The sequence below is a fragment of the Pezoporus wallicus genome, unplaced genomic scaffold, assembly GCF_028554395.1.
Source record: "Pezoporus wallicus isolate ANWC-B61680 ecotype Strahan unplaced genomic scaffold, APGP_CSIRO_Pwel_v1 contig_3952, whole genome shotgun sequence".
Classification (NCBI taxonomy): Eukaryota; Metazoa; Chordata; class Aves; order Psittaciformes; family Psittacidae; genus Pezoporus; species Pezoporus wallicus.
In genome coordinates, this window is record NW_026635034.1 from 180,220 (window position 1) to 467,842 (window position 287,623).

Genomic DNA, 287,623 nt, shown 5'->3' on the forward strand with positions numbered 1-287,623 from the left:
GAAGTCTGATCCCTTCACCAGTTAGGTTGGTGGAATTCTTGCAGGCAGTATTACATATTAAAGGTCAACTACATGTTGATTCAAAAGAGTTAATAATACAAGATTAATAGCTGCTATAAGCATGTTGCAGACATCAGGAGTTTGTGTTATAAAATGTAATAAGCACATCAACAGATGGTCTGGTAGATGCTTATAAGCTATGCTTACAAGCAGGTGATTGACCTGTTGGACTCTGCAACAATCTCCACAACTGACTAGCCATGTATTCAAACACCTCTCAGTCATTCATTAACTCTTTGTAAACTATTTACGCACACGCCATTAATATACAGAGCGACCATGTTGCCACCGCCTGCAATGGGAGCAGGATAGAGCCCTAATTACTTGCCACACTTTATTAATCCAATACATTAAGAGTAGGCACATTTTAACATCTGTGGTGCTGGCACGGGAAAGGCAAAAGACATTGGAAGCGAATGGGAGCTGCTCCCCTACACCCATCACTTGCTTGCACCACTGCTCTCACCTTCAAGGTGTCTTTTTGGACTCATTTATCACATTCAGAAGCACAAAAGGGGAGGCAAGCCTGAGGTTTGGTAGGGGAGCGAAGCTGCCCTCGCTGTGCTGCGCCGCGAAGGCTCAGCGCAACTGCAGAGCGCATCGGCAGCCTCTTAGAACGCTGTCAGAAAGGCACAAACATCAGCATAATTTATCGGCGGCTATTTTAGGCAGGTGCACGGGAACTCTAAATATATGGCATTCACCGCTTGCTGCAGTTGCTATGGATATGATATCTCAGGCCTGTAACTAGGGTTATAAACGCTGTTGTGTGCTTATTATTGTTGTTGTTATTAAAACATGAATTTTATAGTTATTCCTGCTCTGCTGCTGCCCCTAAATCGTCCATGTAACTGCATATTTCTTTGATTGAAGGAGGGACGTGTACAGGAAAGAAGTAATAAACAATGCCCTTTCTTCCCTGTTGCTTTTTCTTTGCTCCAGAAAGGACCAATCTTGAGCCACTGTTTGCAGTACTATTAGGGCCAGGAGAATTGGAAATCACCCAGAGCCAAGGAAGCGTACCTTGTTTGGGTCTGTCTGGTCAGTATTCTGGTACGGAGAGGGACTTTTTACAAGGGCATGTAGTGACAGGACAAGGGGGAATGGTTTTAAACTGAAAAAGGGGAGAGTTAGATTAGACATCAGGAAGAAGTTCTTTACTGTGAAGGGTGGTGAAGCACTGGCACAGGGTGCCCAGAGAAGCCGTGGCAGCTCCATCCCCGGCAGTGTTCAAGGCCAGGTTGAATGGGGCTTGGAGCAAGCTGCTCTAGTGGAAGGTGTCCCTGCCTGTGGCAGGGGGCTGGAACTGGATGAGCTTTGAGATCCCTTCCAACTCAAAGCATTCCATGATTCTATTGAAGTCTTGCACATATCAGCATCCCTTTTCTTTCTTCCATTTATCTTAAGATGCTGGCCTCCTACAGCTGCAGGGGTTCTGCTGTTATGGAGAGATGGCTGCTCTCTGCCCAGCATTGCAGATCTGGGAGAGAAGGCTAGTGATGGAGAGGCTCTACAGGCACCTTGACCACTGCAGAGGAGTTAATGGCAATCTGCACACCCAGGGTCCATCAGAGTGAGTGCTGTGTGTCTGTCCCCTTGCCAAGAGGAGACTGAGCATTTTCCTGCAGTCGGGAGCCCGTGAAGGTCATTGCTATGTGATGCAAGTCACAGCAGAGCAAAAAGGGGCAAACGTGGTAAAAATGGGCCATCCACATTTTGCCTAACATTGAAGGGCTTATTATGAGCTTATAAAATGCAGTTTATAAGCAGAGATTTTTTGGGGAAAAGGCATTAAGTTCAAGGATTTGTATGTGTCCTTCAGGTGTACAAATCACACTCACCCAAGCTGGGTAAAATACGTAATTCCTATCCAGCACACTTACCTACCCAGATCTGCCTACAACAGCTTGAAACAGAGCCTGAACAAGGCGATCAAGCAACATCAGGAGCCCCTGGAGAAGAGGAGGTGGCTTCAATGGGTTCTTTCTGCAAGACGATGCAAGGAGCTGCAGGGACCTTCAAAGAGGCAGACGGAGGCAATGCTCCGTGACGGCTGACCTTCGTCCTGGGGAGCTGACACGGTTGGAGGAGGCAGGAGAATAAATTTCAACAGCTCCCTTACTCCAGTAATACAGAATGTTCAGATGCTTAAAGGTTATGACAAGCCAGCGTCTGGTAAAGAGGTCAGTCTGCCCTGAAAGTGGTGCAGAAGCCAAAATAAAGTCTAGTCAAGCCTATGTGGAGTACGAGCACTGAGGCAGGGAAAATAGTGAGGCCCCTTTCTCCCCAGTGGTGGCCCCCAGAAAGCAGCGGTAAGGCTGCTGTTAAAGTTGAAATATGGCTGAGTATTAGGATATTTGCCTTGGGCAGATACATGTTTTGAGAGACCGGGGTCAGTGGCTGTTTTAACCGCGTTGTTTCATCCCCACTGCCACACTTCCTGAGCTTTCCACTTAAGCGGCATTTTAAACAGGACGCAGGTATGCTGGTGGCATTCGGCATCACACTCTGGAGGGTAAAATGTGTGTGTGTATTCATGTGTTTCTTTCTGTCCATCTGTCTACCTCAAGGACCATAAACCAGCAGTGGACAAAGGGGAGAGATGAAGCCCAGTGCAAATGGAGATGAAGAATGATTGTAGAGCCAACAGGACAGAGGAAAAAGTAATTTTCTACCACCAGGCAAGATAGAGTCATGACAAAATGATTTCTTACAGTAATGAAAATCATAGCTTAGACTTTATGTGCAAAAATAAAGAAGGGGAAAGCTTTGCACAAATCTGGACACGCAATATACACTGAACAGTGCATACTTTGTTTTTGAAATGTCTTCTTTATTATTGGTGGCCTCACGCAGGATATGTTGCCAAGGATGGGGACCCCAGTGAATTGCAGGCAATAACAAAAGAATGGTGACTTCTGCAGTTTATAGCTGAGGTGCTATGCAGGAGGCAGAAAAAGTGGGAATGAGGTGGAAGTTGGTGGGAGAATGACCTGCCAAAATAATCAAGTAAGAAAAAACTGGAGGGGTGGTTTCCCCAAATCTCAGCAAAGATTGCAAATGGCCACAACTTGGGAAACCTTCTCCTCACACATCCTTGATGTATTCAGACGGACTTGGGGGGACTATGACCCATAGGAATTCTGCATTTTGGCCACCTCATTTAATCCCCTTTTGGGCTGGGTATTTTTATACCCAGTCAGTTTTACTTTCTTGTGATGAAGTTCCAGCAAAACATGTTTAATCACTTCTCAATCCAAAGAAAGGTTTAAGCTATTTGAGCTGCTTTTAGCATCTGAGTGGTGTTCAGCCATAGGATGCTGGATCCGGGTTCCCAGTAAATAAAAACTTCTCGTATCAATATGATATGATTCATATCAACCATTTTATCACCATTCATATCAACCTCCTTTGCGCAGGTCTATAGATAAAAGCAGAGGCAAACAGTGTGGACAAGAATATAGATTTCAACATGAAGCACCTTTGCACATTACCATGAAAACTAACTTTAATTTGACCAGATTGTAACTGTTTAATTTTGCACATGGTGCATGTAGTGCAGTTTGCCCGAGGTTTCCACCATCAAAGACATGACCACGCTGTGGTTGTACATGTCAAAAAACCCTGTCTCAAATACTTCCACTGAAAATAACAGGACCACTCTTGGATAAAGATATCAAAATACGGGATCTGAATCTGATTTAAAGTGTGCACTGAAGCTAAGAATGTGTATGTGCATGGCTGGCACTGAGACCTGCTGAAGATGTGAAAGGATAAGGACAAGGCACAGCTCTCCTGTTAACCTTTAAGAGTACAGAGCTATGGGAACCTCAGCATTCACAGACAAAGGGCTTCTTCCCATGTATGTCCACAGCACAAAAAGGTAAAGACATCCTGGCAGAACCCAGCCAAATCATTCCAAATGTGAATTTCACATTGGCAGCTTGGGAGATGGCTGAGCATCCATGGGGATGGAGAGCACTGTGAATGCCACCAGTTCAACACTGTGCTGCTTCCTTTTGAAATAAACTGACAGATTCCAGAAACAAACTATTTTATGATGCTTATAGGACTGTGTTTATAAGAAACTGTAATCTCTTTGGGGCACAGGACATCTTCTTGTTCTCTGCTCATAGGGCACCCAGCACATAGCGCTTGTATCCAGTGCAATGTGCTTGTCCATGACTTGCCCTATTCGTCAAAGCAATGAAAGAAAGGCTATTTTACAATAATAAAAGTTCTTTATGACAGCAGAATGATAAATCATAGGCACCCAGTTCCCACTTCAGCTCTGAGTGTACACAACAATACATTAATTTGTAAATAACCCATTACAATTTATTCTGCATCAATGCCATAGTAGGCAGAGAAAGGACAGTTGTTCTGCTCAGTATCTGGCACTAATAGCAGGCATAGCAATAATAAAAATGTACTGGACATGAAGATTTTTCTAGTACGATTTAACTGAAGCCTTTAAAGCCCATGTGCAGTTGATAAAGTCTATGGTAGACACGTGCATGGCATTCCAGGACAGTTTTATATGTAAATGCCTGATTTTCTTGCACTGAATCTCAAGAGGGTTGTGCTACCAACCTAACAGACATTCACCTATGCTTTGACTTGCTGAATTATTGACACAGTCCTGGATACATGTGTACGTGTGACAATTCTGCCCCTATTGTACTCAGTGAGGATCTCCCCCCCCGACTTCTGGTATCCAGAATAAAACCTTTTCATCTTTCCTAAGGGGCATGAGAGCTAATGTGTAACTAAGACAATAATACTGGACCTGGTAGTTCAGTAATAATAATTCTGACATGGTAAATAGCGTAAAAATGGATGGAAAAACAAGAAGAAAACCATGTAAAAGATTGGAAAATGATATAGTAACATAACTAAAGGCCATTTTAATACAAGATGTTCATGAAGAATTTCGGCTTAAATGTAAAAACTTTTGACGTTTACGTTAATAATGTGATATTTGTGTGTTTCTATGTAGCTTTTTTTCAAACGAGAAGATAGCTAATAATCACAGATGTCTGCTTTCTTATACTCCATCATCATTTTGATATCTCCCCATGCCAAAGTATTGCAACAAATCTGTTATTACTCAGGCCATCCATATGCCATGCAGCATGGCCACTATGAGCTTTGTGAAACAGTGGGAACATGGCCCAAGTTTTCCATTCCCTACAACTCATCCCATCTTTCCACATGTGCAGCCTGCGTGTACAACGTCATTGTAGGACATTACTGAATGGTGGGGGAATGTGCATGAACAGTGTTGGAGGGGTTCCTGAAGACTGCGGGTATGGAAGGGGTTTGGTCCCACAGGTGAGCCAAGCTTTGGCATTCCCTTGCTCCTGCCTCAATTGCATCCCTCGGCCCTTTGGCTGTGCACAACCCAGAGGAGCAACTGGAATTAAATGCAGTAATTTCTGTGTCCAGCTCCGGAGTCCTCAGTACAGGAAAGACACGGACCTGTTGGAGAGGGTCCAGAGGAAGGCCACAGAAATGATCAGAGGGTTGAAGAACCTCTGCTTGTGAGGAATGGCTGAGAGAGCTGGGCTTGTTCAGCCTGGAGAAGACTCCAGGGGGATTTTATTGTTGCCTTTCGGTTCTTAAAAGAGGCCTACACGATAGACGGGGAGAGACTTCTTATCAGGGCCTGCTACGGTAGGGCAAGGTGTGATGGTTTTCAACTAAAAGAGGGGAGATTCAAGCTGGATGTGAGGGCAAAGTTTTCCACACTGAGAGCAGTAAAACACTGGCACGGGTTGCCCAGAGAGGTGCTGGATGCATCATCCCTGGAGACATCCAGGTCCAGGCTGGATGTGGTTCTGAGCAACCTGGTCTAGTTGAAGATGTCCCTGCTCATCGCAGGGGGGTTGGATGGGATGTCCTTTGAAGGTCCCTTCTAACCCGAACCATGACCGAGCAGACCACGTGGAAACCAAAGCTGCGCGTTTCTCTTCCCTCCTACCTCCCCGTTCCCGTTTAAACGGTTTTCCCCCATTTCAGCACAAACACGGAGCTGTTTCCACCACCGGCACGGTCACTCCCCGGGCTCTCCCGTCCCGCAGGACGCTCGCTGCAGCCACCAGGCCTCCACCTCCCCCTCCGCCCGCACGCCAGGCCCGCAGCAGCCCTGGCTTAGAGCCGCTCCGCTCCGCTCCGGTTCCACCGCTCCGCCTTTTGCTTCGCGCCCGCTCGCGCCCCGCCGCCGCCACCGCCTCCGCGCGCGCCGCCGCCGCCGCCGCCGCCTGGGCCTGGATTCCTTTTATTTCTTATTATTTTTCATTTTTTGGAGAGGAAAGGGGGGAGAAAGAAGGAGCCTGTGGCAGCGGCGCTGAGGAGAGGAAGAGGAGGAGTGAGGTGTGTGTGTGGTGGTGGTGGTGGGGGAAGCCTTTTTAATTCATTTTCGATCCAAACCCTGCGTTTGGAGCCTCTGCAGGCAGCCGGACTTGCGGCGGTGGTGCTGTGGGTGGTGGTTGTGCGTGCGGGGTGTTCCCCCCCCTTCCCTCCCCTCGCTGAGCGGGGAGAGCAGCCGCGGGGATCCCGCCCGGGCAGCCCCGTCCCCGCGCTGAGGGACGGCCGGGGAAGCTGCTGTTGTTTTGTAATAAGATTGCCTTGGGTCGCACCCCCTCCTCCTCCTCCTCCTTTTCCCTTTCCCTCCGCGGCCCTCCCAGTTTTTTTGTGTCTCTCCGTGTGTGTGTTTGAAAATGGAGGTGGAAGATGCAGACTGCCAGCCCCGATGTGCCTCATGTTCGCGGCTCCCGTGCACCACGTACCGCTGCCGCCAGCGCTGAGGGAAGACGGCGGCGCCCCCCGCCCGCCGACACGGAGCCCGCCCCGGAGACAGCGTCGCCCCGGGGCTTTTCATGCCTTGTTGTTGTTGTTGTTGTTGCCGTTAATACATCTTGAATATCGGGTGTATTTTTGGTGTGGTTGCTCCGGAAGATCAACACCCAGGGACCTCAAAAACCCCTCCGGTTTTGCCAGTCCGAAGGGGCTTGTGTTTTTTTCTTCGATTCTTGGAGGCAACGTGGATTTATTTATCCAGCCCCGTTTACTCGTCCGCCTTTTTGCCTCCTTCGGTATTTTTAGAGGACGGGGAGAGACAGAGGAAAACGAACAATTTTGGACTCTTTTTGTCGTTGTTTTTGTTTTCGGAAAGGGGGATTTTGTCCAATTAAAGAAAGAGGAATGAAGTCTGGCGCTGGAGGAGGGTCCCTCGCCGTCGTCTGGGGGTTTCTGCTCGTCTTCGCCGCACTTTGTCTGTGGCCAACAAATGGGGAAAGTGAGTACGGTGCTTGTCGGACGGGAGGGGGGCATAGGGGTGTTGGTGGGGGGCCCCCTGAACGTGTGAGGGGCTGCTGGGGGGGGGGGGAAGCAGCGAGAGGGTCCCTGTGTGTGGAGGGGATCGGTGGAGAAGGGGTTCCTCTGTGTCTGAAGGGGTCGGGGGGGGGGGTGTCCCTCAGTGTCTCTGTGAGGGGGTCCCTGTATGGATGTGTGTGAGGGGAGCTACCGAGGGGGGGGTCCCTGTGTGTGTGTGTGTGCAGGGGCGTGTGTGAGGGGCTGCGGGGCCCGCGCCGTTTCCCGCCGCCGAGCCGGTTTCGCCGCTGCCCGCGGGGATGTGCGTGTTTTGGTCCGGTTACGCTGCTGCTCCCCGGCACGTTGAATAACCCGGGGCTGCTCCCCCCATCCCTTCCTTCTCCTGAGGGGGGGGCGGCTGGTTTTACACCCGGGGCTCGCAGAGCCGCAGCCCCCAGCCCGGCTGCCGGGTCGTGGTGCCCGCCCGAGCCCTCCTTTGTGTTCCCCGCACCTGACCCGCACTGCTGCTCTCCCCTCCACAGCACGGTGCGGTGCTCAGCCCTCCGCAGCCAGCGCTGCGATCTGCGTAGTAAACACTCGCAGGCTGGGAAAGACCTTTCCCCGCATGGAAAGAGCTTGATCTTTGTCAATATTTATAGGCCGTATGCAATAACCTGCCATAGCGAGTGAAGAATTCCTGGAAATAAGCGCCTTGCCTGCCTTTTATTGCCGCTTTACTGCCGAGGGTTTCACCCTCGCCGCTCGGGGTGCGGGCTGACGGTGGCATCCCGCAATCTAAAGGTCACAGTCTGGTAGTGTTTATTTTCTTAGAAGTTAATTTACAGGTCGGTACTTTACGTTTGTGCATTGATAGAAAGGTTTGATGGTGGGGCTGCGTTCTCAAAGGTGATTCTATCTTTTTAAGGCAGCCGTGTTGCATCGAGCATTAAGGTTTGTGCCGCTGACTTGCAGAGTGCGACCTGCTTCCTCCGTGTGTGCGGGTTCTGCACCGAGAAGGCGGCTGCTTGTGCGGGACGGGGGTGCCCGCATCCCTCCTGCCCTTCATCGCGTCCGACTGCCTCGCTTGGCAGTTGCAAAAGCCCTGACTTTTGTTTTTGTGCGTTTCAAACCTGTGGTTCTGTTGCAGTGCCCGCCCCTTTCGGGCGCAGGGGGAAATAAAGGGGGCAGGGATGGCTGGCGCTGCGATGGATCAGCCTGCGATCATCACCACATCCATCCCGGTGCTGGGCGGTGTGTCGGGCTCACGATGGGTTGAGGATCTCCCGCATGAAATGAGCTTTCCCGTGTTTTCTGGAGTGTCTCTATAGGCAGGGAGATGGTAGCTTTGGAGCCCAACCATTTTAAAACCGGCTTCCTCTGTCCTTCGGCGTCTGCCGGAGCAGGGTTGATTCTTTATCTTGATGCTTTAATTTCTTATGCTGTGTGTTTTCAACATACTCCTTGAGCTGTTGTTGTGTGGCTCTCGCTTTCAAAAGGGAAAGGGAGGGAGAGATCAATTTTGCACATTTTATATATAAAGGGAAAGAAATCAGCAACTAGAAAGGCTTCTCTAAAAGCAGTTTAAGGTTGAGAAGAAAGGGAAGTTCTTTGGATGCACTGACGGTGAGGCAGACTACAGAAAAAAGTGAGCAAGGAGCTCATACATGGAGCCTGTAATGCGTGTTGAGTAATATTGTGTTTCATTAGCCAGTGAATGCCAATTACCTCCTTGCAAATTAAGGCCCAACTTAGGCTTTGCGTTGTAGTGGCAGGGCCAGCTAGGGCTGGAGAATCACAGCCTTGCTTCCACGAGCTGAACTTTATATCTAGAGCTGTTTTCAAGAGAGAAGATTAATCTCTTAAGTTGAAAAGGAAGACCTTGGTGCCCTTATTCAGGGAAGGGCTTGCAAAGCATTATATTGAATGCTTTGCATAGGGAAACAGCGCAGGAGGAGAAGATCCTGTATATCCTTCAAATGCTGGGATACACGCTTACAGTTTTTTTCTTGCCTTACCTGGTATAGAATACCTTGAAATAGAAGTGCTTGCCCAGCTCTGGGAATGAAACAGTGCAGAAACAATATGTTAGGGTTTTAGGCTGTAGTTCTCCGAAGTGTTTGTGGTTGCCACTTAGCTAAAATGACCCAATTAAGAACCTTCCAAATGAAATATCTTCTTTTTCAGATCTAGGCATTTAAATATGGGAAGATATGCTGAAAAACTTGTCTTAGCTGAATGCTGTCTCTAATTGATCGCCTTTGTAGTTTACAGTTTAATAGCCTTTGTTTTCGCGAGTTATTGCTGAAAGAATTTTGCTGTTAGGGGGAAAAATGATCTCCAGAGCAGATGTTTTGCATCTCTTCATATTCTTCCCTCTCCCCACAATAGTGGAAGGAAGATTAATCTTAATTTTTATTTGTTTTTCATATATACTGTGTCATAGCTAAAAGGCACTTCCATTTTCGGTCAAACAAGCAAGGCATTCCTAAATAGGAATACAAAGGAGTTACAACTGGAGGGGAGAGACCCATCCCTTTAATGCTAAATGATATAAAATCTTTTCGTGGTTATGGGACAGAAACCTCTTTAAAATGCAGGTAACTTCAGTGGAAAGTGTCCGATTCAAAAACTGGCATTAAAAAATCCTGAGAATTTCCTGAGATTTTGTTAGGACGGCACAGCAATGAAAAGAAAAAGACCCTTTGTTAAGATAAAGTATGTGCTGGTGCAACAGTGCATTTGATTTGTAAAGCTACAACTGTTGGAGGCTGTTTCATCCTAGGGGTGGGTTTAAGATGCAGTGTAAACACTGTTTTCTTCCTTTCCTGCCTTGAGCATGATGGGGTTTTGATTTTCACCCATGTGTATATTTACGAAGGGAATGTCTAGAAGGGAATGGGTTAAACATTTAGGGTAATAATGGTTTTAAGTCTGGTAATACTTCAGAGTGATAGGTATCTTGATGGATCTGTTCATGTTAACTCTGAGCTTTTGTTTGTCAGTCCAGGCTATATTTTATGTTCCTGATGTTAATAAGCAGTAGCTCATGCTGTACGTTTAATCCCTCTCCCAGGTTGCTTAGTAAAAGCCCTCATGACCTCCTGAATGTCAGCGTTACATACACCTTAGCTTTCACATCAGCGTTTCCCTGTACGCCTCGTGGTTAGTGAATGTTGTTAAATGGGAGTTCAAGAATTGCTTCTGTAATTGAGGTGGTGAATAGAAAATGCCAGAATGTTTAAGGAATTGGTGTCAGTTGGGTTCACCAGAGAGAGGAGAGGAGGAAAGTGTTGAGGGCATGCTGGTGACTGGCGTCCATGGGAAGGAGCGCTGAGCCAGGCAGTACTTTGGCTTTTTTGATTGTGTTAGATTGTACTTTCAAAGCGTTTCCCTACCAGAACTGGAGCAAAGGCTTGCATGACTCAGAAACTGAAAGGGTTAGGAAATGGTAGTGACTTAGCTAATATCAGGCAAAATGCATTGAGAATGTGAGAAAGCAGTGGAATGGGTGTGGAAGGAAGATGATGTGTGTTAGAAGATTCTGTGCTGAACCAACGTTTGAGAGAGAGAAATACTGTTCTTTGTGTAAAGGGAAGGAAATTTAACCTATTTCTGAAGTATGTTGTGAGAAGTGAGGAAAGGAAGGGGCTGCAGAGAGCAAGGGGACAGATGAATCAAATAGTTTCAGTTCAGGACAACAGGAGGCATGATTTGTTGGGTTTAAGAGGGAAATTGCTGAGATTTGATGAATGCCTGTGTTTAATTTTTATGTCAGTTTTTCCCTGACCGGTTGTGCTTTCAAGCTAATCCTAGAGTGTAATTACAGCGCAACTCCAGTGACACTGAAATAGTTGTCATCTTGAAATGTAACATGTGAAATCCGGTGTTGAGGAATTTCCATGTGATGATTTTTGAATTTATCTTCATTGGCAAATAATTCGTTTCTACCAGTATGTGTTACCTTGGGAAAAGTTGTTTCAAATCCTGTTTGATTTTCTGCTAAACTGGCATTTACTAAGAAAATCTTGGAGGAGGAGGTCTTCAGTGAGGAGATTTATGTTCTTTAAGCATCTACCACTTAGAATTAAAATGTATTTCAGGGCTGAAACTGTTAACCTGAAAGGACAATTTTAGTTCATGTTTAACTGAAGCTTTTTTTCTCTTCCCCAATGTATTTTTTCCCCCTCTTTACTCTGAGGTAGATTTTACCGGCGATCACTGAAACTATGAACTTGGTGAGACCAGAAGAGGCAGTTTTGTTAAATGATTAATTATATTGTGTGTGTATTTCATCTGTGTGAATTGTGAGCTACCGCAGACTTCATTGTAGAGAAGTTTGTTTATGTTCCTGAACTTTGAGAGAGGGAGGAAATAATATATGCAGGAAACCTGTTTTTCTCACACTGGATGTTAACTTTATGATCCCACACAGAAAACAACTTATCTAGCTCATCATCTGTAATGGCTCCAAAGTTCATAACTTACAAAATGCACTGAATTAAATTATTTAAATCAATGTAGGGTGTTTATCTGGATTATCTGTAGTTAAATTAATAAACTGCTTGAGCATTATTTTACTCCCTTGAAAAGGCGATGACTGAGAAGTGATGGCTACTTTCTGAATAAGTTCTTCAAACTTTTGCTTATGAAATAGAATAAATTCTTCCTTGGATTTTGGTGTAAAGCATTTCCCATTTGGAAGTGCTTTGTGATGTTATCAATTAGCAGCTGGTTTTTATTCCTATGTGTGAGCGCACACACAGGAATGGGTAAACTGCATTTGTTATTGAAAACTATTGTGTATGCTGGGTTTTACAAAAGCTGCAGTTTGAGTAATTGTCTCGAGAGTCTCATAATTAAAGTTGCTGCAGGTTTGTAGGTTCAGTTTATTTCAGATCTTTCTGACTGAATTGAGCTTTTAAGGTTTTAAGAGTTCTGTGTTCAGAAAGACTTTAGGAATGCCGTGATGTTTGAAAGGGAGAAATACTGTTTCACTATTTTGATATATTTGATGTGTATAATTTTTCTATCACTAAATTGTATAGACAGCTTCTTTGTGTAGGTTACTTGGTTTAGTTTATGTGATTTAGGAAAGCCACTTTAAAAAGAATAGTTTAATATGGTTTTTTCTCTTATTGTACAAAAGCTAAATTCGACAAACAACACTGATGAAGACGCATTTGTGATTGTTAGCCAGCCTGTCTTGTGTGTGTTTTTTTTTTTTTGGTCTGGGTTTTTTCCCTCTTAGCCAAGTCATGACAGGTACAATCTGGACGGATTTCTGTAGTACTATATTTGTCTTTTTTTGTGTCCAGAGCTGTCTGAGACAAACTCTGAGGACCGACAAATGATTAGCAACATGCAGTGTTCATTCATGTATTTCTGTGCTCTGCAAACAGAGCTTTACCAATTCCTTAAACTCAGAAATAGGCTCTAGTTCCTTTACACAGGACTTGTTTTTGCTTAAGAAGTTTGATAATAGTTTGGCTTACTCATTGCTTAAGGAAATACATTCTGTTAAACCATGGAAACACATTCTGTTAAACCATGGTGTCAGTATGGTGGTGTTCTGGGAAGGTTTAACTTGCCTTCATCACTGAGAGTTTTTCTTTGCAAATGCCAAATATGAGCAGTTCCCTAAGGGTACCTTTCAAGACACCAATTAACTTCTTCAGTGTTGATATCCCCAAGAAGTTGCTGTTGTGGCACAATATTATTAAAAACATGCTGAAAAGCAAAATCTGTTATTTATTTACAGATTGATTTGCATACAATTTGTAAGCATCAGTAGAATATAATTTTATTCATTGATTTTTGGAATATCCAGATGTGAACATTTCCTGCTACTCTGTTCCTTTCTTCATAAACCTGATGGTATGAGCACAAATAAGCATCTACATGTTTCAGTGACTCCCCGGGTAGTTTTCCAAGGATACTTGTCTTTGACCTACCCAGTGGGAAGGGACCTTGCACTCAATAAAGTACCAAGATTATTCCTCTAGAGGAACAAATCCACTAGTAAATATTTCAGTAGAACAGCAAATGTGTGCTTTTGTAGCAGCACAAACTAATGTTAATAACAACTTAGAGGAATAATTCATGTTAAGATGGTCGTTGAAGAGAAGTGCTAACCAGGTTGTTCCTCAAGAGCTTTATGCTGTGCTGTTGAGTAAAAAAAAGTGTGTATTATACAAATAAGAAACTTCTAAAGCAGGAGCTGAACTGCACATGTTATATGTTTTACTGTAATAGTTTATAAAACAAGTGTGTGTCCTGCTTTTGTGAATACTTAGTTTGTGAAGATGTATGTGTTGGGCAAGTCCAGTCCACTGACCTAATGAGTTTGTTTACTGTGTGTTGCTAGTGAAGCAGATTATTACTGAAACAGCTCTGTGACCAGGCAGAGTGAACGTTATCTGCAGACCTCTTATTGGTGCCATTACATGCTGTAAAGATAGCTCTGTTTGCTTGGAAGCTGAGCATCAACCGATGAAAACACTTTCTCTTAGCATGTGGGCTTTTTTGGGAGTTCTTTGCTGAGCATCCCTTCTCCCTGCAGCGGGGAGCAGTGTCAGAATGTGACATCAGGCAAATGTAGATAATGTTCAGAATTCTTAGTGCCAGAGGCAGGCACTTCATGTGTGTGTGTGTTCCTCTGATGTTGGGTGGGTGGTGTGGGTCATTTCTACTGGTTGTTTCTAGAAGCTTTGTACTTTTTTCCTTCAATAAGAACAGTTCACATATTAGTATACTTAAGCCAGCTGCTTCCACAGTTGTGTTCAAATAGCAGAGGGTTTGATTGGAGGCAGGAAAGAGGAATTTTTTGAAGTTGAGAATGCATGAAATGAATACATGCTGAAGTACTTGGAGATCCCTTGCACTTTACCAGAGAGCAGCTTGCTTGAATGAAAGGTACTGTACCTGCTGTTAAGTTTATAAACTTGGTTTATACAGATTACTTTTTAAATTATTCATGATGCTACATTACAAGTATATCTGACAGGTTTAAAATAAATGGCTTGATGGTAAGAGGGAGCATGCATAAATTAGAGCTGGGATAATGTGTTCTTTGAAGTATCTCTTCCATTTGTTACTACTGGAATACAGTAGGTAGCTGCAGCTGAATGTGTGATTCTCAAGTACGGAGTACATCATTATCTTCAAACTGTGTTATAGTGGCAGTTCTTATATAAGATAGATGAGATGAAGTGGCAGGAGGACTGAGGTGCTCGCTTTGTATTTAGTTATAGACGTGTTGCTGCTCAGAGTATTTATGAGCTGAAACTTCTGTAGGCACAGCAGCTGAACGGGTCTGCTGGTAGCTATGTTTGGTGGGATTGGGATAGCATCACATTGTTTTATTTACTCTTTTATTGTTAACATTGCTGGGGGTTTGTAAGAAGTGCTGCAGCAAGGTGCTAGGAGGTTTTCCCTTATATTTAGTGGGGTGTGATATCTGGTTTGCTTATGGATCATGGTATTTGGCTTGAGAAAGCTTCCTGATAGGTATGCACAGGAAAACTTCACAGGAGCTGAACTGTTGTATTTGGAAAAGGTTATTGGTGGGGAGGGAGGTGCAAAGGTAGCTTCCCCAAGCATGAATTGACACAGTGTTGCTTTTCCTCATTGTGAAACTTGTTATATTGGAGGAGCGAGCTTCCAAAGTAGTTTGTGGTGTAGAAGAAACCCCGAAATGGTGTGGGATAGAGCATCCCTCAGAAATAATCAGAAATTTCTCTGGAAGTGGAAGGTGGTCTTAAAGAGATGGATAGTTCAAGTCTGAAGTCTTAATCAAACGGGAGCAGTGTTTCGGAGAGAGGTCTGGTAACAGCTGCTCCTGGAAACAGTCTATAACCAAACTTTTAACAGAGGATTGGCTTGGACTTCGGAAGAGCTTTATCCCTGGATCTCACTGAGGTGGTTTCTTCATTATTTGCATTGGCTTCGGTTGAGAGTCATCTCCACGTGTTGTCTTTCTAAAGATAGTACTCTTTGCTTCCTTGCCACTCATCACATCCCCTTGGGTCCTTCTGTGTGAGAGTAGTATGTACCTTGAAAGGCTTAAAAGCACATGGCAGACACCTCGCATGAGGAGAAAAGGCACTGGCACTGCGCTGTAGGAACAAACACGCATTTGCACAGTTCAGCTGATCCTAGAGTAACATTTGGCTGTAGTGTTAGAGTTGAAATCATGATGGAAATACCACGTTTGTTCTGTCACTTGTGCTCTTTGCCAGTGCAGAAATTACTTTTATTGTAGTGTTTTTGTTGCTTTCTCATGGGGCTTTTCATGTGTAGTTAAATAAACTGTTATTTTCTCTAGTCAAATTTTGTGTATCCCACTGGGCGTTTGGTTTGCTTCCCAAAATACTGATGGGGTTAAATAGTGTGGATTGTTCTTGTTAAGCTTTCAGGTGGCTCTACCTTTCTTTTCATTGAGGACTAGTGTCAAGAGTTAAGATGATGGCACAAACTGTTAAGAGTTCAGAGACCCACTGGGATGGAGCAAGAAGCCCAGTGGAATTGCGATGGTGCCTGGCCGCCACGATGGGAATTTTAGCTGCTGCTTCTCTCTGGTTGTTCTGTATCCCCAGCAGGTGGAAGCAGCTTGTGGTTCTGTATTGATTGCAGTCAGCATCTTTCAGTTTGTTGTGGCTGAAGCTTCTTCTATTCCTTTTTTCTTCTTTCCACTCCCAAGATGGATGCACATCTTATTGGTCCTTTGCAAATGTCGTGTTTCCTGGTAACTATGGGGGGAAAGAACACCCAGCTGTGTTGACATGCATATAGGTTGCTGTTACTGTTTGTACTTTGCTCTTCTTCCCCAGACCTGAGAAGTGTTGAGGCTGAGAGAAGGAAAGATGCACAATTCAAGATCCTTCGTGTGTGAAGGATGCCAGAAGTTGGAGGGCCTGTTAGTTTTGTTGCTTGTGCGCCTTGGATATGGAGATTTTGGTTTGAAAAGTTACATTGGTGTTTGCTTGCAGCTCTTCAGTGGCTACACTCATGAAGGAGGTTTGGTCTGGGCAGTTGTCACTGTATGAAAGAGCAAAAATGGGGTTAAAGAAAAGCGTATTTGTTGTTCCAGACTTGAGACTTGGCTTGGTGTGAGACCGACTTGAGCCTGCCTGGGTCCTGTCTGAGTGACTGAAGGTTTTGATTGTTTGTTTGTCTGTTTTCTTTTTTGCTTATGTGCTAATAAAATGTTTGTGTTTTTGTCACATTTGAGTGGGCTGACTATGTGGACAAATGTTTTCATTGATATGGTTTCTCCACAAGAGGCATATAATAATGTATTTAATAATTAATTTAGGTTGTGAGAGTCCCTTTTAAAACTCAAGCTTGCATGTGCTTCCATGGGTTGTGATTCTAAGCTGTGACCAGTGTTACTGGTGAAGGAACAAAGGTCCTTTCAAGTTGGTTGTTGCTATCCTACAGAAATAAGGCACAGACAGAGAAATGCATTTGAGTGTGCTGTATATGTGATGGTGGCCTGTGCTTCAGCAGAAACACATGTGAAATGGACATCTGTTTTTAGATGGTTTGTGTTTTGAGTATCTCTTTTGGTAGTTCATTGTTTAAACAAACATGTTGCATTAGCTGTAAGGCCTTAGTGCCAAATGCCCACTGATGAGATGTATTAGGGTTTTGTTGTTCCCAAGCCTCTCTGAGAAGCAACAGCTTTACAATTCAACACATTTGAGGAAGATTACAGAAAGAATTTGGGGTGGATCACAATCAGCACTTCAAAAGCAATAGCTTTGGAGTAACTGCGCTATAACACAGCACAGCCCATGGAAAAACACCGTCATCTTAACAGATGCAGTGTTATTTTGGAGATTCCACTGTATAAATACATGGACTGTGGTTAAATTGTGATGGCAACAGATGCAATCTCAGTTCTCGATTCTTTCATCTCTTTAATATTTAAAGATACTCCACGAAGTAAAAGAAGAAAACAACATCAAAGCTGAGAATTTGCCTTCTGTAAATTGTTGGGGTTGCACCTTTTGGGCCTTGTTTCATTTCAGATATGTCACTGCAGATTAGATTTGGGCTGAGTGAATGCTCATCTCTGTGAGGGAGTCTGTGCAAGTGCTGCTACTCACGGCTTATTGTACAATTTGCATATGAATGGAAGTATTCAGCTCTACTTAAGAAATGTCAGCAAGATTGAAGTCAGAGTTGGTTAACCTGGTAAAAAGATATTTCCAGTATTTTTCATGAAAGAAAGTGATACTATGAAGACAAGAATTACACATTCCACTGGCTAAGCCAACATTGTCTGAGGATTTTCGTGGTGATTTTGTAGTTGCTATCGGTGGCTTTATGTTTAAATTTGTCCTGCAATATGTTGCAGTGTTTGAGAGGAGGAGAATCATAATGCAGGAATCAGATGTTGTATTGTAATGCCACGCAGTTGTGTTCACATGTGTTTTTCTTTCCAGATTTGGTTTTGTTTAAATACTGATTTGACAAGTATAAATTGAGAGCAAGGGTCTATGTTTTTGTGAACAGCAAATAAAGCATAGCAAGATATTGTTGTCACTGCTTTCACCTCTGTCCACCCACTAGCTGGGGAGAGAAGCCTGAAGTTACATGCTGTAACTGGATTTTAAAAAGGGACCAGATAATTTTTGTGAGCAACAACACTGGTAGTCATGCATGCTAAAATAGGGAGTGATCACATCTCGTGCTTCAGAAGCTGACAGTGTGCAAGGGTTGGGGAGAAATTGTATTCCTCCTCCGGGTGTTTGTATTTCCCTCCCTGTTTGTAAAACACAAAGAAGTGCTGTTCTGGAGGGATTGTAAAGTGCTCTGTGTATGGAACACTTGACGGGACTTCAGATGCTGGTGTGACACTGTCCAGGTGAAGGCACATTCACTGGGAAGCTGTGTGTTGTCAGGCAAAGTATGCAGAAGTATGAGGATGGGGGTGTTGGAATTGGCTGGCTGATAAGGAGATAGTGTATTACACTAAAAATAAACCCCAGATCTTCACAAGTGACTGTTATGATTACCTGGTGTCACATACAGATAGAATGAAGCAGAAGTTGAGGTGGTTTGAGCATGGTTTGGCCTCCCTGCGCGGCTGTCCTGTGATGCTGTCCATTTGTTCCATAGGGTTTTCCTTTAGGAGCAGCACTCACGGAAGTGTGCAGATATTCAGTGTTTTCATGCTCGCAGCCACAGGCCTTGTTTACTGTGGTATCAAACTACTGTTCTGACCTCAGGATGACTGTCACTGCTCACAGTGTCTCATGCCTCAAGCTCATCTGCAGACACCCTTGCAGCTTCCCCCAGACCTGGTGAGATGAGACGGTGTCAATCCTGTTTAATAGGGGGAAGTGGGTGGGGGAGAAGGGTAGAGGGGCTCAGGCATGAGCAGCATGAAATGCTGCATTTAGATATCTGCGTACCTTGATTGGGTCTGTCCCCCTCTGTTCTCCTCTTCCGTCAATACTCAACCTTTTGATGGTGTCACATACCTCAATGTCTTCTTTGAAGAAGAGCAGAACTGCAAAGCTGGCTTTGTTTGTGTCGAGCCTGGTACCCAGCAAGTGATGAACCTAGTTTTAGGCTATGGGTCTGTGGAGTGCTGTGCACAGTCATGACTACTGAGGTGTTCAGAGAGGGGAAAAGTTCATTTTCTCTCAGTTGATTTAACTGGTGAGTTGCACTGGCTTACGGAAGGACAGCGAGAGCCTGAGGGGTGGGACTCTGGTTGAGAGTGGAGGGATGGAGCAGCAAAACAAATGAGGATGAGTATGTTGTCATCTGCCATCTTTTCAAAGCAGCTGAATTATTTATATTGAAATATGGGGCATTTGGTTTAAAATACAGTTTTAATCTCATTTTGCATATTTTTAGCTGGATTTTTTTTTTTATTGGCTGACAGCTCTTACAACACCTTGTTTCACAAATACACCCTTTTGGAAAGTACAGGGTTTATTTGCCTTTGCCATTTCTACACATGCACGTAAATAGTTAGATGCCTTGGATACGTTTACTCAGATCCTTAATTTTTATGTGTAAGCAACAAAATGGCAAATGAGGTATTTTCTGGTAGATGACTTTTCATTTGTGTTGGTTTGTTTTATATGGATGGAAAATGGAACTTTAATTGAAATGCAGAAGAACTCCACTTTGAGACTTATGGACAGGCAGGACTTGAGAAAATCAACAGAAAGAAATAGTTTGTCATTGTTTCTCAAAAGTTTAGAGCAATAGATCTCACCTGCTGACTGTTGCACAGGTTTCTTTGCAGGAGTCCTTTTAATATGGGATGAAGTGCTTCTTGAACGGAACCATTTGAGTAAACTGCGGTGAGGCACTTGCAGAAGTAGCTGTTGAATGTAAAAGCTGTCTTAGCCTTTCAACAAAGGGTGGCTCCAAGAGCCAGAAAATTCGCCAGGCCGAACTTTTTTTGTGTAAATTATATGCTTTCTATTTTTATTTTATGGAAATCGCAGTAGGCACATACGCTGTTATAATTCCATGTTAGATTTGTAATTAAGTTTATTTTTGGAAGAATGCATTTAAGTAGTTTATAGAAAATGATTTTCTATTTTTGTAAATGAAATAATTGGGTTTTATTGACTTCCAATTTCATGCAAATGTGTTTTTTCTTTTGGCTTGGAGGTTACGCAGGCGGAAAGAAATGACTGATTTGAGAGTTCTCATAAAGAACAGAAGATTTGTTATCACTAGCCAGGGGCACTGGTAGGCAGAGTTAACTCTTGGGCATGTTCAAATTGCATGATGGATGTTACAGAATGTGGTATGATGGGTTTTTATAATAAACATTATTTATTGATTTCCTGGTTAAGCTAAGGAAACCAGATTGTAACCGTGTTTGGAATCAGTCAGGGAGATGTAAGGAAGATGGTCGTAATGTTGTGATATCTCCAGATGCCTGGGTGTGTTGCAGTCCATGACAAATCCGAGTGTTAATTGTGTGCAAGCCAGATCTGCTATTTTTAATTTGGCCTTGCTATCATGTCTCTTTGCAGCTGAATTTGAAGGCTACAGGGAGCTGGATGATGAGTCATTATTGAGTTAGTAAAATCACAATTGATCTCCATTTCCTGTTGATTCCAGAATTCCTCAAGTGTGAAAGCTGAGAGTGACTGATGGCTTCTCGGAGAGGAGCTTGAGGGTGGAATGTGGAAGTGACTTTAGATAAAGTAATTCAATGCTGCCCTGGGTGTTAGCATAAAAATGTCTATAGTGAGAACAGGTGTGTGTCTGAGATGGGAGGCTTTAAGAAGGCGAGATGGTCTGGCTTGATGGGTGACCCAGATGTGATGGAAGCCTGGGCACTGAAATACACCCTTAAACAAGGTGGAGGGGAAAAGATTTAAGTAGCTCCTAATAGAAGCTTAATATTAAACTTTCAGTCTCCTCAGGACTGGAGATGTCTTCTGCTTGACCTGTGTTTTTGTCACATACATAGCTCAGAAGGTTCTGTCTTCAAAGCCTTTTGCTCCCGGGTACTATTTACTGCTCAGTGTGACTGCAGAGTGACAGACAGTGGGGTGTAGGGACAGCAGTGTTGCATGATGGAGAACACACTGCATGTCTCAGTTATTGTGTGTCATTATCTTTTGATGGCTCTTTGATCTTGTCAGTCTGCAACCTTGTTCTGTTCTTGTGATGAAATGGGATTAATGCTCTTTTGGCAGGTACTAATTGGAGACATTGTGGTAACATGTGTGAGTAAGAGTTAAAATTTCTTTTTTCCCCCCCCTTCCTTACTGTTGGCAGAACTTTGGTTTTTTGTTAGGAACTATTAAGTTACATTACTAGACTCTGCCCACATTGCATATGTGAGAGTAAATTCTGCTGAAAGGGGATTTGTTGGAGGAAATCAAAGGGAGGATATATACTGTTCTGAGTTATATTTGGAAGAGAGCTATAAAGAAGCCTTGAAGTATCGCTTTAGGAAGGGAAAACTTGGTCTAGTTCCCTGGAGAAATAAGAGGAGGTGGGAGGTAAAGCTGTCCCTTCTCTGTTTATTGCATCCCTCCAAATCCTGACTGCAAAGAGTTTTTCTGAAGGGGTATTGGGGAAGGCAAAATAACAGTCTGTGTTCTGTGACTAATCTAATGGTCTTTGAACAGTTGAAACTTGTCATGGACGCACACACTGATACACTGGGTTAAAATAGAAATGAAGAACGAGGAGAAAGAGAAATAGACTTTTTTCCTTGCAAAGTGTGTACAAGCTTTTCCCACTCTTGCCATATTTAGGATTGTGGAAAACTGAGAAAGGGGAAAAGGAGGTGGTTGATCTTGCTGTCTGAGAACATCTTCCAGTCTTGACAGGTTAGGTGTGTGGTTTTCACATTCAGAAAAGCTGATTCAGTCACTCTGGCTTTTGCAAGAGATTAACTAGAGAAATAAATTGCTCTGAGAGGGTGTGAAGAACTTTCCTCTAGAAGAAGTTGAGCAAACATGGAACGCGGAGTTGCATGGTTGAGCTTCGGTGAAGCATGGGAAGGACACTGCTTTTTAGAGAGGGATGATATTTCTTCAGGGTGTTGTGAATTCAGAAGAGCAGCCACGCTTAAAAGACATGTCTCAGTCTTACTGAAGGTTGCAGGAGCTGCGAGAGAGCTTTATTACAAGTGACCATGGCAGTTCTCAAGGCTGCTGCTCACAGAGAATCTTCAGTTACTTAAAGCCACACCTTGATACCGTACACCTTGTTTGCAGGGTCTGTGTTGATGTATCCCAGGACAAAAGCACTTTGTTAAACCAATTAAATGCGTAATATTTTTATAATACTCGTGTTTTGGAAAAATCAATATGACCAGGTTCCCTTTGAAACGACAAGAAGCCTGTCGTGCTGACAAAGGAGAATGCATTAGGAAGTGCTTTGTATCCTCTCAAGAGTAATGTGCTCTTGTTTTTTCTTAATCAGCAGGATGTTCTCCTGTATGTCAGATGTTGCGGTTGTTTTTGTGATCTCTATTGGAGAAGAGCAAGGGGAGAAAAATAAATGTCAGAGAAACAGAGTAGGTTTAAATGTTTCAGAGCAGCAGAAAGCTGCAGCCCTGTTTTCCTCCGGTTTAGTAAAATGGGTAATCACTACATTGGACACTTTGTGTTTGTTTATGTTTTAAACAATAAATAAAAGAACAGCTTGCCCTTCAGAAGAACAGAATGCGTAGCCTGCTGAAATGCTCAGGAGCATAAGGGATATAATTAACCCTTTTCCCTTTGGCTTGGTTACGTTTCAGAAGGTAATGCAAGATGTTTAAAACATCCGAAATTGCTTATTTACCAGTTGGCTGAAGTAAGGGGTTTTCAGGCTCCTCTTCCTCTCTTCATCGCCTTCTCCTCCTCCCCTGTTTTCTGACCTGCACTTTTGAGATTTGTTATAGATCTAGTACTGTTGGCCTTTGTTCAAAACCCCCCAAACTTAAAAACAGCCATTGAGGAGAAAAGTTTATTTCCTGTCACTCTTGCTCCAGGCTATAGAGAATAGATCTTGGAAGTTTAGGCACTTGTTCAGGCCTTTCAGAGGAATTTTTAAAGGATGATTTGCTTTTGATGCATTGAAGGGCAGTGACTTGAAAGGACTGACAGCAGAGGCAGGGTTTGGCCTATAGCATGAACAAAACCTCTTGCTGTGATCCTGAAGGATTTTGCTTTGCTGACCAAGTGCTCAACCAGCACAAATAGGTTCTGAACTGTTCTCTCAAGGTAGTTTTGGTGTGATTCAGTGCAGTGGGCTGAGAGGAGACAGAACCTGAAAGGCTTCCAACTTTTTGTTTTCCCTATCTTGACTCTCCTTGAAGAATGTGAATTAGTGTGAGAAAGTGTCTGTAGCTCCCACTGGGTCAAACAGAGGTTGAGATAAAAATACCTGTCTCTGTGTGGATTGTAATATTGATCGTCATGTGGTAAATAATTACTTGGCAGCAGGATCACCAAGTCGGATGTTTTACACGGTATTTGTAAGTTTTGGGGCAGTCTCGCTGCTGGCTCTGTGCTCAGATCTGGTTTTTGTTTTTTGATGGGTATCTTCTTCATTAGTTCCTTTTAACCAGCATTTCCGTTCTCATAGAATGTCACGCTTTGGGTTGGTTGATGTGACTGGAGCTCGCTTGATCTGTTAGTACACTGGCTATTTAGCACTTAGGAGTTGTGTTATTTGTGCTGCCTTTTATTTTCCTCTTTGGTTTAACTCAACTTTGGCTTTCTGAATTACAATTAAAGCACGATTCTTCAGTGTTGTTTACAGAATACTGTCTTCCTGTGTCCTCTATATCAAATGTAGCTTGAGATTAGTCTGTAGGTTGAGTTTTTAGTTTGCAGCTTTGTCAGTGGAGGTAGCTGATAGGTACAGGCTTTTGCAAAGATGCTTAGTGAAACCAGAGCAGGTCGGACACTGCCATGTGTGACTTGAGCCCTAGTGCAGGGATGCATGAAAGCATTTTACATTGTGGCAGCTTTTGGCTGTATCAGTTTGAGCCAGTGTCTTGTGTGAGTAGAGAGGAAAAGGGGAGAGAAAGGAGGGCAGGTAGAGCTCTTGCGGCCCTCTTGAGTCTGGGAGGGGAAGGTGGTGATGGGGACAAGTCTGCTTCTGTTGTCCACAGAGGACACCAGAGGTTACTGTGGCTGTGATACTACCTGACACAGTCATTCCTGTCATCAGGAACTCTCTTTTTGGGTGGTCGCCTTTTCCAAAGCAGGCTGGAAAACTTTGTTACAGACCCTGTGTGACCTCTCTCAGCTCTGGGGCAGTTCATGAGTTCAGCACTTCGCTGTGTCCTAAATTGCTGGATAACTGTGGAGGAAATAAGGAGACTCAGTCCTAGTTTCTGCATCTGAAGTTGAATGAAGCTGGCATGTGGTAAAGCAAAGCACAGCCTGCTAAGATATGTTTTCTTAACACGAAACCAACCAGCCTTGCACAAATACCGTGGTTTTCTTTCACAACAGCACTGAGAGGCCAATGGAGCTGTCAGACAAGTGAGGCGAGGCCAGGGACTGTCCATCAGCTGTGCTTTCCAGATGATTTTGCCTTCAAGCGAGCAGTTGGAAAGGAGTGTATTTGTGTTTTGTGTCTTCCTTTGCGTTTAGATGCTTTTAACCTGTGCTCTTTTTTTTTCCCTCCTATTCTGTTAGTTTGCGTTTTTCTTCCTCAGATCAGAGCTAGTATAAAGCTTTGCACTATAGCTGTGTTTAAATGTGTATGTGGTGCAGTTGTCCAATGTAGTTGTGCCATCAAACACCTGCCCTGTCGATGCAGTTTATTTTGGCAGGAGCTGTTTGGCTGGTGTGACCTCATGTTGCTTGGGCAGGCACATCAGAACTACAGGCAGAACACTGTTGTTCTGGGATGGCTGTAGTGGCACCTTACAGCATTGACAGCTGGTTTTACCATACATTGATGAGGAGTGGAGGATTGGGGTGCTGCAAGCAGTTCTGGCATTTCAGAGCTTGGTGAAACGCTCTTGTGTCCAAAGGAAGCGGTCATGCCAAAGCTTTGAATGTCAGGTAGTCTGGATCCATAAAGAGATTTTCTTTGACACAATCCTATAGTGTGTTCTGAAATCTTGTGAGCAGCTTCTTGCCTGTACGACAGTTTCCCTTTGAAGAGCTGTGCAGAATTATTTCTGCTAATGGTCCCTCTGTTTGAGAGATGGTTATTGAACATCAGGTAATGTTTTCTTGTTGGTCTTGCACAATACACAGTGGTTGTGTTGTTACTCGTGGTGAGAGTTTCAGAATGCAGTGAAACTAAAGAATGTCATTCAGGTTTATGTATTTAAGAGCGTATTACAGGCTTCATGTGGTTTCTGTCGCTTCCCTTGTTCTGTCTAGCTCCTCCTCTTGTTTGTTGCAGTGGATAAAGTTCATTGTTTAAAGTAATCCCTAATTTCTCTAAGGAAAGACTTTTTTTACCATAGCTTAATTATAAATATACTTACTATAATAATTTAAATATTAAGTAGTACACACTTGTTAACAGAGAGAGCACTTTGCTGCAGAAACACTTACTCAGCGGGCTGTGGTTCCAGGTGCTCTAGTGCTAAACCAGCTTTTGACAGCAGCAGCCACTCCACAAGTCTGCAGGGAGGGTGTTTGAATTGTAATTCAGTCAACCAGGTCATGGTGGTTGAGAAGTTTCATTGCAGCTATGAAAATATGGGTCTGAAAAGATGCTTCTGCCCCTGATGAAAACTGCCTTTGGAGAGGATGAGATCTTTCAGGGTAATGAGCTTTCCAGTAATGGTGCTTTTCAGCAATCAGTTTGGGTTACGCCTACCAAAGCATGTTTAGATCCACTCTCTCCTAGTGAATCCCTCATCTCCTGTAACTTCTTGCATCCCTTTCTTCCTGCACTTCCCCTAGTTTTGGCTCAGAAGGGGAGCAGAAAAGGCAATCCCTGATGATGAGCTGCTGAGTGAGATGTGCTATGGCTGTTTCTCTCACTCACTTACATGCACTGCTCTCCCATGGGTGGATTTGTTAGGCATGCGTTAGGGCAACCTTTTGCATCCCAGGCTCTCCAGGCGTACCTGCCAGAGGATGAACAGTAATTCTTCTGCTTGCTTTGCCATTTCAGTCCTCATCTAGTAAAAGTGGATGTTGTAACAATAACTGCAGTTGCCGAGCAATGGAGCTCAGTACAGGTAGGCTGATTAAATACCTAAACCATTTTGTTAACCAGAATTACAACAGTGCATAGGCAGTGTCTAAAACTGTATATAGGATTGGAAATCCAGTGTCTTGGGCACTCTGTAAGTGTAAAATGGAGAGTGTAGGCTGAAATGTCACCTTGAACTTAAAAGCCTCATGAGTAAACCACTGATGGCACTTCTTGTAACAAGGTGCATATTTGGTTTTCATATATGCTTTTTCATTATTTTATGGTCAAGATCAATTAATTGCTGAGCAGAAGATCTGCATATATATGTTGAAGATCCTGTACTTGAGTTTGGAAGCTTTTCTTTATCTTCAGAGAAATGAAAGCCTTTTAGCTCTGGTAGCTCAGTGTGCCTAAAAGGGCTCTAGTTTTCCATGCTTAACCTATTTTATCTGGTTGCTTCTCACGTGTGTGCGTTAAGGGTGCTTTGTTTGTGGTGAGACTCACCTTGACTGACAGATGTTTTTGCCCCCAGTTGCTGTGCTGTGGTGCCTGAGACAATAAATACCCTGTGTGAATGCTGCTGTTCTGGTATAAAGGGCACTTCCTTGGTTGGGCTGTGTTTATGATAGTAAAAGGAAGTCAGAAACATCCAATTGGCCAGAAAAGTGAGTTCACATAAGAATTCCTACTGATATAGCTCCTCTGGTTTATATTTGCCTTAAATTGTGTGCTGGTGCAACTGTTTTAGGTTGATAAGACCTGAACTACCAGTCACCTTGTCTCTGGTGCCAACCCACGTGTTTTACCTTGTATCGGAGAGGAAGGTTCTTTATTTCAATCCAGTTAGCTCATGACTGGAAAGCCCCACAGCACCTGCATATATGTAATTTAATACCTTTAAAGCTGTTTTTGGGGATTGCAAGTTGGTCATATTTTAACTGCCTTGAGAAAGCAGGTTACAGCACGACTGATGTGATTTTAAGCTGCGTGGCTGCCATGTGAAGGGAGGGGTGTAAGGGCTCCCTGTTCTGTGAAGTGAACTTTGATAGTGCTTTTTCTTCTGTGGAGTTGTATTCATTTGCTTTTACACTGTTTTAAATCTCCATTCAGGTGGAAATACGGGATTAATGGAAGTTTCAGTTCAGTTTGTTAAAACAGAAGCATTCTTACGGAAGGATGTAGGATTTCAGTGTGTGACTGCATAAGGTGGTTAGCACACGGGGGTTTGGCCATGTGCTGCATGTTGCTAAGAGTAATTGCATCAGACGTGTTTTTTTCTGTGGATCAAAGTATAGCTTTGTGATGACTCTGTTAAATCCTTCTGCTGGGCATTAGGGATGCAATTATGATACTGTTTTATCAGTTTGCTTCTAATGCAGCCTCAATGATCTGGTCTGCTTGGCCAGTCATTGTTCAAAAATTAGGAAAAAACCAAGGAAAAACTTCCCAAAACTTGCCAGAAGTATTTCCTGGATTACTGCAGGGTGGCAACTCATCAGGCAGCTAAAAGCATAGTAAAGTCTCCCTAAATGTGAGTTGCCAAGGCCAGCCACATGATGGATTTTCATTCTGGAAGAATTGGCTGCTTATCCCGGCTACCTAAGTGTATATCCCATAGGTTCCTGTCAGCCAGTTGCTGAGTCACTTGGATGTGCAGACAACTGTGTGAAAAATAAATAAATAAAAACATGCACACAACTGTTGTTTTTAAAGGTGGAGAAGAACAGTCCCCAGGAGAGACAATTTCTGTTAAGCTCTATTGTCATCACAGATTGTGAAACATAAATTCAGTGTTATAAACAGCTTGTAATTTCAGTCTTCCATTTTTGCTTTAGCAGGCATTAGACTGAAGCTACTGGCATAGGCTTTAAACATTATTATTACAGTTAAAAACCTGTTTTACTCTTGTACTTATTGATCATAACACGCCACCTACTCTCTTCCATGTCATGTATTCTGTATGGAATGGCATGCTCTTTATTTTGTGGTGCTGTCAGACAAGTGATAATGCAAGGTAAGAAAAAGTCTGCCTTCCTGTGAGGTTGGAGCTTGTCTTCAGTGGGTTAGGCATTACCTGCTTTCTTCTGCAGGAGTTTTTTGTGTTTGACTTGGACAGTTTTCTCAAGCTGGCAAACCTAACCCCAGTGTGACTCCGAAGTGTTGCACTGTAGCTAATGGAATTCTGCTGGTGTTGCCTTCAGCTGCTGCATCCGACAGATTCACTTTCCTTGCAAATACACAAGAGCATCTTGCCAGAGGTCTGCGTGTTCAGCTGTAATGTTCCAACAATGGCTTTCCATGTTTGATTTATCTATTAATGGGCATTAATGGGTGAGGAATTTGCTGTAGATTTATCCTTTCTGTTAGCTCTTTGTCGTCTTCGTTTGAGAGGCAGAGAATCTTGCAGGCGTTGTCCATAACCTGGGCGCTGCAGATCACTCTAGTGCGGCTTTTGCTTGGTTTGGCAGTCTTGGTTTTGGGGTGATCATGCAAGCTCAGCCACTTGGATGTTATCTCTACAATACTTTCCTCCATTTCTGCCCTGTGTACCCATGAGGATGAACAGAATCTGTGCCAACTGAGCCACTCGCTCATGCTTTGCTATTTCAGTAGTAGGAGGTATCAGATGTGGCTTCAGAAGAGCCCCTGAGGGATGTGCTGGGTCAGTGCAGTCTTGGTGAGAGAGGATTCATTTGGGGATGACTTTGTCATGAGGATGTTTTCACGTGAGCTAGGCTAAATGTAGACCCGGTTGCTCTGGTGAGCTGTGTTAGAGAAGGCATCAATCAATATTATTAAAGGGATTCGGTTCATTTTGTTGGCTCCATTTTTTGCTAAGCTGCTGTTCCTGTTGACATTCAAAGTAAAATGTTGGCAGAGAGAAAGCAAATGAGATGAGGGACAGAAACGTGATTTATTCTGTAACTTTTTTTCTGTGTAAACTTATGGGGAAGTTGGAGGAAGTTTGTGGAAAGCAGCAGTGCCAGGGATATCTTTAGCCAATGACAGCTGAAATTGCAAGAGCAGAAAGGCAGAGGCAGTTTGGAGTTTGTGATGTGGATTGTAGCCCTTCTGTGTGTTATTTTTGTGAATGTTTTGTTCTGGTCAGCTTGGTAACACACTGGCCCTTGGACTTGGAATATATAGTTAGAGTGGTTAAAAGAGAAAATTGAAGTAGGATGTGTGTATTTTCCTAAGGGCAGTGGGAGACGACGAGAACATGTGTGCGGAAGGGGAAACCAGTTGGTTTTTAAGGGATTTATGCCAAATTTGATTGGTCTCTTGTGGCACTGCTTTTTCCTTCCAAATCTGGGAGAGGAGGGTTCTGTGAAAGGTTGTTAGGAAGGATGAGTGACACCAGGTAAATTAATGATAATAGACTATATTTCTCAGCAATGACAAGCTGTACTGAAATATAATCTCCAGTCCCTGAAGTGTTTAGAGGCTCACAGTGGTCTGGCTTTGTCCTCCAAAGCTTAGCTTTTAATTAAATGAAGAAAAAACCCCAAGCCCTCTTCCTGGGCCTTAGATGTATAAACAAGAATGTTCTCAAGACTTGCATTCAAATGGAAACAGTTGTTTTTTGTTTGGGTTTGAGTATTCCCTTTCATGTTTTGCAAGCCAAAGATGGCAGTTGTGCTAGTGCTAGAAATACAGAAGTTGAAATGCAATTATGGACTTGCTTAGGAAAAGCTAAAATGGTGGTTGTTTTCGGGATTCTGGGGTGGGTGCCTTTTTTCTGTGTATCCCCATGTAGAGAGATGTATCTGCATGGAATCGTGGTAAATGTAAAGCATTTCATGCAGCATATTTGATGAAAAGGAATAGTTCAGTGGTTAGGGAGACAGCTCGCGTAGATTTAGTTCCCTCCTTGTTACTGGTTCTGACATCCCAAGAGGTAACACAGAAGCCTGCTTCCCTGGGAAGAGATCTAGTGATTGATGTGACACATGCAGGATAGGTGAGCTTAGAGAGTACAGAAATTTTGTGGGAGGTTGTGTAAGTACATTAAAGACACTAAAATATATATTTCATTCATAGTGTCACTACGAAGGCAAAACCAAGAGCTCAGTGGGTGGTGGAATCCTGTGTTAATGTAAAGTGTCATAAGCAATCTCTCCAACCACTGATTTCTGTGAACTCCACATTTAATTTCTTCTTTGCATAGTATGCAATTAAAGAATCCTTAGACTTCTGTAGTAATTCTTTCCCCTGTGTCTGCAGATGGTGCAGCTACGCTGAAACTTCATGGGCTCGCAGGGAAATCGTGGTTGCTGATCGGTTCCTTCTCAGTCTTTCTGCAGGAACAAACTAGGCTGAAGACCAGGCCATGGACTGCAGTCTGTGTCCAGTGAAGACTGAGTAACAGCACTCCCTTATTTTTCTTCTTCAGGGCTATATGGCAGCCCTGATGTTTTTCTGAAAACTAGCATAATGCTTATCAGTGAGAATGAAGAGAGAGGTTAAGGTCAAGTTTTACTCTTCCCTGTTTGAAAACACTACACCCATAGAGATTATAGTCTGTTCCCTCTCTTACCAGTGGTGTGTCCTGCTCTTCTGAGCAGTTATATACAAAAGAGGCACCTTTTAAATCAGCTGATAGGCTTTATCATACTTTCAGTTCCTTTTTGCTAACCTGATTCTAACTGGTTTCTCAGATAACATAGTGATCAGGATGCTGTCATCAGGCACAGTTGGTCTTTAACTTTCAAGTGTCTGCAAGGGATTTTTCTGAGCAGTTGGTTTTTTTCCAACATGCCATACAACTCTTCTATTGAGTTGATCCTGTATATAGTAAACATGTCCATATGCAGGCCGTTGTATTTAAATCCACCCAGTGCAATAAACGTGTTCCTTGTTGGTGCGAGAGAGGGGTGGTAACTCTGGAGATGCTTGCCTTAAAGAGGATGCAGCATGCTGGGATCTGGGATGATGGCTGCTGGACCACAGCCACATTCAGTAGCTGCTTTGGACCCTTTTTTTATAAGGACCTGCCATAGATTAAAAAACACATGATGGAAAGGAAGTGGCTCTGTTGGGAATAAATAACAACACTGTTCAGAAGATGTGCTGATCTCCCAAAAAGGCCCACAGCACTGAGCTGATATTACTGAAGGATGACGTGGTCAAGCCTCCTTCATTAGAGAGAGAGCGAGGTTACTGTTTCAGTAACATCAGCTCTTTGCTGACCAGAGAGCAGCAGTAGCTGTCTGGAAAGCGACGTGCTCGTTGAAGGAGCGTGCTCAGAAAAAGCCATTATTGGCAAAGTGAGGTATTTCTTGCGGTGGTGGTGGTGTGAGCAAGCTGCTCTCTAAAAGTAGAGCTAGCCACAGTTGTTTTGTGTATTAAGCTTTGTAGTTCCTTCTTTGTGTAGGAAATCATCCAGTGCTGCTGGTAGCACACTGTACTTGTTACCACTGTACGGAGTTTCAGGGTAGAGGAGAAGTTGAGCAACCTCATGCCCTCCCTTAAAGAAGCCTTTCGAACCTTGTGGATCACAGGCTGTCCTCAGGATGGGTGTTGTAACCCCTGGGCAGCAAAGCAGCACAGGATTAGAACAATTGCTGTGCTCTGTGTCTCAGTGACTGAGAGTTGCCTTGGTGCTGCTTTGTCTGAGATGTGTTAGTGTTGAGAAAGGTGGGGAGTGATGGTTGCTCCATCTTTAACTCCTGGCTAGTTAAGAAGAGAGAGGCCAGGCTGTTCAGTGTAGTACAACCGTTCAACATTACCCAAAGAAATAAAGGACGCTAGGCAGGGCTTAAGCTGTGAGGGTGTGTATTTTCTTCAAGAAAACCCTAAACAGTTGTATTTCGATAGAGCTTCTAAATGGAGTAACTGGGAGGAACGCAACATTGGAAAGCAAGAACTACAGCAAGATGAAATGGTTTCCTGTAGGAAATGGATTCTTCTCTTCACAGTGGATGTGTGAACTGTCAGTCCTGCCCTGTAACACCTCAGTATTGATAATGCATTAACTGCTATGACTATATGTACAGTTGTGACATACTGTAGCAGGCAGATGTATGGTAAAGTGAATGTTGAGCAGCAGGCTTTCTGTAGCATCCCATTTTGCAAAAAGAATGGTTCTCTTGAAATAACTGAAGGGCAACAGGCAAGTCCTTTTAGGAGCAGCTAGTGACCTGAAATAACTAATAAGTATATAAAAAGAATAAAGACCTGCTGCATGGAGTAAATGATTATATGATGATAGGTGAGGATCAAACAGCAGGTATTTATCAAGGTAGCAAAGTTCTTTTCTATGTCAGAATGGTTTTTAGGATCAAAATGAGCATTAGCAAATCATAGTTAAGGTTGAGATGAAACTGCTGGATCACTGTACTCTGAGCTCTGTCACACAGCACGTGGCTTTGGTCTGCCCAGTCTGTGTGTACTCAATAGTGTCAACTTGCTACCCGTGTGCTGTGCAGCGTGTGTGTTTGTTCACAGCCTCTGCTCTGCTCCTTGGTGCCCCAGCCTGGAGCAGCTTTCAAGAAGGAGATTTGCCAGGAGATGCTGCCAGATCAAGGAGCAGGCTGCAGGTCGCATGAGTTACTCTCCAGCGTGTGAACCTGTTACATGCAATCATTTTTCCTCGTAGTTCATTGACCCCGTCTTAGTTACACGATCAGGCTTGGATCTGTTCTCTGAGTAGGAATGAGCTGCAGCTCCTCAGGCTGTGTGTGGAGTGGGCTTTTATGTTATCTTTGGAAATTTGCTTGCCCCCGGGATGATCCCAGAAAATAAAGAGCACAGGTAGGTTACTACTTAAGGCAGTAGGTGAAGCTCAGTACTTTTGGACTAAAGCTCTGCTTCCAGGAAGGCGTTCGTGGTCATCTGGGTAAAGAATGCATTGCTTCTCTTTGGTATTTTGCTGTATTGGAGAGTTAAGTTTTAAACAAATAGTGTATTTCTTTAAAGAGCTGATTTCTGACGCAGAACTAGGTGCTTAGTGTAGGGTAAGTCTGAGAAATGATAGGCAGTTTAAGGAAAAGCTTGGAAGTCTGTAAGTAGCTGAATGAACACAGCATCAATCTGACTATTGGTAATTATCGTGTATATTTATAATCTATTCTAGACTATTGGGGCAGGGTAGCAAACAGATGTTGCATTTTTTTTCCGGTTAGTGAGCAGAATAAATACGTAATTTGGAATTGGGAATTGAAACAGAGGTATGTTATACTGGTCATGGTAAAAAAGCGCTGTCGGCTGGAATATCAAAACTGTTAAATGGAATAGAAATGCTCCAAAGAGCATTTTATGTGCACATTGTTGTGTCTGACAGACCAGTTTATAGAGTACTCTTTCTCTAAAATGGGATCCAAAGAAAACACGGCACAGCCAAACAGCCAAATGGAAAGTGTAGTTGACTTTGAGCACTGATTAATTTGTTTTTCTCATAATCCTCTTCAAGGCAGTGAGAAAAACGTGAGAAAAAGCTGAGGCATTGTGTGGTGTGATTAACTTCTGTGAACAATGTCAACTTTACAGAAATCCCTTCAAATAAATACAGCAAACCAGAGCATGTGCCTTAACTGGACCTTTTTTCCCCAGTATGGACCAACATGACCCATTTCACGTTTGGGTCTCTGCACTTCTCATTATATGCATGAAGTTCTGCAAAATGTAACTCAGTAAATGAACTAGGAAGTTCTTAAATCACCAGTGTCAACAGCACGTTCATCTGTAATCCATTTCTAACTTAGAGCCCACTGGACTTTATCCTTTTCCATATTAAGGGGATGATGTTTCATAACTGAGGGAAGCGAGTGCATACTTTTGCCATAAAGTTCCAAAAATCTCATAGATTTATAAAAGCATTAAATATCTAAAATTAAGTAACTTTCAAGCTGAAAGAAACATGCAGCTAAAAGCAGGATGACTTTTAAAGCCCAGCCTCAGAATAGATGCATGAACAGATATATAATGCTTTAGTTAACGGTTGCTGCCATTTCTCTTACAAATTGTTCTTTAGGGTATTGTAACTCAGCTGTTTTTAAACCCATCACTCTGGATCTTTGCCTACAAAATGTCAGCACAAGTGCAAATTTTATTTCTTTAACAAAATAAAGGGCTTGGAGCAGTTGGGCTTCCTAAAATTTCATGGCAGGAAAATAAATTGTGTTACTTTGCTTTGCCATCCCAGTAACCACGGTACTGTTCACCGAGTCATGCCAGCAGGTAGAGAGAGAAACCAGAACAGTTCAGTTGGAAGAACATTGTGTGTTCTGACTTGTGCTTTTTAAACAAGAGAAGCCCAGTGTTGGAGTATAAATATACTCATGTGATTGTTGGGCTGTGCTTTGAGCAGAAGGCACTGGAGGGTGGATGCAGGGATGGTTGCTTTAGAAGAAAATCTTGGAAGTCAGAAGCAAGGCGTGGATACCAGCTCATTGAAGGAATTTAGTCTGGGTTGAGGTTGTCTTTCCCATAGGTTCAGGAGGGAAGCCCACATGTCTGCTGCTCACGACTCAGTACGTATCATATCTGCTATCCTGGAGTACTTTAACATTCCCGGTCTACCCTCTGGCTTCTAAAGCTGGGTAGTGCCAACCCAGTCACCCTTTTTTTAATGTTTTCCTGAATTTAAAGCCTTGGCACATATTCCAGGCTGTTGCATGCAATTGTTCTGTAGTCAGTGTACACTGAAACGGGGATTTCCTGTCTTGCTGGTGGTGATGGCCAAGTGTTCCTGTTGGTACATTAGTTCTGGTGTTTTATTTCGTTTGAAAGGTATAGGGAATGAATGTTCATGCATGTAGCTGGTTCTGGTGCAGCAGCTCACCTTTTAATAGCCTCTGCTTTAAGCTTGGCTCTTTATAGAAGGAAGATTAGGTAATAGTTTGTGTAGAAAACATCTGCTTCTTAACAAAGATCTCACCCTGTTGGGTTTTTTTTTTATAAGTTGTCCCTCTAACAAGAAAGTCTTTGGTCTTTAAAAGACTTTAAAGTCTTTAAATCCTTGTTGGGTATTAGAGTTGCTGTGGTTTTAGCATGCGAATGTTCTGGATCCTTTGTTTGCTTAAGTTATTAGTTGTAGATAAGTGTTGTGGGATAGAAAGACTGCTTTCTATTGTCAGTGCAATTGCTGTATCTCTGGACAATTTGTCTGGGTTAGAATTTGTAGTTTTTTGGCTCCAGTGTTTGTTTAGACCTTCTCCTTGTCTGAGGAGAAGATGTTGTTAAAATAATTAAGCCTAGCATGCATAAAAAGAGAACCTTTCCACAAAATTGAATGCTTGGGGCTTATTCAAGTTCTGTGTTGCTTAAATAAACTGGCATTTTACTCTCTTTGCTTACAAGCAACTTATCTATTCTAGGCAATCTTTTTCCATATTTTCCACAAAAGACCAACTCGGAGGGTTTCCAAAAACAGCAGCTCTCTATACTCTGTAGTTCTTTGTTTTACATCAAAGTGCATTTTATGTGTCTAATTATTACATTATTAGTACACTTCCAGCCTCTAACATTTTCATTGTTAAATTTATGTGTCTGATAGGGAAAGACCGAATATGTAGAATTACTCGGGAATAATCCTTTTGGTCATTGATTTCAAGAGAGTGCATTGAGTTCAGCTTGCTGTTTCCAAGGGGAATTCCTCACTGGGATGCTCTGTTCTTGTAAATAAGTTTATCCTATGTTTCTTAGAAACTCTTTTCATGTCTTGGTGCCAAAATTAGTGCAACTTGGTTTGCTGGAACATGTAAACAGGAATTTGGTGCATTAGCTACAAGTCCAAGTGCTTTCTTTTCTTCCCAGTCACAGTGCAGGCAGTGCTGACCACCTTTCCATGGATTTCATGTTATTGCTGACCTGTTGAGAGACTGGTGTTCAAGAATTAGGGCCAGTTTGGCTTGTGACCATGGGGAGAAAGAGTCACTTGAGAGAAATAGTTCTCTGGAAGGTCTCTTTGATTTGCATGTATCTGAAGAGGGTTGGGTAATAAATTACAATGTAATGACCAGTGGATCACTATAATACCTGATTTATTTGAAGTCATGTGGCTCAACCCCTGGTCTGGTCACATGTCATGATGTGATTTGAAGCAGAGTGTGCAAATGCATTTGGTTTGTTTGTATGTGCTTCAGTCTAGTGCAGCTGGTTTTCAGCATCAGTAATAAACCCACATTTTTCTGTGCTACATCCTATAGACAACTTGTGTCTTTGTGCTGGTCGTGGCAGTGTTCATGGTGATGGGTTAAATGAGATATATGTTCAGTGTAGGTGTAAATCAAGTCATCCTTTCCCATTTTAACATTGCAACCTAATTAAGAAGTTAAAGATCTTATGGCCATCAGAATATTCTACTTTCGTCCTGATTTAAAAAGGCTAAAAATGCCTTTATTTACTAACTTGCCTTTCTCTTTTTCCTTTTTCAGTTTGTGGGCCAAATGTTGACATTCGCAATGACATCCATGAGCTGAAACGCCTGGAGAACTGTACGGTGATCGAGGGTTTCCTTCAGATTCTGCTCATCTCGAAAGCAGAGGATTACCGCAACTTCCGCTTCCCAAAGCTCACTGTCATAACTGACTACTTGCTGCTGTTCCGTGTGGCAGGCTTGGAAAGCCTCAGTGATCTCTTCCCCAACCTCACAGTCATTCGTGGGAGGAACCTCTTCTACAACTATGCCTTGGTTATCTTTGAAATGACCAATCTTAAAGAGATTGGGCTTTACAACTTGAGGAACATAACCCGTGGGGCCATACGGATTGAGAAGAACTCTGACCTGTGTTACCTCTCCACGGTGGACTGGTCTCTCATCCTAGATGCAGTGTCCAATAACTACATCGTTGGGAATAAACCTCCAAAGGAATGTGGGGACTTGTGTCCAGGAACAATGGAAGAGAAGCCATTGTGCGAGAAGACATCTATTAACAATGAGTACAACTACCGCTGCTGGACCACCAACCACTGCCAGAAAAGTAAGATTTGAGTAGATAGTGTGTTTTTATTGCCTCTTTCTGAAGGCAGGGTTTAATTTTATGGTTTTATTCTAATTCTTTAGCAACTTAAACTTTTATTCTGGTCACGTGCAGTTCACGTGACAAGTTGTCCACTTACTGCACGTAGATTCCTTCCCAGCCAGTAAGGGATCATCTCACTTGATTTAAAGAAATCCAACAAACCAAAACCAACAACAAAAAAACCCAAGACCTCACAAACTTCGTGGGTTAGTTCCCCATGGAAAAGATGCAAAACGAGCATAGAACTAAAGCCATTGTAGCAAAGCTGGAACCAGTTTTACCTCCCTGGAGGACTTCGGCTGGAGGTGGCTGTTGAGCACCATCTCCTCCTCCTTGCTGAAGTCATGTGACATGTGTGCCCAAGTCATTCCCTTGTCAAAGCTGTTAACTGGACTTAGTTTGTCTTGGTTCTTTGATTCCTTTGGCAGGCACCTTCAGAAATTGCTGTAATGGTAAACTCTGTTCATGAGAACTTGGTTTCTGAAATCAGATTTTACAGATAGTCTGTAGTGTCAACCAGTCAGTGGGTATCTTGCCTCTTGGGGAAATTATCCTTGCCTTTTTTATTCCTATGAGGCATGACAGGGGTTATGCCTTTCTGATAACAAGTATTAGCAAAACCAAAACCTGATCTCACTTTTTAAAAATAGAGTAAACAAATTCAGAGTTTACTCAGATAGCATGATTACATGACAGGCTTTGTGAGTTCATCCTGAAGCTTCATGAAAGCTGAGCCTCGCAGTATCAGTAAGGCTTAATTACAAGCAGAGCTCACTGGGAGGAACGGTTCCTAAATTCCACATGCAGTCCTGACCAGAGCTGCTGTACTGAGAGTAAACACCAGTGTGAGAGGCACCAGGGACAGGGCTGTAGTCAGATTACCTTCATTTGGGGTCATCACTTTCTAGTAAAGTGGCTCATCAGTAGCTTGTGAAGCCCTCATGTTCAGTTAGAACTGAAGTTAAAGTACCTTGTAAGGCAGAGTCAGTCAACACATGCCAAAAATATCTCTGGAAAAAAGGCATTTGTAGGGCTGTGCTTTTATTAAGACTTCTTAAGGGAAATTCTGTTCTGTGATTCTATTCTGTGAAATGCAGTTTGGTTTTAAAGAAAGAAAACCCCTCAGCCTGTTACTGGGGAGCTCCGTAACATGTCCAAGGTAAGGGACATGAGCAGTGTCTCTTTCTTACCATGTGCTGCTCTGAGTTGTTAGGTTTCTGCAGGCCGAAGTTATGTCATGAAGAGAGTGTAACTGTTGTCTACAGAGAGTGATCTGGGTGATTCCTGTACAACCTCATGGCCTTCAGTGGTTTGAATGTAACTAGAGTGTATTTAGTGAGATACAACAGCTTGCTTGCTTCCTGTTGCTTGCTCTGGCTATTTGGAATAGACAAAAGTAACGTCCAAACTTGTTGACTTTTAGGGGAATGTTAAAATAATTTGGATCCCAAATGCACATGATGAGCTGTGTTTGAATAAAATGAGGTTATAGTTATACTGTGATGGCAGCCCTTTATGGCAAAGGTGAGCTGTGTTTGAATAAAATGAGGTTATAGTTATACTGTGATGGCAGCCCTTTATGGCAAAGGGGTAGACAATGGTTTTCTTCTCCTGTATGCTTTCATCTGACTTTTGTGGGAGATTGTGAAGAAAACAAGTATTGGAGAAAAGCCTTGAAAGGCTTGTTAAGAGCATTAGAGTGTGCATCAACAGCGTAGGTTTAGAGTATCTTGAGATGCAGAGCATATAAAGAAATGAGCAAGCTCTAATCAATAGAAAGTGTGAGAGAGTTCAACCTGCTTAATCTGTTTGTCGTGATAAGCCACTTTCAGGAAGAAGGCTTTAAATTTGCCAGCCATTCATCTAGAAAGAAAACAACCCCAAAGTACTCCCATTCTGAAGAAAACAAGGGAGGTATAAATGTGCAGTTGTTGAAAAGGAAGCTTTTTGTCTGTCCTGCGAGATTGCTTGGCCGCTTTGGCAATGAACTCTTGATCTGGAGAGGATTCTTGCAGTACAGAATTACACAAGACATGAAAAAGAATAGAAGCAAAGACACTGAAGTTACCGAGTGTTTCAATCTGCGTTTGCCTGCCCGTAGAGAGATGACACCTATGTTATTTTCCAGGGAATATTTTTCTAGTGTAGTATCTAATTTAACCCTGACATTCTCCCTGTGCGTCACAGTCATGTTAAGCTGAAAACGCTGTCTGTCACTCAGGGCTCCTTTATGCCTTTTTATTTTTCTTCTCTCTGGATCTGTGGAGGAGTGTATATTAAGTCTCTTTTGTCCTTGTTTAGGTTTTACGCTGAGAGATCTGAAATTGGTGGGTAAATGTTGTGTGGGAACACTCAGTACTTTAAAGTAGCCTGGCTTCTGTTTAGTTCTGCTGTTGAGTGGAAGTTGTTTTTTTCCTTCATTCTTCTGCTCACAAACAAAGGAAGAACCCTGTGCTTCCTTCAGTATAACTTGTGCAGGAACAATGTTGAGGGTGGAGGGAGGAGAGAGGGAAGTATACGCTTAGAATAAGCCATTGACATTTCTATAGTAGAACAAACTACAAAGAAGGTGCAATTTTTACTTTTTTACTTATTTTTTAAGGCTCAGCCTAAAGTGTTATCAGCTGCTCTGCCAGTTTGGTTGCCCTGGTTTCTGTGTAGCATACATGCATTCCTTTACCTTGGGAGTGCCCCAGGCAGCAGCCTCACAAGCATGCTTCCTTTGGAGCTGCGGGGTGCTGTGTTGGGGTTGGTGTGCTATCATCTCTTTGGCTTGCACCTGCCTTCCTTTTGGCATATCAGATGCCAGCTGTACTTCACTTGGGATGCAGGTCCACACAGAAGGATCCCTCAAGATAAAAGGAGAGTACTGAAGTTGTTTACATCAGTGCTTCTGCTTTGGGGCACAGCTAGAGATGGGAAAGATAAAAACTGAGAGTCCAGACATACAAATAAGATCATGGCTTGCTTTTTCCTCCCCCTTTTTGTGGCAGTTGTGACTGCTGGAGATGTTTATGGAAGCTGCCTGCATCTTGCTAGTGATTGAAGTGAGAACCAGAAAAACTATTCCTGCTGCGCTCCTGAAGGACTTGTCTCTGACACTCCTGCTTTGCCTGTCCATTGGTCTACTGGAAAGAAAACTTTGGTTGTTTTCTTTATTCCTTTTGCTGATGACTAAGTTCTGAGGTCTGCTTCTTTAGTCACTAGGCCTTTGTAAGTCTGCAGAAACCAAATGTAAATTACAGCCTTGAAAGCCTGCCTGGAAGTTCAGGATCCCTTGTCTGCCATAACCTTTGTGTTGTTTTGCGAACAAGTCCTACTAATGCTTCCTGAGATGCTTTTGCATTTGCTGGGGCCACAAGAAATGAATTAGTTTATGTGGCAAAGCAATAGCCAAACTAGCAGTGGTCCATATATAACATACATGGTACAAGGGTGTTTTTTCCTTCATCTCAATTATTTGTCTGCTCTCCAACCACCCCCACTTACTTTGGAGATGCTCTGTCAAGTGTTAGCTGAAGCCCTTCCTTTCATACTTGGATAAGAGAGAGATTAGGGGTCTGGTTATGGGGAGGACAGACTGTCAATAACTGCTTTGAAGGGGTAATGGCTTTAACTGCAGCTTCTGTACAAGAACACAGTCTGGAAGTCTGGGTCTTCCCTTTGTGAGAGCAAATTCTGATGCTGCATGGAGGGGATGAAACAGGCTTCCCATAAAAACAGTGAACGTGTATCTGACTTGCGTGAGGGGCCTTTAAGGTTAGATTTGTCACTGGCATAAAAACCAAGTAGGTTTAAATTGGCATTGTAGAGGGAACGTGGATTAGGGCCATAAGCACTAAGCACCTCTTTCAAAAGAGGCAAATTTGACGTGAAAAACAATAGCTCACATGGACCACGCTCCACAATACAACAGAAGATGACTTTCAGCTTCCGAATGTGTCAAACTGAAGACCACAGAAAAGGCATGTGAGGATTTGGAGGCTGATAAAGAAGCAGATGGCAGCTAAGCACAAAATGTATTTAATGAAAATGTATCCTTATTCCTTTTTGAATTGGTTTGACAGTGGCCTGAAAAGATATGGTGCATGTGTGGAATGAGGAACAGGAGGGAGAAAATGACAGTGAGTGGGAAGAATGGTCCATATGTACCTTCTACTAAAATGTTTAAACATATGGAGACAGTAACATGATGTATTCTCACAAATATTCGGAACTTGCTCCTGTTTGTTTACACAGAGCTCAAAAGATAATGCAGTTGAGTGGTATCGTTTGACATCACTTCATTGACTTGTGCAGTACTTCCCAGGGTAGCCATCTGGGAATGTGCTCCCTGTTGATTCAGCAGAGTAGTGGTGAAAACCATGTGCTGGGTACTTTTTTTTCCCCTTCTCTCCTCCTTTTTCTCCCCTTTCTGAGGAGTATTCACTCTATTCCCTTGTCCTTTAGAGATACTGAGCAGACAAGAAAAGAGCGAGAAAGAAGTAGGGAGCCAGAGGTGCCAAATCAAATTGCCCTTATTATGTCTGCATGCTTTTTTTCTGATTGCTTCTTCTTTTAAGGTTTTTTATGTATTTTTTTAAACTCCAACATACAGTAAAAAACGCATACATCAGAGGACACAGTGTTTTAAAAGTTACTGTCCTTTTAGCAAGCAGTTTTAATGTAGTACAAGGTTAAATGAAGCCTGTACGTGTAATGCCAACCCTACCTTTGTTGGGCTGAAAATACCAATACTGTATAAACCATTGAAAGGGACGGGCTGTTTGTCCGTTTGGTTGCTGTACAAACTCACCAGCAAATAAACACCAGCTGAAAGGAGTACACAGAAGGGGGGGACAATAAAACAAGGCACAGTTGGTGTCACCGAGTTAGGAAAACCTGGAGCATGTTAAGAACTGTTGTTGGCGTTTTCATTCTGAATGAAGTTTTTGCTTGAGCTTCGCTCCCCTCCTGAGTCTGCTCTTGAGCCAGAGGTTTCCCAGAATTTTTATTATGGCTGTGAGAGCATATTTAATGAGGAGGCTGGAATGGCCACAGAGCGGTTCAGGCCAATGTGCAGTTAATTACTGCAGCAGTGGTTGGTGTTCTGAGAAAAGGGCTAAAATTAAGCAAATGTATACTTGGCGTTTTGCTTTGTTGGCTTGCAGAATGCCATAACCTGGGAAGAATATCTTGAACCTTGCAGCTTGCACTAGTCACCGAGCACTGAGTGCTCATGCTGAATACTCAGCCTGTCTTCCTAGTTTTTCTTGGCACTGAGATGTGTAGTGTTTTTGAGAGGACTTTAGGTTTTGTGTTTTCCGGTACTGACAGACTTGATGCAGTTAACCAGGCCCGTCAGTGACACTTTGCCATGGGTTAAAAACAAACATTGTAAAAATCCCTTTAAAAGTTTAGACCGTTCCCCCACATTTTGGAATAAAGGGTTTTTTGTCTTCTACTCATGTGTACACAGTTTTCTCCTATCCTTACATAGCATCATGTTTTATTTGCTGTATCTTTTCCAGTCCAGAGGTGTGTTTATGTTCACCAGGTCATATGTAGCCATATTCCAGTGGCCATCCATGCTATTGGATAAGTTTATTACATTTGGTATTGTTATGATAATGGTGAGGGGTAATTAATGTGTACCATTCACTGTGGAATGACAGATTAATGTTGCCATGGTTGCATTGGAAATTCAGTGCTTGTGAAGTGATAATCGGGAGGTTAAATGTATGTGCTCATGGATTCTGAGTAACACAAACTCTGTTTTGCATAGTGACCCTTCTGATTTAAGAAAAATGAGGCTTAGCAGTTCTAAACCTCACACCAAACTTGCCCAAAGGAGGAAGTGGAGGCAGAGTTTTTTGTGCTTTATGTAAATGCATCTTATAGTCACAGTTGAACAAGAGCATGATTGAAACCTGGCTGGACAGAAAGTCTTTTCTGGATCCACACCGTGCCTGTCTTTCATGGCTTCAGACGTTTGCCTTGTGAAACTTTGAAATCATGAGTAATGCTTTTTTGCTACTTCAGTATGGATTTACTTGAATTGTCTCATGCCAAGCAACTGCTTCACTGTCAGAAAAAGAACTATAAAAATATAATTGGAGAGCACTTGTAGGAAATAGCCATTCCCTGGTTTTATGGGTTGCATGTATGTTAATCCCTCAGTTCGATTTCTCTTATGCTCTGTGTTAAAGGGTGGAGAAGAAAACCAGCGCCAGTTCTTCTTACAAGATACAAAAGCATCACCAGATTGTCACGCATGGTGTGCTGTCTTTATACGTGTAGTGCTTGAGGAGTCCTGGTCTTACCCCTCATTACAGGGAGGCTCATGGGAGAAGGGAATGGACTTGGTAGCCCAGGGGGCCTGAGGATGTGGAGCAGAGGGGGATAGGAAAACAATCGTATTCAGTGAGGGTTTCTAAGATGTTGCTTATTTATTTCAGACTTAAAATCAAACCCTTTACAACCTCAGTGACAGCCTAAAGGTGCTTCCAGAGGCACTGCTGCACGTTAGGGATGTTTCAGGAATTTGATAATCTGGTGCTTGCTGGGGTTGGAAACAGAATGCTTTGGGTTGGTTTACAACACTTGTGCTGTTCTTAGTGAGTTACTTTCATTCTCAAGGAGACTGAGGATGATGCGTTGTTTAGAGAATCATTTTCTGGTTTACCTTCCTGTGCAGAAGTACCATGTTGAGTCTATAAACTTAAATATGCATCTAAATGTGAACCCAGTCTTTGATTAACCTACTTAACGTAGACTTCCAGGCCCCATTCATACGTATTAGCCAAATGTTTGTTAATAAATAGTTGTGTTGGCCAGTTAATTACATGTAATATAATGTAATTTTATGATGAATTTGCAAAACAACTGGGAGCTGGGAATAGCTGGGAGTGTTATAGGGAAAATGTCAGGGAAATGTCAAGTGCAAAACCAGAAGGAAGCTGTGTTTTTGCTGGGTTCTTGCAAATGTCGCAGGGACAAGGCAGACTCAGCCTAGCTGGGTTCTCTGTGGCTCTTATCCATGCAAGGAGTCTGGCTTGGCTGGTTGTTGGCTTTCCTGGGCATTTCTGGTTTGATAGTTAATGCGCGCATGGATGTCCAGTGAGGGGCGAATTCAGCAGCGTTGCTTTTCGCTTGGTGGGGCCCTAAAAAGGTCTGGCCTCCACCCAGCTGTCCCTTTCCATGGAATTTGTGGAAATACATCTTTGGTGGTACCTAACCTGCAGTTGAATTGGGCTGAAGGAGGCTTGGAGGTGGATGTGTGGGCAAGCTTACTGAACTTGCGAGCCTACTCGTCATAAGACGTAAAGGTAAAACTTGGGTTCATCCCTGGTGGGAATCACATCCTCTAAAACATCTGAATGGCAGGCACCATTTTCCTTGTTTTCCTTTCCCAAATGCACATGAATGTAGGAGTGAATGGTACTTCAGCATTTTCATAAACTGTTTCCATGTGGCAAACAAGTTTTTCAGTGTTCAGCACTGATGAAGAGCCTTTGTTTAGCCTTCCTTCCCACCAATAGTGCCATTTCCTTCTCTTGTTTATGGCTCTGGGAATTAACTTGTAATAAAAAGGTGCTCAGATAATAGTATGTTCATACAGATTGAATTGCCTTTTTCTTCTGAGGTGAGCTCAGCCTGGTTCAGTTGTCCACTGTCTCTTCCTCCCCCTCCCTCACCCTCTTCAGTGTTCGCAATGGAATGTGCATGTGCTATCAGTAGAGTGCTAAAAATGATATAGCAAGTAGCTTGCCCACCATAAGATGGGAAGGGGCGGAGGTGCCCAGAACCTGGGTTTCTAAAGCTAGAAACCATATGCCAGTCTCTCAGTTATTTTGTTGTGTACTATTTCTTGCTGGGCAAAGTCAACTTGTAGTTACCTGCCCAAAACCTAGTTCCGTATGCCCTGGCTAATTATTAAATGCATTTGTATGGCCCTTGACAAGGTAGGCGAGAGTGAATGCAGCTCGTGATGTGAGGATCCCTCCTGGAAAGGCTGGTGGTGTTTGGAATTTGGTTGCTGATTTGCATGTCGAGAGAGATTTGAGAGTCAACTCCAAGTTCTCATTGCTTGTTACAGCTCAGCGTATGCTCTTCAGTGGATCAGACTTGTAGTTTATACACCAGTGCGACCTCCCCGATGTGTTTTTTCCTTGTTGCAACATATTGGGTTTATAGGCGCTTAACTGTTCCCTTCTTAATAAACAGTCCTCTATAGCTGTTGAGACTCATCCCTTCCCAGCACACTCGTCCTCCCTCCATGAATGCCTTCTCTAACTTTTTACTAGCGTAACTCAGCTGAGGGGTCTGTTTCTCCTACTTTGTTTTTCCCCCGGTTAACGTGTGAGGAATACATATGGATGATGAAAGTTTATAGTTTTGGGAAATGATGCCATTTAGGAAGCATGTTTGAAGTGTTGAGCGCGCGGAGAAAGTCTTTTATATCAATGCAGGCCTTGGGAGGAGGAGATGTTTTTCTATGTATAGAAACTTCCCGTATAGGATGGCAAGAGAAGGTTGCAGGGGGATTGCCTGTCTCTTTAAGTGGGTTTATAATTGGCTAGGAATTTTTGTCAGCTTAGTCACTGCAGCATTCAGCGGATGAGGGAAAAAAACCACAGGCCCCAACCGTTACGGGCCGTGGATAGGCTCTGTCATCCCAAAGGAATGCATGTGAACAAAACACTTTGTGCGGTGCAACCGTTGGCCTAAACAGTATTGCATTCTTAAAGCAGGCTCTGAGTCACATGGAGCAGATGGATTGTTTCACTAAAATGGAAGTTATGTATCACTGAGCACCCGGATCAAGCTTTTGAGTGTGGTTTGAATAGGTCACGATATGTGAGCGTGATGAAGGGGTGTAAAGGTAGGGGAAAAAAAAGCAAGCTCCTTGTTCTGTGGTTGGAACAGTTTCTGTAACATTAAAAGAGGAGGAAAGGCTTTTGCTGTGTTAATTACTAGGCTGGCACACCGGCCTGAAGGTTTCTTTCTAGACTTCAGACAAACATGGTCGCAGTTGTGCGGCGCTTTGTGTTCATGCTGCCCAAGCTAAACCAAAGAAACCCCCATTGGGAAGGGAGTGGGTGTGTAAGAAAAACACCAAACCAAGCCCCAAACCCATTTGCTTCTCTCACAATGAAACCAGCTGCTTGGCTCTTTTTGCCCTCATCCTGCCCAGCCTTTTGCCCTGAAATCTATCTGTTCTGTTCAGTACATTGATCAGTGAGAGAGTAGCTCTGTCACTGTGGGTGCCTTTCCCTGTGTTTTTGGCTTTATCTCTCCCTTTAAGGGATGTGAGATGATCCGATAGGAGCATTGCCAGTCTCCAGCCTTCAAAGTGTGCAGAGGAGGAGCTGTGACTTCTGGCTACACAAACTCAGAGCTGTCAAGTGATTTTTTTAGTTAATTTCTGCCCCCCCCCCGTTTTGTGGGGAATCCTCTTTAAAGAGTGGTCTCAGATTCCAGGATTTAACAGGAAACCCAGCCTCCAGTTGGTGGATATTGACAACTGCTGTCACTTGGCAGGCTGTTGCTGTTCGGAGTAGAGCAAGTTTGGAGGTCTTAATCTGGTTATCACCAGGGCAGGTGTTTCAGAATCAGTGCCTCCCCATGTAGTATTAACTGAATCTTAAATCATTGCAACACAAAGGGGAAACATTGACTGAATTCCTTTCCATCTCTGAGCCTTCCTTGTGAAGGCAGCACATGAATAGGAGCTCTGCTAGAGAAGATGGTTTACTTTCTAAGCTCTTGATGAAGGCTGTTTGGCAGAATGAGAATTGACTGGTCCACGTGAAGCACTACACGCAGCACCGAAATTGCAGTGAGTCACTGTCTGCTCTTGTCTTTTGTGATCTGAGAGTCTGGGATAAAACACTGCAGTGGGTGTTACAGATAAAACCCAGTATGCAAATCCTTAATTCAGAGATGAAACGTTCTTCCTCTTGTACTCGCAGCAGTTGTTTGTGTGCATCCATTTCTCTTCTGTAGAAGGGAAATTAAAATAATCAGTAATACCTTGTTCCAGAAAATGGACAGCGTGGTGGCAGGGAAAACAAAGACCTCTTCCACCAAACCAGCTGTAGGGAGGTTTCAAATTCAAGGGCTGGTTTAGGATCAAGTGGTTTACAGGAGAATGTAAGTACTTGGAGAATATCTTACAGATGGAAAAAATCATTCTTGCTAGGCATGAATTTATTTTCTTCCCATAGGAAGCTTCGTCATACAGTTCGACTTGTCTGCATGTGGCAGATGATGTATTTAGGGGAAAAATGAAATACAGGTGAGAGAGAGTGAGAGGATGTTTTGGGGAATGCAGTGGATCGGTATGGCAGTGCCTGGTGAAAGGGGAAGGACACTGAGATATGTGGTGATTGCAGGTCCCTGCTGCTGGTGTCTTGTGACTTGAGAGCTGGGCTGCCTGGTTAAAAGGAACGTTGTGAACTGGTATCGCTGTAGCATGGGACTGTTTCAGTCATACTAGGATCATTGTGCAGTACCTGTGGTGTGCTGTTAAGTCTCTGGATGCAGTGCCCATATGCTTCCAGATTAGATAAACTTAACATCATGCATGTAGTACCTGAACACTTAAAGCTGTGAAGCTTTCTTGCTTTTCTTGTCTACTCATTAAATATTTAGTGAGATGGTGGCTGGCCTGTGATGAGGGAGGAGGAAGAAATGTTACTGAACAACACAGGGCTTCCAGTCACCATAAATGGAGCAAAGCTCTGTGCAGATCCTCCAAGAGATGTACTGTGTTTACATTGAGCGTGCTTAATAAACACGATCAGCAGTAGGGTTCCTTCAATGAAACTGCAAAGCAAGAAGTAAAAACATTTGCTTTCCTGTATGAGCTGAGTGGGCTGCGTGATCTGACCTGCATGCGAGGGTGCTGTCTGGACAAAGAATGCCATGAGCAAGTGGACAGCTATTTTGCAATGTTACCCTACTCATTCTCCTAGTATCCCAGGAGACATCGGTATTGGTGCGACTAGCTCTGTGCCATGTCTGCTTAAACACAATACGTTAAAGCAGGAGTTGGAAAAAAACCCTCTAAAATGACAACATTCCTATCTCCAAATCGTGCTAATCAAAGCTGAAGGAAGAGTTTCCTTCTAGCTCGCGTTCCCAGCAATAGCAGCAAGTGCGGTAGTGACTTGCCTGCGTTCTCGCAAGCCCTGCTCCTGTCCTCCTTGTAAGACCTCTGCCTTTTCTGTCCTCCCCTTCCAATAAGCTCTTGAGAGACTGGAGCCTTCCCTTTGCCTGCATGGTCCTTATCACTGTTCCCACAGCAGCACAGAAATGATGTGCCTGTCTATTCCATTCTGCTGCTGCTCGGTGAACTAATGAGCAGAGGCACTGCAGCTGCCAGGAGGAATTCCTTTCCAGCAGTTTTGCGAGGGAAGTCAGCAGGATTAGGGCCTGGTTAAAACTTGATGTTTCAGCAGATCTGCTATGCAAACCATTTGGGTGAGGGAGAGAGCAACCAGAGTGGCAACCAACTTTGCTTGAGGCAGAAACAAACTGTGGGAACAAGGAAGAGACTGTCTTGTTCTTTAGAAACCAGAGTAGCGCTCAGAGCGCTTTGCTGTGCTACATACATACATACACATACTTTTTCTTCTCTGCGACAACACCCCAAGTTACTGTCTACCCTGGCTTAGAGGAAACAATTATTACAAATGCCTTTCTTAACAGCCTTTTGAGCTGCTCTGATGTTTTGCTGTTTTGGATGTGCCTGCTCGTGCCAGATCGTGCACTGATCTCGCCGTTCTGGAGCACCTAGTTAGTTATCTCTGCAGGCAGGGAGCATCGGGCACCTCCCAGGTATTTAAAAATAGAAATAAACATTTCAGACCGGCTCTTCCTTCCTTGATTAAATTTATAGGGTTTGTGTTGGGCTTGGTTTGGTTTGTGTGGGTGAGTGGGTGTGTCTTGTGGATGAAAAAGTAATTGCAGGAGAGCTGGAGTCAAAGGAATATGTTTCTGCAGTAGTTTGGAAGCTGTTTGGTCATTTTACTTTCGGGAGGCACTTTACATGAAGGTTCTGCTTTCTGTGCTTTTAAGATGTTGTTTTTGTTCCCAGTGCCTGTCTAGTGAAGTGCAGCTGCTGTGGGAGGCTGCAGTCATTGGGCCATCACTATGAAGCCTTTCAAGGTCTCTCTCCAGAGACTTCAGCTGTATTACCTGGAGGAGTGGGTGCTACAGGTAGATGTTGTTATGGTACTGTTGGAAGGACAGCCTGCAAACAGTAGCTTTCTAGGATATAACTGAAGTGTAGTGTCGCAGTAACCAGTAGAGGAAGAAACTACAGATGCGATTGTACAATGTGTTCTTGAGGCCAATTAGGTGAAGCGGGTGCTAAACTCGTTTGATTTTCTCGTTAAGTGCTTTGTTGTGCTCCTGAATTTTTCCCATTCTTGTGAAGCAGGTCAGGTTTTACCTACCTACCTGCTGCAGCAGTGAACACTTTAGACTTCTATGTAATATGTGTAAAATAAGATTAGCAGAAATAACAAAAACAGTGTTTGTGCTGCTGCAGATGTGAGAGCTAATGGGGCACCCAGAGGCGAGTGATGAACCAGTTCGACAGGGACCAGGCACTCTGGTTTAGCAAGCCGCTCTATTCCCAGTGCAAGTGATGGATGCAAGTTAGACAGTGATTGCAAACTTGCTTGGTTGACTTTGCCTCAGTGCTTCCTGAGCCAAGCTGCTTTAATTATATGAGGGAATTGCTTCTCAAAATGTCTTCCAGGTAAATCATTATCTGTACTTGAATGACTTACATCTGAAGCAGTCCTGTCTCCAGGTGAGGAAAGTATTCCTGAGGGTCTGTTCTACATGCATTTCCTTTGGAAGACCTTTATTGACATGTTCTCTTATGTTTTCTCACTTATTGTGACACTATGCAAGAGCCTGCATATGTCCTATGCATAGGACTGTGTAAGAAAATAGTAATTGTAGAGAAAAATACTCTGGGCCAGATGGTCTGCTTTGAAGTACACATTGTAGAGGGCTGTTTGATTTGTCTTCAGCACTCTAATTTGTAAGTTTGAGCTACAGAAAGCCTCCGGAGTAGAGTGATGGTTCAAACCCTTTGCATTCTGTAATGTTTTGAATGATGTATTGCTTTGACAAACTTGTTACTTTCAGTCAAAACAGAGGAAATGGTGATCTCCAGTTAGCTGAGGAAAGGCCTTTGAAGATATTGATAAAGCATGAAGAGCGCAAGTGGTCTTCAGAAAGGTTGCCTATGTGGACAGCTGCCTAAGTGAAACAGCAGCGTTAAGTCTTTCATGTTACTACACACAAGCCTTTTCTTACATCTTAGTGCTGTAATTTTGGGCTGTGCTTTGGGTGGATAAACTACTTAATAGCTTGAGTCATAGTGGTGCACGTATCCACAGCTTCAGGTAAAGCATAGGCTGGGGTGAGTTTGTGCAGGTCAGTCCTCATCAAGTGAACTTCCAGTATTGAAACTTCTCTTGCTCCTGTCATGTTCTTACTCTCTGGACATTCTGCCAAAACCAGTTTGCAAACCAAAGTATCTAAATTAGTACTGAGTATTTCTCTGTGGATGCATCATGTTGCATCTTGCTCCATCCTGGGACAACACAGATAAACTAAAAGGCATCCTCCAGTCTGTAGGGAAGATTTTTGTCTGTATCAACTTCCTGTCATTGACAGAACTATGCTGCAACCTTGCCACTGATTTCCTATCTAGTTTCTTACTCCCTGTATCATCAGTGTGGGCTTTTTACATGAAGCAGTGGGGTTATACTGCAACATAAGATTTGGATTCTCATTTTAATGCCTCACATGTTAGGAATGTTTCCTGGGGAGAGGCTCAGCTCTTTAAGGATATAATAATAATAAAAAAGTGGTAAAATTTGGCTTTGTAAGTGAGAGACCCTGATTGACTGATTTTATTCATCTTAAGGAGCATTCCGGTCCACAGCTCTCTGATGGGCAGTGTGACAGCTCACATGTAAGGTGCTTGAAACCAGGAGTCCTCTTGGAAAATCTAGGCCAGAGGACTTTGCCAAGTGTAAACATTATCTCATGGTGTGAAAACAACCAAACAATTTTAGTTCATTAATGTAATTTACTTGAAGACAGACAATGAACTTGACGTGGCTGTGTGTACCCAGGCTTTTATGCCATTCATTTATCTGATTGATTTTTAAATTGGTTGGTTTAGAGCGGACCAACCCAAAGTGGCTTAATCTATAGTAGTAATTCCTGGATTGCCCAATTACACTGGATTTATTTATTTAAGCAGGCACCTTAAAACTAAATCTTCTGTTGGACTTCAGCAGGACTTTCATTGGGCTTTTCCATTGCTTCTTTTACTTAAACCTGGAAGGCAGAAAGCCTTGTATTGCTGTAGCTATTCCTGCAGCTAACTGGAGAGAAACCCCAGCATAACTGTGGAATTGGGTCCCGTTCAACTCCCATTGGAGCCAGCTGGTGGGTATACACTGTGATTTCACTGTATTTCACGGTGGAAGCTCCAAAACCAGCATCTCAATCTTGGTGATCTGTCCTGGGAGCAGAGAGGGATGGGAAAGATGCTGCACTCTGTCTTGGTTTGGAGCAGTCTTACCAGGAATGCTGCTGCTCTGTTGAGAGACAGAGCTTTGTGAGTTGCTACCCCTCTAGCAACCACAGTAACTCACTTTTGGGGGAAAGCATTGCACTGTAGTTACTACAGCCCTTTTGTAGTCTCTTGTCAGTGGAAGTGGCTCGAGAGCTTTTCCTCTCTCCCCTTGGTTCTTTCCACCTCCCATATCTTCTGGTTATAGTCAGAACTGCACCTGAGCAGAGTCTGTCTCCTGCTGCCTTTCACAAGTAGCTGATGAAGATGGACAGCTGTTGCAGCTAAACTTCTACAGGCTTCAGAGCAGCTTCACCCTGTGCGTGGCTCGCGTGGTTGTAATTGGGATTATGGAAATCTCCCCAGTCCTGTGTGTTCCCCAGGGTTTGTTGTTGTCAGACCTCATTTTACCCCCCCACACCCTTCTTCCTCTTTTTTGTTAATCCATGAGTTTTGGAAATGTCTGAATAGTGTTTATTGCTTCTTATTGTTTGGGTGGGAAAATGGCCATGGAGCTTGGATTGTTTTATGGCAGGAGAAAGGCCTTGTGGAACCCCAGGCACTTCTTTTTTTAACCCCAACAAGGAGTGCAGAAAAGAAACTAGTAATTTAATTCCAAGTGAAGAATTTCTTGCTGGTTCTAGCCTAGGGACGTGATTTATTTGAGTCCAAAAAATCAACCAGAAAATAAATGTAATTACTTTCTAATGTCTTGTTAAAGCATGGATCAGTCTGTAGTGCAAGTGAGCTTTGGAGCTGCTGGTGAGGAAGAGCATAGGCTTGAGCTTTGATGGTAGATTAAATGTTGGATGTCAGCGCTTTCTCTGATAACAGTGTTGTTGAGAACTGCCCTGGCACACCAGGTTCCCCTGCATGCCTGTAGCTTGCTGTGTAAGTTAACTTGGGACTTCAGCTTGTTTTGTCATGCCTCATTTGGAAGGTTTTGATTTGGAAATGGGGAAATAATGCTGCCCGCTCCAAAACATCTAAACCAAAAGTACAGGAAGCTGCAGTGGCTGATTCTGGAGCTTGTGAAAGAAGACTTCCATTTTCCTTCAAAGAATGTAACTTAGTTTTATCTTGGTATATCTTTGAAAAGCTTGATTATTAGTATCATTAAAATATCAACAGGCTGATAAATCATGACTGTCTAGTCTTGCCTTGCCATTTGGTTGCTTTCTTCGTTGGAAACATTCCTTTGTGCAAGAGGAAGCTGTTTCTCCCAGCACTTCTGATCTGTATTAAATTTATTAGTTTCAGAAAGATGCTGAGCAATGCTCCTCATGCTCTAGAGTCTTGCATATTTCCTGTGGGTGAAGAGAAAAAGTGCTTATTTACTGTATTCCCAACAGTTTAAAAGGAATGTTTGTAGACACTCTGTGTCTGCCTTAATTTATATGCTAAACACTGCTGATAGGGATTTGAAACATGTCAGGTTGCTGGGTATTTAATGTTTTCAGTATACAGAAATTTGCATGCTTTGGGTTTAAAGTTGTAGTGACTATCCCCTGGTGAGAGAAGTCAGGTGATTTATTACTATTCTCTACACAAAATACTTTGAATAATCCTTAAACTGATCTTTTTGTTCCCTTTTCCAGTGTTTGAAATCTTTAATCATACCACAGTATTTAGATTAATCTGAACTTGTTCAGAGTTGTGAAGGTGTTGCCTCTTCTCTGGTTGATGAGTTGTCTGCTCTGTTATGGTCCTTCACTTGAAGGTGTTAAACTGGGCAGTTTATGCCTGTCCTATGCTTGCCTAATGGGCACGACACTGAAGTTGCAGTGCCCCATCTGTCTGATAAGGACAATAATCTTATTTAACATGAATACTGTGGTGCACCAATTAATGCTTGTGAGTGGTTCCAAGTACCTTTCAGATACAACATACAGAAGTGATGAGCATCTTGCTTGGAAATGTTGTTGTTAAATGCATTTTTGTTACTCTATAACCCTATTTTGTTCTATTGCACTGGACCAGTGATGTGCAGGACTGTAATGGCGGTGATGCAGCTTGCTGCTTCTGGAAAATAGGTCTGTTTGGGTGGGAATGCTAGAGCTTTTTTGGAAGCACATGTAAAGTATATTAAGCAAGAGACTTACATTCATCGCTTGAGTATAAATATACAACAGGACAGCTTAGAGATTTCTCTTCTAGCATGCTGCTTAAAGACTTGAGGTGTTGCAGAGGAAGGAAACACAAGAAGGAATACCTGCTTCTCTGTTGTTTTAACTTCCCATTTTCTTTCCCGTGTCTACTCATATATCACACAAGAACAGCATACATTGTCCGTTTGGAGAAAGGGAGCAAAAGTATATTTTTCAGGTAATATTCTGATTATCTTGATCTTTATCATATTAGTTCCTGTCAGTCTGCCGCTACTGGTGCAGAAGTAGCTAATGTGAATTAACCTCATTTGCTCTGGAAAGCCTGATTATTTATTATTATTATTATTGTTTTAAATGCATCTCAGCAAGAGAGGGTGATGGTACCTGTGAGCAGCTTGAATGAAATGCTGTACAGCTAAAACTCCAGCTCTTCTAAAAGGCTGAAAATGTGCAGCATCCTGTTTGATAATTCATTCATGATCCAGCTCTATTAGGAAATGATCTGGTTTAATTGCTGCATTTAAAATGGGACAATTATCAGACCCTTTTCACATCTCCAACCAGTCTACTTAGGCATAAAAAGTATGTGAGCAGTGTGAATCCAGAATTGAATAGTCAAGGAGAATGGGGAGGTGAAATCAATTACCTGCTAAAATGCTGGTGCAGGTCTGTCTTTGGGAACACGAACTGCTATTCTCATACTTGCTAAGAAGCCTGCAGTGTGTATGCATCCTGACAGAGTTGTTTCTCACTGTGGGGGCAGTAGATGTTTAAAAAATACCACCTGCCATGACTGCCAAAAGCCCCTACAAATGAACCCTCTTCTTTCTTAAATCTCTAATTGAAAAGTCTCTGCTTTGAGTTTGTAACAGTGGTACAAAAGCTGTTTGTCTCCTTTTAGTATCTTTATCCAACTGAGCTCAGGTACGTAGGAATAATGTATTTTTGGCCTAGGAAAATAGGTCAGTTCTGTATTTAGTGTGTCTTTAAGTGGTAGTTAGTGAGTAGCCTGCAGAAAGGGAGAGTGACTTACTTCAGTTGCTTCATGAAGGTGTCAGCCATGCCACAGTCCTGCAGTGCCTGACGTGCTGTTGGGCAGCAAAAGAGAGAGCATCATTTAACACAAAATGACAAATCCTGTCAGATTCATTTGGTCCAGGTATCACTTGGGAATATATCATTAATAAGGTTTTCATGCATATTTTTTTTCATTTTCAAGATGCAAAACAATGTCGAGATATAGATCTCTATATGTAGGAATACATATATGTTGATACATGTATTTTATAGTCCTCTTGTCACTTGGTATCTAGGAGTATCCCTTAGTAGCCTTCTAGGAGCATGACTGTCCTTTGGGTATAGAAGAATTGGGAAAGGTTTTCTGGTAATAAAATAACCTTTAGCAAGCAAAAATTTTATGGAGGGGAGATTTTGTTTGTTTTAAATGGAACAATATCCCTCGGGAATAACTGGTTTGTGGGTAGCAAATAGAGGAATTTGCATGTTGTGGTGGGAGGATGTTGGAAAGACAGAGGTCTGTGTACACGTGAGAGGGAGCATTAGTTCTTCCTGTAGGATCCTTTCTCAGAAAATACAGTATGGCTTGAAAAGGTAAAGTCCACTGGAATGAGTGAGGCTTAGATTAATGCATTTGGGAAATCATCTTGATTGTGAGAAGCATTTGGCTGTGGGATAATGCCATTGGAGAGGCAGGAGGACATTTGTGCTCATGTATGGGGAAAATGAGATAGAGAATACTTACGTGAGGTGATCAGATTCACATGCCTAAGACGGTACCAGTGGAAGGACAGTCCCATGCTGCCTATCGGGTAATCCAGCTAGAAGGTTGTGCTCTGCCAGCTTAGCAGCAGTGACAACATCGTGGCCTTCTTCCTTCCATGGATTTGCTTTACCTGTGGATTTTTGAACTACAGAAACTTTGCTGTGCATCTGTCATGTGTAACTACAGACTAACATCAGAAGGAAGAAAGTGTTTGTTTTTCATGCTCCTTCGTTCACCTGCTAGAATTGGGGATTTACTGAAGTGGGAGCAGATCGTGGGCATTTCAGTTTCGGAAACTGGAAGAAAGACGCAGCAAACTTCAATATTAAAGAAGCTGAAGTCTTTAAATAATTCCTCTGGGGAGTCATCCCTGTGTACTGCATTGACTGAGAAAGATTGACTTGGTGAGGTTATGTTTGTAGAAACAAACATGTTTTCAAAGACCCTGGCTATAATTCATAGGGCTTTTGTTTATAAAGGCTCGTTCTCCTGTGCGTTGGCTGGAGCGCTCTAAGTGGTCTCTTTGCTATTCGGATTCCCTGTAGTCGGGTTTGCATGGCTGGAAAGCACATTGCTTTTGTGTGGCTCGTAATCCACTGTCTGAGCATCATCCTCTAGTTTACTCACAAAGCAAACCTACGTTAGTGATGCACTGGATGAGTTCAGCCAGGAAAACTGTTATCAATGCAATGAAATGAATCCAAATAAGTAGGGAAACAATGAGCTGCTTTTTTTTTCAGCTCATAGGTGGCAAACGGGTCTCTCTTTTGCTGTGGTTTGCAGATGGGGCATCAGGATTGCTGTTCTTTTGTTGCAGAGGAGTGTTTTCTTGTCTGACACACATGGACTAAGCTCTTTGGTCCAGCACGGCTGCTCTGCCAGAGTCTAGGGCTGGATGCTATTGAACTATGACCTGCAGAAGTTTACTAAGTAATCTTCCTTGTCCCCATTCCACATGGAAGACTCCCCTGGAAATGCCTAAGGGAGCAAAAGAGGGTTTGGAGGTGGTTGGTTGTTGAAAGCAGTTAAGTTTTACTATAAAACAGGGCCAGTTTAAGAATTACTGGCACCGTTCTGTGAATTTATTCATTTTGCTTGGCTTGTTTTGCTTTCTGGATGAGACTTATAAGAAAGGAGAGCTCTGGATAGTAAGGAAAAAACTATTTCACTATTTTGGTTGCTCTTGCTTCTCGGTCGGGTAGGGCAGTGTTAACATCTCCGTGCACCGGCAACACTTGCAGAACTGGACGCAAGGCAACTAAATTTCCTGCATCTTCCTGCCCAGAATAGTAAGCCTTTAAATATACGTGAAGCGTACCAAAGTTTGTGAGTACACTAAGTTGTCACGTTTTAAGAGTACTGTTTTAGGTGTGCTGTGGGCACATTTAGGGTACTTTGAGCTGCCTTGTTGAATCTTGGAAGCAAAGGAATGTCAGGCCTGCTCAGTACTGGGAGGGGGAGCTTCAAAGAAAGCTAAAATGTTGGAATAACTTGACTGATGGAAATTGAGACCTGATTTTGCATTACTGATGCTGCAGATTAATACTGGAGGCATTGTGTTCCAAATGGTACCCTTTTGGCTGAGTGTTCAGTGGAGACCTTCACTGCTTGAACCGGCACTTAACCACTGAAGGTATCTGTTCTCGGGAGAAGATAAGTGTGTGTAGTTCAGACTATGCAACTATGTGATGTCTTCCTTGCTTTCTCAGTTGAATAGTGTCATTGTGGCTTTGGAGACATAACGGTGATGTGCTATTAATCACTTCCAGAGCAGCTGCTCTGTTGCTCCCAAGGAGTGAGTGAAAACACTGATACTGTCTGCAAAGCACGTTGGGGTGGTTTAGAAATGGAAAGCATTAATAAACGTTATTTAGATCAGACTATCTTTTTGTTAAGTATTTGAGCCCTGTGCTACAGGATGACGTTCGGAGACAAGAATTTAGGCTTAGAATAGTAGTTTTGCATTAAGAAGAAGAGAAGTATTATCCATGTCACATAAACCCTAACAACTTAATGTCGGAGAGTACTTATGTGTGAGGATCATGTTAAAATTCTGCAAGAGATCACCTGTGCATATTGCCTGAGCTGAAACCCTGCAGTGCTTGAAGTTCCATCTCTGAAGCTTTATTTCTTTTCAAGTCATTACAAATTAAGCAAATAAAGAAAAAGGGCTAGTCATGCTTCTGTACATTTAAAAAGGGGATGTGTGAAATATCTGGATTTCAGATTTGCACAAAAACAATACATTTTTTCAAACAATTAAATATTTTCCCAATTAGTCATACTTAGAGTGGCAATTCTTTGAAGCAACCATATGAGCATTTACTGAGCTAAAAGAGCCTTTTGTTGCTTCAACTGTGATCGACGTTGGTTTCTCTGATTCATCCACCCATCGTTGCCTTGAAAATCCCTTGAGCTTTGAGGTGCCCAAATAAGTTTCATCCTCTTCCTGGGGAGCAGTTTTACTTGTTAAAAACCCCAATCCAACACCATCGTATGTTCAACTTTGGCACACCCACCCGGGATGAATTCCTGAACTGTGTGCTGGGCCTGCAGCGGGATCGCAGGGAAACGCGCTCCAGCAGCTTGTGTGACCACACCTACGTAAGTCAGCATCAAATGGGAATTTTTGGGATTCTCTTGGAATCCCAAACTTCATCTGGGCATTATCTTTATTTATAACAAATGCTGGAATAGCAAGAGCTGCAAACCTCTCTTGCTACAAGCAGATCTACTTCTTAGGCACCGGTGCGGTGAGGTATGAGATTAGAAAGAGTAAAGAAGCCAGGCAAAGCACTTGGAGTTTGTAAGAGTAAAGACACGTGTAGTGTTATGTCTGTATTTGAAGAACCATGACCTAATCATACTTGGAAGTATCAAATGAAGAAGGAAAATGTGCTTCCCTTGTGTGCGCCACATCAGCACCTGCAAAACACTGACACTTAGTTCCTTTAAAACCAGTCTTCACCAGTAAGGCTCATTGGTGGCTCTCAGTGTTGATTTAGGGTGTTGATGACATATTTCTCTACCAATATAAATTTGAAACAATAGTGAAAATATCTTAGGCCTGGAACTACTTAAATTTGCTGTGAAAATGAAGGTCACTCTTGCATCATTACTTCTTCATTGAAGCTGTTGGTCCTCCTCATAGCCGGGTTAGGAGGACATGACCCAGTGGTTCCAAGGTGGGGCTGGGCTGGGTTGGGTTTCTCATCTGCAGTGCAGAGTGGGGCTGATGTAACAGCTAAAGGATTTATGGTTCACTGTGAGGAAAACCTTCCAAAGAAAAGAGGCAGTGAGGAAACGAAAACCTATGGAATCGGAAATAAGTCTTGGTGTGCAGGTGGGGTTTATAGCTTGTGTTTGGTTTTTTGGGTGTTCTTGTTTGTGTGTTTTCATTCTTGGGTCCCAGTTTGAATTCCAGGGGCCTTGTCTTAAATGGAGCCACAGTTGTTAATGATCACAGGAGAAGAGTGGATGTTCGGGGGGGGTCTAGGGTTGGTAGAACATCTGATGACTCTAGTAGGATCTGGGGATACAAGTATTGCGTGAGGGTTACTGCAGTGGCAATGAAAGCGATATTTCATAGGTATTAAAGGAGGACACCTTGACGATGCCAGTCATCAATCCAGGCACAGCTGCACAGAGAAAACTCTGCTTCTTTCATTCCTTTGTTTTCCCTCTTGGCAGCATGGCTGCCTGAAATACTTCTTTGCCCTGTACCAACCTCTGTGCTGATATAAAATTGTTTATGGGCTCGAGTAGTGACTGGGAGCAGAGAAGTCCATCTGGGTTAAAAATAACTTGGTCCCAGAAAATAAACTGTATTTTTAACCTGGATCAAGTTTCCTGATCCAGAACACTGCGCAGCTCTGTGAACACTTGGAGTGACGTAAGTGCAAAGGTGCTGCAGGGGTCCTTGGGTGCAACTGAGTCAATTTAAGCCAGGTTTTATGTTAGACCCCAAGTGCAGTAGGCTCAGCAAGGAGATAGGGAAACCAGTTCCTGCTGTTTCCCAAACTTGCAGTGGAGGGATGTGGTTTGTGGGTGTTTGGGACTTTTTTGAGTGCTGAGTGTTCTGTTAACAAAGTGGCATGTTTTATATTGTCATTTAACCAATAATGCTTACTTTTCAGCAATAATAATTGTAAGAAATCCCATCTCTTTTAATACTGAGTATTTTAGTGGCCTGGGGAGCATCCAGCGTGCAACAGGAGAGGCAGAAATGGTAGAATTTGGAGGCTCACGAAGTGTAATTCTACACGTTGCGTTCTCCTCGGCACTTGGTAGGTCTCTGCTGAAAAGGTGGGATAGTTTTCAAGGCCTTTTAAGTGGGGATGGAATACCATACCTTTTAGAGACGTCGAAGGGCTGCCAGTGATCTGTGTGTCACTCAGTGGAGACCTTTGGTGTAAGCGCGTGTTATCCACTTGATCGGATGTGCCAGTCCGTAAGTTGTCTGTCTATTGTCTCCTGTCACCCACCCTAGGTGGCCTCTTTTTCACATCTCTTCCACTAAGGGGGTGGGGAACATACATATTGAGACATATTGAGCCATCATGTAGCCCCAGTGGTGTTACAGAAACAAGCCAGGTCTGTTGGACCTGCTTTTAGCAGGTAAAAATCAGAATAATTGTAAAGCAAAAATGTCTTATTTTCAATTCTAGCAAAAAGAAGAGCCCTGCTTATCTTGCACTTGGGGAAAAAAACAACCCCGTGAACATGTAGTTGCTAAGGAGTGAGCCGCATCCTGCTTTTCACATGTAAATTCTACCGGAAGGCTCAGTCTCCTGAATGTGGATGTGCCAGATTTCAGGCTTCTCTGGTACAGCTTAAATTGGTGTTCTGTTTCATAGAATCATGGAATGGTTTGGGTTGGAAGGGACCTTAAAGGCCAAGTGTGCCTTGGGTCACTGCTCTGCGCTCTTAAGGCTTTGCTTCTGCCTGAACGTAGGGTCGAGGGCTGGATGTTGTGATGTTAGTGTCATCTCCCAACTTAGCCACCAGCATTTTAGAAACAAGGGGTCCATTTATGACAGGGTTGGGGGGACGTTGGGCTGGTTTTTGAGTGTTGGTTATTTAAAAGTGTTAGAAAGTGGAATGAAACCATTTTCCCTTGCAGTTCACAAAACTCTTCCAGTATGATAAACTTACCATAAAGATGTGGCAGTGGCACTCCTTGGGTCCTGATAGGGCACATACTACATCTGCTTCCTGTATGTTATCAGATGTGTTTTTAGGCCTGGGCTGTAATCTGCAAAGCTCTTGCAGAACTGGCCATGGTTATTTAGAGGCTGTTTCAGTCTGTGGTCTGGAGTAACACAGTAATGGGGGACTCCAAGTGGACAGGGCTTAAGGTGATACTATCTGGGGGTGATGAGGAGCTTTCTTGGCAGCACTTAGCCTGGAACTGTGTTTTGCAAGATAGGAGCCGGAGTCTGGATTTTACTGTTTTTAGGGTGAAACATGAGAAGGTTGGTTTTACAGGTTTTTCTGTGGTGATAGCCAGTAGAGTGCTCCGAGTGAGGGGACTTCACAGAGAGTTTCTCTGTGCTAATACCTGAATAGAATCTGATTCTTCAGGGCTTTAATTTCTTATACAAAATTACTGTGGTTTTCTGTGTTAAGAAATAGCTCTGTCCTATGTTGCTCTAGTCAAAAAGCATCTGTTTGGCTGTGTCATGAGCATAAGTTTAAGTAATCACTTGTATTAAGTTCTGATTAAATTTTAGCTTGGGAGATGTGAATGATTTTTCAGAGGTATCCCAATTTCACATCCCTTTTATTCTTTAGATAAGAGCAAACATTCCAGTTCCTGAAAATTCTTACGTATAATAACCCAAACTGTTTGTGGATGTTTGCTACTGTAAGAAAATGTGTGTTGAGCATCAGACACTTCATGTTTGACAAAAAGCCTCAGAGTGGCAGCAGTGGAGGAGGTGGGGAGCGTAATGTTTGTTTGAAGATCAGTGCACCCTGGAGAAGAAATTTATTATGATAGTATCAGAGTAAATAAAGTCCTCCTTTGGTGTAGTTTTGTTTGTGTCTTTCTAATTAGCATGGTTCCTTGGGGGTTAGTTTCTGCTGGAGACTGACTTGTATGGGTTTATAATAAGAAGATAATAAGAAATTTATTGTTTTTATTCTAAGCAGAGGTTTTTTGCTTGCTTTACAACAGATGTATGCAGCGCTTTGGTTTCCAGTAACAAAGGAGAGCGATTGTTACTAATCGTTCTGTTCCTGCATCTCTGAGATCAGCACCTTGATGAATGCTTATTTTTACTTACGAGATGAACAAAGCCAGCATCTATAAACTTTCGGGTTTAAGGGTATAGCTTGTTCAGGAATGTGTGTCACTTGGTCCTGTGCAGTGGAGTTGCTTCCACTTGGTTGGCTGTGACCGCTGATCACGGCTTTTCCTGCTTGCACATGAACCTTGTCATCTCCCCTGGACTGAGAAGCTCCGTTGGGTCTTGCCAAGGCAGGTAACTGCCGCCCAAGTCTGTGAGCAGATCTCTTGCACCCTTACTACCTCTTCCAGGCACAGGGATTGTGGAACATCATTGGTGTGAGTAGACTGAGCTCCCTGCATCGCAAACCGGGAAGGTGGGAGGCCACTGGGAAGGCTTTGTCCTCCATGCTGCTGTGCTCAGTGCTGCCTGTTGCCTCCAAAGCCAGGAAGTAATCTGTGCTGCTTGTCCTGCCTGCTGCAGGGCTGCCCTGCCCTCCCCAGCCTGGATTTATAGGGGTAGACTGTGCACCAGATAGTCTACTGATGTATTTTTACGAAGAATCAAACCAAACTGCTTTCCCGCTCACACATTTACAGATTGAGGAGTAGTTTTTCACAGAACTCCGTGAATTATTGATTACTCTGGGCTTCCTTTCTGTTTCAGATCCTGCTGCTTTCATTGAATGCACTTAGAGATGTCCCTGCTCTGCAGCATCACCAGATCTGTATGGCAGGGAGGGAGGAGACTCCATTAAGTTCAGTGTTATGGTGAGCTAACAGCATAGCTATCAGAAGCCTTGTTGGACACAGTGATAACTTAACACTGATAATCACCGTTTATTTAATATGCTTCCGTGGTTAACAGCAGATAGGCAGTAACTCGGGTCACTGTGACATTGTTTTTACCTTGAAGAAAGCAGCAGTTGGAGAGCTGTCTGATATGTATGTGTGTGTTCTCATGTCCCATCCCTGTCGTGTTAGGCTACAAAAACCAGGTTGCAATAGGAGAAGTTTTCTAAAGCTTCCAGTATTTTTCTTGCATTTTTGCTGATAATGAAAGGATGGTGGGAAAAAAACTCATATGGCATTGGCATTATGTATTTTGCTTAGAAAATAGCTTGTTGCAGTCTACCTGTGCGGCAGGATTCAGAGCAGAGACGTGGAATCTTCTGTCTTGTGTAGATGATGAGCTTGTTCTGTGTGCTGCTCTCGACCTGAAACAACCATTTTGTCTGTAACCTAAGTGTGTATTTTTTCTCATTTATAAGAACTGAACACTGCTTTTCTGCATTACTCCCATGCCTGTAGCCAACATTGCAGTGGTTCATTTCGTGGTAATGTTCTCTCCTGTACAGAAACCCACTCCTGCAGCATAGCATGTGGCATGCTCCTGCAGTGGCTGCGTTTCAGTTCCTGTGCAAAAACAGTGCCTCTCTTGAGGGAGAGGCTGTAGAAATACCCATAATGTTGCTGCTTGAATCCTGCCCTTGAAAGGAAGAATGTTTATGGAATCTTGGTCTTATTCTTTAGGTTTTGCATTCCTCAGTAAATAACAGCATTTGAATGTAAAATACCATTTGGGGTTTGAGTAAGGAAATGCATGAGAGGCCCAAATGCATGAATCCAGGATGCTTTCCTTCTGTGGCCTGTGAAGAGATTGAGTCTGCCTCTGAGCAGGGAGGAGAGGAGGCAGGGAAGGTTTGTGAGGTTGTACTTTAGCTCTTTGTTGCATATCAAGTGCTTGAGATTTACATTGTATTCCCTCTTCCCCCTCTGGAGAAGAAACACTCCTCTGTCCTTACTCTTTTCGTGGGAATGAAATGAAGTAAATCTGGGATTTTTATCAGCTGGGGTAGATGCTCAGTGTTCTGTGGCATAATGCTCTTGGTAACAAAATACACTGAAGTTGATCCTCTGCTCTCTGACAATAATGAGAGGAGCTGACTTGAGGCAGGAAGCATCTTCCCATCCTTTTCTGATAATCTAGTCAGCTTGGAAGAGCTTAATCACTGTGGCCTGGTTAGCAGCATGCAGGCAGGGAAGAACTGCAGCACTTATCACCCCTCCTGTTTTTCCTGTCTTTGGAAGCTTAAAACTGTCACTCCTCAGGAATTCCCCATGCTGCAAATCCCTATTTCTCTTGTGTGCTTGTGTTTCCTAACTGACCTTTATCTGCACTGACAGGGCTTTAGTGACCAGTTGATCTAGATCTGGGTGGTCACTCTGTCTTATCTTGCCACATTGACTTTGAGAGTGGTCATAAATGGAAATTACTGCAGTTCTTGCTGACTGACTGAGTCCTGCTTTAGAAGGTGGATAAGAGGTTTTAGATAAGAACCCTTAAAGAAAAAAAAAAACCCAGGAATTGGGTTTTTCGGACTGTATGCCCTTCTACTGGTTGAATATGGGAGCAGCAAACATCTCTGCCGTTACCGGTAATGTGAATTCCAGCAGATCCAGTATCCTGTGATGATTGTGCTGGCATAACTTGTGTTACTCAGTGCAGAGGACACAGTTAACTGATGCGATTTCACACAGTTGTCTCTGATAGCTCTGTTCACCACCTCTCCTTTGGTCACATAACATTCCAAAGGCAGCGCATGTGTAAATCTTGTTTTAGAAGCTATGGTTGTTTTTTTCCCTTTTTTTATTGATAGGCTTAATAAAGCAGGTGGAGCCCATGTGGAGGATGTCCAGCCTTGTGAGGTCAGGCACCAAGGTCTTGGTGTTCTGTGGCTTGGTTTAGTGACCGTCCTTGTCACTTAGTGAGGAATGAAGAAGACCCAGAGTTAAGCAGCTTTGCAAATGCACCAGTAAGGAGCTGAACCTGCTCCCTGACACACACCAGAACCTTCTGAGGAGGCAGAGGGAAGCGGAAAATGTCACTGGATTTGAAGGCTCCAGTTGCACAGACTCAAAAGGGAGAGTGAGGCTTTGCCGGCAATTCTTTGTCCCTGTGGATCTAAAGCGTTGAACAATTAGTACTGTGTCAGTGTCAAACGTGTTTGAAATCTCTCCAAGGCTTCTAGCTTACGTCGAAGTCCACGTCAGTAGTTTTCCATGTTAGAAGGGATCCTTCTGATTCAAACTAGATGCATGTGTCAGGACAGTTTAGTTTACAATGGTTGCCTGTGCCTGCCAGCCTGTTAGGTCAGATAGAGAGCAGGAAGCTGTGGCTTTCCATGCCCACTGCTCTAATTTTTAACCCACTGGAGACCAGAGCTGCTGTCTCTTCCCAGTGCATGTGGATGTACAGCACGTGTTCAGAGCATGGAGACTTCCCTTGCTTCTCAGGTGACCTTAAAAGGCATCTGTCAAGGGTTTCTGTTTTCCAAAGGCATGTGGCTATGGATTGGGGTCTTTTATAAGAGCAGGACACCACCCAGGCTTAAAACTGTATACTGTGGTGTTCAGGAGAGTCCAGTATGTGCAGTTACTCCATAAATACCTTTGCAGGTCATACATGGACCATCTCAAGGATGTGTTGCTGTATTGCCTTACCAGAATAACACCTTTGTGAGCAGTCCAGGAGATGGAGTAAGTAGTTGCAGACACAAAACCTACATATAACCAAGGAGAACATTGCTGGCTTTTGCAGGGACCTCAGTGGTAACCATTTTTCTCTATCTTAATGAAGCATTACAGTTAGTTTACGTAGTGATAAATATAATAATTATTGTAGTTGTGGCTGTGTGCCCAAGATGCCTGGAAAGCTGAACGTGAAATCTTTTTAATGGCATCATAATGGCCTTTGTAAGTGTTACAGATTTCCTTGTGTTATGTATAATAAATAATGCACATTATTTTCCAGTGGACTTGTACAACTCGACAGTGGGTACACACAGAAAAGACCTTATCTTGAGAAACTAGATTTTTCCTGTGGCAGCTGTCTCTGGTTGGAAGTGTTCTGCAGTGGAAACCAGATAAGCAAACTCACTATACAGGGCTTGCGGGGGAGCAATGTGCTTTTGTGGAAGCTGGGGGGAGATGAGATGGCAAACACATACTGGGCTTTGGAGAGTAAGTTGGGTGCCTTCCACTCTTTGCCAGTGTATTTTTGTGCATTAATTTCTGGTTTGTAAATAATACATGTTACGAGAACACACAGACTTCCCACAGTATGGCTTCCTTCCCTTCTCCCTCTTAAATCTCTCAAAGGAAACAATCTGTAGCCAGTGTGAGATGCTTGTTTGTGGATTCTGCTTCACTTGGCAAACCATGACTCTTTTCACTTTGGGTCTCATTCCTGGCAAGGGTCAAACATTTAACTACAAATATCAGCAGGAAGCTGTTGGACCAGGATGCGTCAAGCAAGAGAAAAGCTGTTTGTGTTTCTTCTCTTGGCTTCTTCCGGCAGATTTGAATTAAAAGTATGTGGAGAAGTGTTAGGCCCTTGAATTTCTAATATTAAAGTGTCCTCCTTCCTCGTGTTTAAGATTCTACACTGCAAGTGTCTGCACCACAATAATTTGTTGAAGATGACCCATGAATTGTCAGAGGTAGTGCTGAAGGCTGTATGGTCCTGTATGCCTTCCCTTACACTTAAGGACAAGGGTTTCCAGCAGCTCTGCAGTTTTAGGATATGTGAGCCAAGTAAGAGTTAACAGTCAAACTGTTAGCATCTGAGTAGAACCAAATACTGCATCCATAGCAACTACAAATGAGACAATACTGAAATCAGTGATTTTAAAGAGCTCTTTCTTGTGCCATATTTGTAGTGCTCTGTGGAAAGTAAAGGGAGAGCAAATAATGAGAAAATATTTATATCTCTGGTGACTTTTAGATTTCTTTGACCAATCTCAATGATTTAGATCATTGCTTGTAAAGAGCACAGCATCTCAAAAGCAGCTGGTGTGGTGATCCTGTTACTTGATGAAACTCGGGCTGATTTTTGCCTGTGATTTTTTTGATGTTTTGGCAGGGAAGGGACTGAAAAGGAGATACGAGAAAAAGGGTGGCTGGTGAATAAAATAAACAGCCTTGTCCTTCAGGAACCCAGCACACACGGTCTGCCTCTCAAGGAGAGTTTTTAAAGCTTCATTCCTGTGAGTTAAAGGAGAAAGAAGAAGGGTTTTTCATTATGAATATTGTCCAGCAGAAGCTTTCCAGCGTATCAGAGTGCTTTATGGTGTCTCTCCAATTGCACCTGTAGCTGAGGAACATGGTACTCCTCCAGCAGCCTTACAGGGGAGAGCAGCGTTGTCAGGCAAGAAGGAAAAGCTGGCATCTGTGTTAGGCACAGCATTTTCTGTTTGTAAGCCCAAAGCAACCCTTGAAGGATGAAGAGTTTTAATGTGCTTTGTGGAGCTCACCAAAGACTGTCATGATCCTGTTCTTGGATGTACCATGCGTGGTGTAGGGGAGGTTCGTGTGATATGGGCAGGCACCTTCGCTTTGCATAGTTGAAAATAAATACACACATAATGCACACACAAATGCAGATGTTTTCTGTATCATGTGCAAGGTGATTAATCTAGAGAATCTTCTGTATTTTATGCTCTTGCCACCCTGGAGACTACCAATATCCAGGGCTGAGTAATTCCGGTTACTAATCATTGATTGTGTCTGATGTTGCTCTGTTTAAATTGTTGCTTCTACTTCATTTCTAGTCTTAACCAAAGATGACTTTGGTCTAGCCACAGTGTCCAGATGCCTCTTAATTGCAGAGGTCAGTATGTTGAAATAGTGTGGTGGATGTGGAGGTCTCTTGTCCTTTACAAAGTTACTGGAAATGCTGGTTGTGTCTTCAGTCATGTTGAACATGATGAAATACATCTGTTCAGTGGGGAAGGAGATGGCCAGATGCTCCAGCAGCTTGCAGAAGGCCAGAGTTCTCTGTTGGTTCAAGCCCATGGCTGAAGGTTATCCCATCCAAAGCTCAAATTCGGGATAGACAATATACTTCCTATGACCTCAAGTCAATCACTTAATCTGAGTAATCTTACTTTGTGGTTTGCTTGCCTGTTTAAGGTAGGAGTGATGGTGTTAGCTGCTGCTCTCTCAGGTGTGCTAAGATTAGTGGGTTAAATTTAGTTAAGACATGTCAGGAAGAAGTAGAAGATCAGTGTAGTAAAAACGCTGCTGTTACAGAAATACCATCCAGGAGTAATCTTACTGCTAACACCGCCCAACCACAGTTGTGCTATAGAGAGGGAGTTTGAACAGTTTAATGTAGAACAAGTACTCTACTACTGGAAGGTTCAAAGTCATGCTGAGGTATGATGATTATGGTCATGTTGTCTCTTTTAATCATCCAACAGGCTTGTTTGCAGACAAATCAGTTCCATCTATCAAATGAAGCTGTCACCTGAAGGCTGCCTGCAGCATTTAAAAGTAATGGTTATATTGCAGGGGTCAAGTACAGGTGTATTGGTAAGAAGGATGACAGGTTGTAGCTGAGCTGGAGGAAATTCAAGTTGTCCCAGCTTCTGCACAGAGTCCTCACTAAGATACGCTGTACACCCGGCTTGGATTACCTCTCGCAACTCCTGCTGTCTGGCACAGATAGTGTTTCCCTCCAAACGCTCTGGAAGTGAGGGATAACTATCAATGGAAATTTGGACTGCCTAAATCAGCTACTGCTGACTTGGCGAAGCAAGGTAATGAGTTACCTCTCCCTGATGTAAGTGCTTAAGGATTTTTAAAGGCTTTTAAGTAAGTACTACTTAGGAAGTGGTAAGGAGGGAATGGCCAACTCTGTTTTTTTCTTCTTTTTTTTTTCCTTTTCCTTCTTTTCCTTTATTCCTTGGAGAAACCCTAAACCTACCGTGAGTCTGTGAGAGGGGGATGTTTGGGGGCTGGAGCTGCAGAAGTTGGATGCAGGGTATTGGATGTTTTGCTTCTCTCTTGCCTGGAATGCTGGAGATTGAGTAACCAGGGTATCGTCTGGCGTATCTGAGGCCAGCGCTGAAGCTTACAGAAGAGCTTAAGTCATTTCAGTAAATGAATTTAGCTGTTGTCCATCTACATCCTGTGCTTGTTGAGACTTTGCTGATTCCCAGCTGTTTTCTGCTGCTCCTGTGCCAGCAGTTGCTCCGCCTCCTCTCAAGAGCTAGTGGAATAATATGAGTGCTGACTTCTTCCAGACCAAGGCAGGTTTGCCTAAACTTGTGAGTGATGGGAAGAGCAGGGCTGGCTCAGGCTTCTGCAGTGGACTGGGGGAGGTCCTGCATTCCCTGCCCTCATCTTTGCACTTGGGTGGCAGTGGCCTCTGTCGTTGCCATTAACTGCATTTGGAGAAGTGATTTTGATATCTTTGGAAGCCTTTATCTTTTGTATATACTTAAGTGCACCAGTTGTAGAGCAGTAGCAGTTTGCTGTAGTAGAGGAGGAGGAGGGAAACAGAAGGAATGCTTTCTACAAATTGCTCAGATTTCCTGGAGGCAGTATGGGACAAGAATGTCATGATAATGTTTAAATCTCTCTGAAATGGGGCCTTTGCCATGTAGGAAGACTGTCGGTAGTAAAAGAGTAGGAGATGAAACAGGTACTTATCCCAGAGGGTGTGAATTTCCAGAAAAGGGGAAAGAGTAGTTGAGTTTTTTGTTTTTCTTTCCAATATGCTGACGGTGCCATCCAGGTTATGGTTCTCCACCCCGTCGTATCTGTTGAGGAAGATGATTTGAGCTTTGTAGAGATCAGTCTATAATCTCAGTGTATTCAAATCGATGCTCCAAGTGTGTGGGGTGCTTCAGGATGTATTTAGATTTCTTTTTGCAGGAACAGTGACAACCATGATGTGCATTTCCCACAAATTGTCATGGACCGAAAAGCAATTTTTTTCTTGTTATTTTGTCCCTCTGATTCAGTAAAAAGCTTCAAATGGAATCTTTCTGAAGACAGAATGTTTGTCTTAATTTAGAGGTAGTCAAAGTACAGAGACAAAGTCCCTAGAAAGTTCTTTTAGTGCTCTGGTTTGTAACAGACAGCCTTGGGAAACTGAAGTATTTAGGGGATTATGTTACGATTTGCTTTGAAACACAAGGAATTGAGAGGCAGGGCTGAGACCTGCTCTGTGGGGCCTTAAGCTGTTTGTATGTGACCTTTTTGCTTGGAGTGGAGGGAAACCTTTAAGCCTGCATTCAGTTAGAATTGGGTGGTGGGGATACAGAGAGTAGACTTCTGATTGTAACCTGGGAGCCTGGAAATGGTTTTAAATGGACAAAGTGAACCAAATTTGTGCTCTTGTTGCTAAAATGCAGCTGTCCTCACAGCATCTTTCTATCCATCTATAGATGGCATCCATATAGAGCATCTATAGGATCAGTGATAGTCATACGTCAGGTTCTGCTGGAATGAGAGTAGCATAAATGTAGAAGTATTAGTCTGAAATCTCTCTGAATACAGGAATCTCTCTGAAACCTGGAGGTTTGAATCCTGGAGGAAAACTAGAGAAGAATTTAGCTTTTTTTAATACTCTTTCCCTTTCTAAAGAACCCCTCCTCCCCAGTCAGCTATAATTTTAGTAGCACAGGTTAAGACTGGTGGCATTGATTTCAGTGTAGCTTCTGCCACTCTGTGGACAGAGGAGCTTGTTGTGTGTGGTCTGTCTTCACATTCTCTTCTCTCCCCTTCTTCTCCCCCCCCCCCCCCCCCCCCCGAGCTTGTGCTGTAATACTGAGACTCTGCAGTTTTTCAGTTGTAGTAGCTGCTCAGTGGGAGTGTGAGAACTTGTGATGTAAAGCTCAGTTCTCACTTTGGAATTCCTTAGTAATCGGTACAGGAAAATAGAGCTTTGCTTAACCGCACTAGCAGTGAACTGCTGGTGAACTGGTACTCGCTGGGTACTCAGCGATGCAGAGCTCATCAAAATAAGGAAAGAAATGATCTGTAAGAGGAATCACTTTCTTCATTATGGGTATCTTGTTCTCAGGGCACCTCCTAACTCTGCAAATGCTCTTAGTAAATGCAAAAATTGTAATACTCTTTGTTAAGTTAAGGTTTGACTAAACAGAGGAAAACTTCAACAAAACTTAACTAGGACTCGCTGCAAATAAACCCTTTTAAAGTGAAGTGGCTGAAATACTCTTTTACGGATTAATAGTCTTGATTTGTTTGATATGAACTGAGTATCTACAATTAGAGGCTGCTTTTTTGCATTGGTCTGTGTTCTTGCGTACGTTTTGTTCTCCATTCTGAAGGTTATGTTTTCTGAGCAGCGCTTTGGAATGTGGAACAAGTTGTGGATACTTAACTTGGCAAATAAATCTGTCCACACCTTATTTTCCTTTTGGGAAACTTGCTGGGAGTGAGGTGGTGTGACAGCGAGGGAGGAAGAAGATGCGGTGCTTGTGGGGAAGTCACAGACACCAGCACAGCAGCTTCTTGTGATGGAGCTGCTATTGACGCTGTACCATATAAATAATGTACTCTAAACGGTATGAAGAGGCTGACAGGGGTTCTGTTGGTTTCAGGTGAACAGGAGGAGTTGTTCTTACAAAGACTAGCTTTTAAGATTTGCATCATTGGATCAGATGTATTTATGTAAAGCTGTTGAGTTCTGGGGCTCAGTGATGCAAGCTTTTCAGATGCAAACCAAGGTATTGCTTTTGGAGGTGGGCCCTTTCTAACAGCAATAGCGAGAGCGCAAGCAGAGACTATGACAAAGCCTACATGGTGAATGTTTTAGTGCAGGGAATAACCTAGTGGGTTTTATCCAAAGACTGTTTCATCCAAGTTTCTCAGTCAGAGATGCTTTTTCTGAAAGCTGTTGGTGTCAGTTTGGGGATAATGAAGGGGGAAGAGGATTTGGGATTAAAATTACTTGCTGCCTGGTATGTGCTATAGATAGCTGTGAAACAGCACAGTTTGCTCGGGGACAGCTTTGCTACCTGGAAATAGAAAATAATCCCCAAGTGAAGCTGTGTCCTGCCACGCAAATTTTGTAAAGAAAGGAGCCTTGTCTGCAGTGACAGATGAATCCGCCCAAGTACGGGGTAACCTCTTCCTTCTGTGTGTTGTCAGAGGGTTGCAATCACAGCCCTGTTCTCGAGACGAGCGTTTTCTGCACTTTTGTGGTTCAAAAGAAATTAAAATTGTAGATTGGAGGGCTTAAAATTAAATTGTGTTTGATAAACGGCCTTGAAACTTGTTTCTAATAATGTGGCAGCCCCAGTCTACATAGTGTAAAGCAGCTGAAACAAATCCCTCTAGGAATGAAATACTGCTCTGCTGGTGTGCTGAGAGCAGAGCAGCAGAGACATTCTGTGGTTATCTGGGATGCTGAATAGTATTTTTCCATAACTGAAACCCCCTGTTTGCTTTTGAACTGAGGGATGTTGTGTTTCTGGGAAAGGTTTGTGTTCTTCATCTCGTGTTCCTGATAAAGATGTGTGCAAACCAGGATAGTTTGTTTAAATCCATTTTTGTATTGAAATACTGATTTATTTCTCCAGTGGTCTGGTGGCCAGTATCTAAATTGTGAACTGGCAGTGGACTGTAAAGCACTTGAAGTATTGTTGTTATAACAGGGTCACTGTCAATTTAGTTTTAGCTCTAAATGTTAGTTATAAATATCTGTTTACTTAAAAAGTAAGAAAAGAAACAAGGCAGTGGAATTGCCTGATAGGAATAAGAGAGTTTTCTATTTTAACCAAACTTTGTTGGTTTATATCCTCATCTGGGAAGAGATCAGCCCAGCCCAGCAGCACTGATCTGCAGTGCTTCTGCAACTGAAAAGTGAAACTGAGAAGTGTGACTTTTTGGAGTGGGGGTAGGGACTGTTTAATTCAGTGAAAAGCAGGAGAAAGGAGTAGTGGAGAAGGAAAGACATGGAATGTATTTGCAGTTGATTTCAGTTGTGATAACTGGTTAAAGATAGGTGAATGATTACCAACGGCTGTTCTTCGCATTCAAGATTTCAATATTTTATAGTAATGCCCCATGCATATTCCCATTTTCCTAGGATAATGTATCAATTTGAGCAACAAGAAAGATGTACAGTATGATTAATGCAGGACTTGAACGCCCCTTTGCTTCAGAATAACCCCTGGATTTTGAAAGGCAACCCTAAAAGGCTGAAAAGTCACAACTCCGCCTCGCACGCTGCAGTCTGCTCCATAACATCTGGTGAAGTGACTTGCTCAAGGTCACAGTCCTTGGCATCGCTTGAAATAGAAGTCCAGTGCCAGACTTGCTGTCCTCTGACATAACCACCAGACACGCTTTCCCCAAGCGCATTCTGGAGCTGTGATGACTGCTCCTAACTTGAGAACATGAGAAAGCTGCGTGGAGGAGTCACGGTGCAGGGTTTGAGTTGCTGCATACCCAGAGTATGCTTTGGGTATGAACAGGCACTGCGCAGTCAGGTGAAGGTATAGGAATTACCTGGGTGACATGGTCCATGTGAAAAGAATTAAGGTGAGGAATTGCAGTTCTCAAACTGAGTCAGTTTGCTTCATGCAGTATAGCAGTTCTAAAAGAAAAAGGCTGAAAACAAAGCGAATGTGAGCAGTTGGATGTTTCTATTATCTTTTTACTTGGATTTTGATCTGTCAAGCAGATATTCCTCAAATTCTTTCTGCCCTTGATGAATTACTTGAACAAACATAGACTTTATCAAGGATTTATTTCAGTCTCTGGTTGTCTGCAGTCTGCCTGCTGGCTTTTCTCACTGAGGAGCTGCAAACCTTTGCTTGGGTAAAACTAGAATCATCAACTCCAGAATTACTTCGCAGAGTTTAAATAGAAGAAATGAAGAAGTATTGACTTGCAGTGCATGGATGTTTTGTACTGACTCCTAAAGTCAGCACAGTCTTTAAAACAGCAAAGATGCTGCTACCGGAATTTTGATACGTTGCTAGGAGTTGAAGTTAAAGGGTGAATATTCGTTGCTATATGGACAGCTTGTAACAGGGCTCGTGAAGAGCTAATGCATGAGATGAATATAAACCTTTGTTCTTGATGTAATTTCTTTTCCCTCCTCCCTGGGTGTACAGAAGACTTGCAGCTTGTTCTGGGAGAAGGATGTGAGAGGAAAGGAGTAGGAGGGATTCAGCTATGATTTCAGAGGTCCACAGAAATACTTGTACTTATCTTGGTCACCCAGTGCAGGGATGGGAAGTGGCACAGGTTCAGAGGCCGGGTTGTGCGGATGGCACAGCTTCCCATGTAGCTTTTGCATCTGGAGTTTTCCCCAGGAATTGCAGATTGCATTGTACTATGTTAGAAGCAGGGTCAGTGCCACGTTTATTCAGCTAGCTAATAATCTCAGTACTTGTCTTCCAGGCTTGTGTGCTGCTGATCTGTACTGATTTGGATATGCTGTCCTTTAAATTCCTTCAAATCCCAGCACACCAGGCAGCAATTTAATGTACTATGATGCTACTTCAGTGCCAGGGTAGACCAAAAATGTTGTCATTTGTTTATTCACAAATCCATTGCAAAACCCCTGCTTGGGGGGTGTGTGGTGGGTGTTTTGTGTGGCTCTTATCTGGTGTGGGCATTTTGTTTTATTATGACTAATCAACTGTCTCGTAAGCATGCTCTTGACTCGAGTGGGTTTTGTTCCTCCGATGATTTCACTTTAAGCTCTTGCAGGGAGCAGTGAAAGGAGGATATGGTTTATGAGTGTTAGAGTTGGGAGGAGCTTGTCCTGAGCTGCGCAAACATCCATACTCACTTTCCTTTATATCTTGAAGAGCCTCCTGGAACACCCCAACGGAGCGTGAACCAAAAAGTCTTCATTTTTTTAACATGTACGATGTATTTTGGTCTTTCCAAACTGAAGAGTCAGTGATGCATATACACACATCAATAGGAAATAACTTTGTTTTAATGCTTTAAAAATCCAGGTGTTCTTGCAGTTACTTGGTGTTTTCCACGTTTCAAGAGCTGTGTTGCAAGGACTTCCCGTCTGTCTACGAAAGGCTGCTGAGACAGTCCACTTGCCTTTTGTGCCTTGGTCGTGGGTGTCCTCATTCCACTTGAAACACGGGTTTCTGAAATCCATTGCTCTGCATTTAGAGTAGCAGGATTGGTTTGTTGTATTTCCAGAGCCTGGTAAATGTCTCTAAGTGTGTCAGATGCCATTTCAGTGGTTTACTGGAGGAATAGTTGGCAGTGATTGTAAGCATAGCTGATGTCTTCAGTTACCTGAGCGTTGCATGTTTGTCAGTGGGGCTAGAGGGGTGAGCAGAGGGTTTGGAGGGCTCACAAGGAGTACCTGAACAGTGGGTTTGAATTCCCCTAAGGCAATGGCAGACTTCTGAAACCCATACAACAGAAAAGACTTGTTTCATGTGCTCTGTTGAAAGCCTTTGCAGTGTCTCATGTTACTAAGAGAGATGGAAATAGACTGTAAATGCGTTGTTTTCTTTCCCTCAAGTTTAATTCCTTTATACGCTGGCTCAGATTCTTGTCTGCAGTCAGTGTCAGGTTTTTGTATGTGGTCAGATCAGCCTGTTGAGAGGGGATGGAGCACATCCCACTTGGTCAAGTCTCTTTATCTGTCCTTGGAGGGAAGGAGCCTTCAGATCTACCACCTGGACCTCTGCTCCTCCCTTCTCAACCTCACTTGGCTGCTGGATCTGTCCTGGCAGCCATGGCTGGCTTGGGAAGCCTTTCATTGCTTCCTGGAGTACTTCCTGACAAGTCTTTAGGGGCTCAGTGAGATAAACCTGCTCATTTCCTCTACGGTTTCCTGATTACTGGTCTGCAGTACAACTTTTCCTGTTTCTAAGAGGGGGGGAAGCTTTTCTTCTGCACCCGTTTGACTAGCAGGTCCCAGTTACGGGGTGTTGGTTCATCCATCCTTTAGTGTAGCTCTGTTTTACCTTCCTTGTGTCAGTTTTATTGCTTTTCCCTCATCCAGACAGTTTAAAATGAAGTGTTTATGTTTTGCCAAACCCCTGATGGCCCTAGGACTTCTGGCACATGCTTCAAAGTGGGGTCAAACACGCAAAGCAATACTGCAGGTGGTAACTTTTTGCTGACCTTGAACCTGTAAGCTGTTTTGTAGAAACCTTTTCAATCTCTGCTGTCCAGGGGGAGAGTATATTGTACCTGTTTTGGGTAGTGGAATAGCTAAAGCTGGAGCAGAAGTTAACTTGCAGTGGTGGCTCAGGTTATTACTAGGTCTAGGAAACTGGAAGTATTATTAACTAGCACTTTAGATAGTTAACTGCATCTTCAGCCCAATTGGCAGCAGGAAGTAGTCTTAAGATTTTAACTTTTTCCTTTGAATTAAAGTCCCGCAAGAAGCAATTTAACGTGAGCAGTGACTTCTTACTGGAAACCCTTGATGGTTCTTGTATTCCAGGTAATTGTTTTATGGAGGGTTTTGGTTTCATTGTGCAATTAGAAGTAACAAAATACATTGTAAAGATTGCCATTTTCAGTATTTACGTTCTTATCAGCACTGCAAACACCTGACCTCCCTGACTTCAACAGTCTGCCCTTCAGTTAGTAGTAATGGTGTGGCATGTTTTATGTATGTAACATGTAGTGTGTATCTGCTGCTTAGTTGTTCAGTATGTATAAGTCAGTTCAGGGTTGGAAAACTGGTGAAATAGGACTTGTGTTTTGGTTGTGTTACACTTACCCCTGCTGTAAAGGAAGTGCAGACTTGATGTTGCATCCTAATGTGTCTGAAAGAGCTTGTCTGATTCTGTGGGGACATTCTGACTTGAGTTTGGCCTCACCTAGGCTTCGATGGTGAAGCTCCTTTGTTTCTAGTGACTGAGGGCAGTTTCATTTCACATGCCCACCCAAGCGTGGTCCTGCGTTAGGAATGCCATCTTTCCAGAGCAGCCAGTGGTCTAAAGGTATCCTTATAATTTAACTTGGGGATGGTTGATGCTACAGAAGCAACCTGTATTTTACTACATATAAACCCACAGGCAGGCAGTGACTGATCAGATAGCAGTGTTGGTGGGTTGGGTATAGGATCAGTGTCTTTCTGACCTGTTAGGCAAGTTACTGATTCCTGTCTCATGTCATACACAGAAGTGCCTTTGAAAGGCTGAGACCTGAGCTCTGTAGTCTTTGGCTTTTGGAAAGCTTGAGCCTGCACACGTGGTTGTGCATCCTGGAGTTGCTCAAACCGTGTGTTGCGCTGTATGAGTTCCCTTTTACATGAAGAAACTCTTTCTGTAGCTGAAATAAGCAGGTAGTCTGATATTTCATATTACCTGGTGATGACACCATTTCCTTTAGCTTTTAGTAGTCCACACAAGTCCTTACTGGTAGGAACTTGCGGCAGGAGAGGAGGGCAGGGGGAGTGCAGTCGATGGCAGCTTGTCTGCTAAATGAGTGTTTCTGTTTCTAGTAGTATTGTATTCACTTGGGGGAGGAACTGAAACTGCTTTTCATAATCTCAGCATTGCTGAGTAGCAGCAAACCCAACAGCTGCAAGCGTCTGCTCAGTGGGGACCTGCTGCTGCCAGAAGTGGAGCTGATAATGATGAGCAGCTCACTAGTGTAATTAAGGTCATATTAACTCCAGCAGCTCCTCCTACCTTAAGCAGAAGAAAGCAGGAAACCCATTGTGTGGGGATGGGTCCTGTTAGGTAGAGAGCTCTGAATCCTGGTGTTGAAAAACCACGGGAAGTTCAGAGAAACCCAAGTTGATCACAGAGGAATGTTTGACACAAACATCCTATGCGTTCAGGACATCTTTCACGTCACATTGCTGGAGATGGTTCTTCAGCAGCCCGTCCGCAGCACACACAGCTCTGTGCTGCTCTGGAGGATACCTAAGAATAGCTGGAAAGGTTTTGGTGCTTCTGAAACTGGAGGGAGGTGGCGTATAAGCTATCATTTAGTGCTTGCTGTGGTGGGGAGAGTGGGTGAGCAAGGCTGAGACATCCAGGAGGTTCCTTCCAGCGCTGGTGCTTTTTCCTGAGGTTCTGAGGCGTGATTTTACTCTGCTCTTGTGAGACCTCACTTGGAGCATTGTGTGCAGTTCTGGTGTCCTCAACATAAAAAGGACATGGAACTGTTGGAACAAGTCCAGAGGAGGCCACGAGGATGATCAGGGGACTGGAGCACCTCCTGTATGAAGACAGGCTGAGAAAGTTGGGGCTGTTCAGCCTGGAGAAGAGAAGGCTGCATGGAGACCTCATAGCAGCCTTCCAGTATCTGAAGGGGGCCTGTAGGGATGCTGGGGAGGGACTCTTCATCAGGGACTGTAGTGACAGGACAAGGGGTAACGGGTTAAAACTTAAACAGGGGAAGTTTAGATTGGCTATGAGGAGGAAATTCTTTCCTGTTAGGGTGGTGAGGCACTGGAATGGGTTGCCCAGGGAGGCTGTGAATGCTCCATTCCTGGCAGTGTTTGAGGCCAGGTTGGACGAAGCCTTGGGTGGCTTGGTTTAGTGTGAGGTGTCCCTGCCTATGGCAGGGGGTTGGAACTGGATGATCTTAAGGTCCTTTCCAAACCTAACTATTCTATGATTCTGTGATTTATGAAACAGAACTGAAAAACAGTGTCAGTAAATGCTGACAACGTTGACTGTGTCACTGGAAGGGAAGTCATGCTCCGTTCAAAATCAGGGAGGTGTTCAAGAAGTGCAGAACTAAGTGCTTGAAGTAAAACCACATGTGATATAGGTGTACGGTAAGGGTGCTCATTTGTGTCATTTTCTATTCAAATGACTTGTTCTAGCTGGTAAGACATCCTTGGAGGAGCTGTTGTCTTACAGTATACCTCTCCTAATGTCAGATATGGTTACTCTTCTGTATTGAGTTTATGACCTGGAAAAGGATAACATCACAATTTCAAGCTGTTCCAAAAGCTTCTCTGTGCTTGACGTAACTTATGCAACAGATCTTTAAACCAGAGGTTCTTCATTGAAATGCTTCTGGGCTGAGACTTGGGAGTAACTCACAGCCCAAAGGAAGTCCTGTGAAGCCGAGCAATAAACTTCTTAAAATAGGGTTCATGTTGCAAATCTTCACTGTAGCAGCATTAGTGGTGGTTAAACTGAAATGCAGTTTGGGAAAACGTGCCTGTTGGTAATAGGCAAATTGGTTAAGTTGGACTTCTTTTGGGTCTGGAATCGGCTGCTTTCCTTGGTTCTGGGCTTTGGCTGAAACAGCCACATGTAGGAGTTTGGAAGAGAATCCTTAAGGTAGTGCATTGGTGAGAACATGCAACCTCATGCTGCTGAGATAAGTCATTTATTGTAGCTTGGGAGCTAACTATCTGACCAAACAGCTGGTTCATCACAGCCTGACACAGGGTCTCATTGTCTTGCAAGGGCAAAATGACAAGTTCCTCTATGCAAATACTCCTCGTGTGGCCCCTGTGCAGAGCTGTGCTGCCTTCCTTCTCTCTACAGTGACCTAAGTGTAGCTGTAAGTAGTAGCAGTACGTTTTTCAGTGGTTATTAGAATCCAGGAATCCTTTAGAAGGATGGCCAAGTGGGGTTGAACTGGATTTGCACCACATACAGGAATAGCGTGCTTCTGTGGCGTGGATTTTAAAGCACTGCAAAGTCAAGCCTGCTTGGAACAGTAAGTTTCTAGTGACTTGCGAAGTACAGAACTATTGACTGTGTGAGTCAGTTTTCATCCCTCTGTTTTGTACATCGGTCCTGGCATGAGGTGGTCAGTTCAAAAGCTCGTGTGTCTGGTAGGAAGTGAATGAGGAATGAGTCTGGTGTGACCGGCCATTAAAGCTTTCCAAGGTGCTTTTCCTGAGTCCACTACATAGTTACGGAAACGCCTGGAAATCTGGTCCTTTCACTTCGGGTTTAATGCTTGGGGTTAGCATGAGGGAGCTGCTCCTCGCTCCAGCTTGTTTTGATGGCTTGAAATGACATGGTACGGTGTTGTATCTGTGTTTCCCTTATCCCCTTCTGAAATGAAAAGTGGCCATCTGAGGAGTGTTGTACATAGAAAGCACTTGCATATCCTCAGAAACAGCTCTGTTCAGGGCTTCATTTGCAGTCCTGATTCCTTGGGAAGGAAAGCAATTACGTTGTTGACTTGAAAGCCTGTTCGATGCTTTGGAGAACAGGTTTCTGTGATTGTATTTCCTGCATGGGTATTTTTCCCCCCTTGCACCTTTTTGAGGCATGAGTTTGTTTTGCATAAAGATCAACAAGTGTTGCCTCCAAAAGACTTCTGATGTCTCTCATCATGCAGACCTGGGGAAGATTCCTGCTCCATGTTACTGGGAAGCTGGACGTGCTATTCCTGCTCCAGGTGGCTGATGAGAAGTGAGGCTCTCAGTGCTGCAGCGCTCCGAGTAGAGGTGTTTTCCTGCACCAGAGGCTTCTCGTGTGCCAAAGATGTGCTTTTCAAAGCAACACATGCAAATCAGTGTGTTTGTGAATCTCTCTCAGGGTGTGGCTGGAGCAGGCTGGGGCTTTCTCTACTTGAAGCCATGAAAACAAGCAGCACCAACAGCAGGGGCGAAGCAAACTGAGTGCTGAGGAGACTGGAGCGTGTGCTTTTAAACATGGGGATGAGGGAGGGTAACTCGGTGCCTCCTTCTCCTGCCTTTGCGAGGCCCTGTGTCTGCTTAAGCTGCTCCAGGCACTGCAACCTAGCCTCAGCAAGTGTGTCAGCGTGAGGCACCTCGAAAGGGGGAGAGGGTGGCCTGTTTCTGCCCTGTGTGTGTGTGGGAAGAGCAATGACATGGAGTTTGGCTTTCCACACAGCTTTATAAACCCGGAGCCTCCCCAGGCTTCAAACTGAGGATGCTTGTTTGCCGTGAGACCTGAGGTTTTATTGTTGCTTGTGTCCCAGAACGAGGTTTCTCCTGGCTGTGTTTCTGAGGCTGTGCTGTTTGAGCTGGCTGTGATTGGGAGGAAGGAGGGAGGCAGCGAGTGTTGTGCCCTCTTGTTATTTTTCTCTCATACAGGAAGAAAAAAGCCGAGGAGCCTGTCCTCCTCCTCTGAGTCAGCTGTGGTTACCGTTTGCTGAGTAGGCGAGCATGTTTTGAAGGGTAAAACAGCTTCACATTAAGTCAGCTCAACACTGTGCACAAGTAAGTTTGGGAGAAGTTCCCCCACTTCGGACATACTCTTGCTAGAGCTGACAGTTCGGGATAAAACTGGTTGATGATAATCACCAGAACAGTTGTATGCGTTGGGTGATGATAGAGCTAAACAGGAAAACAGGTTCTGTGCCCTGGTGAGTTTTGCGCTTAGGTAGCTGGTGTTACTGCAGCAGGGTGGGGTACTGAGCTGCAGTGAGGAAGTATGAATCAGTATCGCACCCGTAGCATGATCTCCCTCCTGTAGGTACATCCAGACCTGCTAGTACAGCAAGGTGAGCTGTCCACATGTGTTGTGTGCGTGTTAGGGTGGATGACTTGTGGTCAACATGAAAAAGAGGGCTTGGAAGAGGACTTTGTAAAATGGGGGGGGGGGGGGGGGGGGGAGAAGTGAGCGTCTTGCACATGGTGGAATCGAAGGAAAAGGATGCCCAAGGAGTTCTTGTAGGAATCTGACAGCACAAAAACTTCATCTGAGGGCTGATAGGTAAATGTGATTGTTTTATCAAGATCTCTGTCAGTATTAAAAAATGACAGAGGAACCCAGTTCTCCCACTGCTGTGTTTGGCCACAGCAAAATCATTTAGTTGAGAAGTTCAGTTAAAACTCAAACTGATATGTGAATATTTGTCTTCAACACATGCTTTAAGAGTGTACTAGGTGCCAAATTTGTGATTAGTCCTGTTTGTATGGGTTGAGTACTGCAGGGAAGTGAGAACAGACTTCAGTTGGTACCAGTTCTTTCCATGGGACAGCAAGTGTGTGCATCCTCCTTCTCTTTTCCACTATCAACTGTGGGAAGTACTGGGACACTTGAATGAATTTTAACAGAGCCACATGCAGATGCTTTTAGATGAAGTGGTGACACCTGCAGTCTCAATTGTCAGTACAGGGTTGAAGTGTTAGCTATAGGTGATGCGTGGACTGACAGGGGAGTGAAAAGATGGGAAATACAAGAATATCCCAATGTCCTGACAGGCAATAAAATTGGTGACCTGTTGCTGAAGTAAAGTGGAGGTAAGCGAAGTTCAGCTGTGACTCAAGGGCTGTGCTCAGGGGCTCAGTCTGGACTCAGGAATCAGCTCATACAGGCTTGATTTGGGATATAATCTCCCCGGTGTTTTGCAGGAAAGCCTGGCTCCAAACCGTACACCTTGTGATACTCTTGTTGCCAGTGTGACAGGAAGTGTTAATTCCGTACTTTGTCTTTAGTTGCCATATCTTTGCTAACAGAAATAATCTGTTCTTGCTTTGTGATGGAGATGGAAAGTCATTTGCTCTGCTGTTTTGTGTATCTTATCTTTTTTTTCAGCTGAAGTCAACATAATTTGATTTTCGTGGTTACTTTTTGGACCAGCTGAGCTGAAATGAAATGTAAATGACAGTGTGTATTTTACCAGCACAACTGGAGTTCTAAGGGTACATCCTGTTTGTCATTTTGTTTTGGTGTTTTGTGAGGACTTTGATCATGGTGAAGTTGCAAGAAAGCACGTAATGATGTTTAGGTGGAAGAGGAATGTATAAAAGCTGTTTTACCAGTTGTAAGACAGTGCTCAGCCTATGTAAAACTTGAGCTGTCACCCCCAGGAAAGAAACACAGAAAAACGTGGGCTTTCTGGCTGGATGCAAAATTCATACTTTTAGATGAGTGCTAAATACTGAGCTGTCCCCTCTAGAGTTTCTGGTTCAAGCTGAACAAGTTATTTCTCTCACTCTGTGTTGTCTTGGGTCTTGGTAAATGGCTGAGATTTGAGACCAAGTTCCCTCTTGTGAGATACGATCGCAGCACTTGCAGTTTGTGGCTTCTGGTTTTTCCACTTGAAGTTAGCTGTAGGGTGTTGGAGTTCTGTGTGGCTTCTGATGTTAGAGCACATGTGATGTGGATGTTCTGTGGACCCTCCAGGACAAAAAGTGTATCTCTTTGCTGCTTGTGGAGGATGGAGGTTAAGACAGAGAATGACTCAGATTGTCGTATTTTCTGTACTGAAAGTACCTGATTCATGAGCTAGAGGAAGAGCTGTGATTTATAGGCTAGAAAAACAACCAAATGTGTTATCTGAAAAGTCTGATCTGCTTTTGTTAGTAAGGAGCAGAGTATGGAAGAACTCCAAAGGATACCATGCTCTGGAGTTCTGTGGGCTGTTGTTTGGGGTGTTTTTAACTTAATAGGCTACTTCACTTATTTCTGAGGCTATCCAGAGACTTTATTTCATCACGATACCTCTGCTAGAGGGCTTATTTTTGGGGGCAGATGCATGAAATATAAGGAAAATCAAGCGACTTCCTTCTCACTAGGTTGTTTCCTAAAACATTGTGCTGTGCAGCAATGAGCAGGGGCTTATGGGCTGTAAAAAGTGCCAGTGCTGTGAGAAAGGTTGATTGTTGTGTTCTCCTCATAAAAGTAGTTCTTTGATGTAAGTTGTGACATTGCTTTGTTCACTGAAGCAGTGCTGGGATACATACATGTGTGTTTATGTATTATATGTATATATATATGCATATACATAAATAAAAACATTAGTACTGACTTTAGCTGATACTTTTAGAGCATGGTCTGTGCACCGCACCTTAGCTCAAGGCGTGTGGCCTTGAGCACTGAGAAAGTGGAACTGTTTGCTGGGTGTCTTGGCCAAGCAAACAATGCAGTCTAGACAGATAAGGCCAAACAAGCATCTGAATGGGCACTACCCCCAATTTCTCTCTTACTGTTTCAAGCACTGATGCAGGAGTGTGCTCTGCTTAGCACAGGGTGCGTGTGTTCATTCCTTCTTACTGTAGGAGCGCGCAGATGATGTAAGCAGGAGATGGCGTTACACTTATCCTCTAAGAATTTTCTGTCTCAGCTAATGCTGTTTTAATTAAAACAGTTCCACAAATGGAAATGGAAACCATGCCCATAGAAAAACAGTGCTGGAGCATTCATTAGGAAACGTTCCCCTGCAGAGCTTGTGGGTTCTCAAACCATTTCTTCTGGAGTATGGAATCCTTTGGTGATCACACCTGTGGGATACAGCAGTTGCAAATGATTTTTCATCAGATGCCAGTGGGAATTTCTCCCCAGAAGTATGCTTTAGACTGAAACAGGCAACTCTCAAAATACTTTACAAATGGCTCATTTGGGGAGAGATGCCAGCTGTGGTTGATGCCTGTGGATCTGATAACGCTGTGTGAGCACTTCAGGGGCTGTGACTACGGGTGAAAAAGTCCTCTGGGTTTCATGGGTGTGTGACAAGAGGGAATGGGACCTGAGAGGTGATGTGGAGGGAATGGGGGACGCCTCCTGCATTTTTTGAGTGCCTTTTGTGTGAATGTGAGCTGATTGATGCACTCCTGGAGTAAACAGTCATCTCTCAGGAGTTCTAGTGCCTCTTTTTGGTAACTGAATACATCCAGGTGGGTCAGATGTGGTAACGTTATCTGGTTGAGAGTTTGGAAACCCTGTTTTCTTTTGAAATGCCTGCAAGATGATGGATCACTGCTGAGGATCTTGCATCATCTCACAGTGTTCTGTGGGCACTTTGATGAAACGTTGACGTTGAAATATCTGCGCCTGTAATCCATTTGATTCAGGTTTGAACTTGCGTTAATTCGAGGCCTTTTAAATTTATTTCCTGGTTTAGGGAGAAGACTGTTGCAGCGATAAAGATGTATCTGGGCTCTTGGGTTAGTTGTGTGATACCTATTTTTCCATTAGTGTAAATGTGATCCATCCTTGCTTCCTACATAGTGCAAAAGGAACAAATGAGCAGGGCATGCCGCCTTCTCCTGCTCTCAGTTGGTGAGATGCCTGCTCTCACTTGCATGCTGTTTGGGCTGCGGGCCCCCCTGGAGGTTCAGTGAAGCAGAAGAGAGATGTTATTTGTCATCTTTTACATTGTCAAATGAATCTAATTTTGGAATAAGGAACTGCTTTCTTAAGGGGATTACTTATCTTCTTGGGAAGTTGGCTGTAAAAGTAAGTCAGTTATTAAATAGCTTTGTGAGAAGTGGGTTCAAACTGCTGATTTATTGTTTAGCAGGAGAATTGTTCATTGTTCAGCAGGAGTTTGTTTAGCAGGAGAATCAGAAGTGAGTAACTCATACTGATGGTGACAATTTCATTAACTACATTTATTTTGTAATAATGAAATGAGGTCCTTGGTCAGGCCTTGGCTTCCTTTTAGCATCTATCATTAGCTTTGGGGCAATGCTTAGGAATGTTTTTCTTGCCATTCATACATCTGTGTGAGTCCTGAGCACACAGGTGGGTTCTTTACCCTCCTTCACGCATCTGCCTCCTCTCCACGTTTTCCGTTTCATTTTTCTTTTCCCTTTCTTTTTTTACCATTTTGGGAATTCCCCTCTCCAGCTACAAACACTACACTGTATTGCCGGTGATTTATTAGTACTGATATTGTTATGGCACGTTGGAGTCTTGTTCTACCTAATTAAAATGTTCTGAAGGGATTCTGAGCTGCACATAACAGGAAGACAAACTTGAGGAGTAGTACCTACTGTGAGCTGGGATGCATAGGAAAGCTTTTCCGTTGCTTTAAAGCCAACAAAGTTTAAGGTGATAATTTCTTCATGAAATCTTGTTTTGTTTCTCTTTCTGTACATGCATCTACAGATCCTTTTCTTAGGAAGCCCTGTTATAGAGTGAGGACAAAGGTAGCTTTGAGAAGTGGGGCTGGCAGGAGAGGTGCTGCCTGCACCCCGGCTGAGGTGCTGGAACTCCTTTTGCTCGATGGACGCACATCTCCATCACTGTACAGCCATAAAGCCCCTGCTTGCAAAGCCTTCAACCGTCCGGAATTTCAGGTTGAGGAAGAGGTTTGGGAGAGGAGAGAGTGGATGGCTATGGGAAAAGTGATTAAATACTTGCTAAGGAAGTTGTGTCTGCGCATGGGTGCCGGGCTCTGCAGCTGGAGCTCCCAGCAGCCTTTTATGAATGAGGCACCAGAAGGGGAGGAGGGATTCCAGCTACAGGAGTGAGCAGCCTGCTGCTGGGTTTCATTCACTTCTTGCAATCCCACTGTAATCAGCGCTGTGTTTTGATAATAGTGTGTCCTACTCTCTTTAAACAAAATACATTCCTCCTTTTCCTAGCTGTGATTTCCGTCCGTGCTGTTTCCTTCCTGCATCTCTTCCCCTCCCCCCCCCTTGAAACCAGCCTCTGTGCTAAAAGTTGTGGCTCCTGGTTTTGCCTTTCCTTGAAAACAAATGACAAAACTGCTCCGTTTCTCTCCTAGCCCAAGTGGGAAGCACAGGCAGAGCTGGGCTCCTCATGCACAGCTCCCCTCATGCGTCTGTCCTGCATCAGGACCCCCTGACATCCTCTTGTCAGAGGAAGCATCACCCTGGTTCGAGGCACGGGGAGGGCTGGGTGAAGGGCACTGTGGCTAGTGCAGAGCTTCCCCTCCTTCCTCCTTCCAGCTACTTTAGGTAGCCCATTATTTTCAGCACTTCAGACCCCTTTGTTGTGACTGAATCGAAGTGGGTGACAATGGCACCCTTGCTTCCTATTCACAGCAAAATGAAGAGACAAGCCATTGTCCTGAGCATAATTGAGCCTCTATCAAAACAAAAACACAAAGAGATGGGCAACTCAGTTAAAGCTGCTTGTTTGAGCTCTGACAGTGGAGGCTGCTTAGGACTAGAAACCTAATTACCAACAGTAAGCTTTTTAAGCCAGTGCAGCATCCCTTTTTAATTTAAGGCCTGCAAGCTCAAAACAAAGTGAGATAATGGATGTTATGTACAAGTAGTGATATCCCTGCTGACGGCTCACAACCCATCTACTTCCCAATCTTGAGGGGTTTTGTTTTAAACACGAGCCAGGCCCACAGGAGAGCAGAATAGTAAAAGAATATCCCCTCAGCCTGGACAGCTGAGACAGTATCAAATGCTGAAGAAGCTGTTGTTTGGTCGAGTTTATGTTGTCTTGCAGTTGGTGTTTGCCCCAGTAAAGCCATGGTGTTAGCTGTTGCTCTTCTGTCTTTTCAAGGCTTAAAACATAATTGGTCATCTCCCTGAGATGTCATGTCTGAAGTGTTAAGGGATGAGTGAGCTGACGTGACCTGAGAGGCTGTGGGCTGTGGGAAGGCTCTACCACAAAGTGCAGCGTTTTTGTGTAACCAGTTTCAAAAGAAGTGCCTTAAAGTGGACAAAAATACCTCTGTGTCAGCTCATTTTCCTAGCTTGGGTGGGAAGCTTTGCAAGTCATTTCCAACCTGGTGATCGCTTGGCAGTAGGAGAATGAAAATGCTTGTGCTGGTTGGTGGCAGGTTGATGCTGCTGCTCATCATCTTCCTCACTAACAGCCCAGTCTCCTTCTGATCATCCTCGTGTGATGGACGATGCATGCAGGGTTAAAACAGTAAAAACCTTGTATTGCTATTTCCAGGCAAGTTGGTGTTTTGATCAGCTGAGGATGTGCTGGGGTTTATTCTACTCAACCTTGTGCTTGTAAATGGCAGTTTCCTGGGAGATACTGGAAAGTGTGCATCTGGAGAGGCAGGTTTTCCAAGAAGGACAATCCCAGTGAAGAGCAGGGATCTCCAGCCTGGCCTGAGACCTCAGAAGGACTTTGAAAGGCTTATTTGGTCGGATATGGGAAACTGATGAAGAGGTTGGGAAGTGTGGTGAGGGAGACCAATTTCCTGTTTTTCTAATGTGTTCCTTTGGGAATTGTGCTGTCCCCAGGATGGGTGGGAAGGGTCATCTCGCTTTTTTCCTGTTAATATTACAATTCCAAAATAATTTTAGAGCTGGTTAGGTACTTCACATTTTGGAGCCAAATGCCGAGCTGTTGGCTGGTTCAGTGGGATGTTGAGCAGCTCCAATAGCTGATGGCTGTGGTCATGAAGTGAGGGGAAGGCAAAAACATCACCATGTGTTTGGGCAGACGGAGTTGAGCAGAACTCCTCAGAGCAGAATCTGGCCAGACCACTCTTCATTGTGGTGGTACCAGAGTAAGAAGTGATAAACTTCTGATGGTATCAAACTAAGGAATCTGGTTCCCTAAGATCCGTACCCTTCTCATGTTGGAGTGAAGGGCCTCTTTGTGACTTGTATCCATTAATGTAGACGCAAGTCTCTGTCTGAAGTGTTAAGGGATGAGTAAGCTGAGGGCTTATGTGGGCTATGAGAAGCTAGCTAATAGAGACTGGAATGAGACTTCAAGTTGCTACAAAAGATGTCTGCAGATTAAGTGAGTCTCTCAATGATGAGCAATGCACAGAATGGACTATAGTGCAGAAATCGCATTTCATGTGAAGAATGAAGTACTCGGGGCATAGTATGGAGATGGGAGTTGCACCTTCAAGATCCAGCAGATGGGAAGCTTCTGAGCAGTAGAACAGGCAGACACGGCTGTTCTGCCATGCCAGCCTGCATACAGTCTTACTTGCCTTTTTTTTCCCCCTTGAAAGTCAACCAAAGCAACACTTTGTTCCCATGTGAGTGTAGGCTGTAGACATGTTTAATCTGACCCCACCGAGGTGGTGCACAGGCATCTGCAAAATCCTGCTCTAAATGTTGCAGCGAGTTTGTTGAGGCCAGTTTTTATGGAAGCTTTCTATAAACAAGGAAGATACTGGAATGTTTGGGGTTTCTTTTCTGGAAGGACCTTCTCGGTGTCTCTCCCTGCAGTTCTGTATCACTTGCATTGGCAGGATGCTTAACCGAGCACTGAAGTATTTTGTGGGGTTGTTGGTTTAGCTCAGGAGATACCCTTGATTCTGGAAGCTGTGATCTCTCATGGACCTGGCTCAGGAGGCAAGCGCAGTTCAGGATGTGGATGGTTTGTGAGTTGTCATCAGCGATATCACTGCTTGTAAGTTCTTGCCTGGCTATTTTTAATGCTTGGAAAAGTGCAAAGCCTGTCAGCGTGCCAGTTGTATAAAACTGGGGGAGAAAGTGTAGGAAAGAGCTCATCTCGCACCACATAAGTGAGCTCTTCCTGTGGAGCTTAAGTAAGCGGACTCTGAACTCTGCTGATCAAAGGCAGGCACACTTAGCCAGCGAGGAACTTGAGAGGTTTAGCTCCAGGCAGTGTGCAGTGGTTGCCCTCCAATTCTGAGCCCTCTGCTAATAAAACTCCTTTCTCCTTCTCTGGGATTTACCTAGTTGCACATGAGGGACTAGGATTCGGGAGGGGAAGTGGGGAGGGATGTGTTTGTGGCTTTGCAGTTTCAGGCTTGTTCTTTGGGGGTTTTAGAATCATTTAAGTGAAACTGAGCTGAAACAAAGAAGGAAAATACCTCTTCGTTTCCTCATATTAATACATTATTAAACAAACAAACCCATAACAATTGTCAGTTATGTGGAAAATACATACTGTTTTATTTTGTGGTTGTCTTTCCTTGAAATTACATTCATTTGTTGCCAATGGAAGCCTAAAATGAAGGCTGAAAGGAGATAGGGGAAATCCCAGTTTTTCTGATCTTTATGTCAAGCATGAGCTAAGCCTCTGTTCTGTGCTTGCTAGGTGATTTCCATTTGAGCAGCCTGAACATAACAAAATTAAGGATTCAGAACGAGCCCGTGGGGTAAACTGATGGACTATTCCCATTCTTCAGAGGGAAACCACGTGGAGGCATCCAAGGCTGGCTGCAAGCAGAGCTCGGTGTAGGTACGCAGAGCTGTGACCTTGCTGCAGGTTAAAACTGCGCACAAACTACTGGCTTGGATACAGCCTCCACTTCACAGACTTCAGAAGAAGCCCTGTCCTTGTGCATCTTGACTGCATCTGGCTTTAAAATCCCCTTGTGATCTCCACATGAATTTTTTCCTGTAGCACACACACTTAGTGCCGTGCTTCCAGCCCAGTTTGGTGTTGGAACATAAAGAACACGTTATCTGCGTCTCTGCCTGTCTCACTGATTTCTTTCATTGCAGAGTTTTTTTTGCCTGACGTATGTTTGTCCTCCTTTATGTCTGGGGCAGAAATTTATCTGTGGTTCAGCAGTGGTGGGCTGATAAATAGGGTGATACCGTGTGATGCTGTTACAGGTTGTTCTGGGCTTCAGCTGATTCTGTGCTGCTGCAAGAATGTTTTAATTGCCACTGACTTGAGCACTTCTCTGAAATACTCTAAAAGACCCCCAAACCCCACCACCAAAGCACAACATGGAACATGCCCCTTCTGTGTTCCTGTACACTGGAATCTTTGCCTTGGAGGTAATTAAAAATGTAACTGTTCTCTTTAATGGGATTATTCACAGCTGTGTTTTTCACCAGGCATGGCTGGGTGCAACTGGTTGAACAGAAACATCATAAACATGACAAGTGGCTGGTGTTCTACCCAAAGGTTCTTCCATATATGTGTGTGTATTTAAGAGCAGATCCAGTACAGCAGCTTGAGTTATACCAGGTAGCACAGAGAGCTTTCTGAAGTGACCTTGGGAAGGACAAGTGTGGTTAGGGAGGTGCTGGCTTGGCTTCTCATGGCAAGAGCATCTCTGTTTCCTGGCTATATGCTGCGCAGACCATGTTGTAGCTGCTGGGGCAGTGGGTTGGGTGTTATTGTTGTGTAAGTTCTGTGGTTTTCTGTTTCTGTTTGTTTTAGTTTTGTTTTTTAGACTACTGTAACTTGTCTCCATGCCCCATGTTCTCCACAGATAAAAAGGTGAGCTTGGATATGGGTCAGAACTGTAATTGCTTACCACTGGGGGTGACGTGCTTTGGTTAAACCTGGTCCCAACTAAGATAACCTTTAAGTTTGTCCTTCTCAGATCATCGTAATTGTGTACTAGGGACTTGACATCTCATGGCCAGGGATGAGAGTCTTTTATCATCATTTGAGCACCCTGACTTCACTGAAAGACTAAATAAACTGTGAGACAGGCTCATAGGAAGGGCTGTACAGAATGCCTTGGCAGCCTTGGATTGCATGTTTACATAGTTTTTCAGTACTGTTTAGGTACTGGCTCCTGTAAAGTGCTCTTGAAGGAGTCCTGTTTAGAAAGAAATGAATTTTGTTTTCAGCTAAAGTTCATGGCAGCTTTGTCTCTCTTATATCTGTCCCTCCTCAGCAATCCAGACACACACAGCACGCAGCTAGCAGCTTTGCCACTCTGTGTGTCCCTGCCATGGGGATGCAAAATACTTTCCCATTTCAGCTCTTAGGATACAGGTTCAGACCTATTCCATTTGTCCTCTGTAGCCCTGTAATACTGACGTGTGGATCAAGATGTGCTCTTTTTGTTCTTGCCTTTGCTCACTGCTGTTTTTCAGGGTAGCTACTAATGTGCCTCTAGCTCTGGAATAATAACCATGGGAGCCCAGGAGCAGAGGCAGTGGGTGCCTGCTGTGACTGACGTCTTCCTTTGGGTTGACTGGGACTAATGGGTCAGGCAGAAGTAATTCTTCTTCTCAGTAGCCCTTTTGCCGGGGTGGTGAGGGTGGTAATGAAAAACTCAGCATCACCCACCTTTACCCTAATGGCAGTGTGTTGTTTGTGAGAGCCTTGGCTTATAGCCTGGTAATTTAAGCAAAACAAGCGGTGATGGTGATGATAGCAGAGAAGGTTGTTGACCAGTGATGTTTTGGCTGCTTGGCAGGACTCGGAGACTGTCTGCTGCTTCTGAGCGAGCACAGAGCTTTGAAGTGCAGCCTTGGTGAAAACAAATCCAAAACAACAAGAACCCCAGCAAAATCCCCAAACAGCCAACCAACCCCAGCACAGAAACACAGTGTTCTCCACTGGATGTTTGCAAGCACTGTATTACTACCTTAGGTGCCTGTTGCTGAAGGCTTAGCTTTGTTTGCATGGATTCTGTGTGGGATGAGGAACCCGGGCTGGAGGGAAGGTGGTGGAGAGGCAGAGCTGCTCAAGGTCTCTCCTTACAGAACATGGCCCTGTAGAAGGCTCTGTTTGATGGATGGGTGATGGCCTGAGAAAATACAATACACAGCGTTTCCTTCATGCTGGTTGTCTCCGTCTCTGCCACTTAGTGTATGTCTTCCTGTAGGCCCTGGGATGCTGCCTCTTTAAGAATCAAGGTCCGGATGGTGGGATCTGAATAATACACTTCCCAGTGCTAAACTAGACACTGGAAGCTACAAACCTACATGTTACGTGATGAGCCCTTGATGCTACTGTTCATAAATAGGGAACCAAGCAATGTGCACGTGGAAGTTGTCTCTGGATTTCTTCTAACGTGCTGGAGTACTGAATGTACCGTATCAAGTTATTACATGCTGTTTTCCTTCCTTTGCCATCTGTTATCTCTCTTCTGGTCCTTATCTTTAACTCTGCAAGTCCTCTTAGAAACTTATTGAAAATACTAAAGGGAAGCTGGCTCTTAGGTAATGCTTTTATTCACAGAGCATTTGTTTTTATTTGCACCACCCTCTGCTTCATCCTGGTATCTTTCTATGTGTTTTGGGTGCAAGACTAGTGTGATCTAACTTGACGACTCTGGTAATATCATGTAATGTAAGAATGAAGTACTTGAAATCCTGAGTTCTGTAGGCTTGTCTCTTCCTCAGGGTAAGTACTGAATTAGATGCACCAGCCTTTTCCGTCTAACATCTCATGCATAAGCAACCTATTGTCTTGCTCATAGAAACTTTTCCAATCTCAAATTCTGCAAGCCTCAAGAGTGAGCCCCTGCTGTATGTGATACGCGAGGACATCCAGGTAGTGGTCACCACCTTACTCTGTATAATGTGCCAGTTGGTGAGATATTGCCGTATGTTTATTATTCTTAAGGGATTTAGTAACTCAAAAGGCAGCCTGAGTTTCCTTGATGCTCTCCATGTATGATACTAGTGCTTCTCTATTAGTGTTTCAGTGTTGTCACAGTGGAGTCTTCTGACTTAACAAATAAGGGGGAATAAGATGTTACAGGCAATAAGATGCTAATGAAGTTTGTGGCGTTTGGGGTGTGAAAGTGAGTTGAATTCATGTTAAGAGCATTCAGTTACATGCTTCAGTTTCCTTCTAGGATAAGAAACTCCTGTCTTGAAACGCTGCAAGTCCTTACGGCTGCAGAGCTGCTTTTGAGTACTGAGAAGTTTCAAAAGGGGTAACAGAAGGATTGTTCTGTTTGTGAGGGTGGAAAGGACGTTCCCCCAGTCTTTTGGTAATTCAAAATCCCTTCGTTTACTTGTTCTCAAAATGAAGGCAGTCATAAGTGATAGCTGAATATGATACTGTTTGTTCCGTTTATATAAATTGTGCTTTGAGTTGAGTTCTGGCAGCTTTGCTGAGTGGGAAGCTGATATGTTTGGCCTCTGTCATGGCTGTGTGGGCTGTCATTAGGAGGTGTTTTTCAGAAGTTGCTGTATCTTACCTTCTCACTTGGTTATAAAGCTTAAACATGCGATCTGCCCTCTCCCAGCTGGCACTGTATTTGTGGGCCTGAAGTGGTTTTTAAAAGCCTTGGGTTGCCAGGCTTGCACAGAACATAGAACATAGCTGGTATTGCAGATCGGGTAGGAGCTGCTGCGCTGCCTTGCTGCTTTAGTACCCCAAGTATTTTTTATTAGGCAGGTACCTGCCTTTGAAGGATGGATATAGTTATGAAATACTACCTTGCACTGCAAAACAGGGCTTCCACATTGAAATAAGCCCCAACACATAATCCTAGCATAGGCTAAGTACTGTATCTTGTTATTGGAAATACAGCTTTGTGCTATTAAAGCAAAATGTGATGAGGTGGAAAAACATCAGGACCATGAGGGAAGGATGAAGTTGTCAGGTCAAATGCTACGTGAGGGGCTGTGTTTGGGAATGGTTCCTTGCTATGGTAGGTAGCTCATCCTGTAAGATCACAGAAATAAAGTGTGCCAACAAATTAGCTTTTAAATAGTTGTAATTTTCCTTTAAATAATTGTAATTTTCCTTTGTAATTTCATCATCATTTCAATTTTCATGTAATTTCATTCATTTATTTAATCATCTTTTCTGGCTATTTGCGCATGTGAGTTGAGGGCAAACTTCATGGAGGCCATGGCACTGGTCATGCAGGTAACATGGGAGGTGCTGGTCAGTGTTGCCAAACAGCTCTACCACATATAAAGAGGGGAAATGTAACTTGTGCATTCTCCAGAAAAACAATGGAGGTTTCCCCCCAAATTATGTCTGTGTGAGGAGGAATTTTAACTCGCATAACCATGAAATTCTCTTTAGAGTTTAGGCAAACATTCATTGCAGAGACCTACAGAACATCAAGGCAGAACTGAGCAGAAGAGCAGCTAGCAGATAAGCATTGCAAATGCTCAGATACTTATCTGAATCTTTTTGGTTTAGAAATTGGGTTTGGGAATCTTGCGAGAGCCTGTTCTCACGATAAGATGCCTTGTAAAGCCCAGACTCCTGCTAGTCAAACCCAGCACACTTTTAGCCTTTTATTTAAGGGCTTGGATCCCTTTGCTGAACGGAGGTGGTGTGAGATGTGCCTTGCATCTAAATACTGCAGTTAGGGTCTTTGGATAATTTGTTCTCAAGTTTCATGTCAGAAATAAGAATTCTGTAATGTACTTACTCTTTTCTGACATAAGACGTAAAATTTTTTGGCTATAACAAAAAGCAACAAAAATCGCTCTTCCTGCTTAGCATGATGTTAATAGGAAAAGTGAGTGCTTCTCCCAGGCTTACTCCAAGTTTGTAGAAAGGCTGATACTGGTCCAAGATGCTGCTTTGGAGATGGCAGGGGAGGGTGCTTCTGTCTGCTTCAGACCATGTTGGCAGGAGGTGTGACTGACATCTGTTCCCTGCCTTACCCTGACCCTCAGGAGCCATGAGCCAGGAAGATGGGCTGTTGTGATTCTAATGATGCTCAGTGTTTGGGGTGATGCCCAGGTAACCTCTAGAACTTGGGCAGCGCGAGTATGGAAAGTCCCATGTGAAGGTGCTCTTTGTTCTTCTCTCACTCGTGTGTTGCAGCACTTGCATGCTTTGTGATGATATAATGCTTTGTAATCCAGGCTATTGTATATTGTCAAGTCACTTGTGTTTATGATATAGCAAAGGAAGGCAGCCTTGCTAAATTAATGAGGGTGTCTTACATTTTAACAACTTGCTCTTTACTAGTCCTGAAGACAGGGACAGAGGAAGCTTTCTTGTATCTTCAGGGGGCTGACAGATTTTGCCCTTGTCCTTAGTGATCCACACAAGGTCCCCATCTCCTAAGCCCTCGGAATATCGGGATGTGGCTGTACCAAGATCGTGTGATCACTGCACTCCCCAGACCAGCTGAGGGGTTTGCTGGCCCCAGGCTGGAGCTTGTCACAACAGAGGTTGTTCAGCGTAGTTTGTGAAATGAACTTCTAAAGCAGTTTTGGACTAATTTGATTGCCAACAGAGTCCATTTAGAAATAACTGTGTTTATCCAACCTTTCACTCAGAGCAACATCTGTCAAATATATCTATAGAAGCTCCAACTTCTGTTACCTGAGAAAAGGAAAACACAGAATTTCGGTAACTCCCAACTAAGCTCTTACGGGTATGGATTGTAGAAACATGTTAGTACTCAGTTGATGGGTGGTGGTTTAAATCTCCCTGCAAATTACAAGTAATGGGTCTGAAGTTAAAAATAGACATTTATGTGTAGAGAGCCAGGGGAAATACTTCTGATGGAAAAAAGAAAGGTGCTTTCATTGAGAACTTCATTAAGCTTATTTGTTTTAAGTGCCTTGGTGAACTTTGGTTGAGTCTCTATTAGTGTACGTGCTGTGGGTATCCAAATGCTCAAGACATCATAAGGGTTAATGTTGAGAAGTGGGCAGGTATTGGAGCTGGAGATGAGGGGTGCAGAGGAGCTGGTGGTGCTGTGCTGGGGCTGGTGGAGGTGAAGCCAGACAGCTCTGCTGCAGGGCAGGGAGGGACACCTCCACCTCGGGATGCTCAGTGTGCTCTGTGGCTATTGAATGACTTACAGGAATGCTCCTTTCATAGCAAAGGAGGATGTTTTTCAAACACTGCTGTGTCTCAAAGCCTGTTTTTCCAAACATGACCACATAAGGTCAGTGATAAGATGGGTTTGCTCCATTAGCTCTTTCCCATTTTCTGCATGTCTCTTTATGCTTTTAGTCTGTAAAAAACCAGGCACTGTCTCCATCTGTAGATGCACTTTGGAAAGTTTTTGACTGTACATTTCTATTCTGTTTTCTGTTTTTCCTGCAAGTTATGCAGGCACTTTGCATAAATCTGTCTTAAATCCGGTTTAATTGCTGTGGCTAGCACCTGTCTCTTGCTTTATGCCTAGTGTGGCGGGTGCTTTGAAGTGTGGTTTGGATCAGTTTACCTGCACTTGATGCAGTTATTGCAGTCTTTTTGATGCCCTTAAAAAAAATAACCAAGGAAAACAACCTGATTTATTGCTAACTGGTGTGATTCTCTGTGCTCTTGCAACTGGCCATGCATGCTCTGCTTTCTGCTGTTGCAAAGACCAGTCTGTTCTCACAGCATCATAGAATGGTTTGGGTTGGAAGGGACCCTAAAGCTCATCCAGTTCCAACCCCCTGCCACTGGCAGGGACACCTTCCACTAGAGCAGCTTGCTCCAAGCCCCTGTGTCCAACCTGGCCTTGAACACTGCCAGGGATGGGGCAGCCACAGCTTCGCTGGGCACCCTGTGCCAGGGCCTCAGCACCCTCACAGGGAAGAGCTTCTGCCCAAGAGCTCACCTCAGTCTCCCCTCTGGCAGGTTAAAGCCATTCCCATCTTGTCCTATCACTGCATGCTCTTGTAGAAATTCCCTCTTCTCTCATAGCTGATTTAGTGCTATTCAGTTTACAAAGAATAGCATGTTATATAAATAGTAAACTATGGTAAACATTTGGTTTTGGGGAGATTACAGTGTCAAGATGGTACTAATACAGGCTGCTGGTATCAAGTGGAATTAATGCGTATTTCAAGCAGGGTTGGGCTCTCCTGCTCCTCTGGCTCCGTCTTTCCCACCCTCCGTACTTCCGGATGCTGCTGACATGTATATATACACTGTTTGAATGTGCTTATCTAGGAGGTGGGGTAACCAGCTGAACAATCTGTTTGGAGCTGTGTTTTGCCCAGAGCTTTGGGACCTGCAGCTGGGGTTTGGGCTCATCACTGGCTGTGTGCTGTGGGGCTGTCTGGGACATGAAAGGCGGCAGGAGTGCCTGGCTGGGAGATGGGCAGCGCTGGGGCTCTTTGATCTTGCTGGGGCGGGTTGTTTTCTAACTCCTAACGTGAAGGAGGAAAGTGAATCAGTCCGGGAATTGCAGCTCCTAGGGTTTCCCAATGGGTGACTCCTTCAAAACACTTCATAGGCACAAAATAGGGCTTTTCATTGTTTTCTTTTCATATCCACAGAGCAGCCCTGCCTGGCCTGTAGTGCCTGCCCTGGGACAGCATTTATCTTGAAGCCATGGAGAGGCTCATTGAAGGGGCTGGAAGAGCAGCGTGATGAGGCAGAGTTGCAAAAGTGGCTGCAGGTCGATGGCTGCACCATCGAATCGCCCCCATATCAGTCCCACAGCACTCACATAGGATCCCCTTCTGTGGAAATCAGTGTTGCTCCATGTGAGGTCTGTGTGGGCCTGAGGGGCTTTATAATAAGCTGTTGTTTGCTTGGTTTTGCTGCCTTTTGGGGTGGTTTTTTTTTTGTGTGTGTGTGTGTGTGTATCAGGAGCCTCCAGTGGCTGCCACTTCAAAGTCCCAGCGAAGGGACAGCATGGGAAGTAGGTAGGAAGGGAGCAATGCTGCAGAGCAGGAGCGAGAGGCCCTGAGCCCTGAAAGCCGCCCTTTGTGTCCCCCTCCCCCTGGGCCCTGCCTAGGGCACAACATGACACAATCTGGCTATTGTTTGCTTGGAGAAGTCCATGGCATCCTATTGCAATTATTTATGAAAGAAAACGTTTGATGTTTTTGTGGAAGGTGGGTGGGGGAAGCTGAATTCACCTCTTTGGGTTTGGAAGTTCATATTTCTTCCTTCTGCTCTTCCTGTCCAGTCATTCCAGGGTTTTTCTAAACAGCAGAGGGTCCATGCCTGTTGTCTGTGCTACAGTGGAAGTCTTGCTATTAAAACAAACACACACCCCCCAGTTCTGCAGAGCTTCATGCGGTGTCATAAATAAAGATACCCACAAGATCCTTCTAGGGATTTGGTTCATGTCCCTCACACTTCTGTCTAGTACGTTTTGCAGTGGTAGCATTTGGAAATGTTACATCTTCCACAGATTTCCCTGGAAATGTAGGCGTAGTGAGAGAAGGAAGGAGCTAGGGAGGATCCAGAAGATGATCCTGATGGAAGGCTCAAAATAAATGACATGATTTGAACCCATTTTTCTCAGCTTGGGGGCCTCCCTGCAGGTGATGTGGAAGGCATCAGGAGTGTGGATTAAAAGTAACACTAATCATTAGGAGTCTTTACACACTTGCAGAAGGGAGCTGAACTAGAAAATACTAAAAGGAATGAGTAAGTGCCCAACACTTGTAATACGTTTCACTTTGTAGCAGTACTGTGCAAAGTAGATCATGAAATCACAGCATGGTTTGTGTTGGAAGGGACCTTAAGGCTCATCCAGTTCCATCCCCCTGCCATGGGCAGGGACACCTTCCACTAGAGCAGGTTGCTTCAAGCCCCTGTGTCCAACCTGGCCTTGAACACTGCCAGGGATGGGTCATCTTGGATCCACTTTCTTAAAAGGCAAGTGGTCCTTCTAAATTTGTTGATGCTGAACTTCAGACACTATTCTAGATGATGGATGGGCTGGTATAATATGATTTCCAAACAAAATCTGCCCGAGACTGATGCTCGCCAGAATTACTTCACGTAAATTGTGGGAGCTTGCTTCATGTGTATTTTGGGGAGATGCTTAATTTTAGCTGGTGGATTTGGGAACTTCTGTGCTTGTTGTATTTGATCTATTTATAGGACCTGTCTTGTGATGCCTTGTCTTGTGTGTTCTTGCCTCTGGCATGTGATGGAAGAGTCCTCTTGCAGCAGCAACTCCCCCAGTCCTCCCCTGTGAATCATTTTAGGCTGATACTTCTATTAGGTTGGTTGAGGGAATGTTATGAAGGCTCATGGTTAACTGTGGTGCTTAGTAGGAAACTTCCACAGTCTCAGAGCCAAAATCACAATCAGAGCAATTCAACTTCATAATTGTTTGATAAACTCATGTCAGATTAGGGAGTTAATATCTCCCCGTTGCCAAAGGGGCTTTAGAAGTGCCATCTTGCTGGAAACTGTAGGACAGTTCTCCAGAGCCCTTCCTGCTGCAAGGCATGCTCAGATGTTGAATGTTGCTGGCGTGGTTGTTGGTGGCGAGAAGCATGGAGGGGAAAAATGTGTGTTCTTGTGAGCGATGAAAACGCATTGCTTTGTGCAAAATGAGCCGGAAAGTGTGTGATAAATGAAGAGATTGTGGTGTTTCAGGTCCCGCTTAACGCTTGCAGCCTGTTCTGCTGAAGTCAGGAAAAGCTTGCAGAGCCAGAAGGCTCACTGTGGTGCTCCAAGCATGACCTGCTCCCTTGTGGTAGTCGCAAAGAGCATATCTATCTTCCAGCAGCTGCCTGGGGTCTGCTGCAGAGGCTCAGACAGACTAAACTGTACCTGCATCGTCCCTGTTAACCCCCATCGACATGCACTGATGAGAACAGAAGCTGTGTTTTCAAGTCAGTTCTCACGTGGCAGCAAGGAAGCTGGTCGCTGAGATCACGGTTGCTGGAAAATACCCCTATGAAATACCATATTCTAAACCACACAAGGTGAACAAAAGGAAATCTCACTCCTGTGTTTGCTTAATTTCACCAGTGTTTTCCACCCACCTTGTTACTGTCTACAGGGTGAACCTGGAACTGTTTTATAGCATTTCTGTTTCATTTCCACATAAAAGCATTCTGTTTCCTTGTGTCTAAGGAGGGCTGAATTACTGTCTTGGTAACGTGCTGTGGTAGGAAGCAGTATATATTAGTACTTAAGCTAGTAAGACACAGTCTTAACAGGAGTTCTGGGGTTTTGGAGATACTTTTTAAAGTAGAACTTCACATCTTGGTTGAGTGTCTTTGAAATACACTCTCAATATAGAAGAAATAGTGGCATCATGATGAGGCTAGTGATGCTGTATGTGAATTTAGGTACAACTAAAGCTATGTTGGCTTGAATTTAAATAGTAGCTTATGGTGCATGAGAAGCTTTTCTCTGAAAGGTTTTCTTTATAGGATGTGTTAGGACAGCAGCACATCCTGTCTGAAAGCTGCATTGCGCATGGTTTGCTGCTAGCCTGTTTCTATGCATAGGAGTGGGTCAGAGGCTTGGGATTTGTAGAAGAGCCATCCTGAAGGATGTATTTCCCGTACCACAAACCATCGATGTGGGAAGAATGCACTTCAAATCCCTGAGGCTGGAAGTGTGCAGAAAATGTGTTTTATAAATAGAGGAACAGGTTTTGGGAGCACAGTTGTATTTGCTTGCTTACTTAGCATAAATTGTTCATAAAACACTTTCAAATTGCAGGCACTGTAGATAGGGGTTTGATACATCAGTAGGTGAGTACAGTACACGTGGCTGAGGTGAGTTACTCCCTGTGCTGTGTTATGAACTCAGGCTCAGCATTAACTAACATTTCTGTACTTACTTGAATCTGATCTTCTGCTTGATTGATCTGTGTTCATGAGCACATGAATAATTCATGCATATATGCATTTGTAGATATGCAGGCACACACATCCCAGTGCTTATGTGTGTGCTAAATAGAAAACACTTGGTTCGGTAGGTACACAGAGGCAGAGCAGTCCGTTTTCAGTTTGTTTTCCCAAAGCTTTGTTATAGACCAGATACGTTTTCCTACAGATGTAGGTGCTATAAAATAGTATTTTTCAAGATGGGGAAAATACCAAGTTCCTTTCATTCTGTGCTGTTATAAAAATCACTTGAGAAATTAACATTCTTTTGTATCAGGTTACAGGGGGCCGAGTTCAGGAGGGGCGATAAGGGGAAGCAGGATGTTGAGTCGGAACAAAGGCGGCCTCGCACTGTGGAGGGGTAAACAGGAGATGACAGTGCCTCGTGTTAGCTCCCTTATAGATGCTAACAAAAGAACGGATCCTCAGGAGCAGTCTTGGGAGGAATTTGCCCTGCTCATACACTCCTCATACATGTTGTGTATCCCATGTATATTTGCATGTGTGTGCATGGGTGTGTTCCTGCGTTGCACATGGTTTCCATTCTCCAGTCTTCAGGTCTTTCTGCAGCAAATCTCTTAGGACTTTCGCTTCAACTCTTGGTGCCTTGCTGTAAGCCCATGACCCCTGGTTAACCTCATCACACAGCCACCTTTCCCCAGCTCAGAAAACCAACTTGAACTACAGAAGCATCAGGCCCCTGCATTTCGCTGCTGCTTTTGTGAAGAGAAGCCCTAAGGTGGGGAGGGTGGGTGGGGGATCTGATGTGCTGCCTGGGGCGAGCTGCCTCCCTCCTCTCGGCTGTGCGGAGCTGTGTGAGGTCTGGAGGTCCCTGAAAGGGGGAAGCTGAAATGCAAACACAAAGCTGAATAATAAACTGATGTCACTGGCAGCCAATCCGGAGGGTGAAATGTGCCTGGCAGCCCCTGTGCCCATGGAGCAGCAGCCCCTCCTCACCGGTTGTCCCTTTCTCACCACCCGCAACCACTGAGGATCAGACCTTTGGAAGTTCATCTTTGGTAAGTGCGCATAGGACACAGTTCACCACTCCTGAGGTTCATGAGATTCCCAGGTGTCCCAAGACCATAGGGCTTCGCCAGAGCTCTTACACCTCTTTCATGAAGCACACAATGAGCAGCAAACCGATGTTCATCTTTTTTTGCAACCCTTACACCTAGGATATGTGGTGTGACGTGTTTCCTGCTTTTGATGTATGTGGTACCCCGTTATTTCCTTAATTTTGTGCTATACATTTGAGCCTTATTTTTCATTAGCAAATCCCATAGATAAGCTTTACATTACTCCTGTTACTTCTGTTCCCTCCTATGCGGTTACCAGAGGCTGAATTGTGCATCTTGGTAGATGAAGCTGTTGGAGGCTGGAAGAGCTGTTTATTATTTCTCAGTGAAATTTAATAGGTTTTCACACCAGAGAGCTGAGACACCCTTCCTGATACTCCAATCAGTGACTGTATGTACTGTTTGAGGTAGATACAAAAAAAGGATAAAGAATAACACATTGTGTGAGGACATTGGCACCAGACAGAGAAGACGTGAGCAAACAGATCTAGAACAAAAACTTAGTCTTAGAGGATAGATAGGGTCTGGTGTTATTATTTCTAGTACTGTTTTGGTTTGGGTTTTTGTTTGTTCTCCCCTGCACAAACAAATGGTGAGGAGGAGGGAATGAAGAATATTTTGTCATGTAGGTTTTGTCTGCATTTGGGATAAGAAGGAATGTCAAGGGGCAATGACGGTTTTAGATTTTCAGTGCTCAGTAATCTTCTCCAGTCCAGGTAGTGAAATGTCTTCCCTCTTTCACTCTACATTAGCTTTCATGTAGCATGCACAAAAGATGCTTGATCAACCTTAAGGGTAGCCCTGTGACCCAGTTTGGGATGCCTAAAACTGGCATCGGAATGAAGAGTGAAGTGTGAAGCCTGGGAAACACAAAGATGGTGTTAAGATTGTGCTTTGGATCGCTTTTGTGAAGGGTGAGAAGGTAGAAAGAGCATTTATAAACTGAGGAATCACAAGGTGAAAGGCTGTGAGCAGTTGATTGCTCCTGACCCGTGCTGTAGCTCGGAGCTGCTGCAGGCAGAAGCGAAGCAGTGGAGCAGCCTGTGTGTGCTCTGGTGGCTGTGGAAACCGTTCCTATCATGACCCAAATGAAAGGGTTTTGTTTTCATAGCGCAATGTAAAAGTGATTTAGTGTTTTGTAATTGTTTTCTTGGAGGAGAAAAGGTATTTATGTGAGCTTCGGTTAAAGATGCAGCCACTGTAATTCATCTCTGAAGGAGCTGGAATATTTTGTAAATGTATGCAGCAGCTTAGGGTAGCTGTATTATTAGGAAACCACACCGGAGCTATAAATCAAAAGGCATCTTTGAATTTATGTTTTTCTTCACTGCCAGGTGTATGGAGAGCTCCCATATCATTAGGCCAACGGGAGAGAAGATTTAAGATTTCATTCCTTTTCATAGTTTTCTCTTTTCTTGTCAAGAATCCTGCTGTAATGACGAGTATTGACATCAGGATAAATGCTTAAAAAATGTAACTAAAATAACATGACTCATTTAAGTTCCTCTTGGGTGGTTTAGCAGCATTGATGCTCAGGGTAGGAGGATGTTTACTGTATTTCACCACTATCATTGTGTTCCAAAACTGCTTAAAACACCTAAAGAGGTCGTAAAATACTCCAGCTGCTGGATGGCTGTTGGTGTGGATGTGTGGATGTAGATGTGTGTATGTATACAGACATGGAGCATGGATTTCCCATTCGTATGAAAATGAAATGAGCCAAAGGCACGTAAAGTGTTTTACATGAAGCACGTGGGGAAAGATGCTCAAGAGCGAACATTCACAATGTGCTGTTTACGGTTTCCTGTGCTTGTGGCATGCTCAGATAGGTGCTTTAGGGCTTCTGTGAAGAGAAAAGTGAAGTCCGGATAGGTCTGAGTCCCCTTTAAATGGAGGAGTTGCAGTTTCTGTACTGGACACTCAGTCTGTATAGGGTGTCGTTGAAAAACAGCACCTTAAACATGGTTTCTTAGAGGTACTGTTCCGCTTTCAACTAACAAGTGTTCAAGTTAGGTGTTTCTGGTTTTAGCCTAATTCTGGGAATGTCTTGTATAGCTGAGCTGAAAACTGAAGACTAGACACAATGATCTTCATACCTTCGAGTGTGGCTCGGAGTTGTTCTGCATGTGTAAAAATGATAACGTTTGTATTGAAACAGAAACTGGAGATTTGTGGGGCTGACACAAAGACTAGATATGGTTAGCTGAAAAAGTGCCCAGCTCTATGAAAGCTGGTGTGGCCCAGCCACACTAAGTGGATGTGTATGCTGCTCCTTCATTGTGTTTTGTAGCTGTAAACAGTCAACAGCTCTTCTCATTGTTTGTGGTAATAGAAATTGTAATCTGACATAAGAAATGGCTTATCTGTGAGGGAAAACTGTTGAGCTGTTAGTATGCTGAACTTGTACAAAACCTCTGAGGTCCTTTAATACAGTTTCATGTTCCTCTCTTGGACTTGTGAGCAGCATGAGCTGGAAAGCGAGTCAGCAGTGCTCTAAGTCCCCATTCAGATGCTAGACTGGCTTTTTGGGTCACACACTGGGAATTTCTCAATGTGTTTTACTTTTCTTGACTTGCTTGATGGCTTGGTTCTCTTTTAGTAGTCAACTGTGGTGATTTGTGGAGGGAAGATCTCCCACTTGCAGCATCAAGGTTGGGGGTACAGTGGTTATCCAACTGGTTGGTGGAGACAGCTCTGTTGACATCCTTCCCGCTTAAGCTTGTGTGCTACACCTTGAGCAATCCCTTCTTTGCCAGCAGGGACACTTGGGTAGATGAATGGGGTGGTGGTGAGATTTGTCTCCTTTAAAAACACAGGCTGGCGTTGTTTATAGGAGGCCAGATTAAGGAGCTGGGGATATAATAGTAGGCAGTTGGTTAGAAAGCGTTGGCTGATGCTTTTGTAGGCATTGAAATCGTACAGCTTCTCTTTCCAGCAGAGTCTTCTAGCATGCTGCATGAGCTTTAATTTTATGTGTCAGTAATTTGACCAAAGCTGCATTCTGAGGTTGGACTTCGCTTTTGAGTAAGCTGATATTAAGTTTAAATTGATAGGCAGAGTTAACCAAAAGGGCTTGGCCATATTTGTGCTTTTTGTTCTCTCCTTCGTCTTTCCCACTTCTCTGCTGTTGGCAGCTGAAGTGACATCTCTGCAGACATCCCCACGAGGGGCACAGCTGACCACTCATTCGTCAAGCACTCTGTGTCTTAGCCCAGTGCTGTAAGGCAGCTCGGCTGTCCCCTCTACTAACCTTTGCCTTTCCCTGGGGTACCAATGCTCTGTAGGGAGCCTTGCGGTCTCAGGTTAAGTTCTGATGATGGAAGGAGCGGGGAGCAAGGTGAGATGCAGAACATGCAGCTTATGTGGTCCAGGGTTCACATCTGTAGTTGATGTTAATTTGAAAGCACCCTGAACATGCTCCCTGTTGCTGCCTGACGCCACTGTGTGATGGGAGCTGGTTTCCAAATGGCTTTCTGTGAGATGCTGGTTGCTGGTTCTCTCTCTCCCTTTCCTCCCCCCCTAAATACTTGCAGTTCTTTCAGTGTTGTGCAAATAGATAATGAAAGTGAATCCTTCCACATAGATGACAAACAGGCAGTTTCTGTTGAGTGTGTACTACTTTTTAGCCTGCGTTTCATTCTGGTGGTGTACTTTGAGCTGCTTGCCTGTAGAGGGACGATCACTGCTTTAGTTCAGTTTGTTTCTCTAGGAAGCAGCCTCTGAAGAATATTGGAGGGTTTTTGTCCTGGGAGAGCATCCTTCTCGTGACTCCAGGCTGTTTTGGAACATTTTGTGGCTTCTAAATCTTGTAACGTGTACCAATTCTGACCCTAAAAGTGGGTGGCTGTATTGGCACTCAGTCTATTGGAAGCTTCTTGCCGATTATTATCATGCCGGCGACCAAAACCGTTTCAAATGGACAAGAAACTACATTAGGAGACTTAAGCTCTTTGCCTGGCTTAAGAGGCTCACTGCTGACACTCTCTTTCCACCTTTTTTTTTTGTAGAGAAAATGGTGTTTCTTGTTTTATTAAAAGCTTTGGGTAATTTTACAGTGTTGAGACTTGCAGTCACCGCATTTCTGACTGTACCTTCAGAATAGTCTGAAGGTATATTCCTTTCCTCTGCATCAAATGAATCTTGGACGTACTGAGACTAAACAGTAGAAAACTGTTAAAATTAGGTTAAAAGAAAAAAAAAACCAACATTTTTTTAATGAAGTAAAAAAGCGACTGACCTGGACTCAGGATTCCCTAATGCACTTACAATCATGCCTGCGTCAGGAGCGGGATGTGTCCTTTAACCATGGGTTCTCACTCTGGGATGTGGTTTCTGGACATGCTTTTTTTTCTGGCACTGGAGGCTGTTGAGTGTGGAGTGAAACCTGCTTTTAGAAACTCAAATGTGAGTGTGGGCTCTTGTGGCCAGTTTTGGACTGGTGTGATCCTTGTTAAGCAGAACTGTCTTGTGCAGTGTTTGGTGGCAGTGGGGCATCAGGAGGGCTTCTTTGCATTAAAGGTCAATTGTAAAGGCTGACCTCCACTTAGACTTGCTCACAGTGTACAAGTCCACCTTATTTATGCAGCTCTACCATAAAAATCTGAAATCCCCAAATGGTCACATGGGGGTTTTCTATTTTTCTTCGGAAGTAATAACTTTAAACCCCTCTGAAACATCACATTTTGTGTCTCATTGTAGAATCTTGTAGATCAAGTTGTGATCTGTTGAGGAAAGTTGGTTATTAAGGGAAACACACAAAGCCAACCCCAGTACGGTGAGAAGTGGAGGTGAAACATGTCTTTGAAGGGAAAATGCAGCCTCGAAAGGTAGAAAACCACTTTTTTCCAAGCAGGCACTGTTTTAAAGGCTGAGGTTTTTTGAAAACAATTTGGTGCCAGGAGCTTAACCTGTTTTTCATAAACATGGCAGCCAGTTGGAGCCAAAACAAACAGTCAAGGGCCTTACATGAACCGAAGAGAGGAATCATAGCTACCCCAGCTACAAATTGTAAGTGCAGCTAAGTGTGAATCAGAAAGGCAGCTCAGGAGCGGGGCTGGGTGCTGTGCAGGGCATCCTGCTCACTTCTTCCTCAGTGCTCCTCTTCTGGGGGGTGTACAGGAAAGATGCTTTAGCAGTGGGAATTAGGGGTGATCCACGCTCCAGCCTAGAAGCCAAGGTGGCTGTAACATGGCAGAAGTGGTAGGAAGGCCAGTATAGACACTGTTACCTGTGAGCCAGAAGTATTACTGTGATGGTTACATTTAATCACTCTTTGCTATCCCTCTTTTTTGCCTTCTGCAGCACTCCCTGCCAAAGATGTCATTTCTCTGTGCAGTACATGTCTCAGGTCAGTGTCCTGGCCTCTGTCTGGCTGGATCGAGACCCATTAAGCTTTGTTGGAACATGTCCCTGCTTTCAATGATCTTTGTAGTCCAACAGTGTTATGTTGAGGGAAGCCACTAATGCTGAGGGCTACTTGGAAGCTTGTGCGTGTAAGGAGTTACCAGTAAAGGCAGGGCAGAGCAGGCTGTGTCTTTACTCTGAGTACTTAAGGGCTACAAGATAGAATGAGAATCTCTTGTTTTCAGCGGCTTTAAAAGCAACCTTCCCATACCAGCTTCCAGAATATTAATGGTCTTCTACAGAAGATGTGGTTGGTGACCCAAAGGAGAGATTCTGTGGAATGGATGTAGTGCATTGGGAAGGCCTCTGGGATTTGTGGAGATCTTGGGCAAGTCCCTCTGTGCTTGTGCTTCAGTTTCCTTGTCTAAAACACCTTTATAAAGTTCTACAGGCAAAGCCCATGGGTTTTGCTTGACTACAGAATTGCAGGCGCTAGTTCAGAAATCCAGTGGATGGTCTTAAAATGGCCTCAGCTGTCTGAAAGATTGAACAGCTTCTTGAGAGGTACCACAGCTAACCACCACAGCAACTGAATTTCATCTGCTTTGTGTACACTTGTTTGGGAAACAGTTCCAGTCTGTTCCTGAAAGAGAGCGCAGTTACAAGCAAAATCCCTTTCTCGTGGGTATAAACTCTGAATTTCCTTGTGTTCCTTTATACTCATGTGCATGGAAAGGACAGACATTACAGCCATAGAAAGAGCTGGAGTTTGAAGTTAAGTCTAAGTTTACCTACGTAACAAACCACGGGTGGTAGGGTTTTTTGTTCCTTCTTTTTACCCTGTGAGACGAGTGTCAAAGTGCACATTATTTATGAGCTGTTGCCGATACTGGACTTCTGCATGACATCTTCACCTCATAAATGCCGTGTTGGAAAGAGAGGAATAGCTGGCACGTTTCATTTTCCATCCTCCAACTCCCACAGGCGTACCCTGGTTATCTGTTTGACTGTGTGGCAGCCTTTGACAGGAGCTGTTTGCCGAGTGGACTTGCAGGAAGTACTCAGAGGCGCATCAGCTGGATGTGTGCTCCCGTTCACTGTAAACAAACTGTTTGTCTTCAAACATAAACCAGAAAGGAAATGAAGCAAGGAAATGTTAGTAATGGCTCCTTAAGGAGTGTAAGTAACAATGCTGGTGTTGATGCTTTCCAAAACAACATTGCCTGTTAAAATGCTTTTCTGGTGGATGCGGAGTTTTCAGGAGCACGGCAGAATTCCCGTACAGGATTCCTGCTGGTCGTTGTGTTGGTACAGCATGGCTTTGGCATTTCCCAAATGGGCCCTTTCCTCAAAACTTAGGACCTGAATCACAGCTCCAGGATCTCTGTATTGCTGGAGAAATTGCTTGAAGGGAGCAGATAAAGCACGCTTGGAGAGTAAGAAAGGACATGCTGCGGGGAATGGGGGCTTCAGCTAACATGGAGCCCTGATGGTGAGGCAGCTCCTGTGCACATTTGTAGTACTGGGGTTTTCTGTCTGTCTTCTTCCTGAAAATCAACAAGACATTTCTGGCTGAAATCAAAGCGGCTTTTGATAATGTTCTCAGTTGAAATAGCCAAGTGAGGGAATCCCTTTTAGTAGTTTTAGTCAGGAGAAATCGGAGGGCAGGACTGCTGAGAGCAGTGATTTAGTAAGGGCTTAAACCAAAAGGAGAATAAACCTTGATTACTGGTAACAAATCTCAACTACTTAAAGGCACTTGGGAAGCGCTTTTAACTACCTGTTGCATGAGTAAATACTATGCAGGCAGGCGCTGAAATTGGTAACAGTGTGGATTCCATGTTGGGCATCTACTGCAGTATCACAGAATATCCCGTTTCCTTCTCTTGTCACCCTGCAACCCATGCATGTTGCCCTGTGAGGAAGCAGTTGATGTTTGGCAGAGCACAAGGGAATTCCTGACATACTTGGGAACTTCTTGGAAAGCAGCTTTGACTGTTTCTGCTTTGTTCCTGAAATCAGTGCTGGGCTCCTTTGCACGCAGAAAGCAGTGATGAGCCCACTGCTGGACTTCTTGCAGCCATGGCTATAGGCAGTGGGGACTTGTTTCCTTTCTGGAAAGGAAGAGCTGCTCGCCTCATTTTTGGCTTTTGGCACATGTTACCAAAATATTTGCAGTGCAGTAACATGTATTCTTTCATCTTGGAAGTGGGAAATAAAGTGTATTTGTTCCTATATGGAAATACTCTTTTCCCACCAAAAAAATGATAATGTTTGCTTTGTAAATCCAGTCTGGTTTTCTCCTCACGGTGGGAATTCCTGGCAGCTCTGTTCCAGCAGGCAGGCACATGCACTGTCAGGTTATCGGGTGCCGAAGTAAAAGGGAGCTCACAGCACTTCCCCTTATAGTTGCATGAATAGGTGAGACTTCTTGAAGAAAGGCCCCCAGTGTAGTGGTTAAAGTGACCTTCTTAGGAAATGCCATTCATACCGGAGCACATAACCTTCCTCCCCATCTCTTCTGCGGCATAGGAGGGGCTGTGGGCTACAAAGGAGCCTGGGAGAGGGAATGCACATTTTTCTGTACAAAGGAAGCTCAGAATGCCATGGTGCATACATGGGTCTCTGTCTTCCCTCTTAAAAATGTTTTCCTTTACCCTGTAATCAGAGAATTTTTTCCTTACTAATTTTACTTTGAGTGGAGGGAAGAAGGAAAGATCTATTGTTTGGATGGGAGTTGCTGCTGGGGGCAACAACTGGGCTATTGTTGGGCTGTAATTCCAGTCTGGGGCTCCAACAGGACGTGGAAAGGAGAAGAGGGAAATGAACAAAACCAAGTATTAACTCTGTAATAATCTCCTGTTGTTTACCTGAACAAGAATAGCCAGAGGTTTAGGGTTTGTTTTTCCCCCTGCTCCTGAAGGCTAATGAAACACAGTGTTATTACAAATGGTGATGCCGCTCTCCTGGGAGCATCTGGGAGAGGGGGAAGAAGGGAACTTTATTTTTCCCCCTCCAGCTGAGGACACGCAGTTATTTTTCTGAAGCCAAAATCAAAACTGTTAGTTGAAGGCAGAAGCAGGCTTCAGGAAATGCTGTTTCTTCTGGCAGCAGGAGACAAAGATCCTTGTTCTTCAGACCAGCCTTTGTAGAATTCAGAACAATAATAATTCTTTTAAAGTCTGATAAAGAACAAGTACTCATTATCATAATGTGTTAACAGAGCTATAATTAAGATTGTTCTTGTCACTTTTTTAATGTACCCTCTTCCTTTGGGAGATTTTAGTTGTGGAAAAGAATTGCTGTGTATTTACAGTTGGCAGAAAGAGGTTTGGGGACCAAAGGTTTTAAAGCAGCGCTGTTTGCTTTACTGGACTCTTATGTGAATATGAGAGAAACTGAGAAGGCAGAGGAGAGATCTTTTGGATTAACTCAGGTGTTGCTCAGGCTCTGTCCCAAGGAGGAAGCAGCCACTTCACTGCCAGCTTCTTGTGAACATTCTGCCTAGCTGGTGTTCCTGGATTGCCCAAATGTCCCAGGATTGCTTTGGAATCACCTCTGCATCCCTCCCCAGGGTGTGCTGACAAGACAAACCACTAAGCTGGTATATATGCTTCTGCTTTGCAGGAGAACCACCTTTTGAGGGTTTGTTACTTGATTACTATCAGAAATGTTCATTTTTGTGTGTTTGGTTTGGTTTTTTTATTGCTCAGTATTGATCTTGAATGCTGACTGCTTCTAAATGCTGATGCTCCCCTGGTCCTTTGAGCCTCTTGATGGAGAAGTCACGTGTACTCTAGTGAAGACTTTGCATATTCCCTTTTCATTTAAACTGGGACTTTATCCTCAGACATTGGATTTTAATGCTGTTTTCACATGTGGCCCTGTGAGGTGACAGTGCTGGGGAGGGAGCAAGCTGGACATAACTGAGATTTGTTCACCTTGAGCTTGATGGCTGCCAGAAATAGGGAATGTTTCAATTGATGCTTTTAATGTCTGTGAGCATTTGAGATATAAAATGTTTACTCCTTGCTGTCAGATGTAGAGGCTTTGTATTTGAAACAAATAATCTTGTTTTAAGTTAGCATTTCCTGGAGGAAACTATTTGGCTGTTGTGAAGTGCTCTGTCAACAGTGCTGCATCCTCGCACCAGCAGAAGAGGAAGGATCTAGTGTCATTACCCAGAGCTAGGGAGAGCTGACACAGAAGAAATTCCCATGAACAGGGCTTTCTGCTCCCTACTCTTCTTTTGCACAGATGGGTCTCTTTGTTCTTGATTAAACATTAATCAAAAATCAATTTATGACTCCGTGTAAATGGTGTTAGATAAGTCTGTTTTTATCTATGGTAAATAAATACTTTGTTCGAACATGAACAAACAGCAGTCTTGGCTCGGTTCGAGTTTAAAAGTAGATTGGGAGAGAAAATGATAATTAAAAGTGCGGATTTCATAATTGAGTGTGTTCTTATTTCATGAGCATATTTAGTTTAACTGTAGCAGGATAAAAAACATACTGGAACTAAACATCTAAATGTCTTGCGGAAGAGCACAAAAACAGGATTTGAGATACATTCCAAGAGGAAGAAATGATTTTATGAGTAGGATGAGATTCTTGAGTAGGTAAAATGTAAGCTTATGGGGTAATGACAGTTGGGGTCTGAATACCCTGATCTGCTTCAAAGTGGAACTGAACATCCACCTTGAGAACTACAGCAAAGAAGTAATTTTGAAGAGCTGAGCCCATCTTCCTGTTAGACTGAATTGGCAACCCAGTTTTGCCAATGGATGCTGGTTATGGAAGCACTGAGTCTGGAATCACTATACCACCAAACACCCTTCATTTTTATTTTGGGTTTTGTAGAGGGACAAGGTTTGAGCTATGTGAGTTGCCATTTAATTGGCAACTAGATGTCCATTAGATCCATAGCTGTGCATCTGGGTGCCTGTTAGACTCCAAGGATAATGGTCCCGAATTTTACAGCAGGAAAGCTGATGTAGATTTAAAACAAACTGCTGGGGAGGGCAGTTGAGTTCTGCTGTCCCAATTCCAGAGTACCTGAAAGTTGTATGACAATGCTGAAGTGAAATGCTGCTCTCTGAATTAATCAAACACAGTGTTTCAGTGGTAATAAAGACAGTTGGCTTGTGAGAAAACTGATTAATATAAATCTATTACTTTTATTTGCAATGAGCCATGCAACAGTTTTAAGGCCTTCCATGCTGTCAGTGCTGCTGTACAGCCATTGCCTCTGGTGTAGTTGTGTGAATTAACTTTTATCCCTTGGTCTGCAAAATAAGTTTCGGAAAGGCTGATAAAAAGCAAAATTCATTTCTTTACACTAACGGTATCTCTGGGTGGTAGAAAGAATGCGGAGCTACAATCCAGTTACTCCCAAGAATTAAATGTGGGTTAAGCATTTTACTTGCAATTTGTCAGACAGTAGCTGTGATTTTTAATTCTCTTTGTTTTCTTCTTTCTTCAGTCTGAAGCACTGAAGCAAGGTCTTTGTTTTCATGCATATGTGAATAGTTCTGGGTCTTTGTCACATCTCTTTGTACCTTTTCTAGTTTTATTCCATCCTTTTTGAGCTGAAGGGATCTCAGTTGCAGTCTGTACTGGAGATGTGGGCACTAACATTTACAGTGTTATAATGGAGCTTTTCCTCCTTTTCTCACTATTTCATCTGAGTTTTCAGTGTTGTGCAGTATCTGCAGTGCAGAGTCCTCAGTCCTCGTTGGTGGTGTGGATGTTAGTGAGCTCACCCCTCTGGGTCCCACAGGGAGGATGCAACTGTGTCAAGAATAAGCAGAGGTCTTCCTTACTCCAAGCGGGCTTGGGCACTGTGGCATTTTGTTCCATGATGAGAAATGCTGGACCATTTGTTGTGCACAAATGATGCAGTAGTAGTTGGAAAAACTTCTTGGCCAGCTTTGACTTGTTTGTTAGTTTTGTTTTCACCCAGAGTGCAGGGAAGAGGATTGAATTAAGCTTTAGCATCCTCTGTTATTGGGCCAAATGCCACTGCTTTTGCTGCCAATAAATCCTACGGAAGATGTGTGGGCATGAGGAGTGTGGGAGTTTCAGAATACACAGCATCTCTTAATTGACACGGGATTTGTAAAGTGCAGCTTGTATAACTGCTGATACCTAATCTCTCTTGTCCTTTCCAAGAGGCACGTTGATGATCCATATGCTTGTTGGAGGTGTGTTTGTTTAAGGGAGATAAGAATCGCGGAGTTGATCAGAGATGTGTTGGATTTGCCTGCAGGCGGCCAAATTTGTCAGAAATTCAAAATATTCTCTTGTTAGATTAAAGTTTTTGATCTTTTAAATTAGACAAACAAACAACAAAACTGCAGCCTTGGTGAGATGCCCCATCCCTGGCAGTGTTCAAGGCCAGGTTGGACAGGGCTTGGAGCAACCTGGTCTAGTGGAAGGTGTCCCTGCCCATGGCAGGGGGGTTGGAATTAGATGGTCTTCATGGTCCCTTCCAACCCAAACCATTCTAGGATTCTGCGATAATGGAAGATTACACCATGAAGTCAGTTGCTGTACGTTGCTACTCTCCTCACAACTAAGTGGATGGATGAAATACAACTTTGCAGGTATTTGTTTACTTGATAGGATGTCATTCCTCCTGAGTGACTCGGCATGTCGAACCTTGCCTGATGACCAGAAACTATCCTACCACTTTCCCAAGCTTCCTTGGGGAAGAACCTGTTAGGACAGCAGTTACGGTAGCTTTGGCCTTTGTGGCTGGAGGGAAATAGCTCATGCAGTCAGTGCTGCATGGAGGCTCAGGAGAGTGTCTCTAGGAAGCAGGTGATACCTGGATCATAGAATCCTTTAGGTTAGAAAAGAACAAATCCAACCATAAACCTAACACTGCTGTGTCCACCAAAAGTCAGACTTAAGTAGCTGAAAGTCTTCAGACACTACATATGTCGGGGGGAGCAAAGGGAATTGGAGAGAGCGGAAAGGGTTTATAAATATTTCATTGCTAGGTATAGGAACAAGGTATGCTGACATTTGTTTTGCTTTCCCAGTGCAGTTGTTGCTGTGTACTGCATGTGGAATAGCTTCAGCCGCCTTTGTGGCACTGTCCTCCTTACAAAACAAAGCACACACAAAATCCCCCTAAAACAGTGGAAGCACAAGCCCCACTAAGCCTACAGACCATGAGCTTGCTTTTGTTAACTGTTAAATTCTGGAGTTTGGTTTTCTTTGGAGCCTGTGCATCCCAGGTTGAGATTGCCTGCTCTGGGGCGTTGAGGCAGCCTCCTGGTGGCATGGGCTCTTGTTTGGCAAGATCCCGAAGTTACTTCCTAATTTTAAGCACAAGTAATGCCATGAGATTTAATGTAGGTTCTTCATAGCCTTAAAGTCAGTCAGGGGTTTTCTTGTCTTCACTATATCAGGGATTTAATGGGCAAGACTTTAAAGTGAGTACCGGTGTGATTTCAGTTCCTGCTTACATTGCAGATGGTTTACAGCAGGGTGTTTTGGTCTTCCTTGTAAGCCCTTCTGGTTTCAACCTCAGCACCCTGACAGTCCCCGTGTCTCCCCATCTCCTCCTGTGTATTTGAACAAAAGAATCAGTAATGTGGAGGTGGGCACCAATCTGAGAACACCTTTTTCTCTCTCCCTGCATTCCCCCCCCCATGTATTTAGTTCAACACCCAGATTTGGAACGTGATGAAAGGCCTCAGCCTGGTTGTCCTCTGTTTCGAGAGGAGCGAAACAAAACACCAGTGAAGTTTCATTGAAATTTGTGTTTAATTTGGGGTCCCTTGATGTGTGACACGTTGGCAGTGGTGGTCGTGATGTTTCATGGAGCTGCGTAAAACCATTAGGAAATGCTGTGCTATTTTGGAGCACTTGAGGAAGAAATTGAGACCAAATTTGTGTTCCCTTATGGTACTCTGTGTGTTGCCATTGACTTCAGAGCAGCTAGGCTTATTTTCTTTGTGTAGTTGTGCAGTGATATGAAGGAGGAGAACTTCTTTCCTGGTGATCTCATGTTTAGATTATTTCTTCTTAATGCTGGGGGGACTGGGAGGTTTAGATTAGTCTTTGTTCATGCCATTTGTGGACTTTCTTTTATTTCTCTTTTAACATTTCCTACAATGCAAATCGCTTTTAACACACGATGCAGGAGCCCATCGTGTCAAAGATACTCCGAATGTTTTCAAAGCTTAGCTCGTTCCAGCACCAACTCTGTGCCTCCCAAAAATAGTCACCTGAAGTGAAACCCAGAGGGTGAAATGGAGCTGGGTTTCGGTCTGCCCTGCGTGCTGTCTCCCCACACGCCTGCATTCCTCCAGCCGGGGGCCCGGGCCTCTTTTGAAAGCAACCTTTCAGGCTCATGAAGCTGCATTGTGTAAACATCTTCAGCAATAATTTATTCTCTTGAAAGAGGCCAAGCTTAATCCTCCCATCCTGGTTTAGAGCTGCCCGAGATGCTCGTCTGAGCAGCACGGTTTCTGTCTCGCAACAGGCGTGACATCACGTGAATATAGCAGCAGAATGTGGTCAAATACCATTTTAAACAAATTTGAAAAGCCTCCCCGGGGGCTGGATTTATTGGGAATGTTCTTCCCTCATGTGTCTGTTATCAAGCTAAATACCAAGGCTTGGTTTTGCTGGAGTGTTTCTATATGTGTAGAACCCCCCCTGCTGATTTCAGTGTGTTGAGAGTTTCCATCCCCTCTTTGTTTTCTGTCTTGGAAAATGCAGTTTGTAAAAGGGAGGAAAAGATCTTTAGGAAAATCTACCTGCCTAGGAAATATCCGGAATTCTTTCCGGAATTTCGGAGTGGCTTGAACACGGTTTGTCATAAACAAATCCAAGAATTCCTCTGGAGAAACATATAACTGTGATTGTTATTTATTCCCTTATAGGAGCAGCATCCTGAACTTTTGCCTTCTGCTTTTCCAGCTCAGCCTCAGCAGCTCTGTGTTGTTTTTGTCCTGTAGTAACACCCGCCAGAGCAAGGACATGGCATCTTTGGGGTTTACCTCTGTCTCCAGCCCCTGGGAGGTTGTTTACTACTTTCTGCCTGGAATAACAGGCCGGTCCCAAGGATCCTCCGTTGGGAGCAGCATTACTGGCTTCTGCCAGAATACCACCTCTGTGCCCGGCCTGGCTGCAGGGCTGGCGGTGGAGGGATGCTGCCCTTGGGGACGTTGTCTGTGGAGGTGGTGAGATGCTGGCTATGCCCATGGGGCAGCGGGATGCTGCTGGTGGGATGCGGGATGCTGCAAGCAGAGCCCCTGGCAGTGGGAGTTCAGCCCATGTCTCGTTTTGGGGCGGGAGGGGAAGGAAAACAGTGAGACCCTTTTCAGGAGTGAGGTGTGTTTAAGCCTATATTTGGATGCTGCGCCTCTTCTAAATTTGGTTTCTCCTCATTAATAAAGGACCTGTTTTAATCGCCCTGTAGGGAAAACCATGGGGTTGCTGTAGGGTGGGTGACTCCTGTTTTTCCACCTTTTATAAAAGGGCAAGGTCTGTTTTGGAGGACTGGAGGGGAGGGAAGGTGGAGGAAGGGATGGAGGGCGGGAGGGAGGGTCTGCTCCTCTGAGCTCCTTTGTGTGGGGAGCCTCATGCTTCCCTCCTCACGAGGGGCACCTGAATGGGGGCAGCTCCTTTGCTTACTAATAAAGGCGTTGGGGCTGAGGTGGCTGCGGGGACACGCAGCTTGGCTGTGTTGTGGGAGTGGGAGCCGCGTGTTGTTGTTGACATCTCCCCTTCCCGAGGCAGCCTTTGGGTCTCCCGCAGGGAGGTGGATGTCCCCGCATCGGGGGAGTGTGGAGAAGGAAGCGTGGCAGCGTCGTGTTTAAAGCAGTGTTTTTGTGCCTTTTGCCGTGACCTGAATCAGGTTTCCCCCTTTGCAGCAGCACGATGTGCTCGCTTGCAGTGGGTGTGATGGAGGAGTAGTGGATGGAGTTATTTGTGTCGGGGATGTTGGGAATGTGTGGAGTGGAGCTGTGCGTGGGAACGGGGCCGCTCGCCTCCCAGGCTCCTTGCCCAGCCACCGGCCTCTGTGGCACTGTACTGGTACGCTGGCTTTAGCCGAGCTAAGTGTATGGTTAGAGATCAGTCCCCAAGTGCCAGATGTGTTTCTGTTTGCCTACCCGAAATCTGGAGAGGGACTTCTTACAAGGGCATGTAGTGATAGGACAAGGGGGGAATGGCTTTAAAATGACAGAGGGGACATTGAGATGAGGCCTTAGAATTTCTTCCCTGTGAGGGTGCTGAGGCGCTGGCACAGGGTGCCCAGAGAAGCTGTGGCTGCCCCATCCCTGGCAGTGTTCAAGGCCAGGTTGGACACAGGGGCTTGGAGCAACCTAGTGGAAGGTGTCCCTGCCCATGGCAGGGGTTGGAACTGAATGAGCTTTAAGGTCCCTTCCAACCCAAACCATTCTATGATTTATAAACTCTCTCTCCTGACAGGGTTACGGTTAGGATGAATGGCAGTGGATCACATTTGAATGTTGCTGTATCCATCAGGGTGGCTGAGGGGCCTGGTGATTTTGTCTGCTGGCGGCGTCTAGTGATCTGCGCTGCTGCCCGCATCTGACTTTCATGTAATGGCCAGCAGAGACCTTTGCATCTGTGCAATTGATGATTTGCAGTAATGACTTCCAGTTGCAGCAGCAGATGGAGCGTGGCTGGATCCTCCTTGCTTAGGGACATGATTTAGTGGTGGCATTGGCGGTGCTGGGTTAATAGTTGGACTCCATGATCCTAAAGGTATTTTCCAACCTAAACAATTCTGTTCTGTTCTTCAGGTACCTCTGTGCAGGTCCTCTTGGAACTAAACTTCCTGAGAAGATGCTGAAAAAATATGAACTATACAAAAGAGATGTAGGCCAAAAAAACCAGCATAAAATTAAAGTCCATCAGGGTATAGCAGTAAAATCTTAAAGGACTTTGGGTACTTAGCTTAGAAGTCCAGACACCCTAAGGAAATACAACAAAACTGGGTTAGTTGCAGGAATTAATTCATTTTGGTAACTCCTGCTATTAATCATTTACATTATCTGAGATGGAATTTATGATTGCGATAGGTACTTTTTGCTGTATTTCAGGGTACTCTCCCCTCCAGTAATTTGACCTAGTTTACTGGTATTTTAATTCCACTCTCATCTTCTTGTTACCAGCTTTTGTCAAAATCTTCTAAATATTTTACTGTGTGCTCCATTCCAGGGTCAAATGGGACAAGCATTATCTTCTGGCTAAAGAGAAGCTGTGCTGAAAACCAGTGCTAGTGAAGTCCCTTAATAGTTCAGATACATCAGATGCATCTGACCTGAAAAGTTACTTACATGTTCCAAAATTTGCACACACCTCCCTATAGCATCTCAGAAAAGGTTGTTCTACTGTAAAAATCCAGTGCTTACATCCTTAGACCATTCAGGTTTAGGGCTGCCCACCTTTCTGTCCATGTATGCTGAAATACGGTGGGGTTGTTTCTGTTCTGCTCTTGTAGTAGTCCTCTGTAGTGAAGATGAACTTCATTATTAGGATTTGCTTCTCAAAACCCTTGTTTTTTATGAATCTTCTGTGGTGTTCCTGCTGGAATCATTTGTTCGAGATGACTTTCATTGTGTTGCATAAATGCTGCACGTGCTCCAGGGGGAAGCAGCAGATTCTGGAGGCAATATGTGTACAGAGGGATCTTGCTGTGTTGTGATAGCACTCGGCTCCAGGCCAGATGTACATCGCTAATTTTTTTTGTTTGATTAAATGCAAATGTTCCCTGCCTTGTGTTACTGAATTTCCACCAGTTTCATGAGATACTCTTCATTTGGACTTATTTATATGAATGAAACACCTAGCAACATACTTGTTATTAATCTATCTCCTACCTTGTGGGCCAGCACTGTTTCCATGGTGTTTCAAAAATGCAATAGGTAGATCCCTAAAAAGCTTTCAAATGTGTGTGCTGTTAACTGGCCTTTCTGTAATGGTTTCCCCCTCAAATTGTACCACTCAAGGCTTCACGATGTAAGGTGGGCAGAGCTCTCTGTGTGGGGTTTGCTCCATTGCCCGTAGTCGGTACCCACATCACCTCTTTGGCCATGTCCAACACTTCACTGAGTGCACCTGGTGCAGCTTTCCTGTTGGTGTTGATGTACTTCAGACAGTGTTGCCTTCCTGGTACATTGAGAGTTCAGCAGACTGGGGGGGTTTGTGAGCAGGAGTTACTAGGCTTTCATTTGGAAGCGAACCCCTGCTCATGTGAAGGCTCCAGGCTGTGACCTGCATCCTCAAGGTTGTCTCCTCGCTGCGTCAGAACAGGATAAAGTCACATTGCTCTTCCAGCTAATGTTTACATTTGTAGCTGATGAGACAGCCCAAGTGAAACAAGTGCAGGCTGTGGAAGTGCTCCCATAGCTTCTGTCTGGGTCTCTTCTGGTTTCCTAGCCCAGAGCAGGAGGCCATGGTGCCTGGTGCTCCGGCATCGCTCACCTGGTTTGTAATACAGGGACCTGTTCACATGATTCCCTTCAGGTCCATCACAGCCTTGGCTCTGAAAGCCATGGGTGTAAGTTATGGTTCAGTGCATCTAAAGCCACTGGATTTGCTACCTGGGTCTTCAGAGTCATTGGATGTCTTTTCACTGAAGAGAAATAGCTGCTGAGTGCTGATGGATGGCAGCTGGCCTCTGCAGCAAATCAAAACAGGGTGGGAAATGAGGGGTGGGTAGTGCTTGGCTGATCAGTAGCACTGACCGTAAGGAGCTTAAAGAAAAAGGAATCATCTTAGAGTGGCTGTAACTTGCGGGAATTCAGGATGTCTCACTTGTGGCTGTAGTGAAATCTCTCTTGCAGCTCTTGTTTTTATATCCTTTGTCCTTTGCCTTGCTGTTAGGGTTGGGCCCTTATTTATTTATTTCCTCCTCTCGGCAGCTGCAGTGCTCAGACTGGAGGGCTTCGATGCTAACAATGCACTGCCTGCTGCCAAGAAAGGAGGTATTTGCATTCATTTTCACTTTCTTACTCTGAATACAAAAAACAAATGACCCCCCTGCGGTCCCACTGAGTCCTGCCTCCCCTCAGATGTAAATACATGTGTCAGTACGTGATTTAGAGGGCTTACTGGTGGTGGGATACAGACATCAGCTTCCCAGGCAGGTAGTAGAAGTGTCCTTATTCTGTTAAATGAAGCAATTTTACAGTAATCCAGAATAGCCATGTTAAATATGATAATTGGAAAAATTACTAGTAATAGGTTTCATAGCAATTATTTAACAGATTACATCTTACTCTTTACTCATATTTTTCCTGAATGATTTCCTTTTTCCTCAAAATTGCAAACTGTTCATAGTGATCACATCTGGAGCAGCCTGTGTACAGAAGAAACAAATTGTTTGTGTTTATCACTCTTCAGCAATGCAAGAATAAGGAATGAGAGACTTGTTTGAAGCCCCTACAAGTGCAGCCGTCAAGGTGTGGAGCTGGGTGGTGGGTGATTCCTGTGTAGATGTAAGTTAGGGGTGGGCAGTAGAAGAAGGAAATCGGAGAAGCCCAGAGACTGAAACTGCAGGGGTTTCATGTTGTAATATATTGATTAAATCAGGTATCAAAAATAATCCTATTGCTGTGACAATGGGCTTTAAGCTGAAAGAGAGGAGGTGTAGATTAGATACTGGGCAGAAGCTCTTCCCTGTGAGGGTGCTGAGGCACTGGCACAGGGTGCCCAGAGAAGCTGTGGCTGCCCCATCCCTGGCAGTGTTCAAGGCCAGGTTGGACACAGGGGCTTGGAGCAAGCTGCTCTAGTGGAAGGTGTCCCTGCCCTGGGACAGGATGATCTTTAAGGTCCCTTCCAGCCCAAACCATTCTGTGACACTTGTTTTTGTGTGTCTGCTCAGTTTTTAGTAAGCCTCTTGTCCTGATTCAGAGCACCACGTAGAAATCCACAATGCCATGTTTTTTTAATGCATTAAATGATCTACAGTGTGTTCCTTTTGTGGTGAAACCCCACTGCCTCAGCATGAAGAGTGCACAAGGATACATGTGTCTTTGTTTAATTCAACATGTTTTCCTCTTTCAGTCTGGAAATAGGACATTTTAGCTCTTCAGTCACCACCGCAGCAAGTGGTTCAGGGTGTTAGAAAGGACAGAGAGGGTGAAGGCAGATGGTGCATCACTCACAGGTACACGCTTCAGATGTAGACACATAAAGCCCGTTTGCTGTTCACCAACAGCTCTCACAGATATGTGTGTCTTGAAGAAATCACACCCAAGGAAGCAGATCCCTTTAGTTGTGAACTGTCCCTCTTGTGTGCAGCTTGGGACTGGTTTTGTCTCCTGAAACATCAGTGTAAAGAATCAGAGGGCTAAAGAAGATGATAAATCTGCTGGTATTGGTTTGGAAATAGCAGATAACCTCCAGTGTGGGGTTTTTATCTGACTGTGGTGAGAGAGGCAGGGAAAAGACACTTGAAAGCCCACAACAGCGTAGCCTGTAGGAGCTTTACAAATTGATTCAGATGTTCCATTCAGAGCCGAGATTTGATACAGGGTGACGGAATCAAATGGCTCAAGATAAGCTTTCATTGATTTTTATGGTGGGAAATCTATACCTGCAGAATCAAACGGAGGTTATGGTGTAAGATCTGCCTTTAAATCTGGCTTTGTTTTGTGCATCTGTGCTTTTAAAAGCACCTCTTTTTCTCTGTGCCTTGAATGGCTGCTTCTGCTTCCCTTGTCGTCTGAAATCCAGGAACGCGTGCTGAAATGTTGACAGCTTAAGAACGCTTTTACCCGTGTAATATACATGGTACACACGCAGGGCTTCGGCGAGCTGTTCCTTGTGGGGATGTGCTGTGGTTTGGGGGGCATGGTGGCTGTGTCCCCTGCCCGTGGAGCTGGTCCCCGTGGGGCGCAGTGGGGGACGCGCCTCGTGATGCTGCTCCAGAGTCATAAACAAACCATCACGTGGCTGCACAGCCCTGCAGAGCAGCGTGCCGGCAGCGAGGGACAGCCACAGCACTGTCCTCACCGGATTTCCCCTCCGATGCTGGTGCCCATTGGAGTGTTTGGGCATGAGTGCTGAATGAAACAGCACAGGGCGCCTTTCTTCTTCAGCTTTTCCGTATTTATCTTTTCACTTGCGGGGTTTAGGATGCACAAAGAGTCTCTGAACCTGTGAGAGGCTTCTCTAAACACAGGTGCTTGCAGTGCAGCCTGCTTTTATTTCTTGACAGAAATGTTAGCAAGCACTGTGCACTTGCTTCCACATGAGGGAATGCAGAGGTGCAGATAAAATAACCATTACACTTCAGATTTTCAAGTGGTTTATTCAGTGCATCTTCCCTCCCCCCCGTTTAACCAATAGAGGTTTTGTTAACATTTGATTTCTCTGCTTGCTGGCATGTTGTTGGTTGCCCAGCGAAGCTGTGGCTGCCCCATCCCTGGCAGTGTTCAAGGCCACGTTGGACACAGGGCTTGGAGCAACCTGCTCTAGTGGAAGGTGTCACTGGCCGTGGCAGGGGTTGGAACTGGATGAGCTTTAAGGTCCCTTCCAACCCAAACCAGTCTGGGATTCAGTACAGTTCCTTAGACCCACTGTGAGCCCAGTGGAAACCACAGCAGGGATTTGGGATGATTCTTCGGACCAGTCTGCTAACCCTGGATTGTGAATGATTAGACTTCAAAAGCATTTAGCTCTAAATGTAATTATGGCTCAATTTCTTTGTGTCGAGTCTTTTGATTTACAGTGTGCATGTTATAAATGGGTAATATACTGCCCATAAAACAATATACGTTGCAGTACTTCATTAAGAACATAACTTGGATCATGAGATCAGACTTACAGCTGAATATGTCTTAGCTGTAATCTTCGTCTTTAGACACTGGAGCTCAGCAATCCTTCGGTTTGTTGGATGCGTGTCAGCGTTGCTGATTTATGAAGCTCAACCTGATCTAAACCAGCAGAAATTAGATGTGGGCTTGCATGAACTTTGTAGCTTCTTATTGATAGGGCTGCTATTAGACTGTATTGATGTTTGGAAAGTACCAAATTCATGATGATACCTTAGTAATGGATTGTAGGGAACAACTCATGGGGTTGTATTTTTAGGAATCTGGTGTATGGAGGAGGCTTGGAGTGATTTAAGAGACTGCAGAGCATGCAAGGATACATCCTGAAGGATAATGTAGGCCAAGAGGAGGAGCAAGGGAAGAGCTAACATTCAGCAGGAGGTGGTAGATTGAGCAGGATGCTGTCCTCATCTGCCCAGAGATGGGACAGACGTGAGCAAAGCTACATGCTGCCATGCAAGTGAGATGAAATCTGAAGGAATGAGAAACCAGCCAAGGGCCTTGTGGATTTGGAGAGTTTCTTTTAAGTTTAGCTTGGCAGATTTCAAACTACTCTTAAAAAGATGTTGGTTTCCAGAGACATTGCTATTAAGTTGTTTGTGCTGAGCCTATTCTTTTTTTTTCTTACCCATTGCACCAAGAACCACAAAATGCTTTTGAAACCCTCTTTTCTCAGAGGTACTTTGTGCTCAGGAACACATTAACCTGGTAATGTCATTCTCTAAATGATAGTTTTTAAGCCAGATACACTTGTTCATTTTAAAGGCAGTTTGGAAAAATCTCCCTAGTTACGATGAGATGGTTTGGATTGTGTCCCAAGCTGTGCAGCTGTGGGCAGGTCATGCAGACCCCAAGTTCCTTATCGGTGTCATTGGTGAAATCCTGTTGCTTCCTCACTAGTGCATAGAGCAAGGCAGGTAAGTCCACCACTTACCATGGGGTACTTGAACATTCATGGCTGAGCGAATCCAGTCATGACTGACAGTGGTTGTGTAGTAGAGGTTGTATCAGAGATTGAACAGTGGGGACCAGAGGTAAAAAGATGGGGATTGTGTTTCTGAAGGTGGCTGAACTCTGTGCGTGTGCCTGTCTCACAGTAGAAGAGGCACCCATCTCTCTTCAGTAAGCATGACAAGCAGAATTGGATTAACCTTTCCTTCAAGTGCCAAATTCGGCAGTGATATCTCATTAAAAGCAATTATTGGCATGATGTTAATTCACAGACATTCAGTGGTGGAAGCCTGTAAACTTGCCCAGGTGGCACCATCTGCATCTCTGATTAAGAAAACAGGAGGATGAAACAAAACAACATAGTTTAAATGAGTGAAATTAATTTGTAAACCCATTTGGCTTATTAGTTAAAAAACTTCCAACCCCCCCCCCCCCAGCCCTTGAGTTGTCAAAGACAGAAACTGTTGGGAAAGATAACTTTGTGTACATTTTCCTTTAAGAATCCCAAGATTCTGTTTTCCATCTTCTTCACTACTGCAATTTAGAATACTTCTTCCAGCTCAATATTCCAGTTAAGAGGTGTGCTGATTTGCATGGGTCTGCCGTGTATCACCGTAAAGCTGTTGGCTCAGTGCTGTTCCATCCCACAAGTCTCCCTTCTTCCCGTGATGAAGATGGTGATATTTGTTGTCATCCGTTAAGGTCTGCAGAATCCCCACCAGCATATCTTTGTGTTTGATATTACAAAGGTAGTTTGCATTTCAGACTAAGCTGTGATCTACTCTTAGAGCTGAAATGTCTCTTTCTTTGTGGTTACTGACATATCCACTTGTAGAACCTTTTGCAGATAGCCCCTAAACAAGCTGATTTCTAAAATGTTTCTAAAAGGTAATTTTGCTTCTGCTTTGTCTTTTTTTCTAATGGTCTGGCAAGAAAATACTTGAGCCTCAGGTCCCCTGAAGAGCGTTCTGTAATCCCGTGCTGAAGTCTGTAATTCAGGGCTTGTTACATTTTAAAAGAAAATGAGTATGTTCATGTAATGTAGTGTCAGGGGCTTCTGCATATCAAGACAAACAGCTTCTATTCCTCAGTCTTTTGCTGCAGCCTTGAGTAACTCATTATTTCTTACCACATCTCTTCCTCCCCCTGCTTTAAAATGGGCATTGAAAACAACCACTCGATCAGCTTTCATGCTTTGTAAAGCATTTTGAGAACTGCTGATTAAAAAGCACTGTATAAATGTGAAGTATATATTTTTCTGTTACTAAGCAGCCATGAAGTTTAATTTGGAGGAGCCAGGGCCAAGAAGCTGATGTTGGTAGGAGCAAGCTCTTTAAAACCTGGGAAAGGGAAGGTTTATCAAATGAACTATTAGTTGAAAAGCACTTCCCAGGAAAGGTATAAGTGGATTAAAGCTTCCCTTATGGGGAAGGACATGATGTGGGGAGGAGGAGGGAGTAATTAGTCACTTTGGAGATCCTTCTGTAGCAGTTAATCTCCAGCGCCAGCATGGCCACCAGTGGATACTACATCCTTAGGGATGATCTCCGAGAAGCTGCTTTACTTTGTCATCACTTTAACAAGCCACGGTGCCTAGATAAAGTGCACCAAATGAATCTGGGAAATACTTAAGCTGAAATATGTATTAAGGGTAGTAGTTAGCCCAACCCCCTTACTTTTTCTTTGTGTCATTTCTAATTCATAAAAACAAACCATAGAAAACCCTTGAACTTTGTGCAAGAATCTGTTGCTCTGTAATTTGCAATTTAAATGATACTTCTATATTTGACTGCAGGCAAAATCAGCCATTCTATTCTCATCCAATTTAATGCTTTTAGTTTTGGGTGCGTGTGTGGGACATCCTGGAATACTAATTATTTTTCCCCCTCCTTGTTTCTTGTTTCATAACCATCATAAAGCCTGGTTATTTTTAATTCCCTTTTGTTGTTTTTTAAGTGAAAGTTCTGTCTGCAAACTTGGGTTTATATTGTATGTATGTTTCTCTGGACATCTGTGATTTGTATTTATAGACTCAGTATGATTTTGAAATGGTGTGTTCAGGGTAGCATTTGCATTGTTACAGAAAACTTTATTCGATGCATATGGAAGAGTAGGTTCCTATAACTGCAGAGAAGGCAGGGCATTCCTGCTTGAAATAGAGGTAGTTCCATTCATTGCTTCACTTTGCAGTCATTCGGAGAGAAATGCCATTTCTAATGATGGAATTGGAAGGCCTTTCTGGAGTTGAGTGTGGTCTTGATGGCAGTACTGCTTTGTCCCTCTGTGGCTGGCCAACACCAGCCACTGGGCTGCTTTTGTAGTCACGAGTATCTGGACCAGGGGTGATAGAAAAACTTAGTCACATTTCTCAACATCAGCATTAAATGTTTCTGGGGATGATATGATACCGAATAACCCTAGCGTAGCCAGAAATACTTCTGTTCTTGGTCTGCTTTGTGTGTTGTAAATGTGCACCTAAAAGACTTATGAACGGCGTGGCTGGCATGTTCAAATAGTAGAAGGAGGAGGATGCACTTCTGAATAGTAAAAGAATGGTGGATCATCATGAGGAGGTTGAAAATGGGAAGCATGATGATGCTTTCACCCATTTGACCTCTATAACCAGAGATATTTGCAGTTATTGGCTCAAGGAGACCCGTAACTGGTAGAAAAGGTAATTTTAATCTTGTTTACTGCAGTATTATTGAGAAGTAAAGCTTAGAATTCATTGGATTTTCCATTTGTGTTTGTAGGTGTCCCATAAATCTAATAGTTCCTAAGGTAAACATGGTTGTGAGAAGTCTTCACAGTCTGTCTGCAGTCTGCACAGAGAAGCTATAAATACTTTTATTACTGAATTGTATAGTGCTTGTTTGTTTTGGGAGCCTGCGTCTTCTCCTATAGCTAATGCTACCCCTCTGCAGAATAAATGAAGTGCTTTGTGGAATTTTGACATTAAAAGAGAATTTAGAAGAAGCCTAGAAAAGGGTCAGTCCAAGCAGGATGCTTTAGTGGAAGAATATCTGTGCTTTAATTACTGCAACATAAACGTTTTTAATGGTGTAAATACAAGGGGGTTTTATAGTTTCAAAAGATAATGCTAAGCTTTGCTGTATTCAGTTCTTCAAAGACCTTTTTATAGTTTTCCTCCCTGATTTTGATGGATGAAAACAAATATTCCATACTTAAATCCTTCCCTCAGAGTGAACTTGAGGTGCTTGGCATAAATTTAGAGCATTTTTCTTCTTGTTAAGTAGGAGGAGTTTTTAATAGCTTTTAAAAGTTTGTCTTCTCTACGGGTACGCAGAATGATGGAAAACAGTTAGACCCATAGCACTGCTGCTGAGATGGGGAGAAGCACAGGTTCTGTTTATTCCTTGAACATCTGACTCATCGGCGTTGTCTGTTCATCTTGACAGCTTTATTTCAAAGCAATGAAAGGTTGAATAAACCGGGAGAAAAAATACTAGCAGCACTCTCTGCAGCGAAGACTGACCCTGGGCTGAAAGGGGAGGCCAGTGCTTCCCTTCAGTGCCTCAAATGGGAACTGAGCTTGCCACTGGTGCCGCTCAGCCTTTGCTGGGATGACTTCAGCCGTGGCACGTTGGTTCAGGTTATTGTAATTGCTTGCAAAACACGTTCAGGGCTCTCCCCGTGCTGGTACTTGTCCTGAGCAGATGTAATGTGTAACATGCACACAAAGCAGACACCGAGTACCATGAGGGTTTAAGGTAATGTTGCTTTGTTGCAAGTACCTGTGTCTTCAGGTGCTTGTGTTCAGGTTACTCTGCTTGGCTTTCAGTTATACTGAATGAACCAAAATACATCTTTGTTGACCTCTGCCCTTTTTTCCTTCTGAAATCTATTTTGCTTTATTAGGGTGATGGTGGTGATTTTTCCTTCTCACATAGAATATTCTAAGGGAAAAGTTATTTTGCTAGAGGAGAAGTTCCTCAGTTTAGCTAAACAGATCTGGCTCTGTTGGTCACTTACTTTTCTGGTAATGTTTTTTGTATAGTAGGTATGGAGGCCTAATCTTTTTAAGCACCCTCCAGATCCTGCCACATTTTCCTATGTGAAGCATGTAGATCCTCAGATAAATTCTGACCTTGAACATAGTCTGAGTCCTCAGCAAGTACGAGCTCAAGTACCGCAATGGATCACACTCCGTGAGAGTCAGACCCCGATCCCAGGGACCACAACATGTTCTGAATTTGGAAAATCTGCCTGTGTTGTTTTCTCCTGCTTTTTATATAAATATTTCTATTGAATGTACACAGGAACTGCAAATTAGAAACAGTTTCTGTGCCCCGCAGGTGCCTGCAACGTGTTAGAACCCCATCGATTACGAGGCACCTCTGTCGTGGCAAAGACAAGACTTCCCGCAGGGATGTATGAACTGGTGCAGTGGGTGTTTTCTGTGGCTTGTTTTGTAGTGGGGTTTTTTGTGTTTCTTTTTGTTCTCTTAAAGATGAGAGATGGTTGGGGAAATGTTGGGACATTGACACGGATTGCGAGTGTCACCTGGTCCTCATTCATATGAAATCCATCTTTTCCCTCATTTCGCTGCATTTAGATACTTGATACAGACTCTCTCTGCCACCCACCTGACGTCTGCAGTGTGCCAGCATCACTGGACACAGTGTGGTCCCGGAGGGATTTGGGGTTAAGTTTGAGGGTTTTGTCTCCTATTGATTCCAAGGGGCTGATGAACAGCCTGTTAGGCTTTGTTGTAATGACTTGGATGTCCCTGGTGCTTCTGGTGTGTCTGTAATATAGGTGGCTGACGGAACTGCTTGCAGGCGCTGCTAAAATAAATAGGGTAAGTGTGTAGCAATAGCAATATTTGGGCTGTAAATGGGCTGGGGCTGTAGACGGTGTATCAGTAGCATCGATACACAATCCAGTGCCAGTTAGGCATGTAATTGCACAGAAATGGCCTCTAATACCAGTTTGAAGAAGAGCTGCCAAAACCACAGCGCTCAAGGCCTCTCCCTCCCGAGTTCGGCCAGTGCTCGAACGAAACAGCCCCCAGTTTGTTCCTCCGGGACACAGGCCTGCCTTGTTAGGAAATCGGTGAAGTTTGGGAACCCACAATACCTCACATAGCTCTGTGTACAGTAACGGAGGGTGGAAATAGGGCCATAGGCATGAGCAACCAGACGAGTTATAAATATAGAATACTCTCTCAATTCCAGTTTCGTTAGTCATGGGAGGACAGTGAGAGTTTTATAAACTTATAAGGAATATACAAACAGTTCTGAATTTAAAATAACTCTGTATAATTTTTTTAGTGTGTGAAAAGAATATTCTTTTTCGAGACCATCCATGTAAGTATCTGCTATACACAGAGCGTAAGGAGCTGCGTATTTATATGTTCATGTGAATGTGACTTGTAATGACAAAAAAAGGTACCGGAGAAGAAAAGTGTAGCTCTAACGTGCCAAACTCTAGCAGAAACAGAGTGGGAAGCAGCATGCTTCCCGCTTTGTGCCTCTATCAAAAACATGAATCCCCCTTTTTTCTCTTTAATAAATGCCATCTGATGCAGTCTCCAGCTTCAGAGCAGCCGGGCAGTACCGCTGAGCTGGCTTTGCTACAGCCTGGAGCCCTTTGTCAGATCCAGTGATAGAGCTCACCTTGACTGTCCTTCCTATAAATAAATAAATAAACCTGGCTGGTACTCCCTGATCTGGGCACAAATCCTTACTACAGGAAAGGATTTAGAAAGACTGAAGCAATGCCATTATTTTTTTCCACTCATAGGAATTCCTCAAAAGCATGTTCATGTGTGTAAGCAGAGACAACTCGCGCATCCAAGTATTAACTGAGTATTTGACTACATGGCCAGGAGTGGTGTGCGTGCCATTTGTCCCGTGGGTACATCTGGGTGATGGTGTAGTCAGGCATGGTTTTCCTCATTCAGTTTATTTTATCAGTGTGTTGGAAGAACTGAAAAAGTTCTGTCTTGTACCAGAGGATGGTTTTAAAGGCAGTGGATTAGGTGCAGGCTGGATGACATAATGTCATCCCCCACTTGGGTTAGAAGAAAACTCTGAGCAAATCCAGATGATGTTCCCATCGGTGCCCCTCACTGACCCAAGTCACCTTTTTCCAGTGTCTTCTGATTCCAGAGTTTCAGTCCTTTGGCTCGAGCCAGCTGGGGATTCAGAGCTGCTGAACTTGCAGCTTGGGGCTTTCTTTGGGTTCATAGCAATGCTCAGTGCCCCTATAGATTGGGAGCATCCTTGTGTCTGTCAAAGCCAGCTCTGCATCCCGGTTCTGCATCCCAGCTCAGCCTTTTCTAGCCACAAACTGTTCAGTGACCCACAAGCAAACAGGCAACCACTGCTGCAGTTTTGTTCTTTGGAGATCAGACCACAGGATGGAGTTAAAAGTTCATGTCCAGACAGCTCAGGATGATTTATAGACTATGAAAGCAATTTCAGTGAGGTCTGGAAAGATACTCAGTATTGTCCCTTTTCCCTCTGAAATGCTTCCACCACAGTCATGGTGTATGGGGAGGAACTAATTTTAGTACAGATTTCAAGTCAGTTGTATCATTTCTGCTGTAAATTTGTAAAAATGCATTGAGAGATGGGTTAGTGCCTGATCCTACAGTCTGCTTTTGGGTCCTGCAAACTCTGGAACCTTCTGCATTGCCTCTGTGTTTCTTATACAGCCTGAGAATGAAAAAAAGCCTATTCCATGATAATTAAAACCAAGGGAAGAGCTCACCTTTAGTTGTGGATCTCAAGAGCACAACCTGCAGTTGCTGTCAGATTTGCTCTCTTGTTTTTCTGGAGTCGTGAAGGAAATGCTTTGTTTAATTGTTTTGAACACAGTTGCCTTAATACTGCTTGAAGTGATGCTGATCTTACCAGGATGCCTTCACTTGCAAAGGGCAAGTAGCATAAGTGATGATTAATTTAGAACAAATGCACCCACACGTCTCTGATAACTTCCCAAGCCATCAGTGTTCTGGCATCCTTGTTTACCCTTCCATTGTAATGCTTCTCTTTTCCCAGGTTCCTAAATACCTAGATCTTAATCCTGGTTTCAGTGGGCTGTCTCACTAGCAGGTGAACAGCTTGAAAGAACTTCCTCTGTAGTAAACCAGATGGAATGTTCTTGCTCTTTCTGGCTGTTTCCTCAAGTTTTCATCTTTGTGCCGATTAAAACTCAACTGTATTTGTTGTTAATGCAGGTATCCTCATTGGAAATGAGCAAAAACTTTCTATGTTTCTCTACTGTGTGTAATATAAACATTACTTTTACTGAAGCTTTTCATTTTCCCCTTCTTTTTTAATGTAATTAGCTTTTGGCTGAAGAGGCCTCGAAGATGAGCATTATGTTTCATTGCTTGTGCTGGAATGGTTAAACCTGTTGATGGGCTTCATGCATAGATGCAAAGAGCATTCCTGAACTGAAGCAGGAGTTGAATCCTTCCAAACCAGTGACTTTGGGTTTGCCCAAGATTAAACTGCTGTTATCCTGCAGCATTAAGAGAACTGCATAATTTAGCTCGGTGTGATAATGTTATCAAACTGTCTTCCTTCTTTAGAATAAAGCTGGAATGTGAACAGTATTCTTCCTCCAGCTGGGGTTTTGCCAGGAGATGACTGACCAGCACTCTTTGCTTGCAGTATATCAATTAAATCCTGTAAATCTTACTGCCTTACACTTGCAGCATTTGGAAGACAGGCAGATTAAATCTAGTTTAAAGCAACAGCAAGCAAAAAAAAACAATATATTGCTCATAATCTGGAATGGAAAGAAAGATAATTTGCTTCAGAGCATCCTGCAGCAGCCCTTTCCTTATGTGTTACTGAAGAGTTGAGGAACTTCAGTTGCCCCTTTAGAAATGCAAACACATTTGTGACCATGAGTGGTGGGTGACTGGAGTCCCATCCCCACTGGCACCACCGTTACCGTTCTGATTTGTAGCTTCCAGTGGGAAATTTCCCTTTTCATAGAGGAAGCATTTCTAGAACAGTGCACTACTGATGGTGAAACATTCCCAACCGCTTTGTTTACTCAGTGTTGCAGATAGAGTAGAACTGGCCTGAATGCCTTAGATAGCTGCTTGTGTATACGCCTCAGTTGGGTTTGTTTATGTTCTGAATTAATACTGGTGTGGAAGGGACAAAACAGACTTGTTTTTTTCCTCTTTCTCTCCAGTGCCAGCTGCAATGATGCCAGTCTGGGTTGTGCTGGGCAACATAAACTGTTTTGAAAGAGAATGCAATTCCTGCTGCCTGGGTTTGTCAATAAGCCGTGTTTATTTGCACCTTCCTCGTCGTTAGCATTACGCACTTTGGAGCAAATGGAGTAACTGTGCTATCTATGGGTTCCTGTGGACTGTGGTCTGAGGTGGTTGTTTTCTCCGCTCGGGTTTCCATTTGCTCTAATTTCGGTGTGATGCGAGTAGCTGTAACGCTGCTTGAGCTTTTAGCAGGGTTGATTGCTTCACTTGCACAAGACCCGAAGGGATGGGAGGTTTTACAGTGCCAAATAGCCTCCCCGAGTCCTCCAGTCACTGTAAATGAAATGGATTTAGCACGCATATTATGTATTACAACTAGGAAGCCTGGAAGCTGTGTTTTGAGATATTTTCTGGGGTAAAGAATGAATTATAGATGGCCAAAAGGGCACGTGTCATCAGACTCCTCTGTACCTAGCTGAGATATATTTTGGGTTGTTCCTATTGTTGGTTCTAGTAGGCTGCTCTGTTGGGTTCAGCTGGGAGGGAGCAGGTAGGTTATGCTGAAGTATGTGTGTGTGAGGAATTACAAACCATGCCATGGGCCTTTGGCCCCTCAGCGCTGTGCTGATGTGTGTGAAATGCTCTACCTACTGAAACTGTTCTGAGGGGAACAGACGTTGAACCAAGGAACCAGTAAAACTACGGGGCATGGAGTACCTCACCACAACAGTGTGTTCCAGCAAAGTGGTCGTTACATGGAATGATGAGTGTTTCTTCTCTTTTTACTGCCTCTGAGAGCTTCCAGGTGCTGAGTGGTGTTGGGCTTTCTTCTTCCTAACCTATCTTGGCTCCTTTCTTCCGCTTCCTTTGCTCTGGAATCATCTACAGGTGCTTCTATCTGAGCAGTTGGATCCAGCTGCTGCACAACTGGCTATACAGGCATTCAGTGCAGCATTGGCTTTCAGCCAGAAAATCCTGAGGAAGAGAATGCAGGAGTAGATTCCTTTATCAGTCTTTCATATGATTAAAAATTGAGCCGTTAGTGAGCTGATGTCAGGTTGGGCAAACCCTTGAAGTTATTTTGAGGTTCTGGATGCTTCATCACACCTACCCCTTCACTTAGGGGGTATGGTGTGCAGCATCTGGGACACACTGAAATACCAAGAAGCAGGAGACCAAAAAGCTTTGTGTGGAAGCCAACCAGATGTACTTAAACTTCAGCTGGATTTGTATGGTGGGAAGAAAAGAATTCACAGAACAACTTCAAGATCCTTGGGAAGGTCTGCCAGATGAAATGGGCTGGTAACGACTAGGATGTAAACGTGGAAACACACTACTAGTGAAATGATGTCAAGTCAGATACAGCCTTGCAGGCTGTGGACTTAATGCTTTCTTCTTGCTTCTTGGTGTAAGTTTGTGTAGGCCTATCCAAATATTTTACTGGTGGGCTTGCCTGTGTACGTACTAGAAGTTTAAAGAGGAAGGAGATGATCACTTTCAAGTCCTAGCATCAGTGCTGGGTTGAACTGAACCTTTGAGATCTGGCAGTTAATTTCAATAGCTGCCACACTTTGTGTCTTAACCTGATGTGGCAGTGGGGTTTTCCTTCAGGATTTCCACTGAACTTGAGATAACCAGTTTTAGAGTGGGGAAAACAGTTTAAAAAACAATACACCATCGTTAGTATGCTGCTAATACGTGTTTCTGTAGCAAAATATTTATACAACTGCTCTTAAGGGGTGTCTTCAGTTCTTTGAAGATGAGTTGTACCCATGTTTCTGTGATCGGAGCACGTTACTGCATGCATTTAATATGTGTATTTCCTTAGTGCAGCCTTTATTCTGTACTCATTTGATTCCAGCCATGGCTGTGAATCACTGGAGCTGGATTTTCTGACTAATGTTTCTCTAACCTCTCTTCTCACCATGTACTGGGCAGAAGTCAGATCCTGTATAGGCTGCCTGAGCATTTGCAGTCAGCTGCTTGAAAGAACGTACCAAAGTTTAGACCATTAAAATGCAATACTTCAAAAATTGTGCCATGTAGAGGGATTAACAACCAAAAATGACTGCTTTTTTTCTGTTTTTGTGGATAAATCTAGACAGCTAATTTTTTCAGTAGTTGGCCAGGAGAAGATGCTCCCTTCCTCCTTTGCTTCCTTCTCAAAGCCAGGCTTTTCCATCTCCTTTTCTCTCTGAAACATTACTTTGTGAAGGATGCTCCAAAAGGCAGGAGCAGGATGAAAAAGGAAGGAAGGCTCAAATAGCATTTTACAAGGAGAGAAAAAGTCCTTAAAAAATATTTATCCCACATTTGGCAACCTTTTGCTTGCCCACATGTGACTGGCGCGGGGCCATCCTTGGCAGGGGCCAGAGCCTCGGCTTGCCAGGAGTCTTCCTCTTCTGGCTGCGTTTTCCTTCCCTGTAACTGATTGTTTATGCACCTGATTTCTCTGTTTCAGTGTTGCTGGAGTCAGGGCATCTGGGAGATGATAAGAACACTTTGTCTGTCCTAACTGTACAATAGCCATGATGTCAACGCGGAGTGCTTGCAGCCAGCTTCAGCGTTGAGCGTGCCTCAAATAGCAGGGAGGTATTAGATGTCAGACAAACTTGCTACCACCTCCTTAGCATGAGGCTGTCCAAAAAGGAGCTGCTGTAAATACAGAGAGATGATTTGTTTCTTGGGTTTTTTGGAGAGTTGTGTTTGAGGATTTCCCAACCTTGCTTTGTGTTTGCAATTTTGGTTTAGCCTCTTGGGGATTTTAATTGAGAATAATGAGTCTCTGAGTCAGATTCTCTTGGAGCTCCTCTTATTGGTAAGATCTTTGCATTTAGTTTTAAACTATCTCCTTTCTGTGTGTCAGGTGTGAATCTCATTTGCTCAGGAGGTGAGCAGCTTGGAATGAAGTATTTTGCTTTCTTTGCGTGTGATCTTAGTATCCTAACAATATTTGGAGAATCTCTTGGATTTTATTGGCAAGGAAAACTTCTCATTTGAAGGAATCAGGATGAAGCATGGATGTTCAAAGAAAGTTCTGTTGTTGGTTTTGCTCCAGTAAATTTATTTGTGGCATTGGTACTTTTGTAATGTCCATCTCTGAAGATCTGTGATAATTCAGTACTTTCACTCCCTCAGTGTAAATGAACACTCTGGTCTAGTCAAGCCTCCATCATCTCTTTAATAAAGCCATGAAGGCGCTGAAGGGTCTGCCCTTCTCCAGGTCTTGCTTTGACTCCCTTCTTCCATGGCTGCTCTCCAAGGTCTCTGAAATTTTCCATGATCTTGGTCGCTCCACATGATGACAATGAAGCATTTTTTGCCCTTGTGCTTGTCAGCAGGGATTTGTTCAGGGGGTTGGGACTTTCTGTGTGCGGTCACCAGTCTCCAAGATGCAAGGCACTGTTGTACCTGGCTGATAAATTCTGTCCCCAGATATCAGCCCCATATTTGCTCATGTTTGTCTCTCTAATGTGCTCCCGAAGTCAACAAGTTATTGAGTGTATTTTGGGGGGGGTGTTGGCAATAGTATTTTGGAACTTGCATTTTAAATGCTTTGGTACAAATCTGGCAGCTCAGGTAGCACAGTTTGGGAGGGCAGGAGAGAGGATAAATGGGGCTGGATTGTAAGGCCAGACATTAGTAAGATTTAGTTGAGTAAGACTGTGATAACAGGGATATCTGAGGAACTGGCGTGTGAGGTGATAAGGCTTTGTATTGTTCAAAATACATCCTACACACAAATAACTTCATGTTCTACCTCTTCAGAGAAACAGGATACCCGTATTGTCTCCAGGCTGAAAACTATGCCAACGTTAGCAAGAACAAGGGAATAAATAGGACTGAGGGAAAAGCGAGATTGCTGAGCTTTGAACAAAATATCTTTAAAAAGGTTTCAGGAGTTCTTGAGACAATGGCTGTGATTCAGATGTTAACCCGAGTTTTGGAAACCTGCTTCCCCGATTGCCTTTTTCATGTGAACTTGTGGATGTTTCTCTACATCAATTTATATTTCTGTAGATGAGAGTCAGCGGATTTACCAGGAGATGCAGGGAATCCTGTTTCTACAGCAGGCTGTTCCTGAATGGCAGAGGCATGAAGGGAATACAAAAGTCTTTCCCAGCAATGAAATAAACTCAGTCTTTTCCTAATGTATTTATCTCAATAATTCATGCAGCAGCATTTGGGTTTTAGCAGGTTGTCTAGATGAAAACAAAATATTCATGTAGTTTATTGATACATGTAGTAATGAACTTGGTGGAGGCATAGGGGGCTGCGTGTGTTGTATTTCTTCCTAGGGCTTTGAACTGGAAATGTAGCTACCACATGAAAAGCGAGTTCTGGCACCCACTCAGAACAGCAGTCCATCTGCTAGCAAGATACACTGAGTTTTCAGTCCCGTAGCATTGGCAAATGCAAGTACTGTAAACCTTAAGGTGAGAGGCAGTCTGTGATGCCTTACTGAAGGTTGCATTGGGGCAGACTTTACTCCTTTTACAGCAGATGACTGTCAAAAAAAGGATATACACCTGCATGCTTGTTAATTTTTGTGTAAGGGTTTGGTGTGTATGGGTTTTTCCTTTGCCAGAGGGGAAGAAAACCAGCATCTTTATGCAGTGCATCATTTAGCAGTGATTTTTCTCTGTGTTCCTGCTCTCAGTTGTCTTACAAGGAGCTGGCTCTTCTTAGTTTGGCCTGTATGTGATGCTTGTGCTACCTGGGCAGGTGTCAGCCATCCTCAGGCTCCCACCTCCTTGTTCTCATAGTTTCCCTCTCCGCTCTTTTCCGCTTTTCTGCTTGGTTTCACTCTGAATAAATGAGTCTACAGGTACGGAGCAGTGGTGTTAACAACTCTTAGAACAGCAGTTATAATAGCAGTATGGGCAAGGAATGTGTACGCAAGCTGTCTGCAATGCAAGCTTGTTGTGATAGTGTGTGGCTACTTATATCCAAGTAACAGCACAGTCAGATGTTGTAAGCAGGTCTGTGGATAGTACTACATAGCTACCTGCTAATATAGGGGAGATGCTGACAGGGTACTTGGGGAGTACCTGCAGGTGGGGTTTCCTCCAGGAAACCTATCTTAGCCATAATTGAATAAGGAGAATGCAGCTTCATGCCCAGATGCTTAAACTGACAAAGTTGAGTAGTGAATAAAATTAAGCAAGATCAATATAGAACCGTTTTGCTAAGAAATGCACGATATTCTGGTAGTTTTACAAGTGCTTTTCAAGGTGGACAGTACCTTAAAGCTGCAGAAAGTGGCTTCTTATAATCAAAACATGCCATAGGATGTCTGCATCCTGATGCAGAGCTATGAACAGGTTCTGCTCAGTGGCATTTTAAAAATGTACTTTAAAGTCCAGACTTTATTATATGAAGAGGGGGTGGTTGAGATTTTAGGGTGTTTAGTCCTGCATTAAAACACTGTAATTGCAACCCAAAAGATAAGCTGCAATGCAGTTCTTCTGTGGAACTGTTACAGTTCCATTAACGTTGTGTTCCTCCACAGGCTGGGCTCCGCTGCTTCCGTGTTCATTTTGGGATATGAACTTCTTTGCTGCTTATATGTGTTCTGCTCAGTCACTCAGTTTAAATGTCTTGTGGTGCTTTCCTTGGATCTCGCTGTAGTTATACTCCTGAAATCCTGAGTTATTGCTGTTATTAATGATGCTGTGTTTGAGCTCAGTTAGAAAGTGGAAAGCAGTTACTTAATGCAGACCAGATTTCCTATCTGTGCGTGCTTACAGAGCCCCTGGCACACAACCCTCATGGCTAAAAGGCCATACAGTGCAGTAATCAAAATGCTGTTGTTCTATAAATACAGTCCTGCCACTTCTTTTGATGCAGCAGTAGTGAGCTCGTCTGCTGACCATTCTGCTCTTTGCTTGTGTCTTCCAAGCTGCAGTGCTTTCACTTAAATCAAATGTCACCATAAACTTGCACTCCATTTTCTGATCCCTTTGATATTTTGTTCTCTGAATCCAGAATTTGGGGATAAGGCAGAATTCTGTTACATTCTTCAGGGGAAAACAGTAGCTCAGTGATTCCACAGTATTTGATCTGAATGATGATTTGATATTCTGTTAGACCTCATTGTGCGTACTTAAGCAGAATTGGGATTCTGCATTGGGGTCAACCTAACCATTTGAGCTACAGTATAGCAGTGCTTTAGTGCACAAGTGTCATTAAGCTGTATAAAGGAAGCCTGATTTCTTGCCAGTAAAAGACCAGTTTGAAGTACAAATAGGAAAGAAAAGAAATGCTTAGAAAGACAATAAGTCAGCACTCATAAAAGTAATGATAATACTAGGTCTGTGGAAAAGGTTCCAGTACTTGACTGCTTCTATTACCCTTATGTTGATCTTGCTTTCAGCAATTTTCCTTAGTATGTAATTGGTTCATATTATAAATTTGATCTGAGAAAATGGTATTTTCAGGCAACTAAAACTGAGAAAACCAGGCTTTATCAGTTTTACAGGAGTTGGTTCTTCTGCAGAGATTCTCTAGAGCCCAGGGAATGAAAGCACATATGTGCATGGATCAGGGTTTTTCCTCTAATGCCATTCACTGTATGTAACAGCTCTTGCTCTCTCTGTCTTGCAGTGTGCCCCAGCTCATGTGGCAAGCGAGCCTGTACAGACCAAAATGAGTGTTGCCACCCTGAGTGCCTGGGGAGCTGCACGGCGCCCGACAACAACACGGCGTGCGTGGCCTGCCGCAACTACTACTACGAGGGAGTCTGCATGCCCACCTGCCCTCCCAACACCTACAAGTTCGAGGGCTGGCGCTGCGTGACCAAAGAGTTCTGCTCCAAAGTCCCTGCCACTGAAACAAGTGAATACGAGAGGTTTGTGATTCACAACGACGAGTGTATGGCAGAGTGTCCCTCTGGATTCATACGCAACGGGAGCCAAAGGTAATGCACCTTCTGGGGAGCCCATCGGAGCTGTCACGTTTGAGTTTTTCCACCTCCTGTTCAGTGGCAGCTTGTGGTGCAAGTTGCATTAGATAGGAATGAGAACATACCATAGGGAATTGCATATCTTCCTGGTAAGGGCTTGCTTAGATGAATACGCTGCTGGAAGGTCTGTGTGTGGACCTGTGCGTTGTCAGTTCCCACTGGTTCTTCTGAAGGACTTGAGGAGGGCATTGTACCAGTACAGTGCAGAACCGGGTCTTCAGGTAGACTGTACATGGTGAAAGTGAAAACCCAGGAGCACAGGGTTGAAGGTTGGCTGATGACCATTATCACACAGAACAAACCATAGGAGTTACCTTGTTTTGCGTATTACTTGCTTTACGTGTGCTTGTGTGTTTATATTCTTCAGTGTATTTATTTCCCTTTTCTCACTATTTACAGAAGATAACAATGTTAATAAGGTAAAACCAAGATAATGTGTCAGCTGACAATATTATACAGAATAATTGCTTTCAAGAATGTCACTCACCTGCTCGTATTCTAACAGTTGGATTGGTGTGTGCTTATGATTGTCTTATATGGATGGTAGTTTTATCACGCAGCTTTAGTTGCCTGCTAACCCTTGGAAGTCGTGAACTTGGAGTAAAGGATAGCATTCATAGTGCTTCAGTACTATGCCAAAGAAAGTCTTTGTAGGCTATTCTAAGATGTTCAGATTTTGGAAAGGTGGTTGTGATGATACCTGCATTAGTTGTGGTTTTGTGCATACATGTGTGTCGTCCATCCTTTGGCTCACATCATAAGGCAGCCTTTAGTTGTCATTTGGATGTAGGCAACTTAATGCTGCCTTTGCTCCAGCCCAAATACTCACCTGAGGAATGTTTCTTTCGTTATCTCCTTGAGCTTGTAGTACCAGCTGTTTGAACCACTTACACTGAAGTGCATGGCCATGCTATCTTATCTCAGTGTTGTGCTCTGCTGCAAGGATTGAAAGGAGCTGTAACTCAAGGCTAGTGAATGTTTTGTTCCCTAAAGGTGGTGTTAACAAATAGTTGAAAATGGAGAGCGTTTCCAGCATTCTTTGTGTAGTTACTTGAATGCCCCTTGCTTGTGTCTGCAGCTTTTAGTGGTGTGTGGCATGTTATAGTGCAGGATTTTGAAACAGGAGCTTACTGCTAAGGAAAGGAAGCTGCGTCCTTTCATTGTTTATGCTTGAAAAAGTGCTATTATCAGTTTACACATGTCTTTAAGCTTCAATAGAAAGTTTATTTGAAGAGAATAAGTAGTAAGTCCCATGTTCATTAATGTTGTCATTAGAAGCCTTTGCCTATGGAGCTGGGTTTGGGTTTTCAGTTTTGTTTTCCCCCTCTAAAACGATCAGGTAGAATGAGCAATAATGAAAGAAGAAGGGAAATTCTAGAATAAACTGTAGAACAAACATAACCTTGAATTGGTGAAGACATTTACCAGGAGCAGTGGTCAAGGGCATGTTTCGTGCATCCATGAAGTGTCCAGTTTTGAGGTGAGGATGCAGACAGCGTAACATGGACCCTTGAAAAAGCTGCTGTAGCCAAAGGCTGGACTGGCCCGAGTTCTAGTTCCTTGAGTTTGGCTGCTAAAAAATGCTTCTGAATGCTTGTGAGTGTAAGCAGCAGGAGCAGTGAGCCTGTGCTTCAGTGTTTCCTCCAAGGAAGTTTGGGCTGTATGTATTGTTCTATAGGCACTGGTGGACCTGTTCTCTTTCCATCTGTATAATCCCTTTTGAACCTGCTTGGACTTCTGGCCCATCTCTCCCAATTCCTGTTGCAGATTAGTTTTGCCTTGCTTCAGGATACATCCTTCCATTTGTTTAAACTTGCTGCTTTAATACCTCTTAAACTATAAGAAATAGTGACTAATTCACTGCTTGCTTTCTCCACATCACTGATGACTGTGTGCTCCCACAGTTGTCTTTCCTGAGTTAAAACAGCCAGCATCATGGAATTCCCTAGTGCTGAGCTTCAGATGTTGGTTTAAGGGCATGGAGGCAGACAAGTTTACAAGAACTTGAACAGTATTTTCCCATCTCTGGTTCCTCGCTGGCCTATTTGTGGTGGTTGGGCCTGGATCATCAGACTTCACAGCACTCTGAGGCTGTCTGCATCGATTACACCCAGAAAGACCATCTTTCTCATTAAGTGAGAGTAAATGCATAAATGCAGGGGCACTGGGTTTTACCTGAAATGCCTTCAACTTTAGAAGGACCACAAAGCCTTTCAGGAGCTGCCAGGCAGTGGTTGTGGGTCCAGTCATTCCCTCCCATGTTGCTGTAAATGGAAGGGATGGTGTTCCAGCCTCTCTGGAGTCCAGTGGGCAAGGGTGCTCAGTTATCTGAAGCCCTCTGCAGAGATGCGGTTAGCTTCATTCTTGGAGCTGTAGAGGTAAATGTCTTTCAGAATTTAACTTGGAGCAGCCCTAGGCTCAGAGTTGTGTACTGTTGCTTATTTCCAGTCTCCTTTTCTTTCCCTAACAGCATGTTCTGCAGCCCTTGTGAGGGGCCTTGCCCCAAGATCTGTGAGGACGGGAAAACAAAGACCATCGACTCTGTCACATCGGCGCAAATGCTGCAAGGATGTACGATTCTCAAGGGAAATCTGCTGATCAACATCCGTCGTGGAAGTAAGTGTTGCCCTCTGTTTATGAACCTCTGATAAAGCTGCTTTTCATATTTTCCCTTTTGTCTGTCAGCATAATGATAAGAACATTAAAAACTCAGCAAACTGTTTGCTTTCCAGTCCCATAGCAGTGCTCCTGTTTGATTTGGCCAGTGGTAGCACCATTCTCCAACATGTGGATGGAACAGGGATACAGCTACTGAGTTAAAGCTGCTATTTTCGTTAGCTTTTTTGGCAGGACAGGGAACCAGGATTAGGCAGTGGGATGAGCAGTAGTCCCAAAGGAATAATAAAGGCTGGGGAAGGTGGAAAAGTTGAAAATCCTTGCATCTGGGTAGGTAAATAACTTGTCTGCTACTAAGGCATGGCACTGTGAGACTGCCATATCCTCCCTTCTGAAGGTAAGGTGTGGTGTCTTGCTAAAACATGGAATCAAGGGTGCTGGGAACTCATATAAAGCCTAGCACTGTGCCTTTGGATGGTCATCATTAGTGAGCTGGCCACCTTTGTTGCATGTCTTGAACAAGCTCTGGATTAAATTTGTCAGAGCAGTGATTCATCAGCCAGGGAAGTGTTGACAGCTGATGAGCTCTTAAAAGCAGAGTAAAAGTCCCTGTTAGTTTTTATTGGAAATGTATCTCTCTATGGAAGGTCCCTTTTGGTTTCATGAATAAGGATGAATTGATACAGTTGATTCCTTTCTTCCTGCCTGAATGAAATCTTCAGGGTTTAGAAACAGCAACATGGATTATTTCACTCACGGTCCTACTCCTACAGGTACAGTCTTCCTTTATGGGAGATGTTCCAGTTATCCTGGGGCAAATGTGGGGGTTTATTGTCTTTTTTAAGTATTACCTTAGAGTGCTAATGGGCATCTGCTTCCTCCCATCTTATTTGGTATGGGAATCAACCATTGGTATTTGGTAATTGGGCTTCCTAGGTATCTTTTACGACTTCGGTTTGGCAGCAAACGCACCCCATAGCAGCTTCTTCCATCCTGGGTGCTTAAAACTTCCTCTAGGAACTGCAATGTAACTTTGCAGGATGATTACACCAGGCAATGGGCATGGGCCAGGAGTTGCTGGAGTTCAGGACTGCAAAGCTTGAGCCTTGTGAGGTGAGGTGTTGCAGACCTAGGCAGGGACAGGATAGTTCCTATGGAGGAGGCAGTACTGAAGTGCAGCGCTTGCTCTGTGGTCGTTCTAATAATTTATCATAGAAGATCACATTTAGTGAGCTGTGTGGCTCATGCTCCATGCATGGCACAAGGATATCATCTCTGCTGGTTCATCAAGAGTTTTCAGTTTTGTAGCCACAGCTTTTTAGGTCACTGAAAGCAATGCTTCCTGCCCCAAAGAAGACCAAGAGTGCATATCTTCAGCCTTTCATCTTCAGTCTCTGTTAACCAATGGAGCTTTCTGCCTGAGCTTTGCTCTGCAGCTGAAGAGCGATTCCAGTCTCATGGATATGTAAAAGGGTCTTTTCATCCCTTCTGGAATGCTGGCTCAACATTTGGTGCTGGCTTCATAGTTTGATGCCTATGGAAAAAGTAGGTATACCATTATGGAAAAGCAAGACTGGTTTTCCAACGTTGCTCTGTGGCTTTATTTTGCCCTTCCACCATCTGTCCACACAGGCAGTTGCTGCTGCGGGGGAGAATACCAGTGTCTCTCATTTTCAAAGGCAACAGATACTTTCTTTCCCTGAGCTAATGGTGCCTTAAGCAGAAGAGCAGTTACAGCTCTGAATTCTGCAATAACCAAATCACTGTTTCCTTGGTGTAGATAACATCGCCTCAGAACTGGAGAATTTCATGGGTCTGATTGAGACAGTAACGGGGTACGTGAAGATTCGTCATTCCCATGCATTGGTCTCCCTGTCTTTCCTGAAGAACCTGCGGTATATTCTGGGAGAGGAACAGGTGGATGGGTAAGTGTTCAGATACTTGTAGATGCAACTTCACGTTAATAGAAAGCCACAGAGAATAAATCTCCTGATGAACATTCACGTGCCCTTTATAGAATCTTCTCTTCCCCTAATGTGCAGCGTTTCTCTCCTAATGAGCACCACTGCACAGTCATTGCTCATTTGCATTGCTACCCAAATCAGCATATTAAACTGAATATATTAAGAGTAATTTTATGGTAACTTTGCTTTTCACTTCAGATTTTCTGGGGAGGCTCTTTACATTGATAAATTGTCTTAATTTATACAAACAATTGGATTTCCTTACTGTTGGCTTGTAGCAGAGTTTTATGGAGAATGTTGGCTGGAGGGAAACCTGAACTTTGCTAACAAGGAGTGCAACTGGAAGTGACCCAAGTAGTATGAAATAGGTTGCAAGTTGCAGTTGTTTGTGACTCCTTGAAATGCTGACGTTAAATGAATTCTCTGTTGAGCAGGAAAAAGACTGGTCAGGAAAAGTCAAGTTGTTCCCTTGAAATGTTTGCTCTGGTTTGTATTGCTTCTGTAATTATGATACTTTCTCGTATATATAACTCCTGTTTTCCTGTGATAGCAAGAGATAGTCAGAATCACAGAATGGTCTGGGTTTGAAGGTACCTTAAAACTCCTCCACTTCCAATCCCCTGCCATGGGCAGGGACACCTTACACTAGAGCAGGTTGCTCCAAGCCCCATCCAACCTGGCCTTGAGTTGAGACAAAAGTTTTAATCTCTGTGGAACTCACAGTGCTGAGGTGTGGCGATGGTCCTTCAGCAAACTGCCTTGTTCTTCCTATTCTTTAATCAAGTATCCATCCCAAGTTTAAACCAGGGTTCTCTGGGATAAATAAGTCTCCCTCAGTAATGACTGAGCTATTAAATGAGGAATTTTGGGAACTCACGTAAGAAAAGGTGGTGGGAGGGTCATGGGGAAAGGTTGCTTGTGTCTGACTTGTCTTCCCTGGCAGGATAAAGTTACAGCATGAGGGATTCTTCGCAACCTCCCTCTTTCTCTCAGGCTGGCCTTTGGTCAGCCTTAAATTCTTAGCATTCCACCATCTGACAGAGCCAGTTAAAGGGCAGCTCTTCATCCTGCACTGGAGAAGCACGCTGTCTTAGGAAGAGCACTGGCTCTACGGGCAGTCTTGTTTCTAATTGCAAATATGGGAGGCTTGTCACTGTCTCGAGCACTATGGCTCATTCAGCCCACTTAGGATGTGGCCTGCTCTCATAGATATTCCAGTCATCGATTTTGTCTTTTCTTCTCTCCCCCTTGCTCTCTTTAAATTTGGGTTTAGCTTTGTGCTTCAAGTAGCAATTATGTTTATGGTACCTTGTGTGTCAGCAAGGAAAGTCAATAGGAAGGAAAATGGAAGGTTTTTAAATCAGACTCCCAAATAGAGGAGTAAATAGGTGCAGCTTTGAAGAGGAAAACAGGGCTGAGTGGGGGAGGTAAAATAGATCTATAGTAAAGAGCTACTTGTGCTACAATTCACCCTTGTTAGGAAATGACTGCAGTTACATACTTTGGGTCAGGGGCACTCTCCTTGCCTGGAACACACCCAGCATCATTCAGGCATTACCACAGCCTAAATAACCTTTTCAGAAATGCTTAGGTGGAAGGAGGCACCTAACGAGAAGAGAATGAGCTTGAACAATTACTTTGGCAGAGTTATGGACAACAGGGAGTGGGGTCTTAACCTGGGAAGTCCTGGGCTCCTGGAACAATGGCTGTTTATGCCAGCATTGCCTTGGGGGGGAGAGAGGGAGGTTAATTTAGGATCAGTTGTAGTTGTTCATTACACAACTGACCCCACCACCAGCGTCCCTTTTTTATATTGACCTGGACTAACAAAAAAGGACTTCAGGATTTCTGTCCTCCTTATTCGTTTGCTGGTGCCTGCCCTGGTTATCACAGAAAATGGAAAGTTTAGAGGGAATTTATGTTGTTTGCAGAGTGGTCATTGCCTCTTTTGAACACTCTGTAGAGAATGTGCTCCCGTGGCAAGGAAAGAAATCTCTTTGCAAACACAGAACTGGAATGGAGATGTGCTGTGTTGAAGGATTTAGTTGTAGTGGGATTTTCTGTCTTCCTCATCATCGTAGCACTTGGAGATGAACGGCTTCTGTTCTCTGTGTCTTGCAGGGTTACTTGGCTTGTCCAGGGTAGTTGCTCTGCCATAAACCTCTGCTGTCTGTAGCCAGCTCATTCCCAGCTCTCTGCCAGTTCTCATTCCCTATTTGGTGCAAGTCACTTGCCTATACAGATCACTCACTGCTCTCTTATTAAGAGTACTTATCTGGTCATTACTCCTTCCAGGAGCTTTTTGCATCCTGTATGCTATGGAGGGGGGGTGCAGGGGACTGAAAGCTTGTTGAAATGTTTTCATCACCCACACCTCCTTTTGGTTTGGATTTCATGTTCTGCCTCATAGCATTACGGGGGGTGAATGTGCACAGATGCAGCGTTGCGTGCAGATACACTGTGAAGCAGGCTTTGAATGTATGCAGTCAATAACTAAGTAGCTGTGGGTGCTCTGCAGTTAGGGATACACATCATGTTGTGGGAATTCTCTCCTGTGGGTGTACATGGCTTGTGCAGGTCGCCTTGAGGCTTTTTATGGCAAGCCTGGGACCAGATGTGCCTCCTACTCAAAGGTTTGGCCTGTCCTTCAGGCCATAATCTCCAGCCATTCCCTTAGTTACTGTCTCCACGGTTTGATTGTCAGTGCTTTGTTTTCCTACAGTGAATCTTTTATTCTTTCCATGCTATCTTCCTTGGCATCCTGATTTTTTCCACAGCTGTTAGAGCCAAAGTCTGATATAATCTTTATTTATAACTTTATTTATAACCTAAGCCCTAAGTGCACTCTGATTGCCCTCTGCTCCACCTCTCCAGCCCTGCAGAGCTGCACCTCTCCTGTGACTGAGACTGTATATAGCCCTCCAAACGTGCTTTCCCTGGTGCTTTGAACGGTGCTAGAATAACTTCCACTAATTTATACTTCCAGTGTATATCTGAACCCTTAGGACCTGTTTACCTTGCCTCAGATGGCTGCTCAAACTCGTGCAGATGGCTTTAAGGTATGAGCCACAGTAACTCCCAGCTCTGGCCCAGTCGCTGTGCAGTTGTGTAAAGCACCTGCGTGTGTTTGATTTGCTTCATTTATTCACACTCTCAAAAGCTCAGCCACGTTGCTTTGATACAAGATCTGTCTCTAGTGTCTGCAGCATCATTGCCACAGTTGTGAGCAGGAGACAGGCCAGGCTGTTATTAAATATTTAAGGTGGTTACTGTAGAGCCACACCTCTGCTTGTTGTGTTCAGTCTCAATCCAGCTTTTTGGGTCCTTCCTGAGCAGGTTGGTTGCCATCACTTAATCACACAGCTAATTATGGTGAGGCGTCATCTCTTCAGCGGTACACAGGGAGCTGCAGGGATTTTACTCAACTCTAACAGACTAATGGTTGTCTCAGATAAACACATTTTTTTTGTGATGTCTGTCAAATCTCTCTTGCAGTTTAGCATCCTTGTGCTCTCCTGGCAAGATGCATTTAAAGCATTATCATGTATGTGCTGCCTTGTCAGCCAAGCACATTCTTCTCGGCATCTGTCTGAACTGGTACCAGTATATTGACTTCAGCAGCAGTCAATTCCTGGGCAATTAGGGGACAGTTAGAAATAGGAGAAACCACTTCTCTTCCACATTGTTCTGCAGATACACTCAGCATCTTGGTATGTTACAGGAAACTGCAGCAGTGGTCTGAGCAACTGGAATGCACATTTTCCACTTCAGGTTGGGTGAGAGAGGAATTAATGCTAGATTCTAAATGAAGCAGGTGAAGGAAAACCATCAGTGTTTGTGTGTCAGCTTCAATGTTTGTCTGCCATGTTTATCCTGCAGAAACTCTGCCTGTACTTAAAAGGATTTCTAGAGAGCCAATTGAATTGCGTTAGCATGGGCTCACCAATTCAGAATGGCTTGCAGAGGTTGCAGGGCTCTGTTGTGTTGCTGATTGATTTGATGTAGTTAATACTGGTGGGACTTTTCATAGAAGTATCATAAATGCTGCCATGATGGGCTGGTTTGATTTAGATTCATCAGGTAGAGACCTTTAAGTCATTTCCCAATTGTGTGTTCCTGTTCCTACTATCTCAAAATCGAAGTGTCTTTGTAGGCGGTGTCTTAATGCTGATGCAGAGCCTGTCATATTGCTTCTGCTGCACTTGGGTTGTTGCTTGTTTGTTTTTTTTTCCCAGTTCAGCACAATTGAATGGTACCAGGACTTTCTTCTCAGTATATACTAAGATTTACACACTCAACTGTGTGTTCAGTATCTGTGGAATTACAGGATGTTCACGTTATTCCACTGTTGGGCTTCGGGAATGGGCTCAACACATGCTGCTGTGTGGGTTGTTCGTCCTGTACTTTCAAGCATGGATCCTGTGCTTGTGCAGTCAGTGCAACTGTTCACTGTCAGATTTTGATGTATAGGTGCAACTGTACTTGGCATGGTGTAGGAAATCTTTATTAGGAAAAGAGGTGAACTAAGGCATAGAGGCCAGGAAACCTCGCTGAGCAAACTCTTATGGTTATTTCTGTAAACACAAGCAAGACAGCTGTGGTCACGATTGTGTTTTATTGTCAGAACCGCACCATGCTTTTCCTCCCATAAGGTATACGAGGTTATTGCTTCCCACTTGCCACAAAACGGAAAATCCAGTGTAGAGACCTGCTGTTCAGAGGACGTGGATTTAATTCCTCACAGCAGCTTCTATATGATTATTAAAACACATGTTGGAGTGCGCTTTACATGGTGCGATGTCAGCCTCGGAGCCCTGTGTTACAGTCATTTCCCTGCCTCTGACCAGAGGGGGGTGTTCAGGGAAAACTTGCCTTATGGGAGAGAAGAAAATCCTTTACTCTGCTGAAGACCTGTTTAATAAGAGGAAACACAGTGTTTAAGTTTTCTTATATTAAGGTATTCTATGTTGGAGTTGGCAATGAATTAAAACTAATACTTTTCCTTCAAAAATTACCTTCTAGGAATTATTCCTTCTACGTGCTTGACAACCACAATCTCCAGCAGCTGTGGGACTGGAACCATCATAACTTGACGATCAAGGAGGGGAAGATGTACTTTGCGTTTAATCCTAAATTGTGTGTTTCTGAGATATACCGTATGGAGGAAGTTTCAGGAACCAAGGGGCGGCAGAGCAAAGGAGACATAAATCCAAGGAACAATGGGGAGAGAGCCTCTTGTAAGTAAACAAACAAATCTCAAGGCAGACTGCATAAGAAGGTGTCACAGTAAGCCCTCATCCCACTGCCAGATTGCTGTCCATTGCAGTATCTAGAGTTGCGAAGTTACAGTAGGATTTCAGTCATTCAGCTTGTTCAGTTACAAAATGTAGCTGTGAAAATACGTTCACATGTGTGGAAAATTATGTGGTTACGTGGTCACTGTCTCACCTGTAAAAACCATTTGATGAAGACAACTGCTTTATAAGTACCCTTTCTTTGTGAGCAGCGTCGTATAGCAATAGGAGCATACCTGGGAAATGAGAAATAAAGTGTAGTGTTTTGGTATATCCAACAAGAAGTAGTTTCCCATTTTCCTTTGCAGATGCACATCATTATAGGTATTTTCCTCTCTTAGATACCTACCTTCCCTTGATACTAAGGAGGCTGCTGAGTAACAATTCCATAGACATTAAAACTCCTATGTTCAAGCTTCTTTTCAGCTGCTGCCAAATACTGCATCTTGTTGCTAGAAATGCTTGTTGTGAACTCAGTTTTCCATGCTTTATGCTCAAATTATTTGCTTTTCAATTGGAAACACTTTAGAGTGATATGCTATTCCTGAACCTCAGTCTCTGCATTTCACTTTGGGTTTTGCAATGGTCATGTTTGTTGGAGCGTTGTCTTCCGGCTTTGGAGGTCTGCACATCAGGTCTCCAAGTGTAACCAACACAGTCAAAAGCAATCTCTCATCTAGAAGTTAAGACAACAAATTTGACCTCAAACTCTTAGACTCAACAGTGCCTTTTTCTCTGGTCTGTTTGTGGTGTTCTTGGAGCTGGGTAAATTTAAAATGGATCTTGTGTATAAGTCAAGTCCCCTTGTTCTGGATGGTGTTTACAAAACTAGGACACGTACTCTGCTGAATGTCTCTTTAGGCATGATGCATAAATGCAGATGGCATAGATCCTTGTTGTAAGCACACTCCATTCTTTGCACACTGAATAGAGCAAATGCTTGCAGTCCTGGAGGAGTTACAGACACACAGCCAGGCCTTACTACTGCTGAGGCTAGTGCCAGCCGCTGCCTGTTCTTTAAAACAAACCATTACAGAAAGCTTTCTGACTGGGAGAAGGGGAAAAGAATCAACAAAAGCTAAACTGCCTTTGAAAAGATAGCACCAGTCGTGCCAGTGTACATGAGGGTGAAAACCCCTTTATTTTCACAGGCTTCTATGGAATGCTAGAAACTAACTCACAGTTGACTCTTGGAACACAATTTCTTCATCCAAGAATTAAGTTTTTAAAACGCTATTTTGGTCTGGATTGGAAAGCTCAGTGAGTTGGGAGTGGGAAGCCATTCATTTCAAAGCTGCCAGCTTCCATCCAGCTCTGTTCAGAAGAGTAGCTGGAAGCTGCTGCCATCAAATGGTTGTGTCGTATATGAGCTGAGTTTTGGAGTTCTTGGGCCAGCCTCGCGTGAATGGGGATGTAAACTCCTTTGTCCTTTCCATGTTGTCCATTCTTCAGAAAAAGAAATTGTAGTTGTCAGAAGTTGTCCTTGAAGGAGAGAGCTCAGAGGCCAGTTACTGCTCTGTGTGTGCACTGGAGTTGGGTGATAAATTTAGTGCTTCGAAACCAGTCTTGTGAATAACCAGGACTTCGTTCCGCGCTCAGGGAGAGTCTGAAGTAGTTTTCAAGAGCTTTCTGATGATGCATTAGAAGAAAATTTGCTTCAGAAAACAAAATAACAAGTAGTTCCAGCATGTTCTGAAATGATTGCCAAGGTCACTGCTTACCCTTAAGCATCAAATGTAGTAGGATGAAATACGAGGCTCTACAGAGACAAAGGCTATTGGCATACTGTGGTATTCTAGGCACTACTGGAAAGGCTAATTAGCTACAACTGATACCTGAGAGGAAGCAAAAACTAGTAGGTGATGTGATGCTAATTCTGTTATGTCCTGTCCTTTTGTATTGCAGGTGAAAGCCACATTCTGCGTTTTGTGTCCAACACTACACTCAAGAATCGGATTAAACTAACATGGGAACGGTATCGCCCTCCAGATTATAGAGATCTCATTAGCTTCACTGTTTACTACAAAGAAGCGTAAGTAGATGTTGTCCAAGACAAATGATAACCAAGAGATAGTAGACAATTCTGACTGGTGGATATCTCACCCAGTTTACGTTTTTCATCCTCGAGTCCTGCTTGTGTTGAAATTCTTTCTCGGTGGAGCACAAGCCCCCTTTGAAAAGAGGATTATTTTGATGGAAACTTACAAATGGATTCCAAATCCATCAGAAAGCTTCAAGTTTGGAGCAAATATAAAATGAGGTGGATGGTTTGGCAGTTCTCAGGGGTCTAATTTGGAGCTCTTCTTAAGTCATGTCATCTTTACCAGATCATTTCTTTCTCTAGTCATAGTACTGACTTCAGAGCATCACAGATTAGGAGTCTGCTCTATCATGTTGATGACTTGTTTACTCAGGGTTTGGGGTTATTTTGATTACCTACCTTTTGTAGTTTACTACATTGGTATCTTGACAATGAAGAAGTGGGGCAGTTTCTAGAAAGATCCTAATTTCTTGGGAGGTGTCCCTGCCTTTGCCCATCCTTGTAGTGTCTCAGCTTTAGAATAGTAAAAACTACAAATGAGCGCACTAAAAACTCTCCAAGCAGTTTGGAGGTGTGAAAGGGAGGTTCTGAATGCTGGTGGTGACATAAGGAGCAAGACTGCAAGAAACAGGAGCTCAAATTGCTCAAGTCCAGCATCACTTGAAAAAGAATTGTCATTGTTGTGGTGTGCAGTGGTGCAATAAACTTAGTGCTAGGTTAGTCTGTAGTAATTAATAACAAGAATAGCGCTTCATATGCTCTTGCACCAGTGTTGCAACTTAGGAAAAGTAGAACTAAATAAGTGTGTTTGTATTGTGTGGGAATAAAAGGCGAAGAAAAGCCTGTTGGACTGGTCATGGCCAGTCATGGAAGTTTGAGTTCTTCTTGGTAAGAAGCTTAGCCACTACCAACTGGTTTGAGATGCTTCTGTTTCATATGTGCTTAGCTAAAGTCTAAAGGCCTGAAGCATTTCATTGGTTTGGATAAAAACAGGTAAATTTAGTGTTTTTTGGAGAACTTTGCCTTGTTGCTAGTAACTGAAGGTAAAACCTGCAGCTAAAGCTGAGCTCTGAATTTTGTACCACTTGGAAGTAGGTACAAATTTTACTGTGCTTTATTCTGTTATGGAAAACGAGTAATCTTTATTTGCTTCATTGGGCAACAATGGAAGGCACGCATAAATATACGAAAATTTTCAGGAGAAAATATTATGTACTGTTTTTTCTTCTAATATTTCAGACCATTCAAAAATGTGACAGAGTACGATGGGCAAGATGCTTGTGGCTCCAATAGCTGGAACATGGTTGATGTTGACCTGCCACCGAACAAAGAGAACAATCCTGGAATTCTCCTGCAGGGACTGAAACCTTGGACTCAATACGCCATTTACGTCAAGGCTGTTACCCTCACAATGATGGAAAACCATCACATTCATGGAGCAAAAAGTGAAATTGTATATATCCGAACCAATGCTGCAGGTGAGATGCTGGGCTCTTGGGGAAGAGGTTTATAATGCTGTGGGTATGGTCATCATAATAACAGAATTCCGGTGCAAGTTCTGTTGTTAATACAGAGATTGAATTTACGTGCAGATGACATGTACAATGATAGAAAGTTTCCAGTGATTTTGAAAGCATTTGAATTCAGACTTCATGGTTGTCCAGACAGTTCTTTCTTCGGGAACTCCTAAAGTTGTTTGGAGTTAGGATTTCAGACTTTTTTTCCTTTGGTGAAGGTTAAATTTAAGTACAACTGCTTGTGGTTGCAGTTGAACCCTTAATAGCTGTTGTTTGTGGGGCAGCAGTAGGAAATCTTCTCTTTGAAATAGGATGGTGTTCTTTCTTGCTGTATAGAAATGGATTGGGATTCACTTAGACAGCTTGCATTAGAATACATTGTAGAATGCTCCAGATTTAAATAAGTTTTCTGGTTTTCTCCTCCAGTGCCATCCATTCCCTTAGATGTTATTTCAGCATCAAATTCCTCATCCCAGCTGATTGTGAAATGGAATCCTCCCTCTCTTCCTAATGGCAACCTCTCATACTACATCGTACGATGGCAGCAGCAACCTCAGGACAGTTACCTTTACAGACACAATTACTGCTCCAAAGGTAGGAAAACAAAACATGGTTGTGTTGAAATGCCTCTGGCTCTTACCTGCCAGTGCACTTGATTGACAAGAGCTAAAGCCCGTGCCCTGCTTCACAACTAGAAGAGAATGGCTAAACATGGATTGTTGCTATATTCATAATAGGGAGAGAAGAAACAAACTGTTTCTGTTCTTTTCTTCCAAGATAAAGTCCCAATTCGAAGATATGCTGATGGGACCATTGATACAGAAGAAGCTACTGAACCCACTAAGCCAGAGGGCTGTGGGGGAGAAAAAGGACCTTGTTGTGCTTGTCCCAAGACGGAGGCAGAAAAGCAAGCTGAGAAGGAGGAAGCAGAGTACCGCAAAGTCTTTGAGAACTTCCTTCACAACTCCATCTTTGTCCCCAGGTAATGGATTTTGGACACTTCCTCTCTGTAAGTTGAACTAATAGTTTAGTTTTTTAGCATTTCATATTGCTGAGGGCTCCAGGACATGAAAACATACGTAGATAACATCTGAAACACATAAACATTGCCTTTTATATGAGACAATCCACAGCCTTTTTTTGCAGTTTCCCTTATTCACTAATTTTCATCTCTTTCTCTCTCAATTTTTGCTAATAGTAAGGGTTCTTACCTATATTGTTCACGGGCTTGAGTGATGGTTTCTTTTCAGAGTCAAGAGTCACTGGAGGAGCTATTTCTCTAAAAAGGTTTCAGAGATGAGCAACATGTGGCAGACAAAGGATTTTGGATGCGGTCTTTCTCTCAATAGCCATTTAAGTGCTTGTATTTCCAATCTGAAGATTTATTTGCCTTTGCAATTGAGGGCATCATCACCTCACAGCATTGAAACTCATCTTCCTTTCTCACTGCACTAATTGCAAAAGGCATATTGGTTTCCTGGATCCGTGCTGCAGAGAAGTATTAAATATGCCCACTCTTCCATGATAAACACTACCCACACATTAAGTGGAGTAGTAACAATTTTATGTTGCTGCATAGAATAGATACTATGGAATTAATTGGTGATTTTGATCCTGGAGCTTCCAATTTATCCTTCACGTAAGCTGTTCCTGCTTCAGATAATTGGGTCCTGGGTCCTCACTCACAGTGTATAGCTGTTACACTGCAGTCTATAAGCAATCAGATTTCAATCATGCATGTTATCTCATTGACTCTGTTGGCAGGTCAAGTTTATGGTGAATTCCTGTGTTTGAGAACTCCAAACTGTGCTGTGGTTCCTCACTAAAACTGGTTTATATCGCTCTCAATTGCCGTTTTTTGGACATGTATTCATGGATGTGTTGGATTGACTTGTGTCCTGGGTTCAGCAGTAGCAGTCGTTTTTCTCCTTCTTAGTAGCTGGTGCAGTGCTGTGTTTGGTATTGGGACTGTGATAAGTGAAGAGATTTATAACTTTATCCAAAAAATACAGAACTAAATACTGCCTCTCTTTAGAAGTGCTAAGTATTGTATCTGAGCTGTGTGAGTCACATTTGTGGTTGAATTTGTGCAGTGTTTCCCTATTGATGATGAGAACCAGCAGCAAAGGTGAGCTACAGAGAAGTAACAGCCACCATGACTGGCCAGGATGTAACTCCTGAGCACTGTCACATCTTGTAAATATGATCTGATTCTAGGCTTTATGAAATAGCACAATAAAGAGTTTTGAAAGGCAGATGTCAGGTCTGAACTACTCCATAGTCTATTGCAGAGGAAGCTTTTCATTTCACCAGAGCTTTGTCACGTAAGGAAGAAGCTCTTCCCTATGAGGGTGCTGAGGCACTGGCACAGGGTGCCCAGAGAAGCTGTGGCCGCCCCATCCCTGGCAGTGTTCAAGGCCAGGTTGGACAGGGCTTGGAGCAACCTGCTCTAGTGGAAGGTGTCCCTGCCCATGGCAGGAGGTTGGAACCGGATGAGATTTAAGGTCCTTTCCAACCCAAACTGTTCTAGGCTTTAGAATACATTATCTCCTCCCAAAGGAAACTGCAGAGCCTTGAACTTGGTAACAAATGAACTGACCAGTTCACAAAGCATTTCCTGAAAGCTTGTCCATTTCCCTTGTATTTTTTCTTCTTAACTTACTGCCATTAGGGTGTGTTTTCTAACAGCAAGGGCAGATAAAGTACAACACTCACATAGCTGCATAGCCAAGCAACTTTAAAGAGACTGCATGTCAGGGAAATTAAAGATTATGAGCTAGTGAAACGTCTCCATGGGACAAATCTAAGCAGCTTTTTACTTGATGTTGATTTTTTTCCCCCTTTCCCAAAGGAGAAGTTAATTAATGTGTTCTTGTAAAGTCTCAACAGTAGTATTTGTTTCCAGTGTTCTACCTGTCTCCAGGATATTGTGAAAGAGATCCAGCATGTAATACAGCATGAGAACGTTTGGGTGGTTTTTAAGCTTGTTGATCTAATCTTGTCTGCAACTTCTGGATGACCCCATGTGTGTTACTGTCTTCATGAGGTAGATTTCAAACATTAGGACTCTCCTTAATCTTGAACAGACACAACCAGAGGAGGATGAGTGATTCTTCTTCCAAGTTTCTTGGTTCCCCAATGAGCAGGATGAGATGGGCTCTGCGTGTAGTAGAAGGTATCTGAGAAGTAACACTAAAATTGCCATAGGGTATGAGTTAGCTTTTATGTTACATGACCCTCATTTTTCACCTGCTCTTCTTAATTTCTTGTTTTAATTTTTTATAGTGTTATTTTTAATTTTTCTCTTGCATTTCTCTTCCTTCCTCTCCTTTAACAGAATAGATTAATTTTCATGTTTTTATCTCTGGACTTGTCCTTATTTCCTTGGATGAGTGTTTTTGTCTATCTGTGCCTTTCACAAAAGCAGGAAGCTTCTTGACCACAAAGCAATGGTGTCAAAACTCTTGATGTTTTAATCGTGTTTGCCTCATGATTATCCTGCAGGTCTTTTCCTCATATGACACTACTTTTATCAGCAAGTTTTGTGTTGCTTTCTCTTTTTTCCCCCAAATGCAGGGTAGGACTGTGCAGCCCCCCAGATACCACCAAAGAGTGGAAACTTCTGAATCCCAATGACAGACCAAGTCATGCCTTTTGGGTTGTTGCATTGGCATATGCTTTTGTGTTCGGTTGAAAAGGAACTTTCTGTTTTCACTGCTTTTATCACAGAATCTGTGCAGATGTTGATCAGTTCTGTCCTAAGCATCCCATGTGCTTTTAGCAGTTCTACTGAGTTAAAAGCAGTAAATGAATACTCATCCTAAGCGAGCTGAATGGGTTTAGTAACTTCTGTAAGTTCCAGTGTAGAGGAGGCACAAGTGCTTACATCTCCTATGGAATTTCCCCATACTCCAGTGACAAATGAAGACATTTGCTTGTATGTTGCTTCAAAGAATTTCTTGATGGCTTAGGACGTCTTTTCCTTGTGTTGGTTTATTTCTGTGCTGTGGTTTGCATAGCACTGGAGAGTGTCAGAGCGACTGCTCGAGACATAGTAAAGGGATTTTGGAGAATGTTGTAGTGAACTCCTAAAAAAGAAGAAGGAAAAAAAAACCTTAAAATTTTATCCAACCTCTGCCAGAAGATTTCAAACCCAAGTCAGCCTGGTTTTGGCTCTCCCTGCAGCATGCTGTTCTGTGGCTGAGTGTACTAAGACGGTATATTTGACAGTGAATTAGCTTCTCCTGTTGAGTCATCTTTCTTCCTGCTGGGTGTTTGAGGGAGGTCTTAGGTGCCTGGTTTGTAACTGGCCCTCTGACAGGAGTGTGTTAGACCTCACTTTGTCCTTGATAATGGTTGCACTGTCCAGGTATTAAATGGGCACCGGCAAAGAGGTTCAGGTGGGGTAGGATTGAAGCCAAAACTGGTTTTGTAGTGCAGCTCCTCCTGCGTTCTTCTTTATGTCCCCTGGTTCATTGCTGTCCAGGCCTGAGCAGTGCTGCAGGCTTCAGGAACTAGGATATCAGGAGCTGGAACAGCCAGTGTGCTCTGTGTAGTTACTGCTTCTCTGCAGAAGAGGCTGGGATCTGACACAAGCCAAGTGACAGGTATATCCTGTGGCGATCTCGTGTGGGTTTGTTAATACCATCCAAATGTTTGTAAGAGTATTGTCCTGTTGACCCTTGTACCAGTACTCAAGCCTGCCCACTACAACAGCTTCTAGACTGCAGAAATTAACGGTGGTGCTGTAGATGGTCAGGTTTGTAACTCTGCATAAATTTCATACCGATGCCTATAAGGCAAAGCAAAGTTGCTCTTTGCTGTACACAGCATTAGTGCTGTGCTTTCTCATACAGGAGGGTTGTTCCTTTGCAGAGCTTTTGTTTGGGTGACAAAAATAGATACACAAATTAGCACACATGAATGGTGGTTAACACTCGTGGTCTTCAGCTACGTTCCAGGTTTCTTTTCTCAGTGCAGTACATTCAGATACCTGTAATTTCATTGCAGCTGAAACAAAAGTTAAGCCTACTGAGAGTTGGCTTTGCTAATCCAGCAAGCTCCAAAACACTTTTTTCCCTTTACCTTTTCACCCTTTAACATCCAGTTTTTATTTGAAGCATCAACATTACTGTCACTAAATACAAACCTAGGATACTTATTGAATAACAATGAAGCCATTTTTGCTGCTCAGTTTATTGTGTGAGGTCAGAAGCTTGCCTGTTCATCTTGAGGTGTGTGAGCCTCAGAGTTCTGGTTGGTGTCTGACCAAAGCAGAAAGAGGTTTTGTTCAGGTTAAGAGAAAGCTTTCATCTTGTTTTGCAGTGTCCCTTATTTAGCTTTTTTAATAGCAGTTACCTGTTTTACTGGTTTTTTTTCTGCTCGGTCTTCCTGGAGCTGGAATAAAAATGGATTTTCTCTAAAGAGACCTTTCCTTAACCTGTTTACTCCACAGACCCGATCGGAAGCGGAGGGACGTGTTCCGAATCGCAAATGCCACTTTGGCCACTCGGAACCGGAACGCAACTGGGCCAGATCACTTCGCCAATGTTTCTGACGCAGAGGAGAGCGAGGTGGAATACCCCTTCTTTGAGACCAAAGTGGATGGCAAGGAGAGAACCGTCATCTCCCATCTCCAGCCTTTTACTCTTTACCGCATTGATATTCACAGCTGCAACCATGAAGCTGACACACTTGGTTGTAGCGCTTCCAACTTTGTCTTTGCAAGAACCATGCCTTCAGGTATGCTCTCACCAGTGCACAGTTTTGTTGTATTTTATGGGGACAGATCAACCTCAGGGGCCTCAAACTCTCCACCACCAGGTAAAAAAACATTGGGATATAATAAAGAAATTCTATGCAAGAAAAGAAATAGGATCTGTATAAAACTTTGCTCCAGTAGTTTAATGTCCTTGACTGGTCTCTTGTGTGTCCTGTGATCTGGACAAAGGTAGAAGCCCGTGCATCGACTACTGAGATAATTATGAGAGAGCCTGTTTCCCAGATAAGGTGAGACCCGCAGCCATGGTGGTGGAAAGGTTTCATTCTTCAGTTTCCTGCATGCTCACTGAAGGCAGGGGAACATTTCTCTGCTAATGTGTAGTTTTGCTGTGTTCACTCTGAACTGTTTGCAGATGTTAAAGAGTTTTGCTGGTGGGAATGTTTGCCAAATGTTTCTTCTGTGACAGAATGACCATGCATTTGTCCAGCCTCAAAAGAGGAGGGGCACTGTATTGCTTTGTGCCCATCTAGAGTACTTCAAATGGGAAGCATTGAACGCTGTACTCGGGTTTGGGACTTTTACAGATTGTACTTCTTCTCAAAAGAATAGAGATGATTTTAGTGTAAGCTCATATGCATCCAGCAAAGAGCTTCTGAATCCAGCAGATGTCTGGGAATATTTGATGCAGAATGAGAGCAATTTTGTTTTGTTTCTGGAAGAAAGACTGTCATAATCCAGATCCAGCTGTGTCAGTAAAAAGGCAAAAAGTATTGCTTATTTCAAGGAAATAAGGAAATCTGTGAGATCAGGGAAAAGGAAATAAGTGTTCCCAGATTTTTTGCACATGGCTCTGAAAATTAAAGGCTAAACAATTCTGTTTTCTTCTTCTAAACCTAACAACTGCATTGTTGAATAAGTGGTCTTTTTTACATTGACTGAAACGGTCTTCATATTCTTGTTCCTGTGGGAACAGCTACCTGCAAGCTTCCAGTGAAAAGCCTAGAAGGAAAAATCAGATGCTGATAAACAGGTTTTTGGGCACACACGGCAGAGTGACTAAGGCAGAGGCTGTTCCTGGTGGAGCTGTATACACTGTGCTATGTTTCTGGCAACCAGCAGTACAGACTGCTAACCTCTCCCTGATCAGTGCATTTTGTTCTCTGGCTCTCTGAGTAGCACTTACTGCAGTGCTTTGGTACCTAAAGAATGGTTTGAACCTTTCGTTTCCTTCAGCTGTTGCTTAAGTTTCTGTTTCAGTAATAGGTATCCTTCTCACATCACTTGTAAATATTTTACAGAGGGAGCAGATAACATTCCAGGAACGGTAGCATGGGAAGCAAAAGAAGAGAATACCGTCTACCTGAAGTGGTTGGAGCCTGCAAACCCCAATGGGCTGATACTAATGTATGAAATCAAGTATGGGCAGCATGGAGAGGTGAGGATTTGACATTTCTTCAAGAGTTAATGCTTGTAACTCATAATTCATACACAAAATGGGATCTTTCTTAACATGCTTCTGTGCAGTGCTGCAGATCACAGGTAGAAATGGTGGTTTCAAACACCCAGCACCAGCCAGCATGTCATTCCCTTGTTTTGTTTGATAATCCTGAACTCTGCGTATCTCCTTAAGGTGTTTAAACAAAACCTGATCAGATGGAGCTTTTAGTTATCGAAATTAGCTTATCCTGCAGCTGTATTGTTTTCTTAAGAATGAAGGAATGTGGAGATACTAACATGAACTGTAAATTGCGTTTTAGGAGAAGCGGGAATGTGTTTCCAGGCAGGAATACAAGAAGCTTGGCGGAGCTAAACTAACCCACCTGAACCCTGGAAACTATTCTGCTAGAGTCCAGGCCACTTCGTTAGCTGGAAACGGGTCATGGACCGAGCCAGTCTCTTTCTATGTGCAACCTAAATGTAAGATGAACGTTCATTGACTGTGTCAAAATGGTCTTCCTTACAATTCCTGCTGTTGACATCTGTAATTGGGCATATGAGCCTCTTGCCTGTACTCTGAACACTCCTCTTATTTGCTGATGCTTCTTTGGGAACTCTGTTGCATGTTTTTGGCAAGTGTTGACAACCAGGAGGTGTATCTGAGGTGTGGTCTGTTTTCTGATACTCATTGTATTATATGTGTGAGAGATGGAAGCAGCTGGTGGGTGTGTAGAACACACTGCTGTGGCTTCCTGTGATGCACAACTATGCTAAGAATGGTTTGGCAGCCATAACAACATGAGTTGTATTGGATTGTACAAAACCTGGAGCCATAAGGGAAACCTGCTTTAAAATGCAGAATAATACAGGAAACAAAGCATTTGTTTAGATTTTTGGCTGGCACATTTTGTTAAATATCAAGATGCTTTTTCATATATGACCTGTTGCAAGTGACATTTGATAAAGACAGCATCCTGATGAAAGGGTGATGCTGCTCCAGGCACTGGGAGTAATTTATATGTTATAAGAACACTACTGTAGTGTCCACAGAGACCCTCTCAAGAACTTCTGTATTTAGTTGTAGAGCAGATGTATCCACAGAAAACTGCAACTCCATCTTTTATTCCTTTTGGGTTTTCTAATTGCTGGGTTTCTAAGAACTGGAAGAGCAGGGTGTATATTATAAATATAAGTATAAGCAATTGCAAGGTGAACAAAAGGTGGAAAGAAGCTGAATATGCAGGTGAACAATTACATATTGTTCACTGAGAACTATAAGTCCTTAAGCATAAGTTGTGAAAACAAACCCCAGACAGACACTGTTCTGAACAAAATCAATGCTTTTTACTGCCTGTTTTCTTATTCCACTCATCTGCAGTCAGGGAGTGTTTCTGAGTGCATTTTTCCACATCAGACAAGAAAATGAGTACTTTGATTTCTTCCCTGTATGGAAATACACTGAGTGGGTTTTGAATGTTTCTTTGTTAATGGAGGTTTTATAGAAACCCTGATACAATTGTTTTCTTGTTGGTTGCAGCAGCAAACTATGGGAACTTCCTGCACTTGATAATTGCACTCCCTATTGCTTTCCTGCTCATCATTGGGGGATTGCTGATAATGCTGTACGTCTTTAACAAAAAGAGGTGAGTTGTATAAGCTTGTGGTTAAAAGTGCAGGAGGGGAATGTTTCATTTCAAATCCATGCCCATGAAGTTAGACATTATAAAGGGAAAAGGCATTCAGAGGACTGGAGAAGCTGAAGCAGATTCTGTTTTGTTGGTGTGTAAAAGGAGGTAGTTTAGAGTTACCAGCAAGCATCTGGCTTCTGCTTGAGATGTCAGGAGGCTTTTTTTACAGTATCATGTTTGTGAGGGAAGAGGAGGATGTCCACTGGGGCAGTGATGGCAGGCTGAACCTATATGAGCAGAACATTTGACTGAAATACGGGTCAATATCAGTAATGAAAACTTAGTTTCTGTTTGGGTTAACTTGATTTCATGCAAATTCTAGAGGTTTTTTGCAATCTTCACATCCACATAAAAAATCACATCCGGGACAGAGCAGTCCAGGGAACTGCTCCATTGATTTGGTTTCCTCAGTTTTGTTCTTTATAACTAGTGATTTGTTTAATTATTATTTAATTGAAATACATGATGACGGCTTAATACAAGTCAGTGCCAGTGTTCAGCCTTGCCACTTTCTAGGTATGGAGGCTTTCTGTTACACCTGTATAAATGATGCTCATTGAGTATCCTATTATTTCCAGCTCTAATTCATTTGTAGCACTGCACACAGTAGGACCAGTTCTCAAGCACTCCAGAAAGGGCTCTGTAGCTAGTGAAGTACAATACCTGCTTGGCTTTCCCTTGGGCTCTCCTAGGCTAAATGCCTGTTAATTCATCCTTCTTTAAACTGTTGTTCTAGCCCAGAGAACGTTTTGTCTTTGATCTTCTAAGTCTGATAATTTTGTGTCTACAACCTGCCTCATAGCGCTGAATAAATGTGTCTTACTCTGAAAAACACCCCTGTAAAATGGGGGGGGGGGGGGGGGGGGGGGGGGATTTTTAAAATAGAAACGTTTATGAAATAGTTGAATGGAATTCCCCATTAAAAACAGTCTTGTCCTTTGCTAGATCACTTCTCTCCCACAGTAGAGCAGATGATGTTAAAGTGTGTTCTCAGCCACAGGTCTCCTGGGTGTATCACCCTACAGCTGCCTTTCTTAAAGGAAGTTTACCCAGCAGCTAAAAGTACCTCGTGTTTACATTTTTTCTGGTGCTGATTTGGTATAAAGAAGACTGCAGGCTTCCTGGGAAAGCTGTTCTGGGCTGTTTTCCCATTGATTATGTGAGGTGGAGTAAGAACTTGGTTTGTTCCCTTTGTCTGAAATGTTCTCCATGTACGGTAAATAATACTCTGTGGTTGAGCAAATGGTGGGCAAACTATAGAAGAGGTGGTCTGAAATGTACTTAGGTTTAAAGAGTAAAAACCAAACAAAGTTCTTTCAACAGGAACAGTGACAGGCTGGGCAATGGAGTGCTGTATGCTTCTGTGAACCCTGAGTACTTCAGTGCTTCAGATGGTAAGTGTGGCCTTACACTTGTGATGCTTTTACTTTGATGTATTCTGTTTGTGTCCCAGTTTGAAAGGTAGGAATCTGGAAGAGGGATGTTGTAAACCAGCTTTCTCTCTTTGCTTTTTTAGCACAGATGTGAATCCATCATTAATAAGATATCAGTGTCACCTGTCTGTGGAAACTGGGGAGGGTTTGACATTTTTCCTGTAGTTTATTCAGTGGAGGCAAATTTGGAGGCATTAGCTTCACTTTCAGAGTATCATCTACTCATCCAGTGATGTTTTCACTGGAATAAAGGAAGAATTCATGAATTCATTGTTTTTCATGTTTGCCCTTTTAAGCCCTATTCTGACTTACTGGAACAAATCCATGGCTTGTTTTTGTGTGCTTCTCATGTGGAAAATAGTAACACTTAGAAAAACCAATTCTGTCTCTTCATTTCCCATCCCAATAAAACTCCCTTTAGCCCAGGAGGCTAATGAGCTTAGCCTGTTTCACTGTTACATTTTTTTATGGTGGCACCATTAGGGTTAAAGGTCTGTCAGTGTTCATGCTATAATCCTCTATTTTTGCATCCTGTCATTTCACCCATCCAGAGCATGTGACTCAACTGTCCCCTCCTTTGGTGACTGATAGGGAGCAGCATCAGTGACTACTCAGATGTCTTCTTGCCTGAGGCAATCCTCCCTCCTGGCAGGCACCTTCTGAGATCTCTCTTCTGCCTCAGATCAAAGACTTGTAGCAGCAGCAGCAGGTTCTGCTTTTACTGGTGCAGCAGTGCTTGTACAAGTGATCAGAATAGTTTCATGCAAAGAGCCTACTAGATCAGAGAGTCTCTTTCCCTCTAGTCATAAAATCAATCTGTTAATAGAGAATACAGCAGACACTGAACTGATAGAGATGATCAAGTATGTTTGATGCTGTCTGGAAGAATTGGAAAACCAAGGGTCCCAAGAAAAGCTCAAGCCTGAAGTATTGATTCAAACCTCTTCCCATGCTGCTTTGGTGCCTTGAGGACCCTTCTTTCTATCATTACGTTAGTACTATAGCGAATCCACTTCAAGTCCATCTATATATTTATTTATCTGCCAAGCATCCATCCATCTATCTGTCTGTCTTTCTCTGTATGAGAAAGACCATGGACTATTGGTGTGAATTGTTCAAAATCTCATCATTGTTTAATGTGTTTTACAATAGAACTCTTTGGGCAGTTGGTATCATAAAGCAGTCAGTGATCATGCATCTTGGACAAGCACAACGTTACGGCCTGTTCTTTCTCTCCTTAGTGTATGTTCCAGATGAATGGGAGGTGCCCCGTGAGAAGATCACCATGTGTCGGGAGCTTGGGCAAGGCTCCTTTGGAATGGTGTATGAGGGAATAGCCAAGGGAGTTGTGAAGGATGAGCCAGAGACCAGGGTGGCCATCAAGACTGTCAATGAGTCTGCAAGTATGCGTGAGAGGATAGAGTTCTTAAATGAGGCCTCAGTGATGAAGGAGTTCAATTGTCACCATGTGGTAAGTCACGATTCGTACAGCTGTGGTGCTTGTTGGCATGAGGGCGTTCAGGGTACATCTTCACTGAACTGGGATTTTAGGTTCAACTCTGCAGCTTTATAGCATTACTGTGAAACAGGAGTCAGTGAGTGGAACCAGATCTGTTTTCAGACCTTTCCTGCAGGTTCACAGATGTTCGAGGCTACAGATCGACATGAGTAAATGGTTCCTACAGTTCAATTAGCTGTATTTATAACTGAGCATTTGTTTTGTCTTTTCCAGGTTCGGCTGCTTGGTGTTGTTTCTCAGGGCCAGCCTACACTGGTTATCATGGAGCTGATGACACGTGGGGACCTCAAAAGTTACCTGAGATCATTGAGGCCAGACACAGAGGTGAGTGAGGAGCGGCTTGATGGGGTTTTTTATTTCTTCAGTTAGAATCATCTTGAATGGAGCAGCCTAGCATTGGAATTGTTTGCTGGAAAGGCAATTAGCCTTTCTTGCCCTTCTCCTTAAGCTCTAAGAACAAAACATGAGCTGCTCTGTGATCTGCAACACGTTTCTTCATGAGGTAGCTGTTGCAAACAGCCCAGAGTGCTGCATGGAATAGGTCCCTTGTGTTGCTGAGTCCTTCCTGTTTTCTAGGTTTGAATTAAATCTCTTGTCCAGTCTGGTTCCTCATTAAGATATCAAACTAAAAATTAGCATGCATGTTAGGTTAATTGTTTCCTGTTGTCTGTTCTGCCTGTTGCCTGTGCTAGGAAGTAAAAATGTAGTATTTTAGCTAATACACTATTCTAATATGTAGGCTGTCAGTCTAACAGCTAAAATTGCCACATATGATAGAGGGTCTGAACGATAAAGATGACACATAGGTCACTTGCCACTAAGTATGTACACAAGAGAATGAATAAGGTATAAATGGGAGGGCATTGCATCTAGCAAAAACAGATTGATTAAGTGATTGGATACAGAAAATAATTATACTGAATACAGGATTCAGGAAATACCAGCAGGACTGTGGAACTAAGGGCTTGATTAGCATCTATGATTAATAATGTTTCAGGTTATGTATAAATAGTTTTGGTTGAATTCAGCAAACTTCTTTAAAAGGGACAGTGACATGATAAAAAAATCACCGAAGTGATGAGCTCTGCTCTTGGCTTTTCTGTCTTGTGTGCTGGTGCTCTCCAAAGCAGCCAGTGCTTGTCTGTTCCTAAATTCCCAGTCTCCCTTGATATGCAGTGTAAAGAGCTGAGCAAACTCTTTTGAGGACCTGTATGAGGAGCATCAGTAAGGTGTGGATGGAGGGCTTGCCTGATCACTGCCTTAACTGATAATTTAACCATGCAGCTCCCATACCCATCTCTTCCTCCTCGGAATCCAATTCATGTCGGTCCTTCTGGGCTTTCTTGCTTCTATCTTCTTGGCTCTCATAGGGATGGATGTCTATAAGGATGGGCATTTAGGCGTAAGAGGACATCCTTGTACCACAAAGTCTTTTCTGGCTTGTATTCCCTAAAATAGAATGGCCTAAATAGAATTCCCTAAAATAGAAAGAGCTGTTTGGGAGTTCTGTTTGTAACCCAACTTGATATGGCCAGTTTTCCCACTAAGCTATGGTGTATTTGTTTCGCCTGGATCATGTCAGGCTGAACTGTGATGATGTGATTTAAAAACTAGTAATGATAAAACCCAGTATCTTGCAGATTGTTTTATCTGTTTTACCTTCTTAATCTTGCTCAGAATAATCCTGGCCAGGCCCCTCCCACTCTGAAGAAGATGATTCAGATGGCAGGAGAGATTGCTGATGGGATGGCATACCTCAACGCCAACAAATTCGTACACAGAGACCTTGCTGCGAGAAACTGCATGGTGGCAGAAGACTTCACAGTGAAGATAGGAGGTGTGCTTGCTTGACTTCTACACTAACAAACCCCATCATCCTTCGAAGAAAATCAGCATTTTAGAGGAATTTTCTTGTTTTGAAAGCTGCTCAAAAGACCTTTTAGAACTTAGCTCCAGTTTAAATTTCTGAAGCATGCTCCTTCTGAAGGCTTGTTGCAATTTAAGACCTGTGAGCAGTCAACATTGAGTTGAAACTCTTGGAATACCTCTATTTGCTGTTGTTCCAGTGAGGAAATAGTATAGTATATGGGTTTAAAAGAGCTAGTGAAGCAGTGATTGGAGGTGCAGATGCTGCAGACATCTGGGTAGATGGTGTCATTGCCACTGGTGTGTCATTCACTTGTCCGTTAATGTGCAGAAATAATTCCACCTCCTGTTTATTGATTCAAGGATAGGAATTTTAGTATCATTTTAAAGTCTATCTGATTTAGAAGTGGAATGTAAGGCTTGACTTAAGCTGGGTGCTTTCCAGTCTGAACTGGAGTTCTGCTTTCCAGACAACAGAATGGCTTTTCTTCTGCTCTGCTGTTTTTCCCTTCACCATCCCTCCAAAATAGTGTCAGATGAGTTTTTTCAGACTTCTCTCCAGAGGATGATTTTAAGCTTTTGGCTGTTTTTGCGTTGTGCATATTAAAATAACATGTATAGCAACAGCCTTCTGCTGTAGGAAACTAATTCTTTTTCTCTAAGCTTAACTCAGCTATTTTGATAATTTGTGTAAGTAATCCTGTCATTTGGGAGAAAGAGAAAATGATTTCATTTTGAGTCAGTTAATTAGGAAATAAGATCTTTGGGGGATTTTGTGCATTTTCTGCAGGTTTGGGGGAAGTCAGCCTCACTCCTTCCCGCCCCAGTTTTCTCCCTCCTCTTCCCCCTCTCCAGCGTGTTTTACAGTTCTTTGAACTGGAGATGGTGCATTTCTCCCCTTCAGGATGGTACATGGTTACCCCAAAAGCGTTTCACGTAATACACTGCACTGCTCTCATTTATGTACCAGTGCTGAAGATCCCTTCATGGAGAAATGGTTTGGGAGCATCTTGACTGGAGCACGCCAGCTCAGGTGTTTAGATCTCAGAGGAAGAGCTTTATGCTACACTACCCTCTGCTCATTGCCTGTTTCTTATTTGCATTACATCTTTAAAGATTTTTCCATTCAGCCAGGATAAAGTCACCCTGGTGTGTGGGAGTGATGGAATAGCTGCACAGATGGGCTTTTTAGTCATAATCACAGAGGGTACCAGTGTCCCTAGTACACAAGGAATGAGAACGATCAGTGGCTGGTCACTCATCCAAGCCTGGTAATAATGACTTCCATGGACTGGTAATAAAGACTGTGAGTGAGAACTGGAGGAATTCTGTCCTCTTTTCACTCCGCTTTTCCCAGCAAACAAGGGGAAACTCCAGGTCTCTGTTGATAAAACGGATTTTGCCCTGAGTCTGCTGTGTGAGCAGCCAGCATTTAATATGAGTAAGAGATTTGATGCCACCTGATCTATTAACTTTTGCGTTACTGAAAACACAGTAACTGCTTTAAATAGGCTGGTCCAAAGCCCAGCAGTTCTGTGTGTGTCAAACTGATTGTACAGGGAAAAAATGCAGGACTAAGTCTGAGTTACAGTCAGGAGGTGAGCAGTGTTAGATCCAAGTCTTGCAAATGCTTGCGTGTTTACAGTTAAGGACATACATGCAACACCAAGTATTGGCCTGTGTTAGTCAGAAATGAATCCTCTGTTGTATTTGAGATGGAATATTGTAGAGGAATTGCAAATTACCTTTGGAGAGAATTAAAAAGCGAAGCATTTCCCTCAACATGTGAGAGTCTTCAGTTAAAACACAATAGTATTAACTGCTAAAGGAGCTCTTTACACTTTAAAAGGAAAAGAAAATCATTGAATTCAATGAGCAGATCAGTGAATTATGTGACCTTCAGAAGACTGGGCTTCCTGCAAAGCTCGAGCATAAATCCTGGAACTTCTTATGTGTAAATCATTCCGATTGCTCACCTCCTGAAGTCAGTTGGTTTTGTGGGGAGGGGAGCTAACCAGCCCTACGGCAGCAGGTAAAGGGCAGGGTCATGGTAAGAGACTGCAGAGTCTTTGCACCAAACTGTGATTCTGTGCTGGTTACAGTGGCTTGTAATAAAGGAAACGTTTGCAAACTCAAAACACTTGCACCTTCTGAAAGCATTTATTCCTCCTAGATTTTGGCATGACAAGAGATATCTACGAGACAGATTATTACCGTAAAGGAGGAAAAGGTTTGCTGCCTGTCCGCTGGATGTCCCCAGAATCACTGAAAGATGGAGTCTTCACCACGCACTCCGATGTCTGGTAACAAAAAAGGGGCTTGGCAAGACTGGTTTAGCCCCTCTTCTTTCTAGCCTCTTGTTTTAGTAGACTTAAACGTGCATCTTCTCCTGTCTTTTCAGAAGTAGCTCTCTTTTTCCCACTGCGAAGCATTCTGCTTTGTATTTCATATTTCCATTGCAAAGTCAGGAACTCAAGGTTAAATTCTGCTCTCAGAGAGCAGAAATAAATGGATATCCCACACTGGAGGTGGTGGCATGTTTCCTGCTGTGGGTTGTAAAATCAGTTGTGCAATGAGAAACATTCCCTTCACCTGGAGGAGGAAGCTGTTGTTTTCCAAATTGTCCTCCTTCAAGAGGAGCATTAAAAGTTGCCAAGAATATAGAAAGGCTCCTAGTACTGACCTGCTTTTCTATCAAAACCTTCTGTGTAAATAACAACTCTCCTTTCCCTCAAATGGGTTGTGTACACCAGCAGGTTTTTCCTTGGGAGATCTCCCCTGTGTATATCCTTCTCCATTTGGAGCTTTGTTGGCTTGTTTTATATACCGCAAGATGCAGAAATAGTTTATCCTCTAAAAGCACATTGCCCAGTTGTTGTCTTTGTGAAGTTATTAATAGAAGCATTCAGGGTATTTCAAAATACACTTCTTAGAAGAAATAATACCCTGGAACAATTCCCCTCGCACACTTCCCCCCCCAGGGTTTTGCAGATAGGTAGGGAGGACTTGGCAGCAGATGAACGTGTACTGGCAAAACCTCTACACTCTGTCTTTTATGGCTTCTCTGCCTTCCTAACAAGATGTTTTTACTGCTGATCTCTTCCAGAATTGGCAGCTGATTGCCTCCAAATGTCTAGAAGTCGGTAGGAATGGTATTCGAGTAGTAAACTGCACTTTCTTTAAACAGCTTGGGGATTTTGGAGCTGGTGGACTGTAGTCCGCAGCACCAGCTCTGAGTGTGAAGGGTTCATAGGGGAATCGTGCAGCAAGTAAAAAAGCAAAGCACCAGAATGCTGCTTAAATTTTCCTTTGCACATGGCTAGTAACTTGTTTGTGAATCCAGTAACCCTCAGACTTGGAAGTAGATGAAAACAACCATCTTTAGTTGATGGGGAAGCTCTGTATCAGCCATTTATCTAACAGAACAGCCCAGGCATGCTTTTGGCAGTCCCCTGCAGTAAAAGAACTTTGGGACTTGTAATGGCTTCACAAAGCAGACAGATATTTGGAATATATCACTAGAAATCCCTGGGTGTAGAATGAGCCTGGAGTGAGGAGCTGGCAAAACCTGCCTGCTCTTTTACCATACAGCAGGAACTGACGAGCCCAGCCATTGTATCAGAAGTGGACTGCAGCAGGTGAGGTGTTCAGCTTGGGTGACGCACTGCACTTGTTCCATACAGGCTTTCCTTTAGCCCAGAACTGTGAAGTGACGTTACTGATCAAACATAACTCAAAATCCAAACAAAAAACCCCGTACATGTGACGCCAAATCAGGCGTCAGAAGTAAATCAGTGCTCCAGTTGTTGCAGGAAGCACGTGAGTTCTCCCTTCAGTGTCAGCAGGATTTTTGACGTCCATCGGTCACTCAGTCCAGAGCAGGGTTGAGCAAACAATATTGCAGCTTATCAGTGGGACAGTTTGCGATATCCTAGCTAGAAGTCACATCAAGCAAAGTGGCAAAGATCGTAAGATTGGAAACCTTAAAAGGAGGAGTAAAATCTGACAGATTTTTACTTGAAAGCATAAAGAGGAAAAAAGTGCTTTATGGAGAGGAGGTCCACAGCTCTTATCAGTATATCACTGTTCCTCTTGGTCACCTTACTTGTAACAAGTGACTTACTCAGCAGTTTGGTTCACATGGGTGTGCTATCTTGAGGTGCAAAAGCCCTGCTTCAACATGAGGAATATGCTGTTTCTTTAGAACATGTCTGTGTTTGTGTTTGCCACATATATCCACAGCTACAGATTCAGGAATTCCAGTCTGAATTCCAGTGCAGTAGAGCTTGACTTAGCACTGTCGTGAAACACTCTCTATTGACTTGATCTGCTTGTGGCTAAAAGGATCATTCTGGCATCCTTACCAATAACTTTCAGACCAAACACCGTGCATTGAAGGTTTCTTCACCAGGAAAAACTCCCTGACTCCTTGTATTGGTTCAGATTTTGAAGTTGCTTCATGTAAACCATGTAACTTGGCTGTTTTGGAGGCCATTTATTTTTGTCAAACAGTAAAAACCGTTGACACTGCTTTTCCTGCCTGTTTAATGGGATATTGTGACATCTGATTCCACGTTCTTCGAGATCAGTTGTAGAAGCCAGAATGTCAAGAAGAGACAACTGTGCGAGTGGTCAGAGTGCAGGATTTATAAGCTGTAAGGTGAAATGGCAAACTGCAGAAAGAGCATCTGGAGGTTTTGAAGGGTGAAGCTTTGCTTTAGCAGTTCATTCTGTTATTGCTTTTCAGACGGGAGAATGAGGTAATTAGACAAGACTGTTTTTGTTGTCGTTAGGGAAGGAGAACGTTTTCATGCAATCCTGTTCAGGGTGAGGGTGTTTGTCTATAAATAAGTCCTCAGCATCTTGCATTCTTTCTGAGCTGGCAGTTGCCTTGAAGGAGCAACATAAGTTTATTTGTTATGATAATAGGAGTAGTAGGTGTGCAAGGCTTGTTCTCATTATTCCTGCAGCGATCAAAGCAGCTTCAAAGGCACCAAAGCATTGAGCTGACCCTCTGTCCCTCCCTCCCCTGAAAGGCAGACAATTGCAAGTCTGTTTGTGGCTTCTGGCTCCAGATGCAAACTATTTCAGATACAGTGGAGAAAGAAAGATAAAACCACTCTACCATAACCAGCTAATAATACTGGACTCCTGTTTTCATAACAATACCCTATTGAAACAGTGCTGTTTTTCCTCTAAGCTTGACTCAGCAGTTTAGCCACACAAGACAACATCTAGATGTTCCTTCTTGTGCACAGCAGCTCTAAAAGTAGACGACTCTTCAGCGCAGACAGTTTGAGCCATGTCTGCTCAATAAGCTAATTTTAAATGGGGATATTTTTAGCAAGTGTCAATACTTACGTCCAAACTCCCCAATTACATAACTGTGCTTTCTTCACCAGTAATCAATTCCTATTATTAGACTTCTTGTTTCACTTCTGCTGTCCTTTGTAGTTAGTTGGAAGGAGCTAGAAGCTCTGTTTCAAGACCAGAGTTACATACATGTTGCAAAAGGGGATAACTGTGGTTCTCCTGGGGGCTGAAATGTTTTGCTCCTGAAGCAGTAAATTAGGGTCTTGGTTACAAGAAGCTAGAGAACATTCACATTTCTCCCGTGTCTCTTTCCACAATTGGCTTTGTTGCTTGCTGCTGTGTGTCAAACGCTTTGATCCTCACTTTGCACCTTTGACTTAGAGCGTGGCAGGAACCAAAGCGGAGGGATAAATGGAAGGTATTACCCAAGAAGTGTTTATGTGCCTGGGGAGCAGAGGTTGGTGTGTTTGCCTGCTCTGTGGTAAGGCAGATGAGAGGTGCAGGGGCCTGGCATGTGTTCGCTGGAGCAGTAACAGGGAAATGCAGCTTTTAAATCGGATTGGAGCGGCTCAGGTATTGCTGATAAGTAGCAGCTTGATTCCCTGCACCCAGCCACACGGACTCTAGTGATGGGGTGTGCGTCCAGCCTGGAAGCACAGAGATAGGAACAGGGGGTTTTAAATTACCTTTTCTTCCCTTACCTGCATCTTTCCTTTCCCTTGTTCTTCCCACTTCTCCCCTGCTCTTCCCACCTCACGGTGTGCCGAAAGTCTCAACTCAAAGCCATGGGGAAGGGAGATGAGATGCGAGCCAGCCCTCCAGCCAAGCTCACAGCTTAGATCTCCTCTGAGTTAGAAGGCAGCTGGTCAATGCAGTGAGTTTGCGGTGGCTCTTTTATTGATTGACCTGTACAGAACCATGTAACCGAAGTTGCATCATGTAAGAAAAGCACCCATGCGAAGGTTGCTTGGCTTCCTAAAGTGCTGGTTTGTTTTCCAGGTCTTTCGGTGTCGTGCTGTGGGAGATCGCGACGTTAGCGGAGCAGCCCTACCAAGGCATGACCAATGAACAAGTGCTCCGCTTTGTGATGGAAGGAGGCCTGCTGGAAAAACCAGACAACTGTCCTGATATGCTGTAAGTGTCCACAGATACCGCTGCTCTCAGTGCACAGTTCATTCTTCCTGGCTCCTTCAGTGTCCTCTTCTGCCCTATCTACTGCAGGAAGGGGTAGTGATGAGTGATAGTAATGTGAGGTGCTGCTTGAGCAGTCTCTGTTGGTCTAGTGTTTTATCATACTTAGACCAGAAAACAACTTTGCTTGTGGCCAGGATCTTACTTTGGGCTATATCCTCTAATAAGGAAACAAAAGCCAGTCTGTGTGTTCCTGAATAGAATTGTCATAGAACCTTAGAATGGTTTGGGTTGGAAGGGACCTTAAAACTCATCCAGTTACAACCCCCTGCCACAGGCAAGGACACCTCCCACTAGACTTAATAAAAGCTCCTAAGTGACATTTGCTACAGCAGAAGGCTTTGTGCCTAAACCTTGTCTCTTCTGCTTAAAGTAACTCTGTTGAGCATAAAGAGAGAAAAGAGCATAGGCCGAGCTGAGATGTGTTGTGCATGAACTCTGTGGGATCCAACTTCAGTTCAGCATCCACATAAAGGGATGTGTCATTCCTTTGTCTGAAGCAGTGTTGGATTTGCTCTTTCGGTCACAGTGCTCATCACATGGAGATAAACAAATCTCCCCTGCTAACAGTTTCCTCTCTTGTAAGCACAGAAAGAAGTACACAGAGAAACCTTTGCCTGCCCCTAGAATCAATACCAAGCCTTGAGCAGAGGAGGGTGTGCGGTGCAGCAGGCTTCAGTTTTTAGCTTTACATTGTTGAAATACTTCTGCTGGCTTTTGTGTACAGCGGTTTCAGTTGTTCAGACTTTATTACTTTGATACCCTTCCCAAAGTGGCTTTTGGGAAGGAAATACTGCGTCTTGCAGTTATTGAAATTCGTTGGAGGCCCACGGAAGGGATACAATCACTTAAGGGCCTCAGCTGCTTGGGATTCTTAGGAAAAGAGCTTTTTTGGCTGGAGCGCTGGCTTTGGTTTCAGATGACAGGCAGAGTTGTTTTGTTGTTGGAGGGGGGCGGGTGGGATATGCAGGGGGAGGTGTAGCTGCCATGTGATTCCTCCGTTGCACATTCCTTCCCTTCCACGATGCTGTGGAGAATTCCTGGCAGTCCGATGGACTGGGCATTGTTTAGAACGGTCAGAGCTGTATGATGGAGGGGGGGAGCGGGCAGAAATGGGGCAAGAACAGGGGGATGCGAAGGGGTCAGATCTGTCAGAACAAGGGCTCAGCTCACAACCAAGGCACATCCAGTCTAATGGTGTCTTCTTTTTGGTGATAGTTTTGTATAAAACATCCTGAGTCTGTCCAAAATGAAGACATAATTAAAGGAAAGGATGTATTGACCTTAGCAGCTTACTGTGACTTGCTCTAGCTCCCTTTCAGCTTGTTTTGTCTTTGCCTTAGGATAGACACTCAAGTCTGCTGTAATTCAAATAGGCTGTTGTAGGAATAACAGTAGGGAGCTCCAGGAATAATCTTCACCTTTGTTCCATGCATTTGGCATTCAGAGAACCTGTTCTGCGTTACTATGGTGCTTTTTTCTCTGCGTGTTGTCACTGCTTTCCCTTTCTCCCATCCTGGTTGCCCAAGATGCTGTAAAGATGCTGTGTAACGCTCTGTAACCTGACAGCTGCTGCCAGTCCTGAACTTCACATGTGTGGCTGCTGGCAGGGACAGGGACCTGGGCCTTGGCAGGATTCCTCTGCCCTCTCCAGCTGTCTGATAGTCTGCTCCTCAGCACCAGACTTAGCAAGAAAATCACTGAATGGACATGTAGGTGCTTGTAGCAGAGTTGCAGAGAGCCCTAAGGTTGTGTATGGATCTTGCCATGCATCCCCTCATATTTCAAGCACTTTATGAAACCCTTTGTAAAATAAGGGGTCCTCTTTTTTGTGGAGATTTGTAAAGGATCCTGTTCAAAGGCAGGTTTTGTGGCATGTTTGTGCTGGAGGAAGGTACTTTTCAGACAGCCCAGGTTCTTACTGGTGGAGACCAACAGGTCTCTGATATTTTAATATTTACTCAGTGTTAACTCAAGATGTCTAGAAAGCAAAGTCCATCTAATGCAGAGAAGTTGATGCACTTCTTGTGCTTGGTACTGCAAGAAAGTGAGAAAGGGAGCCAGGAACTGCAGTTCTGCGTCTCATGTGCTGAGGCTAGAGATGCAGAAATGCTGTTTCCTTTAAATTAGTTTGATTTGGAAACACCTAAAAGTAGGGGCAGACCAGAACTTTACCTTTCTGCAAAGAGAGGGGCATGTGCTGACATATAGAAACCTCCAGAACAGGTGGAGCTGGTAGACTTCTATGGGGAAGTGTTGATGAGAACAGAGAGAAGAATCTTGCTGCAACTGTCACCAAATCTACTATATTTAACCTTGCAGATGATGTGAGTGTTGGCACAGCCCTGCACGCTCCAGCCACAGCGCAGCAGTTCTCATCAGGGCCTCTCCTTGTCGTCCCCCCTCCATGAATGCTGCATGGTGTGAGCAATCCTGGACGTTCCATCTCTCCCAAGACTGCAATGCCAGTCGTGCTTGTTAGTGGCTGTGCTGTGCCAGCCCCTGGTAGCAGCCAGTCAGTAGCTTTGAGCTGGATCAGAGACTGAGGGTACAAAGAACTGGAGACGTTCTTGCTTGTCCCGGGTGCTTGTGCAGAGGTGCATTTTATGGCATGGTTGTCTCGTGGTTCCAAGAGGTGGTAAATCCCTGTGTGAAAGGGCTGAGCACAAAAGGGACAGTATTTCTAGAGGCTTTTTTTCTCTTACACAGGGTGAAACAAGACTCAGTTCTGTTTTTGCTACACCCTCTTGGCATAGTTTGCATGGTTTTACAGACAGAACCATGCAACAAGACAGATGGTTCAATGAGACAGTGCCAGGAGAAGCTTTGCTGTTTTTCTCCTCTTCCTGTGTAATAAGTCCTGTTTTTATGTAGCCCCATTGTTACGGCAGTGCTCATCAGGTGATGGCTGCGTGGCAAGAAGGTTTGTTACAGCCGAAGCTCTCAGACAGCGTGTTCCCATGGGGCTTTTAACAGTTGTGGAGGCTGGAATTCCACTCTGGTTTTGAAGCAGAGTCGCTTCCCCCACACGTATTGTAGCTGACGAGACTATTTACGCATTGCTGATGTTCCCTTTGTTCCTGGCGAGCGCTCGGTTGCAAACCAGGGTCTGCTCTGCAGAGGTAATGTCAGCGTGTAGCAGCAGAGGGGAGGCCCTTTGCTTTTCCCCACCAAACCAAGTCTGGTGCAGAGCACAAACACACGCTCAGATGGAACGCAGCTTCTGTAGAAACTTTCCATTTTCTACTGTGTCGGTGCAAAAAGTAACTCAGTTTCTGCTCAGTTCTCTGAGTAAAAGCTGCACGAGACACACTGGTTCTTCCTTTCATCATGACAATGCCTCCAGCTTCCTTGAGCTTACTTGCCACCGGTCAGCAACATGCTGTACTGTATAAAACTGCTCAGGTGGTGTTAACAGTGTGTGAATTCTTCCAGTGCCTGCTGGAAAGGGTTTGGGTTTTTGGGTTGAAGATCATGTAAACAAGGCCTGGAACCCACACAGTTAAAAAAAGGGGGAAGAAATCCTTTTATGGGAACTCTGTTGGGTTTTTAAACCTGGAATGGCTTAAAAGAAACATCACATGTCCTTGTTTGTGCTGATGTCACATGCATTACTCCACTGCTTGTGGTATCTCCTTAGCATTGCCCTTAGGCCTCAGGGCGAAGCGCCAGCGAATATCCAGTGTTCTTGGCTCCGGTTCCCACTTCTATTCAGGGACGCAGCAGTCAGCTGGAAAGGAAACAGCAATGAAGTAACAGCAATGGATTTTATGTATTTATGTCTCAAGCTTTCCTCCCCGTCCGCGGGTGAGGGTATAGTGCAGTTTTATAGCTTGGCTTCACTTTCGCTGTGAAAGATCTTTTAAAGACTCAAACCCAAGCAATAGTTTAACAGTGTTTATATGTCTACATGCCTGTCACAGTACAGCGCTGAGTGCCGGGGCAGTTCTCCCAGCACAGACTGGTTTTGCCAGCTTCTTTCGGGTGTCACAAGGCCGTGCTCAGGTGGCTGCCTTCATGGTTCATGCAGAGCGGTGCCAGCTGAGTCTGGCAGGACTGTTTGTGACTTTAAATGCACTTCGGGTTAAGATTGATTTTGTTGGGGTTGAAGTGCTCTCAGCAGTGTTTGCATCCCAAGCACTGCAGCGTTCAGTCTCTTTGCGGGTTCACGTCTAGTGCACCCGATGGGAAATGCAGCGGTGTTCCTCAAGGACTATATTCCTTGGGGAGGGCATTTCTTTGCTTTGGTTTGTTTCAGGCTGGGGTTCCCAGAGTCACCAGACCCTGCTGTGGGCAGCAACAGGCTGCAGAGTGCAGGGTTTTCCAGTGAGGGTCCTGTTGGAAGGTTTGCTCTGGAGCAGGGGCTCTGGAGTCACTCAGACATCGCTCTGTGATGGAGCCAGGTGCTGTTTGAAAAAGCAGTGAATTCGTGTTCTATTGGTTTTGTCTTTTTAAGTGAAAAATGAAACATTCCACACTGATTCAGAGCTCCAGTAATTGGCTGCTGGGGCACGAGGCGGTGAGAGCTGGTTTAAGCATCACACAGAATGGCTTGCTTGCTCTTGGGAAACCTGTGGAGGTGAGGGAAATGGCATTGTTGATTCATAGAACCAAAGCTGGATGTTTTGGTGTGCTGGCAGGGGTGGGATGTGGCCAGGCAGGTTGAGGGGATCCTGCTGGTGCTGGGGCCCTAGGGAAGTCAGAGCCGTGATTGAATCTCCACTGTGTTACCTTAACCAAGAGATTTTTCCTTGGTGTTTTCTTAGGTCCATTCTCACTCCAGCACAGAAAGCAGTAGTTCTGGCCAGTGGTGACTCCTTGCACGCAGCACGTTCCTGACTGCTGTGTACACGCATGGGATTGGCTCAAAGAATTAATGTCAGTCTCCCTTTTCTTATTTAAATATGTCCTATTACTTGGGCTGTAACAGAAGACAGCCCTGTTCCACCTTTACAGGCAGTGAAACCCTTTCTTGTGTTTAAAGCTCAGGGCGATCTCTCAGGAATATCCAATTTTGCTGCGTCATGAAAACACTGTTTTCATTATGGAGGTGTTACTGTTTCATTCTGTGGTTTTGTTTTGTCAGCATGGGACATTGTACAGATCTAATCGTGGATGTGCTCAAACAGATGATCTCACACGCCGTGAAATATTAATGCAGCCCTGGCCCTAAATGAAAACAGTGTAATTCTAAAACAAAAGATGGGAGAGTGTCTTTGAGGGATTAGTATTAATTTAATGTCATTTTCTCCTTTGGGGGGGGGAAGAAGCAGTGCTTTACTTCACATGCATTTCCTACCTTAATGTTTTCCAAGACGGTATTGATAGGGATTGGTTGGGAAAGAGACTCTGAGAGGCACTGCCATGTATCTGCATGGGTTGAGTGAGCCCAGGGCGTCTTGGAGGAAGAAGAGAGAAATACCAGGTCAGAATAAAAGGAAAAATGCTTCTGGATGTCAGGTATCCATGAGATGATTCTGTGGGCAAGTGAGAGTGGAGAAGGTGGAGACAGGAGATACTCGAATCAGTGATTAGGAAGACGGTTGGAATGGGACAGGGGGATCTTGGTCTATAAAAGTTCTGTCACTTTGTCTTCCTCCGGAATTGAACGATTCCATCACGGCTGGTTGGGCTCCAGCCAGAGCTTGTAGAACACCTCAGTAAATGGTTTTGCTGTGTGTTTCCTGTGCAGGTTTGAACTGATGCGCATGTGCTGGCAGTACAACCCCAAAATGAGGCCCTCCTTCCTGGAAATCATTGGTAGCATTAAAGACGAGCTGGACCCAGCGTTCAAAGAGGTCTCCTTCTTCTACAGTGAAGAGAACAAGCCTCCGGACACAGAGGAGCTTGACCTGGAGACTGAAAACATGGAGAGCATTCCTTTAGATCCCTCCTCCACCCTCCAACCCACTGACAAGCACTCAGGACACAAAGCCGAGAACGGCCCAGGCGTGGTGGTGCTTCGGGCCAGCTTCGAGGAGCGACAGCCGTACGCGCACATGAACGGGGGACGCAAGAACGAGAGGGCCTTACCGCTGCCCCAGTCGTCGGCCTGCTGATCCTTCCCAGCCAGAATCTCACAACATGGAGCAACACCTGCATTGGGGGAAGAAAGAAAGAAAGGAAATCACAATGTGTTCAAACAGCCTACTGTACCTCAGTGGATCTTCAGAACTGCCGTAGCTGCACTTGGGAGAACCCTTTTTTCCAGTCAAACAAGTTGTCGTGTTTTTCTGTGCCCGATACGCAAGCAGATGTTTGTTTCAGTCCAGGACTCCAGTCATGGGGCGCACAGTTGGCCTTTTAAAACTGATGTTAACACTTCATAGCGACAGAAAACTTGAGATCTGATGTCTTTCTCTCTATCTATCCTTTCTCTCTCTTTTCTTTCTGTCTCTCTCTGCTTCATAATGGGAAACATATCTGCGTGCAAGTCCAGCCGTACAGCACTTTGATCAGATTAAAGATAGCGCAGGCCGGGGGGGCTCCGGGACCCTCCAAGCACCTGCCTGACACCGTAGGTCTTTATAGAATAAAACCCGACAGAAACCCCACACAAAAAGAAAACTCAGCTGACAGAAAGACTGGATTTTTAACGTTGCTCTTTAACCTTTTTAGGAACACGTCAAAGAATCAAAAGGGCCCTCATTTGTCCAAGGTTGTTCCCATTTCCAACGCTGCCAAATTTTGCCAAAAAATAACCCAAACTCTCTTGGTTTTTTGGTTTCTGGGGTTTTGTTTTGTTTCGTTTCTGTTTCGTAGGCATGAAGGAGCACAGTAACCAACTGCTCTGTCTGAACGAGATCCTGACCAATACGTTCTGTTCAACCATACACTGGTATTTAAAACAAAAAAATAGATAACAAAAAATAATGAAATTGTCGAGCTCTTTGTTTCAAAACTGGACAAAATGTGATTATTTTATTTTCTTGTGATGGAGAAGATAAAAGGGATGGGGTAGAGAAACAGCCCCCCCACCCCCCACCCCGCCGTGCCCCCATCCCACCCAATTCTGGACAAAACTGGCAGTGGTGAGCTAAACCGACGCGTGCGTTTCGTACACAACAAGAGGCAACCGCACGCCGAAACCGAACCAGGAGAAGCCTGAAAGGAAGCGGCCGAGGTCTCCGGCGGGGCAGCCTGCCCTCCGCACAGGCTCGCAGGAAACAGCGATTGGAGAAGACACAAAACAGCAGTGACCGGATTCAAGTACATGATGCTTTGTTGACCTTTTCTCTTTATTATTAAGACTTCTCGAAGGGTCTTGCAGTTCTATGTTAGACCATGGATCATTTGCATACACATTGTCTTTTGTGTCACTTTTATAACTTTTTTACGGTTCAGATACTCATCTATATGTCTGTACAGAAAAAAGCTGCTATTTTTTTTGTTCTTTATCTTTGTGGATTTAATCTATGAGAACCTTCAGGTCTGCCCTCCTTCCCTCCCCTCCCACTTCAACAGATTTTCTTATGCTTTGTACTATAGTGTGTAACTCTTTACTTCCTCCTTCCCAGTAACTGATACCTTTCATATGATTTGCCATGAACTGTTCAATGCCTTTTTATAAATACATTTCCTCCTCTTTTTTTTTTCTTTTTTTTTTTTTAATTATTTTGCTTTTGATTTTTCTCTCCTCTCCATTGGTTGTTTTACAACATCTTGGCTGTGTGGGCTTTTGAGGGGGGGGACATGGAGAAAGAAGGAGGGGACACCCTGCACGGAAACAACTCGAGCAGTGCTGTGGTGTGTTGAAATCCTGGTTTTTTTCCTTCCTTCTCACTCTCCTCTGCCCAGGCAGCGTGCGAGGCTCTTACAGTGCAAGGCATGATACAAACTCAGGTCAGAAAAAACAAAAAGGTTAATAGTTAGTACATTCTTGTTCAGTGTTTATAGTCATTGTTGTACAAGGGTCCTTCCCCTCCTTCCCTCCCCGCTTGTTTTGGTTGCAGCACGCATCCACCTGCCATCCCCACACCCACTCCCCCCACACAGACACACATATGTATGTACTTTGTTTTGTATTTGTTGGGTGCAGCAGCAGACACCAGGCTTTTGGGTCACTGGTTTTTACAAAGACGATTTTGCACCCTTCCGCCCCGTGAGTAAGAGCCGGACCAGTTGCAGCTGGTGGTGCCAGGCAGCCTTAGGGTGGCCACTGAAGCTCCAGCAAGCCCCAGCTCTTCACTTTCCCCATGAAGAAGCCCTCATGGAGGGCACCAGGGCTGCACTTTGCACCCTAGGGAAGAGAAATAACACCGAAACCAACTGGAACCCAGCAGGCCGTTTCCGTGGGGCTGGGTGGGCAGAGTGCAGCTGGGGCCAGTGGCTTGGCTAGCAAACAGTTCAGTGTTGGCTGCTATGGAAACCTGTGCAAGTACAAGCTTGTTGCTTAAATCATAGACCAAACCTCAGAACAAAGGAAAACGAGTAAGCTTGTTTGTTCAGTTGCAGAAGCCGTGGTGACAGGGGAAGGAGGGGGCCACCAGAAAGTCTGCAACCACCGAGTCATACCCGTTGCTCCTCTTAACGTCAGTTTCAGCATCTAAGCCTTTGTTTAGCACTGATCCAACCAAACGATGGCAGTGAAGAGGTGGTTCTGGGATGGAAACGCTTCAATCTTTTGAGTAAGAACAAAGAATTCAAGTAGACTGATTGCTAGTTTTGACTGGAGATTTGAAAAAGTTTGTAGTGCTTTTTGCTTGTGTAGTTTAGGTCCCATTATCTTCTCTTGCCTCTGTCCCATAGTTATTTTTTTCCCCTTTAAAAATGAAAAAGACAAAAAAGTTAATTAAGAAGGTATTCTATGTAGGATTTTTTATTTATTTTTGTGATATCAGTTTAAATCACTGTAGAGATGCCCCATAATAAATCTAAATACTGAGATAAGGGTTTTTGAGTATGACAGGGGGACAGGTTTTGATTTTTTTCAAACATTTATCTACCTCACTCTTATTTTTTTATATGTGTGTATATAAAAAAGAATACATCTCACATGTCTCAGCAGCCAATAAATGCCGTTGATACTGGTAACCTCTCACTCCATATACCACATGCTCTAGGTTCTGGAGGGGAACAGTCACTGCCTGTCACAAAGGGTCACTTCTGAACATTTGCCTCCATTCCAAGGAGTGTTTCCAGTTTTTTGGCTCACATTCATTACTGTGAGGAGGAATCCCAGGGCTGTCTGCCTTAGGGGACCATTCCTGAAGGAAACATGAGGGCTTTTTAGCGTGGTAACCTGTCAGTCCTCAAATCAGGAACAAAACGCTGCATGGTTTGATGAGCAGAGACACAGCTGACCTGCTATGAGGACTTCAAATTATGAGTATTTGATGAAATCTGTTACAGAAATGGGTTGATGACAATGTCTGAAGGCCCAGAATAATTGTGCAGTGAAGGGAATGGTCTTGCTGTTTGTCCTGCAGAATGGGCTCAGTCCTGCTGGATTTCCCTCAGATGCCACAAGCACCAAAAAGATACTTGGCTGAATCAGCACCTAAAAATGAATTGGCTCTTACAGCAACAGCATTGCTGGCTTGACCAAAAAACCTGCCCCAGGCTGCCTGGTGATAACTGCTACATCGAGTTTACAGCTTCGGATCTTTGCTGCTTCTGTTTGATACGAGAGCACTGATGATTTTTTTTTTCCTGAAACTAACATTGAATTGATGTCTTTTAACGTGCCAGTAAAAACTCACTTCCCTTTTCTTCCCCTGTTTATATGCTTCAGATAACTGTGGATTCTGATGGACCAGCCATCAAACTTTAACCGCCCTCTGACAGCGTGTCACTGGTTTACAAACACACAGGACTAACACGAGCTTGCCATCAACTTGATGTATAAGGTTTCTTTTTCCAGCTCAGGCAGCTGGTGGTGCAGGTGTTGGCTGTGGTATCTAAATAATGTGGTGCTTGACTCCTAGAGTTGTACCCAGCCTTGTGTGAATGCACAGCGCTGTGGTTAAAGTACTGTAGAGTTGGCCTTTGGAGGGAGCATTTCTAGCCCTAAGGAACCAGCCAGATTTAGTGGGTTTACCAGTTTGGGGTTGGTTTTCTGTTTTTCAGGAGGCTCCTGTGACCTTTTGGTGCAGTGGCTGTTCCCCTCTCTTGCACATATTTGATTACCACAACTGGAGATCCTCAGATCTTTCAGCTGGCTAGGAGGGTTTTGTTAAAACTGTCCGAGTTCCTGGGTTTTGTAATTGTATGTAGGTGGTTTTAAGATGCATTAGGAAGCAACACTAATGACGTAGCACCCATCACGATGAGCATTTCCAAAAGCACTGCGGTAGAAGACAGTCGCGCGACATCACGTCCGCACGCGTGATGACAGTCAGCTCTCCTGGACCAAACCACCTTCATGATACCATTGCGTTCTGTGTTTGCAGTTCAAGCTTAATTCCTTTTTTGTTCTGTTTGTTTCCATAGCCTATTTTTGTTGTTGTTGTTGTGTTTTGTGCGTTTTGAATAGCTTTATTCACATGGGTTTTTCATGCAGACTTCCCTTGGACAGTAAATCAAGTTGTTTGTGCATGTGAACAACTGAGAATTAATGTTGGCTTGGTAGAGTCATAATACGATTTGTAATGTTGTTCTTCCCTGAGACCACTGGCTTGTCTGGTATGGAAAATTTATTTAGAACTTCAGCTATGTTTGAATAAAGTGAAAGTAATCCAGTTTGTTTATAAATTGCAAACAAAAGCCCACCCAGCCCTGAAAACCAGCATTTGACAGACGGCACCAAGATGTTTTCATGCAGCAGGGTAACGCAGTGGCGTTGCTGCGGGGAGCGGGGGCTCCGAGTGTGGTGCTCGGCTGTTGTGCTCCCCTGACTCGCATTTTAACAGCTGCTCGGTGGCACAGAAGGTGGTTTGGTTGCAAAGGCACGTGAACACAAAAGTGTCAGCTGCGTGGTACTCAATAAGATGCTCTCTCAGGGGAGTGATAAAGCAGCCGCGGAAGCCGAGCGTGATGGGAAGCGCGAGGCCAGCCGGTGTGCACCGTCTTTCCCAGCGCGATGCCTCTGCTCGTTGATGCTGGTTCAAAGCGATGTATGGCTCTAGGGGTGTGCACACTGATGATGCTCCTCTTGGTCTTGAAAGACAAAGGCATGAAAGCCCAGTTTGCCCAGGATGACTGGTCACCAGGTGGGACTGCTCTCGGGTCCTCTGGGAACTGCTGAGGGGTGTTGGGCACAATCAGAGTCTAAGTGAACAACACTCCTATTGTTGGTATAACTCCATACATATATATCTATATATACATATATATATCTGCATATGTATATCTATATTATAGATATATATCTTTTTAAACCCTTTTCATTCCATTAGTACAAGTAACACTTGTTTCCTGTTATTCTTATTTTGTTTGTCAACCATGTATTTAATCACTGGGCTGAACAACAGCGGAGGAAGGTGCAAGGGATCCGCTCCTTACTAACCAGTGATAAAAGCCAGATATTGCAACTTAACCCACGAGTAGTTGTGCAGACAAGGATTTGAAAATGATGTGTAGAAACAACACTAGTGGCCAGGGGTGCTGAAGATACAGAACTATGAACAGGCAGGAGGGCTTCAAAGGATGCCTTGGTTCAGAGACTGGTTGCTCAGAGATGAACAGCCTCTGCAATTGAGCACGGCCAGGTAGATCAGAACCGAGAGGCATGGAAGCAGGATGTGGCAATGGGTATTTACAAAGACACAGGGCTTGGCAGAAGTTTGAGGTGGCTTCCTGAGCTTCATCTGTGGGACAGCATCGGAGCTCAGGTATCACAATTCTGATCGTTGGTACTTGTAACTAAACCTCTGGGCTTCCCATCTGGAAGGGTAAATGGATTGCCAGGAGTTTAATAGTTGGTGGTGTCATCAGTCTGTATGAATCTGTAGAGTTGGTCTGTTCTGCAAGTACCTGAAGACTATCACGAGTTTGTGTGTGTGCCTATGTGTGCGTGCTCATCTTTCCTTTACTCTGTGTTCTGTTGATCAGTAATCCATTAGCATTTTCAATAGGGCTTCAAGTCCAGTAGATTACGGGTAGTCAGTTGACGAAGATCTGGTTTACAAGAACTAATTCAATGTTCCATTGCATTTTGTAAGTACATAGAATAATTTTATAAAATGTTTGTAGTTTATAAATGCCTAAACTATGATTTAAGGGCACTTTCCTGTGTCTGTGTATGGGTGCGTCTGTCTGTGATCAGTTGTTTTTCACGGTACCAGTTTACTAGCTAGCTTTACGATATGCCAAAAAGGATCCCGAACTTGTCCAATCCGTGGCTTGTCCCTCTTCCCGCCCGCCCAAGCTTTGTGTCCCAGTATACAGCAAATGAATAAAGGAGTTGGAGGAATGTTCTGTATCTTCAGTATCCTGGTCTTCCAGAGCCCTCTGGTTGGGGTGGGATCATCTTAGCTGGTCATTTCACGTTACTGTCTAGGGCAGTTGGCTTAATGGATTACAAGAACCTCACTGGTTGGGGAAACAGAACGGGTCTTGCTGCTACCCAGGCTGACATGCGCAGTGCAGGACCAGCCTTGCAGTGGCCACGTGGTCTGAAGGATGCGACTATGGAAGAGAGAGAGGGAAGGTGGTTTTTGTAATTGCTGTTGAAGAACTGTTTGCTGATTTCTTCCCACTCTGAAAGTTTGTGCGCAGCCTCTGAAGCTGCTGAGCACCATTTGGAGCTTTGTTGAAACGAGCAAGGCAGGGTCCCTATTTATTGTTATTTAAGAGTACTGATGATCCCTTCACCCTCGCTCCCCGGAGCTGCCTGACCGCATTGCCGAAGGGTTCCCATGATACAGATACTGTCCAAAACTCAGCTCTTCTGTTTGCTGGACCAGTGAGGTTTGAGATGAAAGGATTGGCCAGAGTTTGTCTACCTCTGGGACAAAAACAAAACTAGAAAGTGCTAAGGAATGGATGCAGTTGCAAATACATTTTCCAGTCTTTTCTTGTTTAAATTTTTTTAAGAGAAAATGAAACAATACCATGGCCAATTTATTACAGAAAAAGACTTGCTGTGTATAAATTATTCCTAAAGAAATTCCTGTGTTTATATTAAAATGAATCAGTAGAGAAAAAAAAAAATTCAAAATGTTTTTGTATATTCTGTTGTAAGAATTTATTCCTGTTATTGCGATATACTCGGGATTCTTTACATTATGAAAAGAAGAAACTTTGTCTATTTTGAATGGCTGAAGCTAAGGCTCCTTTAGTTTCTCTTACTCTGCTTTTTTCTAGTAGTTTCAGTACTACATGATTTAAGTTAAATAAAAGAATTCTGTATGCATTTGCCTGCTTCTGAATTTGTTGCTCCTTACGCAAAGCGAGTACAGGTTGGAAAACTCAGAGCAAACCACCTCTGGTCTCCCTCTGCCCTTGTAGGCTGCATTTAACTGTGCTCCTCTGAGTAAATCTTAGCAGAGGTCAGTGCTGCCATAATCTTGAAATCAAAGGTATTTTCCAGTGACACTGAGCTTGTGGACCCTTTTCTGATGGGACCTTGACTACTGGGTTGCAGTAGGTAGTTCCCTTGAATAAGGCAAGCCTTTCTATTTACTTACTTCTTTATTTGAGGAAAACCTGCTTGTTTACCCTTGCAGCAGTCCAGAGATGAGGCATCCAGCAGCATGTGCTTAACAGTTTCCTGCAACAGTCATTGGAAAAGGCAGTGGCAAAAACAAATGGCACTAACTTGGTGTTCCCAGTTCCTCTGGTTAAAATAAGGCACTGTGGTGGCGCAAAGCCTCATCAGCTGTCTGTGTTGTTACGTTTCTCTGTTGTCCTTCTTACATGATGCTTGAGGAACAGGCTTTTGTTTCCCTGGAGAAATCCTCTTTTTTTCTTCTGTGATCCATCTTACCCTGTCCCCTCCCCACACTGTTTCAGCATTTCTAAGATAATGCTCTGTAATGCTTTTCCTAGAAAGTCTGCTGTTACTGATGGGGATAATGGAGGCACATGGATGAAAGCTGCTCTTCCATTGCCGTAGTACAGAGAAGCGTAGTAGGTGTAATCACAGACGTACCTGCAGTGTTAAGGTAACAAAACCAGAAACCTGAATTACAGAACAGTAACCTGATTAAATTTAAATGTTCGTTAAGTAGCCAAACCAGATCTGGTTTATGAAATTATTAACAATGCATTTGCTTAGTGAGGAAAGGAAGTGCTGAAAGAAACCAAGTTTGAGAAACAAATGTTCCTTATCTGATGGTTTGGTTTCTCAGACACCCTCCCCGAAGGAGCTTTAAATAAAAAACAAGACATGCTTTCTTTTCGAGGCTCCTATAAACTGGGTGAGATGGGAAAGGTAACGCACAGCCTAGTGGAAGATACCACCATGGAACACATACAGCTTTTAGTGTAAGTTTAGTCTCGCTATGAGGACGGGGTTTGTCTTAGCTCCCTACTTGTTAACTTGCAGGTGCAAATCCTGACATTAAGGGCCAAGATCGGCTGATTTTTAGTTTTTCAAGATGAGATCGTTTATTGGTTTGTTCCTCTTTTAAATGAAAACTGAGATAATTGCTACAGTACTGCTGAAACACATGACGAGCTCACAGACCTGGGTCCGAAGGTACCTGTAATTGCTCTGTTCCTTGGTGTATGTGTTTACATTTTGTATCCTCCCAGTTGGGAAAACCAGACTGAAATCTGCTACTGGTCGGTATTGCTTTTAGACTCTTAATAGCTCAGGTTTACTGGGGTTATTAATCACAGGGTGTGCTGTGTTGAAACTTGTTCCTTTTGGAATTTAGAAATCTGTGGCAAAATACCTACTGGCTGTAGGTTTTCTGTTTTACATAGAATTTAAATTCATCCCAATTTCATATGTGTTGCCCCTCTGAAGACTTTGCTTTGAAGTGATTTTGGTTGGAGGAAAAGCCATTGCAAAGATTCCTCAAGGTTAAATGAGTCTATGGAGTTACTTCTGCTTTCCCTGTGAGCCCCTGACACGCAATGCTTTACCTTCCTGCATCTCTGGAAAAGATGATATCAACTCCTTCCACTGAAATGCTTTTCCAGAGCATCTTCATATTAATTGTAGATTCAATCTTTTCCGGGCCATCTAGCACACAACAGGCACCTTCTGGGAGAAAACCACAAGCATCCATCTCTTGGTAGCCTTTGTTCTTCCCACACTGCTCGAGGATGATGAGTCCTTTGGCGGCTGAAGCCAGCCCAACGTGAACTGTAAGCTGGTTTTTCCCACCAGAGTGAATAACAGGAAATTAAAAATGAGACCTGTTTTGGAACAGGGTGCGATGCAGTAGTGCCAAGCATGGTGTGAAACACCGCCTGCAAGGTGGGGAGTCTTGGTGTAGCTCGTGCCTGAAGAAAACTTCGATAAGAGATTCTAAGTGAGAATAAAATCATGCTTTACTCTGGTTTTGTCAGCTCAGAACTTCAGAGCTTGGTACCTTTTTTGCCGTTTATGGTGGGGTTTTGTTTCCCTTTGTTCAACACTGTTCAAATGGCATGGGGTTAAACTAGCACGCGATAATCAGTGTGCTCCAACTTTCAGTTTGAACCCTCTACCGCAGTTTTAATAGTCACTTCCCAGCGTTGTCTGATGCACGTCTTGCACAGCACTCTTCTGGGGATCTTTTTAAAGATCCTCTCAGAATAATGATACTCATAAATGAAGGGGAAGATCTGTGTAACTTCCCAGTTACTCACCAGTGGCTGAAGAGTTGTCCATATCTTGAAGACTTGCTCCTTTGCTTTTCGGTAAGTCACCGGCAGCTGCATGATACGGAGATCTATGTTATTGCCAAGGCCTCTCTTGGACAGCTCCTGTGTTTACAAAGAAAACATGGAATTGTGAGAGCATTGGATTTCTCAGACTGCGATAAAGAATCAGGCTGATGCAACTGTGGTGGAAACACCTGAAAAAGCAAGGTAATGCTGTCTAAGCACATGGTTCCTAACCACTCTCAGCAGTGAGATTCATTTATTTAATGGTAGCTCCCCCTTTTTTGACTGGAAGAGACTAAAATGTGTTTTCCAAAGGGATGCTCAGTCTGCAGTGGGTGGGAGTGGTTATTGCTAAGGGGCTGGACCACTGACATACAGGTCCACACTTGGAAGCTTCTAAATAAGCTTTGATGTAGGTAAGATCTGTTCCTCTGAAAGCTCTAGTAGATAAACCTGCACTATCAAGGGACGCAAATGAAGGACAATCCCCATTAGCTGTGCACTCCAGCAATCTGCTGGCTTGAACTGGTTCGGGTAAGCTGTGCTGGAGGCGTCTGTCAACATGAGAAAGGGCACATTTAGGCTGGGTTTCATTTCTTTGCTGGTCTAGAATGTTTTTCTAGTAAAAGGAAATGTCAGTTATTTGGGTGTTACTTCTCTGTCACTTAGGTACAGTCGAATTTCCACATGGGACCTTTTCCCAAAGGAAACAAAAGTTATGCCCAGAATTGAGGTGGAAGAAACAATGGCACCCTCAAAGCAGCAGGTTGGCCAGGTGGTAAAAGATGTTCTGGAGAATCAAGGTCATGTGGAAATGACTTGAAATTGTGTTGTCAGTAGAACAGGGCTAACAAACAAGACTCTTAATAGTAAGCCTCTAAGTAGAAGGTGGGAGGCTGCAGTGGCAGGATGCAGAAGGAAAGCTTTGTTCCTGAGAAGTAAAAGGACGGCTGAAAGTTCCTGTTGCATTTGAGTAGAGCACTACCCAAGGAGGGTACAGAGGAAGTTTCTAGGGGGGCACAGGCAAAAAGTCAGCAGCAGAGGTCTGTGATTAGCCCCAAACCCTGTAACTTCTCTATTACATGTTGTTTTCATTTCTCTAGGGATACTTGGGTGGACAAGACCCAGAGTTCTAAGCTGTAGCTAACTGGGAAATTTGCCCTTCAACACTGGCTTCCTATATAAACTGTTCCAATTTTCTTGTCAGCGGAAGCATTGATTAGCTGTGCTCAATAAACTATTTGACACAAGCAAGGAAACAATGCCTGCAGGGAAGTAAACACATTCAGAGAACAGTGCCAGCCTGTCTTGCTCTGGGCGCTGACAGTCTTTGAGAGCCCATTGCATCATCTTGTTTAAGAATTCTGTTCTGTCTTAGCTTCCAAAAAAGCAAACCCCAGCTGGTTCACAATTAGCATTTTCTTTTCTAAAGCATCTTTACCATTGAATGAGATTCTTCCTTTTTAGCTGTAAAGCTCAGAGGTCTCAGCTCCCCATAACTTTGGTATGGAATGTGGAGACCCACAGTAAGTTGTTAGGCCATTCTTCTCCCATGCTGGCTGGATTGGTGTTCTGTTGTCACCATTTGTCATGGGAGAGACACACAGAAATGCTTCAGTGCAGGACAAAACCGGTACCAGACCAAGAGTAAAGGGCTGGCAATGTGTGTCAAAGGAAGACAGTTCCCTGTGTCCTCAGCTGTTTCAGCATGTTGTCAATAATGTGTATTACTTTGTTGTCCAAGAATCCTAACCATGGGCTTATGCCCCATTAGAGCACATGTTGTGCAAACACAGAACAAAAAAATAGATCATTCTTTGTCTCAGCCTTAACCAAAACTAGTTTTGCGTTTGAGGTGAGAGACTGAAGATGGTTACAGGAGGATAACTGCATCTGGAAAATGGAGCTCACACTGGTGAGGTCATTCAGTAAACAAGTGCCTCTCTTTTGTAGTTGAAAGAGCAAAGAGAACTTCAAAGGAGGACACAAGTTTTGGAGGACTTTCTTGTGGGAAGAGCGGTTCCAAAGAAAGCAGGCAGATTCTTTGTTGGGAGGCTCTTCTGACAGAGGTATGAAATCCAGCGTTATCAGCTGATGACCTTGAGTCATTGGTGAGCTGTGGTTACAGTCCTGGTCCACTGGAACTCTGGCCCATGTGGTTACACAGCCCTCCCCAAAGAGAAGCGATTGGCACAGCACAGTTGTGCTCGGGTGCAGTGGTTGTGTTAGAAGCATCTTGAACTTTTAGAAACCTCCAGGAAAAAACTAGCTTTAGGGGTGTAAGAAAGTTCCAGAACAGAAATGAAGGCACTAAATAGCAATGTCTTCTTAGTTTCACAGATGAGGAAACTAAAGCAGAGAGGGAGGGAGACAGAGAGATTAAATGACACATTTCCAAAGACCACATGGTCAGTGGCAGGATGAAAAACTGCACCCAGAGATCTGATCCTCATCTCCCGATAGCAAACATAGTTCCCAGAAGCAGTTGGAAATGTGACCTGTTCTTTGGGCTAACAGTTTAATTACTGTGAATGTTGTCACTCAGTTTACATTTGTGCCCTATTAACTGGTGACTTTGACCTTGGTGGTAGACTGCCCTGATAGGTTATTTAACTGCCAAGTTGAAGACAGTTTCTGGAGGACACACGAGTCAGATCACAGGTTATTAGGTTTGACCATCAATGTGTAACATGGAAGAAATAATCTGGAGAATCTGGGATTCTGAGGGTCCCGTGTGGTGCTGACAAACTAACGCATCACAGTAACTCAACATGAACTGTCAGCAAACACAGGGTAAATACTCGGTGGTGTTTTCCTTCAGAGCGCACGTCCCGCAGAGTTCAGTGTTTCAGCTTTCGTGTGTGTTGTAGGAGGGTATTTCAGGTGAACGGAGTTATGAGAACCATGAAAAACTGAGTGAGACAGGCTTCTGAAAGAGAAGCTGTCTTACTAGTGCTAGACACCCATGTTGGGCCCTGTGCCAGTGACTATAAAAGCTCTGAAGCTTTTCTCGGTGACCCTGAATTGACAGGTTCACCTGTACTTTCTGATCCATTTGCCTCTTGTTTTCCCTGAACACTCAAGGGGTACTTGCTGAGGAATGAGAAATCCGGGGATGAGATGCTGTTGAATGATTTGTGTATGAGTCATCTTGCACTGTGATAAGAACTTGGGTTCATGCAAAACAACAGGGTTCTCCTCACACTCTTGGAAAATTGTATCTTCATATAAAACAGGCAACGTGGGAGAATGCACTGCTACTTATGGTAGTATCCGGAAGAAATCCAAGAATGCAGAACAAATGCTCTTTCTAAACCAGCAGAAATCAAGATTTGGAGAGTTTTACTAACATTTATCACCTGATGCCTGAGGATTTCGGAAAATGGAGATCAGCTTATTCCCCCAGAAGTGTAGTAAATGGTTAATTTGTAAGAGAAACAATATCCCACAACCATTTTTCTGAGTGCCCAGTGAGGGCACAGAAGGGATGTGACTACTGGAATAGGCTGTGTGCTCACTGGATCAGTCTCTGATGCTCCCTACAGCAAGAGAAGAGGTTCAGGAGAACAGCTGATCCCATCAGCAAGGCTCTGGTCTGGCTGCTCAGTACTTTCTTGAGGATGAGTTTGAGTGCACTCTTGCTCAGTTCTCAGACTCGGTGGGAGGGCTTTATGCCACTTTAGTGATCCATGCAGGAACCCCAAGCCAAGGCAGGATTACTTCCAGATGTTGATGCTAAATTTTGCTATCTTTAATACATGTGCACAGGCTTCCTGAAGACCGTAGGGCTACCCTTGTGAACAAGGCTAATGGAACAATACCGTAAGATTGCTATTTAGCATGGAGAAGCCTATTGAAATTCAAAGTACTTCCAGATTTGCAGCAAATTTCCCTGATTTGCCTGGATTAACCACCTTTGCCAGAGAACAGGAAACCAATGCAGCATCCCCAATATGAATACATATTAATTCCATGCAGAGGGGGTCACATCAGAGGGAAATGGATTTGTTCTCCTTCATACACAAGGACTGACATCTGTTTCACTATGGAATGCTGGAGCAGCCAGCACATAGCATTACAGAAAACTCATTGGTGTGTTTTGGTTTAGGCTGTTTTGCTTGCAGATAAAGAACATGGTTTATTTTCAGCCCAAAGAGGATGATCTTGCACCCAAAATTAGAACTAATATGAATCAGGAAATAATGAGCAAGAACATTGTCAACTGACAAATATCTGTGGTTTCAGGGACATGTCAAGTTGGACTCAAGGTAATTTATGGGTCTCCTGTGATGACTGGGGTGTGGAAAGGTATCACAGAAGTACTTTTGTCTCCTGTTAGGCTACAGGGATAACATCCCCCATGATTCTGAGTGGGTAATGAATTTATTCTACCAAATACAAAGTTTCACTCAGTATTCTTCACCCAACAACGCCAGAATAGAAAACACATATGGGTTGGTGGAGTTGCTATAGCTTTGGTCTTTGGTCATTTGAAAGTGGAAGCCAAAGATGAAACATGAAAACACACTTAGAATTGGTGTGCTTTAGGCTTTGTGTTCCTGAAGGAGGCGGAGCTCAACAGGTTACACCTAATGAGAAGGAAAACACCTTACACAGGCATGTAAAAATGAGTTGTGGTATGAGATCATGTGTTTACTGAGCAGAGATAACCTGTGGTATATGCAATAGGTGCAGAAAAGGCACCCTGGGTAAAAATATCTTTTTTCAAACTCAAGAATAATATTTTGAAAAGTGCTTAAATAGCACACAAAAAAAATCTTGCCAATAAAACAATGTTTTACTTCTTAATTCTCCTTTCTTCTATGTTGGGAGTCTGCTCCATGAGGCGTAATTCTGTTTAATGAGTCATGCGAAATAACTTTTTTGAAGGGAATGGAAAGCCTGAAAACAATTGTATCAGGATTGCCACAAAATAAAACACCTCCCTTTCTTTTTTCCATGCTTACCTTCACTGCTTCCCAGCTAGGATTAACCAAGTATTGTCTAAAGGGACCAAAACCTGAAAAGAAAGAAAGGTGCTTAACCTATGCTTGCTCTGCAATCATAGATCAGGTGCAGACACGCATGCACACACATATTTGTTCTTTATCTTCTTTTTTTTTGTTATGGAGGTTGAGTTTTTAGGTAGGATTTAGCCTTTATTGCACTTCAGGAATTAGTATTTTAATTTTTCATATGCACTGATATAAGAACAGATCTCACAATCTTCATTCATGTCAACGCTTTCTTATGAGATAACTTTAACTGAAGCTGGTAAATGTGCCAGAGCCAATAGGACAGATCAAAGAAATGATGATTTTGGGCAAGGTTCATCACCCATAGAAACCCCGCTACTAAAACATCTGGTGTTAAATACTCCCAGGCCACAGTCAATTCTTGTAAGTGCCATTCTTAGGGTTAAAGCTCTTGAAGATAGGCATATTTAATGAAAATGATTGAAAAAGTAACATTTTATTTCATTTGATGTTGGGTTTTGGTTTTTTTCTTTTTAATCCCAGTGAAAACTTTTCTCTCAGGGAAAATGTGCTTTTTGTGGTGCTGGGCAAAATCTCTTCCTTTGCTTTTTCCCCAGAGGAAAAGAGAAGAGGAAAGGCAAAAGGACCTCTCGAATCCAAAGTACTACATTTAATTTTATGCACCCTTTTATATGAAAGGCTTTTTTTAAATAAAAAGGAAAAAAGCCCTCATTTTAAGCTGGACAGGCAACTTATCATTAAAACATTTGATGGAAAACTCCATGATCTTCATTAATCTCAGTTACTCCTCTCAATCCAGAATGTTACCAAGTCCTAGATATTGGGTGGCTAGAAAACTAGTTTGTAAAATGGTTGCAATGCTGTAACTCTTAAATACTTAAAAATCCTTAAATGGACAAATAAATACTTGACAGTATATGACTGCTATTTTTCACAGTGAAAGGTACTTGCATGTGGGGACAATTAATCCTAAATGCAGGCTTATGACAGCTTAATGCTAGACTTCAAGCATTTCTTAATTTCTTAATACTTATTTCATAACTGCTTCATCTTTTCTCTTTAATATTATGAAAAGGCTGATGGTGCTAATAGTTTTGACAATGTTTTCCCCAGGTTTAAGTTTGTACTATGGAGAGGGAACAAGGGAAATAGTACTCATTTTACATTAACAGGGAAGATAAAACCTCATTAGTCCCACTCTATTCTCAGAGCAAAATTAGGGTGACACCTACTCCATTTTGAAGCTGTAGCTGTTGTGCATGTTTCTGTACCTGTGTGTGCAGAACTGAAGTTATGTATATTATATAGAATTATGTATAAGGTTATTAAATATCTCACAATTAAATACAGGCATCTCAGTGGTGGCCATAAGAAACTACTGCTTAGGATAAAATCACTCCATGAAAAATGACTTAAGGTAAGAGTTTTACAGTACAGAACTACCTGCAACAACTTGGAGAGCTAACTGGCTGAGTATTATTAGGCACTATATAACAAACTGGGCTCAGTGCCAGCAGGTTTATGTTATGAGCAGGTGAAAATGTGACAGAGACAAGCTATGATAATCTCTGTAATAGCTTAAAGATGCACCTGTGTCCGTAATGGGACACACTAGTCTAAAACCATTTGAACAAGTAGGTTTCTGCACCTCAATGGCTATCTAAGGGGAGGAAAAACCTAACAGGATGTTAAGAAGTGTGCCCATCAAGGGTATGTGCCATAAATATCGTAGGACAGAACCAGACTGTCAGCCTGTTAAGAGGTTAGCAAAAACATCTTGTTCTCTCCTACACTCCCACTTGGTTCAACTGCAGTGATGTCTAGAGCAAGCCAAACTAGTTCTGCTCATCTTGCAGCTATTGAAACCTAAAAAAAAAAGGTGTTTAATTGAAAACAGCAAGATGCAAATCTCTTTGATGTAGCTTCAACCTCATTCCTATGTCCTCAGATGACCTGCAGTGGAAAATTATCCAGCAACTCACATGTCAAGATATGTGTAATCATTGCCTTTAAACGAGCCAGTGGCAACTAGAGGAGTAGCGAGTAGCAGCATTCCTTAAGAGCTTTAACCTTTTAAAGCTCAGAATTCTCTAGCTGGTGCTTCTGCCACTATGATTCAGCAGTAGTGATAGCCAGCAAGAGAAATTCCCAATTTGGTCCCTCGTGCTGCATGTTCAGGCATGCTCCTTTGGTATATTTAAATTTAATGGTTTAGTTTAGCAGTGATGAGGCAGCATCTCCTGTTTAAAACTCCCTTACTTTGCCATGAAACTGAGACCTCGAAACTTGCCATGTGCTGCTCTAATTCTGGACACCGACTATGTGACATTGTGATGCAACCTGGTTTTCTTGCTTCAGACCTCCTTTTGGGTAAGCTTTATCTCATACTAGCCTGCACTGCCTTCAGCTATGTGGTTTGGATCAGAGAGAATGTCAACAAAGATTAAGACATGGAGAGAATGAACAACAAACCAAACTGGGTGGCAGTAAAGAGGGCAGACTGCAGTCTTGTTTGCTGACATGCATCTGATTTTTCTTAGGAAGGCACCGCAGCAAGTTATTTTCCATTTGGAATTGTTAGTATGACCATTTGCTACTGTTTTTCCTTCCAGGGAACTGTTTACGACAAAGACCAAGCATGTGTGCATACCATCTCTGGCTACAAGGAGAAGAAAATAAAAATCTTACCAGTTACAACCACAGTGCTGGAATTGGAATCCATGAAATCTGTGCTCCAGAAGGTGGAATCTTGTTGTCTTTCAGTTCCAACAGTATTATAATTCATATATCTGTGGCAGACTTCTTTATTTGGGGCACCCTTTTTTCTTCCAACTGTGATGTCTGCATTCACATGACAGGGATGGCTTGTGATTTATGTCACTTTCGAAGCAAACATTGTTATGTCTCTGTATTAAAGATAGAAGTGTGACTGACAGGCTGGTTGACCGGGACTGTCCCAAACTTCTTTAGGCATGCAATAGTACTTAGGAAGGGACAGGAAAGGCTTAAAGAAACTTCTTGCAAAAATCCAGCCACATTTTTCCTCAGAAACCTGTTTATGTACAAGTAAACCAAAAATTAATTGAATCAATTTTATTTTATCTCTGTGGATATTCTATTTTTAGCACAGCTGTAATTCACTTCAATCGTGAGGAATGACTTCACTACAAAAAACATATCTGTCCATTTCTACTGTTCATAGACTTTCTTACTGACTTAATTCAGGGGTAACTTTGCCATCCCTCTTCATAGCAGTTAGCCAGTTTACTCACCCTGATCTTTATCTTAAGCTTTTTATAAAATAGTTCAAGCTCCTTCAAAACACCGTAAGTAAAATGTGTGTATTTGCTAAGCCAAAACATTTACTCAGTAATATCCCTGAATAGGCAATATGTTACAAAATCTCATTCCAACTTGCAAGGTCAAATGAAGTCTGGAAGCTGGGTTATGGCCTGCTGAAACTGGTGAGTTTAATAACTGGTCTGTCTTCATTAAACTGAAGCATGAGAACCAATAGGGGAGGGCCCAAAATCAAAACATATGCACATTGTCACTGCCCAAAACAAAAGCATATGCAAGTTCTCTTGGGAATTATAACTATGTGGGCAGAGGGTTTTGCTGGGTCTTGTTTTGAGTAGGAAGTGTATGTGTGTGCATGTGAGAGAGAGAGGGAGGGGAGAAATATGCTAAGAATAGAAAGCCACTATATAATCTCAAGGGAGCTGGTAATTGTGAGACCTTAAGGACAAAAAAAATCTCTGAAGAAATCTGTTGGACTGGTTCGTGCCTGAGTGAGGTTTGGAGCTATGGGCTGTGTCTGTCATCTAAATCCTCCTGTGCTGAGACACAAAGAAATTTGTGGATTCTTCTAAATCAAAAGACCTTGATTCCAGCAGCCATTTCTTCCCCTGACTAATATAACTTGCCAAATTAACTTTTATTCAGTGCTGTGGCTGAAGGAGCTGCGCATAGAGCAAACAGTCCTCTGCAGCTTTAAATAAGTCAAAATCTGCCACTGACATCAGTGAATTACATCTAAAATTCTCCAGTTTCGGGTTTTGTTAAATCTGAATACAGGATGGTCAAATGAACAAAGCATATGAGAGGAATAAAGCAATATTCAAGGTCTACAGTTGCTTAATTAATTTCCTGCATGAGAAATTATGTATTTTGTTTAGTACAATTTAGCTGCTTTATAGATATATAAGAAAGGTATTGCTTGAACGCTGTAAAATATTAGGAATTTTATTAGATATTCTTGCATAGAGTAGATAGAAGTCTATGACATCTGTGCACTCTCAAGCGATTGATATTGCCTTTTTGGACTATAGGACTAGTTTTCAAAGTTTTCACAGCTCACAAAAGAAAGTGGAAATAAAGATGGAACAAGGAAGATTATGTCACTAATCCTTTATGAAGAAACTGATAGAAATCTGGGGGAAATCCCTCCAAGCCACTTTCTAATAACTCATCAGTTGAGCATTGCCTTCAACAGCTTAGTCCCTTTCCGTAAGTAGAGGTTTGCTGATCTGGTAGTAAAGATTCCAAGATATTTCTAGTGTTGCTGTATGCTTGTGCAAGTCTGGGAAGAATGCTAGTGGTATGAATAAATTAGGAATTTGACAAAGTGCACCAAAATTAGGGTTTGCACTGATTTAATTTATTGTTTCTGTTCCCAAGCTTTATGTGCACAGTAGTATAAATGGAGGAATAATGCATGTATAGCATCTGCATTACATTGTGACAGTATGACTGTAGCTTTACTATTAGCACTCACTCGCATGTATGTGCCCATAACAACAGATACACAAGTCACTGGATATCTGAGGCCTGTGCAAATAAATCTCCCCATCCATAATTAAGAAACCAAGCCCTGGCTATTTGAAGACAAGTCACAGCCAGAGCTGACTCAGCTGAATGCTGGCTGTTTTTCTCTCTATACGCAAATGTGATTGGCATGGCACTCATCCTGAGGTAAAGAAGAAATGGAAGCAACTCGACTATGAAAGCTCTGGTTATCACCTTAAATATTTTTCTGTAGAGTTGTCTGATTCATTTTAAAATTTTCTGAACTGCTGAGTTAGAGAAAAATGTATTTTCTGCAAGTGCATTCTGACCACATTGCAGAACTGCTAGAACACTGCTCAAACAGCTTCTTAGTACTGATGGTAACAAGAATTGAATATGGCTCTTCATTTAGAAACAGCTCTTTAATTTTTATCTCTTTTATTATTACTTGCATATAGATTTTTTATTTCATGTTATTGGCAGGCATTGACCAATGCTTTAAACTCTTAGGTGTTTAATATATTCCATTTTTTTATCTCAGCTGTTTAACATTTAATGAGAGGAAGAAGAAATCAAGCTGCTATGCTATTTAACATTAAACTGTAATGGGACTTTAAATAGAAATTTCAGGCTCTAACATTCTATATTTCTTTTCCATTCTAATAAAAATAAATGATCCTCAGGAAAGACCTAACATAGTCTTTAGGTAGATGGAATGCAGTGTCACAAAAAGAGAGGTGACAAACATTTCAGTGTAACGCTCACTGTTCCCCGTGGAGCAATGCCTCTTCTAAAGCAAACTCCACAGAAATGGTAAATGGAAAAACGTAATAGCAAATTCACTTACCTTTCTTTTGGATAGAAAGTATTATATATTTTATGTTGTTGCCTTATTTATATTACCTCTTTTGCAATTGATGATACTAGTGTATACTCAATGCTTAGCAATAATGGAAAAAACTGAAATTGTATGTAATATAAATGCGGCCAAGCTGTTAGGGGGTTGTTGCCATTTCAGTTCCTGTCTTCTTGCAGTATTAGCAAAAGCCAACTGCTGTGTATGGATGGATTGTTAGATTTTATTTTTAATTGTTTATAATAGTTTAATGCAGGGAGAAAGTACTTTAGCAGGAGAGCATGCAACTCACAATCAGTGGGTTGCTGTTGTTCAGGTGTCATTTACCGTACACAAACCCTGAAAGCAGGATATATACACTTTAAGTAAGTCTTTATCAGCTAATATGCCAAATAGCTAGCTAGGACTAACAGGTTATGAGGGTAAACAGTAATATGCTTACAACTCCTTGTAAGAAAACTGAGGAGTCTTAGCTGAGGAAGTTTCCAGTATGCTGGGGAAAGTCAGTCTGTGTCTTATGTTGGTGCGGGCTGATCCTCAGCATTACTTGAGTTATCTTCACATTTTCTGCTTTTCTTTCCTCCTATATCTTTTCCCTTGAATCTCTCACCAGCCAACAGCAGTGCTTCTGCGACTTGAGTTTCTTGTCTTTCGTGCCTTTAGCTCGTGTACTTTCTCATGGCTTAACAGTGTTCTCAGTAAACCTCAGGCAAGGTCACCCAGCAATGCTGCATCAAACAGGGCCGAGCATGACACAGGGTGTGGTGGAAGGTAGAAAGCTCCTAAGGATCATGAGATTGTGCTGAGATCCAGTGATGTGCCGTGGAGCGTGGTTGCGTGACATCTGCTTTTTTGGGAGCATCCGTGTATGGGCTGAGAGAACGTTTTCCTGTTGAGGACAGAAAACACAAATCCACTTCACTGTGTGTCTTAAACCGCTCAAAGGAGGAGCAGCCTCATGGCGCTTTTGGTCACTGTGCTGACAGGCAACGGAGTACTCATTAATGGAAGCACTCAAGATGCTGTCCCGAAACAGTCTCCAGGTCACAGCCATAAGTACAAAGGTAAGCTGGTTTCTTTGCAAACGTACTGCTAGTTCCATGCACTGTTCACCTCTTTGACTTTGCTAAGTTAGATCCGCTGCTTTAAGGGATCTATCTGACACCCAGGAAGCTCCCAACAGTCAACACCTGGATCCTACTTTATAATGTTAACATCTGTGTGTTCATTTTAGTCTCTATACCTCAATTTTACCATTTGTAATAACAAACAGCAGGCTGCTTGCCCATGTCTTCCGAAAGCCTCTTTCATATTGACAACAAATCACTACGGCACATCGCTGAAGCATACTACGAAAAATGTCATTTTTACTTATTTTCCCTCGTAAAACTCGTGCTGCTGCCACCCGAGCTTAAAGAAGCTGGTGTCAGCTCTACGGTTTGCCACTGTGTGCCTTTGGGATGAAGGGTTTGGAACTTGTTCTCGCAGTTTGGGAAGCTAAGGCACAGCCCTGTGCCGGCACCGCCCGAGGCCGGTCTGTGGTGGCAGAGGACGAGGGCTGCCCTCAGCCTGCAGCTCGCAGCCGGCTTCCCCTCGCCCCTCCGGCCTCCGCTCCCCCACACACCGCTCCCCACCGCCGCCCCACTCCCTTTGGCTCCGCAGCCGCCCTCCGACCGCCGCTTTTCCTGTCAGCTGCCCCCCGCCCCTCAGGGGCTGCCCGCGCCGCTATCCCGCGCGGGGCAGGGGCGGGCCGCGGCGGTGGGCGCCCGCCTCAGAGGAAGTGATGGAGGCCGCGGGAGGAGGAAGAGCCGCCGCTGGTAAGAAGGGAGGGCGAGCGCTCGGGAGCTCCCCCGCGGCCCGGCCTCCTCACGGCGGTGGCCGCCCCTCTCCCTTCGACTCCCTCATGCTGGCCCGGTTGCCCACCCGCAGGGGATGGACACGGCGGGGCCGGCGCCTCCTGTGAGGAGCCCGAAATGGCGGGCTCCCCGCGGGCAGGTTTTCCACAAGCGGCCGAGGCGCCGCGAAACACTCGGGCCTTTCCAGGAAAACTTTGCCCAGCCGCCTGCGGTTGTGACCGGGCGAGCCCCGGAGCTTCACCTCCTTGTCCCCAGAGCACCGCCTGAGGGGGACGGGGCAGCCCGAGCGGGCTGCTGCAGGGGGGGGGGTGCCCTTTTCCCGAGTGTTCCGGTAACTCTTACACGTTCAGGCTAATCCAGAGCTGTGCTGAACATGGCTACGGGATTCCTGACGGCTTTGTGCCAGCTGTTCAGGGGTCTCACAACACAGGTACACAGATTTGGGACTTGAGAACTACTGAGGAGCTGAGGGAATGCTGTGTAAAAATACCACTACATTTTTAAGGTCGTATCTCAGGCAGCATCAGCCAGTGTTTACCCAAACTGAGCGAAAACATGGCTTGACAAAAGAAGCATGGTTTAACAGGGACAAAAGGAGCAGTAAACACGGTTCTTCTTGACTACTATAATTAGTTGGGTTATTTTGGTGTAGAGATACAAAGGCTTTTTATATTGCAGAGTCCTTTGCTTTCAGTAAAAACTTCGCTGATCATGGGCTGGCTAGAACAAGAAATACATGGTCTCTAATGATGAATTTTTGGGGAAAAAGGCCACTCACCCCTCACCTTCTTTCAGCAGAAGTTAAGGTTCTGGTGTTTCTGACAGTGGGCAAAGAGCTGCTCAGCCCAGCAGAGGCCAATAGAGAGAACTCCGTCATTCCCTACCTGGCGGACTTACTGCTTTGAAACAGCAGGCGTTGTCAGTTCCCAAATGGCAGTGCTCCTCGGGCTTGGTGAGGGAGCAGGTTTTAGGACAGGTGGATCTTCTGCCCATGCTCTGCTGTGGATTTCCAAGGGAGTTAGCGTTCCTGGTTTATATTTGACTAGGAGCACTTCCAAGAATCTCTGTTCACACACTTGTTTGGATAAGGGCCCGTTGCATCACCTCAGTTAGCTTTTGCTCTGCTTTCCCTCCTGGTCTGTTTTTATATTCTTCTTTCTTAATTTGTCACGCTAGCAGGTAAATGGCGAGAAAGTGAATTTATCTTCTGAAACACATTTTAAGGTGCTACCATTTATCTAAAGCACCTACTTCATCCCCTTCAGTAAAATAATGATGTTGTTCATTAGTTCCTCTAGCTGCTCATGGCTAAATGCACCGTAGTCAGATTGCTCTGTTTTTTTTTTTGTCCCTATCAGCCACTTACGAAAGTCAAACATTTGTAATAATGCTGTTGGTTTTTTTTTTGGGGGGGGGGGGGGGTTGGAAGATTGAGTTCTGGTGATGTTTTAAACTATCTAGATGAGTGAGACTTGGTTTTTCATGTCTACGCAGGCATTGTACTGTTGGGCACTTCCATTGATGTCTGCATTTTTCCTCTGTTTCATTACTCTCGAATGTTTAGAGTAGTTCTTCCACCCCGTTCATTTTCTGGGACAGCTGCTCTTGTTTTTAGGTATTGTCTGAGTTTTGGCTTAGTTACTTAATTGGATACACCTATGTTTGATTATGGAACAATTGGCAATAGGTTGAGTGTACAATACAGCACACTTTAAAAGCATATTGGAGTCAGCCATTAGATCTTCTTGTGCAAATGGTGCTCTTCAGTTTATGTCCTGCTGTAATTGAGATGCTACAACTAGATCTTGAGGTCTATTCCTGTAACTGTTTTTCACAGGGCAAGATTGCTTACGCTTCCAGGTTTCTAATCTCCTTTATAGATCCTAGGCAAACCTCACCATTGAAAAACAGGACAGCTGTTGACCTAGAACTTGAGGCTCTTGTTTTAAATTCAGCCTTGTCGCAAGTTCTGTTTGATTTTAGAACACTTTGCATGTGTACGAATAAACCATCAGTAAAGCTAGGAGGGACATTCAGTGAGTAACAATGTATACACGACTTGCTGGAGCCTGAGAAATAGTGACCAGATGAAAAACCTGTATGTGTAGTGTAACAATTGCATTAATGAAGCCTTGAATTTCCATCTGTCACTCTAGGAAGATGGAAACCTCCCTGCCCTCCATGAAATCCATGTTAATCAGTTTACAGGCCGGAGGTCAGCAGCCTGGAAGGTGGAACCACAAAATTCAGGTAGCACATAGGTGCTGTATCATGAATGTGGTGCTCACATCTAGAAAAGCTACTCAAAGCTCTAAGATGAGACTGATCAACAATAATACTCCTCCAGTGTAACTGAAATCTTATGCTTGGAACAGGCAGAATTTTACTCAGGCTGAGGAGTGTGTGTATCTAAGAGGAAAGGGCTGTCACAACCTCCTTGCTTTCCATGCCGCAGGAAAGGCAAGTTACTAAAACCTTGCTTTCTTTAACATGAATATGTAGTTGTGGTATAGAAGGAAAGAAAACAGGAAACAAAACCCTAACTACTTTCCTCAAAAGAAAAAATACAGTCCAAAACCCAGCAAACAAACCCAAGTCCCTGTCTATAATAGCACTGCAGAGAATATGCTCCTTCCCTTGGGGGAAAGTATGAGAAAACAAACAGCACAAGAGAAAGTCTAGCCAGTTTAAATTTGCAAGTGGGAGGTGTGCAGACATTATGGTTGTGAGTGTATTATAAGAACCTACGTAGAACAAGCTGGTATGTGCTTTCCACGTTGTATAATGGTTGCATGCTGAGAGACTCCCAAACACCTCTCATGGCAATTCACAGTTCTGCTGTGTTGTCTTTGCAGAACGATTTGCAGACCCTCAGGTTGCACATATCTGAAGTAAACTGTGTCCTGCTCAGTTACCAGGAGGTCTGTGGATGCTTAAAAACGTTGTGTTTGTAACCTTTGAAACTGCTGTCTGGTGGCTGGTCTTTATAGTATTACTGACAACAGATGGCAAATGGCTCCGCTGATGTAATTCTTGCTAGTGTTTCATTCCTGTGAAGTTGCACAGTTTCAGAATCTCAGAAAGTGCCTCCATAGTTTTCCTGCCTAATGGTTTCAAGCCAAACTAAATAAAAACATTTTATATTATTCAAATTCCCGTGGTGTCATGTGACATTTTGTAATGATTGCCTTGCAACAGTTTCAGATAAGTGCACGTTTGGTAGCAATTTAAGGCCTGTGTCCTTTAAGTAATGCTTATTAGTACATAACAGATGCCGTTTAGAAACATTATGCCTTTTAATAGGCTCTGCTTTTAGACTACATGTTGGCATTCCAGGCAGGCTGTGGATCAAGCAAGCTTGGAGGTATGCTATCGTTTATGCAAAGCCTAAGTCAATTTTCTGCTCTGAAGTCAAGCCATGTGTTTTTCCTTGTTTCTTCCATTTTGGTCATAGCTGCCTTGCTGTGTTGTTCCCCCTAGTCATATCTTTGGCTGATTGTCAAGCCATTACAATCAAAACCTTTTGCATTTTTAACCACCAGCAGTGGTTTCTTTTGTCCTGACAGAAGAGCCTGTGCAAAATGAATTTGAACACTCTCAGCTTTACTGTCAAAAGCACAGCAAGCACAGAGGTAGCCCTCTGTTGCCAGCCTGTCCTTCTCTGTTTCTTCCTCTTCCTAAAAGGAGAAAAAGGGAAAAGCAGAACCATGCTGATTTTGGAGCACCTTCAAAGACATGTAGAATAGCTGACACAATGGCACAGAAAAACAAAAGAGATGTTTACATATTTCTTCCACTACTTGCAGCTGTTTATTAAAGCAAGTTCTGAGACTGGCTCAGAGGCTTGTGATAGCTAGTGCAGGTGATGTGTTAATTTGCAGCCACATAATAAATTTAGCAAAGTGGAAATCACTGGGGGAAGGGATTTTTTTTTGTTTCCTTTTTTTTTTCACTCAAATGAATTGCTTTATTTTGAGATTATTCTGGCTGTACAAATTGCTCCTTGTAAGTAATTTAGAGACCGGCTGCTGGGCTTTCTTAGGCAGACTTACGCACTCTACTGGTGGGAGTAGTAGGTTTCTCAGAGGTAAAAGCATTTGCAACTCAAATTATGTGCAATCTGAAACTGGTATCCCTGAAAATGTAGACAGTTGTCTCATATTTTCATTGCCTCTTGGTTTGTTTGGGGAATGTTGTTCTTTCTGATAGCAAACCAGCGCTTTCAGGTACTCTTGGTATGGCACACATACTGCTACAGTGTGTATGATGTGAGGATACGGACTGGTTGCAGTACAGCAGTAGAGCCTTAGGTTTCCTACGCCTACCTACTTTGAATGATGGTAGTAATAGGCAAATGCATTTAATGTGGTACTTAAATACTAGCTCTGGTGCCAGATTGTGACAAGTGGGTTTTTCAGTAATAGTTTTAAATGCTCCTTGGTCTTAAAATATGGCTTTTTTTTCTGAAACTGTCCTGTGAGTCTGTCTGGCTTCTCCCCATGGGATGAAATCATCTTTATGCTAGACTGTTTGCCAAACTCAGTTGTCATTTCCTGCTCTTTCACTATTCTTTGTTTATCACTGGGAGACATTATCTTCCTCTTTTCCCTTAAGTTATAGGATGACTTTTGACCAATGCATCCTCTTTCTTTCTACCTTCCACCTTTGTAAAAGATTGAATTAACTACTATCTACATTTGAATTTGTGGTTCAGAAAAGCTCTACTGCTGTGCAGGCTATCTTTTCTGTTGTTTTCCTCTCAAATCAGCCTGTTTGAATAATGAAAATACTTCAGTGATATATTTCAGTGTCATTCAGAGCCTCCCATTTCTTCTTTGCTTAGGTTTTAAGAGTCAGACTCTAATTTGAGGTCAGGCCTGGATGATGAAATTCTGCTGGCGCAACTATTTTGGCTTATGGGTATGTAGAAGGGAGATGTAGCACTGACAAAAGTGCTGGAAAAAGCCCCCAGTATGGACACGGTTTCTGGAAACCTTGTCTATTTTTCTTCTATATTTTGCTTTGTTTAGGGGTAGACAAAATAAGTTGACAAATTTAGATATTTTTCTTCTTACAAGAAAATCCATACCAGTGCCTTCAGTAGTTTAAGATAGACGTTACCAGGATCATTTCTGCCTCTTTCTTGGTTGTATGAAAATCAGTACGTATTAAGAACTCGATGCTGATGTTCACAGGTTCAGAGGTATTAGCACCAATCCCACTGAATCAATGTAATTTCCTTGAGGAAAACCTGATGTGAACATGAACCTTAAAACCTTAATTAATAACAATCTTGAATGTTCCTTTTCTTCAGGAGTGCAGCTTCTCTGGGTTATTTTGCAAGCTCCTTCCTTCTTTTTTACATCTAAGCTCTGTGAAAAAGATGTGTAGAAGTATGAATTCCTGATGTGTCACAGTTACAGCTGGTAGCGCTTCCATGGTTTAACAGTATGCTACAGTTTTTATTAATAAAGTCTGTTTCTGGGCCATAGCACCTCAGCTTTTTTCAGTTACATTAGGGTAGAACGTTGTGCAAAACATGCCTATCCAGATGTGCATTCTGTGTATAATAGGACAGGGGGAGCCTGTTTACACAGATGTATTTTAATTTATCTGTGCTATGAGTTTGGTGTGGCTTTATTTTTGTACGTGTAACACTGCTAAAGGTCCATCTGAGGAAAAGTAGAGCTTGGAACCTGTTTGCCTGACCTTTCTATACGGGAGTACTGCAGGTTAGAGTGGAGGAAATACGCCTTCAGCAGGCACTTGCCATTATGTGAGCCCTTCAATATGCACTTGCTTTTCTAGCCTTGAAAACATTTGAAATATTGTGGTTTCATCTAAGTATTTTTCCAAAAAGAGCTAAGTAATGAAATCAATTATTTAATTCCCTTGTCCAAAAATTTGGTTTTCTTTTTTCCCATTTCATAAATCGTGGATTACTTTAAATTTTGGTAAATAAATAACACGTGTTTTATACACCCCAGTTATATGAGGTTCTGAGGACCTTCAGAGTTCATTGAAGTGAGTAGATATTGAAGGTGTTTGGCATTTTTCAGAGTTAGGCTTGTCTAGTCTCTGCCTTTGCTCATCTGCATTCTGCTAAATATATGTGTACTCTTAAAGCTTTTCTCTTCCCTTTTCTGAAATCAGCAGTAAAAATGTGTTAGCAGGAATGAGATGACAAATATGATTGAATCCTGCATTTGGGATGCCTGACATTTGGTCTGCCTACCATTTCAGTGCCAGAATTTGCAGTAATGACATGTAGCTACGGCTGAACTCATCTGTTTGGTTCCTTAATGGGGAATGGGATTAGGATTATTTATTTCCTTTCTGCCTTCATATCTGGATTCCACAGCAGAAAGTGATTTACAGACAGAAATTTATATTTGGTTTGCCTTCTGTGACCCTTCTTGCCATTTTTCATTGTGATGGAATAGCAATACAAAAATGGCATTTTTGAATGGAAACATGGAAACCTGTTCGTGCCAATGCACTTTTTCATCTTTTATGTTCCAAGAGTGATTGCTCTGTTAGTAACAGTGGGAAGCAATGCAGTGGGGAAGCACATTGTTTTCATTAATGATATACAGTATATGGTTAAGAGCTGCCGTGCCATGTTGGACAGATACCACACCATGGTGTTTGCCCACTATAGCTCCATTGCCACCGCACGCTGTTATGATACTGAAGTTTCACTTACACTAGAACTTGGGGGTTTGATATGTACTTGCTCAATTAAATTCAGGATATGAGATTCAGGTTCTGCATGTACTCCCAGGAACGTGCCAAAGACCTCTTCCTTCCTTTGAAAGGTTAAACAAATATGGCTGTCTAATGATAACCACATGCGTGGATTGTTCAAGCTCACTGGAAGGAAAGAAGAGTTGATGCTAAGCACTGCTGTTTAACACAGAGCTCCCACTCCTGTGAGAGGGTAATGGGAAGCACTTTTGTTACACGTGCATGATTTAGAAGGGCCAAAAAAAAGCTTTTTAGGTCCTAGACACTGTCATGGTTTTGCTGCCATAGTGTGGAAATTACGGTCCACAGGATAATAAAGAACAGTTTCTGTTATGACTTCTCTGTCTTCGTATGTTGTGACTTCAGAGCAACTGATAAGGAAAACGTCACACCCTTTTGAAGTGGTAGATAAGACATACAGATACCTGATAAGAAACCAGACAGAAGGTGAAGTGATTTGTTACAGGCCACAAAAACACACCTGTGTTAGGAATAAATCTCAGGAGTTCTGCTCTCAGTTGCTTGGTTTAATTACAAGAACATTCTCCCCCAAATACTGGCATAATATGCTGTCATTTTATGTTGATGCACATGTTTGTCTTATGTTGCAAAGTGTTTTTTGATTAAAAAAGAATTGGAAAATACTTTTGGACAAAACCCCTCACAGTGCTGTCAGAAACACTTAGAACCTGCTGCTTTGTTCTGTTCTTTTTCTTTTTTTAATTGTGAAATATTGGCATGAAAATAAAGCCAATAAATAAAACCAGTGCTGCTATTGCAAACTTTTGAAATGGCAAAACTAAATACAAAATGATGAAATTTGAAAGTTAGAAATGGGAAATTCTTTTTATCTGTCTTGTTTCTGCACCACTAGAATTCAGACTTAAGTATTGTTCACATTTTTATATGTAAAATTATGCATAAATGTCCAAAGATGCACAGTCCAAATACAAATCCTGTGGTGGCTGATGGCTCTTGGGTAAACATACAGTTCTTAATGGATGCATGTAGTATCATTCTCTGTGTTTGTAGAACATGAAAAAGTAGTTGTAGGATAAATGATTAATTGACTTCAGACACAACACTTTTCATGCTTCATCTATGGTGAGGTTGATGTATTTTGCTTTACAGTCTGGCTGCATCCTAAATGCCCTCGCAAATCTCTGAAATGGGCTTTCCAACAAGTAGGTGTTTCCTGGGAGTACCAGCAATCCCTCAGTGCGTCTTAACCAACCCAGTGGTGTGCCTAGTCTGAAAAACCTGCATCACCAACTATGCTGGTTTAAGGAAACAGTATTAATAAGCTACACATGACTGCAGGAACAGAAAATTCTTAACAATGAAAGCAAATATCTCTTGTTTAGTAAATGGTGTATTGGCTTCATGGTCAAAAGGACTTAAGAATATTGCTGGTACCTGCTAATTTGGAACTTAAATGAGTATTTAAGTCATTTTTATAAAGAGAGTTGGTTGTCCCAAGTTGTAACTCATTTGTTAGCTAATAGCAATATAGTAAAATTAATACATAAGTAGTAAAAGGATTAGTCTAGTAAAAGAGAGCTTGAGGAGTATAATAGTGATTTGACTTGCTGTAGCATTGTATTCATGAGGTAAGACTGATTATCTGTATCCTAGTTAAATTATCTCTATTATGGCACAGGGTTTAGTTGCAGAGGATATAGAAGGATCATCAAAAAGAATCTTCGGAATATCTGACTAGATTGGACTGTGTCACTGACCTTCAGGCATTACAGCAGTCTGTAGTTTCACTTGTGGAATTTCACGTACGAGTGTGTGCACCATGTGTTTTCTGTTGTATTGAGAAGAAATTCTTTTGCCCATAGAAAAATATTTCCTGCTTACTTTAACTGATAGAATGAGATTTTTGCTGAATCTGTAATGATGCAGGTCTGTCTCTAATCTACAAAAATTAAGTTACGGTTTAAGGCAGAGCATTGTCTTTGGTTCTGACTGCATTTGTTCTTTATCTACCTGATGCAGAACATAATAAGCATGTTAATCAGATCTATCTGGATTCCCACATATTGATTTTTTTAGGATCATCATAAATGAAATTTGCTTGACTTCCACCTCTCAAGAAGGGTATTTGTCTGCTTTGTGAAACCACCATAAAATTCAGCTCTTTCTTGTGGAGATTAGAGGTGGAATAGCAGTGGGTTTAGAAAAAGCTGAGTTCAGGAATCAGGGCTGAAACAGGGGCCTTGGTTTCTGCCTTATTGGCAGAGTTGTGTGACATTTTAGCCTGAGGTAGCTATAGGTGCAGGAGGGTAGTGTCTCATAAAGGTGATTGAGCTCTATGGGCAGTACCTGCTTGTTTGTGTAGCTGGGTTTAGCTGTAGCTTTTCACTTTAGAAATCAGGTTCTTAGTGCAATTGATGACAGATCACTAGAGCAGAGATGCACTTACACATCCTTGCTTGAGAATGCGGCCCAGACTGCTCCATGGAAACAAAAGAGAGGAGAAGCAGAAGCATGTTAAATTTTGCTTTAAAATCTATTCTGTATGCTTGAAATGGAAATACAGGCATCCAGATTTCTCTTTATTTATTTCTAAATAATTTGTTTTTTTTTTTCCTTTGCCCTGAATGCTGGTGCCATGTAAAAGACAAAGTCTGATACCTGTCTGTAAACCCTTTATTGTCATAGAATGCTGCCATAGAATCCACGTTGATGATGTCTTGACCTTGTTTACCAGCTTTGTCTATTCAAGATGTCAGCCACTTCAGCACGAATGTCAGGAATCCCTCTAATGCAGTAGGCCTCCCGTTCTAAATTTACTCTCCTTACAGTTTATGGTCCCTCCTCTGGCTGCAGCAAGAGGCCCCCTTTTTATGACTTGTTGCTCCTGCCCCCCTTGCTCCCCCCTTCCTCACTCCCTTCTTTCCGCAGCTGGTAACCCTTTGTGCACATGGCCTGTTGGGAAGAAGTGCTCGCTGGGTGTCCAGTAGATTGGCTGCCACAATGTGCTCTTTTGTTGCCCCTAGGTAAGATCAAACTCAAATGAAATCGTGTAATTCACACTGGGTTAACAGGCTGTCCTTGGAACTTAGCAGTTCTGGTATCCCAAGATGCTGACAGGAAACTCAGACTGAAGCACACACAGAAGCGCTGCTTTTCTTTTAAAGCAGAGTTGTTCAGAAGTTTTCTTTAATGCCTCGTTATTTAAATCTGTGACATTATTTCATCCTTCAAATGGTCGCTGTTACCTTAGAATGCAAGCATATGATGTACCAGAAAGTTAGTATAACTTTGAAGGTACCAGTTGTTCTGCTCAGTGAGGAAGAAACATGATTGTGCTCATTAAGTTGCTCTGGCTGAACAGTGGCAGGATGTAGCTTTGTAACCAGCATCTCATGAACAGTATTTATTAGCATGGCCAATATTTGTCTTTGTGCTAAACCAAAGTCTTACATGCTGCTTTTTAATAAAGAATTAATTTACTAGTAAATTTACTTCATTAAATTACTAAATGTTTTAATAAGACTCTTTCATTTCTTTCCTTTCTATGGCTTCTTGGCTTGCTGATGTTACACAGTACACTGGGGAAGGCTGCTGCAGAGGAAAGCTGCCGCTGCTAAGTACTGGCTAGGATTTTATAACTTAACTCACCAGTGTTGCAATGCTGTTTTCTCTCCCATTTTGTCACATACAAACATACTATGAATACCATTTACAGAGTAGCTTCTTTTCAGCATTCTGACTACATAGCTTTGCTGTCAAGTCTCAGGATGTAAGCTGTTTGTCTGCAAAGGGCAGGGAAATAGTGTTTAAAGCATTTTAAGCAGTGCTGGGTAGTGGTGAATTACCAGCTGTAGTTTCTTACCCTTTTGCTGAGGCATCAGATACTGATCGCTGCCAGAGGGATGGTGGTGGGACCATGGCTGAATTGTGTGACCTGGTGTGCAAATCCCTTTCTCCTACTCGTATGTGGAAAGGTGTCATTTTCAATACAGTACTTTTATGATTCATAGTTTCTGTATCTGTACATAGACAGTTCTTGCAGTGGCCGTCGTAAAACTGTTCATTGTCTCAGCCATTTACTTTGCACTTACTTCCCATATAGTTATTTGACATTAAACTTTGGTCACAGGAGCTGCCATGTAAGAGCAAACCATGATTGAAAGTAGAGGTTCCAGAACTAAGGTTCCAACTATAGCAGAGTGGTAGAAGATTTTGCCTTCAGTTTGGTGCTTACAAGAGTTGCAGGTATATCTTGTTGATTGAAAACCACTCGAACTGAAACCATTTCCTCCATATGGTAGAAGACTGGCAGCATATTATTGGGGCTTCTAACCCATTTCTTGTGATGTCCTTTATCTTGAGCTGGTGATGAGCCACCAGTTAGCTTGGTTTGTTGTATCAGAAGCAGGCTGCTTGGTTCCTCAGGAGCACTGAGTTGGACTTTGCATTTAGGTAACAGACATCAGATGTATGTAGTTTGTGTTTGTATGCAGTTCACAAATACCTTACATGAATACCCTTCAGCATTGAGTCACAAGGATTAGAAACTGTTGCATGAAAGATGATAGTAACTATTTTGGGAGCATATGCAGGTAAATAGTGTAATATTTTTTTACATTATTTAATTGTGAAGGTGCCCAATTGAAGTTACTCAGAAAAAGAGAAAGAGAAAACTAGGGCTACACAACAGGCCATGGGCTGCCCATAAAGGGGCAGGCTTCCAAGAAAGAGTGGAAGCTGTGGAATTCTTTTCCTGTTATATTTTTGGATGGTACTAAAACTGAGTCTGTGTTTTGAAGACTTCTTCTTTGTTCTTCCAGCTTTAAAGCAATTTACTTACACCTAGAGGAATTTGAGACTCTGCTTGTTGAATTCAGTGGATACAAATGTGATTTGATGCTGTCATGGTTCTACTTTGTAAAATTGCATGTCAAGAGGTAAATAACATATGGAGAGGTTTTTACCAGCCTTACTATTTTAGACTATGATTATGCCAAAGGCTCTAATGGGAACAGTAAGGGCCCTGATACACCAAGCAACTGCTGGGGAAACTGAGGTTTTAATACTGATGTGTCTTAGTTAATTTAACAAGTAAAAATATCTTGTGTTTTGTTTTACTTACAGGTTGCCTTTACTTGGTAGATGCATTAGCAGGAGATCCAAAGGTTCTGCAAGCAGATGCTGAAACATACTATGGGGAACTAATGAAGAAATCGTCATCCATTCCTGATGTTTTTTCAATCCCTGGACGAGAAGAGGTACTAGGCTGATGTTTTTCATACTGCAAGTTAGATAGATAGTTGCAAACTAGTTTGTTGGTTGTGCTCATAGTCTGTGAATAGGGGTAAACTGGTGTGGCCGGATTACAAATCTCTTAAAATCAGCAAATTCTGCATGATTTTCAAATGGTTTGCATGCTGCAAATGAGAGATAAGCTTAAACTACAAATCTAAACCCCTCTGAGTGTGGATAAGGGTTTGAAGTACTCAGCTGAACTTTGCAGCTTGACCTGCTGCCTTATAAGACCGAATCAAAACTGAATTTGATAGATGTTTATACCATGGTGCAGCTCTGTTTCCTGACTTTATTGTGCACTTTACACAGGTTTTGCGATATAGTCTGTCTTATGTTTCCATTCTTTCCAAGACTTATATTGATGATTTTGAACATGGGTTCTCCTAAAGGAATTCTGATCAGATGTTATTGATAGATGGTATGAACACCATAGGGGCCAATGCTTTAGGGTCCATTCCTGAGCCACATGGGGGGAATGCATTGGAGATGACTGAGCAGGCCTATTAAAAATTCTGATTTCAGTCAACCTATGAAGGCTTTCATTCTGGGCATTTTCTCAGTCATAAAAGGTGTGCTGCGCTGTTATTGTACTATCAAAGCAGTAAGTGGATTAGTTGAAATAAATGCTTGGAATAAGGTGGGGTTTCTACAATTTAGGAAAATAATATGCAGTAGTTTCCAGAAAAACAGTTTCAGGTGGGTAGCTTTGAGCTGTGAATGTAACTAGCTTTAAATACTCTTTTAATGCCCTCTAGTGGACTATGTAGGGTTAAATACAAACAAAACTGGAAATGCAAAGATCCCCCAATTCAGGGCTCTGTGTCCTTAGCCTTTCATGTCTGGTTGTACTTTGAGAGGCTCATTTGCTGTTCTATTAGAAGGGAGGGTAAATTAAAATCCCAGGCAGGGCTGTGTGTATTCCTGCAATAGCGAGACACAGTGAGATCTGTTAAAGGTGGACTTCTGCCTTTTGATTCAGAACTCTCTTGATTTTGTGGCTTGTCATCACAGCTTAAATATATCACATGACTGGTTTGAGTCTCATAGCAACACATTTCTCTGTGCATTCATTTAATTCAGGTCTAACCTAATCTGCAGTCAGACAGCTAGTCAAGGGCATAAGTAATGGTAATGTTCTTGCTATATTGTTTTTTTCCTTGCGATTTATATATACAGTTTTATGCATATATACCTACATTATGTATACCTACAGCTTGAAGGATGAGGATTTTGGTGTTTGAATAATGGCTGCAGTTTCCAGGCTTCTTTTTCTCTGTGCTTTTGAATTAAAGCAGGTTTCAAGTGGCAGGACCAGCAACCACGAGTAATTATTTAGCAAGTGTTAAGTGGCTGTCAGCCCACTTGCTCGGGTCACAGAACTTCTTTTTGGTATGGCATGGTCTTTGGTCAAGCATTCAGTACACAAATAGCAAGGATTAGTGCAAGGCAGAATGGAAGCTCATTGGCAGCAGTTCATACGCAGAAAGCTATGCTTGGCTCCTGCTGATGTTGTTAGCACCTGTGGAAGTGCACATTACCTTATAAAACAAAATACCAATCATAGCAGTATTGGAAATAGGACTGGCCTTTTCATTATAGTAGTACTCCCAGGTGCCATAAAGACACAGATGCTGTTATAGTTGAAGCATGCAAAGAACGACTGAATCCCCAGAACATACTGAGTTTTTGGGAAGCTCATGAATACAGATTTCAGGCAGTTTCCTATTTTTTTCTTGGAGCCCAGTGTTTACATAGATGATCCCAGGATTTTGGCACTCACAAACCAGCGCACACCAGTTTCAACTTAAAGTCGTTATCTTGAATAATCCATATTCATACTACTCCTTCCATGCACCAAGAAATATTAAATGTATCACATGACTGATTTGGGTTTCAGAGCAAACTGACAAATGGGTGCAATTAGAGAGAGAGGCACACCCACACATACACAATGGACCAGATTTTTGAAAGTACAGTACATACTGTGCTAAATCACACACGCTCTTTGCCTTGTACCTAAACTTACATGACAGCATTTGCAATATTCATATGGAAATTGTCATCTCTATGCATATAGAGCTGTTTGAGCACAGCAATTTGGTGTTTATGTGTCACATCATTTAGAAGTTTAGTCTAAGACTGAGAGCTTGAGAGCTGCATTTTGATTTTAGCCTTGCCTTCAACATAACCACCTTGTGCCAATTATCCGCCCTCCCTATGCCTCAAAGATAAACTGCCCAGACACTGCCTTAATGCTTTGATACTCCCTGTACCCTCAGGCTTAATTCATTGTTTGCAAAACACCACAAGTACTCAGCTGGACCATGCTGTAAGAAGTGCAAGTTGTATTTGTTTTTATTTGATGTGTCTGGTCTTTCATAACACTATTTGTCTGCATGTAACAGTCTTCAAAGCCAGGTTATGTACTAATCATATTATGTTGGTTTTAAAGTCTTTACTAACTTCGGTAGCTTGATTTCTTTTAAATTAACATTGCTTACCGAAAATCTTAGAATATGATGTATGTTTCAATGCCATGAAGTTCAGGATGGAGAAGGTGTGCTAAGCTTAACCCATGCATGTTAGTAAAACATATCCTAAGTGCATCTAATACATGAAATACTTCTTGCGAGCATTGCAGTACAAACTGCTACAGGGCTTGTTTGTTTTTTAGGTTAAACTCGAAGAATCCTGTGTGTATTTCGTCCCTCTCTACCGAAATAATCCTACTTGCAAAATTTTGCTGTTAACTGATCCAAAGGATAAAGAGACAGGTTAGAATTGGTCAAAATATTTTGAAATTTGAGTAGTTGTGCTTGCTTTTCTTTTAAGATGGTCTCTTGCTTGTATATTTAAATATATGGGGGGTAATTTTGAATATGATGTGGATTCATTTTCCCTGACAGCAATTTATGTCAGTGGGCTACTGATCAGAAGAGAGGATTGACAATCAGGGATTTTATGCATCGATAGCTCTTCTGGTAGCTGAAAAATCACTTTGAGTAATTCTGTTTCTGAGTCTGTTCAGAAGGTAATATTTTTCTAATTCAGGATGATGTGAAATTTAATGCATTGTAGTTTGGATAGAATTCAGAAATCCTCAAAAAAAAAAAAGAGTAAATATGTATGTGAAACTGTATTAGGTCTTACTGATTCTTATTAATATTTTTACTTTACAGTATCTTCTTCAGTCCTAGGTGTAATTGCCTCCTATTTCCAGTGCTGGTGTGTGAGGGGTAAATTTGCAGTGAGACCATGTTCAGGAATTGAATTAAATCTATTTTATTTGGCAGTTCTCCCAAGATACTCTTTAAACTTTACCAGCTTTGCCTTGCTTGCTGCTGTAATGCCGGTGTTTTCCTGTTACAGCCATGTGTCAGCCTGACAGGGGCACACTACAGTTGTGTTACAGGCAGTGGAAGTCAACATGTGCTTACTGGTGTTTCTGTTTCATGAGTCACTGCTTAGAGTATCAACAGGTTGTTAAGATTTGATCAGGAGTTGTATCTAAGTTTTTTCATCTTGCTGCTATCAGGATCTTCAGACACAGCCTAGTTTCTTCCTACTTACTCCCTTAGGCATGTGCCTTTGATTATGGAATGTCAAAAAAATGTAAGTGTAAAGTAAGTAACACGTCTTGATATCACTAACAGGAAGCTTGGCTCCAACTTGCCTAGTACCAAAAGCCCAGGTTGTGACCCACCTAGGTTAAATGAGGAGTGTTGGAGCTCTTGTGAAGCAGTAATTTGGGCTATAGAATTTTGGGGACATCTACAACAAAGACATGAACCTATGCATTGACCCATTGTGTCAGGGAATATAGAACACGTGAAACTTCTTGAGCTTTCAGCTTCCAAATGTGGCAGCAAACTAACAACAGCTGTCATTAAAAACATACTTTATTTTTTATAAAAGATAAGCCTGAAAGGCTTTAATAGCCAGTATTCTTAATAATACAGCAAAGGCAAGGCAAAGAAGTTTAGCACTCTATTTTCAGTTCTAAAGTGTGTCGGATAAAGATCTTACACTCCTAGAACAGGTACTGTTAGTATAACCAAGTGTTCATTATTCAGTCCAAACCCTGTAACCAGGAAATTTCTTCATAAGAACAAAAACCAGATTAAAATCATCTGTGGTTAGAGGTGAACTCTGCAAGAGTTTTCCAGCTCCTTTTACGTATGATTTCAATTCGATGTTTGCTAATGGGTTGTGATTCGCATAGTCGAAAGTAGGAGACCTTTCCAAGTTACAAGTGTAGTCAAAAGACTTTCTGGTCCCTCTAAAACTAGTGATACAGAATTACTTTCCTGACATTAATTTATATATTCCATTCATGGTTTTCTGAAGAGAGAGAGGCACTGGTGTGGTAAAGGAGCGTCTACACTGGAGGCCAAACTTGCTCTGTGGGTGCAGTTGTGCAGAGCTACTGACTCATGTTCAATGGAATGTGGTTAAAAACAGCATTAGGTTAGTTTAGGCTGCACAAGAGGAATAGGGATCTGTAACAACTACGATGCAAAAACAAAGAGTTATTAAATAAATGCAGGTGAAAGCAGTGCATTTAGCACAAACCTTCAGTGAAATGATCTAATAGTATTAGGAACAACAAGTATTAATGAGATACATGTACACGAGGCAAAAATGATTTCCCACAGGAACAAGTCAAACAAGTCAACATTGGAGCCTAAATGAAATGATAGCTATCTCTATTAAAAGCTTGAACCTCGCAGAATAAACACCTTATTTTATTATAAACTACAGGCTGACTGACTGCTGTGACCCCCTTGCAGAAGTTTAGCTTGAGTCACCAGCCTGTACTCACAGAGATCACTAAGTCTGGTTATTTAAGTAAAGCCTGCATCATCTGGCTTTTAATATTGCCTTTTCAAAGTATGATTTAAAGGATTTTACTGCAAGTTCTTTGTTTCTGGATTTTCTATGCTATAAACATGTGGCCAGTCTTTTGACATGTATTAGATTTGACTGGTGTGAGTTTTTTTTTTCCTTTAGATGAATTTTAATCAATTTTCATTAGTTCTCTAAAGCCTGCTGGGGTGTGTGTATATATATGTGTGTACTTACCTAATACATATGGGTATATCCATTTGAACTGTTTTGTCCAAGGATTTTTCTCACAGTTCAGCAGGTTTGGAATTGACTCCTATGACAGCAGACTGTATTAATGTGGCAAGTCCATCTGGATTTGCTTACCTATGTGACCTTTTGTTCTGACCACTGAACAGATCCAATTGTTTCAAAACCAGTTCCTTCAGAGAAAAGCAGTACTTACTGACTCGGTCATTGTTCTTTAAGGACTTGGGCAGAAAGTTAAAACACTAAATAGGTTGTGTGAGTTTCTTCCTCCCTTGAGCTTTACACTTTGCTTGTGAACTCAAGTCCCATCCAGATGGGAGATGCAAACAGTGTTGCTGGGGTTGAGCTCTTCACTTTCTCATGTGCTGTCTGGTGGATCTGCATTTTAATTCTACTTCACACCAGGAGTGTTCTTAGAAGCAAATTTCCTGGTTGTCCCCACATACTGTGCTTCAGTTCACATCAGGGAGCACTCTCAGAGTGTGTGAACTGGATTGCTTTTGGCTGAAATGAAATTAGAAGATGTACTCCAGAAGCACACTGAGGTACCCCAACCACTAATGGACTTTAAGGTTTCAGGACCAGGCTTGAATTTGTGAACATCAAGTTCTCTACATCAAATGTTTTGCTCTGTGAATTCAGTTTTGATAGTATTAGTCTTGCTAATGCAAATGTAGTCCTTGATTCCAGCACTGAGATTTATACCTGATCACCTTGATGAGGTGGGTTGTGCAGAAGTGATGCGTAGCTTGTGGTCTGAAATGACCTGCGTATTTCAAAGAGAAAATGGGTATGGCAGCTTTTGCAGAGGACTTGGTCTTGGTTGGAAGCATTTGTAATTTACTTTTGATGGGCTGACTGTTCTGTTCTGTTAGTATATCTGTGCAGATATTTTTATGGGAATGTAAATTGTGTTGTAAGGGCTTCCAGAGCATAGCATGGGTGATTAACATCTTGATAACACTAAATAAACATACCCTATTGTGGCATTTTCTGTCTGCTGTATATAATAATTTACAATAACTGTTAGATGCCATGGAACATTTATCACAAGACATTTGCAACAAATCACTGAGTAAAACTGGAATTGTAGAAGAAAATGTAATTGGTTGCAGGAAAGGGATCTATCTTGGATACTTGAATGGCTTCCGTTGCTGCAGCATCTGCATGCCTCTCAAGCTATAATTTCAATATACTGCATTTTTATATATATTGCATATATATATTTCATATATATATTATATGAAATATATATATTCAATTATATATTGCATATATATTTCAATAAAACTCTTAGGAAAGAGAAGGATATGCTCTTATTCCAGTTTAAAGACAGGGAACTGGGAGCATAGCTATTCAGAGTATGTTGGTGCTGCAGAATGCAGTTGCATGTGTATTCTCTGAGCTTCCTCCAGTGTTGGCACTGACTTGGGCTCAGTTGCATGGAACTATTTGGGGTAATTTACCATGCTGCTTCCAAGATGGAAATCTGGCAAAAGCAGCCTCTGTAAGTGTGTCATCAGTCTGAAATACTGCCAAAATGAAGGTAAAGGTGACTATGTAAAGTGAAGACCTGTTGCATTCTGTATTTATTAAACTCCAAGTACATCTTTCATATATAGCATTGCCTTTAATTTAGTTTGTGACTGAGGGATGCATATCAGCAATGCAGATGAAGGCTGGAGAAAAAGAAATACCAGGGTGGATGTTGCTTTGATTTTAATGCTTTACACTGTGTAGAGTCCTGATGTGCACATTTCATTCAAATAGTTGCACACCAGAGAGAAAACGTTTGGCCAGCATAGCCCAGAAAGTGAAAATATAATCCAGGCCTGGGTTGGGAAGACATCCATGTCTGCCTAGCAAGAAGAGGCATTTCATAATCCCAATTGCGTTATGCTTAGTGTCTAATTCAAGTCCGTGTTGTTCAGTACTGTATTCCAAATACTCGTATGGAATCGTGTGCTTCACAGGCTCACAGCTTTTTGTAATACTCTGGATATATTTGTTTGACTGCAAGGGATCAAAGTACTGAGGTTTAGCAAGCTGGTGCTTATAGGGCAAGCCACCCAACTGAGCATGTATATACTCCATTAGTTGTGAACTGAAATGTAGTGGACTTAATCCATTTCACCTAGTCTTGCAATTGCAAGATCAAGCTTACGTCATTGTAATTATATACACAGGGTTTGGGTGATGTATATAACCTACTGTCAGCACTAACTTGATCTCTTATGATCAGGTGAACGTAACCAAATCCCTTAGAACAAGACTGGGAGAGTGAAGGAACATGTGGTCTCCCGAGACATGTTTGCATTTGAAATAGTGTTCGTGAAAGTTGATTCTAAAATGAAAATGAGAATATGGGGATGTATGGATGGATTTAACTGCAGACCAGATGTTGACTTGAAAAATGATAACAAAAAGCAAAGTACATATGTTTGTGTGAAATCTGGAGAAATGTTTTTCCTTCAGGGAAGGCATCCATATAGATCAGGTTGCTCAAGTAATGTGATGTGACAGTTGCTATGTCAACTAGTGTTCCCTTCCACACATTTAAATTATTGAATAGCACAGTAAATGTTCTATAAAAGTAGCTCCTTACAACATGGTTATGCATCTATTTTCCTCAAAGCTTTTTTCAGACTTTCCTGACCATTGCTCTGTGTCTTATATGTCTGAACTATGTGCCAGCCCTCCATGCAGCTCCCATTAAAGTCCACGTTTAGCCCATTACGTCCCCTTTGACTCAGCTCCCATTGTAGCTGCATGTTTCATGGATGTGTAACGGAGCAGTGGCTGCTTGCATTTGAAAGCAGAGTAAAGGGATTGAGGGAACAGATTGAATCCATCACAGAAAAAAGTATGAAACTCCCATGCAAGTAAGTGCATAATATTTAATGAATTGAATCTGGTTCTGTATAAACAGGCGTCTGCCCTTGCGTGCAATACTTTCTTCATTGTTAAGCCAATACACAAAGTGTAACACTTTTTGGCACATGCTTTAATAATTTATCTGAGCTATAAGTTAGTTAAGCAGAATATCCAGCCTTAGAACCAGTGGGAGTTGGTAGAGGCTGAAGCAAAAAAGGAAACTAACCTGTGCTCCTCAATGACATTTGTATAACCTGAGGCTAAACCAGGTAAATGATGAATCCTGTTAAAGCCGTTTCACTTCCTTGTGGGTGCAGTTGTCTCTAACTCATAGATGGTTTTTAACTTTCTTAGGTTTGTCCCTAGTTGGGTAGTTTAGAAAGCCGCAGACAGTGCACTCTTTTAGGACTCAAGAGGTGTGAATTCCATGCTGTTCTTTGCTTGCAATTCAAACAACATACTGCCTGTATTACATTTTATCTTTTTGCCTAAAAATGAGGATAATAGCTGCCCTTTTTGAAGATAGCAAAGATGTTGGTGTTCTTGAGCAATCCTTGAATTGTGGCCATATGTTTTCTTTAGGTGGACATCATCATAATGAAAGTTCTTTTTGCTGGAGTACTTGCTGCTTGATGTGTCATAAATGATCACATTTCTGGTTTTATTCTAAAACTTAGATTAAGTCTTTAAAATCTATTCTGTATCTCTTGAAATGACCCTGGCTTAAAACTTTTCTTACAGAACAGAGCTTGGGAACAATTTTTGTGACACTGTTGCAGATTCAGTCTTTCTCTTACACCTCTAATGGCAGACAGTGAATTCTGTAGGTGAACATGTGGGAGCAGGGCTTAAATACATGTTTCTGCGTATGTGAAAAATTGAGGAAGGATGAGAAGTGGGGTGCAAGTGTCACATAGCACCTACATAAGGACTTGACTTATGTGTAGGCTGGTAATTCATTTCTGCTTCAGGGCTGTGTATCTTACTTGTATGTCCGTATATCTGTCCTTTGTTGATAGAAACTTCTCCATATGTGTTTGAACTTGTGTGAATATCTGTACGTGCAGAGATTTAGGAGTCTGTCCTCTAAAGGTTCAGATATGTAGGAATTCAATCACAAAGGCAGCTGAAAAGATATTTTGATAAAGTGGATGTGAAAACTTGTATTTGACTGTTTGTAGGTGCAAATAGGGGCATCTCTGCATGTGGACAGGGGACAGCCTGAAAGAAACTTCACAAATGTAACCTTTAGCTAGGTAGCTGTCTCTGTCCCAAATGTCGCTCAAACTTACTTTGCTGCTGAAAAGATATTATGCAGGATGTGCTTTATTCACATGGCACACAGGTTGTCACACCAAAGTCACATCATTTCCTGAGAAAAATTCCCTTCACCTGATGCCTCTTGCAGTACTGAAAATCGGATGTCAGGGGACGCAGAGGTGAAATTGAAATACAACTGTTGTTCTGCTGTCTCACAGCAGATCAAACTGGAGGGAGAAGTGGATCAGAGGCTGCTTGTGGAGAGGTTCAGAACCAACTTTATATTTATTTGCAGCTAATGTGTTCCCTTGTCTCTTTCTTTTTGTAGTTTTGGCAGTTTATTTGAACCAGTGTTGGTGGCCTGTTGAAGATGTAGTAAAGACAGCTGATCCTTCTAGAGATGGGCTCATTTCGGTAAGGATGCTATTTTAAACACTTGCCTTTACCCTGAAACTTCCCAGCTAGAACAATCACATGTCTCTGTGTCTGTGGTCAGAGCAATCACATGTGTCTGTGGTCTCTTATAACTCATGCTTTATACCTGTGGGATCTGGGCTGTTTGGCTCACCAGGTAGTTCACATATCTCCTATTGCACAGTAACATGCATGTTAATCCTCTCTAAATGATTTTCTGCATGCAGTTTATGATTCAGCTGTGGGATTTATGTCAGTTTGGGTTTAGTTTACCCTCACTGCCTACTAAAGGAATAATCAGCTAAACCTAATTACTACCTTAGCAGTAACTCTCCATGTTGGTATTGCTTGACTGCCTGCCTGATGGAAGGTGTTACTGCCCTTTGGAACAATGTCTTATTTAGCTAGTTATAAACATTTTTAGCTTGGATAATGCTTATACTGTGTTCATTTAATGAAATGGTTGTTATTTAATAGTTTCTGTCTTTAATTCTTTTTCTAAATAAATTATTTTAGTAAGGATCTACTACTTTTTCATAATTTGGGAGACTTGGGTGGCCTGTACTCTGCTTTCTATGAATAAGATGTGTGTTGCCATGAGGCTACTAAGTCAGTTCTGTTTCATATCCAACCCTCTCTGTCCAACTTTGGTCCTTAATGATTCTCTTCCTTTATCATTCCCTGATATCTGCCATGCATAGAGTTGAATTATTCACTGAATTAAGTAGGCTTTTTGTGGGTAACTGAACCAGAGGGATTTTGAGATACCAATCCTTGCAAGATAGAACTTGGAACAGAAACACAGGCCTTCAGGCTTTTGAGCATCTGCTGTATCAACAGAGAATAGAAAAATATCTGAAAATAGAAAACTTGCCCCTTGTAGGTCATTGCCAAGGGGTAAATTGTCAATACTTCTGGAAATTCACATTTTCTTTGTCAGCATTCATATAAGCTTGTTGGCACCACTCTTCACCATGATGAATTCCTTTATATTCTTCCACCTCCCTGTCCTGTTGGTGGTCTATTAAGAAGCATGGCATGAAAACTAATTGTTCATGTTACACCTGGATTATAATCTGTTTGGGACAGATTATATGTATTCTCTGTTTTGTAGAGTGTCCATCTCTGTAAAGTCCTGGGCCACTGAAGTTCTTTGATACTGTGACAGGATAGCTAATAGGGTAAGGTAACCAGGGTAGCACAGTGACTCTTGTCTTTATTTCTCTTTTGGGTAGATGAGATTGCCTTGATCCTGTTTCCAAATCTGTGATGGGTTTGCTGTGACTATAGTCAAGATACATCTTGCTGCTTTAGAATTCCTCTCTGTGACAACAGGAGATATGCCAAGCTTTATAAATCATTATGAGATTCTTCTACATCCTCTACATAGAGGGTGGACACTGGGGAAAACCTTTTTTATCATTCTGTTTGAAGCAATTCATGAGGTATTTTCCCCAAATTAAGTGTTCATGTTTCCTGACCTCCTTCTTCCCAGTCCCTTTCAATCTTGAAGCCTTTTCTGAAACACAAAATACTGTGCTCTGCTTCATTTTCCTTTGGTCTGCTTTTGTTTGTTCTCAAAGGTCCAGACATTTGGAGAAAGGATTGTCCTCTTTGTTCTGAACTACATTATCTTTGGAATGCTGGAAGGGAGTTCAGCTAATGATGCATTCTTTCTACCTCACTCTGCCACTGAGTGTGCCAAGATACTCTGGAGAAATGGCGAGGCTGTTGCCTTCTACTCGGTCAAGATGAAAGGTAAGGTCATTTTAGAGATGCATTTCCATTGGTTCCTAATAGATAGAAATGTCATGCTTTTGTTTATCTTTCAGTATAAGTAAGCCTGGCTCTTCTACATATTTTTATATCAAATCTCTCTCAGAATGAATCTGGGGAACAAACCTTCCCAGAATTTGGAAGTCATCCATACTACTTTCATTTAAACATGAGAGTTCCAAACTATATTCTCAGTTACACCGAGTGATCTGAGGTACTGGCTTATTCCAATAAAATACGCTTTAATGCAGCCAAGTAGAAGGTCATACATCTAGGAATGAAGAATGCAGGACCTACCCACAGAGTGAAGGACTGCATCCTGGAAAGAATGATATCTGAAAAAAGAAGTACGGTTCACACTGGAAAACCAGTGTATTGGGAGTGGCTGGTGGTGGGGAGTGGCAGTATCCTTGGATGCATAAGAAGCAGTGTCTGGGTTGTGTAGAGGAAGGTGTATGCACTACATCATTCCTGGAATGCTTTGTCCATTTGTGGTACTCCCATAACCTTTAAACTCCCAGTTTAAAGGATGATGAGAAATTGATTTAATCATTAATTGATTAATTGGCATAGAAAAGAAACAAAATGTATTTCATTCTTTAGGGATGCTTGCACCAGTATAAGCTTTAGTGAAGGTCTTTTATTAAATAGAGAGTTTGTATCAATGTCTAGAATTGTAAAGGCTTCATTAGAATAATTCTAATTATGGTATGCAGTTGAGTACGTGCCCCTGTGTAGGAGCTGGTTACCAGTTGGTGTTTAAGATGCATGGGTGTCATCTTCATACCAGCAGTTTAAGCGCAGAGAAGTTTCTATCTTTGGAGGTAAATGTATTGTTCAGGTCAGCATCAGTAGCCACCTACCCGAAAAGGGAGAATAAGAAATATCTTGAGAGCTGTGCAGGTATGGATTGCTTTGGATTGCACAGGACAGGGCGAAGGTGCCTTCCCTGAGAGTCTGAAAGGCCAGCAACAATAAGAGATATTCTGCTTTTCTGCTGCCTTGGGAGCAGCAGAATCCTTATTCGCACTGAGGTATAGTTTGTACACCCCTGCGCTTGTGCAGTGCTACTCTACTATCAATGGTGCATCAAGTCTCAGCCTATAATAAAGTAATCTTCTCTATGTGTGTGAATATGCTGATGAACTGGTTTGTAATTGGCAAACACTTCAATCGCCATAGTACATTTTCCTTTAAGCCCATAAATATTTCTGAGCAAAGCTTTTGGAAAGAAGCACTTGTATGGGCTGTAATGATTCATGCTTCAGTAAAATAAATTTGCACAGTAGTCTGTTATGGGTGGAGTATTAGCCAAGTTGAAACTGTTTCTGAGTAAGTTGAGAGTCACAGTTTGGTTTTAAACCAGGTCCACATAAAACACAAATTCTTCAGGTCCAGCTTTGTCAGCATCTGTCTTTTGTTGCCAGTGTTTTTTTTCTTCTGGGCAGCTGTATTTGTTAGTTTTTGGCCTGTGTCACAAATTACTGCAGTCTCTTGCCAAAGCCTTTTCGGGAAGCTTGAAACTGATTGGTTTTGCCCCTTTTTGCTGTTTGCTGTATGCATTTAGAAAGTAATTCCTCTTTCTGAAGTTCTGTGATTTCAGTTTCATACCAGCCATGCTCTGGCTGATCCTATTCTTTCTACTTTCTAGAGGAGCCATGGATTTATTAGAAACAAACAAACAAAACTAAACAACACAACAGGCTAAGATGATAAATATCTCCTTTTAGAAGCTGTGTTTCACATGGTTGTTTCAGATACTGTTTTTTTTTTCCTTAATTTTCTTTTTTCTTAATCATAATTTAAGTTCTTTTGCCTTTTACTGTCCTGGTCAGAATGTTTAGTACGGGCAGCTTTAAGTACAGAACTTTATATGTTCCTTGACCTCTGTTACAGCTCCTGGTCCTAGGAAGAAATCATTTTGCCTTGTGCCCACCATGTGATTCTGATTCCCTTTAGTCCCATGCTCTGCAATTACCTGGCTATTCTTTATAGTTTTTTTTTTTTTCACTATGTAATTTAGACTCTCATGCTGATGCTGTACTCAACTGTATTTCTCATCTGTGAATTTTCCATTATCTACAGTATGACAAAACCCATGCTTCAGTGGAGCCAAATAAGCCAGAACAGATCTGTGGAGCATGGCTGTTTCAAACATCAGTCATCTGGGTGAATCACGGAAACGGTGACCAAAGAGGAGAGAGTCTGTTCTATCTTTGCTATGGATTTAGTGTGCTGTTATGCAAACTACATTTTCCATGGACTTCAGTGATTCCAATTAACTATCTTGGCAATATTGTAAAGCCATTTCCATTTGCCAGTTCCTAGGGGGCCTGTACAAAGTGAACTTGGTAATTTTGGTCCAGTTCCACACATCCATCCGTCTTATGAAAATCCTTCACTGGGTCTCTTTTGATAGTCTGGCTAAAGAGGGACAGATGGTCTCAAGCACCCTCCTTGCTCCAAGTCGGAGTAAGTGCAAGTCGAGGTTTTGAGACAATTTGGCACCTACTGACACTGGCCATCCTGCACCTGTTGGGTAGATAAACAGAAGTCTCATTCTTCAAGGCTATCACTTGCTGTGAGCATTAGACACCTTTATTAAAACAAAATTTATTCATGACTACACAGATCATCAACCTGGCCTCTCTGCTATGTGCCTATTCCTCTCCAATGTCAGGCATGCAGCATTTACCACTGGGTATACTAAAGATTGATGAGACGTACTAAGCCACTAATGAGGCTGATAAGACACTTTGTCACGTGCCAAGATAAATGCCTCCAATTTTATCTATGTCAGCGGCTTCCACATTAGACAGCTGAGGAGTGAGACCTCACTGAATGCAGCTAAAGGTACAACAGGAAATGACAGTTCCCTGTCCCTTTCTTTGCAGAGTGCAACCTGAAAATGAAATATTTTTTCAGAAAGCCTTCATATAGACACTTTGGGCTTGAGATCTGGTTCATATTCTTTTAAGTGTTTCTTTCAGATTCTTCTCTTGATATGCTCCAAACCTGTGTGAGAACCTGAAAGAGAATGTGTTTTGTGTGGTGATGTAGGGTTAATGACCATGGTTACTGACACTATTTTTTGTGCAATGAGACAATGTATTTCCCTGAAAGTTTGTCTTTTTTATTTACTGAGGACTAGTAATTACTCGAAATGGACTTTTGCTACCTTCAGATAAATGTCAGGAGAATGTGTAAGATTCATATGCCAAATAAATCACTAAGGAAGTTAGAGGATGCTGTGAGCCAGGAGTGGTTTAGTCCTGTTAAGAATAAACCAGAACTCCCCTCCCCCCCTTTTTTATATACAGCCTTTTTTTCCCTACTGTTATCTATTACTGTTTCTGTAACACTTAGGAGCTGCCCAGTTGCAGACCAAGCTGTCAGTGGAACAAAGAGGAGTCAGACTGTCAAAGCTTGTCCCTTCCCAGTCTCACTGTGTCTCTTTTGTCAAACCTTAGTAGTAAAAGTATAGAGAAAGATGTTCTCTGTTACGTGAGTCAAACCAGCTTTAACAAAACTAGGTCTGCTGAGAAGGCTGTAAAACATGCACTTGAATCTGGACTAAATGTGCTGTTGGCTTCTCATTCATTCTTTAGGGATGCTTCACAAATCACAGTTTGGGAACACTTGACTGCAAAACTCTAAGCTGATACCAAGTAAGTAGCAAAGCCGCCCTGGCCCAGGCTCTGTTTTTACTTATCCCAGAGCCTTAGAGATGGTCTTTGGAAGTGGCTACCCAAGCTAAAATCCATTTCACACTTTTCTTCGTGCAAGTCTTCACAAATATCCTTTAATACTTTGGTGGCCCAGGTTGTATTCTCTAGAAATAGAGCCCCCAAAAGATAATGGGATTTTATTTTTCACTGGTTACATATGTTTCTTTTAGAATTAAAAAATAACTCAGAGTTGAAGTTAACCTGACAGACAATTAGCTGAAATCTTGTTGCATAATTGCTTTTGTCTCCCTCTGTTTTCTAGCAATAATATTTTTAATGTGCATTTCTGAAGCAGACTGAAGGTTCTGGCTGTAATAAAAATTAAATGACTACATACCAGTCAAGACATGAATTAATTTAATTTTATTGAAGCCAGAACCTTTGTTCCCCTTCTCACATACAAACTCACACAATGGGTTGACCTTGGGTTCTATTCAGCAGAAATATTCCCCACCCTTTACACAAGCATTAAGCCTGCTTTAGGCCTGTCCAAACATGTGTGTGCCAAGCCAGCTTGTTCAGCAGGGAAATAGTCAGTATGCACAACCTTGTTTTGTTTGGTTTCTGTTGGATGTGGGGACTGGATTGTTGTTTTTTTTTCTGGTTTGTGGCTTTTTGGGAATGCTAATGGCTGTCTGCTTTCCTGCCCTTGTAATATCTGTTTACCATTTTGCTGGCTCATAAGTTGGTCATTTGGCACTCGTGACCTAACCAAACAGATCAAAGGCTTTCAAAGGGCAGACTCTATGAATACTTCCATCTCCATCCCAATGCCCTTATTTTCCCTGCCTCCTCCCTTTTACCTCAAATCTTAGTCTGTTGGAGTGTTTCAACAGTGAAACAAACATCTGAACCAAATGGGTGAGATGCTGGTGGTCACCTCTGGGCAACCATTAGCTTACGGTAACCCCTGTGCAGTTGGATGGGAACTGGAGACAAAGTGGTCTTTGTTGCAGAGGTTGGTTTGTTTGTTTATTTTATTTCAACTGGCTGTGGGCTATGACTCTTACAATGTGCTTCCCAAGGACAAGGTGAAGAATGGCTTCATGGTTTCTTTATTCACAGCCCTTTCAGACATTACAAGTTTTTGTTGTCTTCTCAACACAGATTTAGGAGCGGGGACATAAATCACTCAGCTCCTGGGACTGGTGCACAGCAGTCTCACCACGATTTATAGGAGAGGGACTGTATGAGATAATAAGAAACCTATAAGGACACTTGGCAACATGCAGAAATTCTTAAAGCTCTTGATTTCATGAGGAAAAGTTTGTCCCTTTCTTAGAATGTATGGTGCAACACGGCTGAAATCCAGCATCTCTGTTGGGCTGGCAGCTAACAATAGGACTGGGGATATACTCAATTTTTTGGCTGATGAAAAGAGGGTAACTACCCATCATGTGTTACAAATATTGAAAAGTTATAAACACCACCACCATAAACCCCATCCTTTTTCAACAATGTGCTTGAACATGTGTTTGAAGTTAAGCACGCACTTTGATTAAGCAGAGGTGGACCAAGCTTGGATGTGAATGGATTGGTTATAGGGAGACATGCTCTTGTGTGGCTGAGTATGCGTGGTGTGGATTCTTCACAGCCTTGAGAAATCAGTGTCTAGAGTTAAATATAGTCATGTATTGCTTTGCTTAATTAGCATCCTAGAAAAGAGTAAATCAAAGTCAGGCCTGGTGACTGTCAGAAAAAATTACCAAACACCAGCTCAAGGAACGGAAGTGGACCTCAGTTTAAGATAGCTAAGGCGATACAATAAAGAAATAAGGAATCTATTAAAAGTCTTATACTGGAATTTAGGAACAGGCATTCAGTAGGGTATCTGTAAAACTGTGAAACAGGTCTTAGTGAAGTGATGAAAGTTTCGTGTCTCATGAGACTGAAAACTAGACTGAGTAGTGTGCTAGTAGGTGGTAAGAAAGAAAACAGAGAAAGTCTTGATGAGATTTAAGCAACAAAGTAAGAAAATGTTATCTTTTTCTGTTATAAAGGTAGGGATATCCATTTCCATTTCAACTGCCATGTACCCAGATACAAGCAGCATAAAGGTCTTATAAATATTTTCTGAAAATGAAATCACTGAGACATTTCAATGGTGACCTTATCCTATGTGTAGGTAGTTGGTGAACTAATGCTGGTTATTGATTTCAGGGTTGAATGCTTATGCTGTCAAGTAGTTTGAGGTTGTGTTTTTATGGTATTCTGCACTGTGGATTGCTAATGTACCTCCTGCAATAGGACCCAAAGTTGTTTAGCATGAACATTAAAAGTTTGGACTCTGGATGTCTGTTCTTAATCAACTTTCACTTGACTCCAGTTTGAGTTTACCATAAGTGATTGCAAAATAAATCCCTTGGCTCTCATTCTTTATTTTTTTTTTGACAGTTTTCACTGAGAACTGAATTTTTAATAGCTTGGAGGCTTATACTTGAGTCTGTATTTTGTCCACAAGTAGAGCATTATGTCGTGTCCCTGTGATTTCAAGTGACTGACTTGATGTGTTTATTAGCAAGAACCATCCTGGAGTGAAAACGCTGGTTTAACACTGATAGCAGAAATTCAAGCGATGGACTAGAAGCACGTATATGTGTGATAAATTACCATTCAGTAGAAATCGAGTGGCTTACAAAAGAGCACTTGCAGCAATTCCTAAAAATGCATCACTCGGTTGTCTATGGCTTTATACCCAAATGCCTTAATTAATGTCTATACTCACCTACCTACAGAGGTGTGATTTTTGTGTGCTGCAGTGGAAGGTTGAACCTATGAGGGTGCTGAGGCACTGGCACAGGGTGCCCAGAGAAGCTGTGGCTGCCCCATCCCTGGCAGTGTTCAAGGCCAGGTTGGAGGGGACTTGGAGCAACCTGGTTGAGTGGAAGGTGTCCCTACCTGTGGCAGGGGGTTAGAACTGGAGGAGCTTTAAGGTCCCTTCCAACCCAAACCAGCATGGGATTCTGAGGTGCTGCTGTGAGTTCAGCCATCACTTGGATTCTACATGTTGTTTTCTCAGTCATGGTTCTTCCTTTTTGGGAAGTCATTTGTCTCCCTGTTACATGCTGGGTTGTTGCGACTGCCTGGCTTCTGAAGGAGGCATGCAATGGACTTCCCTTCCTGTGGCCTGGAGTCACTGTGAGCAGTTAGGGATCTGTTTCAGGTGGAGCAATCCCAACGCTTTTTGTGCAGTTCTTTTACCAACAAAGGTTTGAAGGTGATTGCTGGGTATATGTTGACCCATAACTAAAAGAGAGAAATTCTTTTGTACAGTTGCCTACAGAATTCAGTGAACTAGGAGATTAAAGACTGAATATGCAGTAAAGAGGTTGTATAACTTTCTGACCAGTAAAAGTCAGAAAGGAGGTGTAAATGATGGGGCCAGTCAAGTTTCATACTTAAGAGTGTTACCATACCATTTGGGAAGGCACAACAGCAGTGTATGCAGAGGCCAGCAGCGCCTCTCTTCTCTCCCTGCAGTCATTATGAAATTGGTAACTTAAACAGTATTGGGAGTTTTCTCTGGAAGCCTGTTCCACTGCCCAGCTGCATCAAGCAGTGTGGACCTTCTGAGCATCCAAGTCATACTGCATTGTGTGGTTCAGTGTATCTCATAAAAGAGTTTGTGGGGTGATTTACTGGAATCGCCAAAAGCTAGAGGAAGATACTGAGATTACATTCAGAATGTTTAAGCCTCTCTGGCTGTAGCCCAGTTCGTTTCAGCGAACTTTCCCATGTATGTTGCTTGTGTACCTAGGTGGCCTGATTATGAAGAGTTGGAGTCTGGAAAATACTGTCGTAAGACCTGTCAACTGCATGTTAAGCAGCTTGATGGCACAGACCTTCCTCCTGGAAAGTGTTCTACTGTCTATGCAAGTGCACTTTAGTTGGGGGTCACCCTCATAGCCTGTGGAAAGGTATCAGGGCAGCATTTGTGGATAGAATCACACAGCAGTTACTGCAGAAATAACAATTCTGTTTTCAAATTCATTCTCTGCTTTCAGGGAGCCTGTGTGATGGTGCAACCAGTCAGTGTTACTTGCTGCCGGTTTTGGATACTATATTTGTCCGTAGGAAGTACAGAAGAAGTGGCCTAGGGATGAAAATGCTGGATGATTTCTGTCAGTCTTTCATGGCTGAGGATGCCTTGGGGATCAGCTGCCCTATTTCTGCTGCCATGTATCAAGGTAAATCATTTGATGTGGAAACGTTAGGTAAGGGTCATGTATAATGTATACATTTCAATATGGTCTCGGTAGGATGTTCTGAACTGTGTAAGAGTTCAGTGGGCTTGTCTGAACTGCACTGTTGTTAGCATGCAACTGGTCACTTTTCTTGAGGCACCTGGAATTTCCTGCAGAAAGGTAGGCAAAAACTTATGTAAGATAATGAGGAGCATAAAGCTCATTCTACCTTTTTCACGTTGTGCGTTCTTATCTCACTCTTAGAAAGGGAAAGACGTCATTGCCCTGGACAGTGACTTACCCATTTTATTTTACACCAGAGGGAAAAAAAATCCTAAGATGTTGCCAACTCTGCATTACACCCATAATGCTCTTGTAGATACTGCATTTGTAAGAAATCAGATTTAATAAGACATATATCTAGGCTCTGCTCATTCATCCAGTCGCTTCAGTGCTTGTTTCTTATCGACTGCCTTTGAACGTCTGGCACTTCTATAAGATCACTAAGTAGTTATATATGTTCTCTGTGGTCAGGTTGAAGTTCTGGTTTTGCTAGTAAAATGTACAGAAAATACCTGTGCTCACATTATTTATAAATCTGTTTTCTTTAGGAAAGCATTTCTCCCTGAAGTTGCTCTTTGTATGGTATACAGCCTTTACAATCATTCTGGGGGAGATATTTCTGTTGGCTTAGCAATTTATTGCCATTTTCTAAGAAGTGTCAACACAATTTTGACTGTATTGATTCTTTTTCTTGGTCAGTATGTTCCATTAAATATATACAAATATACCCCAATATATGCAGATGTACTCCAAGAGCTCCTAAGGTACTGCTATAAAATTCAGAAAGAAATAGTGTTTACAACATGGTTTCTCTTCTCCCAACAATATCTATGCTATTGGTGCTATGTCAAGCACCAATGGTTGACGCTATGGATGTGAAAGCTGTGTTGTTTATGTGTTAACACTAGCGATATATATTGCAAGACTATGCTTTCATCTCAAGTTTAGAGCTAACAGTGAATAAATTTGACTTGCATCATGTTCTAATTAGGTTTTCTGGGTCCTACTTTTATAAAAATACTAATACTGTAAGTTAAATTTTGAGTCTATTGAAGCCACCGCCTGTTTTTAATTTCATTGGAACCACAATCTCATACTTCTACAAAAGAATGCAATGTTTTACTCTAAATCTCTGTACAAAATGTGCACTGTTTTCACAAGCATGTTATTTAATGTGCTGTAGAGGCCTAAAAGGAAGTGAAAAGCCACTTAGCAGATATCTCTATTTTGGCATATATGTTACTTTCAGTAGCTTTTATTGAAATGATTTCGTTTGGATATCCTGGGATACAATTAATGCCAGGGATCTCCTCATTACTGTAAGGCAAATGTTTACATACCAGAATTAGCCTTTTTGTTTTGACATCCCATTGTTAAACTCAAGTGAATGTTGAAGATGAATTACTGATCTGTAGGATGATGAACTACAATGGACAGAGGAGAGCATGAAAATACTTTAGTTGTTTACAGACTGCTGGCTTAGTGCTGTTGATGGAACTCATAGAATGGTGGTTAAAGAAAGTTAAAAAATACCCTTTAAATTCTTTGAACTCTGTGCCCTATGACATAAGCTTCCTCTTGGCTCTGCAGGCATCCTAAGGAAACCTCTAAATAAGACAGATTTCAGTTGGATAACATGAGCAAAACAAAATTTGATTGTTTATCCAAATTACGCTGATGTTCAGTGTGTACTGTCAGTGATGGGGATCTGTGGGAATATGGTTTCTAAGGGCAATTGTGCATCTGACACAGGTATCACCATTATTCTTCTGTTAGTTCTTATTTCTTGTTTTCCGCAACCAAAGAAGTAAGTGACCCCCAGCAACAGAGTGTAAGGTAGCAGTAGTAAAATGGAGGGTAGTATTGGCCCAAGAACAAACTGCTACAAAGTTGTGTTTATAAATAGAAATTAGAGTAGCATTCTTAATGGTTAGAGCTGGAAGATACTGAAACACCTTTCACTTCAGAGTAGTGAGGGTGAAAAAACCCACACTGCTGTTAGTCTCAAACCTGCCAAGTGTCTGGAGATAGCTCTGTGATACAGTGCCAGAAGAAGGTGGATCAGTAAGTCATTTCAAGTCCTGTATTCCTGTGCTCACAAGGAGGTAATCTAGACAGAAGCAGATGGACAGGATTCACTCGTGCCTGTTTAGATGGTTCCACATAGACTCTGCCTAAAAGCCCCAGCTAAAAGAAAAGAAAGGAAGATGAGAAGAGAAGAAGAAAAGATTTCCAAAGGAGCTAATGAAAGTAGGTCTGAGAGGTTTCTGGGGTAGAACACACTCCTTTCTCCACTGTACTTTTCACTCATTCATGCTTTTACCCCTTGCTTTCTCCCGTTCAGTTTGCCAGAAATTCTTGCAGACTTATCCTGAGGAGCAGAAGCGACTGTGGGAGGTGGAAGCACCAGGAGACTGGAGCCAGCGAGTGAATATCTGGTTAAAAATTCAGATGGAGTCATCCTCCTCAGGAAGTGAGTTAAAATAAACAGTGTGAACTTGGCCATGTTAGTTATATAAAGATAAGAAATATATCAAGGGGTGGATAGTGATAATAAATAGGTGGTTTCTCTGTTGTTTGCACATGGAGAAACTAATGAGTGTGCAGTCCTGTTCACTGATCTTTTCCCAGTAAACAGGACAGTTCTTAGAACTTATGAGGTCATGAAATTGAACTACAGAACATCTGAGAGATACTGAACAAAGCACAGTCTTGGCATAAAGTGGCTGTAACTCCCATTTCAGTGCACTTACAGCAAGAGTAGAAGTTAGCCCAAAAAATTCCTGTTGCACAACACAATGTCTGGGTTATAGACAGGGGTTTGTTTCTCTGAAATTATTACAGAAAAGAAATTTGTATGGCCAATGGGCAGTGTGTTTAATTACCTTCAGTTTGCTGCCAGTGCCATTCTTGGATGGAAACACAAACATTTTCATTATGGCTTTTGGAAGACTCAAAGTGCTGTCCTACAGGCTAAATCCGTCTTGCTGGGAGCATTTTCTGTCTACTTCACAAAAGATAGTGATAGAGTAGGAGAACCTTCCGGCAGTTCATATGGGGATCCTATTGATGTAATCTGTTCAGCTGGCTTGGGGATCCAGACAGGCCCCTCTGCTGTATGCACATAAGCTGTGATAAGCATTAGGTTGCAAAAGAAGGGCACATATTGTCTCTTTCTGGAAGTGCAGTGAGGAGTGCTACAGAGCAAATTGCTCCCATGCCTTCCCACATCTATCCTGCTTTGTGTTGGCTTGGGGACCTTCAGTTGAGACATTGCTTTTCATCTTGTCTGCAGCATCCCACAGGAGAGTTAAGTCAGAATTTAGCCCTAGGCTGGGTTCCTCTGAAGCCATTATATTTATGTTCCTCATGCTTTAAACCAACAAAAACTGGTGCCGCTTTTTCCTTTAATTCATCTTGCTAAGTTCAGTTTATTGATGGCAGTTGAAGAGAACTGTGATCAGATCAGCAAACAAAGTGGATGGTGGAGGAGGCTGTGCTTCTTTTTCCTTTTTTTTTTTGCCATCTCCTACAAAAAGAAACAAAGAGAAATGACCCAAAACATGGGGAAATATAATTGCACCAGAGTGGCTGTCAGTAAAAAATACACAAGAGGCCTGGGAACTGCCTGGGACAGTTCTGCACGTAAATGAGATGCCTCTTATCTCATGTATCCACAGAAGAAGGAAGGAAAGTATAAGCTAGAAATGAGGGGTGTTGTATGTGTATTTATATGGGTTATGAATCACAATGTGGCCTTTATAGTGAAAGGGAGTCAAAACAAGTGAATTTGGCACTAAAATATATAATAAAAATCTGTTATTTAAATGATATTCTCCACTCTGGTGCACAGCTGACTAGGCAGCACTCTCCTTTACACTAAGTGTGCTGAACAATCTTTATTTCATCCATCTTCAGTGGAAAATCAACCCGCTAGACAAAAAATACTTAAAACAGTGCTTAATATATATTATATCTGTTTCACATATGAAATTTACTGTTGTGCTTCTTGTGCTTGTGTTTTCCCAGTACTGTGCATATTGTACCCCCAGGGAAGTACCGAGGGAGGGTACAGGACAGATAAAGCCTCCTAAAAGTAAGGGAGGTTTTCCCTGGTTTTGCTTTGTCCTGAAAGCAGCATTACTCCTGCATAGCTCTGTCTGATAGCTGGTGAGGAAATTACAAGAGAATTTTCCACAGCTTCATTCTATCTGTTAATAGTAGATAAAGCAGAAGCATTTTCTGGGTGTAGGAATCCTTTATTATCTGACTTAGTGTGCTGCTTACCATACACATAAAGAGAAGCTTGTGGAGTCAGGTTGGATGGGGCTCTGAGCAACTTGATCTAGCTGAAAACGTCCCTGCTCATTGCAGGGGGGTTGGACGAGATGACTTTAAAAGGCCTTTTCAACCTAAACTATTCAGTGATTCTATGATTCTATCTTTAGGGGGTCACTTGGGAATAGAGTGCTTCACAGTGACTTGCTCTGTTATGTAGAAAACAAAACACAGTGTAATTCAATATTGTCAACTCCAGTCTGGATCTATGGCAACAACCATGAAAATAGACAAGTCTTGTTCTGCTCTGATTTCTTACATCCCCTTTGCCATGTGCCATGCTATGGTTTGAAACAAAATTATTAGAAGAAAAACTGGAAATTCTCATTTCCCCCTCTCCTCAGTGCTCAGGATTGAACACCATGAATGTTGTTGTGAGAATTCTGCAATCCGAGAGATTCCAAAACAGGTTTCTATAACCCTGAGGTTAGGGTGTTAAATTTTGCAAGGTTATGTGGCTTCATCTAGCGGCAATACAGCTGAACTGCAGCACGCTGCTTGCGTGCAGCTGATACCTCAGTTTGGATGTGCAGAGATACGCAGACAGATAAATAAACACATATTTCTGTCTGCATGCATACATATACCTATAAAAATAAAGCTGTTTAGTATGTTGTCACACACAGCTGCAATTGTTCCTTCTGAATTAATTCTTATTGTTCAAAAAATGGGGAGATTTATTTACAGCAAATAGTAACAGGCACACAGTGACAGTTGTCTCCTGGGGCTGATTGGAGGAACAGAAAACATTTAACATGATTTGATTCTAGCTGCTAAATCTAACAGGCAGTGAAAAGTAGTTTAGTAATATACATAAAGCATATAAATGTGAAGTAATGCATAAAATGAGCAGACTGAGCAGGAATGAAAATCAATTTCAAATGATTGCTCATAATCCTGTGTCTGAATTGGTCAGACTGTCTGCACTTTCTGAAAGGGAGGAAGGGATATGGGGGATATGGGTTCTGGATGTAAGAGATGATTGGATTATCTGTTTCGCAGAACTTTCATGCTAAGAAAGACCGAAAGACATTTGCTTCTAGCACAGTTATTCCCCTTAGTCTTTTGTGGTAGTGTCACTGGGTACCCTGCTTTGGTTAATTAACCAAAGCAAGGCAAGAGGGATTGCAGGTAGCATTCAGGTGGCCTGTTCTGGTGTGTTCTTTTAAGTGAGAATTGGAAGGGAAGTCTGCGTTTTTTTTCCTTCTTAACCTCTTTGTGGGGCAAAACTGTTCACCTCATTTCTCCAGAGGCTGAAGTGGGCTCTTGTATGGAGAATGCTCAAACTAGTAAATCCAGACAAGCAGATGTGGACCAGATGAATAATATACAGTGATTAATTTGTTATTCTGTGATCTATTTTTTCATTGATGGCCTTTTAATTTTTAATGAAATAGTGCCATTTAAATATGAGAGACCATCACAGACAGCTATAGGTGTTTTTCCTACTGACTCATAGCTTTATGTAGGTAATTGTAGCTATATGAGACATGCATGTGTAATTGATTCATGTAACCAATTTAGATAACTATAGTAGTTTGAGAGGCTAAAGACTTACAGGGTAGTTTTCACTAAGTGTTTTAGTTTGATCCTTACTGAGATAAGGGAACTGTAACCAAGCTGGCACACAGCAAATTCCAAGGTTGGTGTGTGCAATGGCTTTTGGAATTGAATTGTGATTTTTCCTGTGCTTATACAGGGGCTTTAGTGTGCCACCTTTGGAATGAATAAGCCAAATTCTTTAAGGTCCTAATTATTTTATTCCACTACTGAACTGCAGATCTGACTCTGCTTAGCTTTATGCAGGGTGGAAGCCTAAAACAGGCTGAGAGGTTTGAATGGAGCCTTAAACCTAGGTAGGGGTACATGTACCTGAGAAAACAAATCACAGTAACGAAGCTTTTTCAAGTAATAAAGAAAAAGGAGAGATGAGTGGAAGCAAAACAAAGAGCTGTAGGGGTTGTTTCCCCAGCACATTTTGGTTGCCACACAATTAAATCAGTTTGTTTTCTTCAGACATGGGTTTCCTGGGGGAGCTATGACAGCACTGGCCCCTGTGGTGCACGCTCTTGGATTATGTGCTGTGGTCATGGCTTCAGAGCCCACCCAGCCAGATCAAGGCTTCTGTGTACTCCCAGTTTTCTTTATGCTGACACTTCTGGGAAGTCAGGCAGAGCTGCGGGAATGAAGCTGTTCTATACAAACAATGCAATTGCCTTGCATTTACATGTTGGTCTTGATTGACAGAAGCATTTCATATTAGGATTAAGTCACTGTTTATGTTTTTGGTGTATAATTTACTTTTCCCTGTGTCTTGGTTCTAATTTCAGGGCGTTGAATATATTCCTGGTGTTGGGAAAGTGGCAGGAGATGCCACAGAGAAAAAGATGATGTTGCAGCAGCAGCAGGGATTCTGAACTCACAGCATCCTGAACAAGAGGACTTAAAACAAGGTGCAGGCAATACCCAGCAATGAAAAGGATTCTGAAAACAGAGCAGGCCTTGGGGGCTTAGTTGGAGATAAGGCCACCAAATAATTCACAGTTATACCGTAGTTACCCTTTTGAAAATCAGCCAAATCTCAGTATGGTCTTAAACATTGTGATTGACTGTTCACGATGTGTAACACTGGAGAGATTTCTTCAGGTAAGACATATTTTTTTTTTTTTGCAAGACACATGTTTTCCATCTTGTGTTTTGTTTTAAATAAAGCTTTTGTTTGCTAATTGTCCTTTTCTTTTTCTTCTCACCAAGTCATTAAGTAGTAGTTGAGCCTTGCTGTTTTCCTGCTCTGAAAAGATCCTATTGGATTGCACGAGATGTCGAAAAGGGAATAATTGGAGGGCTTGTAGATACTGATGTAAGAAGATATTTCTATGGAAACCACATCCTGCATTATGGAAGAGAGATACCACAACACTCATTGGTATCAGAATGACAGCTGTAACCTTCCTTTCAAAGCAAACAAGTGATCTTGAATTGCTTTCATTTGAGCTTTTCTAGCAGAAAAATCTGCCTCAAGCCCTGTGGTCACAGGGTAGTACAGGAGAAGTTTTGTACAGAGAAGAGTGAGCAAGCTACAGGCTTTAAACTGCCTTTAAATTCAGGCACTGTGATCATGTTATGTGTAAGTTCAGGGTGTAGAACTTCGTGTAGATTACATATTGCATGTTTTATTTCCTGTAGTCTCTGTCCTAATGTTTAGTTAATTTAATTAACTTGGAAGCATAACATTTTACTAGATCCTTCATGGGGAATCTCTAAAGCTTGACCATTGTATTAACGATTACAGGCAAAAGATCAGGTCGTGGCAGAGAAGGTTTTGCAGAGGTAGGTTCAGTGGTGAACAGCAGCAGGCTCTTGATGAACCTGAATAGATCCAGCAGCCCTAATTCTTAAGTGGGTGCCTTAAAACAAGAGGTAGCTATTTCTTCCCAGAAACTTAAGCAGCATTTCCAGGGAGACAGTTCTTGTAGGCAGGCATTGTGGGTACACTGTAGGGATGTATGTTTCCCCCTCGTACAGCATAATTGCTCACACATAGCCCTGTCGCCCCGTTTTTGTTTGATGTCATGATTTAATATAGCAATTCTTCATGTATCCAAGTAACTCCTCCCCTGTTGAGCTGCTCAGTAAACCATATGCCTGAGACAAATCGAAATCAGACCTTTCTAGGCATCTCTTTAAAAAAAAAAGCTATAATTGGAAGTTACAAGTTTTTGCCAAGAGAATTAAAACACTGAATTGTGTGCCAGCCTTAATCATGTTGCTATGGTTCTCTTGTCTCAAAGAGAATGCATTTAGCACTAACTTTATAATCAGTTGATCTTCAGGTTGTTGATTTATCAAGTAACAAAGGGTGTGCTATAAAGACTGATGGAAACTCTTTGTCCTCCTGTGTAGCAGCCTATATTGTTACTTAATGTATGGCTTTAAAAATACACAGTTTTTGTGAAGAATGGCAATACCAGTTACTCCTAAATATGATAGAAAATGGTTGTATCTCTCCTCATGAAAGCTGATTTGGAGTTGCAGTAGCCTGGCAAATTTACCTCATGTCTAGTTTGCACAGGTTTGCTCCACATTGTTTCAGAAATGCCAACTTACAGAGCAATTATCTGAATATTAATTTTTGTTTCTTTCTTATTTATTTTCTTGGGTAATATTAGTGCTTAAAGGTGTCTGATTAATTTAGAAGTTTGGACCTGCAACTTGTTCTTGGCAGTATGAAATGCTTCTTGGTGAGATCACAAGAATCCTAAGAGGGTCTGAAACAGAAATAGATCTAATGTCTTCACTGTCTCAATAGAACATACTAGAAAAAAACCTAAAACAACAGCACAAACATCTTTTCCTCACAGTGGAAATTCTTTTAAATAAAACTGCATTTACTCAAGGTTGATGGTTTGAGACTGCTGGAAAAGTTGGCAAAGGCTTGAAAAAGCATTCCAGTTAAAAAACCTTGGATTTAATCTCCTTCTGAATCTACACTCTGGTGGTGGTGGCTTGACATGATGGGATTTGCTGCTTAGGAGACCTAGAGGTAAGTGTGTGTGAGAGAGAGAGGTGGCAGATGTACTGAAAAGAAATGTGTACCTATTGTTCTTACAAGCATAGACACTTAAGTCTGGTCTACAAGTTATATGTTAGACATCAACATCAGTGTTAGCAGGGGCCTGGGTGTGTGCGTGCCAACTAAATAAACTGTTTGAATCACTCTCAAGACAAGTAAACATATGGATTTTAAGGCTAGGCAATTTCATTACGTTAATCTGTCATGATGTTTCGCATAATGTAAGCCAGACAATTTCATGCATGGTTGCTGGATCAAAAAATCATTGGTTTTGGTTGAAACAACCCATTTTTTTAGGAAGCTTGTTTTGATTTGACAAGTTCTGATTTCTCCAATGCTGGGCAGTGGGAATTCTGCCACACTCACTGGCAAGTTGTTCTAAAGTTTTGTGTTTACAGGTGCACCCAATTTTTTTAGTCCCAATTCATTTTGGTTTAGTCTCCTATGATGGATTTTGCTTTTCTGTTTAATGCTGAGCTATGGCTCTAGTATTACTACAATTCTTTCAGTGTGTGGATGGATACCTTGTGCTCCGTCACAACATCAGTGAACAGAGCTGGTTTTTGGATCTGTTTCTGTGAGTCAGACTTTCCTGACATTGATTCATCCTTCTTATCCTTTCAGAGACATTTTCCATTTTTCCTATTCCTCTTAGAAGCCTGAACATCATCAGAGATCCAGTTGCAGTTACAATCCCACTTACTGTCACGGGTCAGCATTTCCAGGCTGTTGTGACCTGTGATTGTATCAGCACGGATTCTCACATGCTTGTGGGTGTCTTTATGGTGAACATGCTCTTTAAAAGGTATTTAATTTACGTTTAAATTACGTTTAATTTACGTATAAATTACGTTTATACGTTTATAAATTAATGGTTTAATGTGCTGTCTTTAGTGGTCACAATGGCTGCAGCATACTACTGAAAAGGTAGTCGATCCAGCGTTATCTTTATTATTACCACGAGATGGCACCATTACATAGCGTAACATTGTCGTCATCTCGGGTGCTTGAGACGTTGACGGAGATTTAAATACATCACTCGTGGGCTTCGATTCCTGAGAGGAAGGAGGATGAGGGTGTGGTGAAGTTTGTCTTGTGTTTGCCATTCAGTTTCATTGTGTCAGTGGAGTTTGTCTCGAGTGGTCCCTGGGTTGACTTTTTCAAGCATTTATGAAACCAAAGTGAAGTTGCAAGAGTAGCGCAGTATGCAAACTGCTCCCGGATTGTGCCCCTTTGTATGCTTGTTTCATCAGGAAGCCTGGGTAGGACTTTTCCATATTATATTTTGTGGTTTTCCAGCATGAGATGAATGTCTCTCAGTCGTTCAACAGATAACTTGACCATCTAATTTTCCATTTCTGTCCTTTCTCTGTCTGTTACGTACATTGCATCAAAGTACTACTGAGCGCTTTCTTTGACATTTGTCATGTAATATGTTGTTAATGTTCTCAGCCTTAGGAAAGGAGGGTGGTTGGTATTTGTCCTAAAGGCAAATTAACTTGGGTCAATATCCTTCCCTCCCATCTCTGTGATGACATTAATTTATTAGGGGATCTGGCTGGACACTCCTGGACTGCTCTTGAAGGGTCTGCTAGAAGTCACCTTATAGAAACTTCTGATGTCTTCCTTCTGCTATGGTTTTTGTGTGGAATGTTTAGAAATACAAATTAAATGCTCTAAATAGCCACCTGTATTAATTGATTATGAGAAATAAACCATCCAGAAAGCTACCTTATAAGTAGGTGCCAAAGTAGAAAAAACCCTGCTAAGTTGTCTGAACTCATTAGTGTGAAAAACAGACTCACTTGGCACCTTTGCATTGACTGTGTCCAAACAAAGGCTGGGTGACATCCTTAGAGCTGAGTGCCTGGCTGACGTAATTGGGATTGATTCTGTCTGAATGAGCCATGTTCCTAAAGGAAGCCTTGGCAGGTCTATAAAACACAGCAGTTGATTTGGAGTCACTTAGGGGTGTTCGAGTCCACATTTTAGTGTCCTTTTCTGTGGACGAAGAAGGGAGGGAACACTCTGTACTTCGGCACCTAACTGGATCCTTCTTAACATTTGCCTATCAAGGATGTTGCAGAAAAAAACAAATTAACACATCCAAATGGAATTTCTGCTTTGTCAAATTTAGTGCTCAATTGCATAAACAAAGAATTCATCCAGCTATAGTTAGTTATTTGGTATTGACTTAGGCCTTCCTTTATGTATGTCTTCTTACAGATGAGCATGCAATAAAATTTAAGTACACAGGAGACAAAATTAGGAGCTTGTAATTAGCCGCTATTCAATTTGCAATCCAACGTGATGGTAAAGTCTCAGTTTAATCTTCTCCATTTGCCTTAGACTTTATCCTTGCTTTATTGAATTTTTCTATCTTGAAGGTTGTTGGGGTTGTTTTTTTGGAGGTGGTTTTTTTTTAAGGAATCTTTTTGGTTTAATTTAAACTCAAGGCTCCATTTTTGGAAGATCAATAAACTCCATCTGGAGGAATGCTTTTCTCCCAGCCACCTGACACAGATGAAGCTGAACTTTTTATCTTGTTCTCGTTCTCAGGGAGGAGAGATCAGAGGCTGCATTCACCATGATGAGTACATTTGGGGATGTCGGTATTCATTCACCATCATCTGATTTGTAAATTAATAGCTCAGCCTGTCTGGACTGTGGGGTGCTAAAGGTCAGTGACCCTAAGAGGACAAACACCTCAGAGCTGTGTGTGCCCTCTGGTCAATAGGAGTGGCTTTGGTTTAATGGCATTAATTTCATGCTGCTTTTCAAAGATACAGATGTGCAGCATACCTTCAATCCTCCTACCTGGAACCAGTAATCCCATCCCAGCTTTCTGCAGCGAGCAGGGAGGGAGAAGAGAAAAGCCCTTCCTAAAAGGATTAGTTCAACTGCTTAATTTTCCAAGTTTCTCCTTGCTTGGCATGTCCCCTCTCTTCCAAGCCTTTGATAAGTATCTTAACTAAGATGCATTTTAGGTAAATGCTGCCTTCAAGAAGCATCATATAAAAGAGCTTTCTGATTCCCCCGCCCTCCCCAGATTTTGGGGCTGGTTCAATCTTTTCTAAAGCTATTTCTCTTGTGCTGCATGCAGAGCCCATCTGCTGTAATGCAGACTGAAATGCTGCTTTTATCCTTGTTTGTGTAGAAGGTTGGTGGGTAAATCAATTGCAGTGAAAGACGTATTGTCCCTCTTTGCTCTATGTCACAAGCACAAATATCTTCCTTTTAAAGTGTCTCTTGGTAGAAGCCAAAGCCTTTGGCACAAGCCACCTCTGCTAGTTTGACCTCTTTTGTGCATCTGGAATGGAGGAGCACCTCTGAGAAGCACAGAACAAAACCAGCAAAATAGCAAGAGAAAAGGTCAAGAAGGGGTCTTGCTCCCTGTAGACATCAGAAGTTTCTGCAAGATGATATTTAGCATGTCCTGCCTGAACAGTTAAGGCATCAAAGACACTAGCACTTCGATAGGTAATGTCCTTGTGAGTTGTCAAATAGATCGCAAAGCACGTTGCTCTGCCATGCTGGGGATGGGAGGGAGGGACCTTAGGTCTTTCTACTCATTGAGGTAGCTGAGAATGAGAGCTTCAGAGAGCCTTTGCTTCCAACAGATGGATATACCATGCTGTGCTCTGTCCTTGCCTGGCTTTTGACTTACAGGACTAAGCTTACAGAGTGGTGCTGCAGTCCTGCAGAGGAGTGGAAATGCAGGTTTCTACCAAAGACAGAGCTGACATCAGTTATGAGCAATAGAAGTGCTTGATTTTTGCCTCTGTAGTTTTGCCTGATCACAGCCTTGCGGTGACTTACCCTTGGACCAGCCAGTCTCTGATGCAGTATAATTACAATGCCAGAGATGATTCCCTCCCATTCCAGCAATGGGATCTGAAGTGGGAGGTAAGACATACTCTGGTAATTCACCGCTCAACATAGCAGGGTCAGGACAAACGATATCACCTCCCGTAGCCCAGGGAAAAAGCTGTTGGTATTTATTAGAAATCCAGGAGGCAGGCAGCATTCTGCTGCTCAGGACCTAGAAATGCAGGGAAATACAATGCAGGCAGCTTTGATGCTAGATTATTCTCTGTAGCAGTGAATTGGTGAAACTGATCACAAAGAATCATCTCAGCCAAATCCCATGGTTGAGCCCCTGCCCGGGACAATAAGCTCATATGGTGATGACATGGGCCGAGTTGTGTTCTTCATTGTTGTTATGGATTTTTCACAGTCCCCTGGTTTCATCTGCAATTTTCCATGCACAGGCGCAGTTCTGCTTCTCTCCTCTTGTATCCTGCTCAGTAGTAGCATGGCGCCTCAGCTGAGGCTGCTTTCCCTCACAAACCCTGCCAGTATCTGCAATCAATTCGGTGTGACTTATCCTGGATTCACTTGTCCTTACTTAAAGATAAACATGGGCTGCCAGGTTTAGATGTAATGCCTGAAAAAAGAAAAGAAAGGAAACAGCCAAGCACAGAACAGAACTTGGTTGATACAGAGGCGCATGATACAATGCCGGTTTGGTTAAAATCTTTTCCTGAATGCTGGAACTCATCCAGGATGTTGCTGCTTTCTGATGCTGACCTTGCTCACTTAACAGCCGTATCAGTGCACATCAGTCCTGTCATCCTGGCCACAGCCTCCAGGCAGCTTGAGCCCCACTGTGCCCTGACAGTGGATATTCCCGGGAGCCACCACTCTGAGCCGCGCACGGCTGCCAGGGAGTGAACCCAGGGGATGCTCAGGCTAAAGTTAGTAGCCAACTCATAGCACCACTTGTTGAGAAATGTCATTTGAATCTGTGGTTTCTGGTGCTGAGGAGTGAACTCACTGTGAGCAGAAATGAGCCAGGGCATATTTTGGGCTTTATTAATTCCTTTAAAGCTTTCCGGGTCATTTGCAAAGGCGCAGATGAGAGCTTTAGCGAGCTGGTAGGTTGAGGAAGAGATTGAGACTCTTGGCTTGGAGAAAGGGGGGTGATGAAATAAAGCGCCTCTGTGGGAATAAGTCTCCTTCTGCATCAAACTGTACTTTCAACCTTCCTAATTAATGTTGTTGTTTTTCTTCTTACTGTAGTGCAAGCTGTGACCTGTTGGTTCACAAGATAAAAGGGGTTAGCTAACCCGAATGGAGATCCCTCTACTTATCCAAATCTTTACTACAAGTGGGATAGCCATGAACACAGCTAGAACAACACATCTAACAACTATGTATCCGGGAGTTTAAAGGGAGGAGGGGTAAAGAAAGGAAAATAGTCCATGTTGCTTTGAGGTTATTTTGAAAACTGAAACTGAATAGGTCAATCCCCCTTAAGCTTTTTGGTCTTTAATTCTCTTAATGGTATGGCAGAAATCGTTAATTGTATTATTACAAAAGCTTTGAAGACTGTATTAATGTAATGTGGCCTCGGATCAGTCAAGATCACATTTTCATTATGAGTAAAAGATTCCTTGTCCTGAAACATTGATCTCATCTTGAGCTGGATGTCAGATGGAGAGGAGCCTTTCCCAGTCTGGGCAGTAGATGGCAATGGTGCATTTCATTCTGCAGCGTGCTCTGCTCTCTATGCTCACCTCAGAAAGGGGCCATGAACTTTTTCCCTCAGCTTCCAAGAGCGGGTTTGCACTTACATAGCCTCTTAAATATTCCAGAGGCAAAAGAATTCGAAATTCCAGTTTGAATCCACATTTCTTTAGCGACTGCTGTGAGGTTTCTGAGTTACAAACTATAGCACCCAAACAGTCCCAATCCTGCATGTCAGCTCTGAGAATGGGCATTGTTAGGGACCATCAGCATTGTCTGTCTTGTAGCAGGGATTCAGTGAAGCAATATATGACCTCTGAAGTAACATCTTCCACTTGTTTATTGTGGTTTTTATAGCTTTTTGGTGGATTTTCTACCTTTGCATCAAGAGAGTGAAAGCTGAATCGAGTATTTAGTTTATATCATGACTGGGGAGGTTCAGAAAGGTACCTAACATGTTGTACTGTAATATTTGGAAAGACCTTATAGCAGGTCCTGGAGAAGATGAGAAGAGACACTTTGCAAAGAGCTGGGAATCAGGAAGGTGTGTGTTACAGGGTCGTACACATCGACTGTGCTGTGCCCTTGTGCTGGGCTGCTGAGTAGGCGGGCAAGGATTTCAGAATGAAAGTGTCATCTAGGGTCATCGATTTATGAAACTGAAATGTGCTGTGGCAGCTCGAAGATACCATGTGTGTAAAGTGCTACTCCTTCCTTGTCCTGTGGGCATATGCCATGTGTCTCTACAGGCTTGTGAGGTACCAAGGTGATTGCCTTAAAACTCCTTGCTACTCAGGGTGTTGCACGATGCTAGAGCACACACTATGTGATGGGAAGCAGAGGGGTGTGCTGGCTGGTGTTAAGCTTCAGTGCTGCTGACTTTTCTATAAATAACTGCTGTCTGCTGTAATTGGTCACATCTCAGGCCCTGGTGATCTTTTATATTATTGCTGGCTGCTGGAAAACCCCTGGAGGCATAAAACAGATACTAGGAATAACCTGCACCCAGCAGAGTGTATCCCCATGCAGCACAACTGGGTAAGACAGAAACAGTGTTTACCAGGAGCTGGTGAAGAATTTTCTGCAGCAGGAAGGATGGAAAAAAGAAAGAGATTGCACCTCTAAAATGATAGCAGCAGGCCACCTCTCCTGCAGGATATTGCTGGGTCTGGTGGGAAGGGGAAATCATCATAGGGTATCTAGTGGTGAACTGAATGGGTGTTATTATTTGCCTCTGACTTACTTATGGGTATTTTTCATCTCTCCATAAAATAACAGTGTGTTGCAAGAAATTGAAAACTAGAGGGGAAAAAAGCAGGTAGGTGGCTTGTGTAAGATGGGGGTGTGTGTGTGTGTGTGGTAAAATGTGTGGTGTTCTCTAGGATTTAGAACACTTCAAAAGCCAAGAGTGCTGTATGCTATGTGCCACCCTCTCTTAAGGGCAGCCAGCTTGGCATAGAGCACAACACTAAGGTGAAGCTGCCCAGCATCAGGAATCAATGTTTTTATTAAGGGAGAGCAGAGAAGCACTGGAGTTAGATGTTCAGGAAAGGGTTTGAGTGGAAAGGATTGAATTGCCAAGCTTGGCTTAGTAGTAAGCATTTGAAATAGAACTGAGAGCTGTAGTGAACTGCTATAGAACTGTAGTGGCTTGAAGACCACCAGGTTAGTGTGGATTGTGTGTCCCCCTCACATGCTTCATTTCTACCTCTGTCCTAAGCTGCATTTGCCTCTGTACAACACACAGTGCAGTACACTAAATGCATTACAGAATACATGCTTCAGTGGCCTAATAAAAGCTTTGCTTGTGTCGACAAGGAATTTATTAGAACTGAAATCTTACCAGCATTACACAGAAGCTGGCACAGAGAACAAGGCTGTGGAGGGACTTGTCAACAGCCTTTCAATTGACTTTTGCTGACTGATATTTCAAGATTAGGTGCTATTGTAGGGCATTTAGTGTAAGAAAGGATTGCTGTGAGATCTTAGCTTCTGTCCTGGTTATTTGCTATTGATGGGAACTCTTTGGTTCCAGCAGTTTGGTTCTTTGTGATTCGGAAGAAGTATTGAAAGTCCACATAGCTTTGGGTCAGAAATGTGTTTTCCTTCAAAATATGCCAGGGAAGTGTCAATGTGACAAGAACGGGATAAAAAGCCTACAGGGAAGAGAACAGCAGGATGCTTTCTGTGGCCTAACACAGCCCCACCAAGCGATTCCTGGAGTCTGGCTTGAAAGCAAGCTATATTGCTTGCTGTAAAAAGGGAGATACTGTACAAAAGCCATTGCTCACTTAGGAAGAAGTCTAAGCTATTCTGGCATAGATTTTCTCACCCAGGAAAGAACTTGCTGTGATTGGGCAGGGTGCCTGGTTGTGGTATGACATTCTCTCCTGTGTATATTGAAGTCTCTAAAGCAATGAAGAATGTGGCACTTACACAGCAGAGCACTCCAGTAACATGAGACTAGGCTATGACTTAGGGCTGCTAATCTTCATTCAGCCTTGGTGTCAGCCCTGCTGTGTGACAGGGTCAGTTTATGTGGGTGAAGGTGCATACCCAGAGCCATACTCAGACCACCTGATCACGGTTAACTTTCCTTGGTTTCCTGTTTTCTTGCAGCCAGGATCCACTAACTCTATATACAGTGCTCTCAGTTGTTCATTTGCTCCTGAAGTTACCTGCCTGCCCATATCTTAGTGGGCACCGTAAGCAGCCTGCATGCGGCCTGTGTGTATGGGCTGGTCTTAGAAAACAATAATGTAATGACTGATTTGTAGCAATTGCACTTCAGGCAGTAAAAAAAACAAACTAGAAAAATGGCAACTGATAGAATAGACTGGAGAAGTGGGAGGAGAAACTTCAGTAATATCTGAAAATCCAGATGGACAATTTCAGATGCATGACTTCCTTTGAATACTGCCTACGTAGGAGTTCAGCACTGAGACTCCTCAAGCTAAAAGTGAGCACTGTTGAGAGAAGACAGTACCCATTCAGAACCAGTAAAGATAGTGACCTGCAAGCAGGAAAGCTCTGGGAGTGTAAAACCCCAGCTGAAAGCAATGCTGCAGTCAAGGAAATGAGCACATGTGGTGTAGCTCCTTGCAACCGAGCTGTAATCCTGTGTGACCAGTTTGTATTGGAGAAGACAAAAATGAAACAAAGAATGATGTTTGGAGAATTCGGTGGTCTGCAAACTGCAGTACAAAAGCTTTTCTCACCATCTGCCTTTGAGGACTGTGTCCCTCCAATCTGCTGAAGTCAAACTGGTGCTTTCCACGCTAGCCTGTGCTGCTCTGGCACCTTGCAGAAAGATAATTAAACTGGTGAGACACTTTCTGCCTCTTTCTCTTATTCAAGCAATTCTTTCTCCATCAGATGACTAGTTCTCATTGTGAGTAAGTAGATTTGGGAGGGAAGAGGAGTTTCAGCTCTTAGGTTGCTAATGTAGAGTTAGATTTTTGTTTCACTAACAGGTATTATTTTTTTCTCTAGTCTTCAGGTACTGGGAGAAGAAGTGAGCAAACCCCTTTCACCATGACAGTAATTTGAGCAGAAACAGCTTTGCCTGCAAATAAATAAATAAATATTATATGAAAGGCTTTGGCTGGAGCTGCCATGTTCATTCTTGTTTCTAAAGCCCCCACAGGCCATGTCACATATGTGGGTCATGAGGTCTATCGATTATGTGTCAGACCCTTAGGTGTCAGTAATCAATAACACTAACCTGCAGAAAATGCAGCAGAGATTTGCTAAACCAACTCTTCACATTGTTCTTTTTATTTAAGTTTTCTGTGCCTTGCTAAAAATAACAGGCTGCATAGCAGCAAAGGCAGGGGAGACAAAAAAGTCATCTGGCTGCCAACTCATTTACTGTCCGTTTTCATCTGATTCTGTATGGTTCTTGGTGAGAAGGCAGGATGAGGAGGGGCAAGACAGGAAAGGGTATTTCCAATTGAATGGCTTCTGAGAAGTAGAAATGAAAGTGATTGAGTTGGGAGGACCTAAACATGTTGACCCCGACAGCTTATTAATATTTAACAAGGTGCCAGATTTTTCTTTGACACTGGAAATTGTTGCGACTGTCTGTCTCCAGCAGACTGAGTCTGCTTTCTCAGTCCACCATATCTAATGTACCTGCTTCCAGTCATGAATAGTCCTTATTCACGAATGCTCTCCTTTATTTGCTGTTTCTGAGAATAAAGAAAGGTAGTTTGGCAGATTAAGGTGTGAAGTTTTTCATTCAAACTTCATATCTCTGTATGTTCTCAATGGGTCACTGAGCAGACTGTGGTTTTCTTGTGTTGATTGTGGTTTTCAGAATCATTCCTCAAAGAACTTTTAACAAAACATTTATTTGCCTTTTTACTTTGCAGACTGCTTGCGAGCTGTTCGCTGTGACAGTTACATCTTTTAAATGTAAGCAGCTCTGATGAGATAAATACAACAATTTGGAACTCGTATTCTGATTTGTATTAATGCACTCCCTCGGCTGGTATATGAAGTGGGGATCCTATTGGGGGTGGGAAGAAAGTCTGTGCCATAAAGATAATGCAGCATCGAACAAACAATACTCAATAGAGGAGATGAAGAGTAGGATAAAATAATATCTTTATGTATTATTTAGGTGGTCTGCATCCCCACCCTTTTGGTGCCTGCCTCTGTCTCTGCATTAGAGAGGTGGATTAACTTCCTAATGTAGATGTGAAGAGCTAAATGACTTTTCCAAGGTCATAGAGAAAGTTTGTGGCAAAGCTGCATATTGAATTAGTTTTACCAAATCTCAGTCCAGTGTCCTGAATATGTTTTTTTAAAAGGGAGTTTCAACCATCCATAGAATCATAAACCATATTTATTTATCTTTATGTACTCCCAATTAAACCACGGAAAATGAAGGAATCCATTTGCTAAAGAGTTAGTTTTCTGTTAAATTGACAGATAAGATCTGTAGAGAGCTGTTGGGTTTGGCTTTAGGCATTTCCAGTCAAGACTAGGAATTCTCAATGCTGTTTTTGTGGATGCTCCACAACATGGGTGTAAACTTTGAGATCTCAAAGTTTCAGTGATAAGGGTTTCCTCTTGCACCCTAAGACTGATGCCAAGGACCTTCTGTCTTTTTTGGCTTCTTTGGAAACTAGTCCAGAATATATTTTACCATTTTATATAGTTTTTTACTGCTCCAGCTGCTCTGAAATGTCTGATTCTCATAATTCGTGTGTTCCCCTTAATAGAACTAGGCAACCATTTGGTTATTGGAGTTTACAGTGTGTATTTATGCCTTGCCATTGGGGAAGCAGCTTCCGTTTTTGCATTTAGAAAGTTTTAAAATGAAACCTGAAAATATTTCCCCTCTCTACAGTGTTTGAATTGCAAAGCACCCTGTTGCTGCCTTGAGCCCACTGCATTGTGTAAAATCACTCATTTCAATGATAATCCACTTGCAACTGTGCTCAATTACCCACTTGTGCTGTGAGTTGCCAACTATTTGCCTAGTTGCAGAGGATAAAACCTATCTGGAAAAATTGGGCAAAAAGTGGATACCGGGAGGGGGAAACCTGAAGGGAAAGACTACCAGGGGAAGCAGGATGCTTGGAGTTGAGAACAGAGGCATGGAAGAGAGATGGACAGGAAGAAGAAACATGGTAAGTGCTTAAAAAGGCAGAGACTAAATAAAGAAATTAAGAAGAGAAAATAAGAAAGCAGTGGCTTGGTGGATGAGGTCTGGTCTAGCAGATGGAAGGAAGGATTTATGCCCAGCTTTGCACATGAACTTTGCACATGGGTGACCGTGGACCATTTCTATCACCTCCTTGTCTTCAGTTTCACCTTCTGTAAAATAGGTCCTGTGGTACTGACCCTCCTCTGAGGTGCATGGATGGGAAGAGCTAGACAAGAGCTACAGTAACACTGGTTATCCTGATTTATTGGTTTTCCTTTGCTAAGGCAGCATTTAGCCAATGGCACTCTGCCCTTTCACTTGTAGGAGAGCTAAAAACCTCAAGAAAGAAAAACACATGGCTCCTCGGCCCTCTTTCGGGAAAGGAGGGAGGCTTTTAATTATTTAAGCATCTCCTTTTCAGGTTGCTTCTGGTTTTAGAATCGTTATCGCTATAGTTGTTAAGGCTATAGGCTCTACATAAATCATTTAAATAAATAATAAATAAGCCATATCATTAAGTAATACACTGGTATTTATTATGGCTGTAGGGAAGAACTCTGTGGAGAAGGCTGTGTTTAAACTGAGAAGAAGCCTTTATTAAGCACATCATTTTAAACACTGCCTTCTGGAGTTAAAATATTAGCTTTTGGGAACTGGCCTGGGACATGGATTTGCTCTGTAAGAATTGGCCACCAAAGTAAGTGTCTGTGATTCTGCTGTCCATTGGGCACATTGCATGTCTCATGGTGTGGCCCCTGCTGAACATGGTCCTGTCTCACAGACTTCTGGTTCCTCTTGTTCTTGATTTTTCTCCCAAGAAGGGCCAAAGGTTTTGCATCAGGCAGCACTCAGTATTGTGGTGTCCTGAGCACACACTGCGGTGTTGTCAGGCTTTGCACGGGCTCAGGTCCTGCAGCAACACAGGTACAGCACTGCCTCAGGTTACTCCTTTGCTTACGAGAATGAGGCCTGATATTTACAGGGCTTCTCTGAAAGTCTTGTCTCAGCTTCACCACTGAAACCTCCTTCCTCAGTAAAAGCAGAACCACTCATTTCAAGCTGTAATACACACATTTACAATACTGTAAACACAGTTAGGAGGTGTCACTTCAAAATCTTATTTCTGAAGTGAAAAATCAATGTACTTTTTAGCGTGTTGTGGTTAGAGAAGGTTCTACTTAATTTTTGGGTTTGCTCTGGATTTTTGTTTGCCCAATTATTTTTCCATGGATGAATCTTCCACACAATTTGAGTGTGCGAAAGAAAAAAGCTGTCTCAGCTAGCCTTGCTGGTGGCTCAGCATTGCCAAGTGCTGGGGACACATCAGTTCTGTAATTTGGTATAAATAAGCAAGACAGTTATAGAAGAATTATCAGTAGGTGATGAGGAGAAGTGTAATTTTATCAATACTTACATTTCTGTGCAGGGTGGTAAGAATCTTTACTGAGCTGGTACCTATAAACACTGAATTTTTCAGGAGGAGTCGCATAGTCCTTGGGGTCTGCCCTGAACATGGTCATGCTGCTGCATGTGATGGTGCCATTCCACCCACAGTCTGCAGTGAAACCTTTGCAGCAGGACAAGATGGAGCCAGTCAGCATCCTCATGAGGCTGCTCAGTTGCACAGGTAAGACTTTGGGTGCCTTTAAGTCTTGAGAGACAACACCAAGGGAAGGAGAGGGGCCAGGTGCTGGTTGCTCTCGAGGGTTTTGAGATAGAACAGAACTAGAAAGGACAGAAGAAAGAGGCTTTTGTTGCTGTGGGGCAAGGTGGGCAAGAGGACAGCTTTAGTTCTTGGGAAGCACTTTCTGGCTTCTCTAAGATGTTACAGCCTTATATTTTGACCTCCTCAACCCCAACAGTCACAATTACAGTTGGTTCCTGTGCTGCTTCCTACTTTTTCTGCATCTTAGGCAGCTTTGGTGAAAACTGTATCAGTTCTCTGGAAGCAATGGGTTTTCTGTTCCTAGGAATACACTTACTTCTAGAGACTAGATATTCACAGAGACTCAGAGGCACAGACAGCAAAAATGTATGAGCCTGACTTGCATGTTGCCTCCACCACACATGGTGTCTAAACCCACAGCAAACTCCTCCCATTACATGCTGTGTTTTAATATCACATGAGGATACTCAGCTCATCAAGACTGCTGTGAGGAGTGTCCTGGATTAGCAGGAGGTGCCAAGCAGGTAGTTGGCTCTTTGGTCTGTCAGACTTTTATACCTAAGTAAGTCCTTTATCCCTAAGGAGATATTTAGTTTTACTTTCTGAGATGCTATGTTCCACAGGTGGTTATTTGTCTGTGTCCTGAATGCCTTGCAGAGTGGGGATAGAATGGATGGTGGATTAGTGTAATAACTTCACAGAACCCATTGATGCTGATCTGTTGACACCCCATTTATGCTGTACATGCCATTTGCACAGGAATCTTTTAAAGAAAGATAAAATTGCATTTCAGATTCAACTTCCAAGCACCTGCTTGAAGTTCTAGAGTAGCTACATTGTAGGTCTTACCTTCTCCTTTGTAACTGAGGAGTATAGTTTTTCACTGGCAAGTCCTGTCTTGAGGACACGCAAACACAGTTTCCTGGTCTTTGCATTTGAATCAGGGAGGAGGACCTGACTCCAGTGAGGTGGGAAAACTCTGAAGTTTCTTTTCCCCTGGGGCAGGATCCATCCAGCTCATTGCCAGTGAGAAATACCACCAAGACAGCAGGACTAATGTTTGGGAACTTATTGCTGTCTTTACCCGTAGTGCAAGTCCGCAGCTGAGACTTCAGCTCACTGCACTTAAAGGCAGAGGTTCAGTGCACTAAAGCAGTTAGTGCATTTAGCCAGCATCCTTTCTGATCCCCTCACCTAGTCTCACCGACCACTGGTGTAGTTTCCTCCTTCTTATTAGAAATTGGCTTTAATTTTCCTTTAAATAATTCTTAAGTGTGACTTTTTCAGTACAAGACTGGGAACTATGACTAATTATAAAATCATTACATGATTAAACTCAATTAACTTCCAATAACCCTTGAAATTTGCTTAATGTCAGCCCTTGGCCCTGCTTGAACCAATAAATATTGCTCACCTTTTGTAATGGGGATGAAAAGAGGTGGTTGCAGAGCAGGATTGTTCAGAGTCAGCTGAGCCAGGGAATGGCCTTACAGAATAGAGTTAAAATGGTCCCAGAGAGCTGAATACTGCCCCATGAAGAAGGGGAACAGAGTCTTCTGCTCCTAACTGGGATATTTCACCCCCCCAACATTTTTCTCTCAAGTAATAAAGCTTTGAAAATTCTTTTCATCCTTCCATTCAATGCTTCCAATCTGCTTTGCAAATGTTAATAAGGATTAAACCTCATAAAACCATGAAGGCATGGGAAAGTATTGTCATCCCCATTGAGATAAGGGATACCAAGGCATAGACGAGTGAACTGCAGAAGGATCAGTGGCAGGAGCAAAATCCTAGGAGTTCTGATGTCCTATTTTATATTTGAGCTAAAGCTGTTTCTCACATAATGCTGCAAGTTTCATAAAGCTGCATGAGAGCAAGGGACTCTTCTCAGTTACTGGGCACATCTGGTCGTTAGGGAGTCTTCTTTTTATCTTCACTTTATGAAGCCATCTCTGGATCCAGTCTTCCAGCTAGATCCTGGCAGGAGAGCTGGCAAAAGTGTGCAGAAGAATCCCAGCAGCTCTATTTCTGTGTTCAGCTCCTGTGAGGACAGAAGGGGATGTCATTATTGCTACTGTTCATGGCAATCTGCTCTGACTTGGAAACTGAAGCGGAGAGTAGCATTGTTCTTACTGAAGGCAGGTGATGGATAGAATATTTCCAATAGGTAATTAGATGGGCATGGTAACTAGACAGTCAGAAAGATGCCTGATCATCTACTCACTAGCATCTCTCATATGGTGTGCTGGCCATGAAATGGTCTCTGAATTGTATTGACTTCCAGCCCTTCTCTGTGAAAATCTCAGCATTCTTTGCTGGGTCCAGCCTGAAAATGGACTTAGAGGTTTCCTGGGGAAAAAGAGGGTTTGACTCTTAATTTTTTTTGGTCTGTTTGTGCAGAATGTGAGTGGATCATTGGTGTAGACTGTTAACAATCTCCTTTTTCTTTTGATTGCTGGAACTCCTGCAGCAATTTATAGACTCTTGAAGGACATCACATGAGGTTTCAACCTATTTTAAACAACAGAAGTAGTGAGAGAAAGAGAGACGAGATGTAAACATTCATCCCTAAACATGAGTGTTTATATCCCCAGCTTGCTGTTTGAGACTGATTCCTGGCTGGGAGAGCCCTCGAGTCATCATTGAACAGCTTGTTCGACTGTGACTTCTGAATGATGAATGTCTCCATTTAAAATTACAGATTACTGCCCCATAACAAAAATTACCACTATTATTGGACTCCTCAGGGGCACCAAAGGGTGACTGGGCAGTGGTGGAGGGCTTCACCTGCTATAACACTGCTCTCTCCCTTATGGTAAATGGCAATTTGTCAGCAGTCTGCTCTGTAGGGTGCCTGGTGGGGAAGTCTGGCTCAGCACTTGCTGCTCTGGCTTTTTACTATCGACAGAGTTCTCCTGTCTGTGGTACTGCCCACCAGATTAGTTAGGGTCAAAAGCTGAATAGTTGGATTTTTGACCTTTGCATGAACCTCACAAAAAATAAAGACAAGGAATTCAGTTCTGCAGTGCTCTGTCCAGTACTTGAGGAGAGATTTGAACATCAAAGGATAGGTAGTTCAGAAAGACAGAATCACAGTTTTGTGCTTGAAATCAGAAGAAAGTATAAATTTCCCTTATGTCTTTGGGGAAATACCTCCCTGTGTATCTAGCACATACTTACTGTTTGCACTGTCATGGCAAAAGGAGCAACACAAGTCCTGATAGGAACAATTTAAAAGAAGCAAGTTGAGGTCCAGGATGGCTGGGAAGTGAAGTGGAGGGTCCGTTGTGTTTAATTACTTGTGTTAAAATGGTTTGTAGACTGGGATTTGTTTGGGAATGTATGTCCCCCTGTTCAGAGAAACGAAAAGCTGGATATCATAGCAGGCTGCCTGTTCATCATCTACCTGCTAGGGGAAAACAAAGTCATGTTTTTCCCGCAGAAATGAGCAAGTGTAGCAGAAGCAGCAGTGGTTGGTGTGCAGTAGAAGTTTGGGCCATGCTGGAGCGTGCTTGCAGCCAGCACAGGCTGGAGGCAAATGTTTGACAGCAATTTCCTACCACCAACCTGCGGACCTCCCCTTGTGCTGATCAGTCAAGAGCCAGTTGCAGTGGTAATACCTCCCTGCTGCCCCCTGACAGATTGATTTTGACCCTTAACTTCCCCTTCCACCTGCTAATGGTTTGATCACATTCTCCCTCAGTGCCCTTTCCCGGTTTTGTCATTCACCATTCTGCTGCTGCCCTCTCCACCTTTTGGCTGTTTGTTCTTAAAGGCCTCTCCTCCTCACTGCCTTCCTCCCCTTCTTGGCCATCCCAAAGTCCATCATTAATATCCTGAAATATTTTGGACACCAGAGGACCTTGCTGACTCGCAGCAATCTGGTCTGTAAGGCCTGCTGGCTGGTGGGAGCAGGGGAGGGAAGTGAAAATCAGGGGTTTACCTTTTAATTTGTGCTTTGTTGCTGCTGGTTTGACCTTTAATCAGGTGTCTGACTGTTGTTTGCTTGCTGATGGCTCTTACAGAATGGTCCCTTGTAAATATATACAGAAAGGGCAGGAGAGTAACTGGAGATCGTAGACCACTCTTTTATATCCTGGGAGCCCATTAAAGGCTGTTTCCACTTTATCCATCCGTCTCTTTGTCAAGTTGCCTCCTGTGTCCGTCCACTTGTGCATTTATTTAGTGGCAATATTAGCTACTGTATCATCCTCTAGGACTGTAACAGTGAGTTTCAGAATAAAGCCAGAGATGCAAAGTGCGCTGAACCCATTATGAAAAAATAAAAGGGCTTTCCTTGATGGCATTTAGCTCAATAAACACAGTTTGTCAGAGATGTCTTTATCTCCTTACATTTAAGCAATTAAATGTTGGTAAAAATAGCTTCAGAAATAAAACATGAAGAGAGCTTCTGGCAAAGCCCTGTCCAGTTTAATTCATACATTAAATATTTGCTGGTAGGGTCAAAAGCTGAATGCTTGGATATTTTGCCCTTTGAATGAACCTAGCTAAAATACAGACAAGGAAATCAGTTCTGCAGAAGCTGTCTCCAGAATACAAGGATCAATTTAAACATCAAAGGATGGAGAGATCATACAGCCAGCCAGCCATATTATTCTGCACAATTAATACTCAGAGAGGTGTTTCCTGAATTCTGAATCTTGTGCAGGGAAGATAATATTAAAATTTCAGAGTTTTAATTATGTAAAAGACAGTCCTTGATCCTTAGCTCCTGAAAAGCAGAGCAGTTTATTCTGCATTAATGAATGTAGAAAACATCCCCTGGTCTGAATCTCTGCATTGATGCAATCTTTGTACAGTCAAATTAGCATTTCTATTTCTAAAGGTAATTTTCAGACAACACAATAAATAAATGATACGCTGGTAACCTCCAGATGGATAAAGTGGTGCTCATACGGCATTTACAATGCAAATTGGCATGAGATTACTTTGGCTGTGTCGATCTTGGGCACGGCAAATCTGCACAGAGGGCAGGATCTCTTGTGACTTCAGGTGTGATAGGAGCTGTGCCTCAGGCTGCAGTGTATGCATGCCCTGTCAGTATGGGGTGTAGAGTTAAACTCTGGAAAGGTTTCTCCAGATTGGAGCTTGCTTATTTTGGGGTTGAGCTCTGTGATTCTGAGGTGCTGATAAGAAGGAAGCGAGCAACAACCAATTGCTCTGAGCAATGGAGCTGAAATTTGCCTAGAGTCTGCTGTAAGTCTGTACATTTCCATATAGGCTGTGAGTCCCACTTGTGCTTTTGTTTTCAATAGCTTTACTATGGTTGAGTAATTCCTGCACGTGCCTTATTTTAATAAGATATTGACCAGGGGTTCAGGATTGGGGTGAATGATTTCTGTAGTTCAGAAGTATCATTGTGGTGGTGGGATTTTTCAATGGCTCCTAAAACTTTACTTCTAACTTGAACTTTCTTTAGGCACCTGAATAAGTGTCCTCGTTTTTGTTATGTGGTTTCAAGAGCTCCCGTCCTTTTAAAGACCATACTGTGACTTATTAAGTTACCTAACTTTTGAAAATCTTAGCCATTATTATTTTCTCATAGTATATCTCCAAAATCTGTTTATTTTTTAAGTAGAGGACTGTATTGCACCATGTGGATTATATAGTCCTCTTTAGTTTTGGCTTTTAAGTGCTATTAAGAGTGGATTAAAGTAAATGAAGTAAGGCCCAAAGTTCTGATCTTTGTCCACTGAAATAAAGGAGAATTTTGTCGTTTACTTCCATTGGATCCATCAGAGGATTTCTGTGAGGTGATGAAGTACAGGGTATTTGCTTAACTTGGCTCATGTGGTAGTCAATGGAGTGACTTGTCTTGGGAAGCTGAGCATTGCCTCGCTGTATGTAATTAACATGACAGTGCTGTAGGTTCTGCATGTGGAAAGCCAGGCTATTGTAAATTGTGGTTTCCTTGCCAACCATATCTCAGCGCTCGCTCTTCTGTAGTTGTCTCTATGATGCTTTGTGCAGTATTATTACCCCTCACCTAATACTGGAGCTGGAGGGATCTGCAAAATCCACTTCTTATTCTTTCCATTTGAAATACATTAATGTGAAAGTGAAAATAAAATCTAAGATGTTTCACTTCCCGAGAAACATTAAAAACAGACTTGACATTGGGAATGTTTCAAAAAGATATTTTTTTGGCAAATGAAATAGCCGTAGCTAACTCATAGTTAATGAATTTACATTCAGAAATGTAAGCATTTACATCAGCATCATGATTAAAGCATTAAAACTGACTCTTCTGCCAAACTGTAGGTCATATAGCTTGAATTACATGTTGTGAAAATCTCATACTTGGAGCGAACTGCTTGCCAGCGAGTTACAGACCAAGACTTATTCCCAAGAATTACTTTCTGGTGAAGTTTAGGTAACGAATATACATTTGTGTCTGTGGAAGCTAATTTTACTGGTAGTGTTTTTTCACTGACATTGTTTGGGCAAGTGGCCATAGAGAAAGCTTACTTGAATTTGTTCTTGCTTCTCTTTGATTTCTGCTCTGAAGACAGTGACCTGGCTGGATCTGCAGATGTGGGCAGGGTTCATCTGTTCTCAACAGCTTTTTGTGTGCTCTATGCAGCACTTTCTGAATTGGAGATATCTATTCACAATGCAAGCAGTGTCAGAGTGAATGTGCTTATGCTCCATGAGTAAGGCATAAGCAAGACTTTAGTCCTGCTCTTTCCTTGTTGAGACAATTGCTTGCATTGCTTGTTTCTTTGTCATTTTGATCTAATATATAGATTGGGAGATAAATCTTGTTTCTTCTTGATTAAGGTTACTTTGCACATGGAAGACCTCTCTAATCCAATTTATGCCAATCCTGCGTGATCCCCTAGGATGCAAATGCGTGCCTAGGAAGGAGTGGAATACAGCAGTCTTCCTTCCTTTTGGTAACATGGTGCCGCATCAGGTGCGTAGTCCAATTGCACCTTAAAGCTTGTGGAAAGAACACAGGATCTAGCACCACCCATCCCATGTTTTATTTATATGTCTTTGTACTGCTATAAGCAAAAGATAATGAGGCCAGAACCCCAACAGCTGTAATTTGGTGGCTTTGCTTGTCTTCAGTGGAGCAGTGCTGTGGATCCTGCTCAGTGACCTCCACCTGGCCGTGTGTCCTCTCCATACCTGCACTTGTGATCTCCGTACTTAACATTTACAGCCTGGCTGACCGCAGTGTCTTAAGTGGGGATTTGATGCATTGTCCTTAGGCGCAAGACTGGGATGTTATTCTGCTTTCATTGTCCGATCAGAGATTCTCTCTGTTCTTCTGGTTCCTTCACAAACCAAACTTGAGAGGGTGAAGGTTTCGGCAAGCTTCTGAAGCCACAATAGTTTCTGGATTGCGGTGCAGCACTTAGATGAGTGGGTGCAAAGCAGAGCATAGTGTGTTGTCCTGGGAGGACAGAAGCAAGGAGGGAGAGGTTGGAATACCTTAGGCTGGTCCTACTGCCACAAGCAATGTATTGTCAAACTATGGCCTAATTTTCTTACCTAGGGTGTGTTTAAAGAGGGATTGGCATCAGGAGTAGGCCATTAAGCAACTGAAACTGTAATAGAAAAACATAACCTTATCACAGATATTTTTTTAAAAACCCTTGGAATATAGCTCAAATATAAGGTTAATTGGAGCCAGAAATGTCAAACTAATGTAGCAATTTACCCTGGGAGACTGCCCTGGCCTTTGAGTATAGCAATAGTACAGACTCCTGAGTAGGATAGTGAAGAAATATAATAGGATTTTATGTAGTCCCCTGTCATATTAAACGTTCTTTGCAATTAATTTCTTGTTGCAATGTTATTTTCACTGACCTATTTTTTTTTGACCTCCTACAATCCTTAAGCTACCAAAGGAGGGCATGTGGGAATTCATAGTTCTTAAAAAAAATAGATTAAGAAACCCCTTAACTTAAACCACTGTCAATACACACACTGCAGTGGAGACTGGTACTAACTCGGAGCACTATGAAAATGCCATTGGCTCATTCTACAATAGGCTTTAGTCTATGAGCTCTACTGATCCATTCAGGAAAATGCTGCTTTTGAATGGTTCGTTCAGAAATGAGTGGGAGTTTTCTTGGACTTGGAGTCTGAGGATGTCTGCCCTATGAATGAAACACAATAGGTTGTCCTTTTGTCCTCCTGCTGGTTGCTGGCTCTGTTTCTCCTACTGTTAACTGGATCAGACTAAGATAACTGGGTATTGTGGTGGAGTCTGATTGATCCGGAACTGCTGGACTCAAAGTTAACTATGATGAAATCCCAAAGTTGTGGAATAGCAAGGGCATCCTGGTACGTTGCAGCTGTTCTGACTCCAACAGAGCCCCTTTCCACCTGGCCTGGATACACAATCCATTTTCATTTTTTAATCAAACATTACTGAAGTGATTTTCTTTCTATTTTTATACAACTTCCACAGTTTACTACAGAAGTGGCTGTATCTCTCCGGAGGCCTCATGTTTCCTGAAAGCATCTCTTTGTCTGAAGGTGTGAGTGGGTAGGATAGTCAAATCCCAAAATAAATCGCTCTGGAGGAGTATTAATCTTCCATCACAGAGACAGACAGATGTCTGCTAGAAACAGTCAGGTGTCTGGGGAGGGAAGGAGAGCTCCTGATCTCTGGAAGTCCCTTTTACTCCTGTTTTTCTGTCATTCTAAAGGATGGAAAGTGCTACCCCAGGAGAGTGCACCTGTATCCAGGTTTGCAGTCAAGGTGACCAGCTCAAAGGAGAGAGAACAATACAGGCAACAAAACTTTCTGATCTTGAATAAGAACTCTTAACATAAGCCCAAGTGTTTTCCAAGCAAGTGTCCTTAATGTTTTTCACTATGGTAATAAGGATTTGGGTTTTTTTTAAAGTGGAGCTGGAACCAAATATCATTGAATTAAAGAAGCCAGCACTAATCAAAGCACATCAAAGAGGTTCCTCATCAGTTGCCTGCAGCAACAGAATCTACAGCCTATCATCTTTCTTATGCTAAGCTGGAGGAATACAGAGAAGAGAATTTTGTCTGTTTGCTCTCATATGAACACAGAAATAACATTTTCAAGGTTTCTTTAATAGTTCAGTGCATCGGCCCATTCAGCTATCGTAATTTCTCAGTCCCAGACTTAGATTTCCTGGGAATCTTTTTCATATGAAAAGCAATCAAAGGAACCTTTAAAGAGGCGGTGGGTTGCCTCTTTCAACAGAGTTACAGATGTGCTTCTCACTCTTACATTGTCTCGTTCTGTTCCCTCCCCTCTCTAGGTCATGAAAATGGTACCCCTATGATTCCTGATCCTGAAATCCATGGGATCATAGAATCATGGAATAGTTACGGTTGGATCTACAAATGCATTTCATTCTAGCTAATAGTACTTAGAAGGGGCAAGTGACTCAGCTGGAACATGGTTCCCTGTTCAAGTAAGAAATCCTGCCCTTAGATCGGTATTTTCTGGTGTTCCCTGATACAGAAAATAGGGATGCTTGTATTTACTATCTAGTTCTAGAAGATCCAGTTGTTACCTAAAAACTTGTGAACACTCAGTACAATCAAATGATTACTCAGGAGTAGAACGGCCTGAATTGATTTTTACACTTGAGCAGTGAATAAAACACCCACCAGCAAAACCTCCTTGTCCACCCTGGGGACTTTCAGGCCAGGTGGTAGATACCCAGACCTTTCACGTGGATTGCATTTGCCAGCAATAAACCCCAGCAAGATGCAAGCGTTGTGATCAACCTGCAGTATCACTGAGGTTGGAGCTCTGGTTTTATGGTGTTCCAGGTTGGTTGTTGTGCACCTCCTTACTAACAAGTCCCAGAGCATTTTGCAGAATGTCTGCCTGTGGGCTGAGTCCCATATCCCAGCTCCAGACTGGAATGTGTTGGCATTTCAGGGCGAGCAACACTTCGCTATGGTTGTTAAAAGTGGAAGTGAAGAACAGAAGTTCCCCAACTGAAACTGCAGGGGGAAATTTAGTGTGGTAGAATGTAATTATCCAAACTGGAATATGGCCAGGATCCTGGAGTTAATAATACCCTCTGCTCTTGCAAAAAGTGCTATAGGATCTTTAATGACTGCTAGTGGTCAGCAGGCTTCACCTCACATCTCAAAAGATAGATGTTAAACAGACCAGAACTGTAGGTATTTCAGTCTTTTATAGAACACAAATATTTCTGGCTGGCCTTTGCCTGCAGCCTTCAGGTTCAGGAGGGAATTGAGTTAAACAGCCAGGGAGGAGACATTAGTCTTAATGAAAATGATCCCATTAAAGGCAAATGACATGCAATTGGTGAAGGACTGCTGAGATGTACAGTGAAGTGCCCATAAGGTAATATTTGGGTACCCCAAATCACCCGTCATGTTTGGTGACCATCAGCATCATGCAGTATGGAGGAATGGAATAAAAAAGGTGAAGAGCATCCTTTGTATAACAGGGTCAGCTCCTATGGAAATCTGCATTATGAATTTCCCCTGATTTCCTGTAGTAGTGGAAGCTTTGTGCAAATGAGTTGGGAAATGGGTGTCAGTGGCAAGATTGCATTGTGTTAATTAGCCTGGCATTGACGAACTGCACAGAGCCTGGGAACCTCCACAGCAGGATAGAGAGCACATCACAGAGAATCCCTTTCGTCACAACTGACTCGTGCCATGGGACTTCAATTAAAATCCAGACTAGGCTACTTTTAATCGCATTAATGAGAAATTAGTGTGGTTTTTTAGATCTTTTTTTAAACTACCTGTCCACTCTTCTACCCTGCAGCCCATCATGATGGTAGATGAGGTGCTGATAGTCTGTCTTGGCTGCTTTTCCTTAGCAAAAGGTTTGTTATTCTATACTGCACCTAGTACCATAGGCTCTGATGTTTGGGATCGGTGGGCATTGCTATACTACCAGCTGTAATAAAGAGTAGAAGGCCAATGATCCCGTGTGTTGTTAAAATGAAGAAAGACTTGCACAGTTCTCTCCCTTGGTACATCCCTGTACATTGGTACTTACACCATAACAGTATTATCTCAGGGAATATAAGTCTGCTACAGGATATTGCCACTTTAACCATCTGAACTGCCTTTTAGTTCCAGTTTCAACTCAGTGTCAAAAATATTACCCCTGTTTAAGATTAATTTGTGACAAAATGTCATATTAATACAGCTATATTTCCCAGGGGATAAATATGGCCTTTTGAAGAGCAGCCATGGCAGAGTGCTATATAGGACTATAGAGAATTATCAACAGGCTTTTGCTTTAGCAAATGTCATGCTACCAGAAGAATGGTGCAGTTTGCAGGTAAGTATAGCATACGGGCTGCTTTATTGTAAGAGTGAGGTTATGATATTTTCTTCCTATTAATCCATAGCTCATACCTAATTATATTAGCACCTCTCAGTGACACCTGATTAAGAATCTGAAGAGGAAACTGTCAGTTAACTATAAATCCATCAGCACTGTATCATGTTTATTTTTGGCATCTCAGCTGTTTTGGGAGGCTGATGTTTACCTTGAGGCTTGTGCATCATTGGTAGAATTACTTCTGATTTATACCAGTGGGTTTGCAATCACAGTTGAGCCCTGCGTGGTGCTGAAGGGTTTACCTGTGAGAGGCTAAATCCAGCACCAGTTGTAAGCAACTGTAATTCCAGTGAAACCAATAACAGCTGCACCTGCATGTGCTAAGGCTGACTTTGGAACAGTTTATCAGGTATTCTCTTTGTACTGAAGTAGAATAAACTTTGTATTTCATTGCACCTTCGGTACCTGTAGTACACCTTGGATGTGCCTGAGCTGTGGAAACCAAACTTCTTAACAGCCCTCAGATGTAAAGAAAGGGAAGATGAAAAGAAATCCTAAGACTAATCACTTGCCTCACAGCATTCCAGCAAGATGACTCAGAAAGTGACAAGGGAACCAAACTGCAAATTAGGCTCTAGTGTTTGTTGAGGACATTTGCCACTGGTAAAAATGAGTTATTGAAACAGTAAAGCTCAGGACTTCAGAGAAACTTTGATTGACAACAATAATTACAGCTATTCTTGTTCCTATAAGAAATACAGTGCAGGCTAGGCATAATAAATGTATGAAAATGATATTCTGAATCTGAGCAGAAGTAGATGCGAGTCCAGTTTAAGTGTCTTCTGTACAAATTTCTGTGCATTTTTATGTGTTAAAAGTAGCGCTAGTTACCAGGCAGGTGTGTAAATTTACTTCACATGACTAGTCTGCTAAGCACCAAATGTTTTATCAATAAGCTTCTGTGAATAAGGCTGCCTTGCATCAGTAGTGCTCAGTGCTGTGGAACACTTTAGGTTTGGCACCCAAGCCAGGCTATCTAATGCTATGGCAGACTATCGTATGAGAGCATAATACAACAAACATTTTGTAGCCATTAACTTGTTTTGTCTTCCTAACTTGATGTCTGCCTTCTATTTCCTTCTGCTGTTGCAATTATGCTCATTACCAAATGATCCTGTTTCCCTTCCAACCCTCTCACATAGTGAAGGCAGGCTTGTAGCTGTGCTGTGCTAGCAAGTGGTTCCAATTGCTTCCCTAGATGTTTCTGCAGTGAGAAGGTCACTTTCCCTCTTCCCTGTCCTGGTCTGAGATCTGGATTCGTTTTAGGACACCAGGCAAAGTGTTGAAGAAGGCAGTGTTCTAACTAACCCTTCTTGTAAGGCCATTGCAGTGCCCAGAAAGTGACTGTAGACCAGTGGTTGCTTTTATTGAACCTGATAGATCACGTTGCTGTGAGTCGTTCAGCAGGGTTAACACTCGCAGGGAAAGGGACAGTAAGAAATTAATCAATCCACAAGTGCCAAGAAAGAGTTAAATTAATGGGGGAAAAGGGAAAAAAAACCTCCTTAATGCTGGAGACGGATCATGCTGGCTTACTTATCAGTTCATGCTGAGCCCAGTCGTAATTGGAATGTACCCTTTGTAAAGTTTATTGGGTCCTGGGGCAGGTTGTTACTGAACCGGTCAATTAATCTATTTTTTTTTTTGTAATGAGTTAGGGGATTTCCTTTTGTGGAAAATCACCAGGAAACCTGACCAAATGCCCAGAGCTTGGGGAAAGCGTGGCCTTAACATGGAGAAAACCCTTCCTCCGCAATTAGGAGAGGAAATAGACACCTCCCCTAATGGGCAGCATATTTGACCAATCCAGCGACAAAATAGATGGGATTTCACCATTGACTTGCAGGTTGTCGAGAGAGGATCACCATGGAACAAGATTACTTGAATGCAGCTTGGCGTTGAAGGAAATAAAACTGTTGAGTCTCCCTGCTGAGAGACAAATGATTTCCATTTAAAAACCTGTTTGTTCCATGCTGTAACTCCCAATGTAGCAATAATTAATGATATCAGAAGGTTACGAAAGACATTCTGTTGTGCTTGCTCTGTTCTAGGCATGAAATTGGATTAACATGAAGATAAACTTAGACTTTAATCTGTTGAGGAAATCAGTAATTATGTCAAAATTCACAAATATTAATCTGTTTAAATGTGTCAGGATACTGCTCATCTGCCAGCAAAACACCTGCCTTGCCAGAGTTCTGTCAAAGGGTTAATATCTTAAAATACTTGGTTTTCCAATAACAGAATACTGCAAAGATGCAGCTTATTGAGTAAACACAAACAGTCTCACCTCTGGGAACATGGTTATTTCTGTTTCAGAGGTGTCCAGCCAGTACCCTCTCATGAGGAAGAATCAATTTGCAAGGTACTGAACAAACCCTTGGGTTCTGCTGCAGAGAGGTGACCACCCATGAAAACAAATGACATGAAAAACCACAAGGTGTGACAGTGCATAAAAGTGTACCTTTGCTGCAAACGAGCACATGGAAACACTCTTGGCTTAAGGGGCAAGCAACAGGGACAGTTATAAAGGCTCTGAAACTAAGTTAGGTAGAAATTCACTGGGTGATTGGAAGGGGAAGGGACTCCATATCTTATCTTCCCAAATATTTCATGAATCCAGTGCTGGACCTGATTCTGCTGTAGCTAGTTTCAACCTACTGCTGTAAAAAACATAGAGGTGACACAGTTGTGTGTATATGTATCTGGTGATACAGTCTGCAGTGAAGCCTGCTCAGATGTAGCTTTGTTACTACTGATACTCATGAAGTTGAAGCTCAGCTTGATATGGCTGCATAAGTTGCAGGCTTACCTTCCCTTTGCAGTTTTGATTCACCCTGAGGGAACATGTTAGCTTTGAGTGCCCATTTAATTAAGTAGTCTGGTAATGCAATTGTATTAGAAAAAATAACCCTCAGTGCTAGATTCCCTTCCCAGTGGAAATGAAGGTAGTGGGCACCTGTATAGATCTATTAGGAATGGTCCTTGATACCACCTACCACAAAACATGCATCTAAAACCACTTGAGACTTAGAAACTGTCTAGTGCAAAAAAAATTGCAGTAGTTCCATTCTTCCTTCATTCACTTAAAAATGCATGCTGAGCGTTCCTTAGGGAAATAAGGAGGTTTCAAATCAGGAAGATGGGTAGGAGGCTGAAAAAGCCGTTTCTATAGTCTGTGTTGTTGGGGTATCACAGAGATGGTATCACTCAAAAGGCTGACCAGTCTCTTAGTAAAATGTCAGTTTGCTCTTGTGCACAATGCTGGCCAAAAGAGGGTGTTTGTAGCATCAAGTGTGCAGCATCTGAGAAAGGAGAGTTTTGCAGCTGCTGAGTGTTGGGAAAACCTAACCTGAAGGCTAACAGTATTTTGCTGAGCAGCTCTTAAAGCAGATCGGATACTGCTATTCCAGAAAACTGGAATTTTGTGCCCCTAGGTAAAAAAAAAATTGTAATAAGGAAATATTTTTATAAGTAATAGCCAATTTGTAATGTGTTCTCTTAAATTAATCAAAAACTTTTTATATGTATGCCAGCTGTGTCTAAGCTTCTTCATAAAAATCTGTGGTGACAAAGAGTATACGACTTCCATAGGGATATCTTGTAGCTATGAAGTGGTTTTTCAACACTTCAAAATCTCTTTTTCTGCTTAACAGCACCAAAAGCTAACTCCTTATTCGCACAGTGCTCGATGTAGACATGTTGTGTCTTGGCTGAGATCATACAAGTGCTGTGTGACTGGAAGGACAGGGAATCCAAGGCTTAACCTCTGGTGACAATTACAAGACATTCCTTCCTGCTGTTGGCTTTAGTGAGAGCTACAAAGTGTTTGTGTGGGGGAATTTTTCAGTCTCTAATGTTTATAAAATATCCAACTGCTTTATATGAAATTCTGTGATGAGCGAGTCAAACCTAAAGAGATTCTCGTTATTTTTCATTCTATTCTGTACTATAGTTCTCTTTACCAATCTAATTTCCATTTTTTCCTATGCCCCAAACTCTTTATCATAGGCTGCTTGCATGGGCTGAGCCATAAAATCATCTCTCTCTGAAAGAAACATCCTTCTATTTATTGTGTCTATTTTTTATGGGGACTTTGAATTTATTTAACAATACTCCACTTCTTCCCTTTCACTACATTGGAACTGCTCCTTCCTGTGTCATTTGGAACTGGCCAAAGTTGGCAGATCTCAAATTTCTTTTTCCTCTTTGAAACATGCAGATTCTTTCTCCTTCAGTGATAATGGGCATTGTGTTTCCTTAGAAATATTTTTGGGAGCCTATTATTTCTCAGCCACTTCAGTTGGCAAACTGAAGGCTTGGAAACAAATTAGCTTGGATGGCAGCCCAAGCTGTCAGAATGAGCCTTCCATTCATTACTGAATCATCCACCTCCTGCATTTAGATCTTCAGCCCCACTTTTCCAGTAAGCTTCTCAGTTGAATTCTTGGATTTATTTTTTTCCCTGTCACTTTTGAACTCACTACTCCAGTCTACTTCACTTACAAGCAGACAGCAAAGCTACTTCCCCATTATCTGAACGTAATGAACTAATAACGCCAGTACAGAGGGCACAGCTGGTCATCATTTTTGGTAGAAGACATTAAAATTGTATTTTTCTTGCATATTATTTCTCTGTGAGTTACCTGAAGGTGAAGCCTTGATCACGTTGTCAGGCAAGAAATTCCAGGTAAGAGCAAGACAAGGAGAACTGCTGGTATAGAGCTTGCTACTTCTTACCCATCAGGCTGAGATGGTGACTTTGAGTTACAATTCAGGTTATCTTTAATGTCTTTCTGAGAAGAAATTCTGCAGGAAAGACAAGAAGCTTCCAAATTTCTACTGAGAGTTTCTTATAAACCCTATGAAATTACCCTTGATTTTACAGTGCAATTCTGACTGAAATCCAGCAGAAGGAAGGGAGAAGAAGCAAATCTCTTGACCAGAACCTGTGTTCTCAACATGTACAGTGTTAATATTAGAGACTGTGGAGAAATTTCCACTGGCAATGTAGCTATTGGAGTAAGGTGTACAGGAAGGAACAAGTGTCAAACCTTGTAAAGTCATAGAACGTAAAGTTAGAAAAAATGCAGCTACACAACAAAAAGTGAATTTTAGCCCTTCATTATTGGGTTTGAAGTTGATCCAGAAAAGATCTTGGATTTCTTCATGGGAAACATCGCAGTTTTCCTTCTCATTTATTTCTTGAATCATCCGTGCTCCTCCTGTCTGAATATAAACAGCATGAATTAGGACTTGGACAACAAAAGCCTTGGCCAAAGATCACACGGATTTCACATACCTGCAGAACTGTGGAGAAAGCTGGGGAGGATTACTAGGCTGAGTAACAGTCTAAAGAAGGTACCTATTCCCTTGGCCACTACTATCTTGTTTTGCTTTCAGGCAGTGTTTTGCTGCTTTGGATCTGTTCTCTTTATTCAGGCACTTGCTGATCTCCCTAAGCCCAGGTTGAGCTAATAACCCTAACAATTCTACTTCTGCTATGGTTGTCAACAGGGAAGTCAAGCATAAGCTAGAAAATTGCTTTTAAGTTTTAGATACACAGTTCAGTTGTAAATAACTGCTGCTGTACACAAAAAAAAAGCACATAATAATGGCATGGAATGAGCTGAATAACACACAAAGTGTAATAGGCTTTGATTTTCCAAATAACAGAACTCTTGAGAAACAGTAAAAAGCAGACCATGAAGAAAAAGCTTTTTCAGTTCTATCTAGCATGCGCATCTTCACCAACAGCACAGGAAGTATTCTGTCATGTGTAGGGGTGGCACCCTTGAACACAGAGCTGAGACAATAAGGCTGCTCAAGAACATCCACAGGCCTCTGACTGTCAGTAGTGGTACAGTTATTCACAGATGTGGCCTGAAACAGGCACAGCATCAAGGCAGCAAGGACTTGAGGTTTTACCATTCTGCCACCAGCTGAAAACAAGTGTGCCAGCTATCGAATTGATAGGGAAAAGCAAAGCACATCAGGGCACACATGGATTTTCTGTGGTGTGCTGTGTGAGCTGGGGTGATTTTCTAAGGCATTTTTTACTATGCCCACATGGATACTCACACAACCATGAGTTAGCAAGGAAAATCTGATTGCTGTTGCACTCACTGTGATGAAACTTTATCTCTTTTTCCCCTAACCAACTTTTCTGAATTCTGACACAATTATAATTCTGTTACAAAAATCAAAATTTAACTGGAAAATGGGATTGTTCTAAGCAAGGGAAATCCGTTTCCTGGTTTGGTATCCAGAAATGTTGCCTCCCAAATTAAATATGCATTTAGCATAAATACCCTTTGGTGGTTATTGCAATTGAGGGGCTAATGATTTCCTTTTTTTGCTGTGCAGTTGGTTGTGTTTCCACACTTCTGGTGGTGAATTAACTCCCTGTGGATAATACAGCTTCACTTGTGGCAGATGTCAAGACCCTTAATCAGAATTTAAGTAGCCTCAATTACATTTTCCTTAATTCACTTTGCAAGTGAAGTAAGTTAAATTGAATTAGGCCTACTTTAATTCTGAATAAATATGTCCACACAGATATTCAATGCATTTTACCTAATCTGTTCTAAAAATTAATTCAGATTCTCTTTGCAGGTGCTCTGCAAGGTGCAGGTACAGTCTGTGGATGATGGAGATGAGGAGTAGGGGAGAGTAGAGGGTGCTGGTTATAAAAGCAGTGGTTGAGAGCATTTGGGTGTAAAGGGTTGAGTTTTGGCCAACGAAGATTCTTGAGTGGAATGTTAAGCACTGCTTGGCTAGTCAGGAAGTGGAAGAGAATGTATCTATTCCTTTATCTGTTAGCAACAGCAGAGCTTCTGAGGAGGATGAAAATATGGCACTTGTTCCCTGGTGCATCCCCCTTGGCATACGTTAGCAGGGGCTCAGGATTTCCTGAGCCAGAAATGGAGTTTTAAAGCAATTATTAATTGCTCATAATGGATTTTTCCTATGCATTGCTGAGCACCTCACTAAAAGAGAAGTGTTTACTATTGAGTCATTTGTATGTAGAAAGCAGTTTTGGGATTAACCCTGAAGGTAAGTGGCCAGTGTGACCATTTCCTGTCAGGCACCACCAGCAAGCAGCTGGGTTAGCTAACTTCAGTTTCTCTGCAGACAAACCCATTACCAGTGTCCACCTTCAGAAAGTCTGGTTTGTAGCTTCCTGTTGTGCTGGAGGACCTGTACACACTCATGGTCAGAAATGAGCTTTACCCTGAAGAGCTTAGAGCATGAACAGACCAGAGAGAAGCAAGCTGCCAGCAGCCTGAGAGGGAAAATGCAATGTTAGGCATGTTAAAGTGAGATGTAGACAACAAAATAGAAAATAGCCTTATGCATCTTGCAAATTTATGGTCCATCCATGTCTTAAACAAGCATAAAGTCCTGCTCATCCTCTCCTATAAAGGATATGATTGAAAAAGAGAAGATACAGAGAAGGGCAGGAAGAGATTTCCTAGAAGAGATTACATATAATAGTGCAGTTCATCTTGGAAGAGAGACAAGTAACACAGGTGACAAGCCATAAATGGTGTGGGAAAAGTGAATTGGAAATTACTATCCCCTGTTATAACGTAAGACTTAAGGGGCAATGAAGGAATTTTCAAGCAGCTACTTTACAGCAGAACAAACAGAAGTGCTTTTTCACATAGTGCATAATTCAGTTGTGGAATTTCTTGCTGACAGATATAGATTCAAGAAGCAATTAGACAAATTCATGGAAAATAGGTCCAGCAGGGGCTATTAAACACACTGATGCAGATGCAACCTCTGGCTCAGGAAATCCCTAAATGGCAGACTGCCAGAAGCTGGAAGGTAGAAGCAGCATCACGTTGGGCCTGACGAGCTCTTCTGTTCTTTCTCCAAGTAACCACTCTAGGTTGCTACATTGCGTGGGTTTCAGACCTCAATGGAAGATTGTGCCTCTTAGGCTTTTATTTATCCTTTCTTGAGCATTGCTCATATTCCATGTATTATGTCATTTAATTCCCTTTCTTTACAGAGTTCTGTTATACTTGGGATTTTGATGTTTGACAATAGTTGAATTATACAGTCTGAAGCATGAAGTATCAGCCTGCTTTCATGACAGCAGAGCAATGCGTAAGCCACCATAATTAGCCCTGTGGCAAAACACAGGTTCCACATCCTCATCCGTGCCCAAGTGAATGAATGAGAAAGATGGGCATTTCAGCACTCAGAGTAAGTTATGCAATTGAGGATCTGGCAGAAAAAGCAGGGGAGTGAATTCCAAAGTACCTACCAGCAGACCACCCTTTTGAAAGTGCTTTCAGATTAACAGTCTGGTGAGGCTCTGTCCAGCCATTGTGAAGAAAGGTGCTGCATTTCTAGACTGGACTTAGCCTCTCATCATTTCCAGTTGTAGAAACCTGTGGATGCCATTAACTCATCTGTAGAGGCTGAATTAAGCCAGAGAAATTGGTTTGCTGGAGTAATGACCCTGAGCAATGAAAGGCACCAGAGAAGTGTCCCCTGCCCCAGCTGTGTGATAGGAATAAGCAGCACCAGGGACAGTCGTGGAGGAACAGTGGCAACTGCTGCCTCAATACTAACTTCTTGCACAACACTGAGCAAATCCTCTGTCCTTCCAAAAAGCTTTTTCCCAAGGGTGAGTATACCTCTCTGTTCTCAGCTGCAGAGAGGCCACTGCTTCATCCCTTTGTCTGCCTTTTTATGTCTCTTGGGTTAGGGCTTCACAGAGCTCCACAAACCCACCAACTATAGACCAACGTACCTGATACTCTTATTAATGCTGCATTCAGGTTCTGATTCTGTGTTGAGTGATACCCTGCTGGTTCTGGGGGGAAATCTCTGTCTTTTTCCTTCTGTGACTAAGAAATGGCTCATGTTGCATTGAGCTCATAGATTCTCTTTGACTGTAAGTGTAACCTTTCAGCATGAGGCTGCTGGTGCAAGTGAAATCAAAAGGCCTTTGTGAAAGTGTCTTAACAAGCCAGTGGCGCGATCATGTAAGCTCTCACCTAGCAATCAGTCAGCCCGAGCTTGACCAGGCTCTTATATATTCCAGAAGACTGCTAAAGGTGATTTCAGGCATGCTGTGCTTTCTGATTATTTGGCATAAAATAATTAAAACATTGCTTTTTCCCTCCTGGAATGTTTGTCCTTAACACTGCCTAAATGAATCACATTCTGTTCTTCTGGTTTTAACTCAAATGGGATTGATTTGGAGTCACACTGTGGTAATTCCTGAGCATAATAAACAGAAGTTTTAGAGATGTGCCACCGTTGCAGCAAGTACATTATAACTAAGAGGCTGTAGGTAAACAGACTTCAGTGCATGTAGAAGATCACAATAAACACCTCCCGTTTCACCATTCATAGTGCCACACAACACACGCCTCTTTCTGTTCAAGGCAGCATGTGTGTTGCTCACCGGTGTGGTCTAGCACTGTCTGTATGCAAGTTATTTTTGAAGGACTCAGGTCCACACAAGGTGCTTGTTTTCATGTAGTTTCTGTAGTGGAACTAAGCACATAAATTCCTCTAAAGAATTGAGCCTCTGTTAATTTAACAGGAAGAGATGCTATTACCTGTATGAGGCTGCTGCTAGAACCCCATTAATAACTAATTTTTCAGCTAATCTTCCTGGTTTTCAGGGTGTAAAATAGTGATAGTGAAGGTCAGTGATTTTCCAGAGATCCCATGGTGGGTTACTAGTAGGACTGTAGAAGGAACCCCGACCCATCAGTTCTGAGCTCTGAGTACTACATGCTGTTCCCTTTCAGGCTAGCTGTTGATTTGAAATACACTATTTACCAATAACTAGGTAATCTTAATGTGGCATTTGACAGGATGCTGAGCTATGTAAAACCACTCTGTAATGAGTTCTGCCCAGTTCAAATGAATTCCCTCGATGTATTATTTACAGAAGTATTTTCTATCTTTACATAAACCCTGTCAGATTGCAAAGGGAGATACTGAGAAAAGAGGAGAAGGATCGAGCTATTGGATACAGGCTGTTTTGCAGCATAGGGGGAAAACATAGCAGATATGTGTGGTTTATGTACAGGAATGAAGCTGCCTGTTAGATTAATTGAGGCCAAAAATACATTGTCTTTCCAGTCCTTGAAGAAAGTGCCTGGGGAAGGAGACATAGGAAGCCTGGTTCTCATGGGCACTGTGGCACAGTGAAGAATAGAGGTGAGGATCCCATGGCAAGACAGGGGTGACCCAGGAAAGGCTAAAACCAGTAGGAGAGTTTCCATTTCTGATGCTTTGTTTTCAGCAGTGCAGCTGGTTTGCACACTGCAATAATAATTATTGTTTATTAGGAGCCTATCCATCAACTGATGCCTCAGGTGCCTCTTGCGATTAGAATATAAACCAAACTGGGCTGCTGTACTCAATAAAGGGATCTTTAATCTGTTTCTTTCAGAACAACTATGTGACACGAAAGTCATTCTAAGGTTAAGTGGGAAGGAGTTCCTGGGAGCTGAGGTTGTAGGAGAAGTATATGTATAAACAGTGTCTTTCTCCAAGTACAACCACTTTGAGAGTTATGCCTGTGCTTCTTAAGGCAGAATAGCATGAAAAGAGTTTGAAGGTTGGAAGCATCTCTTAGTGTCTGTCCATTAAATGCCTGAGACGTGAGAACCAACTTTTTAAACTCTACTTTTATGATCGTCAAGTCTGTGACAGGTCAGCGTTTAGTCTATTATCTTATCAGCTAGTGGCTACATATTCATTGGAGAGAGATGAGCTGTCCATTATATGTATTTTGTACTTTTATGATGAAAGATAATTTGTGTAAAAGCATCCAGAGCGAAGGCATTTTGGGATGCTTTTAACATATCAAAAGAATCTGATCTGTATCTGTCTTTTTCCTCTAGCCAAATTATTCACCAGGAGTACTGATTCTTTTATTTCCTTTCCATTCCCTTTTCACACTGTCTGTGTTAAACACTCTATTATCTTTTCTATAAGGGGAGCAGAACAGGGAGTGGTGGGGAGGGAACAAAACAGAGAAACAGAAATAAAGGCCTCTTGGATTATAATTTTAAGATTTTATTCTAATTATTTCTTGCACCAAAAGAAGACATTTTTTCTTCCCTCTATACATTTCCCCCCGATGTTCCTTCATCTTTGCCAGATTGGGAGCGTTTAAAGGAGCAAAGCAAACAATATGGAAGAGACTTTGACTTCTTTATAAACCTCTACTTTGTTATTAGGCTTATTTTGAATGAATTAATCTTAGTACATGTCTCCAGTTATCCAGCAGAGACGATGATTCTCTAGCTGCCAGATGGGAAGCTTGGAAGCAGTGTGAGGTAGTGAAGTGGGCTACGTGTTGGGGTCACAGATCTCATTTTTCAGGAGCTGTTTTTGGGGAAGCCAGAGCAGTTCAGAACGATATTCAGTCTTCTGAATCATGTGGGATATTGGAGATAAGCCACAATAAATTCTCTGACCACAAAAAGATTTTATTTGACTGGGAAGCCATCTTCCACCCTTCCTTCTTTTCCATGTGTGCAGTGGTCATACAGGTTTGCTATGGAGCTGGTCTACTCACTTTTGCAAGCCTCCTAAACTTTAACCCCTTTTCAGTTTGCCAGTCTCTCCCCAACACCTTTTTCTTCTTGGACAGGACCTCTTGATTTTATGCCTTTTGACAGCTCCCTTGCTTTCCTTTTTGTTAAGTTAAATTTCATAGACCTATTTCCAAGGGAGCCATGGACATCCAGGGTGCTGAAGACCAGAAATTAAAGCCACCATATAAAAGATTTAGGAAGTTACAAAGCATATTAGTCTGGTAAAGATTATTTTAATGGTTATTGCATTTATCCTCAGATATTTTACAGCACATATGTTGTCTTGAAACAAACAAGTGAGTTGCTCCCATGAATGAAAGGAATGGCTGAGATACGACTTCATGTAGCAAGGGAATTCATAGCAGTGCTTCAAGTGTCTGGTTTTGTTCAGGGTCCTGTCTTTTGTCTTTTAAGAAAGATCTTCGTGCTCTTATCACACTTCTCACTTCCAAGGGCTTGCTCCTGATCTATCAAGATGAGGAGTAGCTACTTGATTTAAGTCAGAGATTTATAGCAATATAAATCTATGGTGAGATCAGTCGCCAGCTCAAATAACTGAGTTTCCCCAACAACCTTTAACTGCAGTCTGCAGAGCTGGTCAGGCAAAAGCAGTAGTTTCAGTGGAAAAATGAGAATAAGGAACCTCCTCTGCTCTAGGTCCTTCCCCTCTCCTTTCCCTCTGATTTGGGTTGACAGTCGCACTGTTCTCCCTCAGTCTCATCTTCCCACTGTGTCACTTCTCTTGATTTCTGATTTTCCTGCTCCTATTTCAGCATTTCCTAGCATTTCCCTTTGAAACTCAAGTTTCCCGGTCCCTGCTCGTCCTTTATCACCTCTCAAAGACAGAAGTGTGCTGCTCAGACTGCTACTTAGACACTTCTTGCCCTTGCTCATGTGCATGCAGCTTAGGGTCCATTCCTAGTTCTTCCTAAGCTCCTTTTAACTCCCAATAGCAATTTTCTTGTTGAATTCAGTCTCTTAGTCACTGGCCTTATGAGTTTATGCCAAGTTTTGGACTGGCTTCTCCAATTATTACCTTCTTTCAGAAAGCCATCCATCCATCAGCACAATTAAAGCAGCTCTCCTTCCCATTCCAATCAGGAGGAAAGGTGTTCCTATCATTCAGTACGTGCTTGCTCTACATGCAAAAGTGCATGTCTGCATTTTGCCTTCAATAAATAGTCCTGCATTTTTAATGAGCTTGTCCCTAAGTAACAGATTGTGCCACCAAATGCTTTAAATTTCTGTCTTTTCAGATTCTAAAATAAGTTTTTGCTGACTTTTTGTTAGTAATGGCTGAAGGGGATGGTTTTCAAAATATGCATGGCTCGCACCAGCTGAAGATTGCTTTTTATTTTGCTCATGCTGAGTGTGCTGGCTCTTTTCTCTCATTTATCCCAGGGAAGCTTGTTTAAATGTCCCTTGCATACTGTAATTGAAACCACTGTAGGAACTGGAGCTCGTAGCTGGGCCTCTGGAACTTCCTGGGGGTGAAAATCTGTGTTTAATGATGAACTCTGCGGTCTGAAGCCTTGTGTAGAGACTACCCAATGAGTAAGAGAGGAAATACATTGGTGTGCTCCCTTTTAATTTGGGAGGTAAATGAGGGCACTGTGGGTCATGGCTATAGGTGTCAGCTTCAGGCTGAAAGACTCAGCAGTTTGCGCAACAGCGTATGTGGAGCCTCCGCCTCTTGCTTGTTCTGTACTGAGAGCTTGGTATGGAGAGAAACATGTTCTTACTCCTTAGTTGCTGAAATAGATTTGGCAATGTAAAATCCCAGGGGTGCAACAGTGCTCTTTGAATTCAATTCAGAATCAGTGACTTGAGTCTATTCAAATATTCAGTTGTGGGGCCAACCTTCCAGCTGATGCTACTCGACGCACTTTAATAAAGCCAGTTATATTTCATGGATGGCAACAAAGCCATACTGACTTACGCTTTTTAAGAATCCAGCCCCACACCACTTATGAATATTTCATTGTAAGTGCTGTAATATGGAAGGATATTTTAAGATTTGGTTTCAAAATAGGGAAATATAATGGTTTTGGGTGAAATAAGAGAGGGAGGAGTGTTCAGAGAGACCGCACACAGCCACTATTATGTGGTATCTCATATAACCCTAATGTTACACCCAAAGGATGTGAGGCCTGAGAAGAGTAGGTCGTCATCTGAAGCCAGTGTGAGCACATCAGGCTGGGATGTAACTGAAGGAAGCAGAAAAGTGAGGCGTTAATTTTGTTTTTCATGGTGGTTATTTTAATGTTTCAAAGCAGGGAAGAACTAAACTTACAGGCTTATGATACATGGGTCTGACCTGGTAGAGTATTGTAGCCTGATCAAGGTTTCTGGCATAAACAAGAAACTCTGGTATGAGACTGGAAGAAAGCCATGAACAAATTGCCTCCTGGGAGAGCTGAGAACGGCCGGGATGAAAGTGGAAAGAGGGGGAAGTGGGAAGGGAAAAAGAATTGTGCAAGGCGCTGAATTATTTGAAAACAATAAGCTTTGATGTGATGAGCATTGGCTGGGAAGCAGAAGGATCTGAGGATGGCAGAGAAGGTAGGTGACTCTGGATAAATGGACTGGAGGGGATGAGGGCAGAAGCCTGGAGGGGAGAAAGCTGCAGCGAGATGAGGCGTGAGATGACTAAGCCTTGGCTGAAAGGCTTTAGCATTATAAATTGGGCAGATTTAATGGCAGCTTTGACATCTGGGAGAAGAGGGAGGAAGAGCTAAAAATGCCCTCAAGAATATGAGTGTGTGCGAAGGACATCACCACTGGCTATGTGGAGAGGAAGGGAAAAACACATTAACCTCCCCCAGAGGCGAACAGTTCAGAGGCTGCTTGTGCACAAGCAGGTGGGGGAGCAAGCACCAACTGCCCCCTTAAACCCCTCTGGATCTCCTGCAGCTCGTGGGTGGTGCACAGCTTTCCCCTGGGTGGAAGGAAGGGGTCACACTCCTGTCAGTTCAGCGTGCCAGCACAGAGCTTGCTAGAGAGGTGGGAAGTAGGTATTTTAAGGCTAAAATGAATTTCTTCTCCCAGAGCAAAAGGGGATGTCAAGGAAATGATGCAGCTCTCCGTGATACCGATTTACTGTGTGCTACCTGAAGGACTGTATCTCATCCATTGTCTTTATCTCATCCAAGGCTCTGCCCTGGAGCTCTTTCTAGCCTGGCTAACTAATGCCTGGTCCATGTAGAAGCAGGCTGCTGCCCTTCAGGGCTGGATGTGACTGCAGTGCCCACGGGCAAGCTGTGCCAAGGCATTTTATTGTATATAAATATTGCAGTCCCTTGAGTCCCTGCAGATCCCTAAAGCTCCTTCTCCAGATCTGGTGTGTTTGCTCTGGTTCACACAGGCATGAGGCTGCTCCTTGCCTTCTTCCAAAGCACACCACAGCATTTGCATGCGGTCCTGCCCAACCTGACACACCTCTGCAGAGCACTGATTTTCAGTGCAGACATTGCCAGCCTGGGTGTCTTAAACCCACGAGGCTGATGCCCACAGTTCACCAGCACTCCAGAAAATCTTGGGCAGATGGCTTTATAAATTCAAGGACAGGAAGTGATAAGTGCCAGTATGGCTGTGGTGAAAATGTGGCTGCTCAGGGTATTAAAAGGATGGCATTTCACAGGGAGCCTCTCAAACTCCTGCTTTCTTTTCTAAGAATGCCCATTTTTTTCCACAAGCCACTTTCAAATATGCAGACATTGAAAGATCCTGGGTTAAATTTATCCCTTCCATAACTCCATGGACTTCAATAGAATTGCACCAGCACTTTTCCCATCTTTTGTAGCTGATTAATTTATGTTCATTTTACTTCTCCGGTGCCAGTGAAAGCATTTAATAGACCCTTATTGTTCCCTGCAGATACCCCCTTCTCTGTGCAGGGAGGCATCAAGCTCTTCTGTGGGTTGGCATTGTTGTTCTTTCTCTTTTTGATTTCCTTCATGTAACAGAAAGAGATTACACTGGGGGAGCTAACTGTGTACTTGGCTCTCCAGGGAATTCAATACACGCCTGCAATTAACCTGCATTGAACTGGCCATTGGATGTTGCTATTCCTCCACAATAAACACAGATGGTAGGCAGTTCTGATGGAGTATTTGTATACTGCAGGTTGGCACAGCTCACGTCAAAATAAATACAATTTCCAGACAGCACAGATCCTTGCTTCTCCTTTCTGCTTCTTTGACAGAGGAGGGGAACATCTGAAGAGGATCCAAAAAAGCTCCTTGTTTGGCCCCCAAAATAAATATTTCCCCTAAAAGCTGGAGTTGATTTCAAATCTCAGCCCCTTGAGTCTGTCAGGGAGACAGGAAAAGGAGAGAAAAATTTAATCAGGATTTAGCCAGGAAAGTAATTTAGTGGGAGGGAAAGTGCATTTTAAATTGCACTTAATATCACAAGCTCTCATCTTGCTAGTGCTTGGAACATTGCACAGCTTTATTCCTCTGATGGGCAGCTTGAGTTCTGTGGATTAAAATAAGATTTGGAGCTTTGTGGGCGAAAATATATCTTTATGTATTTCTCAGCCTAGAAAGCGAAGAGACTATGTTCCAACTGGAATAGGTTTTCCTTTACTTGTTTGGGGAGGGAAAGCTGTGGGTTGGAACGAGCTTCTCATTAGCTATTAATTATTTTCGTCATTCACAAAAACAAGAGGTTTTTCCTCCATTGCCAAAAATGAGGTGTCTGCAGGAAAGCCTGAGCTCTGGGAAGGTTTATATATATATATATATATATATATATATATATATATATATATAACATTATCTATCTATCTATCTATCTATAAGTGCACTGTTGTTAAGTTTAAAGAAATTGAGCTAAGCATATAAAAAATCTGCCACCAGGGTCAAACTTGATGCCATGTGTATTTTTTTTTTCATTAAAGGAGTGCAGATTTGGAGCCCGAGCTATTATTTCAGGTGACTTGAGGCCCTCCGGGGGCAGCAGTGAAATGGAAAAGAGCACGGCAGCCTGCTCTTGGATCTGATGCTCACTGAATCTGAAAGGTCATGTCATGTTTTCTGGCAATTGACTCAATGGGTTTGGATTCTACAACATAAGGTCGGGCCGTTTTCACTCAGCACATGTTTACTGGGGTATGTGCCTTCCAGTTGTTTTCACATTGACCTTATTACCCTGCCACACTGATGAGCCTGGCACAAAAACTGCTTTTTGTATTGCTGTGTGCACCACTCTCCCTCTCCCACTCCTCCCTATGTTGTTACTTTAGGCTGCAGATGGAGGATTTGGTGCTCCTAACCCCCTGCTTTCTGTGCCTCTGTTACAACACAGATGCACATTTTGGAAGGACAAGAGGGTGCAATGGGACTGATGGATGTTTGGTTCCCAGGTTTTGCAACAGGAAAGCTGTGGAGGAGAGGAGGCACAGGCTCTGGGTTGTAAACTGAAGCAGGTGGGTTTTCAGCCCCTTCTCAGTACTCCTGCAGTAGATGCAGCCACAAGACACTAGGAGAGCAGGGCTCACAGCCTGGGGCTGGGATATGCTCCACACTGAGCAATGTTAAAAAGGATGGAGGCAGCAGTTCCCTCTTCCTCATGGTAAACCTGCTCCTTCAGTGCAAAATATACTGGCCAAGCTTTACAGGGATAAACAAAATGCTGCTGCTATTTCTGCAAGCGCATTGGCAGCTCTCTCCTTGCAGCCACAGAAGTTCTTGTGCTGACAACACAATATGCATCTCTGCCACCTTTTCAGGCTTAAAAAGAAGTGTTTTGGGCTTCTGTCAATTTTTAGGAGTTATAAATTAAAGACGAGGAGTTTATAATTACTTGGAATGCTCCCACGGTTTCAGCAGTCTGAGACAAAAAAGGACTAAGATACTTGCAAAAAGTCATTGGTAGAGGCAAGGAAATAAACCCATCAGTGCTTTCTTCTATGAATGCATTGCTTAACCTTGTCCTGCCACCCGTTTATCAACCCTGGCTGCCCTAACAGGACAGAAATGTTGCTCTGCTTCGTCATTGTTTGAATATTGCTCTTTCAATAAGGTCAGAGCAGACTTGCAGCCAATCCAGGAGTCGGAGGGCGAGGCACAGTGTGGTGCTACATGGGAGTGTCAGGACCTTGGGAGATGAGAGTTTTGGTTCTGGCTTGGACACTGCAGTCCAGGCATGGCACTGGCAGGTTATTTTTGGAGACAGCTTCATCAGTCTGCTGAACAGAAGCACTGTGTAAGACTTAGGGATCAGTTATTACCTTGGGCATGTTGCTGTCAATAAAATGAGAGCCTGCCTCCGAGGCTTCAAGGAGTGCCTGTTACATTCCCATGATGAGGGCAGTGTCACTGGTCTTTGCCACTGACCAGTTTGATTTAAACATAAAAAATAAGTAAAGCAGGATGGTTTTGTCTGTGAGTTGCACTTTAACGGGAAAATTCCTGCAGAACTAAGAAGGAGGCTTTCTTGATGCTATGGGGAATGAGCCAAGACTGGATTCCTAAGGCAGCTATCTCCTATATCCTGGTGGTCTGAATATCTTCTCAGGATGCAAAGGACCATGCAGAAATACCCAGTGTAGCTCTGGAACAGGATCATACAGCCATATCAGCCATATCAGCCTGTTGCTGTATTTGAAACCCATACACAGGCTAAAGGGCTGATAATTGCTGAGGAGGAGGAGGGTTAACACATTAACATAGCTCAGGAAGTGCTTATCATTCTATAAAGACACACCAGCCTTTTGGGCATGGGCTTCATGTGCTATGTAAGCAGTGGGCAGTGTAGGAAAGCCTGTCATGGCAGATTATTCTCGAAGTCTCTCCCGGAATGTAGCTGCTCATGCGATGTTTAGAACCTTAATATCTGCAAGACATGCAAGCTCATCTGATTCTGCGAGTCCATCTTGGGTAAACCACTGCCTGAAGCTTTCTTGAACCATATCCTGGCTTTTGTATTCACAACATGGACACTCTGTACTGAAAAGCATGGACAAGCTGCAAGCACAGCAGCTCTAGAAAATACTTGTAAAACTTTTTGTTAAAGTCTGGAAATGAGTATTCATCTCACCTAGAGGACCAAGGTTTGAGGAACACATGTCCATTTTAACCTGAAATAGTCAGTGTGGTTCCGGGTGACATTCCCTTGTTCTACAGTCATATCAATTAGATTATTTGCTTTGATTTTACACTTTGACTCTCTTTTCTGAACAATTTTGTAGTGCTACGTATGTATACACTTTGACTGGAAGCCATTTTAAAGGATCAGATTGCCGATTTCACAAGAGCCTCCTTGGAAGAGTATTCGAAACTCAAGTAGTTTGTGTTGGAAGGAAAAATCCAGTTTAAACTGTGTGATACCCTTTCTTAACTAAGATTGCAAACACCCTATGGCTGCCTATTCTGTTCTCACTTTAGGTGATGGCTATGGATTAAGAGCCTGAGGCTTTGGCTAACATCTCTAGGCAAGGCAACGCATCCCCAGGGTCTAATTCAAGGGAAGTTGTGCAGGTGTCATAATTAGCAGTTTCCTGTTAAAGCTCCACAAATAAACTGTAATCCTCAAGGCACCAGTCTCAAAAACCCCTTGCAGGTTTGTTTTCAGACCAAATAATATTCATCTGTAACCTTTTTTGTTAATTGCCAAGCAGCACATTTAACTACCCTGGACCCACTGGCTTAGATTGTGCCGAAAATCAGATGTGAACAGGGATTAATGGTTCCAGTTCCTTGCACTAGCTAGCCACCATGCCGAGTGCAGCTTGCCCTTAAATGAGGCTGAGGTGCACAAGAGTTGAGTCAGAGCTGAGTGGAGGACTTTGGTTTCCTATGTTATCCCTCCTCAGCCTTCAAGGCCAATAAACATGTCATAAAGGGAGGAAAAACTGTGAAAAGTTAGGAAGCAAAACAGAGCCCTTAATGGTCTTTACATGTGCTGCAGCCACCTTCCAGTGAAAGTTGAGGGCCCAGCTTTTTTAGCACTTGGACAAAGAATGTCTCCCCCTTCCAAACACAACGGCACATGGACTCCCAGCACAGGGTTCTTGGACTACAGAACGCTGGCTGTGTGTGTGCGCACGTGTGTACACATCTGCAGCGAGGGGGAAAGGACAGAGCGGGAGGAGCGTGTTAATTGCAGTGTGAGTACATGTGAGGCTGATGTGGGGAAGTTCCTCAGATCCCATGATCAGCAGGGCATCTGAGGACTTTCATGTTTTTCACAGTAGAATAAAACTACCAGTGCCAGCTGGAGCCTTTAGCCAAGCTGTATGCCTTAGAGCTTATGTGTTTCACATCACTGAAGGCTACATAATACTTTCAGCTGGCATTGCATTCCATTTGATATGTCTGGGGATGGAGATAGTTAGTTAAATAATCACATCCGCTGATGTGTTAGCTCAAACAATGGCTCCTTCCCCCTCTCTCCAAACACATTTGGGGAGTATTAGTTTGGGAAGAGGGGCACCAAAGCTTTTCATCTCTGTTTTCTTGATCTGTTTCTTTCTTTGTTTAGCCTCTAAGTGTTGACAGGTTGTGATGATGTTACTTCTCTCAGTGTGATTTTTTGTGAGACGAAAAGAGAGAGCTGGTCAGGTTTTTCAAACAGATCAGAGATAAGTCAGAGAGAAATGAAAGCTTCAAGGCTTGTTTATTCTGAAGGGTAGAATTTAGCCTCGGTACTGGATAGTGTGGGTTGGGGGGTTTGAATAGGAAACCATTTAAAATAAACTCAGTATGTGCTATCTCATCAAGTTGCAAGTAGAACCCCCAGAAGTTATATACATGCAAAGCACAGGGGAACAGCATCATAATTTTGCTATTTAAATGTAAATAAAATAAACTGTGGCCAGCCAGGAAAAATCCTTGGTTTGCAAAAATCCCTTTAAACCATGAAAACAGCATCTGTGGTACTGAGGTGCTTATGGAAATACCTACCTGGTGTTGTGACTGTGCCAGGTCTGCAATGGTCATGTCATTGTCTAGTGCATTTCCTGTACTAGAGCCACTGTTGAAGTTTAAGATGTGTTTTTCAGTGATTCAGATATGCAAAATGGGAATTTTGGAGCCAGTTAGATATACGAAGTCTGTGGCTTTCAGTGCATGGGTCTAGAGGTTATGGATAGCGTGGGAAAGGGAAAAATAACACATAAAATTGTGGTCAGTTCATTTTGGAAGGGAAATCTGTGTTATCAACTAGATTCTAGTGATGTATCAGGGTTAGGGTTTGTTTGGAAGGGTGATCTTCACCAGAACCTTAAAAGCAAGAACCAATTGGAGCTTCTTGAGTGAGTTCTAGGAAGAGAAAAGGGAGATGCTATTGGGGAGGAATGCATCCCACTGTGGAGTTTCCAGATGCAAACCTGTTTTGCTTCCCAGTTCTTGTACAGCTTACTGTACTTGTCTGCAAGGCCTGATGCTGTCACTTCAGGTGACCTCAACCAGCATCCTCTACCATAAAAAAAGAAGTAGACAATCCTTAATCTTTCAACCTTAAGTGTCACATACGGTAAGAAACGCTGGGCAGATGGACAGGAACAGATTCCAGCTCAGCTGGACACCTGCAGGGCAAATGTAACATCTTGTGTTCATTTCCTCTTTACACACTTTGGGAAGGAGCAGTATGAAAGCTTTGGTGGTGAGAAAGTTTTTCATATGGATGTAAATGAATAAGGATGAAGGATAAGGTAGAATTTAAGTACATAGTTTCTTTCTTGTAATGTGTATTACACATGAGTAGGCAAGAGATCAGGTTCCCTTTTGTTGCTGGAATGCTAAAACTGTGGAGTTTCATCTGCTTTAATTCCAGGATCAAAAAGCACAGGGAGGGTGGACTATTAGGATAAGACAAGTGAAATGGAATGGTCCCTCTGCTCTGCCACTTACCTGGAGATGGAAAGGGATTTCACATAAGGGTTTTCATCCTCCTTCATGGAGCCTTTGAAATGCTGAACCTTCTGCATCAGTAGGATTGTGTAGTTGTGTCTTGTCTAAAGTTTTCATACAAGGGTTTTCTAGGAACCCTGACAACTTCAGCAGCTTGTCACATTAGCCTACAGTATGTCAAGTTATGTCACTCTGGAACCCTGTTGGATGCCCTTTATATTTTTGCACTGACTAATTAAAAGGGGGTCAATCAATGCAATCAATGGCAATGAATATGGGGCAGCAAAAAGAAATGCTTTCTCATGCAGCACAGGAACTTGCTGTCACAGGAGGTTACAGAAGCAAATGATGTGGGTGAATATCAAGATCTGAACCTTTTAATGAGATTGCTGATCTTTGGAAAACGTTATGCATGTAGGAATCTGTATCTCCCTCTCTTCTCTCCTGCCATTGCTTCTTGGTCCCTTCTTAACACATTTTTTGTATTGTGTAGCACGACACATTAGGAGTAATTCATTTTGTTCTGAAACCTGAGGCCTGGGTTGTGCTGAGAGGCAGGTCAACAGAGCACAGAGCGGGGGGACTGTGATGTGCTGGTCCCAAACCTACTGGTGCTTTAGTGAAAGGACTCTTTTTTTTCCCCCCTCTATGATCTAACCTAAATATCCCATCTCTCCCTGCATTACTGAGAAGGTCTGTGCATCAAAAGGTACCGTTTGATAATCAGCACACGATGTTCCTGTTGCAGCTACTAGAAGTAAATGAACAATAATGCCCCATAATGAAAATGGCCTTGTGAATTCTGAAATACTTAAAAATGTATGCTGTGTTGAGGAACTGTTGATAACTTTGAGTTATTCAGAACCCCTCTGCATCTAGTAGCTTTTCCCAAAGTTCACAAAGCTATTGTGATAGACTGGAAGCTATCCTGCCATGACCTAGATGCTGCTTTGCTCCAGGCTCAGTATGCTCCTTGTTATTAATCTTACCATAGAAAGCCTTGAATAACCTAACTCGAGTCTCTCAGTGATGAACAGTGCTGGGTTATGCACCATTTTGATCATGAACTCTTGTACATTGAAATACCCTGGGAGTCTGCTTTGAGTGTGTATATGTGCAGAATTCCAAGTCCCATAGTTTCTGCCTTCTGGATCTACAAGGGATAAATCTGAAGTTTAGCAGAGAGTTTTACCTATTTGTTATATTAACTGAATTATCTCCTAGCCAGTAAACAGGAGCTTTTATTAGAAACAGGCCATAATT

At 42.8% G+C, this 287,623-nt stretch overlaps 3 protein-coding genes and 1 long non-coding RNA gene across 13 annotated transcripts; 3 read left to right on the forward strand and 1 right to left on the reverse strand.

Annotated features, from left to right (window-relative positions):
* Positions 1-6,394: 6,394 nt before the first annotated feature.
* On the forward strand, positions 6,395-178,714 carry IGF1R (insulin like growth factor 1 receptor). Of its 4 annotated transcripts, none has more exons than XM_057415075.1 (21): positions 6,395-7,369; positions 36,357-36,902; positions 138,217-138,529; positions 141,045-141,190; positions 142,971-143,115; positions 148,177-148,391; positions 150,354-150,480; positions 151,729-151,967; positions 152,433-152,600; positions 152,784-152,988; positions 157,462-157,748; positions 159,027-159,163; positions 159,486-159,645; positions 160,703-160,808; positions 162,177-162,247; positions 163,528-163,757; positions 164,019-164,129; positions 165,483-165,642; positions 167,845-167,974; positions 171,984-172,118; positions 177,868-178,714. In XM_057415075.1, exons 1-21 carry the CDS (start codon positions 7,267-7,269, stop codon positions 178,232-178,234), a joined length of 4,101 nt encoding a protein of 1,366 aa, XP_057271058.1. In that variant the 5' UTR covers positions 6,395-7,266; the 3' UTR covers positions 178,235-178,714. The 4 variants fall into 4 exon arrangements, with proteins under 4 accessions (XP_057271058.1, XP_057271136.1, XP_057271216.1 ...); XM_057415153.1 differs by having other exon boundaries at positions 160,706-160,808; XM_057415233.1 differs by having other exon boundaries at positions 6,395-7,360.
* Positions 178,715-185,999: 7,285 nt separating this feature from the next.
* Positions 186,000-201,542, reverse strand: PGPEP1L (pyroglutamyl-peptidase I like). Of its 7 annotated transcripts, none has more exons than XM_057415988.1 (6): positions 201,160-201,541; positions 195,563-195,715; positions 192,845-192,897; positions 187,860-187,976; positions 187,149-187,378; positions 186,000-186,207 (listed from the first exon to the last, which is right to left on the reverse strand). In XM_057415988.1, exons 2-6 carry the CDS (start codon positions 195,657-195,659, stop codon positions 186,039-186,041), a joined length of 666 nt encoding a protein of 221 aa, XP_057271971.1. In that variant the 5' UTR covers positions 195,660-195,715; positions 201,160-201,541; the 3' UTR covers positions 186,000-186,038. The 7 variants fall into 7 exon arrangements, 6 of the variants coding, with proteins under 6 accessions (XP_057271971.1, XP_057271809.1, XP_057271890.1 ...); XM_057415826.1 differs by having other exon boundaries at positions 201,153-201,540; XM_057415907.1 differs by having other exon boundaries at positions 195,563-195,780; positions 201,160-201,539.
* Positions 200,237-238,808, forward strand: LOC130602496 (protein FAM169B-like). The gene is made up of 8 exons (XM_057415439.1): positions 200,237-200,335; positions 212,228-212,361; positions 215,073-215,172; positions 221,955-222,040; positions 223,624-223,798; positions 231,549-231,731; positions 234,136-234,264; positions 238,460-238,808. The coding sequence occupies exons 1-8, from the start codon at positions 200,302-200,304 to the stop codon at positions 238,465-238,467; spliced, it is 849 nt and encodes a 282-aa protein (XP_057271422.1). The 5' UTR covers positions 200,237-200,301; the 3' UTR covers positions 238,468-238,808.
* Positions 238,809-252,736: 13,928 nt separating this feature from the next.
* On the forward strand, positions 252,737-259,913 carry LOC130600165 (uncharacterized). The gene is made up of 3 exons (XR_008972392.1): positions 252,737-252,811; positions 253,365-253,514; positions 259,836-259,913. It is a non-coding gene; the product is annotated as an uncharacterized LOC130600165 (long non-coding RNA).
* The last annotated feature ends 27,710 nt before the right edge of the window (positions 259,914-287,623 follow it).

Coding starts and splice junctions, on each gene's coding strand:
- LOC130602496 (XM_057415439.1), top strand. CDS start 200,302: ATGGAGGCCGCGGGAGGAGGAAGAGCCGCCGCTG. Junction 200,336..212,227: donor AGGAGGAAGAGCCGCCGCTG/GTAAGAAGGGAG, acceptor TTTTACTTACAG/GTTGCCTTTACTTGGTAGAT. Junction 231,732..234,135: donor TTCTGCTGCCATGTATCAAG/GTAAATCATTTG, acceptor TCTCCCGTTCAG/TTTGCCAGAAATTCTTGCAG.
- IGF1R (XM_057415075.1), top strand. CDS start 7,267: ATGAAGTCTGGCGCTGGAGGAGGGTCCCTCGCCGTCGTCTGGGGGTTT. Junction 159,646..160,702: donor TTTCTATGTGCAACCTAAAT/GTAAGATGAACG, acceptor TGTTGGTTGCAG/CAGCAAACTATGGGAACTTC. Junction 172,119..177,867: donor GACAACTGTCCTGATATGCT/GTAAGTGTCCAC, acceptor TTTCCTGTGCAG/GTTTGAACTGATGCGCATGT.
- PGPEP1L (XM_057415988.1), bottom strand. CDS start 195,659: ATGAATTATAATACTGTTGGAACTGAAAGACAACAAGATTCCACCTTC. Junction 192,898..195,562: donor CAGCACTGTGGTTGTAACTG/GTAAGATTTTTA, acceptor CTTTCTTTTCAG/GTTTTGGTCCCTTTAGACAA. Junction 187,379..187,859: donor GGACAACTCTTCAGCCACTG/GTGAGTAACTGG, acceptor GGGAAAAACCAG/CTTACAGTTCACGTTGGGCT.